The sequence below is a fragment of the Rhinolophus ferrumequinum genome, chromosome X (assembly GCF_004115265.2).
Source record: "Rhinolophus ferrumequinum isolate MPI-CBG mRhiFer1 chromosome X, mRhiFer1_v1.p, whole genome shotgun sequence".
In the NCBI taxonomy this organism is placed as follows: domain Eukaryota; kingdom Metazoa; phylum Chordata; class Mammalia; order Chiroptera; family Rhinolophidae; genus Rhinolophus; species Rhinolophus ferrumequinum.
In genome coordinates this window covers 82,444,107-82,729,972 of record NC_046284.1, presented here as the reverse complement: position 1 = coordinate 82,729,972, position 285,866 = coordinate 82,444,107, and the positions used below count along the sequence as shown (strand labels likewise).

At 45.2% G+C, this 285,866-nt stretch overlaps 5 protein-coding genes and 1 long non-coding RNA gene across 20 annotated transcripts; 4 read left to right on the top strand and 2 right to left on the bottom strand.

The window, feature by feature from the left end:
• The first annotated feature begins 23,425 nt into the window (after positions 1-23,425).
• GPR173 (G protein-coupled receptor 173) lies at positions 23,426-44,927 on the top strand. 2 transcript variants are annotated; one of them, XM_033118409.1, is made up of 3 exons: positions 23,426-24,220; positions 36,222-36,402; positions 40,829-44,921. In XM_033118409.1, exon 3 carries the CDS (start codon positions 40,926-40,928, stop codon positions 42,045-42,047), a length of 1,122 nt encoding a protein of 373 aa, XP_032974300.1. In that variant the 5' UTR covers positions 23,426-24,220; positions 36,222-36,402; positions 40,829-40,925; the 3' UTR covers positions 42,048-44,921. The 2 variants fall into 2 exon arrangements, with proteins under 2 accessions (XP_032974300.1, XP_032974291.1); XM_033118400.1 differs by lacking the exon at positions 36,222-36,402 and having other exon boundaries at positions 40,829-44,927.
• Positions 44,928-46,180: 1,253 nt separating this feature from the next.
• Positions 46,181-52,504, top strand: TSPYL2 (TSPY like 2). Its single transcript, XM_033116561.1, has 7 exons — positions 46,181-47,138; positions 48,335-48,412; positions 48,535-48,646; positions 48,728-48,873; positions 49,003-49,100; positions 49,415-50,121; positions 51,814-52,504. Exons 1-7 carry the CDS (start codon positions 46,332-46,334, stop codon positions 51,966-51,968), a joined length of 2,103 nt encoding a protein of 700 aa, XP_032972452.1. The 5' UTR covers positions 46,181-46,331; the 3' UTR covers positions 51,969-52,504.
• A 4,571-nt stretch (positions 52,505-57,075) lies between these two features.
• LOC117022185 (uncharacterized) lies at positions 57,076-74,658 on the top strand. The gene is made up of 3 exons (XR_004423004.1): positions 57,076-57,214; positions 57,327-57,400; positions 70,731-74,658. It is a non-coding gene; the product is annotated as an uncharacterized LOC117022185 (long non-coding RNA).
• Positions 74,659-115,472: 40,814 nt separating this feature from the next.
• On the bottom strand, positions 115,473-148,547 carry KDM5C (lysine demethylase 5C). Of its 8 annotated transcripts, none has more exons than XM_033105237.1 (27): positions 148,352-148,547; positions 147,872-148,035; positions 143,703-143,780; positions 141,182-141,304; positions 140,703-140,873; positions 140,046-140,180; positions 139,188-139,311; positions 138,898-139,079; positions 137,707-137,865; positions 135,809-135,928; positions 135,520-135,678; positions 134,724-134,905; positions 134,468-134,630; positions 128,122-128,241; positions 127,818-128,012; positions 122,226-122,407; positions 122,012-122,136; positions 121,738-121,885; positions 120,996-121,101; positions 119,952-120,310; positions 119,210-119,348; positions 118,557-118,736; positions 118,257-118,394; positions 117,458-118,054; positions 117,119-117,197; positions 116,793-116,992; positions 115,473-116,690 (listed from the first exon to the last, which is right to left on the bottom strand). In XM_033105237.1, the coding sequence occupies exons 2-27, from the start codon at positions 148,019-148,021 to the stop codon at positions 116,325-116,327; spliced, it is 4,680 nt and encodes a 1,559-aa protein (XP_032961128.1). In that variant the 5' UTR covers positions 148,022-148,035; positions 148,352-148,547; the 3' UTR covers positions 115,473-116,324. The 8 variants fall into 8 exon arrangements, with proteins under 8 accessions (XP_032961128.1, XP_032961129.1, XP_032961131.1 ...); XM_033105238.1 differs by having other exon boundaries at positions 148,362-148,547; XM_033105240.1 differs by having other exon boundaries at positions 117,128-117,197; positions 147,872-148,547.
• Positions 148,548-155,512: 6,965 nt separating this feature from the next.
• IQSEC2 (IQ motif and Sec7 domain ArfGEF 2) lies at positions 155,513-231,955 on the bottom strand. Of its 7 annotated transcripts, XM_033106007.1 has the most exons (16): positions 230,996-231,955; positions 208,665-208,694; positions 195,387-195,482; positions 175,092-175,353; positions 173,550-173,951; positions 170,117-171,012; positions 168,547-168,708; positions 167,940-168,062; positions 166,782-166,948; positions 164,362-164,501; positions 163,429-163,554; positions 161,468-161,567; positions 160,733-160,894; positions 158,942-159,115; positions 158,424-158,473; positions 155,513-157,822 (listed from the first exon to the last, which is right to left on the bottom strand). In XM_033106007.1, exons 1-16 carry the CDS (start codon positions 231,700-231,702, stop codon positions 156,857-156,859), a joined length of 4,563 nt encoding a protein of 1,520 aa, XP_032961898.1. In that variant the 5' UTR covers positions 231,703-231,955; the 3' UTR covers positions 155,513-156,856. The 7 variants fall into 7 exon arrangements, with proteins under 7 accessions (XP_032961898.1, XP_032961908.1, XP_032961918.1 ...); XM_033106017.1 differs by lacking the exon at positions 195,387-195,482; XM_033106027.1 differs by lacking the exons at positions 208,665-208,694; positions 230,996-231,955 and adding an exon at positions 197,328-197,478.
• A 1,596-nt stretch (positions 231,956-233,551) lies between these two features.
• Positions 233,552-234,318, top strand: LOC117015698 (40S ribosomal protein SA-like). Its single transcript, XM_033094421.1, is given in 2 exon segments — positions 233,552-234,031; positions 234,034-234,318. Coding segments are annotated over 2 exon segments (765 nt in total).
• Positions 234,319-285,866: the final 51,548 nt, after the last annotated feature.

Here is a 285,866-nt window from a genome sequence, read left to right as displayed (position 1 = left end):
CCTCACGTGGAAAGATGCTGGCTTGGGTAGTAGATGGCCATCAGCTGTAACCGGTTAGCCATTAGCCACTAATATAACTGCCATGGCTACGCCAGCAAGCGTGTGTTGGTTGACAGAGAAGTGGACGGCGGACTGTGGATTGTGTGGATCCTGCTTCCTGTATCTCCAACCCAGCCGCCAGCGAGAATGTAGTGGTATGAACCCCCCATCCATGGCTCCATTGCTGTTCCATTTTGGCCTCACCATACTCTGTGTTCACCTACCAGGAGAGGGAGCTGAGACCATGCATGACATCTCACTTCCCCAAAAAACCTCCAACAATTTTAAGTGACTCTTTGCAATGTTTATTCCAACTTCATTGTTTGTTTGTTTTTTCCATGATATCATTTAGTCTCTCCAAATTATGTGTCAGACACTGTAATGGGAGTTAGAAATACAGCGGTGTGGAAATTGAAAAAAATCTTAACCCTCATAGAGCTTACACTGTATTGGTATCATAGAGCACAAAAAAGGAAGTAATTTGTCAGGTGTTGGTAATTGCTGTGATTAAAATTAAATCTGAACAATGAAATAACAGGGGTGAATATTTCTAGAAATAGTAGTCAAGAAAAGTTTTCCCAAGTTGGTGACATTTGAGCTGAAAGTAAAGGAGATGGATATCTGGGAGAAAAGCATCCCAGATAACGGTAAGACCAGTGGAAAGGTGTGGGAGTGGAACTCAGGCTACAGTGTATGAGGAACCGTGTGGCTGGCACAGCATGACCTACGAAGAGACAGGACATGAGTTCAGGGAGGTAATGGGCGACACATCACATAGTGTTTTCTGGGCCGTTGAGGGGGTGGGGTGGAAGTTGACTTCCTCTCAGCAACCCAAGGGAGGGCCCTTAGCACAGAAGACCCAGGCTTCTATCAGAGGTCAGAGGCCCAGGTTAGCCAATGTAAGGGGAGGAGCTCCCGGTTTGCCCCAAGGAAGAACCCTTCCCCAGCCCCTCGGCAGCTGACCGTGCCTTCCCTGGACAATCCTGTGCACTCAGGGGGACTCTTGAAACTGCTCCCCACTGAGATACACACAAAAGAATGATACCCTTAGGAGAGGAGGGGCAAGGGCCCTCTTGGTGTAGGTGAGGTCACATCCAGGCTGGTGTACAAGAGGGACAAACAGGCACAGAGAAGTCAGAAAGACAGAGAGAACATTAGAGAGACAGGGACAGAGAGACTATTTATGCAGTACAATGTCCCTACTGAATTAACAGCCACCTATTGGCCCATAGCCCTGCTATTGGATGATGTGCCCGTCTTTCTGGGGAAAGGACGCCCCTCCCGAGGGACAGTGTCTAGGGAATGACTCAGCTGCCCGTGGCCTGTGCCTCAGTCACGCTGTCTTGACAATCATCAGCACCCTCTGCCCATGAGGACAAGGACATGGTGTAGTTGTGGGGAGCATCGTGCTGTAAACTGGGTCCCCACACCTCCTCAAGCCCTGGACCGCCCTCCTGCTGATCTCCGTGCCAATGCGATGATGTGGGGGGGGGTGGGGGGGGACCTGTACATTAGCAGTGCACCTTGTGGAAGCGCATGACTCCGAGGTATTTCCCCTCCTACGTGGTGTGTCTCCTCTCTACCTTCCACCACCACCTCCACAGGGAATGTGAGGATTCTATCCCCTATACCGAGTACCAGGCCCGCTGGGCGAGCAAGAGACAGAGGGTCAGACTTCTGACAGTGGGTCAGTCCCGGGGTACTCGTGACCCTGAGCAAACCTCGTCCATTCCCCTTCCTTGGCTCCCCCACCTGGCCTGGGCTGTGCTGAGCCTTCCCCTGCCTCCTCCAAGGAGCCCCCGTTACCTCCACTTCCTCCCTCCTCAGGAGCTGAGACCTTCCATCCACACTGGGCCCAGGCGCCTGCTCTGCAGAGGGTGACCTGCTCTTAAGTATTCGGGCCAATTTCCTGAGTTAATATGTGGCCATAGGTTTGTCTCAGGGCCCTGAGCAAAGGTGGTGTGATGCCAGTAGTTACTGCTCTTATCAGTATGGTCACCATGGGCTCCTCGAGCTGCACATGACCGAGGACTGCCCTCCCTGAGGAGGGGCACCCTGGCATTTCATCTCTGTGGCACCAGGGCAGGGATGGGAGAAACCCCAGCACAGGTGAAATCACACAGCTAGCGAGAGCACTGAGTAAGCGAGGTCCTTCCTGCTTTGCTCTCACAGACATCCCGGGATGCAGATCCATGAACAGCTTAGAGACCAACCCTCTGGACCAAGAACGACTCCTCCGCAGAGTTCAGAGACGTCACACTCTGGGACAGAGACCCACCAACGGTTCAGGGACCTTCACCCGAGACCCAGTCACACGTGAGGATGCAGACACCAGCAGCTCAGGGAATCGCTACCCGAGCTCACACCTCCCCTTCTCTCAGAGGCCTCACACGCCTCCCCGGAGAGCCTACAGGCTGCACCCTGGGACACAGAGCCACAAATCTTCAGCTCAGGGCTGCCGTGTGGCCAGTGACACTGAGTTTCTGTTGTATGCACCCCGTGGGAGAGAGGCCAGAGGAATTGGAGACCCTGCTGTCTGTAGTCACCACCGTGTCCTTATGATGACGGGAGATTCACTCCAGGGATGGAAAGGTCTTGAGAGTTGAGGGATATTCTGAGAATGATCTCTCGTGTCTGGGTCCTGGGAGTAACTCACTTATGACCAACGCTGCTTGCCCATGATCACAGTGAGTTTTGCATCCTGCCCCACGGGGGTTTAGGATGAACCTCACATTCACCGGTGGTGGCCCATAAACCTCTTATCTCTGCCATCTCTCAATCCCCACTGTGGGGTACTGCATCCTGGAGAGACGAGAGAACTCTGCCTTTCACACTGCATATGGCAGCCCCCATTAAATCCATCTGGACACCTCTATCCTTTCCCCAACCTCCCTTTCCTGATGGTAGCTGCCACTCCTGTCCACAAATCTCCCCCCTCCTTTGGCCAGTCATCAGGCATCCACTTCCACCTCAGGGGCCTCTGAGCTTCCTCCCCCGTCCTATTCAGCACAGCTCAGTTATGCCCTCTCACCCTTTTGTGTCCTCTCCCCCAGCACCAGCCTGGCCTCAGAGGACCCCCTTAGCACCCTTGCTGCTCTCTGCAAGCGTAGAACCTTGTACAGGACAGACCTCGCTCCTGCCCCCACCCACGGGTCTGTCTTAAAGTCCCTGTTAGGGCAGAACTGAGAATATCTGAGATCCAGGTCAAATTTCAAACCCAGATTGGGAGTCCAGGGCAGTTCTCCCAGAACTGGGGTACAGGAGGAGGGTTTCTGAGAGGAGAAACTGAGGTGAGTCTCCTGGCAGGAGGAGGGATGAGAACGCTAGTAAACAAGCTTTTGTTCCCCACCACTGATTGCCAGCATCCTGGCAGCATCTATCAAAGTGAAAAATCCTTACGATACTCAGTCGGAGAGGGCAGGGACATTTGTAGGTTCAGTTTCCTCAGTTCCCCAGTGCCTAGCACATGGTAGGCTCTCAGTGGATTAGTGAGTGACTGAACTTTGACCCAGCAGTTCCACTAAAAAGACTGTATAATAAACACACACAGGTGCAGAGCTGTGTACAGGGAAGATAGGAGCAAATAAGTGGGTGCTAAGGGAACAATGAGGGGCTCCTGTTATATCCTGGGGTGCCCCCTGGCCATGGAGAGAAAGGACATGAGTGCCAGTGCATTCTGGTTATCTGCAGAGGATTCTCCTGGAGTCTCCAGCTGAATTCTGATCAGTTCACATGTGTGAGGGAACTACCGAAGGCTGGGTAAAGAATCACCAAAAAGGAGTGGGTGGAACAACCCCAGGGCTCACAGAGGGACGGAAATACTCATCTTCTCACCTGCCAGAGGTGAGGAAACCTAAAAGTATGCAGGGGATGGGGTAGCAGTTCTCAGCTAGTTATTACCTCGGAGTCAGGAAAGCTTACCCTAGACTAAAGACTGTTCTGATCCCATCTAATAATGCTTGACAGCAAGCTTCAAAAGGGTACAACTGTTTCCAAGTAACTGCCTCCCAGGTTGACACTCAAAATCACTTAGAGGAATCATTACTGTTATTATTATAAAATCCAGAACCCGACAAGGTAAAAATTTATGATGTTTGGCATCCAAGAAAAAATTATTAGGCATGCACAGAAGCAGAAAATACAACCAGTAATGAGGAAAAAATAGAAATCAATTGAAACAGACTCAGAAACAACACATGTGATAAAGTTAACTGACAAGGACATTAAAACAGCCTTCATAAATTTTTACTACGTGTTGAAGAAGACAGAGGAAAGAGTGGGCATGTTAATACTGGGAAACATGAAGTTATTTTTTTAAAGACCCAAACTGAACTTCTAGAGATGAAAATACATGGTCTGAGATGAAAAATACACTGGATGAAATTAACAGCAGATTTAGATATTTCAGAAGAAAAGATTAGTGAACTTGAAGACATAATGAGGTTTAAAAAATCCAAAATGAAGCATGCAAGCCAGACACCAGGACTCAGACATATTGCATGATTCCACTTATAGGAGGGGACCTAGAATAGTTAAGTTCATAGAGACAGAAAGTAGAACCATGGCTGTCAGGGGCCAAGAGGGAGGACAATGGGGAGTTAGTGTTTAATGGATACAAATGTTCAATATGGGATGATGAAAAAGTTCTAAGATGGGCAGTAGTGATGGTGTCACAAGGTGAATGTATTTAATGCCACTGAAGTGTACATTTTAAAATGCTTAAAATGCTAAATTATGTTATGTATATTTTATCATCACACACAAAATTTTAAAAAGCTTTGTTAAGAATGAATAGAGCAACAATGAACTGTAGAACAACTTCAAGTAGCCTACTGTACATACCAGGGGGGCCAAAATAATGTATACACATTTTAAGAGATATTAACACTTTGGTCAACGTTGCTCAAGCAGTAGTTCTCAGTAATCAGAAGTGTCTGGACGCTGATGGTAACCACTTTGAGCACCTCTCGTATTAATAATTGTAGAAATCAAACGTGATTTGTATTCATCTTTTGTTATTGGTATATATTAATACAGTTTTTTCCTTTCTTAAAATATGTATACTTTTTTTTCGCACCCTCTGTATTATTGCAGCTGCTGAAGGGAGGTGGACACAAAAATATTTACAGAAATAATAGTTGAAAATTTTCCAAATTTAATGCAAACCACAAACCCACATCCAAAATGCTCAATGATTCCCAAGCACAAGAAACATAAAGAAAACTAAACCATGGCACATTATAATTAAAATGTTTAAAGCTGTAAAAAAGAGAAAAACTTAAAAACAGCCAGAGGGGGGAAAAGACTCATACGTAAGGTGGAACAAAGATAAGATATAACACATTTTTCTTCAGAAACAATGGGAACCTGAAAACAGTGGAGCAACATCATTAATATAATGAAAGAAAAGAATTGTCACGCAAAAATTGAAAACTGAGATTAAGTAATTTTGAGTAATGAAGACGATAAGAGATTTTAGAGATACAAAAGCTGAAAGAATTCATCAGCAAACCTGCATGATAAAAAATGGTTTTAAAAGTCCTTCAGATCGAATGAAAATGCTATCAGATGAAAATGAGTACTTGCACAAAGAAAGAAAAAGTACTAGTAAAAAGAAAAAAAAGAAAAAGAGAAAAAAAAGAAAAGACAAAGTACTAGAATGATAAACACATGTGTATATAGAAACCACCCACTTTTCTTATTTTTAAAATAACTTTAAAAATTGACAGTTTAAGGCTACAATAATTATAGATGGTGGGATTGATAACATAAGTAAAAGTAAAATGTATGGCAACAAAAGCAAAAAGGCTGGAAAAAGTAAAATGGAATTATCCAGTTGTGAAATTGTACACCGTATTCAAAGTGGTATAATATTACTTAAGAGTATATTGTCATAAATTGTAGATACATGCTATATAAATCAAAAGTGGGAATAGAAAATATGTTTCAGCTTCACTGATGTATCATCAACAAATGAAATTGTAGTATATTTAAAGTGTACAATGTGATGATTTGACATAAATGTGCATGGTAAAAGTATTGCCACCATCACATCCGTCACCTCACATATTAACCTTGTATTTTTGGGGAGAATATTTAAATTTCATTCTCTTAGCAAATTTAATTATACAGTGTAGTATTAACTATAGTCACAATGTTATACATTAGATCCTTAGATCTTATTCATCTTGTAACTGAAAGTTTACACCCTTTAACCAGCCTCTTCCTATTTTCCCTGCTCTCACCCCCTGGCAACCACCATTCTATTCTCTGTTTCTATAAGTTGAACTTTTTTTTTTTTAGATTCCACATATAAATGATAGCATGCATAATGCCCTCCAAGTTCATTCATGCTGTTGCAAATGGCAGGACTTCCTTTTTTTTTAAAGGCTGAATATTCCATGGTGTGTGTGTGTGTGTGTGTGTGTGTGTGTGTGTGTGTGTACACGTATAGACCACATTCTCTTTATTCATTCATCTGTTGACGGGCACTTAGGTTGTTTCCATAGCTTGGCTATTGTGAATAATGCTCAGCATTCAGTACAGATATCTCTTCAAGATAGTGATTTTTATTTCCGTTGGATATATACCCAGAAGAGGGATTGCTGAATCATATCATAGTTCTATTTTCAGTTTCTTGAGGAACCTGTATACTGTTTTCCATAGTGGCTGTAACCAGTTTACATTCCCACCAACAATGTACAAGGGGTTCCTTTCTCCACATCCTCACCAGCATGTATTACCTCTGGTCTTTTTTATAGTAGACATCCAAGTAGATGTGAGGTGATAGTTCATTGTGGTTTTGATTTGCATTTCCTTGATGATTAGTGATATTGAGCATCTTTGAAAAACCCACAGCTAGCATCATACTCTATGGAGGAAAGACTGAATGTTTTCTCTTTAAGATAATCCACAAAGCAAGAATGTCTGACTCCATTTCTGTTCAACAATGTACTGGAGGTTTTAGCCCTTGCAGTATGGTAAGAAAAATAAAAGGTATCCAGATTGTAAAGAAAAAATAAAGTTGTTCTTTTCACATATAACATTATTTTCTATAGAAAATCCTAAGAAATCTACAACAAAAACCCTACCACTTGTGTTTAGCAAGGTTTCAAAATAAAGGTCCATATACAAAATCAACTGCATTTCTATTTACTAGCAAGTAACGATTAGAATTTGAAATAAAAATACTATTTTTAATAGCATCACAACATATAAAAGACTTAGGGATAAATTTGACAAAAGATATGCAAGGCCTGTATACTGAAAATTACAAGAAGTTCTAAATAAATGGAGACATATCCTATGTCCACAGACTGGAAGACTCAATATTGCTAAGATGCCTAAATTGACAAGCCAATTCTAAAGTTTACATGGAAATGCAAAGACCTAGAATAACCAAAATACTTTTTAAAAACAAAATTAGTGGACTTCCACTACCTGATTTCAAGCTATAGTGATCAAGACAATGTGGTATTGGTGTAAAGATCAGTGGGGAAAATAAAGAGAGTTGAGAAATAGGTCCATACATATATGGTTAATTGATTTTCAACAAAGGTATAAATGCAATTCAATGGGAGAAAGAACAATATTTTCAATAAATGGTGCTGAAACAGTTGGATAGCCATATGCAAAAAAAAAAAAATGACCTTTGACAGTTACCTCACAACATATACAAATTTTAATGCAAGGTTAATCATAGACCTAAAAGTAAAACCGAAAACAGCAAAAATTTATTAAAGAAAACATAGAAGGTAATCTTAGTCTTTTGGGTTTAGCAAATATTTCCTAACTGGCACTCAAAAATCGTGGATATAAAAGAAGCATTGATAACTTGGACTTCATCAAACTTAGAATTATTTTTTCTTAAAAAAGAGACTGTTATGAAAATAAGGCAAGCCAAAGAGTGGGAGAAAAAAATTTGCAAAGCATATATCTAATAAAGGACTTGTATCCAGAATATGTAAAGAATTCTGAAAATTCAATAATAAGAAATCAAACAACCTATTCTTTTAAATGAACAGACACTCCACTGAAGAATATACACAGATGACAAATAAGGACACAAAAATGCTCAACATCACTGGTCATTAGAGAAATGCAAATTAAAACCATGATTAGGTACTACTACACACTTATTAAAATGGCTAAAATTTAAGACTGACCATACCAAGATTTGACAAGGATATGAAGGAACTGGAACTTTCATCCACTGCTGGTAGGAATGAAATGGTATAACTACTTTGGAAAACAGTTTAGCAGTTTTTTTTTACTAAGTTAAATATATATCTACAATATGATCCAGACTTCCCATTCCTATGTATTTACCCAAGAGAAATGAAAGCATATGTCTATATAACAATGTGTGCACAAATTTTCATAGCAGCTTTATTTATAATAGACAAAAACTGGAAATAACCTAAATATCCATCAATAGATGAATGGTTAGAGGATTTGTGTTATATAAATATGATGGAATACTACTCAGCAGTAAAAAAAAAAAAATCAACTATTGATACATCCAACCGCAAGGATGAATCTCAAACTAATTATTTTATGCTGAGTAAAAGAAGCCTGACCCCCAAAAGAAAATGTATGATTCCATTTATATGAAATCCAGGAAATGCAAATGAATAGATTAGTAGATGCAGGATGGATTAGATGTGGGGCGTGAAAGAGAGTAGTAAAGAATAACTAAGAATGTAGCCTAAACAACCAGAATGGTGGAATTGCCAATGTAATAAGAAAGGAGCTGGTTTTGGGGGAAAGGTCAGGAGTTCAGTTTTGGTTGTGTTGAGTTTGAGAATGCCTATTAGACATTCAACTGGGGATGTTGAGTAGAAAGTTGGATATGAGAATCTGAAGATCAGGAGGTAGAATGGGCTGGAGAAAATTTGGAAAGCTAATTCCAGGACTTTCACTCTTAACCACCAATATGTATCGCTTCCTGAATCTTGCTGTGGCTTCCTCACATTTCTCCCCACCTTCTGCTCTTATTCCTCCAATTCATCTTTCCTGCAGGCTGCTGGAAGGATCTTCTAAACTGCAAAATAGGGCATATGATGCCCCTGCTTAAAAATAAAGGAGAAAATAGAGGAGGAGAAGGAAGAGAAAGAGAAGGAGGAGGAGGAGGAGGAGGAGGAGAAGGAGGAGGAGGAGGAGGAGGAAGAGAAGGAAGAGGAGAGAAAATATTTTCAGTAGTGTCCCAATCTCTTAAGAGATAGTCTCATCTTCTTAACCCAGCATCCTAGGACTTTTGTGACATGTCCTTTGCCTCACCAACTTCCCTACAAACTCAACCCTCCCCTCCACCTCTAAATACAGCTCCCTCTGACCCAGCTTTCCCTAAATGGTAGCAGTTCCCAGAAGCTCACCATGTGCTCCCTCTGCCTGGAATCTCCCTCTCTCTTCTCCCTTTCTGCCTCTCCCTATATCCTCCTAGGGAGATCCTATCTTCTCATCCTTCAAGACTTACCTCAAATACCTCAAAATCTATCCTCCATAACACCACATGTATAACTCTCATGGAGAACTTGTTCTGCAACTCTCTGCCTCATCTTTCGGTCTCACCTGCAGGGCTATGATCTTCAGGTTATTTTCCCCCTTCTTTTACAAGCCATATATATACATATATACACATATATATGTATATATATATATATATATATTATATATATAGTATATATGTATAGTATACATATATATGTGTATATAATATATATATATATATATATATACACACACACACACACACACACACATACATATATAACTCAAGCTCCCAACAACACCAGTGAAACACATTTTTAGATTGTGGTGTAGTCATATAATGGAATGCTATTCAACATTAAAAATTCGGTCAACAGAGAGGATATATCTCACAAATATAATTAAGTAAAAGAACCATATGCTCTATTAGTTTTCCATTTCTATAAAGTGCAAAACTAAGCCATGCCCTTAGAAGTCAGAAAAGTGGCTACTCTGAGGTAGAAAGTGACTGAGAGGGGGCAAGTGGGGCTTCTGGGATGCTGGTCATTATCTGTTTCTTGAGTTGGCTGTGTTTGGTTTGTGAAAACTCCTCAAGTTGTCCATAATTTTTGTAGCTTTTATGTGTGTGTTATACTTGAATAAAGGAAAAACTAAACTAAGAAGGTTAACCATTTAAAAAAAAAAAAAAGGAACAGGTTTAGCACAGGCAGTGACCAACCGCAGATTGCTTTGTAGCTCTTACCAGGTAGTCCCTGGCCAGTCACAGGCAGTGGGTGACCTGGGCCTGTACCAGAGCCCCTCCCAAGAAGTTCCAGAACCAACATACTTGGAGGTTGGCTTCAGACACAGCAGAGCACCGCCCAATTAGCCCCACAAGCAGCATGCACAAAGGGCGGTCTCAACAGGCACTAGAGCCTGCTGGGGCAAATCCCACTCAGTGGGGTAAGCCCCCCACACAGCAGCCCATAAGCTGTGGATGGGACCAAACCCCACAGCCAGTCAGCTTGAGGGTCAATCCCACCCACTGACCTGCCAATAGCAATCAAGGCTCAACTATAATAGGAGGGCACACAACCCACACAAGGGACACTCCTGGAGCACCCAAAGCAGGTGACCAGTGAGACTGTGCCAGGGCCTCACAGGGTACCTACTACCCAAGACTGGGAGACATAGCAGCTCTACCTAATACATAAAAACAAACACAGAGAGGCAGCAAAAATGAGGAAACAAAGAAATGTGTCCCAAATGAAAGAACAAGAGAAAACTCCAGAAAAAGAACTAAACAAAATGGAGGCAAGCAACATATCAGATACATAGTGCAAAACAATGTTTACAAGGATGCTCAAGGAACGTAGTGAGAACTTCAACAAAGAGATAGTAAGCATAATGCATATCGGCATATCCAAAGAACTATAGTAAAGAAACAGAAGTGAAGAATAAAATAATTGAACTGAAGAATGCAATAGAAGGAAACACCAGCAGTGTAGATGAAGCAGAGGATCAAATCAGTGGAGGACAAGGTAGCAGAAAACACCAAACACATCGGAACAGCAAAAAGAAAAAACAATCCAAAAAAATGATGATAGTTTAAGAGACCTCTGGGACAACATCAAGTGTAACAACATTCACATCATAGGAGTACCAGAAGAAGAAGAGAGAAAGCAAGGGATTGAGAACCTATTTGAAGAAATAATGACTGAAAATTTCCTAACCTGAGGAAGGAAATAGACATACAAGTCCAGGAAGCACAAAGAGTCCCAAACAAGATGAACCCAAACAGGTCCACACCAAGGCACATTGTAATTAAAATGGCAAAGGTTAAAGACAAAGAAAGAATTCTAAAAGCAGCAAGAGAAAAGCAACTAGTAACTTATAAGGGAGCTCCCATAAGATTGTCAGCTGATTTCACAACAGAAACTTTTCAAGCCAGAAGGGATTGGCACAACATATTCAATGTGATGAAAAGTAAGGACCTACAACCAAGGTTACTCTACCCAGCAAAGTTATCATTTAAAATTGAAGGACAGATAAAGAGCTTCCCAGAAAAAAAAAAAAAAACCTAAAGGAGTTCATCACCATCAAACCAGTATTGCAAGGAATGTTAGAGGGACTTCTTTAAAACAAAACAAAAAAAGATTAAATTTATGAATAATAAAATGGCAATAGCTACATATCTATCAACAATTATTTTCTTTCTTTTTTTTTCAAGGGAGAAAAATAGACTTTATTTACAAGTAATAACATTTAGAAAAGATCCTGGCCCTTAAAAACCTTCCCAGTACTCCAAATCCCACTCCAGTACAAGTCTGGGAAAGGTGGGGGATGAGTTGCCACTGAAGGCTGTCCTTGCTTGGGCCGTTTGTCCTGGAAAAGCATCCTCTGGGCAACCGTGCCCCGTGGGTGGATGGGAGCATGGGGGGTAGGGCGGTGCTCCCACTAGGTCAACGCCCAGGCCTGGACTTCAAGAGCTAGGGCCCCTGCTAGGCCCAGCCACCAAGAGCAGTAGAGACCAGGGCCTGCTCCTTCAATGGTCCCTCAATTATTTTCTACATAAATATGTTAAATGCTCCAATCAAAAGACATAGGAGGGCTGAATTGATAAGAAAACAAAACCCTTACATATGCTGCCTATAAGAGACTCACTTCAGATTGAAAGACACACATGGACAGAAAGTAAAGTGATGGAAAGAGATATTTCATGAAAATGGACACAAACAAACAAACAAAAAGCTGGGGTAACAATACTTATACCAGACAAGATGGACGTTGAAACAAAGGCTATAACATAAGACAAAGAAGGACCTATAATCCCTCTTCTGGGTATTTAACCAAAGAAACCCAAAATGCTACTTTGAGGGGACATGTGCATCCATATGTTCATTGTAGCATTGTTTACAATGGCCAAGATGTGGAGGCAGGCTGGTGTCCATCGATGGAAGAATAGATAAAGAGGAAGTGGTACATCTATACAATAGAATATTGCTTGGCCATGGAAGGGAATGGGTTCCTGCCATCTGCGGCAGCATGAATGGACCTGGAGGGTATTGTGCTGAATTGGAGGTCAGACAGAGAAAGGCAGATGCAATATGATTTCGCTTACATGTGGAATCTAAAAAACAAAATAAACAAACAAAACAGAAACAAACTCAGAGATATAGAAAACATTTTGATGCTTGCCAGATGGGAGGGGGGTTGGGGGCATGGGTGAAAAGGGGGGAAGGGATTAAGAAGTACAAATTGTTTGTTACAAAGTAGTTATGGAGATGTAGCATATAGCATAAGGAATATAGTCAATAATATTGTAATAACTATGTATGGTGTCAGATGGGTACTAGATTTATTGGGGTGATAGATGGGAGGGGGTTGAGGGCAAGTTGAAAATGGTGAAGGGATTAACAAATACAAATTGTTCATTACAAATAGTCATGGGGATGTAAAGTAAAGACTAGGGAATATAGTCAATGATATGGCAATATCTATATGTAGTGCCAGCTGGGTACTAGACTAGTCAGGAGGATCACTTTTTTTTTTTGAGTTTTCAGATACATTTTTATTGTACCAATGGAGAGTCACATTCAAGTTAACACTCCTTGAGGCATGTCTCAAAAATACAATGGAAAGGAAGGGAGGAGACACAGATGGAGGTAGGCCAACAAGAGTCCCAGAGATGACTTACACTTCTCAAAACAGTTTCAAACCACTATGGGCAGACATTCACGCCCATTCATACAAAACTGCTAGTGATGGACAGAGCAAGACTCATGCAATTTCCTGAGTGATTGCTTTCCGCTGCCCTTTGGCCTATACCTGCGATGTTCTGTATGTTTCAGATGCTCCCAGGGAAATACGGCATGCACATATGGTATTATGGTATTGTGGACTCGATCTGTACATCCGTCATTCCCAGGCAGAGACCAGAGTGATTTCCCATTGTCTGTCCCCACCCTGACAGCTAGGGGAGAAAACCACATGGTCCTGGACTCACATGCTCAAGACCCATCACCTCCCCTCCTTTTGTGCACACCAACCTGACCTGGGGATTGTCTTCTGAATGCCAGAAGGAAAACCCGAGTGGAGAAGTTCTGGTTGACCTATTCTCCTTGTGTGGTTTCAGTTCCAGGGTTGCCCAGAAAGTCCTGCTGGTAATAATGGCAGGGAGGAGGTTATGGTTTTTGTGACAGATTTGTCTTTCATACAGGCTTCGGGAGGGCACCTGCTGCTTGCTGCCCATCGTGCCTCCAGAGGGACTTTTTAAATTATATAAATGTCTAACCACTATGCTGTACACCTGAAGTTACTATAAAATAATATCATATGTCAAAAAAAAAAAAGAAGTCTCAGATTTCTCAGCAGCTCTTTTTGTCCTTGGAATATATTCTACCACGAACATGCATTCAAAACATTGTGTTCTAAGGTTGCTGTAAATAATATATTATTTTCGCAAGCTCTGTCATGAATGTGATATAGTTCGGTTTATTCCTTCCAGTTTGTTTTCCATTTTTAGGGACTGGTTTTTAAATTTTAATCGAAATTTAATTTTTGAATCTATAAAACGTTTTTATGTTTACAATGAATAGTCTGAACTATATAACTTCCAGCCTGCCCCTATACCCTGGTACACCCCCTCTCATAGGTCACTAGTTTTATTCTCTTTTGGTTTATCCTTCCTTGCAAATATAAGTATCTTCCTATATGCTTATATATGTACATCTATATGTACTTTTTATAATACTTATACTTTGCATTCCCCCTTTCTTATGCAAAGGTAGCAGACTGGATATACTGTTTTATACTTTCTGCAAGCATCTATTGAGTGGTTATTATGTTCCAAGTACTGTGCCGATGTACTCAGGCAAGAGCGAGTCCCCTTATCACCATGTCCTACTGTGTTTTCGGTATTACAGTTAATTAGGGTTGCTGCTCTTATCTCTGTCTCTCAGGAGACAGTGCTTCTGGGTGCTGCCTCAGTGCTACTTGATGTATCTCCCACTATCTCACAGTGAGCACTGACAGTGACAAACACTTGTCCCTCAGCATGTCAAAAGAATAAACATTTTTAATTACACAAGTAATGCATGAGAGCATGCACGTTGTAAGATGCTTGAGTGACACAGAAGTGTATGGAATAACAAACCATGGTTTGCCCAATCCCACTGCAGTTGACTGAAGTAAGTATTCCTGTGGTGGTTGCCAAATGGTGATTTTCTAATTCCATTATTCCTTCCACATTTCTTACTTCACATTCTACAATAAGGAAGAGGTTTCTCTTCTCCATTTATTTATTCATTCATTCATTTATGCATAAATAAATTATTCATTTATTTATTCATTCATATTTAGTTTTGTCATATGGATTTGTAGATTCTTTATTTAATGGGTTACAAACTTGAATTAATTATGTATTTTGATACCCACCCAAATTTTCCCAGAATTTGTGGAGGGGAGTCCTTTCAAGCTCACTTTTGTGAACTTTTAATATGCCCATCCTTCTTTGAGCACTTCCTGACTTTCTGGAACAGCAAGATATTCTAGGCTCATCTTGTACTTTTCCTGCCCCAGCTCTGGAATCATCTATTTCTCCAAGAATTCAGCCTTGGTTCCTTTTGGTAGAAATACCAAGATATAGGCACTAGTTGTGCTCACTGCTGCAATTAGGGGTCAATGTTTTTAGGTCATCTCAGTGGACAAAGCATATATATATATATATATATATATATATATATATACATATATGTATATGTATACAAATATACAAATATACACACATATACAAATATACACACATATATACATACAAATATATACATATATATACATATATACATACAAATATACACACACATATACACACATTATCTGTCTATTTATCTAGCTAGCTAGCTATCTAATCTCTGTATCATCCTAAAAATCATTTGTTCATACTGCTGCCCCAATTCCAATCTCAAACCACATGGTTCATTCTAGCCTTCCTCCTTTCCATATTTCTTTTTTTTTTAAATATTAATTTTGTTATTAAAGGATTTGATAGTTGTATTAGCTTATATAACCAATCAATTAATTTTAAAATGATGTGGCCTGAAGATATGAATCAATATGTATTTTTTTATTCATTCAACAAATATTTGAGCACCTTTTCCATATTTCTATCTCCCTTCTCTGACAGTGAGAAACCAGGTTCTCATTATGCACAATATATTTACTTATTTTTTCAATCCTAGGGTATGCATTCAGTAGTTTCAGAACTGCCAGCCCATACCACCATGAAAAATAAAGCTACTAACTGCGGTTTAATATTTGTTTACAGTTCTTTCTTTTCTTTCCCCTTCAGTGTAATGTTATTCATTTGAAATAAGCTCATATATTTCCATTTGTATTCCATTTTATTCTTCATCTGTCTTTGTTGATTGATTATGTAAAACACTAACATGATTTTAAATTCAAAACTACATAAAAATTATACCCAGAGAAGTATCACTTCCCCATCCCCTGTACCCCATTCCCAACCTCTAAACCTTTTCCACCCCATTTCTTGTAGGGAATAAATCACACTAGTTTCTAGTTTGCCCTTACTGTGTTTCTTTTTGCACAGAGGAACATGTATATTTTTTCATTTCTACTTCTTCTTTACACAAAAGATGGCATACTATAGACACTCTGTTGCATTTTGCTTTTTCTTTTGCACTATTATCTTCACAAATATATCCTGCAAATATACATACTTATAAAAACGTTTTAATGGTAAAATATAATATACGTATATAAAAGTACATAAAACATATATTCATTTTTTAAGAATAATTATAATTCAAACACCTGCATAACCACCACATAGGTTAAGAAATTGAACATTATCAGAACCCTGAAGACCTCTGGGTGACCTTTGCTAATCATAGTTCCCTCTCTCTATCCTGAATTTTATGGTATTTACAGGCATACCTCATTTTATTGAGCTTTGCTTTATTGTACTTTGCAGATATTGCGTTTTTTACACATTGAAGTTAAGACCTTTCACCAGCAGAAAGATTATGACTGGCTGAATGCTCAGATGATGGTTAACATTTTTAACAATAAAGTATTTCCTCATTTTGGCTGCCTCTCTGTGTTTGTTTCTATGTATTAGGTCAGGGGTGTCCAATCTGCGGCCCGTGGGCCAACTGCAGCCCACGATCCATTGTTAATTGGCCCGCAGCAAATTCCAAAAATATGTTTAGTTTACTTAAATAAACCAGGTGAGGCAATACATACTTCACCTCGAGTGAGTGGCCCGGCTGTTTGTGTATTTTACTGCATATGGCCCTTGGTGAAAAACGTTGAAAAAAGTTTGGACACCCCTGTATTAGGTGGATCTGCTATGTCTCCCAGTTTTGGCTAGGTGTCTTTATGTAGTAGGTGTCCTGTGGGGCCCTAGCACAGTCTCCCTGGTCACCTGCTCTGGGTGCTCTAGAAGTATCCCTTTTGTGGGTTGTGTTGCCCTCCTGTTATACTTGAGCTTTGATTACTATTGGCATGTCTGTGGCTGGGATTAACCCTCAGGCTGATTGGCTGTGGGGTTTGGCCCCGTTCACAGAAAACAGGCTGCTGTGTGGGGGCTTACCCCACTGAGTGGGATTCACCCCAGTGGGCTCTGGTGACTGTTGAGACTGCCTTCTGTGTGTGCCATTTGTGGGGCTAATTGGGCAATGCTCTGCTGTGGTCTAAAGCCAATCTCCAAGTATGTTGGTTCTGGGATCTCTTGGGAGGGGATCTGGTGCAGGCCCAGGTAACCCACTGCCTGTGACCGGCCAGGGACTAACTTGCAGGGGCTACAAAGCTATCCATGGTTGGTCACTGCTTGAGCTAAAGTTGGAGACACATGGGAGAGTCCATGCTGTGAACCAAGGATGGCTGCCACCAGTACCAGGCCTGGGGTAGCTTTGCAAAAAGCCAAGACACCCCAAGGCATGCTGCCTCCTGCCAGCTCCCTTAAGAATCAGCCACTGAAAAAGTCTTGTGCGGTACGGGAGTTGAGTGAGGCAGGGTCTCAGGGAGTCACTAGAGCGGGAAGAGTTGTAGTTACCAGGTAAATGTAGATTCTGGTTTGGTGCCGGTGCTCAGCCTGGAGCTACTTAGCAAAAGTTCAGAGTACACTAAGGCCAGTCACCGCCTGCCTGGGGCCTGCATACTCTAATAGTTTTCCAAGAAAGATGAGGACAGAGCTAGCTGCTCAATGAGAAAGTGCCTCTGATGTTGTGGGGTGGAGGTGGGGGTGAAGTCCCAGCAGAGCTCAGCAGACCATTTCAGATTCAGATTTGGTCGCGTGGGGGAGGGCTCAACACAAGAAAGATGGCACCTGCCTTCCAGTTGCACAGGAAAAGGACCCCATACAGGGAAAATGGAGACTGTCCTCAAGGCCTTTCATCGAAGCCACACACCTCAGTCTGCCCTCCATATGCTTCTGACACCCCCGAGTCACTGTCCCTCTGTTGGAGCCAAGCATGAGTGCCTGTGAGTGAGTGAGTCTGTGTGCAGGCCCTTTAAGAGGACGTCTGGGTTTCCTGCCGCCTTCCATCTCATCTGGATGATCGGAATCCCCACTGATTTTCACAGTCAGATGTTGTGAGAGCTCCTCTTCCAAGCACCAGTACTCCAGGCTGCAGAGCCTGGTGTGGGACTGAGGTTCCTCACTCCTCCAGGGCGAACCTCTGTGACTGAGATATCCCTCCTGATCCTCAACCACCACATGGAGGTTATGGGCCAGTCCATTTTGCATCTCTGCCCCTTCTACCAGTGTCCACGTGATTTCTTCTTTATATCCTTAGTTATAAAACTTCTGTTCAGCCAGACTTCAGGAGGTTCTCCAGGTTGATTGTTCCATAATTTAGTTGTAATTTTAATGTGTTCATGGAAGGAAGCACGCAGAGTTTTTGTCTACTCCGCCATCTTGGGTCTTCTAAGAAATCTTAGATTTTTTTCAGGAGTTTAATTGTTGGGACAAATATTGGTTTTGTTACTTTACTACAGAGAAACCATGATAGAAATGTTGTTAGGAACCAATATTTTCGTATAAAAAGTGCCAGTTTCGAAGTATAAAATTTAAAAATTTCATAAACACCTTAGAATATTAATTTTGATTTGGAAATGTTAATATGATCCAATGCCTTTTTTGTTTCTCTCAAAGAAAAAAATTCTTGCTCTGTTCATTGAAAATACCTAGAAGCAGTGACACCCAATACCAATGCACACACCTAGTATCTTCCTCTTGTCCAAATACATCCCAAATGAAAAGAACCACGACTCCTTGGAGAAATGGCTGATTCCAGGTCTGGACCAGGAAATGTCCAATACAAGCCTGGGACATCTTTTCATACTTGAAACCAAGCAAACTTTCAAAGACAACTAAAGTCATGTCAAAAAGGCACAGGACCAAACTTGAAGGGGTTCCCACTGGCCAAATGAGGGATAATTTAAACATCAAAACAGAATAATGATTGGAATGGATCAACACACACACACACACACACACACACACATATATATATGAATTGATAATGACACTAAGAACAAGAAGAAGCAAAGAAAAATTCTAAACAAAAACCTCATTTGAACCATTGGAACCATAAGGCATCAATTCCTTACTCTAAAATTGGCATTTTTAATGACAGCATTACATCTTTATCTTGTCTTTCCTATATGAACTAACTTTATTTTGGGTAACCCAATAGCCAAATTGATGAAGGAAAGTTTTTACTTACGTAAGAATTCTGGTTAATAAATGTAGAAAAGTAATATAATTTTAGAAAAATTACCGCTTTGCAAGTCCTAATAAAATAATGGATTCAGACAACAATCATCATTAGAGTGGAATCATTAGATGAAAGGCTGATGGGAAAATTCTCCATGGAGGGATCAGGATATTACTTCCATAACCCACTGATGAATCTTAACATCATTAAAAGCAGTCCCACCAGATATTATATAGCTTCGGTGTGATGAAATATGAATCTCATAACACCACCTATGCAGTGTTCATGCAAAAATAAATAAATAAATAACCTGAATGCAATAGAGTCCTCAAAGCTAACTTCCATTTCCAAGAAAAATGGGGAGTAAAAAACATGTAAAATGACACCACAAGGTAGCAACGAGACAAAATATGGAAGATGAGGCCTTCTACAACACAACTGCAATAAGTCAAGGGCATGAGGTAAAAAGTCCATATTTCTATCTCCCTTAGAAATAGAAGAGAGGGAAGAGAGGACTTGCTTTAGATCAGGGGTGTCCAAACTGCGGCCCGCGATCCATTGTTAATTGGCCCACAGCAAATTCCAAAAATATATTTAGTTTATTTAAATAAACCAGGTGAGGCAATACGTACTTCACCTCGAGTGAGTGGCCCGGCTGTTTGTGTATTTTACTGCATATGGCCCTTGGTGAAAAACGTTGAAAAAAGTTTGGACACCCCTGCTCTAGATTAAGGGACCCTCAAGAGACATTAAATAATGCAGTGTGTTCTGATTAGAAAAAGCCCACTGTAAAAAATAAAATACATTTGCTTATGAAGACAATTGGATAATTGTAGACTTGCTTATTATTAGACATTACCAAGGAATTACTACTATGCTTAAGTGTAATGGCATAGTGGTTTTATTAAATTATGCCCTTTTTTATAAATGCATATTGAAGTATATAGGGATGTGATATATGTTTTGGATTTGCTTTGAAATACTGTAACAAAAGAAAAAATGGGATAGATGGAACAAATATGGTAAAATATTATTTATTGTCCAATCGAGGTGGTGGTGGTGGGTGTGTGTGTTCATGCTACTACTCTCTGCTTTGTATGTTTAAAATGTTCATAATAAAAAGATTAAAGTTTATTGAGAGAAAAAAGGGAGCCCTGACTAAGAAAAATTCCACAATAAGTTGGAAAGAAGCATTTTTATTCAAGCTTGGGGTAAAAGCCTTGTTTAGATTCAGTAACTAGAACAGTTAAATATGGGTGATAAATGTACCAAACCATCCCAGCTGTTTAGACACCAATCTGTGACATTACTTATAATAGGAATGTGTTTTTGTTTCGGTTGTTGTTGAATATTTTATTTTTTTATTTTTCAATTACAGTTGACATGCAATATTATTTTATATTAGTTTCAGGTGTACAGCTTAGTGGTCAGATATTTGTATAATTTACAAAGCGATCCCCCCAATTAGTCTGGTGCCTACCTGGCACTAATCATAGTTATTACAATATTATTGACCATATTCCCTATGCTGTACGTTACATCCCCATGACTATTTTGTGACTACCAATTTATACTTCTTAATCTCTTCACCTTTTTCACTCTGCTCCTCGACCTCCCTCCCATCTGGCAACCATCAGTTTGTGCTCTGTATCTATGAGTCTGTTTCTGTTTTGTTTGTTCATTTATTGTGTTCTTTAGATTCCACATATAAGTGAGGTCATATTATTTGTCTTTCTCTGTCTGACTTATTTCACTTAGCATAATAACCTCTATGTCCATCCATGTTGTTGGAAATAATAAGATTTCATTCTTTTTTGTGGGCAAGTAATATTCTATCATATATATGTACTACATCTTCTTTATCCAATCGTCTATCGATGGGCAAGGAACATGGTTTTTGTTTTTTTTAAATAAAAGAATTGTTAATGCTAACGGCTTCTGAATACTGTTAATATTCTGTTTCTTGAACTGAACAGTGGTTACATGGGTGTTCACTTTATAACTATTTGTTAATGTGTATGTATAAATCTTATGCACATTTCTATCTGTATATTACGTTTCACACTTGAAAATGTTACATTTTTCAAAAGCGTAATAGTATAGTATAATTGTATGGTAAAACGTGGCACTCTTTCTCCCAATTCAGCGCAGCCTGGACTGGTTAAGCAGACCACAGCAGCCGCACAAAGGTGCTTCTGCCCACCTGTGGTGGATTGTCATTTCAGAGAAAGGAACAGGAGGATATAAGGAACTTTTAAAATTCTCTAAAATGGGCTTATCTCTCCACCTGCTCAGGGAGCTTTTTAATTATAAATTCAATTATTTAATAGTTATAGGATTATTGAGATTTAATTTTTTTCTTGTGTTTTAGCAAATTGTGTTTCTCCAGGGATTTTCCCATTTTATCAAAAGTTTCAAAATTGTTGGTATAAAGTTCTTCATAATACTGTCTTATTATATTTTAATGTGTCTGTGGCCCATATTGTAGTGGCCCCTGTACTGTTCCTGATACTAGTTATGTTCTTTCTATATATTTTTCTGTATCAGTCTCAGGGATTTTTCATTTTTTCTAGTTTTTTCAAAGAACCAACTTTTAACTTTGTTGATCCTCTCTGTTGTAGTTCTGTATTTCTATTTCATTGATTTCTGCTCTTCCCTCTGTTACAGCTCTCCTTTTACTTTATGTTTAATTTGTTGTTTCTAACTTCTTGAGATGGGCTTTCAGCATTTAAAAAAATAATGTATGAATTTAAGGCTATAAATTTCTCTCTAAGGATAGCCTGAGCAGCATCCCACAGGATTTCAGACGTAATATTTTCATTAACTGTCAGTTCAAAATATTTTCTAATTTCCCTTGTGAATTTATCTTTGACTCCCTCTCCAAAGTATGGTGCCCAAACTTCAGTAGGCATAAAAATAACCACCGGAGGGTCTTGTCAAAATCCGGGTTTCGGAACCTCATCTCAAACCTCCTAGATTAGTATTTCTGGGAGTTAGGCCTGGGGACCCTCATCTTACAAGCTTGCCAAGGGATTCAGATGCAGGTGGGCTGCAGGACCACAGTTTGGTAGCAGAGCAAGAGTTTTTTGAGGGCAGAGAGGTCTGATTCCCCCGTATCACCGGTACCCACCATTGGGCTTAGCATAAAACATGTTTAAAAAATGGGTGAACCAATGGGTACGGGAAGAAAGGAATAAAAATTGCTTGTATCAAGAGAACTGGAATTTTTGAATGCTATAAATTAGGGGACCCACTATGGCATCACTTGGTCCCAGTTTAATCCATTCAGGACAGAAATACTTTTTCCTTGTCCTCAAATCTCTGCCTCCCTGGCTTTCTCCTCACCTGTCCCATTCTGCTGTCCTGGAATGTGGCCTTGGTATGTGTGCCTGCCTGTCTAGTGGACCAGAGCAAGTAGGGGTGGCACAGAAGATGTCCTGAGAGGGGATGTTCAGAGCTGGGCAGCCCTCCCTCCCCAGCCTCCCCAACCCAGCCCACCTCCAGGCCTTACTGGGAAAATGCCCATAGAACCCATTCTAGATAAGGTTATCTACCCCACCTCTCTGAACTCTATGCATCCCTCCCATCTCAAAGCTTTTGAAAAACTTCTGCAGGACCTTTCTCCCCCAGCCTGACCCCAGACTCCCCACCCCTGCCTCCTCTGCACTTGCAGTCCCTGTGAGTTACTCTCTCAGCAGCCTCTTGGCCGCCTCTCCCCACCTCCACACGTGGCTCTCTGGAGCATCTCAGAAAGGCGGGAGTCTGACTTCTCCAGCCAGCTATTGTCCAGGCAGCACGGCAGCCACGCCAGTATCCCCACCCAGTCGGCCAGCCAGCCAGCCTGCTGCTCCCCGGCTTCGCCAGCCTCCCCTCCCCACCCCGCCCCGCCCCAGGGAGGACCAGGCTGGCTGCTGGCAGTCTCCCTGCCTGCTCAGCCTCCTTCCTTCCCTCTCTCTCCCTCCTTACCTCCCTCCTTCCCTCCTCCGCCCGCCCCTGAGGCAGGGACCGTGCAAATCGAGGAGAGGGGGGACAGACAGGCAGGATGGAGTCCAGCTTAGGGCTCTGGGCTCTCAGCTGATGCCACATCCAGGCTGAGTGTCCCCAGCATCTTGGGACCTGGATTTGTGTGAGCTGCAGTGGTTCCCAAGCCAGGAGGGTCCCTCTAGCAGGTCTGTGGTGCCCCCGTTTTGCATCAGGACCCCCCCCTCGGATGCTCTGAGCCACCCTCCTCAACCCGGATCTGAAACCCGGGACACAGCTATCAGGCCAGCCTCTCTCTCCACCCCACCCCCTCTTTCTGGCGTCCATCCCCTCCCCAACACCACCTCTGCTGCTGCCTCTGGCAGTGGACCTTCACGTCTTCCCCATCCCCTCCAGGCCTAGGGAGCGGGCTGAGCCTGGATGAGGGGCCCCTCAGCCCGGGGCTCTCCCAGGCCATGGCCCGAGTGCTCCCAGGGAGGAGCCCCGAACCCTGAGCATCTGCTAGAGGCTTGGCAGAGGCCCCGCGGGGACCGTGTCTTCTGAGGACAAAAGGCGGCGGCCAGCAGGCAGACAGGGGGTGGGGGGAGGGAGGGACCGGCAGGCAGGCGGGCAGACGAGTAGCAGGGGCCAGCGCTGGCCCCCCTCCCAGCTTGGCGGTGGCATGAAAATGGGGATGGGAGTGTGTAGTGGAGGAAACACCTGCCCGGACCTCCACCTGCCAGCTAGCCGGGCACCCCGAGGCTGTGTGCTGCCCACCTGGTGTTCCCCAATATCCCCGGCCCTGCCCAGTGCACCCCTCCGGTGCCTGCTTCCCCTGATGTCTGCGATTTAGACCAGCCCAGCTGTATCCACGGCAACAGAAGCAGGAGTGTCAGTGGCCGCCCGATCCCTGAGGGCCCCACAATGTGGCCTGGGCTGTGATTTATCCTGGGTGAGACAGCTTGAGCTCCCTCCCTGGACTCCAAGACAGCCCTGCTGAAAGAGCCCAGGTAAGTAGTCAGCATGCCTCCACCAAGGATGGGGGTGGGGTGGGACTTCTCTTCTGTCTCCCCACACAGATTTCAGAGTCTCCATCACTGCCATACTCTGTCTCTCTGTGACTCTGTTAGTGTCTGTCTCTCTCTCTCTCTCTCTCTCTCTCTCTCTCTCTCTCTCTCTCTCTCTCTCTCTCTCTCTCTCTGCCCCCCTCCAACACAAGGGCTACTTGGGTGCACCTAGAGAGTCCACTAGCCATCTCCATCTTTCCCAATCCCAAATGTCCCATGAGAAAGGGAACCACCACCTGTTTCCCCACACAGGGTCTGTTTTTATCATTATGGTTGCGAGGCTGTTAATATTTCCTTGTGTGCTGGCTGTGGAAGGCATGCCTGGGAGCCAGCCATGCTCCCCTCACAATGCCTGCACCCAGGGCAGGCTCAGCCTCCTGCAGCTGCCTCCTCTTCCTCCTCACTCTCCTCCAGGTTCCTTGGCCTGCATGCCAAGGGTGTATGTTTGTGTCTGTCTGTGTGTATGAACAGGTAGGTGGGTAGACATGACAGAGAAGCTGCTCCTAGCCCAGACCACCCCGACTTCTTTTTTCTTTCTCCCCTCCCTCCCTCCCTTCCTCCTTTATTTCTTTCCTCCCTTCCTCTTCCCTTCCTTCTTTCCTTCCTTTCTTCCTTCTTTCCTTCCTTCCTTCCTTCCTTCCTTCCTTCCTTCCTTCCTTCCTTCCTTCCTTCCTTCCTTCCTTCCTTCCTTCCTTCCCTCCCCTGCCTCTCCCCACAGGTAGCAGACTTTTGCTCACTCACCACTAAAGATATTGCTGTGATTCCCAGCTAGGGGGAGGAAGCCACTGTAGGGCTAAAAGGAAGGTGAAGTGGGGGTGGGGAGCATTTCTAGGCCCTAGGCTGCCTGATGGCTCTGTGGGGTCAAGGACTGTGTCACACAACAACCTGCAGGGGCCAGACACAACATGGTCATCCCCACAGTGTGCGCCCCAGCCTCCATCTATCTATCTCTGTCTCAGAGATCCATGTTGTGTGTGGGACATCCCCAATCTTATGGCCTTGTGCATGGTGGCCAGTAGTCCCTATGACTGGAGGGGCAAGAAAGCCTGGTACATGGAGAACATGGATTCTCCAGGGACACTTCCCCCAACTACTAGCTTTGCAACTTTAGTGAAAGCGGGCTACTTCCTAAACCTCAGTTTTCCCATCTGTCAAAGAGACTTTCATAATGGGTGTGTGTAGTGACTAAATGAGTTGGTGCATGTAAATAAAGAATGTGCATGGAAGTGGCCCTAAAGCAATGTCAGCAAAATCTCATGGTCAATATTCTTGCTGATTATTCGTGATTAATATTTTTATTGATTATTGGGGGGAGGGACTGATCCCTCTTCTCCAGGGTCTTGGCAGAGATGGGGAGGACAGCAGGTAGGCAAATGGGTGGGGGTGGGGGTTAGTGAAAGGGAGATGGGAGCAGCTCTGTGTTGTTACTTCTCCTTTGTAGGGAGTGATAAGTGGTGGCTGTGGGCAGAGCTTCACGTGCCCACCCCACTCTAGGCTCCTTTTCCTATACTTGCCCCTGTCTGTGCGTGCGCACACACACACACACACACACACACACACACACACACACACACACACACAGGCTTGCCCCCACCCCCTGTGAGCTAGCAGAAGCCTGGCTTGCAGCCTGCAGCATTCCTGGTCCTGGTGATGTATGCCTCTCCATGTTGAGGGGAGACTTGGCAAGAGTTTGGCCTGTGGTCAGTGGTTGGCAGGGCCTAGAGACAAGGCTGAAGCTTCTGAGATGGCAGGGCTTTGGGTAGAGCTGGGGTGTGGCCCATGCAGCAACCAGACCTGTGGGGGTCAGGTCCCAGGGAGTTGCTAACCTAGAGCCTGGGCTGAGGGAACAGTAGGGCTGCTGCCTGGTTTCTGGGTGTGGAAATTTGGTGGAACACTGGGTCAGGGGTTGGCGGCTGGAAAAGGGTCCTTAAGGCCTGGGACGAGGAAGAAGGGCAGACAGGGGTAGGGTTTGGGGATATAGAGTAGACTTTTCTGAAGAAGCATTTGGTGCGGAAGGGAAAGGACCCAGCCTGTGGTCCAGAGGCATCTGGCCCTCAGCGTGGGTGTATATGTGCAACTGAAAACATGTGGCTGTGTGTGTAGTCTGCGTGTGTGTGTGTGTGTGTGTCTGTTCATGGGCACTGTGGATGTGTATGAGCCTGTGTGTGTGAGCAGGCCATGTGATGGTGTATGCAAGTGTGTGGGTGTTTGGGTAGGCTTGTGTGTACATAGGGGAGTGGGTATGACTTTGCATGTCTGTCCGGTTGAGCAAATGAGCATGTTTGATTCTGAGCCTGAGTGAGGGTGTGTTTCTCTGAATCAATAGGCCTGTTTAATGGTTGTATTTGTGTGTGGTATCAGTTTGCCTTTGAGTGTGCATGGCTGATTGTATATGTATGAGTATGAGGGTTTCAGAATGCCTGGGTATGCATATCCCGTTTTGTGAATACCTAGTTGTATCTGATTGTGTATATTTGTGTGTGCTTATGTGTGCATATGTGTGTAAGTGCATCTAAATGGAATGTTTGTGAGTATAAGGGCACATTGCATGTCCATGAGTGTAGGGCAGGGTATGTGTATGTGAACACGTTTCTATGTGGGTATGTCTGTCACATATATGTATTAATAGGCTTGTGTGTGACTGTCCATGTGGATTCTCCAGCATTTTGAATTATGTATATTTCTGTGTATGCATGTCTGAGTACATTTTGTCTGTAGACAGACCTATGATCTACATCTGATTGGGGAAATGTTACTGTAGATGGTCACACTAATATAAGGAGAACTAATAGTGTGGGTAAAGGAGAGTGTGTGAATACATGTTTTGTGCATAAAAATACATTTGGTGGGTATGCCTATGTGTGCACATCTGATTATGTATACAGGCGTGGCTGGGGAGATGTATGCCTGTATGCATATATATGCTCAAAAGGCTGCATGTGTAGTGGGTGGATGCATTTGTGTATATGTCTAATTGTGTTTGTGGGTACACTGTTATGTGTGAGAGCATGTCTGATTGTGGTATGCATGAGTAACTACATTTCATAATACTTGAGTGCACATGTCTCATGTATTTTGTTTGAATTTCTGAGTGTGAATGTGGATATGTGAGTGACTGAGTGTATACTTTGTTAACGTCTGGCTATGCATTTGAATGAACATGTCTGTATATTTTCTGTGTGTTCACACGCATCTTAGCGTATGTGTGAATATGCCTGTGTGTGTGCCTGTCTGAATGTACAGATATGTGAATGTACCAGTTTGTACAGTTCTAATTATTTGCGTATGTGTGTAGTGTTTATATACCATTGTTTGTTCTGGGACGTATGTTGTGGAAAAGTGTAAATGAATGTATGTGCGTGCCAGTCTTGGCCTATAAGTGTGTGTTTGTATGTGTAAGGATATCTTTGCATGTCTCTGTGATGAGTGTTATCAATTCTTCTTGTGCAGATGTACAAGTATGTGAGACTATGTGACTGTTCTTCTATGTGTGCATGTGTGCAAACATATCTTTGTGTCAAGTCTGTCTGGTAATGTAAGTATAAATGAATCTTCTTTTGTTTGCATAACTTCTCATATGGGTGCATGAACATGTGAGAATGTACATTGTGTGCATATCTGACTGATTGTGTGTGTTTTGTAAATACTTTTGTGTCTCCATGTCTGATTGTATACATAGAGGAGTGATGCTGTACAAGTCTGTGTGCATGTGATTATGCTCATAGGTGTACATGCCCAGTTGTGTGTGTCAGTCTGTGTGCGTTAGAATGTCTCTAGGTGAATATATCATCTCATTGACAAGCATGCGCACATCTGGGTGTTTATGTGTGCGAGTACATCCATGTGTGAGTATATGTGAATATGTTTATGTGGTCATGTCTGGGAGGGTGTGTGTATACATTTGGGAGCTCATCTCTGTGTGTCATGTTTGTGCCTTGTCTCGTTGGGTACAATACAGAGTCTGCCTGTCTGTGGCCATGTGTAAGTATGCTTGTGTGTATACCTGTGTTTGTGAGTGAATATATGTCCTTCATGGGCATTATGTCATGTGAATGTGTGCCATGCATGTGTGCCTATGATTGAGAGTAAACAAATGTGCACATGTGGGACCAAGAGCAGTGTGAGTGTGCATTGTTGTGTGTCTACGTGTAGGGATGAATGTAGCTATTTGTGCATGTGCCCCTCTGATGGTATGTGCATGAGAAAGAGATCTACTTGGCCTTGAGCCTGGGCAGATAGGCCCTATGACTAATAGGATAATAAGGAGGGTACTTACGAATCTGTGTGATGCTCTGTGTACCCCAGCATGCTTATGTGCATGTCTGAGAGTCAGTGGCACTCGCTAGACCATGTCTGGTTCTAACTGTGTAGACATCCTACAGAATGGCAAGCTCTAACACCTGAGCAATCCATGACCCCCTTCTGGGGCCTCCCTGGCCTTCACCATGTGCTGGGTTTTTGTGGGGATCTCAGGATAATTCCTGTCATCATTCATACTCAAGAAGTAGGAACCAATAATATTGTAGTAACTATGTATCGTGGTGTTAGACTTATCGGAGGGATCACTTCATAGGTTATATAAATATCTAAGCACTATGCTGTACACCTGAAACTAATACAATATTGAATGTCAACTGTAATTGAAAAAATAATAAAAATAAAGAAAAATATAAAATTAAAAAATAAATAAAATAAAAGAAGTAGGAGCCAATCATGACCGATGTCCTACTAGGGAAGGGGGTCTGTGACCTCTTTAGAAAAGAATTTCTTGAAACACAAAGACCTCCCTTCCCACCACCCCACCATCAAAGGCCCAGGACAAAATGGCATTGTATGGTGTGTAGGGTTGGTAAATGATTTTCACAGAGAGCACCCAAATTATGCCATCCAGACAGAAATCTAGATGTGAATGTATAAGTGAAGGTATATCTGGGTAGAGCAGTGTGTGTGTGTGTGTGTGTGTAGGGGTTGGCTGGTATATTTGGAGAGAGAGAGAGAGAGAGAGAGAGAGAGAAGGGATCTGGATTGTATGTATGTAAGAGAGCCTCGGTGTTTCTGGCTAGGGTGTATATGAGACATTTGGGTATACAGGTATCCCCCACTGTCTAAAAGTTCACCTTAAGCCACTACCCTTTCACAAAAGACCTACATTGGTAAGGTAATGGCTTTTTCGTAAAAGCCAAGCGGCGTAACCTGAAGTTTCAGACAGCAGGGGGATACTCTTCACTTTACACCATTTCATAGGAACACTCTACTTTTGGATAGCAGGGGAAACCTATATTTGGGAAGGATGAGTGTGAATGTGGGTGTGTGTACATGGTGTGTTTGTGAGGTACTATGAGAGCATCAGCCTATTTGGCTGGAGGATGGTATGAGGGAGACATTGGGTGTGGCTGTGTGGGAATATGTGTGAGGATGTTTATATTTGAGGGATATATGGGTATGGGTGTATCTGGATGGTGCGAGAGAGTGGGCGGGTATCTGGATGATGTATGTGTTTGATAGTGTGGATGTATCTGTGTTGTGTGTGTAAGAGAGGATGAGGGTGTTTCTGGGTAGAGTATGTGTGAGAGAATATGGGTATATTGGGGTGGAGGGCATTCAAGTGGGGGGCATATCTGGGTAGTGTGTAGGTGGGTGAGAGCACAAATGTATCTAGGCAAGGGGAGTGTATGATGGAGTATATCTAGATGCTGTGGGTGTGTCAGAGAGAGAATTTGGGCACATATCGGTGAGGGTGGGGGTGTATGTAAATGTGTATGTAATTGGAGGGCATTGTGGATGTGGAGGGTTGTATGTGAGAATGTGTGTGTGTGAGAGAGAGAGAGAGAACATGGGAAAGTGTGAGTGTATATGAATAAGATTTGTATGTGAGTGGGTGTCTCAGGATTATGTGTAGGTGGGTATCTGTGTGTGGGGATGTATTTCGGTTTGGAATTTGTGAGCGTGAGTATCTGGGTAGGATTGTGTAAATGTAGTGTCTTTGAATGGTGTGTGTGTCATTGTGGGTGTGTCTTGATACTGTGTGTGAGAGACATTGTAAGGTGCCGGGGTTGGGTGTGAGGGCTCTCGGTTGGGAGGGTGAGTGTGAGGGTATCTCAATGTCACGTGAGGGTGGGAGCATACTGAGTGGGGAGTTTGCATAAATGTGTCTGTCTCTGGGTGGAGTGCCTGTAAGTGCAGGTATATTTGAGGTGTGTGTTTATGGGGATGGGGGTGTTTCGATGGGATGTGTGTGAGAGTGTGGCTGTGTCAGTATTGGGTGTGTATATGGAAGTGGGTGTATCTGAACAGTGCGTGTGAGAAAGAGAATGTGCACCTACCTGGGTTGGGGTGAATGAGTGGGTATATCTAAGTAGGATGTGTGGGGTTCTCTCTGGATGGTGTATGAGAGGAAAATGGGGTTATCTGAGTGGTGTGTGAAAGAGAGTGTGTATAGCTGAATCTGTTCGGGATGTGTGAGTGTATCTGGGCGGGGCTGTGTGCTCATCTGGTTAGTTTGTGTGAGAGTATTTTGGTGTATTTGGGTGGGGAATGTAGCTGAGCACGCGGGTGTATCTGTGAGTGTGGACTTACCTGAATAGTGTGTTGGTGGTGTTTCTGGGTATTTTGTGTGTTGATCGTGTGGGTGGGTCTGGGTGGGTGTGTGATTGTGAGTGTATGAATGTATGTATCTTTCGTAGGACATCTGTACCTCTGCTGGGGTGTCTGTACGGATGAGCACATCCATGTCTGTATATGTGCCTACGTATGTGTGGCTGTTTGTACCTGAGTGTGTCGGTATGCAGCTTGTGTGTGCCTGTGCTTATGCTAGAGTGGTGTGTATCGTATATGTGTATGAGGGGAGTGTGTTTCTACATGTGAATAAGTTAGATCTGCAAGGTCTCTGGAGCCAGGCTCTGTGTTGGAATCCTAGTTCTGCCATTTATTAGCTGTGTGGCTTTGGGCAAGTCACCTAACCTCAACTAAGCCCCAGTTTCTTATTTGTAAAGTAAGGGTAATAATACAACCTATCTCATAGAGTGAGGATTGGATGAGTTAATATTTGAAAAGTGCTTAGGACAGTGCCTGGCACATAATGAGTCCTCTGTGCCATATAAGGTGTTACCTAGCACTATAATTATTACATGTGCTGACGTGTAAGTAATAGTATGTGTCCACCTGCCAGTGTAAATAGGGTAATTTTTATGTGCATATTTGCTACATTATCTGTATCCATATGTATGTGTGAGGGATGAGCATATCCTGTGTGTATGTGAGAGTGAGTTTGTACATAAAGCTGGGTTTGTAATTATATATGTCTCACCGTGTATATAAAACCATGGGGGTAAGAGAAAGGAAGTGTGTGTCTAAGAGGTTGATAGAGGGGGTTTGGCCCTGAGTGTGTCTTTCTCAGTGCACACACATCTGGGTGTACAAGTGAGTGCACACAGTTGTATCTGTAGTAGTGTTGTGTCCATGTGAGTGCGGGTATTACCTGCATTGCTGGTATGTCTGCATATGTGAGCACGCTTCTATGTGTATGCGCTAGTGTGTTTTTACCTGATATGTAAACAGGTTTGTAGGGGTCAGGGTGTAAATGTGTGCTTGTGAATCTCTGTTGTGAGTGTCTGTAAATGTAAGAAGGTTGTATCCAGGTTTATATGTGATGATATGTGTGTGTAAAAGATTTGTGCCTTTCTGGCCATGTAGTAGGATATGTGTGTATCTGCATTGTGTGAATGTATGTGTAGGTATAAATGGGTGTGTGCATCTGAGGGTTTGTGTCTGTCTGTGTTTATAAGCATCAGTGGCTATGTGGGAGTAAATGCATGAGTCTGCTCTGCTCCACATGCCTGCCTGCGTCTGTGTGTGTAGCAGTAAGCCTGAGCGATGTGCCTGTATGTGCAAGCATGTCTGTACTGTGTGTATACGTATGTGTGCCAGGGCAGATTTATATACTGTATGCATATATACCGTGTTTCCCCAAAAATAAGACCGAGCCGGACCATCAGCTCTAATGCATCTTTTGGAGCAAATATTAATATGAGACCGGGTCTTATTTTACTATAAGACGGGGTCTCATATAATTATAATATAATATAACATAATATAATGCCAGATCTTAATTATTGCTCCAAAAGACACATTAGAGCTGATGGGCCGGCTAGGTCTTATTTTCGGGGAAACCCAGTATATGTGTGTGCGAGGGCAGAGCTTGTATAACATAGTGGGTTTTAATCTCTTAGTGTACGAGCCTAGGGTAGGGGAGGGCCTGGATCTGTAGGATATGAGCAGGACTTGCGCTATGTCTGAATGTCATTTCTTACGTCCGTGCATGCATGATTGTGTCTAACAGCGTGTAGGTCCATATGATTTGATCTGTAGGTGTGTGTGTCTCCATGTGCCCATACGAATGGTGAATGTGTCTCTGTCTAGGTCTGTATTTCTATAGAAGGGTGTGTGTGTGTGTGTGTGTGTGTGTGTGTGTGTGCACGTGTGCGTGCATGCATCTGATTGTACTTATCAGCTGGTATAAGACTGGATGTGAGTGCAAATTTGAATCTTCATGTACACATGCGTCTGTGTGCACATATGTATCTGTGTGTGCTAGTGTGTCTATGCAATGTGCCTAGATGTGAATGTATTAGGGCATTCATAACCTAGCACACAGAGAAGGTGAAATATGTGTGTGGCACACTGGAGTAAACGGAAAAGGATTTAGGGGTACTGGAGTTTGATGAAAAGGAATTCCTTACATTTTCATTATATTATACAAATTGTGGTAAGAAAAACAAAAATGCAGAGTTTTAGGGAAGTTATTCAATATTGAATTTGTATACAACTTTCAAATGAAATCTTTTCAGAAATTTTTCATAGCACACTTAATCTCACTTCTGGAACCATAACTTTTTTTTACTCACTCATGCAAATTTGAAGTGGTCGACATTCATGTCCACTTCTCCTAGCCTTTGGTCATGACTGACTTGATTTATTTATTTAATTAATTTATGGTCATTTTCATCATGATTTGGTACATCAGTCGGTGCTGAGCATAGAGCTTCTACATCAAATTATTGTGTTTCTTTGTTAAAAAAATAATAATAAAAATAAAGCAAGAATTGTTAGTTTTGACATGTATATAAGCTTCCATCTTGCCACTTCTTGATCTTGGAAGGCATGTTGTTAACGGTAAGATCCATTCCATGGAGGATGTTCAGGTACCGTTTGCCCTAATGTCCTCAATAATTAGCTTTAATGTGTAAAACGTTAGCTGCGTAGTTCTGCAGGTCAGCAAAACTCACCTCAAAAGCATGAGCATTGGAGTTATCAAGTACCATTTGTGTTTCTCTGAAGTGTCAGATGTAGTTTCTAGTGTTGAATATGGCTGGTGCTTCCACATCATACCAACCTTTCTAAAGAAGTGGAACGACTGTTTGTTAGTTCATGCCTCCCTTTTTCACCTCCCTGTTATAACTCATTTGCTCTTGCCAGCGCCAGGCAGACACCCAGGTTTTATACTTGAAATAGCTACATAAGCTCTTCTATCTCTTGGTAGTCACCATCAACAGGAAACTACTTACATAAGTAGGTGGCAGCAAATGGTCAAAGAGTATTTTTTTTAATTGGTTAAAACTCCTTTCTCATCAATAAGCAGAACTTGAATAATTCGTAGTCTTTGAATTTTGTGCTTCGAAGATGGGATCCTTTTTTAAATCTAACGCCTCTTTATTTTCTTTCAATTAAATGTGATGTTGAAATTTCTTGTAACAAATGCTCATGAATTTTTAATCCAACAGAAAAATTTCATTTTGAGTATTTTAAAATAATGATGATGCTTTTCCCCTAAGTAGACACAGACATTGCTCTGTTCATCTTAATAAGTCTTTTTTAGTATTCAACTTCTAATGCCAACTAAACATCACCCAGGGAACCATACTTGACCTCACTTGTAAGTTGAAGTTTGGCTTCGAATCCACAAACCTTGTCAGTATACTTTTATATATTTTTGAGTGTTTTTAAAATTTTTGATGTAATTTTATTCACGTGCTCAAAGAGCCATTTGTTGAAACCAGTAAGCATCAAATCTGCAAAGTGAAAATCTTTCACAAAGAAAAGCTGAAAATTTTCTTTTAGCCCATAAAGTTTTTACCAAATTCTTACATACTTAGGTTTAAAACAAGAGAGAAGGGTGTACTGATCTCAATGCTTCACAGAAAGCTGACACGCGGGTGAGGAGTGACTTGGATTTAATTAAATTCACCTGGTATCATTTACTGTGGAAATTAGACCTACAGGCAAACTTTTATAAGGTGAGGGCTCCTCAGTGAATGAATCTAGGTGTTTTCAGACCAAATTCTAGATATAAACTTCCTGCCATCACAACAGCGGCATCCACAGACTTATGCCGAGTTTCCATGATATTTCAAAATATTCATGTATCACTTTGAATATTTCACCCTTAGTTTATTTTGGAGCGGCTTGCATTTCTCTTTGGGATTTCTGAGTAATATTATGAACTAAGCACAGTTAATCAACTTCTAGAGATGCATCAATATAAAATGAAAACCCTTTTGAGTCAACAATAATGTGTCATCTCGATGTCCTTTGACCTGTCGTCACTGTTTCTCTTAATAGCAATAATTGAAAATGGCCCCTTTCCTATTCTTTTTAGCTCATTGGCTTCAAATATAGTGCGGACAATTTCCTGTGAGACTGCTAACGTGAGATTCTACTGGGGGCGAGGGCATCTTAGCTTTGCTTGTTAATCATGCAACCCTGTCACTAGCTGGTTGAGTTCCATCTAAGAATGTTCCAACCCATTTAATAAGTAAGCCGGGTTTCTTAATTTGCACTTCCTGTTGCTTTAAAAAGTCGAAATCTTTCTCTGTGTGATAGAGTGTTTTGTGATGGGTTGGCCAACATAGCCTATTGGGAAATGAAGTTTCTTTTGATGACTTTTCCACACAAATCAGACGTTTAGGCTGAGGAAGGGATGACTAATTGGGCAGCTAAATACAAATTTGAGACAGTTCTTAAATTGCTTAAATTAGGGACATCCTGCATTTTGGGGGGGCGGAAGGGGGGACTACTGTGTTTGTCTTGTGAGTCTCCTGATTTTCCAGCTTTAATCAAAATCTCCATTTTGATGGGGAAAAATCTTTAAAATTAAATCTACTTGACTATAAAGTATTGAAGGGGTCAGCACATCTTTGTGACTTCTGAAAATTGATTTTTTTCAAAAAACAAAATGTAAGTCTTCTGCATTCTTAAGAAAGTAGCACTCTGAAATAACCATAAAGGTCTAGCTTTTCCTTTAATGAATCAATTCAATTCAACTAAAGTCAGGCTTCATTCATTTATTGACAAATATTTTTATTTAAAGACAAAAAATAATTAATTATGATATTCTACCAAGAATCAGATTTGACTTATTGTTAGTATTAAAAGCCAATAGCAAGTAAATCGATAAGTAAACCAAGAAATAATAAAAATAGTATTATTGTAATGTTTTTAAAAGTGTTCTTTTAGAAATATTTACTGAAATACTTATGAAAGAAATGGTATAATAGATATGTTTCAGAATATTCTGGAAGTGGGGGGAGTGCGTGAGCTAATAGGTGGAACAAGACCCTGTGAGTTGGTCATTGGTGAATCTGGGCAATGGGTGCACTGAGGTTCATTACAGGATTCTTTCCACTTTTTTATGTTTCAAATGTTTTAGAAGAAAAAAGTTTCTTTTATAAAGAAGTGTTTGGATCCCTAATCCCATATAATACTAATAACAGCAACAACCATACAACCCGTCTATTTTTGTAGAAAAAAAGTTGTGGAAAAATAAGAATGAGATCAAATTAAAAGTAAAACAAACATTGCACATGTATGGGGAAAACCAAAAAACCTCACTGATGATGAACAAGTGGCAATCAAAGTAATAATGATACGATCTGGGATGTTTCAACAGGAAGAGATCCAAACACCTTTTCACATGGCCCCTACAGCCCCATCTTGCTCCGGCCCTCTGCTGTGGCACCAGTCAGACAGCTCTGCGAATGTTCCCACCTGTGTGTGCAGCAGTTGGCTGGTCTGTGCACACGTGCGAGGTTGTCTCTTGGTGTATACCTGTTGCAGGATGTGTATATCAAGTAAGTGTAGCTGTGTATTGTGAGTAAGTTTGTGTGTACACAGTTTTTCTCTTTGTGTTTGGTTGTGTTTGCATATTGCTAAGGGGCGTGTGTGTGTTGGAGTTGTATACTTCTCTGCATAAGTGAGTGTGTCCATGAATGGGTATCTGTGTGTACATGTGCTAGGAGTACATATCTGTGTTGGTGAGTGCAACTAATTGATGTGAGAGGGTTTAGATCAGTCAGTCTCTGTGTATTCGAGTATGTACATGTGTGTATATGTGAGCAGTTTTTTACTTGCCTATTTTTCCTCCATGCAAATATATCTGTGGGTATCTGAGGGCGATTCTGCCTATATATACGTGTGTATGTGTGTGTGTGTGTGTGTTAGGAGTTATACTTTTGAGTGTATGGGACGTTGCACATGTATATGTGTAAATGTGTGTGTCTGTATGTGAGTAATTCTCAGTCCTCTTATGTCCAGCACCCTCTTTTATGTAACATATTTTGTAACACCCCTTTACTATCTAGACATGAAGTTCTTAAATAATATAACCTCTCTGTACATATAATTTCAAAAGAAAACCCATATAGTATTTTATACAATAGCCATATTGTATTAAATCTAATACAAATAAATAAGAAATAAAAGGAAAGTGATTTATAAGAAAATAATGTATGCAAATGATTGGCCGTGACACTCCCCAGGAGATTCAATGAGATAATTAGAGGCGTGTCACATAATAAGTAAAGGTGGACTAAGGAGAAGGGGAAAAATCAGAAGCTGCCCCTTGCAGACAGAGCAGGAAAATGACAGGCAAAGGCCTAAGGGCGAGATTTTTCTGAAATAGTGAACAACTGAAGGAAAGTGCTCCACAAAACAAAGTACAGTCTCCTGTGGACTTACATAACAAGCCACATTCCTGGACAGTTCAGGGCGCCTTAAGTCCTCACTTAACATCGTCGATAGTTTCTTAGAACTGTGGCAAAACGATGTATAATAAAACCAGTTTTGCCATAGGCTAATTGATATAAACAAGAATTAAGTTCCTACAGCATCTCATTAACTTATAACTAAACGACATTGAATGAAACATTATTATTCAGGGACCTGCTGTATATTAAAAGCAGGGGAGAAATTGTGTTTATCTGTGAAATAGAGGTAGATTCTAGGTTCAGTTCATTACAAGTCCAATATCCTAGGGGATGTGGGACATATATTCGCTGTGTGGGAACCCTCGCCCTGGACCCCTAAATGTTAGAAGGACACCCTACACCCCAGCATTGTGACAACCAAAAACGGACCTACAAATTTCCAAAGTGGCCCCTAGGGGGCGGTAACGCCTTTGTTAAGGACGGAGCACTGGCGTTTAGGCCGAGTACACTGTGCCTGTGTGACTGAGGCAGCGTTCAGGACATGTCCCTATGTGTGATCTGGTCGCTGTCCACAGGTCTCCATTGCAGTAGGTTATGTGTCTGTGAGTGTGTAGGTGTCTGTGTATCTGTGTCTAAGGGCGGCTGGGCATGAGCAGGTGTATTACGTGCATGCACACACATCCTTAGCCTCTGATGGGCCCAGGCTGTGGCTGCCAGTCTGTGCTCAAAAGAACCTTCTTCTCACTTATTTATACAATCACCCCAGCTTTCTAGGCAACACCAGTTTTGTTCGCTTGCTGCTATTGTTGTTTGGTTCTTTGTTTTGTTTTAGTGTTTGTTTTTGTTTTCACCAAGACTGGGCTACACATTATCCACCTTCTTGGTCTTAGTGTGTCTCTCTGTGTCTCCATCTGTCTCCATCTTTATTTCTGCCTCTCTCTGTCTCTGCCTATGCCTCTGTCTCCACCCCGTCTTTATCTGTCTCTCACCCCCGCCCCCATCTCTATTTTTCTATATCTTTTTCTTTCTTTCCTGGCATTATCCCTCCCCTTCTGTCTATCCACTTCAATATTTCAATATCTATGTCTGTCTGTCTGTCTATCTCTATCTCTGTCTCCCTCTTTTGCTCTCTGTGTCTATTTTTTTCTCTTTCTCCTCTCTGTCTCTCCCGCTCTCTCTGTTTCTCTGTCTCTGTCTCTTTTTTCTCACTCTCCTTTTCTCTTCTTCCCCTTTCTGTCTCTATTTCTCTCTCTTCCTCTGTGTGTAAGGCTTTCTCTCTCTCTCTCTCCCCACCCCCACACCTGCCTCCCTTCTTCCCTCTTCTTTCTCTATCTCTCTCTGCTCTTACATTCAATTTCTCTCTGTTTCTATCACTTTTCCCCTGCTTCCCCTCAAGGCTAAGGAGTGTGTATGCGTGTGTGTGCGCATATTTACACATAGTAGCTGTCTGTCAGCTGGTCCACAGTTATGTGGGAGCTATCGGCTTTGAGGGGCCAGCCGAAAGGGGCCTGCCAACCCCCTTTCTCCTGAACGCCTGTGCCAACAATTTCTCTTGGCCTACTGGCGCTGGCTCTGAGACTTCAGGGTGCCATGCACTACCCAGGCTGCTCTTTCAGCAAATCCTACCTGGATGCCTAAGGCAGCTCTCCTTGAACCACCAGCTTATTTAGTCCCTCAACCAATGATTCACAACTTTGGACTGAGAGCCTACCATGTGCTATGCACCACTCTTCTAGAGGAGAGAGCATGAGTTTACAAGCCTTGCCCTGTGGAGCTTTTGTTCTTATAGGGAGAGGCAGGCAATAAACGAGATTTTAAAAGTAAATCATGCAGTGTGTTCAAAGAGATAAATTCTAGGAGAAGATATAAAGCAGGGTAAAGGGCATGAGGGTGCTCTTATTTCTCACCTGGGTGACTGCAGGAGCCTCCTACATAGTTTCCCTACTACCACCTTCACCTCCATGGTCTGTGTTCCTCAGAGCAGCAAATGGGGTCCTGTTCAATCCCGAGTCATATCACGTCTCACCTCTGCTCACAACCCTCCCATGGCTCCCGTCTCACTCAGAGTAAAAGGCAGAGTCTTCACCATGGCCTACGTGATCTGGCCTTGCCACCTTTCTGACCTCACCACTTTCCTCTTGCTCAGTCGGTTCCACCCACAGTGGCCTCCTTGTGCTTCCTCAAAGGCACCATGTGCGGTCCCACCTCAGGGCCTTTGCGCTGGCTGTTCCCTCTACCTGGACTTCTGTTCCCCCAGATACCTACATGGCTGTCTCACCTCCTTCACATCTTTGTTCAGATGACACCTCCGTGAAGCCTTCCCTGTCCACTTCATCTAAAATTGCACCTCCCTTACCCCTACACTTCCTATCCCCTTTCCCTCCTTTTTTTATTTTAGGAACGTATCATCATCGGGCCAACTATACTTGACCTCTGTACCTTCTTTATTATCTAGAATGTCAACTCCACAAGAGCAGGGATCTTTGTCTGGTTCACAGCTGTATCTCCAGTGCCTGGCACACAGTAGATAATAAATAGTTTTTCAATGACACCTACCTCTGTATATTCACACATACTCTCCACCTCACTTAAAATAAAACCCCAAGTCTTTGTCAGGTCCACAGCACTACATGACCTGACCCTGGACACCTCTGTGACCTCACCTTCTACTACTGTCTCCCTCGCCTGCCCCATTCCAAGCACACTCCTTTTCCTGCTTTTCCTTGAGCAGGCTGAGCACATTCCTGATCAGGAATAAAGAGACCTATTTAATGAATGGCTACAAACAAAATAACAAAAAGATAACGTGAAATAGAGTAGAAATTAATGGGGGTACATTAGACACCGACTTAGTACTGTTTTGTGAAACTTTTGGTTCAGCGATGTGTCCGTGTGTGTGTGTGTGTGTGTGTGTGTGTGTGTGTGTGTGTGTACCAGGTTGTGATTTAAAATACATTTCTTACTATGGGTGGCAGTCAGAACAGTTTGAAGGACACAACCGTAGGGCTTTGTAAAGATGGAGAAGAGCCACACCAACATCCCCTCCCCACAGACCCACCAATGGAGGAAACAGGTGACGAAGGATGTCGGCAGATGAAGCGCCCTCACCCCGAGAGGAGGGGGTAGGAGCAGCAGTGGGCCAGGGACAGGGCCGGATACCAGGTGGGGAGCAAGTGGGCGGGTGGGGCTGGGTAGACACACTAACACTGCCCTTTCTGTTTCTTCCTCACCTTTCCATCTGTTTTCTCTTTTCCTTTTCCTTCCCTTCCCTTCCCTTCCCCCTCCCTCTCCCTCCCTCCCCACCTTGTCTCTCTCCATCTGTGTCCCTCACTCTTGCGCCTTCTTTCCCCTTTTCCTTGTATCTCTGGTTCTGTCTCTCTCTCTCCATCTCTTCTTATTCTTTCTCATCTCCTCCATTTCTGTCTCATTTTCTATCCATTTATATATTTGTCACCCTTTTCTGTCTCTTTGTTCTATCCTTTCGCACTCTCTGTGCCTCTGTATGTGTTTTTCTCTCTCTCTTCTGCCCTCATCTCTGTGCCTGTGTGTCCCTCATTATCCCCATTTGCAGGTACAGCCCAGCAGGACAACTGATGGAGTCCCCCAGGGCCCATGAAGTACCCAGCTGGCTGATTCCGTAGGGCTGGGAGCAGCCCCTGCCCCTCATTATGGCCAACACCACTGGAGAGCCTGAGGAGGTGAGCGGCGCGCTCTCCCCACCATCAGCATCAGCTTATGTGAAGCTGGTGCTGCTGGGACTGATCATGTGTGTGAGCCTGGCGGGCAATGCCATCCTGTCCCTGCTGGTGCTCAAGGAGCGTGCCCTGCACAAGGCTCCTTACTACTTTCTGCTGGACCTGTGCCTGGCCGACGGCATCCGCTCTGCTGTCTGCTTCCCCTTTGTGCTGGCTTCTGTGCGCCACGGCTCCTCATGGACCTTCAGTGCACTCAGCTGCAAGATTGTGGCCTTCATGGCTGTGCTCTTTTGCTTCCATGCGGCCTTCATGCTGTTCTGTATCAGTGTCACCCGCTACATGGCCATCGCCCACCACCGCTTCTACGCCAAACGCATGACGCTCTGGACATGTGCAGCTGTCATCTGCATGGCCTGGACCCTGTCTGTGGCCATGGCCTTCCCACCCGTCTTCGATGTGGGCACCTACAAGTTTATCCGTGAGGAGGACCAGTGCATCTTTGAGCATCGCTACTTCAAGGCCAATGACACACTGGGCTTCATGCTTATGTTGGCTGTGCTCATGGCAGCCACACATGCTGTCTATGGTAAGCTGCTCCTCTTCGAGTATCGTCACCGCAAGATGAAGCCAGTGCAGATGGTGCCAGCCATAAGCCAGAACTGGACATTCCATGGCCCTGGGGCCACCGGCCAGGCTGCTGCCAACTGGATCGCTGGCTTTGGCCGTGGGCCCATGCCACCAACCCTGCTGGGTATTCGGCAAAATGGGCATGCAGCCAGCCGGCGGCTGCTGGGCATGGACGAGGTCAAGGGTGAAAAGCAGCTGGGCCGCATGTTCTACGCGATCACACTGCTCTTCCTGCTCCTCTGGTCACCTTACATCGTGGCCTGCTACTGGCGAGTGTTTGTGAAAGCTTGCACCGTGCCCCACCGTTACCTGGCCACCGCTGTTTGGATGAGCTTCGCCCAGGCTGCCGTCAACCCGATCGTCTGCTTCCTGCTCAACAAGGACCTCAAGAAGTGCCTGAGGACTCATGCCCCCTGCTGGGGCACAGGAGGTGCCCCGGCTCCCAGAGAACCCTACTGTGTCATGTGAAGCAGGCTGGTAGGCAGACAGGCAGGGAGAAGGTCATGGCCATCATGATGGGGCCAACAGAAAGGGAGGGATGGAGCCCCACACAGGAGCCTTTCTTTCCGAGCTCCAGCCCAGCCCCTTGAACCACCCAGAATCTAGGCACCTTTGCCTGTACCAGCCCTCCCCCCCAGGAAGGGGGACTGGGGAAAGAGGTGTTTCTAGTTCTAGGGCCTGTCTCCGCTGCCTCCTTTTCCACTTCTACAATCTCTCTCCTTTTCTCTCTCTCCTTCTCTCTTTCCTTCTCTCTCTTTCTCTCTCGCTCTTGCTCTCGCTCTCTCTCCAGTTCAGAAAAAGAAAACAAAACTGAATATGCAGGTTTTTCTACTAACAGCTGAGGAGACAGGCTTTCTTGCTTTAATGTCTTTCCTTCTGACATTGTCCAGAAGGGGGAATTTTGTCCTGTAAAATAGACTTCCAGAGCTTTTCTGGCCCCCTCTGGTCCCATACACCCTCCCCTTCCAAGTCCTTTAGCAAGGCCTGGATGTTTAGGGAGAAATTGATCTGTTGACAGGAGGGACCAAAGGGGGTGCAGGGTCCCTAGGGAGCAGGGATGTTTAATTGCTATGTTGTGTACAATGTTGTTTTAGGCTAACCCTGGTCCCAAGCCCGGTCTCCTCTTGCTTCCCACCATGTCCAGACATCCCAAGTGTTTCTTGAGCATCTGTTTGAGAAGCCAGGAGGGGAGGGAGAAGGGCCCTAGGATGTCCCAAGCTAGGTGAAGAGCAGGATGTGAGCTGCACGCCTGGAGCTGAAGAGACCTGAGCTTGGCTGCATTCTCTCAAGCTGCCTCCTGGATGCCCAACTCTTCTTCCTGAGGATGGAAATCCACTCCAGCCCCACCAGGGCTGATGTGGGTGCCATACAGGCAGGAGCAGCCCCGCAGGGAAGTATAGGGAGAGAGCCAACCTCCCCAAAGTAGCTGGATCCCAGAACCTGGCGTCAGAGCGGAATTCAACCCCAGAATTGTCTCCTGGGTTCATGCTACTCTCCCTAAGATGAAAATTATTCTGGGGCCTTGGTATCTCCTAGTGGTATAAGCTCCAAGGCACTGTGGACTTGAGTCCATTCCTATCTGACCTCTTTGTCTTCCTCAAGCCTCAGAGGCCTCGAGCCCCTCCATGGTAGCCCTTGGTCTTCTGTGCCCTCAGCCCCCTGACTTCCTTCCCATGAACAGCCCTTCTGCCCGTTCCTCCCTCCACCCTTACTTTCCCACAATGTGGAGCAGACTGCAGCCAGATTCTCTGGGTGGGAGAGCCCCAGCCTCCCTCCCAGGGCAGGGTCCACTCTCGCATAAGGTCAAGGCCAGTTCTTGTGGACTGGGGAGCCAAACTGGCACTCCTTTGCCTGGTCTTGCCCAGGTTCTCTGTCCCCTTCTCATTTCCTGGTGGAGGGGGGGAATCTGTATTTATCCACTCCCTCTTTCTCTTCCCTTGACCCTTTTTCCTAAGCTCCCGCCCTACCCCAAATACAGACCCAGAACTGGGGAAGCCTTGACCCCAGAAGAATGGGGAGGGCGCTGTAGGCAGGAGAGATATTAATGAGCCTGGTTGTGGAGTGGCCCTGGAAAGGCAGGCCAGAGTGGCTGAGAGGCTAGGGGTGGGGGGATACCTGTTCTCTCAGTGATAGTGATGGGGGTGCCTTTTCCAGGAGGTGGGGTGGGGGGTCCAAAGGGGTGGGAGTAGATAGGGTACATTTAGGAGGGTTTTCCTCCATTTCTTTTTTCTAACTGCCTGGATTCACCACTGGATTTTGTAAATGGAAAACTGAAATGAACAATGCTATATTGGATGTTTTCTCTTTCTGCCTGTGTATGTGTGTGTGTGCCTGTGTGTCCTGTCTGCGTGACCATGTATGGGGAGGTATGATTGAATAAGACAGTGTGTGTCTGTGTGACTGTGTGGGGTGGCACCCCTGCCTGGTACACACATATGAGCAAATGCCAGTATGTGGAGACATATATGGCACGCGCGTGCACACATACACATATGCACCTAACTGAGAGGAAACAAAAGAGAGTATGTGCCCACAGCAGGAAGTAGAGTGGTCGGAGGGATGGAACTTGAAAAACGTACATATGGCTGTAGCAAGGGGATAGACTCCCATCTCATCAGATCTTCCTCCCTAGGCCCAGGCTCTGCACATGGTGGACAGGATACTTGAGAACCCCATCTCTCCCCAAAGCCTAGAGTCCCCAGGTACCACTCCCAACTCCTGTATCAGTCTTCTCTCCAAAACCCAAACAAGGTGTTCCTGAAACTGGACCACCATGGAGAATGGGGACTGGGAATTAGGGATCCAACTTGGGGCGGACTGAAGGGGTTAGGAGATGCACCCCCCCACACACAAAGTAATGGCTCCTGGAGGGGCTGCTCATTCTGGGATGGGAGCCCTTCTGAAGGATCCACTGTACACAGCTGGGACTTTGGTAGCTTTGACTAAATTTGGAGGGAGGGATGTCACAGTGTGTGCGCGTGGTGGGGGAACCCAAGGCTGGGAGTCTACCCAGCCAGCCTGCTCCCTGGGCACTGAATTAATTTACTATTTATTTACTTAGTCTCTCAGGTGCACAGAATTGAGTTGACCATACTCCTCAATTCTTGGCACACGATATCATCATTGATCCATGTGAAGCCCTTTTGGTCTTTAATTTGTTTTATTTTGTCCCCTTCATCACCCATCCCTGATCCCATCTCCCCTACCACATAGGCAACCCCTCGCGTGTATTTAACGTATGTCCTTCCAATCCACCGTTCATGTGTTTATTTACATATATGTGTATCTGTGGAAAATATATGGTATTGTTATGTGTTTTAATTTACATAAACAGTATTGTACTATAAATCTTGTTGTTTCTTTTTTCACTCAACATTCTGTTTTTGAGAGATCCAGCCATGTTGCCTTATGTAGATCTAATTCATTCTAGTGGTCCATCTTATACACATATATCACATTTTTCTTATCCATTCCCCTGGTGATGGGTCTCTAGGTTGCCTCCAGTTCTCTGCTATCACAACAAGGCTGCAATGGGCAGTTTCCTACACTTCTCTTCAGGAAAGCCTCATTTAGAGGAGAGGAACCTGAAGCTCAGAGAGAAGCAGTGATTTGGTGAGGGTTACAAAGAGAGGAATAGACCTGTGATTTGAATTCCGGACCAAAGCCAGGACCCCACCACCAGGCCTCACCTGAGACCGTCCACCTGGCCAAAAATAATCTCAAATACAATTAAAAACAGCATACAATGGGGAAAGGGAGAGGAAAGGAGAAGTACTGAGTAGATGAAGAGAAAGTCCTAGAAAAATCTAGCGGACGAACTGAATCACATCATTTTAATGACGCATAGGAAGTTACTTTTTTTTTTGCGTGATTATTATTTCTAGAGCCATTTTGCAGAGATGGAAAATGCCACGTCAAAACCTGGCCCCAAACCAAAGGCCCTAGGTTTCTAAATTCCAGTCTCGTTTAGGGCAACCCGAGCCCCTGGGAGCCACATCAGAGTTTGCTGCCGAGCAAAAGCCAGGGACAAGGGTAGGTGCAGGGGCCGGGGCAGAGGCAGATTTAAGAAGTGCGTAGTTGCTGAAGGGAGGGGAGGGGAGGAGAGGGAAAAGGAGGGGAGGGAAGAACGACAGCGAGGCTGTCCAATTTGATTTGAGCTTGCCATACTCAGTGCCTGCGTGCGTGTGTGTGTGTGTGTGTGTGTGTGTGTGTGTGTGTGTGTCTGCCTGTGCCTGCGCGCGCGCGCCCGCGCGCGTGTCTTCAGAACCACTGGTACTTTTCCCATTGGATAAAACGTTGAAAGGGTGAGGGAGAGGGGCTTCTCCCCCTTAGCTTTCCTCGCAGCCAATTGCCCCGCAGTTTCCCTCTGGTCGCGGGGGTGGGAGGGTGGGAGGAGTCAGCCTGAGGATTGGCGAGCCCGAGGCGAGCCAATGGGAAAGTGATGAGGTGGGGTGTTGGCAAGCAGATTGCGTGAGAGCCGGCAAAGGTCGAGGGAGTGCAAGGGCCGCCGCGGCTGCCGGAAGCCAATGGCAAGGCAGAACGAGCCCCTGACGTCAGGGAGGGGGCGGGGCCTGGGTGCTTGGCGCGGAGGGAGTAGGGCAGGCGCTGTGGGAGGGAACGCCAGACCGAGGCTGTGAGCCGAGCTGGTTGCGCGAGGCGCAGCGGCTCCGCTTCAGGTGTGACAGGCAGCGGCGGTCTGGCTGAGAGCGAAAGGGCTAGCGCGGTTCTCTGCGCGGTGTGAGCGCGGTCATCATGGACCGACCGGATGAGGGGCCTCCGGCCAAGGCCCGCCGTCTGAGCAGCTCTGAGCCCCCTCAGGACGACCTGCCGCCGCCGCCACCGCCGCCGCCGCTCCTGCGACTGCCCCTGCCTCCACCGGAGCAGCGACCGAGGCTCCGGGAGGAAACCGAGGCGGCACAGGTGCTGGCTGACATGAGGGGGGTGGGACTGGGCCCCGCTCTGCCCCCGCCGCCGCCCTATGTCATTCTGGAGGAGGGGGGCGTCCGCGCGTACTTCACCCTGGGTTCTGGGGGTCCCGGCTGGGAACCTGCGATCGAGCCCGAGTACGGGGGGGCACCCCCTCCCACGGAGAGCCTGGAAACACTCTCTCCTTCGGAGGCTTCTGGGGGAAGCCTGGAAATCGACATTCAGGTTACGGAGCCCAGCAGCTTTGTTGGAGAGAAGGCCCTAGAAACCTGTAGCGCAGGTGGGTGGGGGTACCAGATGTTAGCTGGTCCACAGGGGAAGCAAGAGGCCATAATCATAGTGGAAGACGACGAGGAGGATGAAAAGGAAAGTGTGAGGAAGAGGAGGAGGAGGAGGAGGAGGAGGAGGAGGAAGCAGAGGAAGGTGAAGAAGGAAAGCAAAGAGATGAATGCCGAGAAGATAGAGTGCATCCTGCAGGCACTGGAAAACATTCAGCTGGACCTGGAGGCGGTGAACATCAAGGCAGGCAAGGCCTTCCTCCGTCTCAAGCGCAAGTTCATCCAGATGCGAAGACCTTTCCTGGAGCACAGAGACCTCATCATCCAGCATATCCCAGGCTTCTGGGTCAAAGCAGTATCCTTGTCATCTATACTCATGGGCCAGGAGCCCATGACAGAAAGGGGGGAAGTGGGGGCAGGGACAGACAGGGTGAAAGGGTGTGGGGGCGGGCCTCTATTGAACGATAAGGTTTGGTGGAGGAGGGATGGAAGGAGGGGGACAAAACATCAGAGAAGCTGGACTAGAGATGGTGAAGGGGGGAGGGGGGCACAACATAAAAACTGGACCACAGATGGGAAAGGGGGAAGAGGAAGGGCATAACAGCAACAAAAAAATGGATCACAGACGGTGAAAGGGGGAGGGTAGTGGAGGGGCACACAGCAGAAAAATTGAACCAAAGATGGTGAAATGAGGAGGGGAGGGGAACACAGAACACAAACTGACTCAGACAGTGAAGAGGGAGGAGAAGGGCACATAGCAGAGAAATTGCCCAGAAACGGTGCCTAACTCACACATGGCTCTGCAAGCCCAGGTCTTTGCCTAGATACTAGGGAGACGCTAATCCTAGCTGGAGAGAAAGGGGCTAGAGCCCCTGAGGGGTCAGGAAAAGGCGTGCCTAGGAGTGGAGATCTAGGAGTTAAATGAAGAAAAGGGGAGAGTAAGGAAAATCCCATTCCCTACTGGTGATAAACTCATTTCGGGGGGGACACACATACAGATATGCAACATGTTAGGAACACATAGGTTTAACATCCTAACAGAATTACATGGATACAGACCCTTGGCATTTTCAAAGTATCCATGATCACGTAACATCATGTGGACACAGGCACATAATACCCAAATATACAACATGTGACTACAGGCCCACAGCAACCAGATACAGCATCACTTGGACATGGTGCCTCAGCCCCCAGATACACAATGTCTTATGAACACAAGCCATCAGTACCCAGAGGCACATCACATGAACAAAGACCCTCAGCACCCAGGCACACAGCAAATACAAACCATGGCAAGGCCACCTAACAGACGTTCGACATAGCATAAACACAGTCTTTTACTACATAGTGTCATGAAAATAAAAATACAGGTCATGTTCCATGACCCACTTGTTCTACACACATCACATGAACACAGAAGAAATTCTGCTCCAGCCTCTCTTTTGCTCTGCCCTGTCTGGCCTGGCCTTCCTGGCCTGTCCTGCCTGGCCTTCCCTCCCTCCTCTTAATGAACAGTCACTCCTTGACCTAAACTGCTCCCTCCATCAGTTCTTCAACCACCCCAAAATTTCAGTCTTGATCAACCAACGTGATGAAGACATTTTCCGCTACTTGACCAATCTGCAGGTCAGGCCAAAGAGACTTTTTACTAGGACCGGGCAAGAAATCTGGTCCTTGGAGGTGAGGGGGGCTGGAGGGAAGGGGCCATCGTGTGGTGGGGATTCCATCATTACCCCCACCCTGAGCAGGTACAGGATCTCAGACATATCTCCATGGGCTACAAAATGAAGCTGTACTTCCAGACAAACCCCTACTTCACAAACATGGTGATTGTCAAGGAGTTCCAGTGCAACCGCTCAGGTAAGAGGCAGTCCCAGGGCAAACCCATGCCCCCCACCTACCCTTGTCCAGTGCCCTCTCCATAGCATCCTTTACCCCCAGGCCGGCTGGTGTCTCACTCCACCCCAATTCGCTGGCACCGGGGCCAGGAACCCCAGGCCCAAAGGCACAGGAACCAGGACACCAACCACAGCTTCTTCAGCTGGTTCTCAAACCACAGCCTCCCAGAGGCCAACAGGATTGCTGAGGTGGGGCCCTGCCCGGCATTACCAGAAAAGGCCTTGCTAGGTTTGCCTCTGGGGGCCTGAGGAATTGGGAGTAGGCTCTGGGGCTTAGACTTACAGCTCTGTTCTCCCTTCTCCCTTCTCTTTCAACAGATTATCAAGAATGACCTGTGGGTTAACCCTCTGCGCTACTACATGATGGGAGAAGGGGGCTCCAGGGCAAACCGCAAGAAGCAAGAAAAGGAAGAAAGGTGATGGGGGGCTTGGAGGCTGAGAGGTGGTTTGTTAGTGTTAGAACATAGGAGTTCTAGAGCCAAAAGGGACCTTTGAGATAATTCAGTTTTAATGTGTTTTACAAGTTGGGAAAGAAGCCCCAAAATGGGGTGTGATTGGCCTGAGGTTACACAGTCAGGAGCAGAAATGGGACTCTCCCCCCCGGCCCCCCGTTTCATCCCTGGGAACCCTTATAGCTTACTGCCTCCCCAGTTACTTACCACCTTTCAGTGTCTGTCTTGGGTACACTACCTCCCACCAACCCGATATTCAACCCCAGGCTTTTTCACAGTAAAAACAGGGACGAATGTGAGGTGGTGATCATGGAAGACTTTGATGACTATCACATAATGGAAGACATTATTGGTGAGACCTCAGACAGTGATGTCATCACCGACAACGATACTATTCATGACATCAAGATCTCTGACTTCATGGAGACCACTGACTGCTTCGAGACCACTGACAATGAGATAACTGACATCAGCGAGAGCCTCTGTGACAGCGAGAGCCCAGACCACAATGAGACCACCGACAATGACAGCCCTGATGACAATGAGACCACTGACAACAGTGAAAGTGCCGATGACAACAACGAGAATCTTGACAACAACGAGAACCCTGAAGACAACACTGATGACAATGAGAACACGGATGGTGACAATGAGACTCCCAGTGCTGATGACAACCCCAAAGGTGGCAGCCACGGCAACAACCAGGACAGCAGCGACAGTGACAATGAGGGAGATGAGGCCAGTGATGATGAAGACAATGATGGCAACGAAGGTGACAACGAAGGCAGCGATGATGACGGTAATGAAGGTGACAATGAAGGCAGCGATGATGATGACAGAGACATTGATGACTATGAGAATGACTTCGAAGACTCGGGCAAGAATCAGAATAACAGCAACACCCCGGATGACTATGAGGACGAGGTAGAAAACATCTTCGAAGACTCATCAGTGGAGGAAGAAGAGGAGGAGGGCAGTGAGGAAGGTGAGCTAGAACTCCCTCATCCTTCCCCCTTTTCTCTTCTCTCAGAGAAAAGTGGGCCAGGATCAGGGTGTCAAGGCAAGAGCGCAATCTGCTCTTGTGGAGAAAAGAAAAAAGCATTCTGTGCAACTTTTAAAACAAATCAAGACCAGGAAACATTTAACTTACAAATGTAACAAAACCAGAGAAACATTTCAGTTCTAGGTGATGGGTAGATAATTGTAATACCAAAAAAAACGGAGGGAAGAGATAGGAGAGAGTGGGTGGAAAACTAAGGACTGGTTCACACAGGGAGGGGGGCAAGTAGCAAACACATTGCAATTCAGCACACACTGTACCCAGCCCTAGCCTTCTGGGAACTCTCAGGCCTGTTTGGGGAGTTGGTGGGGTTAAGTGCCCATTGTGCAGTGAGACCAGAGAAGGAAGAAGCTAATTATACCCCAAGAGTGGGGAAGGGGAGAACTAGAGAAAGGAAGTGACATTTGAATTGGAAGCTGAATTCATCTTAAGGAGTATTACTGGTTATTCTCCCTGGAAGGGATCATTTGAAAAAGGACCTGGAAGGGTGAAAATGCACGGTATGTTGGGCACGGTTTCCCAAACTGAGGACGCTTCACCAGTTCTGAAAGCTGCTTCTCACAAAAAGGTTCAGTGGTCAAGTATGTTGGGGAAATACTGCATACAGTAATACCTTCAGGTAGTCACATGTACATTAGTACCTTAAAGGTTCTGAGAAGTCCTGCTGCAAGAAACCTATTTAAACTTTGTGGAACCCAGCATTTCCCAAGCTTCTTGACCACAGAAGCCATTTTTCACTGCTCACCAAAGAATGCGTTTTGGGTAACGCATGTAGGTTTCAGGGAAAAGGGCGGGATTAAAGGTGCCTCCCAGGTTTGGTTCTGGCCTGGATGACTGGCGTAAGAAGGTGCCATTTCCTGGGATGGGAAACTGCATGGTGGTGAGATTGGTGGGATGCAGGGAGAAACGGGGAGTTGGAAGGGCTTGTTGGACATAAGGTGGGCCTCTGGGGGAGGTGGAAGGCGCAGAAGGACCAACCCCTCCTGGGGGTTTTGGCCCTGGAGTCCCTGGAAAACTTCCATTGAGGCTACGGGCAGGGGAACAAGGAAGGAGGCATGAAAGGAGTAGATTCAACCTAGACTTTCAGGTAGAGTAGGGAAGCTGAGGGAGTTGCTGGCCCCATCCCCTCCCGGTGGATGGCGGCTCTTTCAGAGGAAGGCAGAGCTCTCTGCCCAGCCCCAGTGTGGGACTGCGGATGGGGAATCGGGTTGAGGAAGACAGACTTGGGCCGGTTTGGGTCAGGCTCGGGGGAAGGAGCGAGGGAGCTGCTTTGGGATGAATATGTTTGTTCAGCTGAAGTCAGAGCTCAGGGAGAGATACACACTGATACATACAGGGGGAGAAAAGGCTACTTTCAGATGTATCCATTTTGATAGGACAGAGGCGGGGAGCCCACCCTATCTTCCAGTGCTTCCCTCCCACTCTCACGCTCAGGGCTTGCGCAGGCACACACACCCCCCCCACCACCACCACCCCTGCTTGCTCCAAGCAGAGGTACTTGGCAAGTGGTCCCAGGCCCCCCAACAGCCCTGCTTAGGGCCTCTGTTAAGAGTGACATCTACCTGCCCGTCTAATCACCCTCCTCCATTTTCCCGTCCTTCTCTCTCCCCTGTGCAGGCAGCGAGCAAGCTGGTGAGGACAGCGATGATGAGGAAGGAAGTGAGGAGGAGGAGGAAGGAATTGGGGAAGACTCAGAAGACTCGGAGATGGAGGAGGTGCTTCAGGTCCAAAATGCTTGGGCCAACCGGGGGAAGAGGGGCAAAACCGGCTAAAGAAACGGCTCACCCTGCCCTGGAGTGGGCTGCCTCTATTCCTCTCCCTCTGCCCCATTTGCCCTCCCCCTCAGCTAGGGCCTCGAGGCCCCACATTGCACTTCTGGGGGGTGACCGACTTCGTACACGGGTTTAAAGTTTATTTTTATGGTTTAGTAATTGCAGAGTTATTTTGGGGGGAGGGAATGGGGGATTCCCCCTTTTGGCCCTCCTCCCCCGCAGGCTTCTGTGTGCTGCTATGTATTTATTGTGATGCCTTGGTCAGGGCCCCTCTATCCCCCTCCTCGTGCTGTATGGAGTGGACACCCTTGATCCCGAAGCGGGGAGGGCCGCTGTGGCCTTGGGGGGCTCTGCTGCCACCCTGTTCTCCCAAGTCTCTCTTTCCCTAGCCTTTCCCTGCTGTGCCCGCTAGCCCGCCTCGGTGTCTATGCAAGGCCGATTCGCCATTGCGGTATTCCTGTCCCCCTCCCCCAGAAGCCCCCACCTCGTGCCCTGTTAACCCTGGTAATCCTAATAAAATTCTGAGCAAATTCAAAGTGCTGCTTCGAGTGTTTTTTCTGCCCAGTGCGCCATCCCCAGCAGCCAGTCGCCCTTGCTGCAGGCCCGCGGGTAGCCGCCTGGTCTACGCACTGGTCCGCAGGATGGTAGTTGCTGGTAGTTGGCGGGGGGTGGCTGGGAGCGAGCTCCTCGGGGCCGCAGAAGTGTGGCGTCAGGCCAATGCGGACGATCCTGGCCAATGGCAGGGCGAGGCTGAGGAAGCCCCTCCTCCCGGCGGCCGCCGCGGACTCAGCCAGGTAGCAAACAGCTTCCCACGTCTTCCCCCCTCGCGCACGCGCACAGGAACGCCCTGCGCCGTGGAACATCCATTTATTCAATGATTCATCTTTTTATTTATCATGCGTCAAACCTTTCCTCGGGCCTGGTGTGAGCTGGGCGTGGGGGGAGCCAGAGGAATCCATTTTTCTCCTTCGCATGTAGTGGGGAAAAAAGGATAATCGGTCAGGACATTACAACCCAGTAACGCAGGAGTGCTGTCTTGTCTTAGGGAGGATGTGCAGGCTCCCTGGATCTGGGCCTGGGAGAGAAGGCAAGTAAAGACGGCTAAGGCCGAGGAGTTTGCGTAGAGATAAGGGAACTGACTATGTACGCAGGCGAGGGGCGGGGGCCGAGAGTTGGCAGTCTGAAAATCAGGCCTTATCTGGGAGACCTTGGAAAGGCCGAGTTGTTTTCAATTTTGGGTACAGTAACTTTATATTCAACGGACACCAGAAATACCTCCCAGATGCTTTCTGGATCATAATGCCAACTTAGGTAGCCATCCGCGTCTTCTTCTGCAATATACCTCCAGAACTTTCCATCCAACGCCTTTCTTTTGCAGGAAGGATTCAGATTTGCGTTTTTACAGAATGCCCTCTGCTGGTTGCCAGAAGAATGGATTGGAGGGAGGGAGAGCAGTGAGCAAAACTACAACGCTGGTTGAGAGTGGCGGGATGGGGGGCGGGTATAGGAGGGGTTTTTTAAATAATTTTTTTGTTGTTTTGTATACCTAAAACTAATAAAAAATATTTTTTTAATTTTAGAAGTTTTAGATTTACAGAATTATTGCGAAGATAATACAGAGTACCCATATACCCTACAGCCAGTTTCCCCTAGTGTTAACATCTTACATTAGTATGATACATCTGTCACAATGAACCAATATTAATACGTTATTGTTAACGACAGTCCATACTTTATATTTTGTTAGTTTTTAACCAATAAACTTTTTCTGTTCCAGGGTGTCACCCGGGATACCACATTACATTTAGTCGTCATGTCTCTGTAGGCCCCTCTTGGCTGTGACAGTTTCTCAGACTTTCCTCGTTTTTGATGACCTGAAGTTGTCAACATTTGAATAGTACTGGCCAGGTATTTTGTAGCCTTTCCCTCAATTGGGAATTGGCCGAGGTTTTTCTCATGATTAGGCTGGAGTTACGGGTTTAGGGAAGACCACAGAAATAAAATGCCATTCTTACCACATCATATATCAAGGGTACATGCTATCAACATGGCGTAGCACGGTTGATGTTAACCTTGATCTCCTGGCTGAGGTAGTGTATGCAAGGTTTCTCCACTGTAAAATTACTCCTACCCCCTTTCCATACTGTACTCTTTGGAAGGAGTAGCCTATGTTTAGGGAGTGGAGAGTTACGCTCCATCTCCTCGAGGGCAGAATATCTGCATAAATTAATTGGAATTCTCCCACACTAGAAATGTGTTTATTCTGAGAGCTTTTAAGATGCTGGAATTGACAGGCTTTAGATACGGGGAAACAAGGACTGAGAGAAGTCAGGGATGAGTGCCAGACTGCTGTGGAACCTGTGGCAAGCCCACTTGCCTCTCGGGGTTTCCTCTGTAAATGGTTGGAATACCAGATCTTGGATATACTCCATGATTCTGATAAATGTTTTGGGGAGAGCATGGAAGCTTGGATGTCCCTGGTTCTGACCTGGCACTGCACTGTCAGAAGTGGGTAGAGGAGACTCTGGCCCAAAAAGGGGAACATCTTGCCTCAGGGCCAGAGCTGAGAGTGCAGGATCCTGAGTCAAGGCACCTTGTGCAGAGGGAAGAGACACCTATGTGCACTATCTGGAGCCAGTACCAATGAGCAGGTGGAGAAGTGGAGGGGAGGAGAAAGCAGCAGGGGCAAAGGGCTAGGAGTGGGCCCAGACAAGGTCAGCCTGGCAAGAAGATCCCAGCCAGTCTGAGAGACAGACAGCCAGGGTTCCATGGCCTCAGTCTGCCCTGCCTCACAAAGTGACTCCCTTGCCCTCTCTAGAGGGCCTTAGTTTTCCCATCTGCATACTTAGGCTAATCATGCTGGAGGATCAGCCCAGAAGAAGCAACTTGCCTAAGATCCCAAGATGGAGTGCAGCCATGAAGTAGACCTCTGAAGCCTGGCCTTCATCATGCTCTTCCCTGATTCCTCTCTGTCTCCCTAATCAAATCCCCAGCCGTCATCCTAGCATTTGAGGCTCCTCTCCACCCACCCTGTCAGAGAGGTCCTTTGGCTTCAGGGACACTGTTAGGAGCCAAGTACGAGATTCTAAGATAGTTATCCAGGGTGCTCATTTCCTGAGCTGAGGCATGGGAGGCGAGGATGTTCTTTGCCTGGAGTGGTATCTTGTTCCCTGTGCTTTCACTACTCAATGTATTGTGTGGCTTCATGTCCTGGCCGGCCTAGGCCTCGAAAAGGAATGGGCTGTCCTAGAAGGTCTTTAAGGTCACATCCAATTCCAAAATATAGTCTTTGCCGACGACCAGAGAAGACAGATCCCATTTGCTAGGACCCTAAACAGAAACCAGGAGGAGGAGGAGGAAGAATCTTGGACCCGATGTGTATCAGGGCCTGTTCCCAGGCTGAAGCTAATTGTCTCTGTGTCCTTCACAGCTCACCTCACTCCTCTACAGCAGAGGGCCCTGCTCCTGGGGGTGAAGTTCCCAGGATTTCCTGGGGCCAGACCTTTAAAATGCCATCTGATTCTGTGAACAAAAGAAGATTGGCAGCGACAAAACTAGATTCAGGACTATCTCTCCTTAGGTCACCAGAAGGGTCGGCACGGGCTCCCTCAGTTGGGGTGTGGAGGATGGTTGGGGGGAATCCTATTATTCATTCAGTAAACATTTATTGAGCACCTACTGTATGACTGATACTAAACTGGGTAATGGGGATACAACAAGGAAACATGACAGACCAAGTCTTTGTCGTCCTGGAGCCCAGAGTTTAAGATAAGTGTTCTTAACACTTTTTATGCCACAGACCTGTTTGGTGATCTGGTGAAGTCTATAGGCCTTTTCTCAGAAAACAATACCTTTTAAATGCATAAAATAAAATACCTTTGGTTACGAAAGAAACTGATTATATTGAAATATAGTTATTAAAATATGGAAAAAGCAAATATGTACTATAGTAAGGTATGTGCTCCTTGTTAATCTATTAAATCACAAGATCCGATGGAGGGTCTAATAACTATCATGATTTTAAAATAGAGATGAGATTTCATGATATTTCAAGAGACTTGCAACGTCTATAATATGATGTGAAAATCTCTGTGATTTCTGTTGGTGACAAGAGTCCCGGGTACTACGACTACTATGGTTAGTTATATTCTTTACTGAAAAAAAAAATGCTAAATTTCAACTAGAGGAGAGAAGTAAAAAATAAAAATAAAAATGCTTTTTCCCATGCAAATTCAAGACCCCTCCAAATTCTGTGCCCAGACTGGATTGGAGGTCTGTGAACCCAAATTAAGTCCTTCCTGTCTATCCTTCCTCTTAAACAGCTTTAGTTTGGAGGACAGAGCCTGGATTTTATTTTGGGTCTCGTTACTGTGTTACCTCAAGACAATCAGTTTGCCTTTCTGGGCCATTGTTCCCTCAGTCTGAAACAAAGGCAAGAATTGGGACGGAAGATCTTAAGTATTAATGCTCCAGGCAATTAATTTATGTTCTCCTATTTAATCCTCACAACGATAGTGTCAGACAAGATTTTTAAATTGTCTTCCCATTTCACAGATAGTTAACCTGAGGCTCCTAGTGAGGCTGTCACTTAACCAGTGTCTTAGTCAGCAGGGGCTACTGGCCAGGCCCACATAACCCCCCGGTCCAACATGGATGAAATTCGGAACTACGCACACTTTGAGCGAGAGAAACCTGGCTCAGAAATCCCTGCAACGAGGGTAGAACTATGGGAAATTGGGAGCAGAGTCGTGTCTCTTAGCGGGGCAGTGGCTTTGCAAGGTGGCTCACCGAGAGTAAGACATCAAGAAGCGGGGATCACTTGATTGTTCAGCGACTCGCCCCGCTTTAGGCCCCACTTTAGGCTTCACGCTTGCGAATTCCCACCTAACCTTCCGAAGCCCAGTGGAATAGACCCGCAAAGGGAATGACGAGACCTCCTCTCCTGGCCAATCCTGTTAAAGAGTGGGCTTGGCTTGTCAGCCAATCAAAGGCCCTTGAAGAGGCGGGGTTTTCTTCCGCGGGGATCTGCCTGGGGGTAAAAATAAAATGTTTCCATCTCCAGCCAATCCCAGGGAAGGCAGGAGGGCACTCCTCCAATGGGAGCCCGGGAGCCGTAGGCAACGGTGGAGCCTACGACCCTGCTCGCACTCCAGCCGGCGGGAGGGACGCGTCCAGGGTTTTCGCAAGATCCAGCTGATAGTCCCTGGAATCTGGTGGCGCGCAGCGTGGACGGCAGCAGGTGTCCGGTGAGACGCTGTAAAGACCGGGGTCGGAAGCGCGAGGGAAAGAGGCGGGGCAGGAGCGCGTGAGGGGTGGGGCCTGGGCGAGGTTTTCACCTGGGCGGCCTCTCAACCCTAGGTCAGCGAGTTGCGGAGGATAGTGCGGGTAGCAGAGGGAGGGCGAGTGCCCCTGCGGCCCCAGACTGCGACCAGGTGAGTACCCTGCGGAGACCACGGCCCATGCCCACCCTCCTCGCGCCCTCCTCCCCCAGGCTCCTGTGCAGGTCTGCAGCTCACATGATCGCCTGCGTGCATGCCTGTAAGTCTCCATCTCTCTCTTTCTGCCCCGCCTTTCCCTCTTCCTCTCTGTCTCTTTCTGTTTCTCTCCCTCTCTGAGACGTACTAGACAACCCAGACCTCGAAGGCTGAGCCCTAACGCTATCAGTTAAAACTAGCCATGAGACCTTGAGTCATCTACTTCACCCATCTGAGCCTCAGTTTCCTCATCTGTCAAATGGGGGTCTAATCATCTCCACCTCAGACAATATATGTGCATCACTTTGCCCAGCCCTGGCCCCTAGAAGATGTTCAATAAATAATGACAATCATGGTTGAAAAGAATATTATCTCTCTTGGTCTTTGGCTTTGTTTTCTCCCTGTCTCTGACCCTCCCCCCATTGGTTTTCTTTCTGAATGCTTTTTTCTCTGTTACTGTTTTTCCTCTTTCTACCTGTCTCTTTCCCATCCCTAAATAGGTTAGAGATGCATTGTTTATAGCAGTGAGCTTATAGCACGAGAGCACCAATTACCCTAGCCTGGGGTCTGGACTGTCCTGTGGGTAAAAAATGGAGCCTGGACTTGGGGCTGCTTCTGGCCAGATTTTGGGGAGAACCCTCTTTATTCCCCAGCTGATTGTGTTAAACAGGTAGAGTCCCGCAGGGTGAGGAACAATTTAGATGAAAAAGTGGATCAGGCCCTTTATCCTATATCATGTTAGTCACCACCAGAAGACCAGGGGTCTCCTAGTTACATCCCCAAACAGCCCTTCTGTCCCCATCCTGAAATCTTTTGACCAGGTCTTCTGGAACTCACCTTCAATCATCAGCAAACTCCCCTCCATTCTCAGTCCCTGCATTTTCTTGTCATGCCTCAGTGGTTCTCATACCTATTGGACTCAACACTCCATTTTTATAATGTATATTTTGAAATGCCCCCTTCACTATTCTGAAATTAAGTGCATAGAATCTGTCTACACACATAATTCCCCCCAAACCAATACAATGTCTTAATAGTAATATAAGGGACAATTAAAGGAAGAGTAATTTATAATAAAACTGTATATTTTAATATGTAAAGGCTGGGATGTAATTCCACTAAAAGACATAATGAAATGGTCTTGCACATAATGATACTTGAACCTGGGAATGGTGACAGCCCCATGTGTTAATTGGTGACTCAAGAAACACAGGGTGATGTAGTTTTCCTAGATCATGAACAATTCTTCATAAAGTTTTAAACAAAGTACAGTCTTCCCTGAATTTATAAAATTGTTGAATTTTTGGAAAAGTCAAGTATGTATATTTACACACACACACACACACACACATATACAAAGGGTTTGAGGTTTTTTTTAATTTTTATTGGGGAACAGTGTGTTTTTTCCGGGACCCATCAGCTCCAAGTAAAGTCATTGTCCTTCAATCTAGTTGTGGAAGGCGCAGCTCAGCTCCAAGTCCAGTGGTCGATTTCAACCTAGTTGCAGGGGGCGCAGCCCACCATCCCAAGTGGGAATTGAACCGGCAACCTCGCTGTTAAGAGCTCGCGCTCTAACCAATTGAGCCATCCGGCCGCCTCAAAGTCAGTATACATTAAAATCCATGATCTTGTCCCCGTAACTTCACTGATCTTATCTCCTACCACTCTCCCCACTTGCACCTTCTATGCTACCCATCTTGGCCTCCTTTCTGCTACTTGAACATATTAGGCACACTTCCACCTCAGGGGTTTGTACTGGTCTGTCCCCTGTAGCTAGAATGCTTTTCTCCTATAAAACTCATGCCCCCACTTCCTTCAGGCCTCTACTCAGATGTCACTTTCTCAGTGAGGCCTACCCTGACCATCCTGTTTAAACTTGCAGCTCTCCCCCAGCATACACCCTGCTCTATTTTTTCCATAGTGCTCCTCACCTTCTTACATAATATATAATTCACATCTTTATTATGTTTATTGTCTGACACATCTTTATTGTTGTTTATTGTCTGACTTTCCCATTTGATCGTAAGCTCCAGAAGGGCAGACTTTTTTGTGCCCTGATAAATCCCTGTTACCTAAAACAGTGCTTGGCACATAGTAGGCTCTCTCAGTAAATGTTTGTTGAATGAATAAATGAATGAATGAACAGGTTTTTCACCTACATGATTGTCTGGTGGGACATTCTAAAGTTGTATGGGACGCAGTACAATTCTTTGCTGTGTGGAGCTGTCTTGTGCAGCTGAGCTTCCCTGGTCTATGCCTGCTAAATGTCACTAGCGATCTCCCATTATTGTGACAATCAAAAATGCCCCCAAACACCCCTTGACTGTCTAACCTCCTACCGAGAACCACTGCTTGAATAGAAATCGGGCTTTCCCCTGAGCACTCTGTTCCCTCAGCAGCCCCCTCAGACCCCTCTTACCAGGAGGCCAGGAGATAAGGGTAGGTGTCCTCATTCTAATTGTCCTTCCCATATATTTTCTCTCCCTCCTCCTTAAACAACGTTTTTTTAGAATTAATATTTTTATTTTAAAATAATTTTAGACTTTTAAAAAGTTGTAAAAATAGTACAAAGAATTCCCATATATCCTTTACTCAGATTCCCCAAATGTTAAGAAATTATACAACTACAGTTCAATCATCAAAATTAGGAAATTTTGGAAATGTAATGGCTCGGTGCGATGTCAGAGGGATAGTGGATGGGGGGAGGGGGGTTCACACAGTGTGAGGGATATAAATGATAAACGTCTAAGTATTTCTTTGTCTTGTGCACCTGAAACTAATAAAAAAGAAGTTTTTTTTAATTAGGAAATTAACATTGGCACAATACTATTAATGAAAGTACAAACTTACTCAGATTTCATCAATTTTTCCACTAATATCATATTTTTCTTCTAGGATTGAATTCAGGATCCCACATTGCATTTTGTTTTCATGTCTCCTGAGGCTCTTCCATTCTGAGACAGTTCTTTAGTCTTTCTTTGTCTTCCATGATTTTGATACTTTTAAAGAGTCCCAGCCAGTTATTTGATAGAATTTGGGTTTGTCTGTTATTTTCTGGTGATTGTAGTAGAGTTATGGAATTTGGGCAAGAATACCACAGACGAGATGTGTCTTCAGCGCTTTGTATCAGGAGGCACATAATATCAGTTTGTCCCAACACTGGTTTTGTTCACCTTGACTATTTGTTTAAGGTGGTGTCTGCCAGGTTTCTCCACTATAGTTTACTCCTTTTTCCTTTATAATTAATAAATAGTTTATGGAGAGATACTTTAAGATTATGTAAATATCAACCATCTTGTTTTAAATCTCAGATCATCAGACTATACCATCACCCACATTCTGTGTTATAGTCAGGTACAGACATACACACATAACTGCCCCTGTCATTCCTTATTCCTAGAAGAATTTAGCCACTAGCTCCCTGTCATTCTCTATAACACGGCCCCAGTCCTAATTCTTGGTGATTTAAATATTTCCGTAGACGACCCTTCCAGTGTTCCTGTCTCAGTTCTGTGATCTGCCCTCCTACAATGCTCTTGCCTTTCAACCCCACCGCAGCTACCCCCTCCAATAGTCATACCCTTCTTCTCTGTATCTGTGACAGCATTGCCTCTTAATCTCAGTGTCCGGCATCCTGCTATCCATCCAGTACCTTTTATCCTTCTGCCTCTCTCCCTCTAGCACCCCAACTCCAACAATCCTTCAGTGCCACTGGGATGGAACGTTTTTCACTGCTCTTTACTTCCTCCAGGTTCCCATGTCCTTCCTTTAATTAGCTTAGATTCCATGGTCCATTATTATAGGCATTTCCTTGCATACATCCTCACTTCCCTTGCCCTCTGTCATGTCAGCATACTTACCAGGCAAACCCCAGTCCTGGTTAAATCCAACTCCACCTGCTCCGCTGTACGCCCTCGGCCATTCACTCTCCCACCTTCCCAGATGACTATTTCGTACCTTATCTCTCCTCAAATCTCCAGCACCTCCTCCCCCATGCTATGCTCAGGCTGCCTGCTTAACTGAAAAATGAAAACCATCAGAAGAACACCTCCACAGATTCACACCACCACATCCAACCACCAAATAGCATCTGCACTCACATACTCTGCGTTCTTTTCTTTTCTTATGGATCAACTGTCCCTGCTGTCCTCAAAATCCCATCCCTCCACTTTGGCACTAGATTTCATCTCTTACCTACTTGGGGACATTGCTTCAGCAATTTTCCCCTCTCTCTCCTGGATCAATTTACCCCTCTCTACAAAATCATTCTCATCTGTTGGATATTCTGTTATTGCTTCCATCTTTTTGTCACAGCTTTATTGAGATATATTTCACATACCATAAAATTCACCCTTTAAAGGGTTTTAAGTATATCCACAGAGTTGTACAACCATCACCACCATCAATTTTAGAGCATTTTATCCACCCCCCCCCCGAAAAGAAGCTTCATACTGTTTAGTAGTTATTCCCCATCACTCCGCTCCCCTCAGCCCTAGGCAACTACTAATCTACAAGTCCTGTCTCTATCTATTGATTTGTCTAGTCTAGACATTTCAGATAAATGGGATCATACAATATGTTGGTCTTTATGAGTGGCTTCTTTCACTTAGCATAATGGTTTTGAGGTTCATCCATGTTGTTGCAGGGAGCACTCCCTTTTATTGCCAGATAATATTCTATTGTATGGTTATACCGCATTTTGTTATTCATTTGTCAGTTGATGGACAGTTCAGTTGTTTTCATGTTTGGCTTGTCAGTTGATGGACAGTTCAGTTCTTTTCATGTTTGGCTATTATAAATAATGTTGCTCTGAACATTTGTGTACAAGTTTTTGTGTGGATGTATATTTGTTTTCTACTGGGTAGATACCTAGGAGTTGCTTGGTCACATGGTAACTCTATGTTTAACTTTTTGAGGAACTACCAAACTGTTTGCAAAAGTGGCTGCACCATTTTACATTTCCCATCAACAATGTATGAGGGTTCCAGTTTCTCCATATCCTTATCGACACTTTTTATTGTTTATCTTTTTTATTATAGCCATCCTAATGTGTATTAAGTGGTATCTCATTGTGGTTTTTATTTGCATTTCTCTAATAACTAATGATATTGAACATCTCTTCATGTCTTTATTGGCTATTTGCATATCTTCTTTGGAGAAATGTCTATTTAAATCTTTAGCCCTATTAAAATAAGATCATTTGTTTACTTACTGTTGAGTTATAAGAATTCTTTATATATTTTAGATACAAGTCTCTTGTCAAATATATAAATTATAAATATTTTCTCCTATTCTGTAGGTTGTCTTTAAACCTTCTTGATGGTGTCCTTTGATGCACAAAAGTTTTACATTTTGATGATGTCAAATTTTTTCTTTCGTTACTTGAGTTCTTCTTGTTATATCCAAGAAACCATTATGTAATCTAAGGTCACAAAGATTTATTCCTATGTTTTCTTACAGGAATTGTGTGGATTTTAGCTCTTACATTTAGGTTGATGATCCATTTTGAGTTAATTTGTGTGTGTGGTGTGAGGTAGGGGTCCAAATTTCATTATTCTCCATGTGAATATCTAGTTGTCCCAGCACCTTTTGTTGAAAGAAGTATTCTTTCCCCCATCAAATTGTCTTGGCAACCTTTTGAAAAATCAGTTAACCGTAATCATAAATGTGAAGGTTAATTTCTGGACTCTCAATTCTATTTCATTGATCTATATGTCTGTCATGCCAGACTACACTGTCTTGATTACTGTAGCTGTGTAGTAAGTTTTGGAATCAGAAAATGGGAGTCTTCCAGTTTTGTTCTTTTTCAAGATTGTTTTGGCTGTTCTAAGTCCTTTGCATTTTCATATGAATTTTACAATCAGCTTATCAGTTTCTGCAGAAAATCAGCTGGAATTTTTATAGGGATTCTGTTGAATCTATATATCAATTTGGGGAGTATTGCCATTTAACAATATTAAGTCTTCCTACTCATGAACATGAGAAGTCTTTCCATTTATTTATTTATTTATTTATTTAAAGATTTCATTGGGGAAGGAGAACAGGACTTTATTGGGGAACAGTGTGTACTTCTGGGACTCTTTCCAAGTCAGGTTGTTGTCCTTTCAATCTTAATTGTGGAGGGCACAGCTCAGCTCCAGGTCCAGTTGCTGTTGTTAGTTGCGGGGGGGGGGCAGAGCCTACCTTCCCTTAGGGGAGTCCAAGAGTCAAACCGGCAACCCTGTGGTTGAGAGGATGCGCTCCAACCAACTCAGCCATGTGACTACCCAGGAGCTGAGCGGCAGCTCATTGACTTCATTCTAGTTGTGGAGGGCGCAGCTCGCTGGCCCATGTGGGAATTGAACCGGCAGCCCCGTTGCCCAGAGCTCGCGACTGTCCGCCCCAGTCTTTCCATTTAGATCATTTCTAATTTTTTTCAGAAGTGTTTTGTAGTTTTCAGTGTACAAGTCTTGCACTTCTTTTGTTAAATTTATTCCTAGGTGTTTTATTCTTTTTGCTGCTATTATAAATGAGATTATTTTCTTAATTTCACTTTCTGATTGTTCATTGCTAGTGTGTAGAAATAACATTTGATTTTTGTTTATTGATCTTCTATCTTGCCACATTACTGAACTTGCTTATTAGTTCAAACAGTGTTTTAATGGATTCTTTAGGGTTTTCTATATACTAGATTATGTCATCTGCAAATACAGGTACTTTTACTTTTCCTTTCCAATCTGGATGCCTTTTTTTTCTTGACTAATTGCCCTGGCTAGACCCTTCCAGTACAATGCTGACTGGAAATAATGAGAGCAGGCATTCTTGTCTTGTTCCTGATCTCAGGGGGAAAGTATTGCATCTTTCTCCATTAAGTGTGATGTTAGCTGTGAGTTTTACATAGATATCTTTTATCAAGTTGAGGAAGTTTCCTTCTACTCCTAATTTTCTGTTTTTGCCATGAATGGGTGTTAGATTTTGTCAAATGCGTTTTCTGCATCTCTTGAGATGATCGTGTGGAGTTTGTGCTTTATTCTATTAATATGGTATATTACGTTGGTTAATTTTCAGACGATAACCTTGCATTCCTGGAATAAATCCTAATTAATCTTGTTATATAATACTTTTTATATGTTGCTGGACTTAGTTTGCTAGTATTTTGTTGAGGATTTTTACACCTATATTCATGAAGGATATTGGTCTGTTGTTTTCTTTTCTTGTAATGTCTTTGCCTGGCTTTGGTATTAGGATAATGCTGGCTGTGTAGAATGAATTGGGAAGTGTTTTCTCCTCTTTTTTGGAAGAGTTAGTGAAACTACTCTTGATATTTACTAAAAGTAAATATCTACTTTTTACTAAAAGTAAAAAGTAAATATTTACAAAGTAAATTGATATTTACTTTGTGTATGTCTTATGTCTTTTTCTGTTCCTTCCTTTGTTCTTTAATTCCTTGCTTCTTTTGTGTGTTAAATAGATATTTTCTACTATAACTTTTAAATTTCCTTAACTATATATATTTTTGAGTTCAGTTTTTAGTGGTTGCCCTGGGATGACAATTAACATCTTAACTTGAAACAATCTACTTTGGATTAATTCTAACTTACTTTCAATGTTATATTATGTAAAAACTTTGTTCCAATATATCTCTGTTCCCTCCCCTGTCCTTTGTAGTATTATCATACAAATTACTCCTTTGTACATTATAAGCCCTTCAACACAGTTTTATTATTATTGCTTTATGCAGTTGTCTTTTATAACAGATAGGAACATAAAAGTGTTATAAACAAAAATTCTTTCATAATGCCTATGTAGTTACTTTCAAGTTACCATTTAGTGTACTTTAATTTCGGCCTAAAATTAATGTTTCTTATAGGATAGGTCTGCTAGCAACAAAATCTTTCAGTTTTTGTTCATCTTAACTTCTCTTTCATGTTTGAAGAACAATTTAGCTAGATACGGAATTATCCATTGACAGTCTTTTTCTTTCAACATTTTGAAGACGTCATCACATTGTCTTCTGGCCTCTACAGTTTCTGATGAAAAATCAGATGTTAATGTTACTGAGGATCCCTCATATGCAATAAATCATTTTTCTCGTTGCATTCAAGATTTGCTTTTTGTCTTTGACTTTTATCAGTTTCACTATGTATTTAGATGTGGATCTTTTTGAGTTTATTCTACTTGGGCTTCTTAAATATATAGATTAATAGTCTTTGTTAAGTCCCAAACATTGGCCCCATCAAGGACCCCTCATGTTCTTTTGGCTGCTTTTTTCCCTGTATATGTAACGTAATTTACTGTTTCTTTGCATGTCTCATAATTTGTTGTCAAAACCTGGACATTTTAGGTACTTTAACAACTCCGATATCAGATTCTTCCACCCTCAAGATTTGTTGTTGTTCTGGGTTGTGTGTGTGTATATATGTGTGTGTGGGTGTTGTTATTGTTATTTTTCTTGTTGCCATTTGTTTAGCAACTTTTCTTGACTCATTCTTTGAATTCCATATTCCCTGTACTATGTGGCCCCTTAGTTCTCTGCTAGCTTTTTGTTTTGTTTTTTTAAGTTCTTGTTTTTATTTTTAAGTCTAGATTCCTAGGGGTCACACCTGGTAAATATAATTTGGTGGTCAGCCAGTGATTGATCAAATATATTTCCTTAAATGCCATGTCTGTGTGTCTTCCACCTTTTGCCAAGGAGATCTCTGTGAAAAGGCATGCCTTCAAACTTCAGCCAGTTTACAAGGCAACCTTAGCTTTCACTTTCTGCTCACAGAGGGCCTCACAGTCAGACAGATGTGAGTGACTTGGGCCCTGTCCTGTTTCATTTCTTTCTTGGGCATGCACATAGCCATGTGCACATCCCTTTAGATTCCCAGGAGTATGTCAGAGCTTTTCAAAATTCCCCATCGTTGTCTCATTTTCCAGGATTTCCCTTTAAATTCCTGGCCAAAGCAGTCAGATCTCTCTGTTGTCTGGAATTTAGTCAGCTTTTGGCTACTGAACCCCTGATTTGAAGGAGAGAAGATGGGAATAGCCACAAGTTAAAATGTCACAGAATCCCCTGTCTTACCAAGATTCAGTAGTTTCTCTTGGATACATGACTTTTATTTTATCTATGCCTGTGGTTAATTGCCAGAGTTTTGAGATGGTTGACTTTAGTTGGTTTGCCCATATTTTCATTGTTTTAGTGGCCAGCTACTTCACCAAAGTCCTCACTTTGTCATTCCATTAGTCTCCTATTTCTCCCATCTTAAATATATATATATATATATATATAAATAAAACTCTCTTCATCCCACATCCCCTTGCAACTATGGCTTAATTTCTCTATTCCCTTAACAGCAAAACTCCGAAAGAGTTGTCATTCTTTATTTCTTCCTACTCTTCTCCCATTTTCTGTTTGTTCGTATAAAATGCATTAGACATATAATTAAAGAATATATACACATTATATACATGAGTTATAAAGATACTAATATAATGAAAAACCAAGAACTCACAACCTTAACCAAGAACCTTAATAATAGCACCTATCCCTGTGTCATTTTCTGTCCCATTCCAAGCCCCTGCCACAAATTACCACTCTCCTAAGTCTTATGTTTAACATTCCCTTGCTCTTTTGATATCTATATTTTTTTTCATGTTTGTGTAGATGCTTCACCAAAATATTGTTCATTTGGCTTGGTTGTGAGCTTTGTAAAAAAAATAGTATTGTACTGTATGTGGTCTTTTGTGACTTACATTTTTCACTCATGGTTGTGTTTCCAAGATTCACCTATGTTTTACATGTAGCTGTAGCTTGTTCATTCTCAATGCTGTGTAGTATTTCATGGGGTGATGGTAAAACAAATTATTCATCCATTTTATCTGTTCATGGACATTTGGGGCATTTCCAGTTTTTTGCTCTTATGCACATTCTTGTACGTGTCTCCTGGTACACATGCACGCCCACTTTTCTAAGGTATATACCTAGGAATGGAATTACTGGTTAATAGGATGTGTAAACATTCAGCTTGACAGGATTCTGCCAAAATGTATTTTAAACTTAACGGTACCAATTTATACACCGTTAGCAGTTTATAAGAGATCCTATTGATCCATACCCTAATCAATACTTGATATTATCACACTTTAAAATTTTTGGCATTATATTGAGTGTAGAGTAACATCTCATTGTGGGATTTAATTAGCATTTTCCAGTCACTAATGTGACTGAGCATCTTTTCATGTTGATTGGCCACACGTTTCTTTCTCTGTGAAGTGACTATTAATATCTTTTGCCCATTTTTAGGTTGGTATTTTTATCATTTTTATTGATATGTAAGAGTTATTTAATTATTTGGATACTCATCATTTGTCAGTTATATGTGTTGAATATTTTCCCTCGATCTGTGGCTTATTTTTTGTTTTCTTTATGGTGTCTTTGCGTGAGCAGAAATTCTTCAATTGAATTGAGTTGACCGGAATTCAATCTTTTCTCTATAGGTAACACCTTTTGTGTGTGATCTTCTCTAACTTGGTTTTAAAGATATTCTTTATTTTTTTCTAATAAAAGTTTAAAAGTTTACCTTTCGTATTTAAGTCCTTAATCTAACCGGAATTGATTTTTGTGTTAGGTGTATAAAGATGTAAGGTCGGGATCCAGTTTTATTATTTTCCATGTGGATAGCCTAGTGATCTGAATTGCCACCTCTGTCATACATCAAAGTTCCATATCTGTGTAGGTCTGTTTCTGGGAGCTCTGCTATTCGCCAACTTTTTGTCCCTGAACCAGTACCACACTGCCTTCATTACTTTAGCTTCATACAGAATCTCAATATTTGGTAGAGCAAAATCTTTTCATTTTATTCTTCTTCCGGAATATCATATATTCTTGGCCCTTTGTTATTTCAGGCGCATTTCAAAATCAGCTTCTTATGTTTTACAAAAATGTTGGAATTGCAATGAATCTATACATCAGTTTGATGAGAATTGATATGTTCATGATGTTGAGTCTTCCTAGCTATGAATATGATATATCCTTTTATTTTAAATAAATTCTTGAATGTTTTTTGGTAGCGCTTTATAATTTTCTGCATAAGGTCTTGCATATCTTGTGTTAGATTTATTCCTTGGTATTTATGGTTTTTGCTACTAAATGAGATCTTTTTATATAATGTGTTTTTTCTCTTTTGCAGGGATATAGAAATGAAGTTATTTTTTAATATTGATATGAAAACCATTCACCTGACTAAAGTTTTATTTTTAAGCAAACTTTTAATTTTAGAATAATTTTTTAGAATAGTTATGGAAAAGTAAATAAAGAGATAGTCTGGAGAGCTCCTGTGTACTCCTCACCACGGTATATTTATCGAAACTAAGGAAGCAACGTTGGTATATTACTATTACCTAAACTTCAGACGTTATATGGATTTATCAGCTTTCCCACTAATGTCCTCTTTCTGTTCTAGGATCCAATTCAAAACACCATATTGCATTTAAGTTGTCATGTCTCTTTAGTGTCCTCTGGTCTGTGACTGGTTCTCAGTCTTTCTTTGTTTTTCATGACCCTAACACTTTTGAGGTGTATTGTAGAATATCCCTCAATTTGGATTTGTCTGAAGTTTTCCTCATGATTAGACTGGGGTTGTCTTTGGAAGAAACACCACAGAGTTGAAGTGCCCTTTTCATCACATCATATCAGGGGCATGTGATATCCCCGTGACATCACTGGTGATGTTGACCTTCATTACTCGGTTAAGGTGGTGTTTGCCGGGTTCATCCACTGTAAAGTTGCTGTTTTTCCCTTTTCATTCTCTGTTCTTCGGAAGAATCTAGCTCACCCTCAAGGAGAGGGAGAGGAATTAAGCTCCACCTCTGAAAGGGGGTGTATTTACATACATTATTTGGAATTCTTCTGGAAAAAGATTTGTTTCTTCTCCCTTATTTACTTATGTATGTATTTGAGTACTTATTTATTCAGTCACTTGTTTGTGAACGCAGTATGAACTCATTGTGAACTCAGTATGAACTCATGTGTATTCATTTAATAATTTGAGTTATAAATCCAATACTGTTATTTGTCTTGTTGCTCAAGTTGTTCTAGCTTTGGCCCCCTGGGGGCTCTTTCATGTTGGCTCTGGTGTCCCTTTGACATGCCCCCGTCTTTTTGTTTGTGAGTACTTCCTTACTTGCTGGCAGTAACAAGATGCTTCCTACTCATCTTGTGTTTTCCTGCCCCAACCCTAGAATCGACCATTTCCCAAAGAGCCATGCTTCCTTTTAGGTTGTCTGTATGTTTGTTTGTGTTTCCTATGTTGACAACTATATCAGCTGGAAATAATGACAGTTTTGCTTTTCCTTTCCAGTCTTTATGCCTTTATTTTTCTTGTCTTACTGAGATGTCAAAGACCTCCAGTACATTGTTGAATAGAAAATATGGTAGTGGACGTCTTCTTTTGTTGGCTATTGTACAGGGAACACCACTAACTTTTCCTTATTAAGAGTGACATTTCCATCATATTCCTCTATGCTGGGAAGTTTTTATTATTGTTTTTAATCATGAAAGAGTATTGAATTTTTAATCATATCTTTTCGGTTTCTTGGGATGATTATGGGTTTTTTCCCCTCCAGTAATGTGACAATATGGTAAAAACAATGTATTTTCCTCATGTTAGACCACCTTTGCGTTACTGGTATAAACACAACTTGGTCCTGATCTGTTCATTTTATACAGTACTAGGTTCAGTTTGTTAATATTTGTTTAGGATTTTTGTGTCTGTGTCCATGAGTAAAATTGGTCTTTAATTTTTCTTTCTCATGCTGTCCTTACTGCTTTTGGTCACAAGGTCTGCCGCTGTCATAGAATGAGTCAGTGTTCCCTCTTCTACAAAATTCTAGATCACTTTAGAGTGATCTATTTGGTAGAATTTTCCTGTAAAACCATCTTGGTCTGGTGCTTCTCTTTTTAATATTGAATTGATATTAAACTTTTAAAGTCTTTTCAGATTTTTAAATAATATGTTTATTTTATATCAGGTTTTCTGCTTTGAAAGGGCTACACACAAGTTCTGATGAAGACTTTTTAATGATGTCTTCAAAATTTTAATAGTCACCATCAACAAAAATCTTTCTGTGTACAAGTCGGTGATAAAGTATTTAAAACCAATTTTTAAATTCTTCAAAAATGTTTAACAATTGAAATATCTAACAGCTTTTCTTTTTGGTTCATTGACAAATATATTGTTAACATTTCTTGTGATAATGTGATTAGATTTCAAACCACTTGAACTCTCATATTATTTCAAAATAATGATGAAGCTCTTATTTTCAGAACATGCATCACGGTTAGAACCATCACCCTGAAGCTAGCTTGGACACCATTAAAAGGGCTCATCAGCTGCAAACGGATAAAAGTATCTGATATTTGTGAAGACAGTTTCAGGGCTTCTACCTGGAGCTACACTCTCCAGAAGCCCCCGCTTGGCTTCCCTGCACCCAACCCTACCCCAACTGGTCACAACTTGGCTGTATGTGGTGTTTCTTGGCAACTGGACCAGACTCCTCCAGCAGCTCCACAGGCCCCTTGTCTTCTGTGGGCAGAAGACTGCAGAAGCTGGCTACTGAAGAGGCTGTCCAAGTGATAGAGCTCCTCCTTGGGCTCCTTAGCACACTTACCACAGAGCAGTGAGTGCTGGCTGTTACTCATTTGTGCTCACCACCTGCAGGGACTTCAGAGGGATTGTCAGACCCTGTTGAGCTAAGGGCTGCCCTCTAAGGATCTCCACAGGAGGCTGCCCATAGGGAGAGGTGGCCTACCTAGGGTCTCCACTGCCTTAGGTTCTACATGGACACCGCCAGGGCTGAGGGAATCAGTATCTCTTCACCTACCTGTAATCCACATAGCAACTGGAAAATTCTGCCTCCTGTTGTTTGTCCTTTTGTTCGTTTTTTGCGGTAGGAAGAGTTTTAACTGCTGCTTCAATTCCTTTAGTAGTTAGAGGACGATTCAGGATTTCTTTTTCTTTTTGAGTCAGTTTTGGTAAGTTCAAGTGTGCTAGGAATTGGTCCGTTTTGTCTGCGTTCTCAAATTTATTGGCTTAAACTTCCCTTATATTTTTTATTCTCTGCGGTATATAATCTGTAGTTATGTCTCCTTTTTCATTGCTGATATTGGTTATTTGTGCCTTCTCACTTTTTTTCTTGATCAATCTCGCCAGAGGTTTGTCTATTTTATTAGTGTTTTCAAAGAACCAACTTTTGGCTTTGTTGCTTCTCTCTATTGTATCTTTGTTTTCTATTTCTTTAATTTCTGCTCTTATCTTTTTTGATCTCCTTCCTTCTACATTTTTTGGATTTATTCTGTTGTTCTTTTTTTAATTTGATACTGAGCTCATTGTCAGCCTTCCTTGTTTTTTGATTTGTGCGCTTAAGGATATAAATTGCCCTCTAAATACTGCTTTTCTGTAAGTTCAGACATGTCTTATTTCATCATTGTTCGGTTCCGAGTACTTCAATATTTCCATCATGTTTACTTCTTTGACCTGTGAGTTGTATAGAAGTATGTTTTTAAATATCTAAATGTTTGGGGATTTTAAAATTTATCTCTTTGTAATTGAAATCTGTCTTAATTGTATTATGGTTAGAGGGTGTGGTCTGTATGATAACAACTCTGAAATTTATTGAGACTTGATTATGGCTTAGTATGTGATTAATATTTTTGAATGTTTCCTATGTGCTTTATAAGAATTATGTTCTTTAATTGTTGAATACAGAGTTCTCTACATGTCTATTACCAAGTTTGTTAATTGTATTGTGCAAATTTTCTATATCTACACTGATTTTTTTGGTCATCATATACCAATAATTGTAAGAGGTACGTTAATATTCAACTGTGATGGTGGATTGGTCTACTTCTCCTTGTAGTTCTTATTTTTTAATTTTCTATATTTTGAGGATATTTTATTAGGAATATTCAAATTAAGAATTGTTATATATTCCTGGTAAATATGTAATGACCCTCTCTATTCCTGATAATGCAGTTTTCCTTGAAGTCTATTTTACCTTACAACACAAACTTTTCTTCTTGTTAGGATTTATGTGGTATGTATTTTTCCATCCTTTTACTTTTCAACATTTTCATGCCCTTATGCTTTAATTGTATCTCTTGGGTATGGCATGTGGCTGAACCTTTTTTAAAAAGCTAATCTGATGATCCCTGTCTTTTAATGAACAAGTTTAATCTGTTTACATTTACCATGATATATTTGGACTGGTTTCTACCATCATACTTTTTTATTTCTATTTCCTACCCCTTTTCTGTACTTCATTTTTCTTTTCTTGCCACTTTTTCAGTTTTGAGATTTGTTTGATTTCTTATTCAATTTTTTTTCTCCCTCCTGTTTGGAATTTACATGTTCTTTTACTATTCTTTCTGTGGTTATCCTGAAATTTTACCATGCATGTTTAACTTTAAGATCCAAAGTTAAACTGTACTTTAACCACCCTCTTGAAGAACACAGGAACTTTCAGCTGTAGTCATCCCTCTCTTGACCACATGCTGTTGCTTTGAATATGTTGATTTGCTCCTTTTTTTTCTAACCTCAGAAAATCTACATCATCATTAGTATTATTTTATATGGACAGTGTTTGTTTGGATTTACATGCATACATTCTTGCATCTCAGACCATCATTCTGGGATCATTTTCCTTCATTATGAATATAATATTTAGATATTCTTTTAGTGCAGATCTCTTGGTGTTAAATTCTCCCCGTCTTCTTTTATCCTCATTGTTAAAAGATAGTTTGTTATAGGTATTTAGAAGTCTGCTATCAGTCTAGTTGCTGGTTTTTTGTAGGTGTTTTTGTTTTCTTATATTCTGTCTACTCTTATTTATTTATTTATTTATTTATTTATTTATTTATTTAATTCTGGCTACTTTTAAGATCTTTTCTCTCTTTTTTTGGAGGGGGATGTGCAGGGGTCTCTGCAGTTTCATTCTAAGCTGTTTCAGCATGTATTTCTTTTTCATTTATTCTACTTTGGAAATGTGTTTCATGCCTCTGGATTTATGTTTTTCATAATTTCTAGAAAATTCTCAGCCATTTCTTCAAATATTGCCTTTCTCTCATTCTTTATATATTTTCTTTCTCAGAATCCAGTTACTCATATTTTGGACCTCCTCATTATATCTTCCATATCTCATAACATCCCATTGATATTCTCTGTCTCCTTGTCTTCCTGCACATAATTCTGGGAAATTTCTTCAGATCTATTTTTCAGCTTACTGATTCTTTCTTCAGCTATGTCTGATCTGCTGTTGAATCTGTCCACTAAGTTTTTTATTTCAACAGTTGTGTTTTTCATTTGTATGAGCTCCATATATTTCACTTTCTAATCTGCCTCGTCCCTAATAGTCTCTTGTTACTCGTTCATGTTTGTAGTTGCGTCTGTTGTTTCTTTAAACATTTTATATAATTTTTGTTTAACCAATAATCACTGTTTGCATAAGTACGACACTGTAAATATAATTCACAATCTAAACCACATAGTACACTCTGATTATATAGCCTTTGTTGTATACCTTTTTGTTTTCTTGGTAATTATCTGTGTTTTCTTTTGCCTAGTGTTATAATATCTATTACTAATTCTTTGAAATTTTTTAAAAATCCATATCAGATTATTTCCCTCCTCTGCCCAAATTCTCCCTTGGCTCCCAGCTCCCTCAGAATAAAAGTCAAAGCCTTTGCCGTGGCCCAAAAGTCTCTACCCAGCCTGTCCCCAGCCCCTCTCTGACTTCATGTCCTGTCACTGTCCCCCATCACTTACTCATCCCCAGCCACGCTGGCCTACTCGCTCTCCCTCAAACATGTCAGGTACCCTCCCTCTTCAGAGCCTTTGTACTTGCTGCTCTCACTGCCTGGAACAGTCTTCTTCCCAGATAATCTGGTGGCTTGCCCGCCCACTTCCAGTATGCTCAAGTGACACCTCCCTAGAGAACCATTCCCTGACCAGCGTATCTAAACTAGTCCCATTCACCTGTACTTTCCATCCCCTTATCTTACTTTATGTCTTACGTTTTTCTACAAAGAACTGATCACCACCTGATATATTTCATATTTATTTATTGTGATTAGTGTTTGCCTCTCCCCAATAGACTGTAAGCTCCACAAAGCAGGGACTTTTGTTTTGTTCACTGTTGTATCCCTACTGCCAAGAACAGTGCATAGTAATATTTAGTAGATGCTCAATAAATATTTGTGGAATAAACTGAATGAATGAATGAATGTGAATGATAGAAAAAAACGCACTGAGAACTAGACTAGGCATGAAGGCCTTTTATGCCATACTAAGGACCTTGGATGTCATTATTCAGAAGGGTGAGGGCTGTGAAGAAGCAGTGAGGATAGCTCCTGAGTTCTTTTGAGGAGCAAGTTCAAAAGAACTTGGTAGGGTGGTGACAAAGTCCAGTGTTCTCTATGACTGGCTCTATACCTTGGAGCTCCTGAAGGTAGTAGACCTGCCTCTTTTTCAAACAGCCCTCACACTGTTGTGTTATTATGTCTGCCTGTTACTTGGTGAAAACCAAAGACCCAGCTCTCACTGGGCCTTGTGATCTCAGCTAGGATCCCCCTTTCTCCTGCCCTGTGAGGAAGTTTCTCGGTTCCCAGACCAAGCAGATCATCCCCATTAGACTTTTTCTCTAGTACTTGGTGGGGAGGTGGGGTACAGGAGCTGGTACAAAGCCTGGCACATAGTAACTGCTGTTATAGTGGTGGACACCACAGGGAGGTGAGTTTTAGCTCAGAAAAGCTTTTTTCCACTGTCAACGTTGCAACAGTTGGTGAGGTTTTAGTCCTGACTTTTCCCCTAAGCCCCTCACGGACCAGCATGGCTCCAGTGTTTCTGCCTGCCCGTGACTGTTTGGATACTAATTCTGTTGTCTAATGTGTAACCTATTCCGTTAGTTTTGTCACGCACTAATTTCATCAGAATGCCATCAATATACACAGAGCCCTGTGACACATCACTAGAGCTCTCCCTCTCTGGGCCAGTATCAATTCATTCATCATTACTAGTGTAATCATCTAACTAGTTATAAGTTCAATTGAGCAAAATTGACTGACCACCTACTACATGTCAGGCCTCCTGCTCTGCACTGAGAACACAGAGGTGAACAAGGTATGTTCCCAAACACAGAGCTATAATTTCAGTGTGGCCAGTGCAGGAACAATGGTGGGTACAATAGACTGTGAAATCCCCTAAGGAACATACAACCCAGCTCAGGGAAGGTTTCTTAGAAGAGATGGCATACAAATTGTGCCTTAAAAGATGAGTAGAGATCTTCTGGATGACTAATGAGGGGAGATTATGGCAGTCCAGGTAATGGGTACAGCATGAGCAAAGGCCCAAAGATGGGAAGTAGTATGGTGTGCACCAATTTGCCTAACTACTCTCACTGTTCACCTGTCTTTTTACGAGATCATCCTAGGAGATTTTGGTATGTAACAAAATACAGAGGATTTTGTAGCCTCCCCTAACATGCTAATCTGGTAGTTTTTCAGAAATATAATGAAAAGGTGGTCAGATATGGCTGTCCATGAGCTTGTCTACACCATCTTCCAATGTCCCTGGCTTCCTTATCTAGATCATGGTGTTTATGTGACCTGCTTCCTTTAGACCTCCCTGGGATTTGGGTCATTCCCACTGTACTGGAGGTTATGGAGTCTTCCTCTGCCCCATGTGTGAAGAGCTCCTTGTGGAGAGATGTTTCTCTGACTCCTGACACCAGCCATGGTGTAGAGAACCCCATCTTTCAAGGAATGGATAGAGCCTGCCCATCTTGTCCTCTGACACTGGGGTTCATCTCCTCATGGGCTTTATTCACACCCGTAATAATCTAGGACAAGTAGGCTGTGGAGTCTGGCAGGCCTGGTTTCAAAGCATGGCACCCCCATGTTTTGACTGTGTAACCCTTACACCTGTCTTCTCCAAGCATCAGTTTTATCATCAGTAAAATGAGTCTAATATCCACTTGGACAGTTGTTGTGGGTGTTACAGTACTTGTAAAGTACCTGACACCTGGCCACCATTTACTGGACACCGACTACCATCATTATTAAAGGGAGAACAGCATAATGGTTAAGAACATGAGCTATTGATCCAGACCAATCTCGATTTGGATGGCAGTTCAGCTACTTACTAGCATTGTGACTTTGGTCAATTTTTCTAACCATTTTTAGCCTTAGTTTTAACATTTGTAAAATGAGGTTAATGTGCCTACCTCAAAGTTGTATATTATTACAGCAGTGTATAATATACGAGGGGAGGGCCTTCACAGGCCCCTCCCCAGCCTGCCCTCTTCAGAAACCTTCTCCCCAGGGGAGCTATCCCTTTCCCATACATATTTAACCTGAAGTCTAAAGTTAAATATTATAATCCCCTACGCAAACAATATAAGTATTTATGAAACATTGTCTTCCAGCTTATATGTTATTGTTGTCTACTATTTTGGTTCTTTCTTTTCTAAGGAAGTCGTTAACATACACACAAAATAGACATTAACAATATTATTTTATGCAGATAGTGTTTGTTTAGTTTTATATACTTGTTTGCTATTTTATTTGCTTACCTTCCTTCTTATACCTCAGACCTCATTTTGGGGGATGTTTTCCTTCTTCTTGAAATATATGCTTTAGAAGATCCTTTAGTGCAGGAAACTGTCTCAATTTCTATTTATCTGTAAATGCCTTTATTTCACTTTATTCTTGAAGGATAAGTTTGCTGGGCATTTAATTCTAAATCACCTCTTCTTTCTCTTGACACTTAGAAGATATGGCACTGTCTTCCTGCTTCCATTATTGCCGCTGAGAAGTCTGATGTCTAATTGATTTTTGTAGGTGTTCCTTTTCTTTGGCTGCTTTGAAGATCCTTCCTTGATTATTGCTGGACTCTAAGAGCTTGTTGTTGTCTGAAAGTTCCTTTTTATAGCTTCCTGATCTTGCTTCATGAATGCAATTGTTTTTGGTCACTCTGAGGACATTAAGTAATAGTGTCTTTTTTTAAGCGTTCTTTTCCCTGCATAGTTTTTGTTTCCAAATATGTATATTTGGGTGTCAGCATCAGTGAGAAACTCTCACTGCTGTCAGATTTGGCCAAAAGCACCACAGATACCAAAGACATGACATATTCTGAAGCCTTAGAGCTTTATAGATAGTCGGAGTGGGATAGGAAGGGGCCCCTCTACTAGTGTGCAAGCATGGGTCAACGCCACAGTTCTGTCACTTGACAGCATGGTAGTGCAGTGGACTCTGGAGCCAGACTGCCTGGGTTCAAGTCCCAGATCTTCCATTTTATAGCTGGGCCAGTCACTTAACTTCTACTGTGTTTCCCCAAGAGTAAGACCTAGCCGGACAATCCACTCTAATAGTGTCTTTTGGAGCAAAACGTAATGTAAGACCCGGTCTTACTTTACTATAATATAAGACCAGGTCTTATATTAATTTTTGCTCCAAAAGACACATTAGAGCTGATTGTCCGGCTAGGTCTTATTTTTGGGGAAACACGGTTCATTCTTTAGTTTCATCTTCTGTAAAAATGGCCATTATAATAGTACTTACTTTATAGAGTGATTGAGCGTATTAAATAAGTTAATATATATATAACACATTTAGAGTAGTGTCTGGCACATACTAGTAAGTACCCTATATTAGTGTTTGCTGTTACTACCATTATTATTTTTGTACTGGGGATTGAAGGGAGAAGAATTTCTGTGGTGCCTTGAGGAAAGCACAGAGTAAGTATATCCTACCCTGTGTGTTCCGCCACAAAAGCCATTCACAAAAAACACGAGGTCAAGAATCTAAAGGAATTATTTGGCCAAGTTAGGGTGTGGAATATCAAATTCATTTGGTAGTCAGAATGGGATAGGGTTCTTCACTGGGAAAACACGAAGCCGTGTTTAAGGGTAGGCACCTCTTGAGAGGCGACCGGTGTTGGCTATTTCCTCACTGGAGCAGAGCAGTACCGAATGGGGGAGCAGTGACCGTGAGGGATTAATCTACGGTAAGTGATTTCCTAAGCATTTCGTAATGCTTTTCTGTTCAGAACAAACTTGTCAGGTACTAAGACTTTAAAGTGTGTGATGGCTCTTCAAGCGGGGGACATGCATCTGTTGAGGGGCAAGGATGCTGCCAGGAGTTGATTCACACTCTCACAGGTAGGACTGACCGCATCAAAAATGCTTTCAGTCTCTGTTCTAAATTCCCTCGTGTCCTCTCTGAGTTTGAGACAAGTCCCAGCTTCAGTAGCCATCACACACATACGTTAGAGAGTATGGAGTAGTGGGTCATCCTGAAAATAAGTAGTTGGTGAAGAGGCAGAATTGAAGAAATAGCATCAAAAGCGAAAGTTCAAGAGAGGCAAAAATTTTAAACAAAATTTTATCAAACCAAGATAATACAACGAAGTGGGGTTTATCTCAGGAATACAGGATTGGTTTAACAGAAAATAAATCCATGCAATTCACCATGTTAACGAACCAAAAACAGAAAAAAAACCCCATATGATCGTTGCAATAAATGCAGAAAAGCATTTGATAAAATTCAATGCCCATTCCCCATTTAAGAAAAGAAAGAACCTCTTGGCGAACTAGAAATAGAAGGGACCTTCCTCGACCTGATAGAGGGCATCTACAAAAAACCCACAGCTAGCATCATATTGAGTGGCAAAGGAATGAGTGCTCTTCCCGAAGATCAGAAACGAGATAGGGCTGTCTGCTCTCGCCACTTCTATTCAACATTGTAGTGGAGGTTCTTGCCAGTGCAACCAGGCAAGAAAAAGAAAGAGAAGGCATCCAGATTGGAAAGGAGGAAGTAAAACTGTATTTGAAGATGACATGATTGTCTATGTGGAAAACTCCAATGGAATCTACCAAAACACAACAAAAAAGCCACTACTAGAACTAATAAGCAAATCTAGCAAGTTGCAAGATACAAGATCAATCTATACAAAGCAATTGTATATACCCACAGTATATTGCAAAGAAAAATGGGACATAGAAATTTTTAAATTACAATAACATCTAAAAAATAAATCTGACAAGCTGATCCTAAAATTCACCTGGAAATGCAAAGGCACTATAGTGTCTGATACAGAGTACGGAAGCCCTGGTTAGGGCCCGGCCTTCCCACAGAATCAGGATTGTCAGTGGAGCCCACATCAAAAAGAAAAACAGTGGAGGGGAATCCATAAACAGGTCCGCAAAAAACTGAATCAGGTCAAGTCCTGTAGTGGGAATGTGGGGGCATAGGGAGCCTCATGCAATTCTAGTGGTGGTGGGGACTTTGGCAGCCACCCCAGAGATCCCAGAGATGAATGTGGCAGTATGTAGTCAAATTCACTATCCCCATGGGCCCTCTCAAGAAATTCTCACAGATCCAGAAAGGGTCATATAGGAGAATTTTCACTATGGTGTGGTTTACAACAGTGGGGAGTTGGAGGCATTTTGGGTGCCTGTCACCGGGGGAGTGCACAGGGAAACAGTGAGGGATGTACTCCATAGTCAGCCTTTCAGCACTTAGATCAATGAGTCATGCACACAGGGCAACACTGATGACCTTCAGCACATAGCACTGAGCAAAAAACAAGCCATATGACAAAACACTTCACAGAAGTTATAAATGCATGCACATACACACCAAGTACACATCTTACAAGAACTCACACAAACAAAAGGGTATAGGTTAAAACATTCAGTGAGATGCCTACATGGCAGAGTTTGGGGAGGAATTAGTACGTGGATAAAAGGGAATAAACAAAACAAGAAAGGGAAAAAGAAAAAGTGTATATTCCCTTGTCTTAGGTCACCCACTCTCTTGGCATTCATCCTGTAGTATCTGCTCTTCGAAGGAGGAAACAGCCCCACCTGTTAACCTGAGGACAGAATGCCCAGGTGAGCCTGCCTCAGAGGAGCTGTGCTTGGCTGACCTCGACCATGTACCACCGAAGCTCCTGCAGCCCTCCGTCCAAGCACTGCAGCAGCCGTGCCTGGATCGGTGTGGACATGCGTCCCTCCCCACAGAAGTCATCTGCTGTCATCTATTATTGGGGGGTGTCATGGGGAGATTAGAAGTAGAGAAGTCAGACCCACTCCCCGTCAAACCATCTTGTTACCAGACAACTCATTTCAACAACAGCCCCACAGGTGCCCTGACTGTGGTGACTGTGTGTCTATTTCCCTCAGGTGTGGCCTCACCTACTCACTTCCCCAGGAGCAGCTCTGGTCAACTCTCAGGGAAGCTGAGGCCAGACTACAGCTGAGAGGCTCTGCTCAGCTCCTCCCCTGCTGGGCATCTTCACCTAAGAGTAACTTCACTACACAGCAGGGTGTGTGCTTGCCACTCAGGTTTTCAAAACAAAACAGTATATTGTTTAGGGATACATCCACGGGGAAACAAAACTTTCAAGAAAAGCAAAAGAATGAGAACATCAAGATCAGGATATTGGTTTCCTCCAGGGCAGGGGAAGGAGGTATGAAGTCTGACAATTAAGTTCGCGAACTTATCCTTAAAAAAAGTGCTACATACCTCATTGCTGAATATCACTACAGTCACCTACAGTCACCTTTGAAGTACTCCCCTTGGGAGAGCCATGCACCCACACCAGTGCCCAGTCTACCCTTCAAAGCAATTTTGGAACTCTTTCTGGAATGGCCATCAGAGCTGTCGTCGTATTACCCTTGATGTCCTGAATGTCATCAAAATGTCTTCCCTTCAATATTTCCCTTATCTTCGGGTGAAGAAAGAAGTCATTGGGGGCCAGATCAGGTGAGGAGGGAAGGTGTTCCGATACAGTTATTTGTTTACTGGCTAAAAACTCCCGTCACAGATAGTGCTGTGTGAGCTGGTGCATTGTCGTGATGCAAGAGCCATGAATTGTTGGTGAAAAGTTCAGGTCGTCTAACTTTTTCCCGCAGCCTTTCAGCACTTCCAAATAGTCAAGTTGGTTAATTGTTTGTCCAGTTGGTACAAATTCATAATGAATAACCCCTCTGATATCAAAAAAAAGGTTAACAACATCATTGCAACAAGTTCATGAACTTAATTGCCAGACCTTGTATGTGAAGGGATACACAGGAGACTTCTAAAATACTATTAGGTTGCTGCAGAAATAATTGCGGTTTAAAAGGTTAAAAACAATCGCAAAAACCGCAGTTACTTTTGCATCAACCTAATATTAATGTTCTAGTTCTTAACCTGGTTGGTAGGTATACGGGCATTTTATTATTCTTCCTTAAACTGTACAAGTTTTAGAAACATTTCTGTATGTTGAATGCATTTAAAAATTTTAAAGAAACACAGACTTCAAATCCAATAACTGTACACCTGACAGAACACATACAATCAAAGAGAATCACTGTCATGTGGGGTGTCGTGCGGGGTCTCTGGTCCCCTCCCCACATAAGAACACAGGATATGATGAGGCCAAAAAGGATCACTCACGGAGCCATAGATAGGGGAGTCATACCACTATATTCTCGCTGGCGGCTGAGTTGGAGACACAGGGAGCAAACATCCGCCAGTACCCCAACAAGGAGTCTTCTGCACCCCAGTCTCGCTGGCGGCCGGGCGAGACACAGGAAGTAGGATCCACATGATCTGCAATCTGCCATCCACTTTTCAGCCTGCCAACCAACTAACCAACCAACGCAGCCACGGCAGTTATATCAGTGGCTAATTGGCTACCTGGTTACAGCTGACGGCCATCTACTACCCGAGCCAGCACCTTTCCACGTGAGGCCGAGAGCCTGGAAACTGCTCTCTGGGACTCTGTCCCCACAATCACAATAAACAGATCAGTATCTGCCTATGGAGGGAGAGGTTTGGAAATGGGAGTGGAGAGTGAGGAGAAAATGAAATGCGTGAATAAATAAATAAAAATAGATACAGTCTACTAATCAAAGATAATGTGATATGACATGCAGTACAGTTTCCTCTACCTTCTGCACCTGAATATTGAATGTGATAAAGAAGCTGGGCCTTATTAAATCTGGTCCAAAACCAATAAATATAAAACCAAATCACATGAATACCCAAAAGATTATTATAATCAAGTAAATGGTTGCTACAGAAGGTTATTCCAAAGTGGAGGATTTTGAAAGCCCCTCTGAGTGGTTATTTCTCCAAAGTTTCATCTGTGGACTGTTGCCCAATGTTCCTGAAGGATTCCAAATGCAGCCCTTGGCTTCTCAGCCCATTGCACAATAAAACACAAAAACCAGCGGAGAAAGCAGAAGATGAAACCAGTGTCCCTACAAAAGCAAAAGACAAAACCCTCGCATCTCAGAAGAAAAGCAGTCCCATGGGGGACTGTGTCTTGGAAATTGCCTCTGAAATTTAAAAATAAGAAACAAAAACCTGGTTGTGGGAAAAATGAGTGCTTGAGTAAACTTCAGCCATCCTCAGCCTGGGAAAGGATCAGGGGTTACACTGAGTCTACTCAGATCACCCCGAGCCACACCAGCCCTCTTTTTGTCCCCCAATCCTAGAGTCCTGTCTCCATTGATGAGCAAAGGGACATTTCCTCCTCCGCACTAAGGCCGCATATTCCACCCTGTCTCCCCATGCTCGGTTCTTTGATGCATTTTAAATCGAGATCAAGCCAATTATCCCTTATCTTGTGAAATGGCTCCCTATCACCGTGGAATGTGCCTTCTTGCCTAACCCCTGTGTCTGCTAACATATCCGGTAGACATATTCCTTGCAAATTAAACATAGGAATATGGACCTCCCCATGCCATCTGTAACAACCTGGTCTGACCCATGATAGCAAACTTTGTGGGTTGGGCCCTTGCAGAAGTCCCAGTCCGCTTGTGCACAGCTGGCCTTAACAAGGGAGGCCAGCTGTTTCTGACACTCATTAAAACTATACAGCACATGTTGCCACCTTCCTGTGCCAGTGCCCACTTTCAAAATTGGCAGAAGATGGAAGAAAGTCTATCATCAATGTCTTCATCAAACAGGGTGTCTCGATGCCAACTCAGAGTCTATGCAATAGACTCATACTCTTGGTAAAAATTAAAAAAAGTCAGGCAAATGTATTTCTAAGAGCAGGCAAGTCTGCCACCACGTTCATGACCACATTAAGGAATATGTCACCCTTTCATCCCAGAGTTCTGAACCCACCATCCTCAGGCTTCTTTGAAGTTGATCTGACCAACACTTTGTTTCTCTGTCTCAAAACACCCCCAATTCCCCAAAACTCTGCCTTCTCTCATCATCAGCAACAGATAACTTAGAGTCCCTTCCTGGGCCCCACCATCTCTAAGGAAACTAGATAGTGTTCTGTTGGTTCTCAGTATCCCTCAGTGTCACCTGAGAGCAGTGAGTCTCAGCTCATCAGACCCAATGTACCTTTTACTGTCCCGAAATGGAATTCAACAGTAATGGAACCCACCTACAGACAGTTCTTAAAATCAAGATCATGCACTAATTTCAACATAAAGGGAATATACCAAGTGCCTTTTCTACATCAGTTGAGCAAATCTTACGACTTTTATCCATTTTAGACCATTTATATGGTGAGTTTTGAAGTTGAAGCATAACATCCTTATATTCCTGGTCATCGTCTGTACTTTTGAATACACTGTTAATGTCTGTTAGCTAACATTTTATTTGAGATTTTCGTTTCATAAATGAAATGGCCCTAGGAATTTTTATCATGGGTTCTCCTTATCTGGTTTGGCAATCTAGGTTACACTAGGCTCAAAAGATGAAATAGATAGATTTCGCTCATTTGTTACTATGCATAAGATCAGAAACTTGAAAGTTTGCTACAGCTCACCTACAAACCAGCTGCGGTTTTGAAGGGGAGAGTTCTTTGACTACCATTTCAGTTTCCTTAACACTCACTAGACTGTTCAAGACTTCTCTTTTTGTGCCAATTTTAGCATGTTATATTTTTTCTAAGAAGGTATCCTTTCCATCTGAGTTTTCAAATTCATTAGAATATCATTTATAATTCTCTTTTTAAAAATCTATTTTGTCCATAGTTATCACCCCCTTTTCGTTCTGTATCTTGGTTTTTTTAATTTTCTCTTTTTTTTTCTTGATCATTCTTGTCAGAAATCTGTCTCCCTTATTAATCTTTTCAAAGACCAGCTTTGGTTTGGTCAATTTTCACTGTCTTTTGTTCTCTGTTTCATTTATTTCTGCCTTGTCGTTGTTATTTTTTTCTTGTTTCTTTGAATGCAGTAATATGAACTGTGGCATTGGCACAAAAATAGAAAAGTAGACCAATAGAACAGCATAGATCCAAGCTGTGTATATAAATGAACCTGTGTATAATAAATCAATGGAAAAAGGATAGTTGTTTAGTTGCTGGTGTTGAAAAAACTGGCTCATGACATGGTGAAAAATAAAACCAGATCTGTACCTCACACCACATACAAAAATGGACTAGACAGAGGGCATAAATGTGAAAGGTAAAACTGTAATGTTCATAGGAGAAATTGTAGGATGATATTTTTGTGATCTAGGGGCTTGGAATGACTTATTAGATGAAACTTCGAGACTAATCCACATGGGGAAGACATGATTAATTTTATTACATCAAAGTTAAGGATTTGTGCTTGATGAAAGACACCATGCACAGAGGTAAGACAATCTACAGATTGGGAAAGGATATTTGCAATGTCTAAACCAACAAGGGATTTAATATCTAGAATATACAAAGATCTCCTGTGAATCAACAACAAGAAGAGAACATCACCGACAATAGAAAATTGAGCAAAACATTGAACAGGCAATTTGTAGAAGAAGAAATTTCAAACTCCAACAGTATACGATGAAGTATTCACGATCGTGGAAAATCTGAGAAATTAAAATAACAGTGACATATGATTTTACATCGATGAGTCCGACAAAATTAGAAAACAAAAATGCCAAGTGCTGCTGGGGATGAGAGGACCTACAAACTCACCTGAGTGGCTGGTGGGAGTGTGGACTTGGGCAGCCATTCTGAAGGGCTGTCTTGCATTACCTTATCAAATGAAATGTGCCCCTTGGCATGCTAAATCCTAGGGAAAGACATATATATATAAAGGTGTTCATCACAGCATTAAGTCCAAAAAAAAAAAAAGGCAAAAAACTAAATGTATATATCTTCAAATTAGAAGCTTCCAAGAGCAAAAAAACAAACCCCCACTGGTTAAAGTGGAGTGTCCCAGCCCAGAAACCCAGGTACCCTACATTGCTGCAAATGGGTTACAGGTGTGGGAGTTATATATAGCTGTAATTTAAAAAATAACGATAAATGCTTTTAAAATACGTCTAACACATTTACAACTGTTCTTTTTTTAAACAAGTTTTTAAATATTTTGAAACTATATTTGAACAGTACCGTATTCACACAGTTCCCTCTGTGAACTTCTAGATCCAGTGATTATGCTGACATGAAAGAGGTATCGTGCAGCTCTGGCCATCAGAGAGCAGCAGCTCTCTGCGGGCTGCGCTATGCAGCACTCTTCGGGGAATCGGTCCACTGAATGTGATTTTCACTTTGCTCCTGTTCATCAAGATACTTTGTTTTGTGTGCTGTATAATATTTAAATTTTTATTAAATTTAATCTGTTCTTTTTACAATTTTTTTGGTAACACAGAAGTTATGGAAGTTATATCTTTCTTATCAGAATCAGCATCTATTAGGTGCTGCTAAAAGGAACATAATTGATTTTGTTAATTTTCTCAGTTGTTATTTCCTCATTCTCTCTGCCCCTCCCTCCGTCCTTTCCTTCTTTCATCCTTTTTTTCTTTCTTTCTACTTTCTCTCTGTCACTCTCTCTCCCCAATTTCTTTCTCCCCATCTCTCTGTGTTATTGGATTTCGATCAACCATATGCTGATTTTTGATGGAATTTCATTCTGAATTATTATTTCCTTTTAGAAAAAAATATGAAAACATAAGAGTGGAATTATTTAATTAAGTTCATTCATTAGAGTGGGCTGATTATAGGCTCTTGCATCTTCAAAAATCTGTTATTCAAAGTATGTTCATGCATGAGTGTAATATTGATTTTTGAATACTTAGAATTTTTAGAATTTTTTTTATCAAATTAACCAAAAATTAATATTTCATTTACCACATGCAGGTTTTTAAAATTTCAATGAAATTCATCTTAAAATACTCTTAATGCCTCCTACCATTAAAAATCATTTTTGAGAGCCTAACATATAAATAGATTTAGTTTATACAAACACTTATTTCCAAATTTGTATTAGCCAGTGTTCTCCAGAGAAACAGAACTAACAGAATGTATGTATATACAGAAAGAGATTTATTATAAGGGATTGGCTCACGCAATTGTGGAGACTGACAAGCCCCAAGCTCTGGAGGGTGAGTCTGCAAGCAGCCAGCGGGCGACCCGGGGGACCTGATGGTGTAGTTCCAGTCCGAGGCCAGCAGGCTCGAAGTGCAGGAAGAGCCAATGTTTCATTTCTAAGCCAAAGGCAAGAAAAAGCTAATGTCCCAATTCAAAGGCAGCCAGGCAGAAATAATTTTCCCTTATTCTGAGGAAGTTCTGCCATTTTGTTCTATTCAGGACTTCAGTGAATTGGATACGGCACAGCCACATTAGGGAAGGCAATCTGCTTCACTCAGTCTACCATTTAAAAAAATTTTTTTTTTAAGATTTTATTGGGGAAGGGGAACAGGACTTTATTGGGGAACAGTGTGTACTTCCAGGACTTTTTTCCAAGTCAAGTTGTTGTCCTTTCAGTCTTAGTTGTGGAGGGTGCAGCTCAGCTCCAGGTCCAGTTGCCGTTGCTAGTTGCAGGGGGCACAGCCCACCATCCCTTGCGGGAGTTGAACCGGCAACCTTGTGGTTGAGAGGATGTGCTCCAACCAACTGAGCCATCCGGGAGCTCAGCGGCAGCTCAGCTCAAGGTACCCTGTTCAACCTTAGTTGCAGGGGGCGCTGCCCACCATCCCTTGCGGGAGTCGAGAAATCCAACCGGCAACCTTGTGGTTGAGAGCCCACTGGCCCATGTGGGAATCGAACCGGCAGCCTTCGGCATTAGGAGCATGGAGCTCCAACCGCCTGAGCCATTGGGCCGGCCCCCAGTCTACCAATTTCAATGTTAATACCATTCCAAAGCACCCTAACAGAAACACCCAGAATAAAGTTTGGTCAAATAGCTGGCAGTAGGAGGCCCAGTCAAGTTTACAATAGAATTAACAAGTTTATCCCCTATCAATGTGACTCTCATGTGCATCTCCTTAAACCATACTTCATCTGCAAATGAAAACAATAACAAGGTCAAACATCCACCTTTACATGATACAACTATCCTGTGTACAACCAAAATGCACTAATCCCTTCCCCAAAAGAGGAGGTAAAGTCCTTGAGTGATGTATACTCTTCCCTTGATATCCCATAACTTAAATACCATGCTTTAAAGTTAACAAAACTATGATATAAAGTCAGTACATCTTATGTTACATGATAGGGGATAAGAGAAGGAAGAATATATATATATATATATATATATATATATATATATATATATATATATGCTATGAGATAAACAGTGTATATATACACACATACACACAAATATGTTCATATCAAAATAAGGAGAAAATACAACAATTACAGTCCTCGTTTCCATAAATTGTCACATGGTCGTAGTTGGTATTTATAATCACCTTCTTCCACTATCTATTCCATATTCCCTTTGCCTTCAGCAAGCACCTCAGCTTCTTGTGGTTCTTTACTGGTGGGGTAGGTAGCCCAAACCTTCATTCCTGAATGGTATGGCCCATTAGGAGTCCTGCCTGGATTAGGTTGTAGTTTTCCATTGACTTTAACCACAGGGCATAGTAATACTAAGAGATGCCCAAGAGATCTCCTGTATTCCAGACATACGCTTCCTTACCTCCACTGTGGAGTAGCAGTCCAATTTCCCATTGGTAGTCAGAATCAATCGCCCCAGCTAACACAGTAACTCCCTTCTTTGCCTGTTAATACAAAAGCATGAGGAGCCCAAAGCGTCCAGGTGGCAGTGTTAACTTCCAGTTCAAAGGAATCGTTTCATCTCCGGGAGGAAGAAGCAATCCTCCCTTTGCAACTAAGACTCTAGGCCAGCAGGGCATAAGGTCACAGGAACAGGAAGGAAAAATTTTGCTAGTGGGACATTAGGGTAATAATGAGATGCCATTCCCATTTCCACCCCTTGACTCCTGGCTATGGAAGAGGTAGCACCATATGTTGGACACTGATTCAGAGCGGAAGTCCATGTTGTTGAGCCCATGCATAACCTCCATTCCTACCATACATGGCCACTTTCATGAGCCCATTGGGTGATGACAGGGGTGGTTGGGGAAAGAGGCTGACTGGCATCCACAGAACGGGTCATCCTATTCACTTGATTATTAAAATCTTCCTCTGCTGAGGTCACCCTTTGGTCAGCATTCTCATGAAACACAGATATCTTCACATTTTTCTCCCATTCAGAGAAGTTTGTCCACATACCTATTCCCCAAATTTCCTTGTCACCAGTTTTCCAATCATGTTTCTTCCAAGTCCCTGACCATTCAGCCAAACCATTGTCCACAGCCCATGAATCAGTGTATGATCTCACATCTGGACGTTTCTCTTTCCAAAGTGAACAACCAGATACAATGCTTGAAGTTCTGCCCTCTGTGAGAATTTCCCTTCCCCACTGTCCCTCAGGGATGTCCCAGATTAGGGTTGTAGTGATACAGCTGTCCACTTCTGATTGGTTCCTCTATATCCTACAGAACCATCCATAAACCAGCCCTGAGTCTTCTCTCTCTCTCAACTGTTTGTGGGGAACTCCCCATGAGGCCATAGGTGCAGGCTGGGAGAGAGAAGGCAGTGTGGCAGGTGTGGGGACCATGGACATTGGGGCCACTTCTTCATGTTAGTTACTTGTGCCTTCAGTGCCTGCTCATGCATATACCACTTTCAGTTCATGATGGAGTGCTGCTGTACACCTGCAACTTCATGCCTTGATGTGTCAGATAACATCCAGTACATGATGGGCAGCTCAGGTCACTTGGAAACTTGGTGGCCCATGGTCAAGTGTTCAGTCTCCACTAAGGCCCAATTGTGGGCCAAGAGCTGTTTCTCTAAAGGAGAGTAATTATCTGTGACTGGTGTTGGGCCTTGCTCCAAAATCCTAGGGCCCTGCCACAGGCTCCTGATGGCACCCCTATCTGTCACTGTCACTTCAAGCACCATTGAATCTTCTGGATCTCATGGCCCAAGTTGTAAAGTGGCTTGCACGGCAGCCTGGACCAGTTGCACAGCCTTCTGTTGTGCTGGATCCCACTCAAAACTGGCAGCCTTTTGGGTCACGTTATAAATGGGCCAAAGTGACACACCCACATGAGCAATATCCTGCCTCTAAAATCCAAACATGCTCACTAGGCATTGTCCCTCTGTCCTGGTTGTAGGATGGGCCAGGTGCAACAATAATTCTTCACCTGAGAAGGCGTATCTCAGCATGCCCCACACCACTGGACCCCTAGATTTCAGTAAGGTAGAGGCCCCGGAATGTTTGTCAGATTTACTTCCCATCCTCTGACACACAAATATCTCACCAATAAGTCCAGAGTGGTTGCTACCTCTCGCTTATTAGGTCCGGTCAGCATAATGTCATCAGAGTAGTGGACCCATGTCATATCTTGTGGAAGGGAAATGTGATCAAGATCCCTGTGAACTAAATTATGACAGGACTGGAGGATTGATATGTCCCAAAGGTAGGACAGTGAAAGGGTATTGCTGGCCTTGGCAGCTGGAATCTGCTGCTTCTGGTGGGCCTTACGGACAGGGATGGAGAAAAAGGCATTTGCCAGATGCATAGCCGCATACCAGGGAATGTATTAATTTGCTCACAGTGAAACCACATCTAGCACAGCAGCTGCAATCGGAGTCACCAGCTGCTTAAGCTGACTGTAAGTCACTGTCATTCTCCAAGATCCATCGTCTTCTGTACAGGCCAACTACGAGAGCTGACCAGGGACATGGTGAGAATCACCACTCCTGAATCTTTCAAGCCCTCGATGGTGGCACTAATCTCTGCAATCCCTCCAGGGACACAGTACTACATTTGATGTACTATATTCCTTAGTAGAGGCAGTTCTAATGCCTTCCATTTCACCTTCCCCCGTCATAGCTCTCACGCCGCATGTCAGAGAAACAATGTGAGTATATGTATTCCAATTAGATATTTAGCAGCTGAGTACATGTATTCCAACTGTGTATTCCGGAGTGGGGAAATAAACACAAGATGGGTCCAGCGACCCACCAGACCCACTGTGAGATGGATGTGACCTACAACTCCATTGATCCCCTGACCACCATAAACCGCTGTTTTGAGTGGAGGGCCAGAGCGATGTTTTGGGACTCCTGGAATTCGTTTCAATTCAGAGCCACTGTCCAGATCTGACTATGTCCTTTTACCCAGAGCACAATTACCCTGGTAAAAGGCTGTGTGTCCCTTTGAGGAAGGCTGAGAGAAAGATTAACAGTATAAATTTTTGGCAGTGTTCCTCAAAGAGACCTGGCCTAACCATTCCAACTCTCAGGATCCTATTCCTTCCCCATCAGTGCCCTCACTATGACAATAGACACTGCGAGGCTGGGAGCTTAACTTGCAGTGTAATTCAGCCAGTCGTAGGATGAGATTGTGGGTTTGGTTTTCAGCAATTTCAGCTCTCCAGCTACAGGAGATAAAGCTCTCCTTCGGCACACACATACACGCTTTCAGGTCATTTATGTGGTACTTCAGCTGGGAATTCTAATCCCTGAGCTCGTCCTTTTCTTGCACTACTTTGTCCAGAGACATTAGGAGCAACCAGCCAATCTCATCATATTCCTTAGTTTTCAAAAAATGTTCGAAAGTATCATATACACGGGCATCTAGCTCCTTGCTTCTTATAAGTGGTTGATTATAACATCCAGTGCAGATATTTTGAGTATCTCCATAGTTCACGTCATGGACAATCAGTGCCCTCTTTATACTGGATATAGAGTCGTTAGTGTCTTTAAATTTAATCATATCAGAGAACCAATTCCAGAAACCTCAGAACCAATTCACAAAACTCATTCTTAGCATTCTGTTTCTTTAGAACCACTCTCAGTTCCCAAATCTGCACTAGTCAGGGTTCTCCAGTGAAACAGAAAACTGATAAAGATTTATTATAAAGAACTGGCTCATACAATTATGGAGGCTGATAAGCCCCAAGATCTGCAGGGTGAGTTGACAAGTGAGAGACCCAGGGGAACTGATGGTGTCGTTCCAGTCCAAAGGCCAGCAGGCCCAAGAAGAGCCATTGTTTCATTTGAGCCTAAAGGTAGGAGAAGGTAACGTCCCAGTCTAAAGGCAGTCAGACAAACAGAATCCTCCCTTACTCTGGGGAGGGTCAGCCTTTTTGTTCTATTCAGGCCTTCAACTGGTTGAATTCGGTCCACCCACGTTAAGAACAATTTGCTTTACTCAGTCTACTCATTTAATTGTTAATCTCATCCAAAAGAAAAAAAGAATGCTCACACAATAACATCCAGAATGTTTGACCAAATATCTGGGCAACCCATGGCCCAGTAAAGTTGACTAACCATCACAATATCACAAGACAACTTTGGGAGTAAAGCTGCAATGTCACCATATTTCCAAGACCAACTACAAGCCCATGAATAATGTTTAAGTTATGAAGATCATCTCAAATCTGGGTTTGCGCACCCAACAAGCCCTCATGCCTCAGCCTAAATGTCTGATATGCATGGAAAATTATTGAGAGAAGCAACAATGCTAAGCAGGTAACTCCAGATTAAAATATTCCAGCAAATATTTCATGAATTCTTTTTTATTTTGGAGCAATCACAAAGTTAAAGAAAAGTTGTAAGAACAGTACAGAGAAATTTTCTTGGAATCATTTGAGAGCTAGTTGCAAACCTAGTGCCCCATCACCTCTGAATATTTTAGTGTGCTTTTCTACAAATAAGGACATGTTCCTACATAGCCACAATACAACCATCAATGTCATGACATTAATGTTGATGCCTCACTACCACCTACTCCTCAGATCCCATTCAAATGTCATCAGTTATCCTAATAATGTCCTATGATTTATAGCAAAAGGACCCAATCCAGGATTAGGCATTGCATTTTTATGAATATTTTGAAACAAGTCTGTGTAGTGAGGGAGACAACAGTGATAGGAAAATGTAAACGCTTTGCATCTAGAGTTTGTTCTGAAAACCCTGAGATTCCAGTAATAGATTGTATTATTTATTGTCTTATACAGAGTACGTTTTCCTATAAGTTTGCCTTTTGATCCAATTTCTATGGGAAATGGTACTGTCAATCTGGTGAATCTGATTAAACACAAGGTGCTACTGGATATTTTCTGGTCAAGACTGTGGAGTAGGTAAACACTGTACTTACCTTCTCTCATGACCACATCAAAATTACAACTAAACTACAAAACAACCATCATTGAGAATCGCCTGAAGTCTTGCTGAACTGAAGCCTTACAACTAAGTACATACCAAAGAAGTCACCTCGAGGCTGGTAGGAGGGGCAGAGACACAGAACATGCTGGTCCCACCCCCGTGTGTGACCATTAAAAACCAGGAGGGATATCTTGGCTGTGGAGATTCCCTCCCGCCCTCCCACCAGAGGAGCAAGGGGTCCCAGCACTACACCAGGCTCCCCAGCCTAGGATTCCGGTGCCGGGAAGAGAAGTCCCCATAATTTCTGGTTGTGAAATCCAGCGGAGATTGTCACTGACTGGGATGGAGGGTGGCTACACTCCAAGACACTCCTCTTGGAGGGCCTATGCATGGACTTACTCACTGATGGACTCATTCGCTCTGAGCTCCAGCACTGGGGCTGCAGCTCGAAAGGCAAAAGGGACTTAATGGAGGGGAACTGAGTTCTCTGGCTTCAGGGTGAAGGTTGAAGGGACAGCTTTCTTCCTGATGGAGGAGCTGGAGGAAACCATTGTTTCTTTGTTGAGCCCTCCCCCCACCTGGCATGCAGACACTGTTGGATGCCATATCTGAGTCTCCATCAACTGGCTAATGCCATTCATCCATTTTGCCTTGGTGATTCCCCAAGACCACGCCTCACCCAAATTTCAGGCATACCCGAGACCCTTCCAGTGGCTTTTCTGTACAAATGACCCATTTTGGCTCATGCTGCAGACTTCCTTAAATTGTCTCAAAGGTTTACAAAACCCAAACAAGCAGCATCTGTCTTCAGGGTGTCCCGTACCTCTGGCTGACCAGCTCTAATCCTGGCACTAGTGACAGCCAGCCTTGGTTCACAGCTTGGCCTCTTAAGGCACCCCCAAGCACAGAGCAGGCAGCAGCCATCTGCAGATTGCTTTGTGGCTCATGCCATATGGCCCTAGACAGGGCAGAGGCTGTGGCTGAACTTGGCCTGCAGCAGGTCCCTTTCCAGGTGGCCCTGGGACTGGCATGCCCAGTTGCCAGCTTCGAACTGAGCTAGAACATCACCCGGCCACCTCCAAGGAAGACACACCCAAAGGGCACACTGGGCAGGTACCAGAGCCCTGCTGAAGAGAATCCTGCTCCATAGGGTCAGCCCCTCCATAACAGCTCCTTCACTGTAGTCATGGCTAGTTCTAACAATCAATGAGCCCCATGGTTAATCCCTCCCATTGCCATGCAAACAGCAACCAAGGCTCAACTATAACAGGAGTACACACAAAACCCACACAAGGGACACACCTGGGGTACCCAGCTCTAGTGACCAGTGAGACTGTGAAATGGTACCAGGTGGGTACTAAACTAGTTAGGGGGATCACTTCTTAAATTATATAAAAGTCTAACCACTATGCTGTACACCTGATGTAATGTACAGCATAGGGAATATAGTCAATAATATTGTGATAGCATGGTACGGTGTCAGATGGTTGCTGGACGTATCATGGTGATCACTTCTTTAGGCATATAAATGCTGAATAACTATGGTATACACCTGAAACTAATATAATATTGTATGTTAGCTGTATTTTAATAAAAAATCACAAGGTTCTACCTTCCCACCTGTTTTCAGCTTTGTGTAAGGACAAGGGATCCCTCTCTTTTGAGGTCCTTGAATATACTTTATAGAAATTTGGGGGACCACGTGAAAATAGATTAATGTGAACTCATTAAGTTTTGGAGGTTCAAAACAAAAGTTCAACTCTGGAAAAGTGAGGTTAAAAATCATTCCCTGGTAATGTTTGTGTTATAATTTGGATCATTTAAAAAATTAAAGGAGTAGATTGTCATTTGTCAATAACCTGAATAAAAGAATCATCACCTAAAAACTATTAAAATGTCCAACTGGATTTAAATGATTTTAATAAATGAAATAGAAATTCTGACTAATGGAGGGAAAAAACCCATAAATTCTCCTTATCTATTTACCACCAACAACTTGAGAAGAAAACCTCATTTCTCATTAAAAGCAACAGTGAAGATTTTGAAGAGATCATTCATGAAAAGTCCTGATCAGGAATTGTGTGTAGTCATTTCCAGCATAAAATTTTATGTAAAATGTATATTCACAGATGTTTGAATATGTCATTAAAATGTGAAAATAGTTCATTTAGATATTTATACAAATTAAAGATTTACTATATTCCCATCACCTTCACAGTACCCCTACATATCCTTCAAATCTGAGCCAGAGGTAGGCTCTACCTAGCTCCTCTGAGCTGTAGGTAGTTTCGCTCCAGTTCTGTGAGCCCAAGTATCAGGACTGACACCATCCAATAATAGTAGCAGCTAACATTTATTGAGAACTTAACTTATGCCAGACACTAAATATATAATCTCATTTAATTCTCACAATAACCCTCTGTGGTAGGTACTATTATTCTACTATTATAATTTAATTTAAAGATGTAGGAACCGATACTATAAGAGATTAATTTGCCCAAAATCATACAGCCAGTAATCGGTGGGGGGAGTATTTGCGCCCAGGCAGTTCAGCAGCCCCTGGGTGTACCCTCAATGTGCCCCCTCCTTCTGGGGCCCTTTATACTCCCCTTGGGCCTCAGCTTTTCATCTGCAGTGGCTCGTTGTGTAGAGACTATCGGGGCTGTCCCAGGCCAAACCACAGGTTGAACAGGTGATCACACAAGCCACACAGCAGGACAGGACCAGATAAGGACACTGAGGTCTACAGTTGGGGAAAGAGAGAGAGTAATGGAGGCATCAGCCCCTGGTCCAGCCAGATTGTAAGCCCTAGTCTAGAGGAAAGACCTGGCCTTTTACCTACCCTCCTATCTGGAGCTGATCACAGGACAACACAGCAGATGCCATCATTCAGGGGGCAGGGAGGTGCTAAAAGGAAGGTCTTTAGAAGAGAATGAGGCCTGAATACTAGGCAAAGGACTGGAAAGGGCTCAGTCTCAGCAGCGCCCCTCGCAGTACTTGAGGGGATAAAATGACGAGAGAGAAAATTGGCCCCACAGGCACATCCAGAGCTTGAGTCCTTCTATAGCCAGCCTCAACTCCTAATCCCTCTGGACTAGGTCCTTCTGCTCAAAGATAGACTCGTGGTACCACCTTCAAGCCCCATCTAGCTCTCTGTCCCACATTTTGCCACTAACATGGCTTCAGACCACCCCTTAACTCTCCCAAGTCCCTCCACTCCATCCTGCAAGGTACAAATCCAATCCCATCCCCTCCAGAAAAACTTCTAGGGTCCAAGTTAGAATGAATTGATTGGTTGATTCCCTTTTTTCCCATGTGCCATGTGCCATTCTCAGGGAATCAAGCTAATTTTTTTATTAGTTTTTTTTTTTTTTTAATTGGGGAATGGGAACAGGACTTTATTGGAGAACAGTGTGTACTTCCAGGACTTTTTTTTCCAAGTCAAGTTGTTGTCCTTTCAGTCTTAGTTGTGGAGAGTGCCGTTCAGCTTCAAGTTGTTGTCGTTTCAGTCTTAGTTGTGGAGGGTGCAGCTCAGCTCCAGGTCCAGTTGCCGTTGCTAGTTGCAGGGGGCGCAGCCCACCATCCCTTGCAGGAGTCTTACCGGCAACCTTGTGGTTGAGAGGACGTGCTCCAACCAACTGAGCCATCCGGGAGCTCCGCGGCAGCTCAGCTCAAGGTGCCGTGTTCAATCTTAGTTGCAGGGGGCAGAGCCCATCATCCCTTGAGGGACTTGAGGAATCGAACTGGCAACTTTGTGGTTGAGAGCCCACTGGCCCATGTGGGAATCGAACCGGCAGCCTTCGGAGTTAGGAGCATGGAGCTCTAACTGCCTGAGCCACCGGGCCGGCCCAAGCTAATTTTTAATGTATAACTTTGTGTGTGTTCTGGTAAAATATATTGTTTTATTTGCATGTATTTATAATATATCTAAGGGTGTTATGTTGTATATTTCGTTCTGTTTCCTACTTGTTTAGCAATATGTGCTTTCAATTAAAAAAATTAAACTTTTTGTTTTGTAATAATTTCAGATTTATAAAAAGTTACAAAACTAACACAAAGAATTTTCATATACCCTACACCCAGCTTCCCCAAATGTTACCATTTTACATAATGTCAATACAATTATAAAAACAGGAAATTAACATTGATACAATACTATTAATTAACCTATTCAAATTTTACTTTCGACTTTATTGAGATTTTACCAGTTTCCATCCTAATGTCCGCGTTCAGTTCTAGGAGCCCACATTACAATTAGTTGTCATCACTCCTTAGTATCTTCTAATCTGTGACAGTTCCTCAATCTTTCTCTGTCTTTCATGACTTTGACACTTTTGAAGAGGACTGGTAAGTTATTATGGAGAAAATCCCTCAAATGGATTTTTCTGATGTTCTCTCATGATTAAATTTAGGTTATGCATTTTTGGGAAGAAAACCACAGAAGCGATGCACCCTTCTTAGTCCATCATAACGGGGCCTATATGATGTCTATATGTCTTATTAATGATTATGTTAATCTTCATCACTTGGTTAAGGTGGTGTCACCACTGTAAAGTTATTTTCACCTTTGTAATTAGTAACTAACTTGTGAGGAGATACTCAAAGTATCTATGCAAATGTCCTGCTCTTCATCAAGCTTTTACCCACTAATTTTAGCATATACTGATGATTGATGCCTGACACAATTGTTGCTGTGGTGTTTGCCAAATAGTGATTTTCTATTTTCATCATTCCTTCTACATTTATTAGACTTTATTAGTTAGACTTTGACTGTAATGAAAACTTTGCCTTCTCCCCCATTCATTCATTCACTCATTTGTTTATAGCTGTATGGACTCATGAATTCTTATTTTATTTTATGGATTATATTTTATTACAACCATTATTTATTTTGTTGCTCAAATTGTCTCAGATTTGGCCGTTGGGAGACCCTTCAAGTTGGCTTCTGTGTGTGTTTGACACATTCCTTACATTTTTAAGCTCTTCCTAACTCTCTGGTCCCATCCCAAGAATCAACCATTTCTCCAAAGAGGCACCAATATGTTTAGATAGATGATTGATAGATAAATGCTTTATATATCAGCAATATGTTTATATATAACAGATTTATCAAAATATAATTCATATGTCATACAATTCATCCATTTAAACTATTCAGTGTCTTTTACCATATTCACAGAGTTGTTCCAACCATCATCACAATTTAAGTTTAAAATATTTTCATCACCTCCAAAAGGAAACTTATACACATCAGCCGACCCTCCCCATTTCCTCCAACCTCACCCCATTGCCTCTCTAGGCAACCACTAGTCTACTTCCTGTCTGTATAGATTTGCCTATTCTGGACATTTCATATGAATGCATCATACAATATGTGGACTTTTGTTTCTGGCTTCTCTCATTTACCATAATGTTTTAAAGGTGCGTGCATGCTATAGCATGGGTCAGTACTTCACTTCTTTTTATTGCCAGATTCCTTTCTGTCTGATTTCTTGACCTATTTGAACTAACTTCCCTGACTCTGGTATTTTGGAGGACAAGATAGCAGAAAACACTGAAACAGAACAGCAAAAAGAAAAAAAAAAAGAAGATAGTTTAAGAGACCTCTGGGACAACATCAAGCGTAAAAACATTCACATCATAAGGGTACCAGAAGGAGAAGAGAGAAAGAAAAGGATTAAGAATGTATTTGAAGAAATAATGACTGAGAACTTTCTTAACATGGGGAAGGAAATAGACATACAAGTCCAGGAAGCACAGAGAGTCCCAAACAAGATGAACCCAAACAGGTCCACACCAAGACACATTATAATTAAAATGGCAAAGTGAAAGACAAAGAGAGAATACTAAAAGCAGCAAGAGAAAGGCAACTAGTAACTTAGAAGGGAGCTCCCAAAAGATTGTCAGCTGATTTTTTCAACAGAAACTTTGCAGAACAGAAGGGATTGACATGAAATATTCAACGTGATGAAAGGTGAGGACCTACAACCCCGCATTTAGAATGGAAAGACAGATAAAGAGCTTCCCAGACAAGAAAAAGCTAAAGAAGTTCATCACCACCAATTCATATTACAAGGAATGTTAGAGAGACTTCTTTAAGACCGAAAAAAAAAGATCAAAATTATGGATAATAAAATGGCAATACCTACATATCTATCAACAAGTACTTTCCCAAGACATGGAAACAACCAAAATGCCCATCGGTAGATGACTGGATTAAGAAACTGTGGTACATTTATACAATGGAGTATTACGCAGCCATAAAGAAGAAAGAAATCTTACCATTTGCAACAACATGGATGGACCTAGAGAACATTATGTTAAGTGAAATAAGTCAGACAGAGAAAGATAAGTACCATATGATCTCACTTATTTGCGGAATCTAAAGAAAAGAATAAGTGAATGAACTAACCAGAAACAGTGTTGGAGACAAAGAGGAAAAACTGAGGATTGCTAGATGGGCGGGGGGAGGGGGGGGCGGGTGAAGGGATTGAAAGGCAGTCGGTGACCACAGGATGGCCACGGGGTTTGAAAATTAATCTGGGGAACATAATTTAGCGGTTACCAGAGGGTAAGGGGGTTGGGGGGTGGGAGATGAGGGTAAGGGGGATCAAATATACGGTGATGGAAGGAGAACTGACTCTGGGTGGTGAACACACAATGTAATTTATAGATGATGTGATATAGAATTGCACACCTGAAATCTATGTAATTTTAATAACAATTGTCACCCCAATAAATTTAAATTAAAAAAAAAACAATTACTTTCAATTTATTAAAAAATCCAATCAAAAGATTCAGGAGGGCTGAATGGATAAGAAAACAAAACCATTACATGTGCTGCCTACAAGATATTCACTTCAGATTGAAAGACACACACAGACAGAAAGTAAAGGGATGGAAAAATATATTTTATGAACATGGAAACAAAAAAGACCAAAAAAAAAAAAATCTGGAGTAGCCATACTTATACCATACAAAATAGACTTTAGAACATAGGCTATAACAAGAGACAAAGCAGGACCAGTAATCCCACTTCTGGATATTTATCTGAAGAAACCCAAAATGCTACTTCAAGGGTACGTGTGCACCCATATGTTCATTGCAGCATTGTTTACAATAGACAAGATGTGGAGGCAGCCTGGGTGCCCATCAATGGAAGAATGGATAAAGAGGAAGTGATGCATATATACAACGGAATATTGCTCAGCCACGGAAGGGAATAGGTTCTTGTCATTTGCTGTGGCATGGATGAACCTGGAAGGTTTTTTGCTGAGTGGGATGTCTGACAGAGAAAGGCAGATGCAATGTGATTTTGCTTATATGTAGAATCTAAAGAACAAAATAAACAAACAAAACAGAAACAAACTCATAGATACAGAGAACATTTTGATGGTTGCCAGACAGGAGGGGTGTAGGTGAAAATAAGGGGCAGGGATTAAGTACAAATTGCTTTTAAAAAGTACTCATGGGGATGTAAAGTATAGCATAAGGAATATAATCAATAATATTGTAATAACTATGTATGGTGTCAGATGGGTACTAGATTTATCAGGGTAATGGGAGGGGGTGAGGAGCAGGGGGAAAAAGGTGAAAGAATTAAGAAGTACAAATTGGCGATTACAAAATAGTTACGGGGATGTAAAGTACAGCATAGGGAATACAGTCAATGATATGGTAATAACGATGTATAGCGCCAGGTGGGTACTACACTAGTCGGGGGGGATCACTTCTTCAATTATATAAGTGTCTAACCACTATGCTGTACACCTGAAATTAATACAAAATAATATTTTAAAAAGCAAATAAAAAAATAAAAGACAAGAAATCTCTTTATCTCTTCTAGTCCTAGGACTGATGTAGCCTGAAATCAGACATAAAACCAAAATCCTGCATGTTGAATTCACAAGATCTCCAGGTCTCTTATGTGAAACCAAAATGCCACTGACTGGGGGAAGAGTGGACACTTGGGAACTGGAAAAGGAACACTGGGCTTGATTTGGATAGATCTGAATTTCGTAAACCCAGTCCTCACTGAGCCCCCCTTGGTGGCAGAGGCAGCCCTTCCTTGTTAGTCTAATTGAACGAGGCCTGCCTGACTTGGGGACCCTATAATGATTTGGCTAATCTTTCTCAAGATCCACCCATATCACCCTTTGGAGCTTCCATACCAATTACTGGATTCATTCAGATTCCTATATGTCCCAGGGGAAGTAGAGTCGGACCTGTGAGGAGAAAAGCTACATACACACGAAAATGATAAGATGTAACTAATTTATATTGGCAGAAACCTCTGTAATATGTGCAGGAATTGCTTCTATGAATGATAGATTAGAGAGAAATAAGATGTAACTTTAGATTGGGGCAAACTTTATTATTGTGGTAAACTATATAGCATAAAAATGTCCATTTTAACCATTTTTGAGGGTACAATTAGGTGGCGCTAATTACAATCACAGTGTTATACAACCAACACCATTATCTAGTTAAAAAACTTCATCATCCCGAACAGAAGCTCTGCATTCATTATGTAATAACTCCCTATGTCCCCCTCTCCCAGCCCCTAGTAACCGCTAACCTACTTTCTGTTCCTATAAAGTTGTCTATTCTAGATATTTCATATAAGTGGAATCATACAATATTTTGCCTTTTGTGCTTGTATTATTTCACCTAAAATGTTTTCAAGGTTCATCCATGTTGTAGCATGTGTCTGAACTTTATCCCCTTTTATGGCTGAGTAATATTTCAGCATGTGTATATAGCACATTTTGTTTATTCATCTATTGAGGAACACTTGGATTGTTTTCACCTTTTGCTATTATTAATAACGCTGCAGTGAACATTGCCATACAAGTATCTGTTTGAGTCCTTGTTTTCAATTCTCTTGGTTATATACCTAGGAGTGGAGTTGCTGGACCATATGATAATTCTCTTTAAGTTTTTGAGAAACTGCTAAAATGTTTTACACAGTGACTGCACCATTTTACATCCCCACCATTATCAATGTACAAAGGTTCCGATTTCTTCAGATCCTGTTTTTGTTGTAGCTGTTGTTGCCATCTAGTGGTGTGAAGTGGTATATCATTGTGGTTTTATTTGCATTTTCCTAATAACTACTGATGTTGAGCAATTTTTCATGTGCTTGTTGGTCATTTGTATATTTTCTTTGGAGAAATTAAAATCTTTTGCCCATTTTAATTGGGTTGTTGGTCTTTTGACATTGAGTTGTAGGAGTTCTTTTATATTCTGGATTTTAAACCCTTCTCAGATATATGATTTGCAATTATTTTCTTCCATTCTGTAGGTTGTCTTTTTATGTTCTTGATAATACCCTTTGATGCACAAAAGTTTTTAATTTTAACTAAGTCCAATTTATCTACTTTTCTTTTGTTGTTTATGCTTTTGGTGTCATATTTAACTATCTGCTGCCAAATCCAAGGTCATGAAGATTTACCCCTATGTTTTCTTCTAAGAGTTTTATGGGTTTACCTTTTGTATTTAGTTGTTGATCCATTTTGAATTAATAGTATATGGTGGAAGGTAGGGGTTCAGCTTCATTCTTTTGCATGTGGAAATCTATTTGTACCAGCACCATCTATCGAAGAGACTATATTTTCCCCATTAAATGGACGTGGCATTCTTATGAAAAACCACTGGGCCATTTGACTTTGTTCTTCTTTTTCAAGATTATTTTGGTTATTCAGGGCCCCTTGTAATTCCATATGTATTTGAGGATTGGAATTTCCACACTTCTGCAAAAAAGGCTGTTGAAATTTTGATAGCAATAGCATTGAATCTGTAGATTGCTTTGGGTGGTCTTGACATCTTAACAATATAAAATCTACCAATCCATAAACACAGAATGTCTTTCCATTTATTTAGGTCTCCTTTAATATCTTTCAGCAATGTTTTGCAGTTTTCAATATACAGTACAAGTCTTTCACTTCCTTGGTTAAATTTATTCCTAGATATTTCTTTTAGATGCCATTGTAAATGGAATCGCTTTCTTAATTTCAATTTTGGATTGTTCATTGCTAGTGTATAAAAACACAACTAATTTTTATGTGTTGCTCTGGTACCCTGCAACTTTGCTCAATTTGTTTATTAGTTCTATGCTTTTTCTGTGTCAGAAATGCCTTTTCTGCATCAAGTAAGATGATCATGTACGTTTATTTCTTTTGTTCTATTTATGTGGTGTATAACTTTGATCATTTTTTTTATGTTGAACCACTCTTGCATTCCTGGGATAAATCCCATTTGATCATGGTGTATAATACTTTTAATATGCTATTGGGCCTCAAGAAACAAGAAAAATCTCAAATAAACAATCTAACTTTACACCTAAGGGAACTGAAAAAAGAACAGCAAATAAAGCCCAAAGTGAGTAAAAGGAAGGAAATAATAAAGATCAGAGTGGAAATAAATGAAATAGAGGCTAAAAAGCAAACAAACAAAAATACAAAAGATCAATGAAACCAAGAACAGGTGCTTTGAAACGATGAACAAAACCGATAAACCATTAACGAGACTAATCAAGACAAAAAGAGGAAAAAGAAAAAAGAAAAAAAGAGAGCACCCAAATAAATAAAATCAGAAATGAAAGAGAAGTGACAATGGAAACCACAGAAATACAAAATAATTTAAGAAAATATTATGAGCAATTATATGCCAACCAATTGGACAATCTGGAAGAAATGGATAAATTCCTAGATGCATACAATCTTCTAAAGCTGAGTCAAGAAGAAACAGAAAGTCTGAACTTACTGATTCCTACTAATCAAATGGAATTGGTAATCAACAAGCTCCCAACAAACAAAAGTCCTGGACCAGATGGTTCCACAGGTGAATTTTACCAAACATTCAAAACAGAATTAACACATATTTTTCTCAAACTATTCCGAAAAATTCAAGAGGAGGGGAGGCTCCCAAGCTCATTCTATGAGGCCAGCATTACCCTGATTCCAAAATCACACAAAGACATTATAGAAAAAGAAAATTATAGGCTGATATCCTGGATGAACATAGATGGAAAAATCCTCAACAAAATATTAGCAAACTGAATTCAGCAACATATTAAAAAGATCACACACCATATTTAAGTGAAATTTATTCCTGGGATGCAAGGTTGACTCAATATCCGCAAATCAATTAACATGATACACCACATAAACAAAATGAAAAATAAAAATCACATGATCATATCAATAGATGCATAAAAAGCATTTGACAAAATCCATCATCCATTTATCATAAAAGCTCTCAGCAAAGTGGGAATAATGGGAACATATCTCAACATAACAAAGGCCATATATGACAAACCCACAGCTGAAATCATATTGAATGGGGAAAAGCTAAAAGCATTCCCCTTAAGATCAGGAACAAGACAAAGATGCCCACTTTTATTCAGCATAGTACTGGAAGTTCTACCGACTGCTATAAGACCAAAAAAAAAAAAAAAAAGAAAAAGAAACAAAAGGCATCCAAATTGGAAAGAAAGAAGTAAAACTGTCATTTGCAGATGACATGATACTATATAGACAGAACCTCAAATATTCTACTAAAAAACTATTAAACTGATAAATGAATTTAGTAAAGTAGCAGGATAGAAAAATTAATATTCAAAAATTGGTTCCATTTTTATACACCTATAACAAACTATCAGAAAGAGAAATTAGGAAAACAATGCCATTTATAATTGCATCAAAAAATAAAATAATTAGGAATAAATTTAACCAAGGAGGTAAAAGACTTGTACACAGAAAATTATAATACATTGAAGAGAGAAATTAAAAAAGATACAAATAAATGGAAGCATATGACATGCTCATGGATAGAAAGAATTAATATAGTTAAAATGTCCGTAGTACTCAAAGCAATCATAGATTCAAGGCAATCCCTATCAAAATACCAATGGCATTTTTCACAGAACTAGAACAAATAATCCTAAAATTTATATGGAACTATAAAAGACCCCAAATAGCCATAGCAATTTTAAGAAAAAAGAACAGAGATGGAGGTATCACGCTAGCTGATATCAAACTATAGTAAAGGACATAGTAATCAAAACAGCAGGGTATTGGCATAAAAGTAGACACATAAATCAATGGAACAGAATAAAGAGACCAGAAATAAACCCATGCCTATATGGTCATTTAACCTATGACAAAGGAAGGAAGAAAATACATTGGGGTATAAACACTCTATTCAATAAATGGTGCTGGGGAAACTGGACAGATACATGCAAAAAAAAATGAAACTGAACCATCTTCTTACTCCATATATAAAAGTTAACACAAAATGGATTAAAGACTTACATTTAAGACCAGAAACCATAAAACTCCTAGAAGAAATCATAGGCAGTCAACTCTCAGACATTACCTTTAGTAGTATTTTTACTGATATATCTCCTTGGGAAAGGGAAACAAAGGAAAAAATTAACAAATTGGACTACATCAAACTAAAAAGGTTTTGCACAGCAAAGGAAACCATTAACAAAATGAAAAGATATTGTACTGAATGGGAGAAGATATTCACCAATAATATATCTTATAAGAGGTTAATATCCAAAGTCTATGAAACAAAAAGCTCATATAGCTCAACACCAAACAAACAAACAAAGAAAAATCCAATTAAAAAATGGGCAGAGGACCTGAATAGACATTTCTCCAAAGAGGACATACAGATGGTCAACAGACATATGAAAAGATGCTGAGTGTCACTAATTGTCAGAGAAATGCAAATTAAAATCACAATGAGATGTCACCTCACACCTGTCAGAATGGCCACCATCAATAAACGAACAAACAACAAGTGTTGGCAAGGATGTGGAGAAAAGGGAAACCCTTGTGCACTATTGGTGGGGTTGCAAATTGGTGCAACCACTATGGAAAACAATATGGAGGTTCCTCAAAAAATTAAAAATAGAACTACCTTATGACCCAGCAATTCCACTCCTTGGTATTTATACAAAGAAATCCAAAACACTAATTTGAAAAGATATATGCACCCCTATATTCACTGCAGCACTATTTACAATAGCCAAGGTATGGAAACAACTGAAATCCCATCAATAGACTATTGGATAAAGAAGTTGTGGTACATACATACAATGGAATATTACTCTGCCATAAAAAAGAATGAAATATTACCATTTGTGGCATGGATGGACCTACAGAGTATTATGCTAAATAAAATAAGTCAGACTGAGAAAGACAAATGCCACATGATCTCATTTATATGTGGAATCTAAAGAACAAAATAAACAAACAAACAAAACAGAAACCGACTCATATATACAGGGAAAAACTGATGGTTGTCAGATAGGTGGGGGGCTGGGAGGCTGAGTGAAACAGGTGAAGGGATTAAGAAGTACAAATTGGTAGCTACAAAATAGTCACAGCAATGTAAAGTACAGCATAGAAAATATAGTCAATAATATTGTAATAACTATGTATAGTGCCAGATGAGTCCTAGACTAATTAGGAAGTTCACTTCATAAATTATATAAATGTCTAACAACTACACTGTATACCTGAAACTAATATAAAATAATATTGAATGTCGACTACAGTTTTAAAAACAATAGTCACGGGATGAGTAGTGCAGCATGGGGAATAGAGTCAATAATGTTCTAATATCTATGTACAGTGTCGGGTGGGTAGTAGACTTGTTGGGGTTATCACTTGGTGAGTTATGTAAATTTCTGATCATTATGTTGTTCTGTACACCTGAATCTAATAAAAAATGTGCTATTGTGTTCGGTTTGCTAGAGTTTTGTTGAGGATTTTTGCATCTATATTCATAAAGGACATTGGTCTGTGATTTTCTTTTCTTGTGATGTGTTTATCTGATTTTGGTAGTGCCAAACTTTTCAATATGGGTGCACTTATCAGCAATCCTGGATGTACTGTGTTAGCTGAAGCAGCTAGGAGTATTTATAAGATTTATTCTATTGATTGAGTGAAACCTGGACTCAACAGTTAGCCTGTGTTAAATGAGGTTAAGATGTCAGATGTACACTGTAAAGAATCTAAATGATAGTGGTGTTGGTGGTATAGGGGTGATATAGCTGCCTTCTCAATGTTTCGGACAATAAGAATGTTGGAATCAATTCATCATATGCAACTCATTTAATTCACCCCCTAACTATGTGGACATTCTTTTTCACAAGGGCTTTGAGAAATACATTATGAGGTATGATAGAGACTAGGTAGGTGGTCATTATGCCTAAATTTGACCTCCTTTGGACAAATTTAGACTACATTTTCCAGTGTCTCGGGCACTTGGGTATAACCACTGAGTTCTAGCTAATGCAATGTGAGCAGAAGAGATGGCCACTACATCCAGGCCTAACTCATAAAAACCTCCTACAAGGGAGAGATCCAAAATAGCAGAGTAAATAAACACTGTGCCTGCATCCTTCCATGAACATTAAAATTACAACTAAATTATAGAACAATCAACCTGGGGAACCAGCTGAAGTCTAGCTAAACAGAAGTCCTATAACTAAAAATATAAAGAAACCACGTCGAGACTGGTAGGAGGGGCGGAGATGCAAAATGGGCTCCAGACCTCCACGTGGTGGATGAAAATTGGGAGGGATACCTCAACCATGGAGGTTCCCTCAGAGGATCAAGGGACCCCAGCCCCCCACACCAGGCTCATGAGCTCAGAACACTGGTACCAGGAAAAGAATCCCCCACAACATCTGGTTGTGAAAAACAGTGGGGATTCCAACCGTCTGAGTGGGACGGAAGGCTGAGAGAAACCCAGATGTCCTCTTAAATGGCCTGCGCACAGACTCGCTCGCAGGCACTCTCCTTGGGCTCCAGTGGAGGGATGGAGACCCAGGAGGCTTCGGAGACATATGGGGGTCAGAGTGAGGTGTGTGGCTTCGTTGCGGGGGTTGGAGTGGAGGAGTGGAGGACAGTCAACATTTTTCCTGTGTGAGGTCCTTTTTTGTGCAGCCGGCTGGCAGGCACCATCTTTCCTGTGTTGAGCCCACCCTCACCACAGCCAAATCTGAATCTGATTGGCCTTGTGAGCTCTGCCGCTCCATCCTGCTGACTCACTGGGACCCCACCCTACCTAATTCCCCCAATGCAGGAGGCAATTCTTCTGTTAGCCAGCCTTGCTTGCAATGCACTCTTTCTTGGAAAACTATCAGAGTCTGGCAGGCCTCCTGCGGGCAGTGACTGGCCTTAGTGTACTCTGAGACTTGCTGAGTAGCTCCAGGCTCAGCACTGGCACCAAACCAGAATTTACATTAACCAGGTGACCAGAACTCTTCCCACTCTAGTGAATCCCTGAGACCTTGCCTCACCCAACTTGCATACCACATGAGGCTCTATCAGTGGCTAAACTTTAAGGGAGATGGCAAGTGGTAGCAGGCTTTGGGGTGTCCTGGCTTCTTGCAGAGCACACACTGATGTGCTAATAGCAATCAAGGCTCCAGTATAACACAAGGGCACACAACCCACATAAGGGACACTCCTGGAGCACCCAGAGCAGGTGACCAGGGTGACTGTGCCACTGGGCCCCACAGGGCACCTACGTCATAAAGCCACCCGATCAAGACTGGGAAACATAGCAGATCTACCTCATACATAAAAACAAACACAGCGAGGCAGCCAAAATGAGGAAACAAAGAAATATGTCCTAAATGAAAGAACTGGAGACCATTCCTGAAAAAGAATTAAACAAAATGGAGGCAAGCAACCAACCAGATAAAGAATTCAAAACAATGGTTACCAGGATGCTCAAGGAACTTAGTGAGAAAGAACTTCAACAAAGAGATAGCAAGCATTAAAAGGAACATAGAAACCACAAAAAAGAACCAGTCAGAAGTGAAAAATTCAATAACTGAAATGAAGAATGCTTTAGAAGGAATCACCAGCAGACTAGATGAAGAAGAGGATCAAATCAGAGATTTGGAGGATAAGGTAGACAAGGTAGCAGAAAATACCCAATGGGAACAGCAAAAAGAAAAAAGAATCCAAAGAAATGAAGATAGTTTAAGAGACCTCTGGGACAACACCAAGCATAACAAAAGGGATTGAGAACCTATTTGAAGAAATAATGACTGAGAACTTTTCTAATCTGGTGAAGGGAACAGAAATACAAGTCCAGGAAGTGCAGAGAGTCCCAAACAAGGTGAACCCAAACAGGCCCACACCGAGTGTTATGTGGGGTGTCATGCGGGGGTCTCTGGGCCTGCTCCCCGCACAAGAATGCATGATATGGTGAGACCAAAAAGGAAGACCCACGGAGCCATAGATAGGGGAGTCATACCACTATATTCTTGCTGGCGGCTGGGTTGGAGACACAGGAAGCAGGAGCCGCACGATCTGCAATCTGCCATCCGCTTCTCTGCCAACCAATCAACCCCCTCGCTAACAGCAAACCGCTGTGCTAATTGCAATCGCCGCTTGCTAGCTTAGCCACTGCTGTTATAGCAGTTGCTAATGGCTGACTGATAACAGCGATGGCCAACTTGTCACAGCTGATGGCCATCTACTACCGAGCCAGCATCTTTCTCCTTGAGGCCGAGAGCCTGGAAACTGCTCTCCGGGGCTCTGTCCCCACACAGAGACACAATGCAATGAAAATAGCAAAGATTAAAGGCAAAGAGAGAATACTAAAAGCAGCAAGAGGAAGGCAACTAGTAACTTACAAGGGAGCTCCCATAAGACTGTCAGCTGATTTCTCATCAGAAACTTTGCAGGCCAAAATGGAGTGGCACAAAATATTCAATGTGATGAAAAGCAAGGACCTACAAGCAAGACTATGCTACCCAGAAAAGCTATCATTTAAAATTTAAGGACAGATCAAGAGCTTCCCAGACAAGAAAAAGCTAAAGGAGTTCATCACCACCAAACCAGTATTGCAAGGAATGTTAGGACTTCTTTAAGATGGAAAAAAAAATCAAAATTATGAATAATAAAATGGCAATACCTACAAATTTATCAACAATTACTTTCAATGTATTAAAAGTTCCAATCAAAAGATTCAGGAGGGAGCAGCCGGATGGCTCAGCTGGTTGGAGCACGAGCTCTGAACAACAGGGTTCCCGGTTCGATTCCCACATGGGATGGTGGGCTGCGCGCCCTGCCACTAAGATTGAAAACGGCGACTGGACTTGGAGCTGAGCTGCACCCTCCACAACTAGATTCAAGGACAACTACTTGGAACTGATGGGCCCTGGAGAAACACACTGTTCCCCAATATTCCCCAATAAAATTTATTAAAAAAACAAAAGTTTTAGCAGGGCTGAATGGATAAGAAAACAAAACCATTACATATGCTGCCTACAAGAGACTCACTTCAGATTGAAAGACACACACAGACAGAAAGTAAAGGGATAGAAAAATATATTTTATGAACATGGAAACAAACAAACAAAAATATCTGGGGTAGCCATACTTATACCGGACAAAATAGACTTTTAAACAAAGGCTATAACAAGAGACAATGAAGCACCCAGTAATCCCTCTTCAGGGCATTTATCCGAAGAAACCTACATTGCTACTTTGAGTGGACGTGTGTATCCATATGTTCATTGCAGCATTATTTACAATAGCCAAGATGTGGAGGCAGCCTGGGTGTCCATCGATGGATAAATGGATAAAGAAGAAGTGGTACATATATACAATGAAATATTGCTCGGCCATGGAAGGGAAAGGGTCCTTGCCATCTATGACAGCATGGATGGACGTGAAGGGTATTGTGCTGAGTGGAGTATGTCAGAGAGAGAAAGGCAGATGCAATGTGATTTTGCTTTTATGTGGAATCTAAAGAATGAAACTAATGAACGATACTGAAACAAACTCATAGATACAGAGAACATTTTGATGGTTGCCAGATGGGAGGAGTATTGGGGTTTGGTGAGAAAGGGGAAGGGGTTAAGAAGTACAAATTTGTTGTTGCCCAGTAGTCATTGGGATGTAGGGTATAGCACAAGGAATACAGTCAATAATATTGTAATAAATACGTATAGTGTCAGATAGGTACTAGATTTGTTGGGGTGATAGATTGATAGATGGGAGGGATTGGGGGCAAGGTGAAAAAGATGATGGCATTAAGAAGTACAAATTGGTAGTTACAAAATAGTCATGGGGATGTAGAGTAAAGCATAGGGCATATAGTCAATGATATGGTAATAGCTATGTATAGTGCCTGGTGGGTACTAGACTAGTCAGGGGGATCACTTCTTAAATCATATAAACATCTAACCACTTGTTGTACATCTGAAATTAATATAAAATAATATTGAATGTCAACTGTAATTGAAAAACTTAAAAAGGGCGAAAAAGGTGATGGGGAATAAGAGGTCCAAATTTCCAGGTATAAAACAAATAGTCAGGGGGATGTAATATACAACATAGGGAATATAATCAATAATATTGTGATAGCGTGGTACGGTGTCAGATGGTTGCTGGTCTTATCATGGTGATCACTTCTTTAGGTAAATAAATGTTGAATAATGATGGTAGACACCTGAAACTAATAGAATATTGTATGTTAACTATATTTTTAATAAAAATCTTTTAAAAAAAAAACCTCCCACATGGTCTTTTCCTTGTGTGGTTGGCTGGGATGGAGATAACAACAGTACAATGAGGATCACGTTTTGAAGACGTCAGTTCTTCTAGACAGAAGGTGTCCAGGCCGCTGAATCATCACTTAGAAAAGGGAAGCCCGATTATTAACATCTGTTTTGGAATATTATAGGAGCAAGAAGTAACCTTCTATTGTTTTAAATCACAGAGATTTTTTTCCCCCAGAATCTAATTTTGCCTTAACTATTAAATGAGTGAACATCAGTATCCTTAAAAAGCATTGCAGTGGTTTTTTTCCTGTAAATCAGGGTCGTGGTGAGCAATCATGATAATGGGTCTCCTGATTCAACGGGGATGATAGTTACCTCCAGAGACAAGTTGGGCCCGATTCCTGTAATGGACAGCAGAGCCACAGCAGTAATCAGAATGGTTTGACCTGTCGAGATCTGTAGTGGTTGCTAATTAAACATAGTTTCCCTAGTTCCAAAATAGATGGGCAGCCTAATAAGGTCCTACTTGATTTATATAACAACAAAAAATCTAATCTAGCAAATGGAGTCCTTATCTAGGCCTCAAAATGTAGAGTCCTAGCCTCTCCCCCACTTCATGGACTCTCTCTCTCTCTCTCTCTCTCTCTCTGTCTCTCTCTCTCTCTCTCACTCTCTCCCTCCCTCCCTCCCTCCTTCTCTCTCTCTCCCTCTCTCCTCACTTGATTGTTCTGACGAAGGAAGCTGCCATGTCGCGAGCTGCCCTATGGGAAGGTCCACATTACAGGGAATCTGAGGGTGGCTTTCCACCAACAGTCAGAAAGAAACTGAGATCCCTCAGTCCAACAACCTGCAAGGAACTGAATCCTGCCAACAGCCACGTGAGTGAGCTTGGAAGCGGATCCTTCCCCGGTCATATCTTGAGGTGACTGCAGCCCCAGTTGACAACTTGATTACAACTTATGGGAGACGCTGAAATAGAAACCCAGCTAAGCTGTGCCCAGATTCCTGACCTACAGAAATTGTGAGATACACGTTTTGTGCCACTAAGTTTTGGGAATAATCCGTTACATAGCAATAGATAAAGAGCATAGGCAGGCATGGAGGTTATGTGCAAGTTCAGCAATATGGACTTTTGCTTACCAAGGCCAATCTGGCTATAGTACTACTGAGTTCCCACCTGGCAGCACCACAAATCACCACTGAGCCCCCACTATGAACGATTTCCTGGGGGCAGGCTGATTCCTTTGGACCCCTCTGTCATGCGGCACAAGCTGTAGGTTCAGAGGCTTTGTGGGAATTCCGGCTCTGCCAGGATGATATGCCTGGGCCAGGCCTGCTCTTCTTCGGGGTGTTTCCTGAGTGTCTGACAGGGACTTCGTGTGCCACATGGCACACAGGACGGACTTGGCACACAGGGGGTCTTCACAAGGGGCTGCTCCCTTCCCTTTCCTGGAATGTGAATGTCCCAGGGGCAGGAGCCCTGTCTCTCTGCCTCCAACCTCTCTTCTCCCATCACAATTTCAGGACCTCTGGGAAGCTTGGTCATTGTCTGCCCCTTCACGAGCCCAGTGACCATGGAGCTCAGGCACGGTCCCCACTCCCAAGCGGTAACACCCTTACCAATGAGCTTTATGCAACGCAAAGGGAAGAGAGTTCACATGCACAGCGTGGGGCTCCAACTGCGGCTCCCATCTGCCCCTTCTGAGCCCAGACTGTTCAAGCCCCTGACCGGAAGTGGGGTCAGAGGACGCAGGCCTGGGCCCTGCCTTCCCTCCAGGAGCTCCCAGCATGGGACACAGGCCTGTTTATCCTAGAGTGTTTCAGATGCCACATAAGGCACAGTAGTGGCACTACGGAGGGGAAGAAAGGGGTTGGGGCAAGTCCTTAGTAGAAATGGTCTCTTCCCATCCCCTTGTCACCTGCAGACTCAGGAGTCACCCTGGGACGTGGCAACCTGGGAGGATGCAGCAGCAAGGCGTTGTCTCTGTGGTAGAAAATGACTTGGAGGTAAAAAGGCACCCTCTGCTTCCCCACCTCCCACAGGTGATGGAGGTACTCACTGTTCTCCCCCTTCAAGGTTCTGGAAGGGGTCACATTTGATCTGAGCGCTGCAGGACGGAGGACAGGGCCTCTCCTGCGGAGCTCATGGGATGCATGTCCACTGTGGGGGCTGGGGCACGGACGGGGCCAAGATGGGAAAGGTGGAAACTGCTGACGGCTGGTCGGGACCCTGGAGAACCCCAGCCTGGGAGCTGCTCCAGGTCATAGGCACCCTCCTCCTCTCCTGTCAGGCCACTTCTTCCAGGGGCTGCCTTGGGGGGGTGAGTGGTAGTGAAGTGCTGAGCTTGAGCCCCTTCCTGCCCGTCCCAGTTGTCACGCAGGTCTCTTCTGAGGTCATCTCCAACTCTCTTCAGGATCAATTCCACGTAGATCAGCCTTTTCCCCACCCCCCGGACTGGGGCCTGGGGTTGAACTGGGCCCAGGACAAGGTTGTTCAGGAGTCCCCACCTCCCTTACCGGTATAGCCGTGTTTCCTGACTTGGAAAATGGAGGCAGGGCTGAGCCAAGCCCTCCCACCAATGGAAGCCGCCAGAAGAGGTGGGCTTTCTCACCCATCGCTAGGTTACTACCAACTGGAAATCGTGGGGAGGGGAAGTGAAGCAAAACAAGCCCACTGAGCATTCAGAGAAAGGACAGTGGCAGTATGCCGGGCTCCGGGGCTAGGCAGGTATCAGGGCCTGGTCTTTAGCCTTTGAGCCCCGGTGCAGCTTCTCCCCCACTCCGGAGGAACAGTCCTTGCAGAGCCGGGAACGATGGAGAGCTGGCGGGCTGCGCCACTGGACTAGCCTCAAGGCTCCTGCTTCCCGCGTATCCCATCATGGACAGACGCTAAGAACATTCAGGAGCGCAAAAAGTGGTTCTTAGCCTTTGAAGGGACGAGAATCCCTTTATGAATCTGATGCAAGCTGGTTAGTCTTCCTGCCAGGCGCACGTGCGTGAGAACCCCCACAAAAATATGTAAACGGTGGCGGTCCCTGATCTAGTCCAACATCTTCACTCTAGGGCCCCAGAGAAAAATATCTGTCCAACATAAAGGCACCATTAATGTCTACGTTTCAAAGTGAACTCAGCTTGAAACCATTATGCTAAGTGAAAGAACACAGTCACAAAGGATCGCATATTGTATGATTCCATTTATATAAAAGGTTCAGAATAGGCAAATCCATATAGATTAGCGGTGGCCTGGAGCGGCCCAGGTGATACCGAAGGATGTGGTTTCTTTTTGGAATGATGAAAACATTCTAAAATCTTTTGCAGTAATGGTTGCCAAACTAGAATATACTAAAAGCCACTTAACTCCATACTTTCAGTGGGTAAATTGCATGGTATGTAAATTGTATTGCAATGAAGCTGTTTGAACTCGGGTTGCAAATGCACACACGTCTGAGATTTAAGTCCCCATTCACAGGGGCAGAAAGAACCTTGAGGGTGGAGAAAAATCAGGGAAGGGTCCCTGAATGTGGCATGTGAGTTGGAAAGGAAAGCATTCCAGAAAGAATGAGATCATATATATATAACCTTGGTCTTCAGGACGACGCAGCAGCACGAACGGTTTTAAGCAGTAGACATGGTCAGACCTGCACTTAAGAAACATCCCTCTGAATCACTGAATTGTACATTTAAAACAGGTAAATCTTACGGTGTATATACCTCAATAAAGCCAAAAAAAACCCAAAACAAAAGCAAACCCCACTCGGAGGGCTTGAGGATAGATGAGCTATTACTGCAGTAGTTAGATGAGAGGCGGGGTGCAACGCCATCTGTTGGGAGATGGGGAAAACTGGCTTGGGGTGCAGTGGGGAGACTCTGGGATGCCCTGCCCCCAGTTAAGGAGAACCTGGTGGAACTTGGTTCCAGAGCCCAGAGCTCCCCGGCTTCAGCCCTAGTGCCCTCACCAGCACGGCTGCTGCTCCACTGACAGGTGATGGAGGTAACTCACTGTTCTCCCCCTTCAAAGAGAAATGCACTTCAGAAACATGTTTCCAAAAAATGTTGCTAAAGGGTTTTATTTCTAACAAGAGGAAAATAATAAAATAAAATTAAAATAGGCTTCAGTTGGGACCAAGTTCCTTGTTTTGCTTTTTTTTTTTTCTTTTGAACAAATTAATTACACACCAACAATCTTGTTTTATTACAACATGAACCCAGGAGGAGGAAAGGAGACAGGGCAGGACAGGGAGGGAAGGTCAAGGCGGCTGTGAGGACAAAGCACCAAACGCTTTCTTCCGATTACAGGGCGCCCTGGTCAGCTCCCCAACCGAATTTATTTAAACTGTGAGCACAGCTAGGTGAAATTTCCTCCTCCTGGGTGGACCAGTCAGGGGAAGGGAGAAGGGAGAAGGCAGAGGGAGAGGGAGAGCGAGAGGAAGAGGGAAGGGGGAAGGAAAAGAGAGGGAGGAGAGTAGGGGGGGAGAGGGTGGGAAGGGGGTGGAGAGGTGAGGTTAGTGTAGCCTGGCCTGGCCAGGGCTGGAACTGGGGCGGGGGAAAGGGGGATTCCCCGTTTGCAAACGCACTGGCCTTGTCTCTGGAATGGTGCTGGCCCGGCCCCAGCCACCGCCCTGCCCACCTGCCCATCCGTCCGTCTGTCTGCCTCAGGTGTCTGGGAATGCTGGTTAGAGGCTACCAGGGAGGGGTACTCCAGGGGCCGGCCCCCAGGAGCTGAGGTCTGAACAATACCTTGGAATCAGAATATAAAAGTCAAGGGGCTCAGGGGTGGGTTGGGTGGGGGGTGGCCATCCCCCCTACTTGCCCACCTCCCAAGAAGCAGGCTTGATGGTCAGAAAGAGGATCCTTGAGGCCAAGGGGGGGTCTCTGTTGGGGTCTGTGCCAGACTCAGCCACTGTCACAACTGTTGCTGAGGTGGCTGCTGTGGGCAGGGCACGTGCAGCCGGGGAGTCAGAGTGGAGAAAGGGGCCGATGGGCCTGACCCAGCCCCTAGCGCTGGCTCCAAGCCATTCTGGTTCTCCTGGGTGCTGGGGCTGCCGGCGGTGGGCAGGGGTTGGGGGGGACCCTCAGCCCCCGTCTCCTCCTCCAGCTCCTCCTCCTCCTGGGCCTCCTCGGCCTCTGGCCCTGAGCTCCGGACCCTCTTTGGCTCTAGCTCCTCTCGGGCTGGGTCATCGCCCTCCCCACCCCGCTCCACCTTCCGCCGCCGCCGCCTCTCCAGTGCCCGGCCCCGGGCCCGGCTCCCATGGCGCTCTGCCTTCTCCAGCTGTGATCACAGATGGGCAGAAAGAGGTGCGGGCCAGTGGTCAGCTTTGTGCTCTGCCTGTTTGGCCTGACCTCCTGGCCCGGCCCACAATCCCTTCCTCACCTCCAGAAGAGTGCGGATCCGCTCCAGGTCTGGAGGCTGTCCAGCCTGAAGCAGCTGCCAGATGCTGTGGTTCTCATCCAGGGTCACCTCAAGCAGGTCCCCCTCCAACATGAGCTCCTCCAGGGGGGCCCGGGTGGCCTCAGGCAGCTCTAATATGGGGCCAGTCAACTGTGGCAACAGTGAGGACAGCAGCTCCAGGTCTGGGGGGTTGCGGGGACAGGCTGGATTAGAGGCTGCCCCTGGTTGTGTCCCCACGACAGAGTTGAGGACCACGTGGGTCAAGTCTGGTGACATCCAATAAAGAGCCTGCCCACAGCTAGACCTACCTCTCTTACCTGAGCCCTCCCCCGGGGCTACCTTCTCGGGACTGGTCACGCTGTCTCCATTCTCCAGCAAGCCCTGGACCTGCCAATGAGAGCAAGAATGGGGACTGGTGACTGAAGAATGAGGTCCTGTTCTTCCCCCCCACCGCAGACTTGGGGCCCCCCACATCCTGGAGGAGGGCAGGCACAGGATGCCAGCAGCGAACACTTTAGGGATCTCTAAAGGATACAGAACGGGGCAGGGACTGGGCCAAAGGAAACTGGAAGTCAGAGCAGGGCCAGGGCCAGAGCCCACGCGGAGAGGCAGGAACGCGAGGACAGGAGCTGGGCGGGGCGGCTCACCTTAGGCACGTCCTTGCCACCGCCTTCTCTGAGAGGGTCGGAGGCAAGGGCTGAAGGGCAGGTAGGGGGCTCCTCAGGCCTGGGTTCGGCCTGCAGCCGCTGGCGAAGCTCAGCCAGCCGTCCCAACATAGCAGTCACATCCTCTGAGGCCAGAGCCTGCCTGGCACGGCCTTGCCAGTTGATGGCCCTCTCTGTGAGGCACTGCAGGGCCTCGCCCTCGGGCAGCCGCACAGGCAGTCTTTGCAGGGCCACCAGCAATGCCAGAATGGTCTCCAGGCGTGGGCGCCGTGAGCGCATGCACAACGGACATAAGAATTTGGTGTCCCACTCCCACCAGGCCAGCAGTGGGGACGAGGTGGGACTGGGCCTCGGGGAGCTGAGGAGGCGGGGTACCGACACACATCCCCCATGGAACCAGTCCTGACACAAGTCACACTGCAGAGCTCCCACCCCGGCTGGCACCTGCCCACACACACAGATGGAGGTTGCAGAGGAGGCCGCGGTCGATGCCAGTGGATTGGGCTTGGCAGAGTTGGTGCGACGCAGCTGCAGGATACCCTCCTTCTCCTTCTGCTCCCCCTCCTTGAAGGCCACGATCTGCCGTGCCCAGGACGGGGGAGAGGAGGTCAGCAGTCCATCCCCTCCCTTCTCTGGCACCATCAACACCCCACCCCCAACCCAGGAGAACCGAGGCCCAAGAAGCAAGCCCAAGAAGCAAGCCCGTGGTCTGCCCATGGTCACCCAGCTCAGACACTCTCGTCGCCAGGCTCTTGTCCCCACCTGGGTCCAAGCTCCTTACCACAGAGCCTGGGTCCCTGAGGTCCTGCGCAGACAGCCCCAGCAGTTCTGTGTCAGATTTGTACAACCCCAGCTCCTTCTCCATCCATCGGTTGCGCTTGGTGCTATCTGAGCCGGCGTCTGCACACGGGCAGAGCACCTGAGGCAGGCGGGCAGACACGGGGGAGCTGATGGGCTGCCCTGCTGCCCAGACTCTCTCCTCCCCTCCCCAGCATCCCCAACCCTCACGTTCTCGTATGAGCCGTCTCGCGACAGCCAGGTCAGAGGAAGGAGAAGCTGTGGGTCAGATCCCGGGCCTCACCTCCAACAGCGTGTAGCATGAATTCTTCTTGAGGAAAGTTTTTGAGGCCTTCTCCCTCCAGGAGTGTGCTGTAAGCACCTGCAGCTCTAACTGTCTCAGCTCCTCCAACCCCACAGGCAGGTCCCGGCCCACGGCCACCAAGCCCTCCAAGTCATCCAAACAGGGGTAGTGGTCACCATTCTGGGACAGGGGCAAAAGAAAGCTCAACGCAACATGCCAACGTCTACTGATGGGACTCTGTGCCCGGCCCCGAGATGGAAGATGGATTGGACTCGCCACGTTGAGGCTCAAAAACAACAGGGATCACCCTAAGGCAGGCAGGCACGCCCACCCGGCGTTCCCCACAAGCTCTCCAGCCACGTGCTCAGCCCCAGCTATCCATTTGGTCCCCAGGACCAGCAGACCAGTGCTCTTCTGTGCTTTGCCTCTTCTATCCTCCCCGGGCCCACCACTGTCCCCCTCACCAGCACCCTCTCGTCCCTCAGGCCAACCTCGCGACCGCTGCTCACTGCTCGCCAAGCACAGTTTAGCTCCTTACGCTGCCCCCTGCCCCTCACTAGCCAAGCCAAGGTGACCCAGCACGATGCAACGCATGCCCTGTTTCCTGGCTGGACTGCAGGTGTGACGTGGAGGACGGGGCAGCAGGTCCTCACTTGGATCTCGTCCACATCTGCAATCCAGGCCCTGGCCTTAGCAAGGGCATCCTTGAGTGCCTGGATGTTGGGCAGGTGAACAGGGATGTTTTCTGCCTCATGGATGATGGCCTCGAGCGTGGCTGGTGGATGCTTCTGCCTAAAGGTAGGGGGAAAAGAGGCCTCAGTTTGGGGTGACCCACCAGACCGGAAACCCAGCCTGACCACCAGCTGGATCGGCACAAGCCCCTGGGGCTGCCACATGGGCCTACTTGCATGTATTCTGCCTACGGGTGGCTGCCCGTCACTGCTTGCTCCAGACGGCACGCACCCAACTTCTGCCAGAGCCCTCGTGCCTCTGCTTGTCCACCAGTCTGTCAGCCTGCTGGCAGTGCCTACACACACAACCTGAGGTATTAATCTGGTGCTGTAGTCTGTCGGACTGCTCTGTGAGTGCTGTCTTTCTACCAGTATCTGTCCATCTGCCTATCGGTACTTGTGCTCGTGTGCATGTGCACGTCAGCCTGCAGAGCTAATCCTCTCTACACTTCTGTCCAGCTCTGCTTCCCCACAAGCCTATCTCTGCTTCTGTGTGTATATGGAGTTAAAAAAAATAATAAGAAGAAGAAACCAAAAAGGGAAGGAGAGTCAATACACCAGCACAGCAGTCTGGTGCCCAAGGCCACCCGTGGGAATCACCTTCAGCTTCTCCGCGAAACCTGAAGGCGGGGGTAGAGCAGGGAGGGGAAGAGGCTAGACCTACCTGGCCTCCAGGCAGAGGTGGGCTTTCTCCTCCCAGCGTTCAGCAATGGTCAGCAGCTCCTGCAGCTCAGCCCGGGCCTTATCCACAGCAGGGCTAGGGGCTACACTGGCACCCGCGACCAACAGTCCCCGCATGACAGCCAGGGTGCCCCTTCGGGCTGAGGGGGCCAACGTGCGTTTCACCTCATCCAGCCATCGCGCCTGTTCCACCTGCCGCTGGAGCTGCTGGGCCTCAGGCACCTCCACCCCCAGCTGCCGCCCCCTCTCCAACAGGGACTGCAGGAGCCCTGGACTGGAGGGCAGGGAGGCCAAGGCCTCACGGGCCTCAGCCTGGTAGGCCTCCACCTGTTCCAGAATGCCCTACCAGGACACAGACGAAGAACAAACTCCTCAGCTGGGCCCACTTACACGTCCCACCACCAGATCCCCTCGCCCCCACCACCTCTCCCCCACCAGTATCTGGGAAGAGGGCCTAGCACGGGCTGGGTGCTCCCCTGAGACAGTACTTCCTAATACTGCCTGTCACAATATACTGGCGAACTTGTTAAAATGCAGATTCTTGGGCCCCAGGCCTACAGGCTCTTAATAGGGGTTGGTCAGGAGTCTGTGCTTTATTTCAATCCCCAGAGGATTCTGATGCATAGCACCACACCGACCACCCTAAAAATGCTTTGCTACGCCTTCTCACAAACCCTGCACTCACACTGCTGTCCACTGCCCTCTCCATCCCTCTTCTCTGCCTTCCTGAACTTGACTCTGCTGCCCAGGCCCACAAGCATCCTTCTTCCTCCTTTCCCACCTCTGCCAAGAAACCTTCCCTTGACTCTGCATCCTGTACTCAGACCTTTGCTACCTGCCCCTCAAATCCGATTTCTAAGAGGCAGTCGCTAGACCCTTTGTCTCCTGGCTCCCATTATTTTCTCACACGTGCAACCTGTCTCACCCAAATACTTCAGCCATTTTAAGGGAGCCAAGCGGGGCCTGCTGCTCACACCCCCCAAGCCCCCCGATCCCTCAGCAGCACTCCAAGCCCACCCGTCCTCACCTTGACATCCCCAATCTGGTGCATGGCACAGGGCAGGTTGCTCATCTGGTCCAGAAAGTCCCGGAGCTCAGCCAGGGTCATCTGTAGACCAGCCACCCTATGGGGACTACGGAGGTTCACATGTGGGGTTTCCGGTCCAAACCCAGTCCCCTCCCCCTCCACGTCTGTGCGGAGACCCAACACCTTTCCTCACTGCTGCCCACCTTGACCTCTCATGCTTCACGGTTCCCCCAGCTGTCCAGGACAGAGGGAAGGTTCTAAGATACAAGCACGTTCACGTGATGAGGGGAAAGCAGCAGAAAAGAGGAATACTGGAGATATTCGGGGGGGTGGGAGGGCTTAGAAATTAACTGATAGTAACAGAAGCTGGACTTTTCAATCCATCCTCTACTGTGAACTCTATGGTCAGGTCTATGCGCTGTGTCCTTTTCTTGCCCCTAAACCTTCCAAACTCCTCCCTGCCCACAAAACCCCTCGGCCTGCCTGCAATGTCCTGCAGGCACTGATGAGAAGAAACATTTCTAGCTTTCTTAGCACGAGGCGCTCTTTTCCGTGCTCGCTGCCTGGCCTCCTTGCCCCCCCCCCCCCCAACACCGCTCAGGCCACCTTGCACGCGTTGCCGTGCTTGTCAGCTTTCCCCTGATGGCATCTGCCCAACGGTACTCAGTCCACCCGTTGGAGTACTTCTCCTAGGTGCTGGCTCGCAACAGGCCACCTGAGCCAACCCCTCAGGCTGCCATACCCAGCTTCCTGGCCGCTGACCAGTCCCAGAGCCCGGGACACGCACGCCTCTGCCTCGTTCAGGCAGTTCTTCAGTCGCTGCAGCAGCTCACTGTTAGGAAATCTCCGCTCACGGGCCTCAGACTCTAGTGCCCTCAGCTCTTCAAGGCCTGGAGAGAGAAAGAGAGCAGCAAGGAGGAAGCAGTGTTGAGTAAAGGCAGAGGAAGAGGAAGGGGGCTACAGAAGAAAAGGGAGTAGAACTTGCCTGTGGAGTCCCCCCAACCCCCATCACTCACTGCGCTTCCGCCCATCCTCCACCTCCAGGGCCACTCGCACTTTGTTGGCCCAGGTGTCAAAGGACTCAGCCCGAACCTTCAGCTTATGTAGCATGGCAGGGAGCTCATCCAAGGTATACCGATACCTGGAGGAAGAGGGCAGGGAAGAGCACCTCTAGCCCAGCTCAGCATCTCCCGCCTCAGCCCACTTCCTCCAGGTAGGCCCCCTGCTCACCGCAGGTACTGCCGGCTACTGGAGCACTTGCAGAGGTCATTGATGTGGGAAAGGCAGACAAGGCCATCTGGGCAGTCGTAGCAGGCCAGGGCTGATAGGAAGCACGTGGTCTTACACTTGATGCACTGGCGCTCATCATCCGGGAGCAGCTCAAAAGCCTCTCGCTCAGCTTCCGTGATGCCCTGGGGGCATTCGACCCGTGCACATTATATAGAACCAGAATAGGGCCACAGAAACCCCCATCTGAGCCACCACCAAGCCCCATGTTAGACACAAATCTGTGCTGAGAGCTGTGGGGGAGACCCGACTCCATAGAGCACACTGCCTCTATGAAGTCCAGACTTTCAAAGCTGGGGGAATCAGATGAACCAGGGCAAAATCAGTGAGCTGAGAGGGAAAAATATCGGGTAAGATTCAGATCGGGTGAAAAGGCCTTTTGGGTGCGAGCAGGTGAGCAAAGTGGTGGACCAAGGCACCACAGAGCTGGAGACGTGTGCAAGTGGCCAAGAGAAAGGCCACGTATTGGGGAACAACAGCGGCTTCCAGTCACTCCGTGTCCACTGTGTTCTAGGCACTGTGCTGGCTGCTTAGCGGGCAGGACGTGCTGCGTACACATATGTAACTTACAAAAATAAAACTATGTGCCCGTGTCCAGTGTTTAAAGATGCAACATTTTTTTCAACAACATAGCTTCCAAACCTAAGCCAATGACTTCATCTGTTGTTCAGATGAAGACAACACAATCCATTCCAAAAATAGAGAATGAGCTGGCTTTGTTGGAGGAATTGAAAGACAATACAGCACTATCATTATGGGCAATTTTAGGGATTTTAAAGGGACATTTTGACTCTTAACTTTTTATCTTCTATACCACTTTAAGATCTAACCTCTGCATAAGATATGAGTCCACAGCACAATACAAATCCCACTTTGCCATTTAGTAGCTGTGTGATCTTGAACAAATTATTTAAATCTCTGTAGGTTTCCATTTTCCTATGATTGTTAGGAGGATTAACATAGATAAAGCAACTGAGGACTCAGAAAAGTATCTTAGCACTTAGACTAAGTGGAACCACAAAATACCCCAAATAGCCAAAGCAACCTTGTGAAAGAAAAACAAAGCTGGAGTTATCACGTTCCCTAATTTAAAACTATTCATTAAAAAAAAAAAAAAAACCCACAAATTATTCTACAAACTTATAGTAATCAAAAACAGTATGGCATAAAAACAGACACATTGACCAATGGAACAGAAGTGAGAGCCCAGAAATAAACCCCTGCATACAAATGATCAATTAATATTTGACAAAGGACCCAAGACTACTACTCAATGGGGAAAGGACAGTCTCTTCAATAAATGGTGCTGGGAAAGCTGGATAGTTACATGCAAAAGAATGAAACTAGACCTCTATCTTACACCACTCACAAAAATTAACTTGAAGTAGATTAAAGACTTAAACGTAACACCTGAAACCATAAAACTCCTAGAAGAAAACATGGGAAAAAAAATCTCATTGACACTGGTCTTGTCAATGATTTTTCTGCATATGACGAAAACACAAGCAACAGAAGTAAAAATAAATAAGTGGGACTAAATCAACCTAAAAAACTTCTGCACAGCAAAAGAAACAATCCACAAAAGAAAAGGCAACCTACAGAACGGGAGAAGATATTTGCAAACCATATATCTGATACAGGGTTAATATCCCAAATACTTAAGGATACGAATAGACGACTCAATGGCAAAAAAAACGATCCAATTTAAAAAATGGACAAAGGACCCGAACAGACATTTTTTTCAAGACATACAAATGGCCAACAGATACATGAAAAGTGCTCAATATCACTAATTATCAGGGAAATGCAAATCAAAACCACAATGAGGTACTACCTCATACCTGTTAAGAGGTGTATTGTATTATCCAAAAGATTAAGTGTTGGCGAGGATGTGGAGAAAAGAAAACCCTTGTGCACTGCTGGTGGGAATATAAACCGGTGCAGCAACATGGAACACAGAATGGAGGTTCCTCAAAAAATTAAAAATAGAACTGCCATATGATCCAGCAATCTCATTTCTGGGTATTTATCCAAAGGAAATAACATCAGGATGTGGAAGAGATATCTGCACTCTCATGTTCACCGCAGCATTTCTATAGCCAAGATATGGAAACAACCTAAGTGTCTGTCTACGGATGAATAGATACAGACGATGTGGCGAAATGTCTATTCAGGTCCTCTGCCCATGTCTCAAGTGAATTGTTTTTTTGATGTTGAGTTATATGATTTCTTTATATATTCTGGATATTAACCCCTTATCAGATGTATCATTGGCAAACATCTTCTCCCATTCAGTACATTGCCTTTTTGTTTTGTTGACGGCTTCCTTTGTGGTGCAAAAGCTTTCAGTTCAATGTTTATTTTTTATTTGTTTATTTTTGCTCTTGTTGCCTTTGCCCGGAGATACCAAAAAATATACTTCTAAAACTGATGTCACAGCTTACTGCCTATGTTTTCTTCCAGGAGTTTTATAGTTTTAGGTATTACATTTAAGTCTTGAATCCATTTTGATATTATGGCTATCATCAAAAAGACAACAAAGGATAAGTGTTGGCAAGGATGTAGAGAAAAAGGAACCCTCTTGCACAGTTGGGATTGTAAACTGGAGCAGCCACTATGGAAAACAGTATGAAGATTCCTGAGAAAATTAAAAATAAAACTACTTTATGATCCAGTTATTCCACTTCTGGGTATTTACCCGAAGAAACTTCTGAAACACTAACTCGAAAAGATATGTGCACCCTATATTCTTTACAGCATTATTTACAATAACCAAGATATGGAAGCAACCTGGGTCCCCACTGATAGATGAACGGGTTAAAGAAGATGTGGTATATACAGTTGACCCTTGAACGCAGGTTTGAACTGGGCAGGTCGACTTATATGTGGATTTTTTTCAATATACCAGTTGGACCTCTGTATCCCTGGGTTTTAGATCCACAGATTCAACCAACTACAGATGGAAAACAGTATTTTTGATCTGCAGTTGGGAGTCCACAGATTTGGAGAGCTGACAGTATGCATTTTCTACACCATTTTATGTAAGTGACTTGAACATCTGTGGATTTTGGTGTCTGTGAGGGGCCCTGGAACCAATCCCCCAAGATCAAAAGTTATATGCAAATTTTCAACTGCATGGTGGTGGGGGTGGAGGTGTCAGCACTCCTAACCCCTGCGTTGTTCAAGGGTCACCTATATGTACAATGAAATATTACTCAGCCATAAAAATGAATGAAATCTTGCATTTGCGACAACCTAGAGGGCATTATGCTAAATGAAGTAAGTTAGAGAAAGACAAATACCATTTGATTTCACTTATATGTGAAATTTTCAAAACAAAACAGAAACAGACAGAGAACAAACTGAGGGTTGCCAGGTGGGAGGAGGGTGGGAGATGGGTGCAATGGGTGTAGGGACTAAGAAGCACACACTGCCAGTGATACAGTAAGTCATAGGAATGTAATGTACAGCATAAGGAATACAGTCAATAATATCATAACTATAGAGGGTGCCAAAAAACTGCATACACATTTTAAGAAAGGAAATAACTGTATTGCAATTGTAATACTCAATATATACCGATAACAAAAGATGAATACAAGTCATGTGCATACATTTTTTTGGCACCCCCAGTATGTATGGTGACAGATGGGTACTAGGCTTATTGTGGTGAGCACTTCATAACATATATAAATGATCTCATCACTATGTTGTATACCTGAAACTATTATATTGCATACATCAACTATTTTTTAAAAGTAAATTTTAAAAAATGAATTTTTTTTAACAAAGGAAGAAAACAAGACGTGGTATAAGTATGCACACACGTATGTGTGCACACACACACACATACATACATCCAACGGAATATTATTCAGCTACGAGAAAGGAGGAAATCCTGCCATTTGTAACAACACAGACACTGAGGACGTTCCATTAAGTGAAATTAGTCAGACAGGAAGAAATACTATAGACTATCACTTACATGTGGAATCTAAAAATGCTGCACTCAGAAACAGAGTAGATTGGTAGTTGCCAGCGGTTGGGGAGCGGAGGAAGTAGGAAGATGTTAGTCGAAGTTAGAAGACAGTTTTGGGGATCTAATGTACAGTATGGTGACTACAGAATAAAAGAAGTGCTCAACAAATATTTACTGTTATTAGCTCTAATTTTTAGGTAAGGATACCTATTTCATAGGTCTATCTCATTTTACTAAGGAAGAAACTAAGTCTCAGAGAGAGTTAGTAACTTGCCCAATGTGACAATCTGACTGCGGTCAATTTGACTCTGAAGCCAGAGAATGCTCTAAGGATGAAGTCCCTCCGTATTTCTGGATCATGGACTCCTCTGAGAATTGGATGTCAACTATGAGCCCTCTCCCCAAAAGAGTACTCGAACACACACACACACACACACACACACACACACACAATCTTTTACACAATTTTCAGATTGGGGGTCGAGCACCCCTCTCCAAGGTAAGGGCCAAGTATAACGAAATCTGAATGTCAGGATGAGAATGCCAGTCTTCCCATCTTGCTTTGGCTCCCTCCTGGAGTCTGGTACAGCCCCGAGGTCATCATTTAATAACAGCACTGAACAGAGAGAGACATGATGCCTGTGAAGCCCAGGGGCTCACCGACTAATGCCACAGGCTGGCCCCAGACTTCCAACACTTATTGCTGCTGCAATTCTCCTTACAGCCCATGCTCATAGGAAAGTTGTAAATGAGCTTTAAAATGAGAAAGTATTACCCTGAACAAGCAGCAGGATTCCTCAGGACTATTATTTCTTTGTAATCCTATGGAGGACTCTAAGTTAATTCCCTAATTGGGCAAGTGTGGAGCTTTAAGAAGACAGCTGAACGACACTCATCTATACACAAATGACACATACTTATGAGAAACGGTTTAAAGGAGGACTGCCTTCTCCTTGGTAATATTACACTAGTATGAGCTACTGAACCATCTGAATGTAATAAATGACATTTCCTAAGAAAGGTTCCATATTTCGATCATTTTCTTCCTGTATTAATGTTACTAATAGTAGCTGCTACACTGCAGCAGATGCTTTGACATAAATCACCTTACTCAAGTTTTACAATCATCTCGTAAGTTAGGTATTTATTCCCATTTTAGAGTGGGAAAGTGAGACTATGAGAGGTTAAGTGACTTGGAAAGGTCATCCAGCTAATCAGCATAGGCCAGTCTGCCTTGTTGGGTTATTTAAATAATGAATAGCAGCCATAGCAGCACCTACCATGGCTCAGTTACTTAATAAACACCTTAATCTACTCAGCTATCCAAAAAGATCACTATTACAATCTCCATTTTGCAGACAGGGATAGTGACGCTCTGGTTGTTGGTAAATGGTAGGGCAGGGAATGGAATGTGGTGCCCAATCCGGATGCCATCTAGTTCTTTTCACTACTCTCCAAGAACAGAAGCTATCTTCAACTTATTGGGGCCTCCCCGTCCTTCCCCCACCTCTGCCAGGCTAGGGTGCCCAACCCAGGGCACTGTCCCCACCACCCACCTTCTCCAGCAGGGCCTTTCGGAGACGCCGCTCCTCCTGCACCATGATGAACATCTCCTTATGTACAGCTGCTGCCAGGTTCAGGTCCAGCTTCTCTGGGCAGGCAGCCATCTTGCATATGAGCTCCTCATGGGAGAAGACGCAGTATCGACGGAGCCGGCGGTAGTGCTCAATGCACTGGCGCCCCGCTGGCAACTGTGGACAGGTTCAAGGTTGAGTGTTGCCAAGTCTGGAGGCCACGGTGCCTCAGCTTTCCCATAACCCGTCTGCTTCTCCCTTTCGGCCCACCACACTCCAGACTCACCCAGTCGGCAGTGCAAAAGTTGACGGCCTCAGCAAAGTTGTAGCCTTGGTTGAAGCCACTGTGGTAAGCACGAGGGAAGGTAATGACGAATTCTCCTGCACACTGGTTTGTGCGGACAACCTGAGGAAGAAAGGCCAAAGTCACTGAGACAGAGATTTTCCAGTATGCAGAAACCTGATCTAAGTACAGGGTCCTTAAGGAGACAAAGGAAAGCCTCAGGGAACAGTCTGACAACAGATTCCCAAATTCTGAAAGAAAGGATAACTGGGCTCTGCTCTCAAGGTTTGGTGTTGACAGATGACAGGAAGATTTGAGTCAAAAGTTAGGAAACATATATACCAAACTATTTCAACTTCTCTAGTAATTCTGATAAAAATTTAAAATACCACCTTTCATTAAGCTGGCCAAGGTTTTTTCTTTAACAATTATCTTTATCAGTCATATATGCAGTTTCGAGAGCCAAATGGTTCTACAAGATTTGTTATAAAATCAGCAGGCCCTGCCATTCTCCACTCCCCAGAGCCAATCACTTTCACCTCTTCTGGTTACTTTGGCATTTCCCTTAACACTAAATAACATGCCTCTAGACTATAGTAAAACCGTGTTTCCCTGAAAATAAGACCGGGTCTTGTATTAATTTTTGCTCCGAAAGGCACATTAGGGCGTATTTTTCAGGGGAAATAAGACTATATTTTTATGTACAACCATCGACATTTATTCAAATATAGTCATGCGATCTTCTGGAACATTGTCATAATGTACTAAATGCGTCCGTCTGGCTGATGATCTTAACTGGGGCTTATTTTCGGGGTAGGTCCTATTTTCAGGGAAACACGGAAATAGCCTCCTATTTCTCAATTTGTTTAGTTTTCTATGCATATATTAGTAATTTAATTCCCACCTCTTGGACAAGTGCCCAACTCCGCTCTCTATCAGTTTTCACGTTTGTCTCTCATGGAACCTTATGATCTGTTCCAATCTGGACCAGCTGTCCTCCCTGGATCGTCACTCTCCTGTGACGCACTGCCTGTTTCTCAGATCCCCTGTCTTCCTCTTTCTTGGTTTATTCCTCTGCTGTGTTTGAGCACATCCTAATACCCTCCTGAGAAATGGTGGGAAGAGCTTTTTTTTTTAATATCTCTATTCTACTCTCACCCTCGATAATTTCACTGTATATAAAATTCTAAATTGACAATCATTTAAAGGCATGGCTCTAGTCTTCTAGATTCCAGTGATGCTTTTGAAAGTCTGAAGCCATTCTGATAGCTAATGCTTTGAATTAAACCCGTTTTCTCTCTCAGAAAGTTTGCAGGATTTTTCTGGTCCCAGTGTTTGATATGAAAATCCACCAGATATACCTTGGTGTGAACCTATTTTCATTCATGTACTGGGTAGGCCCTTTGCTTCTAGAAACGCAGTCTTTTGGTTCAGGGAAATTTTCCTGAACAATTTCATTAACGACTTGATCCTTTCAGTTTTCATCTATTCTCTTCTCAGAACTCCTGTTATTTGAATACTGAACCTCCTAAACAAATTCTCGAATTTCCTCTCTGTTTTTCCATCTTCATCTTTTTATTCTATTTTTCTGGGAGATTTATCATAATTTTAATTTCTAAGAGCTCTTTTTGTTCTCGGTATGCTCTTTCTAAATAGTATCTTGTTCTTATTTCATGTTTGCAATATATACTCATCTCTAAAAATATTAATAAGGTTTCTTTTCCTTTCCTTTTTTGAAGTTTACTTCTCTTTGCCTAAGCTCTGTTTCTCCAAGTTGCTTTTCTCCCTGTTTGGTTCTATTTTGTTTTCTAGAGGTTTCCCTGGTTGTCTGCTAATCTGTGGCTGTCTACTTATATTGAAGAGTAAGAAATGAAAAAGATGAATGGAAGCTCTGAGTACACAGGTGAAGTTTGTCAACTGTGGGCTTCACTGGAGGGTGATCTGGCTCAGTCATTTAGTTTGGGAAATTCTAGGCCTTTCCTTTTGGGCCAGATTCCCCAGAGAAAACTCTCCCATTTTTTGCCTGAAAGGAAAAGGTTTGACTGCCAGTGTTCTAAGAGCCAAGTGGAGGGAGATGGCTGGGAACCTCAGCAGCTAGTATATATACAATGATGAATGCCACTATTTTCATTGTACCTCCACCCTCAACTGTACCTAGAAGACCTCGATCCAGAGATCTTCTGTTTTAAACTCTTCAAAATTAAATTTCCAGTCTTTTCCTAGAGTGAGGGAGGGTCACATTTCCAGATGCCCAGTGTGGGAGAGCATCTCACAGCTTCTTATATAGATGTGAACCAATCCTTATTTTCATCCCGTTCACCTTTATCCCCAGAATGCCTGGTACCACCAACTATTGAACCTTTGGGGGATTCTGATGTATACATCAGACTGGTTCTCAGATGTACCAGTACTGGCTTAAGATTGAGTTTTCTTAACTGTTTTCTAGTTTCAAGCATTTTATCATTGTTTTCTCTCGTTTTTCCATCTCTGTATTCTTTTACCTTAAAAAACAAAAAACCAAAAAACCTTTGTACCATTTCAGTGGAGTTTCAGTACAGAATGGAAATAGCCATATGTATGTTTAATTCACCATCTTTACTGAGAAATCTCACCAAGTTTTTTTAAGATAAGCACTCAATGCCAATGAAGACACAATGAAACAGGCACAGTGTGGCAAAGAGGACCAATAATAACATCTATTCTCTGGAAAGCAAAACTGCTAATCCATACCAAGAACCTAAAATGTTTATACCCTTCAACCCAATGATTCCTCCGGTAGGATTCTAGATTAATGTGGAGAGAATTAACATCCTAACAATACTGAATCATCCCATTCGTGAATACACCTGCACATTTATTCAGGTCATGCATCAACTGTCACCTCCAATACATTTTTGTCTTCTCAAATCTATCCCTACTTACAGGCAACATTAGCATTTCTTGCCTGTATTATTGCACTGGCCCCCATTACCAACCACTAGAATTGTTTTAAAAAAAAATGCAATTTTGGCCATGTGATGGCCCCACCGAGAAGCCCTCACTCGAGTTCCCCTGTCCACACGACAACGCCACGGCCTGACAGGCAAACTCTTTTTGCCAGGGTCACCATTTCTACAAATGTTTTCCTGACCACTCCCCCCACCCCTTCCTAATGAGGCAGTCCGTTGTTCTTTTGTAATAACATTTTATTCCACTTATTTAGTCATCTCCGTCCTCCACTCATCTGTGCATACCCTTAGGTAGGGGCTGGTTTATTTACCTTCAGGGTGTTGACCAGAGGCCTTGCACACAAAAGGAGTTCTAGCAGTATCTGCTGAACAATCTAGTTCCAGCCTTAATTTTATAGATGTGAAAACTGAGTTCCAGAGAAGCCTCAAGTAGCAGAGCCAGAAATAGAACCTAATGCTCCTGACTCTGTCTCAACCTACACCCTGATTCTGGCAATGTCACTTTACTGTTTCCTATGTAGTTATTTTAAAAAGCTCTCCTCACATTCTGCAGCTGTTAAAAAATGACCCAAACGGCCATCAACAGGTGAATGGATAAACAAAATTCGGTGTACCCATACGATGGAAAATTATTCCATATAAAAAGGAATGAAATTCTGATACAGGCTACAATATGGATGAACTTTGGAAACATTATGCTAAATGAAAGAAGCCAGACACAAAAAAACCACATATTATTCCATTTATATGAACTGCCTACAAAAAGCAAATCTTTAGAGACGGAAAGCAGATTAGTGGCTGCCTGGGACTCGGGATTGGAATGGGGAGTGACTGCAAAAAGGCATGAAGGATCTTTCTGGGGTGATGAAAATGTTCTAAAACTGGATTGTAGTGATGGTAGCACAACTCTGTAAATTCACTGAACTGTACACTTAAACTGGGTGAATTTTAGGGTATGTGAATTATACTGCAATAAAGCTGCTTTTCAAAAAGGCTTGGTATTTTTTAAAAGGTGGTTATAAATAGTTCATAGTAAGAAAGCAAAAATCATTCTAGAACAGCACTGTCCAATACAATGCCAGCTACATATGCACTTTAAAATGCTCCAGTCGCCACATTAGAAAGAAGAAAACAGGTGAAATTAACCTCAACATATTTTAACTTAATGTAGTCACAGTATTACCATTTCAATGTGTGGTTGGTATATAAAAGTATTAGTGAGACATTTTATATCATTTGTTTCCTAGTAAGTCGTGAAATCCAACATGTGTTTTAACTTTCAGCACATTTCAGTTGGTATTAGCCACACTTCAAGTGCCCAGTAGCCACATGTGGCTAGTGGCTACCAAACTGGACAGCGCCATTCTAGATCATTAGAGTTACAAAAGACATTACAAACTTCAGACTGATTATTGCTATATCAAAATTTACATAGAAAAACAACAGGTGGAAACATAACAAAACGGGGAAGAAACAGGGATGACCTCTCCATTTCCATTTTTGGGACAGGAGGCATGTTTCTTTTATAATGAAAATAATACTTATGCTATATATCTATAAAAAGAAATGGCCTTCTCCCACCAAAGGGGAAGGGGGGGGGGCAGGCTAAAGATAGCGCTGGGGTAGCTCCAACCGGCTAAATTGCAGCCTGCCAGCACGAGAATATGAAAATCATAAAATGCCTTGGATTGAGGGATACCGCCGAGTCCAAAGCGCCCGGAGATGCTGGGAACTACCTATTGAAGGGGCAGGGCACAGAAGTGGGGTGGTGAAGCAGCAGGTGGCCACAGAAGGTGGTAGGCCATGAGCAAGAGAAATGCTGTGGAGGTGGAAGGAAAGCGCACATGTTTAAAAGTCTGTGATCAAGTTTTTTAAATAGAGGTAAGTACTAAATAGCTATATATACATATATACATATGTGTGTATATATATATATATATATATATATATATATATATACACACACACACACACACATTAGCTGTCTGAGTCCTTAAGGAGAATCCTCCTCTACTCTTACAATTTTCTTTGACATTGTAGGCAAGGTCTGAGGAAAGGTCAGACCCAATGTCTACTTGTGAAGAGAACTAGAAGGGCCCTTGATCATCTCGACATCGCGAGTCCCATGCTTCTTAAATAGGGTGAAGCAGAGAGGGAAAGGACAGCCCTACCTCTGCGGGGAGAAAGGTTGCCTGATCTGTTGTAGGATGCTTCCTTTAATTCCCTAGAGACCTCAATCCTTGGTTAAAGATCACTAAAATGTACAATAAAAAATATGACGCACAGGGTCCGTAGTATATCAAAACAAGGTGAAGGCAAGAAGAAACTCAGGTGAGAACCACTGACCTAGTCCAAAGCCCTATTGTACAGATGTCCAGGGATCTCAAGGAGACATTAATTCAATATGGACTGACTGCCAACCATATCCCACGCATTAGACTAAGTGGCAGGGCAGGCAAGGCAGGGTTGAGGGTGGAGAATGGAAGGGAGTGGGGAGGAGAGAGCACAAAAGAAGACTCCGAACAGAGGTGGTGGACATACTAATCCCTGTTCCTACAGGACTGTGGATCAGGTTTTCAGACCCACACCAGAAAACCAGCTGATGCTAATTAATGCTGGAAATTCCTTTATAGGTAAGCCAGGATGTACACCCAGCAAAATGTTTTATAGGGTAGGAGGGGCCCACAGAGGAGGACAGTATAAACCAGGATCCGGGGTTAAGCTTTTTTTTTTTTTTTAATGTTGGAAGATACTGGTACTTTTTCTTTTAAGGTTACTTCCCACCGCCCCCACCCCCAGCTTCACTGAGATACGAAACATCAAATAAGTTTAAGGTGTACGACGTGTTCATTTGATAGGCTTATGTATTGCAAAATAATTATCACACTGAACTTCTGACCTGTTAAATAAGTAAAAAGACCTGCTCCAAGAAGAGTTATAGTCTAGAGAGTATGGCAGAGACTGTTGTCCCAATATCCTTTCTCACCTTCTTTCATAATAACATAACCTCCAATTTGTAGTGGTACATGACCATCCAGAACAAAAATCCCATTTCCCAGGTTTCCCTGCAGCTAAATGTGGCCATGTGACTAACAGGAAATGAATGGGAATGTGTGTCCTTAGAAGACTTGTCTTGCCCTGTCCTTCCCCCATTTCTCTCTTCCACTCGTCAGAATGTAGATGTGATAAAAAGCCATCCCTAAGGCACTGCCCTCAAACACATGGCCCAGAAAGCTTGCCATCACATTGTGTATCTAACCACTACTATTTTGGGTCTGTAGAATCGTCAAACCGATTGCCCAATTAAGACAGAACAGCACAGCTTCCAGACGATCACCACCACCACCACAAAGGACATCTCTACAGCACTGCCACCCTGTCTCTGTTTCTCAGGCACTCACCGGCACGCCGTGGGACATGAGGGTATTGGGATTCATGAGGGTAACGAGCTGGTGCAGGAGATCAGGCTGGCTATCAAAGAGCTCAGGCGTCAGCTTCTTCATCACCTCCTCCAAATGTTCTGCTGCAAGCGAGGGCACCCCATACCAAGTCTTCGGCTCACCCCTGTCCAAGAGGAAAGGGGACACACGGAGTGGTCACAACCATGGTCCTGAGGGAGCCCACCCTGCCTCCCTGGTCCCCCAGGGCTCCCCTCACCAATGGAGATAGTTAATGGAGTAACTCCAGTGATCCTCGATATGCCAGCAAAAGGCTGAGAAGACCATGCCCACGTAGAGCCAGGGCACCTTCATGCCCGAGATGTCTGCATTGATGTGGCACAGCACGGACTGCTCCAACACCGGCATCACGTTCAAGTTCCAGCCACTGGTCGCATACTCCTGTCGGGTCGAGAATTGCGGAAAGGGGGTGAGTTATACTGAGGGGCTGAGACTTCTAGCCCAGCGAACCTTCATTTCGAGGTCACAGACCTTTTTGAAACATCTACGAAATATTATAGGTATTCTTTTCCCGGCAAAAATGCATACAAACAAAATTTCAATTCAGTTCAATTTCAAGGAGGTTGACAGATACACCCACTCACCAAAATACCTGCCGATTAAAAGCCCTTGCTCTGGATCAAAATGCACCCTTCCCTTGAGGCAGGCCTGGCCCCTCCACTTTTCCTGAACATACAGTCCCAGTCGCTGAACTTCTTATGAATGAGCCAGGTACCCTGCCAGGCATTTTACACACCTTCTTATGTAATTCGGGTAACAAATTTGTAGGTAAATACTATCCCCAACCTACAGGTAAGGAAACAGCCAATCTCATGGTTGGAGATGCCATGCCAGTACTAGGCTGTGTTCTTTACCCACATATCATCTCACCTAAATCCCACAGCAACCACAAAAGGCAGGCGTAAATATCTGTATCCTATAGAGCCACGAAGTCTTTCAGACGCTAAATGACGTGCCTAAGCTCACGTAGCCGCCATAATGAATCATCCACTCACCTCCTCCTCAGGGGTCAGGTGCCGCTTACTGTCGCTGACAGGGAAACCGCTGCCAAATTCTTTGGAATGGATGTCAGCCCCATATTCCACAGTCACATCTTCCTCAATGCTATTCACCAGCCGCCAGAACTCCTTCTCCACGAGTTCTGTGGGCACCATCTGGGGAACAGGGGGAGCGAATGACGGTGGTCCATCCTAGCCGAGCCCCACCGCCCCAGGAGAGCTGAGGCCATCAGGCACCAACTTCCATGACCCTAGCCCTGCACTACCCCAGCCCTCCATCACCTACGTGCACGGGCATGTTGAAGTAATCAGCTTTAAAGGAGTCGGCCATCTCGCCAAAGCTCTGCAGAGTGTATTCCCGGGTAGCCTGCTCAAAGCCAAAGGCTTCAGGGGGGCGCTTACATTCCTGAAACCCAAAGGAGAACATGTCACCAAGACAGAGGCAAAGAGGTGGAGAAGCCTCGAAAGCCCAGCTGGAATATGGTAGGAGTAGGGAGGGAGAAGAGCCCTAGGTCTGCACTCCAGGCCCCCGAGGCAGGCCTCACTGCATAGCTCCGCCTTTTCCTCCTAGCACTTCAGCTCAGTCTTTTCATTCGCCACATGTGCGCTACCATACTTTTGCTCTTCTCTTCCTTTAAGACTTTACGATCTAAACCATGGGCTCTGACTTAAACATGATATCCTATGCTCTTCTGCCACCATTTTCTTTTTTTCTTGAGCTAAAATGTAAGCTTATATAAGGTGCTTAGGGAAGCTTTTTTATGCCCAGACTGGAACTACAGGCCTGGGAAAATGGCAGTGAATATTCTAGTAACTTAGAGGATGAGAAACAAAGGCACTAGCTTCTCCAATGCCAAACCCTGTACTGTTCGTTTTTCAGACTGTCTCAGAACTGACTGGCTGTGGGCTCATCTCACTTTGTACCTATGTTCATGGCTTTAGACGAGAGCTGTATGTATGCAAGTCAGATACAGTCTGCTCATGTCTGAAAACTAAATGTCAGTCTGGTCCACTGGCCCATAACCACTTAAGAGTCAAGTAGGGCTGACAGTCTTCTGTTGCCTATTATTTTGTGAGTATCCAAACTCTTCCCCCAAAGGAATCTCCACCACTACCAAGGCCATCCATTATGCACTGTCTTGGTCTCCTTCCTCATCTGTACGTGTGCGTGTGTGGGCATATTCACACCTGGTCTCTACGACCACAGATGAGGCCCTAAGATAAGGCAAGAGAGATTATCAACGTCTGCTCTCCAGAAACCCAGAAAGAAATGTAGGTGAGCGCCCAGCATTTGGATGCAGGCAGGAAGCTCATGGAACAGACGTGGCAGACTCGCCAGGCGTCTCAGCCCTCGCCGCGGCTTCAGCTGCTCTCCTTACTGCCTCTCTTGCACCAGGTACCTGCGCCCCATCCCCTTGCTCCCGAATGCCCTCCATCCCCCGGTCTAGAATGACTGCCCAGGTCTTCGAGTGAAAGTCTGCATCACTGCAAACCAATTTAACTATCACAACAGAAGAAAAACAACTAAATATTTTACCCATATGACGGACCCCCTCCAAGAAAAACAAATCATGCTCATGAATAAATTGAATAGCTTAGAAAAATTATAAAGTAACATATGAAAATATACAAAATCCCAAATTTGTTAAAGATAGTTTACTATACATATGCAACAGCAAAAAGATGAGAAGAAAATACATGACTATTAACAACGGTTGTCTCTAGGTGGTGAGATAGGTAATTTGAGTGTTTTCCAAGCTTTTTTAAAAAAACAAACAAACCAAGAAAACCAAAGAATAAAAAACTTGGAAATCAAGAGCAATTTTTTCTTCATATTCCTATCGTCCAAATGTCAATCCTGACACCTACCCTTAGTCAGTTCCCTCTCCCCAGAACTTCTACACCTCTGAGTTTCTAACGTACAATTTAGCATTTGATTACACGTCGTCACAGTCTGTCTAATCAGGACTCTCACTTTCCCAGGTGGTCTGGGAGCTCCCAGAAGACGTGCAAAGGCTGAGTCTCCTCCTCTTTTTCCCGAATCTCTGCCCACCCTAGCCTCACCCCAGGGACACAAAACCTAAGAGTGTGGCTGAGCTAGGATGCTGCTGTCAGTAAGGCCAGATGAAGGAAGGCAAGGACACCCCACGGGGCAGACATACACCGGGGCTGGGAAGGCCTTACCGCCATGACACACTTTGGGCACCGCCAGACACCCTTGGGAATCTCAGGCAGAGGAGGCAGCAGGCAAAAGATGTGGTAGTTGTCGTCACAGCCATCACACAGCAGGAGTTTGTCGTCCTCATCCCCGCGGGTACACATCCGGCATACATAGGACTCGATCTGCCAGGGGGGGGAAGCAACAGTTCATCCACCTAAGCCCTGTCCAGCCTTCACACAGCAGACTCCTCCAGAAAGGAGCCCGGTCCACAGGGCTGTCCACCAGAAACCTGCAGTGCGCGCTGGCTGGATCATTCACGGCCCTGTACAGGCTAGTCATGCTAGGTCTGCAGTTCAACTGTATGCACGTGTCATCTCCTCAAATAAACTGGTAGAGCTGTGAGAGCAGAGTTTTTATCATTCAATCTAGAATCCCCCATTGTTATTCATTCAATAAACATTTACGGAACACTTACGTGTTCGACAAACGCTAGACTCTGCAGTACAATGATGACGACAGCGTGGCATCTGCCTTCTAAAGGCGTACAGTACTAGAGACACATGTTCATCAAAATTAAAGGGCAGTGTATTATATAGAAATTGCCAATACCGGCCCATAAAGGGTACTGTGGGAGCCTAGAGAAGGAAGCACTGAAATCAGCTGGAGACAAGGAGGGACAGCCTCGGAGAAGGACTTCACTGAAAAGGTAACACCTGAAACCGAAACCTGAAAGCAAACTGCAATGGGGCAGAGCACAGGGGAGAATTCTTTCAGACAGAAGAAACAGCATGTGCAAAAGAGGGGAAAAGAAAGAGCATGGCACGTCTCAGGGAAAACACGAACATACCTACAAGTAGCTCAGTGTGGCTACAGCAGAGGAGTGAGAGGGGCAATGCTGGGGAATGGAGCTAGAGGTCAGCAGGGACTGAATCATGCGCGGTAATGAGGAGCTTAGCCTGTATCCTGAAGCAGCGGAGAGGGAGTCGCCTTCTCCGGCCCCCGGCAGCACTTCGTGTTGACAGTACGTGGTCACCCTTTCCTGTTCTGTTCCATGGGACTTGGCCTCATTTCTCCAACTAAGTGAGCTCCCTGATGGCAGGGGCCCAGCAGTCCCCCTGTTCTGCTTAATGCGACCTGGTCCAGCGCCACGCCGGGGAAATGCTCGTTGCAGGGACGAGAAACAGAGCATTGGGAAGTGAGGGCTGGGTCCTTACAAACTGGGCATTGCTGTGGTTCCTCCGCAGCCTCATGGTCATCTTGGTGCAGGGCTCTGGGCTGTGACTCGGCTCCTCCTTGCTCTCCAGGAAGGCCTTGGGTGAGGTTGACTCCACCTTCACGTCCCCTCCTGAATCCTCCTTCACCACTACGGTGGGGGGACACTCAGGCCCTTCCTTATCTGGGAGAGCAGAACAGCTCTAAAGTACAGGTCTGCAGCACTCAGGGCCCCACCTCCTCTCCCCAGGTGACACCGTCCTTCACGCTGGCCCAGCCCGTCAGGCCTCACCTTTCTTCCGCAGAGTCTTATCCTTGGCCATGAGGCCCAGGCCCATCATCTTGGGGCCTGCCCCATAGATCTGCAGTTTCTTCAGCTCCGGATTCTTTTCAATGTCTTCTTCTGTGGGTTCCGGCTGGAAGAAAAGGCCAATGAATCAAAACTGCTGCCTGCCCCATCCTAAAAGAACAACAGCGTAGATTCTGCATCCCCTGAGCGGATGCCAGGAGCTAAGGCCTGGGCAGGCCAGGGCAAGAATTCAGAACTGCTTTTGGGAGACAGGGTAAATGAGCTCCCTCCTCAGCTGTCTTGGAAATGAATGAAGACAGGATCGCAATTTTCCCAGCTGTAGAAGTGAGACTTTTAACCCCTACCTTGGAGCTACAAGGGGGTGTGGGAATAACATATACAGAAAGAAATCTACCATGGTCTGGCACTACTAATAAATGGCAGTGACTAACATGATGTGCTAAATGACATGCTTCGATAAGCCCAGGGACAGTGTCCAGCTTGTTCTCTGTTGCATCCCGGGTGCCCAGAAGAACGCGACACCTAAGCTTCCGCCTGAAGCTAGGATACAGCTATAAGGAGAAAGGAGAGTTGTACCCCTGGGAGCACAGTGAGTCAGGAAAGGAACAAGGCAGGCAAGAAGGGCAGACAGAGAAAAGATACTGTATGAACAGATCAAGACCCACTCCAGAAGCTCAGCTGAGTGGAGCAAGGAGCAGGAGTGCGTTCAGAGAGGCTCAGTATTGTTCAGAACTAGAGAACTGAGAGAAGGGCGAGCGGAACAGGGACCAGAGCCTCGGCCAGAGGGAGGGCGAGGCCTCTCTCCGGCCGCAGAGCCCTAAGTTAGATGGAAGTACTCACATCAGGCTGCAGCCTCTTGGCCCGCCGGCCATAGCTGTTGAACTTGGAAGGCTGCACAGACTGTCGCAGCGGGATGCTGTGAGGTTTGTATTCCTTATCCTTCTCCTCATTATCAAACGGACGTGTGTTACACTGCTGGGGACAAGTGAGGGGTGAGTGGCAGGCCAAGGGGCCCCAATCCCCAATAGCAAGGATTTCCCTCTACCCTCACCCAGTGGCAACCAAAGCTATGGCCGTACCGCCCGGACCCACACCAACTGGCCCTGCTCCACTGGCCTTTACCCCTGACACCCAGCACACGCTTTGGGAATTCTTCTCATGCCTCTGCTTATGCCATTTCTCCTTCCAACCACCTCCCCACTACCAGCTCCCCAACTAAATCAGACTCCATCTCTTCCCAGACCTCTGAAGCCCAAAAGATCTCTCCCTCCTCTGAATTCCTCTACCAGTTAAACCCTTGTCACACAACGGAGAGCAGGCTGGCCCTGCGGATAACTCCATGACCCCTGAGCCTGGGCAATGTGAGAAGAGAACAAATGCCGCTAGAAAAGACTGGAATCTAGCTCTGAGGTCTCTAGTCCACTGAACCACTTTCATTAAAAGCCAATTTAGACATCTGCATCTGGCGGGGGCGGGGTGGGTGTGAGACCCGCTTACCACTAGGTTGGCTCCAGACTGGTACATCTCATAGGGGTAAACGATACGCTCATAGTGGGAACGTAGCAGAGAGCCAATGTTTTTGCCTGGTGGGTAGTTGAGGCGCTGGGCCACCCGGGCCCATCGACGGTCCTTGCAGATGGCTTCATAGCCACCTTCCTCCACCACGATCTGCAAGGACAAGCAGGAGGGAATGTGGACGCGCTGTGTGTGCGTACATGAGGGAATAGGCCTGCAGGAAGGGGAATGAGGACAACGGCAGCCCTCACTTCCCCGGGGGCTACCCCCTCCCTCCTACCACCACCATACAGACTCGAATTGCAGCAAGAGATGCCCAGAAGTTCTGATGACAGCTTGTGTGCTACCAGGCCGTACTCCTTCTACTGCAGCCTAGACATCCAATATCCAAACCAAGGGAGCTCCCCAAGTACCAAGGATATTAAGGTGTGGGAAGGGGTTGAAGAAAAACCTGTTCTTACTTTGCTGAGGCTGTAGAGGTCCAAGATCCGCCGTTCAACATTGGGAATCTTTAAGGAGGAGCCCTGGATTTCCCAGAACTTGGCAATCTGGTCCAAGTAGTTCAGTTTCACTCTCGTCTGGGCCTGGAAGAGAAACAGCTCAAAGAGGCTGACCCTTCCACCTCACCGTCTTCTGGCTTATCTTAGGGGAGGAGAAAAGGGTACAGAACAGCCCACTACCCAGGGCCTCTCCCAATGAACTGCATCCCAAACTCCAGGCTGTGCTCAGCCCACCTCTCTCTCCTCTCTGCCACCTTCTAGTTAATAGGATAAGCCCAAGATCCCAAAATGGAGAGCGTGGGGTGACAGCAGCCAAAACTTTACATATACTCTTTCTCAATCTCCATGACGGGGCTGGGTGAGTATCGTCATCTCTTCCACAGAGAACCTGTTTTCTCAAGTCACACAGCAGGTACCAAGAGATCTGAACGCCAGTGTAACGAATACAGGTAATATTACACTACAATTATATAATGTGATAAATATCACTACACCAGCAATCTTATTATTATAAACGTATCACGGTGATACGCCATATACCTTAAACTTATACAATATTACAAGTCAAGTTTATTCAATTAAAAAAAGAGAGATCTGAATGTCAAATAACTTGTTTCAGCTTTTCCTCTGCTACTGATTTGCTGTATAGCCTCGAGCAAATCAGTTTTACTCTCTCAACCCGTTTTCTGATAATAAAAATGAAATAAAACAACTTCCCAGTCCACTTACCCCAGAAGGGTGGACTTATGAGAGGAACAATGAACACCCTCTGGAAATTCCAGAATTTTATCTAAGCTCTACGCATGTTTCAGAGAACGAAGGCTCCAAAAGAGCACATTCACCTCTTCTTGTGCACCACGAAAACTTGTTCCATGGCAGCTGAAGGCTGAGAGACAGAATGGCCTAAAGAACTAAGAAACGGTGTACCAAAGCATTACTGGCACCTGGCCAGCCCAGGACCCGACGTGGGCCAAAGATCCTAGGAGTAAAGTATGTACCAGGCTCCCCTGAAATCTCAGTGGCGCAAGGAGGGCTTCACAAGGCCCTAAGTCTATAACCACCTCACCCTGGTCCGAGGCCTGACTTTAGGGAGAACTAGTTAAGTCACTACCATTCACTACCTTGCTCTAATCCTATTAGGGGGAACAGGGACAGGTCTTTCTATTCCATAGATGAGAAAAACTAAGATCTATTTGTGGAAGGAAACAACCTATGAGTCCTAAGCTGTCAGAACCTCTAAGGGGCCAGGAACTCTACTCCCTCCACCTCAACCCCTTGGCTTTCCAACTTTGGCCTCATCCCTGCTCCTCCCCCTTCATTAGCCAGCACTATCTTTCTAGAAAACCTGCCCCTGTGCCATACTAGGCAACACCTTGCCCTAGCTGTACTCCCGCGGACCTGGGCAGAGCCATTTCTCTAAGGATCTTATACCCTTACAAGAGATGATTTTTGCTCTGATCCGAACAGTACTTAGACTGACCCTAAAACAGCGATTCTCAGTGAAGGGCAATTTTGCCCCCCAAGAGACAGGTATCAATGCCTAGAAATATTTTTGGTTATCATAACTGGGAAAGGGTACTACTGACATCAAATGGGTAAAAGCCAAGAATGCTGATAAATAATCTGCAATGCACAGGATAGCCCTTCGTGACAAAAAAATTATCTGGGCCAAAATGTCAATAGTGCCAAGGTTGAAGAGCTGTGGTCTGTACGACAAGTAAGCTTTTTAGGTCACGGGTATTTGGTTGGGCCTAATATGCCCCCAGGACACTGAGTAAGGCTTGTGGATACATAATAATGATGGAGGAGGTGGTAGCATACTTCTGAGTTACATCTTCCATGGGAACTCCAGGATCTTACCTGGAACTGGCTTCAGAGCACACTCTCTCCTTAACCCAGGACATTTTGAAGCCCTTAGTGGAAAACCTCACCTACCCACACAAAGGGCCTGGACTTCCTGTATAGAACAAAAGGGAGAGGGAAGAATCTACCTGCCTGACCTCCTGCCCAAGTTTGTAACCATTCCAGCCTCCACACAGACCAGTGTTTGTGTTGTTCCCACCCATCTCCCTCACTAAGCACCACGGAAAGAACGACAGGAAGCACAGGGTTGTGGATGAATTGCACGACGAGGCCAAACTCACCTGGCCAAACAAGGGTCTCAGCCAGCTGCACACTTCCCTCTTGTGGAGTCAGGGAAGGTAGGTAATTGACAGGGGAGCTTCAGAAGTAGCAAACGTTTATGGGAAAGGGACAGCCCCAGCCTTTGGGCTACCACATCAGAAACGCTAAATGCCCCGCTCTCAGTTATAGTCAGAGCCCTAAAGCTTCCTGCATGCCCTCCATGCAACTTCACAGAAGAGAGAATAAAGAATAAAGGCCCAGGCAGCAGGTACCTCAGCCAGAGAAGGTATGAGGGAGGAGGGGCCAGAGCTCAGGTTTCCATTCGCCCAACCCCGCCACCAGCTGTTAGTCCTCTCACCTCTAGTTCATTCAGCCTCTGGATTCGGGGAGTAAATCTGAAGTTGTCCACTTCTACAGCAAAGGGTGGCTGCCAGTCCTGAGGGGGTACAGAGGGGAAAGGGCGTTGGGTTATTCCAGCGTAGCGCAAGACCAGAGGGTACCAAAAGCAGCTCAGCACTCCATTCACCTTCCCAAACCCCTCGCCACCCCCGACTTTTCAACCTGCAGACACTCAGCCCAGTTGCACCACAGAGAACTCAGAAGAGGGCCTTAGCAGCCCCTCAAGTCCACCCCCAATGCCCCAGGCCCTGGGAACCTTCTTCCAAGTCCCTCCCAACAGTAAAGTGTTAGGATTTCAAGAAACAGAGAGATGAGGCCCCAAACAGTTGACCCCAAACTCTCCCTACATCCACGTGAAACCCGTCATCCCCTAGGCGTGTGCTGTGTGTGGGACACAGTCTGGAAGTCCGGGAAAGCGCGCAGGATCTGGAGTCAGAAGACCTGGGTTCACGTTCTAGCGCCACTACTGACCAGCTATGGGATTTTACCTTTCTCAGCCTGTTTTCTCGTCTGTAAGGTGGCAACAGAAACTCTTGCCCTGGCTTCCTCGTAAGACCAATATGGAAAATTAAACTGGTTTTCAAATGAAAATGTTATTCAAAGGCACCATCATTAAGACTTGACATCTAAGGCTGACCCCACTACCCAACACACATGCAGGGTGGCTCAGCTCTGATTCTTGGCAGGATTTAAAGGTCTAGGCCTGTACTGTCTGTTCTCTCATTTTAAAGGGCCTGAGACAAACAGTGCAGGGACGAGCAAGGAACAGGGAGCAAGAATGTGTATCAACCACCCAGCCTGGGAGGCGCTTGTGGGTCCTCTCTCAAACACCTGCCAGCAAGAGGCAGGGGAGGAAGCAGCGGGGGGGGGGGGGGGGGGGGGGGGGCGCGGTGTAAGTGCTGGGATGCCCAACTATGGTGGCAAAGAACAGGAGGTTTTGGGGAGGAGGAGGGAAGTCAGGGGAAGATAATGATAATGAAAGTGGGGGAGACTCTGCCCTGCCACGTTGGAGCTTGCTGTGTCCTGCCCACAAGGCGGCTGTGGAGAGCCCCCTCCCCAATACCCTCCTCTACGAAACCTCTCATGCAGTCCTCTTCTCCCCAGAGGCCTGGCTCCCGCTGCGACGGTGAGAAGAACCTACAGTAACCTAGGCCAATGCCCTCATTTTACGAATGGGGAAAGTGAGGCCCAGAGAAGAAATGTGATTTCTCCACAATCACCTGCTGAGTCAGTGGGAGAGTCAAGACTAGAACCCAGGTCTTCTGACTGCCAGGTCAAGGCGCTTCGCACTGCCCCAGGCTACCTACCCGTGCTCACACATACACACGAGGGGGGCAGTAAGAGGAAACAAAATGCTGTTGGCCCCTTTTGCATGCACAGATTTAGAAAAGGGGCCTGAGGACTCGTCCTTGCATCCACACATACTTCCCCCAACCTCCCCGCAGGTAGCAAACACCTGGAGCTCAGTGAAGCAGGGGCTTAAGGAAACAACACGGTTAGAGCTCCGTGCTCCTGACTCTGAAGGCTGCCGGTTCGATTCCCACATGGGCCAGTGGGCTCTCAACCACAAGGTTGCCGGTTCGACTCCCGCAGGGGATGGTGGGCTGTGCCCCCTGCAACTAGCAACAGCAACTGGACCTGGAGCTGAACTGCGCCCTCCACAACTGAGACTGAAAGGACAACAACTTGACTTGGAAAATAACAACAGCAACAACAACAACAGACTACAGCGTTACAGCTCGAGCCCAGACAAGCGCCCCATGGCTTCTTGCCCCCTACCAGTAGGGCATCCCCCTCCGTGCAGGTGGCCCAGGTAGAAAGGTGCTCAAACCCCCAACTCCAGGCACCCTTCTTCCCTGTTGAATCAAGCTCTAGGTAAGAATAAGAGCAACTTCAAGCAACCCGACAGGAAATGGCAGACGCCGAATCCTCGAGCAGGAGGCGCTGTGGGCGCACCAGGCAGCTGAGCAGGGCCAGCAAACCTCCCCGCCTGGCTCCCCCTGGAACCCAGGAGCTCCTCATCCTGCCTTCAGCCTCACTCTCCCGTGTGCCCCACACGCTGTGTCTCAGTTCGAGCAGAAAGGTGCTAAAAAGGCTGACTACCCGGTGCAGGAAGCAAGGCCCTTCCCAGCTCCCCTGGGTGTACCCCAGGGCACCAACACTCTCCTCTCACCCATCTTCCCCAAGAGTAGCACTCACCTGTCTCACAATTCAGAGCCCAAATGGCCCTTCCTCAGGCAGACAAACCTCCATTTCCAAGCACCCACAGACACACAGGGTACCACCCCGGGCCCAACAACTACTTGGGTGAGTGCTTCAAATTCCAGGCAGAAGGCCTAGCTGCCTAAAGGTGGCTCAGCAGCTGCCCGACAAGAGGAAAAACAACAACGGAAAACAGAACAAAACCAGACAGCCAGGTCTCCTGAATTGGAGAAGCACACTGTTGAGGTAGAGAAAAGAAGCGTAACAAAGGACGGCCCCCTGCAAAGGACAGTCTCACACACATTAGGGACGTGTCATTTTTTCCCTTCCTGCTCCCCCAACGGAGGGGAACAACACCTGCACAGGGCCAGCCTGCCCAGATAAATCCAAGATCGAAAAAAAACGGAAACTCAGGCCCCCACTCTCCTCTCCGTCGGACACTGCCTCCTTGAGGCTGCCCAGGATTCAGCTTGTCCTTTCGGCTAGCCTTCCTGACCTCTCACTACCCACTGCCACTCCCTCACCACGGACAAGGATACTTCAGAGATCTGTGGCCAGGCTCCAACAAGGAAGAAATGAGCTTACCCAACACCTCCCAGAGGATCCATTTGAAACCAGCCTAGCTCTGTGGCAGAGCACCAGAAAGCACTAAGTTAAATAAGAAGGCCTGCGGTGCCCTCCTCAGGTGGCAGAGAGGCTTCCCATCCCATTGCAGCCAGGGACACCCACTCGAAAACATCCTGTTCCAGACAAACTCAATTCCTGCCCGCGGAATCCCAAGTGGTGACTGAACACACACGTCGTCATTTCTCCTCCGTGCCAGCCTTTCCCAGCCCTTTGGGGACTCCTCCTGGCCTAAAGCCAGGTCTAGGAGCAAAGATATGCCCTTTGTCGCTGACCTCTGGGATTCAAGCATTCCAAAGGAGGCCGACTTCCATAGCTCCATTCTGTTTCTGGGAGTCCGAGAATACCCTATCCTCTGGGGCCTCCTACATCCTGGGACGGAGCGGAGTAGAAATCCTCTGAGAAGGACTCATACCCCACCAGGCCGACTGGTCCAAGCCTCTCCACAGAAGTCAAGTCTGGGGAGGGGTGATGTGCAGCAAAGTCCCGGACACTGCCTTCCACTAGGAAAAGAAAGGGACAATTCCCTGAACCCATCTCAGGGGAGCCAGACAGAGCATTCCCTGTGAGACTGATTTCCTGACTGATGTACCAGGCCAGCCTGATATTATCATAGATGGATTGGCCTGGCAGGATGTGAGTAAATATGAGTCAATTCACATAGGAGCAAACCAATGACCACATCAAACACCTTCGCAGTCACAATAATTACCATGTATCTAGTGCCTACTACATACACATAGACGCGACCTAGTTGAATCGAATTTTTGAAATAACCCTTCGTGGAACCCATTTCACAGGCTCAGAGAAACTGTATTACTTGTCCAAGGTCACACCGCTGGGAAGCTGCAGAGTGGTGTTTTGAACTCGGGTCTGTCTCCCTTCAGAGCTTCCCCCTACACCACACCGCCTGCCTTAAGAGAAGTGATGACAGTAGATGGGGGGAAGGCCTTATTCAGTGCAGCCTTGACCTGGGGGGTCTGGGGTAACTAAGAGACGTGTGGATGCCTGTCTGGACTCTCCCGGCCCACGAGGCATCCCTGTCTGGACCCTTACTAGGAGTGATTCCGAAAGGCGAAGTGGGAGTGGGGGTGGGTCTCTGAGCCCAGGTCACTTGGGGGCCTCAGATCACGAGGACCCCTGGCCCCAGCACCCTTTCTCCGACCCGCGCCGCATCCACCACGGTCCCAGCCACCCCTTTTCCCCACATCTCAAGCTGCCCACCCCCACCCGCCAGACTCCCCCGTCAGCTACTCTAGGTCCCTGGCCTCGCCGCGGGCGACCACCGGCCCCGGGCCTTACCGCGGGTGGGCGGATCTTGCAAATGCCCGACTTCTCGGCGATGGGCCTGATTTTCGCGATGTAGCCAAGAGGGTCTCGGAACTCGGCCCAGCTAGGTTCGAACACCGGGCACTCCGGCGGGGGTAGGAAGTCGTCAGACCCCGGCTCCATGGTGGGCCCTAGGACTGGAGGGTTCGGACCACCCTTAAGGACTCATGGCGGACGCTGCTGTATGAAACCGAGGCACTGCTCGGAGACTAGGCCCTAAGCGGGGCGGCCGCCACCCGCCGAGGGCCAAGGGGGCGTGTTGGTTGCCGCGCACTGAGAGGCACAGGCTGACGCTACTGCTACCGCCTCTTCGTCCTGCTCCGTTCCTTCCAAACTCAGCCGCTGCCTCCCAACTCCCGCAGCCTTCACGACCACAGCTACCTCCCAACCGCCGCGGCCTTCATCGCCGCCGCCGCCATCTTGGTTTGTCAGCGCCCCCCCCTTTCCCCTCACCACAACAAACCGGATCCCTCCGCGGGATGTCCCTCCGAGCCTCGTAAATCTTGTAGGAGGCCGGGCCCTAGGAAGCCTTCATCCCGTCGGGACAGAGCAGATCGGCAGGCGTGGGTCCCCTATTTGGAAGCGGCAACTCAAAAGTGGGTCCCAGGCTGAGAGCAAATAGTCCTCCTCTGCGGCGGAGGAGCAAAATTGTAATTAAAATGCCGGATCCTTTTTCCGGATGGACCGGCGGTGCACGTTTAAAGGCCAGTGGTGCGCATGCGCGTTATGGAGACAGACCGGAAGAGGAGCTGGGGTTGGTGGGCGGTAGACCGAAACTGGCACCCCCCCTTCGATGACCTCAGCCCTGGCGGGAGCCCCGCCCCAACATTCTCTCCTCCCTCCTCTTTCCGGTGTGGGCCACTGAAGGCAGCTCCCGTTGCCTGATTGCGGGCGACACCTTCTGCCAGCCGGCAGGTTAGGGGAAACGTAAGGAGCTCCCAGCTCTAGGCGCTGACACCTCTGGGGCTTTGAAAGAAGGAAAGCAGGAGGCTGCTCACTCCCCAGGCATTACAGATTTTTAGAATCCTGGGTCCCAAGGAAAGGAAGGAAATATTTATTTCATCCAAGGTTATGCGTAGAGACCTCTCAGGGATGGGGCTTCCAATTGTGACCCCCAAAGAGTCATTGTCAGCATTTTAATGAACACTTTCAACTGTTCTGTATGCACTTTTATTGTGTGCACATTTGTGGAATGTATTACAAAATAAGCCTGAGTGTACATAGTATTTTAACTATTGGATGTTTAGCAACAGTGTATTTATCTGTCACCTTTCAGTGCCTATGGTATGAGAAACACAGTGCCCATTTGTGAGTCTACTGTGTACTTATCAAACAACTATGTACACGGATTGTATTTACTGTGTGTAGCCGTCACATGCATTTGAGTACCTTCTATGTGTACAGCTATTCCTATTGTGTACACGTTTGTTGAACACTTTCTAAATAGGTTTATCAAAACTACTTTGAATGAGGATCAAACCAGTACTTTGCCCATACATCAGGCATCTACTGTATTTGAGGATCATCTGTGTTATTCAACAGGTGCACATAAAGTTTGAACACCTGCTGTGCACATATTAGAGTACTTGTGTACATGCTGATTAAATGCTTATTTTGTGTTCCACCATCAGATTGAATTCCTTAAGGAGGGACCATGTGGACTTATACATCCTTAACACTTGGCATAGTAAGCAGTAAATTGACGTTGAGTAAACAAAAGAAAAATGAATGTATATTTTTGAGCAGTCTTAGTATATATTGACTGAAAATAATATAAACTCTTTGCAAACATTTTCTGTGTGTAGTAAGCATCTGCTGTATGCTCGAATATGTTTGAAGTGGGTAGGCAATATCATTCCTTCATTCAGTTAATTGTTCCTAATCACATACTGCGCCCCAGTTAGGTATATCATCCCGCCTGCTTCAGGACTGAGCTAAGCACAGCCTATCTGTGGGAGCAGGGCAGACCCTGGGGTCAGACAGACCCGACTTCTAGTCCCACCAGCTCTGCCAATTTCTACTTATGTGACCTGGGCGACTCCCAGCTTCTGAAACAAATGGGGATGATAATATTAATACCTACCTGGCAGGACTGTTGTACAATACCTGGCAGACAGAAGGCCCTCGGTATCTGTTAACTAACTGTTATTTTTACTTCTGAGAGTCAACAACCAATATGTCAAGTCTCATTAAGAATCTCTTTTGTGCCAGGCATTGTGCCTAGTGATTTCTTATTTTTTATCACCTGAATCCTTATTTTACCTTGAAGGTTTAGAATCTTTATTCCCACTTAGCTTGTGAAGAAACTTGTTCCAAGTAATACAAATAGTGACATCTCTTTCCCAGTTTTCTAGATGTCAGGAGAAACCTCAGCCAGCCCCTTTGCACTGGAAACACATGTGAATGACCCAACCAAACAACTGTCTGGATGGGAAACAGAAAACTAGGGAAGGTGATGCTAATACCAGTAAAATCACTAGCCTCTCACATGTGTAAGCATTGAACAGCCCACAGAGCTCTTTCATATAATTTCCCTTAATCTTTGCAACAGTCTTGGGAAAGATGTAGGTCAATTTACCCATTCTGTAGATGAGGAACCATGTTCCAGAAAGATTGAACAACTTGCCCACTGTTACACAAGAAGTTGCTGACTCTTGGTCAAACGCTCTTCATCTCATTTGCTCTCACCAGTAATAGAACTGGGCAGGAGAATGGTGAGAAGAATGAAGAAGGTGGGAAAACATGCCAAATCCTAGGCTGAAGAAAGTTCGACCTTTCCATCTGGAGGCAGCTTAGTGAAGGACAAAGAGCATGAATCGGGAGTTGTGAGGCCAGGTTTGGGGTCTCAGTTCAGCCCAGGCTTCCCGTAGCCTTCTCTGAGGTCCTTAGCCCAGACATTCCCCCCACCATCCTGTAAGTGCAAATGAAAATTGCATAGAGTCTTTAAAGCCAGTCAGATTCAATTCATTCATTCACAAATATTTGTTAAATTCCTACTGTGCACCAGGCACTTTTCTGGGCCCTGGAAATATAATGGTGACCAAGACAGACATAGTCCTGGCTTTCCTGAAGCTGACATTCACCCACTGAGATCTGCCAAGTACCTCACCTCCTTGATCCTTGATTTTCTCATTTATCCAATGAAGTGCTATAATCCCTTCCTTACAGGGTAGTTATGAAGATTAGAAATGATGATGACGGCCATTCATCAAAGGCCAGGTGCTATGAAGTAGGTATTGTTATCTCTGTTTGACAGATGAGGAAACTGAAGCTCCAAGAAGTATAAACTTACCCAAGTCACATGGATGGTAAGTGGCAGAGCTAGAATTCAAACCCAGGTCTGTCTGACTGCCATACAATTCTGCCTTTAAAGTCTCAGATGGCGTCATCCCCGACACACACACACACACACACACACACACACACACACACACACACGAAGGTGCTCAGGAAACGGGTTCCTTCCCCAGGCCTTGGGTCTTGCTGAGGACCAACTTGAGTCTGGGCACTGCAGAGTGAAGAGTTGGGAAGCAGCGGGGAGCTCACCCTGGACCGGAGGCTGGGTTAGTCTCAGGCACCCACCTGGGACAGAGGGTCTGGCATGGAGCTGGTACAGAGCAGTGACTGGAAGCCTCGGCTGGGCCCTTGACCACACTCACCCCATCCATGTTTTCTGGATGAACTGGATAAGCATGACCTTGTGCCTCACTCTTTTGATCTGTAAAATAGGGTCCCTTCCAGTTCTGAGCTGTGAGCTGTGAGTTCTGACTCCTAAGGAGCTCTGGAATCCATCCCCTCCTGCCATGCCATTTTCTAATCTTCTATTCTGTGTGAGAGCCATTTACTATCTCTAGCCTGATTATTGAAAGAGCCTCCTCAAGGTATCAACATATCTGTGTGAACTCATGGTTTTATATAAATATATGGAGTGAAATGTAGACATATGTTATGTACTTAATACATACATATAACAATAAAAAGATATATTCAAAATAATAATTCCAAATGAATTATGATAGTAGTATAACTCATTGAATAAAATAAAAATCTATAACTCCGCACTGATACAAATGCATAAAATGAGGGAAAAGGAAAAGCTCTTCCTTAAAGGAATGATGAGTGAGAAAAATCAATAGATGTGCAAACACTTTTCAAATAAAAAAGCAAAGTCTTAAAGCAGCTATAACACCGAGTGCCCAAATCTTGGTTTCTAAATGCCATTTTCATCCAAAAAGAGCCAGGTGTCCTTGGAAAACAAATGGCCAGTTCCTGGGCCGGGCAGGGAAAGGACAAGATGGGCCTGCAGCATCTTGTGATGCAAGAAAACAAGGAAGTACTCAAAGAAAGATGGAGACCTGCTGAAAGCACACAGGAGCCAGCTTGGAGGGCCTCTTGCTGGCCAAATTTGGGGCATTTTGGAATATCAAAATAAAGAATGGCATGAGTGTGTTATAGCCCATTGAATAAAATAAACAACCATGAGTCCATGAGGATGTAAATAAATAAATGTGGGAGAAGGGAAAGCTCTCCCTTACATTGGAAAGGCAACTAATCCATGTCAAAAGAGTGATGGCATTTGAAAAATCACCATTTGGCTATCTGGAGAATAATGGGTGAATGCTAAAACTGGTGGGGGAAAGTTTGAGCAGTAACACGTTCTTTACGTTATTTTGATGCATCTCTCTCTCTCCATAAGACACTCATTAATCACAAAGAGAAAAACAGTCTCTTTACAGTGGAGACGTTATGTAGCCCAAAGTGTCACTTGGTCTTACTTTGGCTTTTTCTGAGGCCCTGGTGAGAAAACCTGTGGCAGCAGAAGAATGAGGGTACACGGATGGCTCACATCCATCACCCCTGGGCTGCCCTCTCCCGTTCCTTTCTCATTGTTCCACAAACACATCGCAGACTCACACACCTCCAGGCCTTTTCATACGCTGCTTCCTCTGATGAATACCCTTCTTTACCTGGCCAATTCCTACTCACCCTTAGAGGCTCCGCGAAAGGGGAAGTTCCAGATATCCTTCCCTGACCCACCCCACCCCTCCCCAAGTCGGGTTTTCCCCTTCTTTTTTGCCCTCATACACGCTGTGCTTCCTTCTTGGCCTGTACTTATTATGTTGTATTGACATATCCCTGCCAGGCTGTCCACCCCTGAAGGTCTTGTCCTGCCCTGTCCAGTATGACAGCCACCACCCACATGTAGCCACTTAAAATAACTTTAATGGTAAAAAATTGGTTCCTCAGTGGCACTAGCCACATGTGGCTAGGGTTTACCATACTGGACAGTGCAGTTACAGGACATTTCCAGCAGCACAGAAAGACCTATTGAACAGCACTGGTCTAGGACAAAGATAAGAACTCTGTGAGATTCCAGGACCTTTGTCCTTTGTTACGTGTTGTCCGTCTCCAACCACATCCTTAAAGATACTGGCAGTAGAACCTTTGATGTGAGGATAGCCACTGGTCGGTGAGCCTCCAGGGAGAGGGGGAAGGCGGGACAGGAACGGCCCAGTGCTGGGACTGCAGTGAGGAGCACACTGGAAAGAGCTGAAGGAAACATGAGGAGTTCCCACGGGGCCCCAAAGCTTGGTACACAGGTGCATCAATGAATAAATCAACCAAAGATAACTTAAAGATTTAGCTTAGAAAGAACCATTCATTCAAATCAACCAAATGTTAGTGTCATCTGTGTTGTACCAAGCATTGTGTTGGGCAATGCTCTGGACAGAGATGATCCAGACCGGTGTCATTCTTGAGCCACTTATAGCCCTGGTGGGGAAGGCAGCTAATGACATGAGGGACCTCAGAGTATGGGACCAAGGGCACATTCTGTGAGGGACGGGTCGTTTAAGCCCATCTCCCAAGAGTGAGAAAACCCTTATCAGGCATGTTGGGAAGAGCACGTTGGGCAGGAGGGAAGGCACAGGTAGAATACAGTTGACCCTTGAACAATGTGGTGAGGGTTGGGGTAGGGGCGCCGACCCTCCCTGGATCAGAAACCCGCATAAAAATGGACCTGCGCAGTTGAAACCCGTGTTGTTCAAGGGTCAACTGTACTGAGTTTGGAAATTACACACAGGCTTTTTCAGGGAACAGTGACTGGATGGCCAAAATGTGGGTGAGGAATGAGAGTTAGGACTACAGAGATCGGCTGGGGCCACATGGTGAAGACCTCCAACGTCAAGCCAAGTTTACACTTGTGTCTGCAGGTGGCTCAAAACAGCTCACCGTGTGTCTAGCAAGGGGTAGGCATTTCACATGCATTTATTAACAGTTTGCCTGCAAGATTAGTATCCCTAATCTTTTACAGACAAAAGACCAAGCCCTTAGAGGCTAAGTGACTTGCCAAAGGCAACACAGTCACCTCTGTGACTGAGCCAGGATTTGAGGGCTAAAACTGAGCATCGGGGAGATGAAACCAGCATCTAACTGAAAGTGGGAGAAGGGGGAGTGACCAAAGGCAGTGCAGCTTGGTCCACCGGGGAAGACACAAACAAACAAACAAAACACAGATTGGACTTGATTCCTGACCCTCTTCCTCTGGGTCTAAGCTCTTCAAACGCTTAGGTCTGGTCTTCAAGGAGGCATCAAATGCTTAGATAGTCCCAGCTGCTGCTTTTGCTTAAATGTACGTATGAGGAAGAAAACAAAGACATTGGTCCAAGATGCTAGAGTGGGGCCTTCCAAACCATGCCCTCTTAGAGGCCATTCCAGACTCCAAGAAGGCACCAAACATATGTACTGACTGCTGCTTCTGGGGCCCCTGCTGCTGACCCTAACCAAGAACCATTGCCCTGCCTCATTCCTCCTGGGCTCAGAGCCCAGGGCATAATCAGTGGTGCTGGAAACATGTCCAGTTCATAGGAAGGCAGTTGGGGGGACTGGAAAGGGGACTAGCCTAGAAGTCAGGAAGCCCCATCCTGACTTGCTATGTGGCCTTGAGAAAGATCCTTCCCTTCTCTGGGTCTATACTCTCTGCTGTAAACTAAAGGGAGTCCTGCTATCTGTTATCTAACATCCTAAGTATATATACAGAACTCTTATAATGTATCCAGCCCCTGGCTTCCTGGCCCAGGTTACCACCCCCCTCGAGGACAGAAATGTGGCCAGCTGTGGGGAGGGGAGAGGACTCCAGGGCAAAGCCAGGCCAGCCACAGGAAGGGTAAGAATAGACACCACAAGAGTAGAAGGAAGTATCCAAGCTGTGAACGGAAGAGAAGGGAACTAACTTGTTGAGCACTGACTCCACGCTGGCTGCTAGACATTTGTTACCGCCGTGTGGCAACGGCTACCACCCCAGGTTCTAAACTGAGGAAACCGAGACACAGAGAGCGTGTCTTTCCCCAGTGCACATGCCTAGCAAGGAAAAACCCCAGGATTTGAACTGGATCAACTCCACAACACACGGCCTCACTACTCTTGTCACACAGAACATTAACAAAATGAGACAGGAAAACTTCCCTCATCTCCACCTCCCGCCCAATCGAAGCATCTCACCCACCCAGTTACCAGAGCTTCTCCCATCAGCGCCTCACCTCCCAGGGCTAAGGCCTCTCTCTCCACAGGCTCCACCGTGGGAGAGGGGGCACAAGGAGGAGGCAGAGGCGGGAGGTGAGCACAAGGTCTTTTATGAGGCATCAAATATACATTCTTATATACAAGGAGGAAAAAAGACAATGCCTGAACCCCAGCTCCTCTCCATATAGCCCCTCCCGCTGCCGTACTCCCGCACCCCCAGGCCCCACAGGCCCTGGCCCTTCACACAGCCAGGATCTGTCTAGTCTGTCTGTTACTGCAGCCCATGGCAGAGAGGGGAGAGGGAGGCAGGAGCTGAGAAAGGAGCTGGATATGTGGGGCAAGAAGAGGAGCTGGGGCTTGTAAAAAATATATTTATAATAAATAAACAGGGCTGTAAAGGGGCTGAAGAGGCAGTGGAGATTTTGGTGGACAGAAGGACTCAGGCATCCTGGTTCCCAGCCCCCACTCTGATGGCTTCAATCTCTGGCTCAGGAAGGACATCTTGGGCTTAAGGTGGCCCCCTGGGAACCTCTCTCCCCAAGGCTGATGCTGGGTGCCCTGCCCCAGCGAGGTGTGTGTGGGTGATATCTGTAAAGTGCATTGTCTTCAGTTGTAGGTGGGGTAGGTGTAAGGGGAACGGGGGGGGGCATGCAATATGGGTGAGGGAGGGCAGTGCCCTTCTCATCCCAGACCTGAGCCCCCCCACCCAAACCTGTCTGGACTTTGATCAGGATAAGAACGCAGCAAGGAGAGTCAAGGTCCTGAAGCTGAAGAGGTCTGGACTGGGGCATAGACTGGCTCTGGAGAGAGGAAGCGCTGCCCCATCTGGGGGCTGGCGTAAGTGGGTCCCACCCACTGAGTACACTGACTGTCCATGTCCTCCGGCAGGTGGAGAGACACATGGAAGTGTGTGGCCAGGCCCTAAGGTCAGAGAGAGGGCCAAGCCAGCTGCGGTTTGGCCACAACTCCACAAAGCTCCCTACTAGTTCCACACAGCCCGGGGCGCCCTGGGGAAGTCTTCAGCCTCACTCCTTCTGACACCTGCCCTTCCCTACCAGCCAGAGCTGACAGGGCGCTCACACTGGCTCAGAGGTCTGAGGCCACCCCAGCTAAATCTCCCGGGGAGGGGGGAGGAGGGGGGAGATGAAGAGAGGAAAAAGAGGGCAAGGATCTCCAAAAGGTCCTCACCACTCCCCAGAGCTCAAGAGCCCTGTGTCCAGGCTTCAAGTGGCAAGGGTCCTTGAAGCTGGAAGGAAACCCCATGGCGACTGTTGGGGGTTAGAGGAGGGGTCCCAAGGCAGGGAGGAAGTAGGGAGGATGACATTTCTATGTGTATATAGTATATTTTGGAAAAACTGAAGAAGCAGAGAGGATGCAAGGCCACCCTCCTATGGATTCCCCAGACCTCCCCGGGCCCCAGCTCACTCTCTCCATTCATCAGACCACGGTGCTGATCCGACTTGGCTTGGCCTTGGGGTTTGCAGTGGGTGGATTGGCCGTGCCAGGGGGCCCAGAGGCGTGCAGTGGGCCATGGGGGGAAGTGGGTGGCAGGGGCGAGTGCGGGGTGTGGGGTGAGGGTGGGGGCAGGGGTGGGTAGGAGGGGTGGGGTGGGATGGGGGAGTGCGGTGACAATGGTGACTGGGGGTGGTGGGGGTGGGAGTAGGAGCCCCCTGGTGGCCGGGATCCGGGACCCCCAGAGGCCCCTGCTGCTGGCATCATCTGTGGATGGTGGCTGAAGATGAAGTGCTTGGGGCCCTGTTTGTGGGCTGGAGGGTGCTGGGGGGCAGGACTGTACAGGGGCAACGGGGATGTGGGTTGGTGCAGAGGGTGGCGGCCATGTGGAGCAAACTGAGGGTGTCCTCCAGCCCCCCGTCTGGGAGCCCTGCCTGGCCGGCCCAAGGTATAGTGCTGGGGGCCTGGGACTGGGCCGTGGGCATGGAAGTGGCGATGTGGCCCCACAGGTGGGGCTGAGGCGGGAGGTGGTGGAATGGAGCCCAGCTGGGGCAGGGGTGGCGGCTGCTGAGGAGGTGGGGGGAGAGGGGGTTGCTGGGGTGGTAGGTAGGGTGGTGGAGCAGGGCCTGGTCCTTGGCAATACTGGGCATGCAGGGCCTGGAGCTTGGACTGCCCATCGGGCAGCACCCCCAGGCCACCGTGACTGTGACCATGGTGGTGGTGGTGGTGGTGGTGGTGGGTGGAAGAAGCAGATGAAGAGGAAGCAGAGGCCTGGCCTGTTGGCGGTGGCGGCATCTGGAAGGGCCCCTTGCCCCGCTTGCTTCCAAATAGGGAGCCCAGGAAGGATGAGGAGTTGGAGACGGGCCTCTGGCTCTTGTACTCCTCTGGCGGCGGGGGTGGGGGCGGAGGTGGCATCCTCTGGTGAGGGCGTGGACTGCTAATAACGGACCCCTGGAAGGGGGGAGGGGGGAAGTCAGGCCAGTCTAGACGTCCTATATCCCCAACCCTAAACGCCTCCCGGGCCCTGAGGGCTGGAGCTAGGGAGACAGGAACCCCAAGGCGGCAAGAAAACCAAAGTAACAGTCCTGTACTTGTACATGAAGCTCCCCAGCTTGCAGAGCTCTGCTGTCACATCCACTATCTCATCTGAGCCTCAGCTGGGAGAGGAAGAATTAGCAGTCTCTCCTCCTCATCCCCATTTTGCAAGCAGAGAGAATGTTAGGCCCAGCGCGACAGAGTGACTTGCTTAGGCTCCAAGAGGTAGGACTTGGAGGTAAGAGCTCCTCGTGGCCCAACTCCACGGGCCTCACTACTCAGAGTCGGCCCAGGGGTTGGGAGGGGGCTTGGGAGAGTGGAAGACAGACTGAGAGACAGGCAGAGTGAGGACAGACAGAGTTGAGGACAGATGGAGAGAGTGGTAGGCTGGGAGAGGTAGTCGCAGGGTTCCCAGCAGGTAAGATGGGGGAAGCAACAGGTCCCCTCCTCCTCCAGGGTCCATGGCAGAGGGGCGGGGCTCATGCAGAGGATGAGTGGGGCAGGAGCTGGCACTTACTTCGATGGTGCTGTCCAGCGATCCCACGCTGTTACGCCGCCCCCGCTTCCCTGCACCCACAAGCAAGGAGCCCAGCGTCAGAGCAGCAACCCCCCCTCCCCACCCTGCTGGGCTCCAGAGCTGGGCCCCTCCCGGGGACAGACACCCCTATTCCCTTTCCCCCATTGAAGAGGGGGTGGTGGGGAGGAGGAGAGGTGGAGAAGGAGGAGCAAAAGGAGGAAGAGATGGAGAAGGAGGAGAAGTGGTGCTGGAGAAATAGAAGAGGAAAGAGAGGAGGAGAGGTGGAGCAGCAGAGAGGGGATAAGACTGTGGCCCCACTTCACACTCCCTGGCCCAAACTCTGGGCTCCACCTGTTCTGACCTGGCTCCCAGGCCCCCTGTGGCGCAGCGCCCAAGGCTCTAGATGAAGGCAGGGGGCGTGCGTGCGTGTGTGGCAGGTACAGGGAAGGCTGGCCGTCAATGAAAGGAGGCTAAGAGGACACTGGGTCCCACATCTCCCCAGGGCCTGGAAGACTTGCCTGCATCTGAGAGGTCTCGCAGGGAGCTGCTGAGTGCGCCCCGTTTGAGCCCATCGCCTGCTCCGTATGTATCCTCCAGGCTGCTGCGGACCAGCGTGCCATTCACTGAGTCCTTGGCCCCTCCAGGCTGTGAGGCATTAGGCCGCATCATACCTTTCTGCTTCTCCAACTCCGCTGGGTGGAAGTGAGGGAGACAGGGAGTGAAGGTTAGGAACAGGAGTGAGAGGCCACCTGACGGACCCCAGCCCTCCATGGGCCCTCCCCCTCCTCACTTGCTCTGTCCCCAGGGCCTCTGCTTTGCCCCTTGGGCTGCCAGCACATCCCCTCAACCCCACAGCTACGTCTCCCAAGCCCCCTACAGCACCCGGCCCCGTCGTTTGCCATCTCCTCTGGCGGTCTTCCCTTCTTCCCTCTCAGGGCCTGCTCCTCCAGCTCCTCTCCCCTTTCTTTCGTCCATCTTGCTTCTCCCCTCCCCTGCCCGCTCTCAGTGTGGTCTCCCAAACGACCCCTGCCCTTCAAAACAGAGCTTCACAGTGGCCGGTTCACAGCAGGGGCGGGAAGGCCCTTCTAGCCTACGGTGAAGGGCAATCATTCCAGAGTCTGCTCAATTCTCAGATACCTTGCTTCAGAGCAGAGGGATCCTGGAAGGTCAGGAGCAGCAAACAGACAGGAATTGTGTCCTCTACTCAGTGCTAGCCGTATTTAGGGCTCTATGCATCCTTGATCTCTGTCCATCCTCACAAGGGTTCGGAGGTAAGTATTACCCTTCCCATGTTTCAGAGGAAGAAACTAAGAATCTGAGAAGTCCTAGAGCTTGCCCAGAGTCATACAGCTGGAAATGGGGGAGCTGACATTCTGGAAGCAGGTCTGCCTGAGTCCAAAGCCTGTACTCTCTGGCTTCCTTACAACCCCAGCCCCCGCAGAGGTCATGGAGACTTCTATCGCCCTCCCCTTATCTTGGTATGCTCACCCCTCTCTCTGAATGTCCCAGTGTCTCAAGGATCTGGGGAACTGAAATGTGTGACCCTGCCTTGCTGAGGAGTAGTGTAGACCCTGGAAGTGTGAAGGCCTCCATCTCTCTCTCTCTTTCTCCTTAACACCATGTCACTTAACTGTGACTGCATAGTCTGGAGAAGAAAAAAACTTGGACAGCATTGGGAGGAATGAGATGTAATCACTATTTTGTATTATATATGATCAAAATGACTTGGTGTGGCCCCTGGGGGCCGAGAGGATGGGTCACTGGGACTCAGCTGAGGAACTGGCATGTGTGGAGAGGAGAAGAGAGGCTGGGAAGGACAATAACATTTGCTGGACGCCTAGGATGTTCAACACTGGTGTCCTTTTAGTATGGAGGATTCTTCATTGGTCTCCTCTCATTGACTCTCCACAACTCTGTGAAGGAGAATTCATTATCCCAATTTCATGTGGGAAGAAATCGGGGCTCAGAGAGTTGAGCAACTTGCCCCAGCTTACCCAGATAATAAGTAGCATACTTGGGAACTAAAACTAGAGTCCTACCTCCAATATCCTGATTCTTCTCCCTGCTGCCTTTCATTAGAAGGAAGAGTTGGCTCCTAGTTAGGGCTTGGAATAATAATCACAGGTTGATAAGTAATGAGCCCCTTGTCCCTGAAAATATTCAAGCAGAGACTGAAGGGTTCCTGGAATGGGCTTAGGCAGGCTGGACAAGCTAACCCTCAACTCTGAGATCCTCGGAGGACAAGACCCTTGGTGTCGGCAGGGCACCGCATCGGGACGTGTGGAAGGGGACGTGGCAAGGCTACTCACATTCCACGCGGTACTTCTCCATCTCCTGCACCTCAGCGATGGACTCGCGCAGGTCAGACGTGAAGCGCAGCCGGTCCTGGAGGCTGGGAGCGTTGAAGACGATGAGGACTTTGCGCTCCCCGCCAGGTACTGCAGACAGCAACTTGATCCCAAACTGGTAATCTGTGGGGCAAGGGGAAGTGGGAGCCCTCTGTCAGGACTGAAGCAATGTGTCTCATATGCAAAATAATTTTTCTAATGTCCAACTCGGATTGAACCTCTCCTCTGCTCAAGCATCTTCAGCGGCTCCCCTTTGTTCCCAAATTCCCCCAAAGTCTTCTGGGAGTCATGGCCCTGTTACTCCCTCTGCTCCAGGATGAAACAGCCAACTGAACTCTGACTGCTCTCTAGAACCCCTTCCTTCACACCTCTGCCTCTTCTCACATTGCTTCTGCTGTCCAGAAGGCCACCCAACAAAGCTCCTCCGGCTCAGTTCTTCAAAGCACAGCATGATCACCGTCTTTTGGGCCCACCAGAAAACATACACACCCCGGTTCTCCGTGAGACCATCAGCTCTCCAGGGCACAAACCATACTCCAGCCTGGCCTGCCCTGCATCCCAGGACCAAGTAGGTGCTTTGGAGACCTCAGACTAGTTAAAAAGGACTCCAAGAACTGGAGGTTGGTGTGGATGAAGGATGAGCATGGGGACCACAGCGTAGACTCTTGGGACGATGGGATCCAAGAAGGGACTCACATGAATTCTGGAAGAGCTGCATGTGCATTTCCACGAGGGGAAAGGATTGACGGAAGCTGTACGTCACCAAGATCTTCTTCTTCTGGAAAATTTTGGTGACCTTTGGCAGGGATGGGAAAAAGACAAGAGGCAGGGCTTGGGGTGGGGAATTTTCACATGGCACCTATTTCTCCTCGCTTCCTTCCCCTCCCCCTGCCACTAACAGACATATACACACAAACACACATACCCAGAAGTTGGGGAGAACTGAAGCTTGAGGAGCAGAACAGGAGAAAATGCAAGCTCCTGATGTAACGATGACACACAAACAGGTGTTTACAGTTTTCACAGGAAGAAACTGAATGCCGCTCCCTCCAGGAAGCTTGTCCTAACACCCCACGCAGATCCCCTACCCCACCTCCTCTGCTCCCAGAGTGTTGGTTCAGTGCCTTTCACCATCAGGCTTGAGAACATTCTATGGGTGTGATAACCCCCTGCTGGACCAGGAGCAGCAAGAGGAGCCTGGTTTTCATGCAGCTTGCCCACCCCCACGGGCCCCAGCCCACAATGGCGATCTCTGCTGAATCAATGTATACAGTTAACAAGTCTTCCTCTCAACAACCCCCGGTCTTTATCAAGTACTTGGGCACTCTGGACTCAACTAACATAGGTTGTGAACACCTCAGACAATCTGCAATTAGTCTACATTTTGCATTTAAAAGCAAATTATTTTATTTCAGGATGGTTACAGTGCACAGTTAGGCAAAATACGTTTTTATTCCTTTGGACTGTGAGCTCCCCAAGAACGAGGACTGAGTCTCAGCCACCTCTGTGAATCCAGTGCCAAGCATGAGGCTGGACACACAGGTGGCAGTGAGTGCCAGATATTGAAACATTTACTCAGCACCTGTGTGAGCCAGGCACTCCTCTGGGTTAGGCTATTCCACAGCTGACCTCTTATTTCATCCTTGGGACAACCCTCTGAGATAGGGAGTGGCCCCACTTCACAGACGCGGAATTGAGGCTCAGACAGGGCATCGCAAGGGCTTCGTTGAAAGCAGCGATTCTCAACTGGGAATGACTCCCCTCCCAGGGGACATTTAGCAATGTCTGGAGACATTTTTTAGCTGAGGAAGTGCTACAGACATCTAGTAGGTAGAGACCAGGGTGTGGCTAAACATCCTCCAATGCAGGATAGCCCCCAGATAACAAAGAATTATCCGGTCCCAAATGTCAACAGTGCCAAAGGTGAGAGACTCTGTTCTAAAGGAAAGAAGATCAAAGGGGACAAGTCACTGTCCTCAAATCCCTGAGCAGAGGGAGAACATTTGTTCTCTGTGATCCCAAAGGGTGAATGACAATCATTGGAGGAAACCCATCAGGGGACAGAGTCTAGCAGTCAGAGATGTCTAACAGGAAAACTGGCTGCCTTGAAGGAAGGCAGCCTTCTGTCCTCATGCTTGCAGTCATGCAAGCAGGGAGTCATGCAGGAAGCCAGTTCTTGCCCTGGGTTAAAGGTTGGACAGGAGACCCTGAAATTCCCTTCCCACCTGCAGAATCCTAGGAGTCCCAGCTCTGAAAGACGCATGTCGACAATGGTGATGAGCTCAGTTTTAAGAATCACTTCAGGCATCCCGACCACCCGAAGGTTTCAGAATGACTCCAGGGTCACAGGTTCACTTCCCTCCATCCAACCCTCCGGGCTACTGAGGTGGACAGGACATTTCCTACCTCTTCCCAGGTTTTAAGTCTATCATCTCCTTTGATCTTCACATTTTTTGCCTCTGTGTAGCTATCACTGCCTCCAAATGGATCCGGGAAGTAAAGGCGGGGTGGGGGTGGCCTTATCCAACACCATATAGATCACATGGCACAGCCCTTCACCTACCACACCTTCACCACCAATGCTAACACGATTCACACCAGACGCGGCGGTTCAGCTCACCACCTCCCTTCCATCTCCTCCCCCACAGTGCTCGTACCACGAGGAGGTCATTGAAGAGGAAGACCTCCCGCTGATGCAACCCTAGTCTCTGGGGGCGGTTGGGATCTGGCACCTCATAGAGCTGGCAGCAGCAAACCAGTCGACGGTGAGGAAGAGACAGGACCTAGACAGGCATGAAGAAGTAGGTGTCAGCAAGGTCAACACGGCAGTTTCAGGCACCTTAACGTGGACTGCAAGAGGACGTTTACCTCGGATACGTATCACTGGCACTCGGACACAAGGAGCCTAAGAAAAGAAGGCCCAGGCTTTCCTGCTGCCTTGCCTTTGTTCCAGTAGCTCCCTCTGTCTGGAATGCCTTTCTTGCCCAGCTTCATATGGCCACATTCCGCCCTTCCTCCGAATCCCAGTTCCAGTGATATCTCTTCCAAGAAGCCGTTCCTGATCTCCCTAGGCTGCAAACAACCTCTCCCTCATTTGTGCTCTCCTAAACTAAATGTAAGGCAGAAGTATTGTGTCTCAGTCTGACAACCCCCCCCTCCAGTCTGTGAGCACCCCCAAGGCCAGAGACCATGTCTGACTCATACCTGCACCCCTGGTACCCAGCAAAATGCTGGGCTTAGTGGAAAGGCATCTGTCAATGTTTGTTGATTAAAGACTGGAGTGTGTTCCTGAGTTTGGTTATCAATTAACTATTAGCTTGGCTCCCCACTCGGGATGGACAGGCAAAACCAGAGGTGGGAAGGATGTTAATATTTACACAGCACTCACCGTGTGCCTCGCATGTGCTAGATGTACTCCCATAGAGCACCTCACTCAGTCTGCACCATGACCCCTGAGGAATGTGTTATCACCCACTCCATTCAGCAGGTGAGGGGGTCTGAGGCTCAGAGAAGGCCACTGACTTACCTACCACTCGGTGGCAGAGGCAGACCCAAACCCTGTCCCCTCTGAAGCCACCCAAGTCACTTACCGGCTTCTTGCCCACAATCATGCGCTCCACAGCCTGGACCTGGGACACGTGGTCATCGTTGGTCCGCAGTTCGCGCCCCTGGATGCGCTGGTAGATGCCCACCAGGAGGTCTCGAGGGATGTCTTCACCGTTGTCAACCCCTGAGTGGGAGGAGTAACACAGGGATATAGTCCACAAATGTGGGGAGCGGGTGGCAGGGGTTCTCCGTAACACCCCACCCCCAGGCATGGGCCATAACAATGACCAGGACTAGAAGGAGTGGCACCCTCAGTCCCGCGGTGAGGACAGGACCAGGAAAGGCTTCCTTCAACCAGACAGCCGGCTGCTTGCCTCCCCAGCATGGTTTTGTCTAAACAACTCAGAACACACTTTGATGAAAACAATTAGATACTTTTGTTTGCCTTTCTAACTAGCAAAAACAAGGCTAAATGATAATATCCAGTGCTGGTAAGAGTGCAGGGAAGCGGGCTCATATATTAGCATAACGATTTGGGAAGGTCATTTGGCAAGATCCTAAGTATTCAGTGATTTTCCTCTTCTAGGAATCTGCCCTCATATTTCTCAGAATTACTCAGAAATATGTGCAAAGACATGTACAAGTACTACTTAGGGCAAAATTCTGAAACAGCCTAAGTTCTAACAATAGAGGAACAGTGAAGTAAAGCTAAGTACACCTGTTTAATAAAATAATTTACAGCTATAAGAAACCTGATGTTTACAAAAAGCATGAGAAAAGTCCTGTAGCAAGTTAAGTGAAAAGAGTGGGACAGTACGTTGCATGCATGATCTTTACTTTAAATAAAGTTACATAAGCATAGGAAAAAAGACTAGAATACACCAAAATATTTACCACTGTTGCCTCTATGGGACAGAATTTTGCGTGATTAAAAGAAATTTTCTAATTTTCTGTATTTCCAAAAGTTGTGGAATGAGCAGGTGTTCATTTCATGTTTGTTTGTTTGTTTAGTCATTTAATAATTGGAGAGGGAAAGATATACATATATACATACACATATAAAATATATATACATACACATATACATCGAGAGAGAGGGGCGGGGAGGGAGGGAGAATGAGTGAAATGAATGAATGAATGAATGAATGAATGAATGAATGAATGAATGGCAGGATTCTGGGAAACAGCTCCCGACGGCCTCTGATCTGTCTAACTCCCTCCTCCTGTCTACCATTCTTCACACCTGATTGTCCGCTGAGCGAAACCTATTCACTCTTGTCTTTAAACTTTCTTCTGGGGAAAATGTTTCTTCTTTGAAAAGGCCACATCTCCTCCTTGGACAGGTGCTAAAAGCACATCCATCATCGCACTGCCTTTTGACCTCAGCTGTCAGAGAGCTTAAGCCCGTCAACTGTGCAAAACCCTGCCGGTCAGCAAATTTGTCTTGTCTGTTTTTCCACAATTCGATTTCCTGCTTTCATTTCTGTTTCAATAATCCTAACATCTGTGCCATTTTTAGTAGGCTGCTCTTTGGTGAGAGACAGGGCCTGACATCAATACAATAAACCAAGAGAAAAGGTCAAGGTGACCCCTTTAATCTGGCACTCAAGGTCCTCGCATATTGGTTCCAACCGACGTTTCCAACTGGATGTCTAAGCCATCTCAATTGTTCTCCAGACAATTTTACATTTTCCTACCTCTGTGTCTTTGTCATTCTTACTGCTAGCTAAGCCCTCCTCTATGGCCATCCTGCCACGTTATCAGTGTGTTCAAGGCCCACCTTAAAATGAAAATACTGCTTCCTCCAGGAAGCACGTTGGAGGTGGGCTCTCCCTCCTCTGAGCTCTGACTGCACTTTCGGCCTGCCTGACATCACAGTTCGCTTTCGGTCTTGTGTTTGGTCCCTAGTACTGTAAGTCAGTCTCTCCCATGGACAGGGAGCTCTCTTGGGGCAGGGACAGTGGCAGATACCCCTCCATTGTCCTTAGCTCCCGTCATAGAGCCTGGAACACATGAGGCACTTGGTTTGTATTGACTGGCTGGCTGGTTGGTTGAATGAAAAAATGAATGCACGGAGAGAGAAAACAGTACTAAAATAATCAAGTGAGTCTTTATGGGCATACATAAAGAAGACAGAAAAGGGGGGGGAGTGATGAGTGAACGGATGTGTGAATGACTGAGTGAATTAGTGGAAGCTCTGTAAGAGTCAGGACTTTTATTTCTCTTGTTCAGGACCTGCTCAGGCAACATCCAGTGTGGGAACGAGTAGATGGACAAACGGCTGATTGAATTAGTAAGTGAATGCCCTGGGAATATCCAGCCTTGGCGAAAGTGAAAGCATCATAGGTTAATTTCCAGGGAGCCGACGTGATCTCCCAGTCCTTCCCCACCCTATCCCCCACGCTGCCCACTTGCCCTTCCCAGATGAAGGACAGGAAAAGCTGGGAAGGAGATCTGGGGTCACCTCTCAGGTTCTTGATGAAGTCATCTAGTTTCATCTTGCGTTCAGCCTTGACACTGGGACTGTACATGTCAGTATTGAGGAGGATGATGGCAAAAGCCAGGATGAAGATGGTGTCTGGGTTCCGGAACTGGCGCACGAGGGCTGGGTTACACACACAGTACCGCTGGCTATAGGATAGGAGGGGTCAGGGCCAGGGTTAGGCGCCAATCATCTCCACCTACCCACCCTCCTCCCAGTCTGGCACCACCAACCCTCTCTTTTGAAAAGCACTCCCAAGCCCTTTGTGTCTGTTCTCTTTCTTCAGAGTTTCCCCAAAACTAGCGTGTAAAAATCACAATCAATACGTTGTACCGAGCTCTACCAGGGGGTTTATGTACACTGTCTCATATAATCCTATCCCAGTCCTTCAAGGTAGCTATTAGCAGCCCCATTTCACAGATGAAGTGACTGAGACCCCAAGTGGTAAGGTAACTTGCCCAAGATAATAGAGCTGGTAGATGGGAAAGCCAGGATGAAAATCTAGATCATTCTGACTGCAAAGCAAATCCTTGCCCGATTATGGGAAAAAACTTCTCAGCAACTCTCCTGTTTGTCTTCTAAATATCCCAAAGTGGTGGGACCAGGATTTATACCCAGGTCTGCCTGATCCCTGCAGCATTCATAGTAGAGGATCAGAGCTAAGGGCACGGGTCATGGAGTCAGACACATTTGAGTTCAAATCCTGGTTCCACTGCTTACTCACTGTATGACTCTGGGCAAGTTATTTAACCTCTCTAAACTTCCGATTTCTCATCTGAAAAATGGGAATAATAACAGGAGCACCTGCCTCATAGGGTTGTTGTGAGTATTCAGAAATATAATCATAAAAAGTGCCCAGTTAAGCACCTGCTACCTGGAAGTGCTCAACAAACATTAGCTATTGTTGCTAATGCTGTTGTCACTTTGGAGGCCCATGTCTTAGATGCTGAGCTAGCTACTTTCTGCACATTACCTGTGATCCCCACAACTTAACTGTCTTGCAAGATCAGATTTGTAATTGCCATTTTCTGATGAGGAAAGTATGAGGCTCAGAAAGGTGATCTGCAGACATACTATGCTGCCCCCCCAAAATAGGGAAGGGGGGCAGTGGGAAGCCTTAGCAGTGGGAAGTAGGCACACCTGAAGGCTTCGATGAGTCGTTCCACTTTTTGGGCCTCACCCTGAACCCGGATATGGGACTGGAACTTCCGGAGTGCATCATCCAAATCCATGGAGGAGAAGTCCATCTCATCCACCACACAGCTGAAGAGCAAAGATGGAGGTGTGACCCTCTCAATTCCTCTGTAGGAAACCTCTGACCCACTCAGACCTGCTCAAATGGACAAATATCCCCACTGACAGACTTCCACAAAATCTGAACCTGTGGCCCAAGCAAGTACATATGAGGATGGAACATTTGAAATTGAATTCATCCCAGAAAATCAAGGCCAGACACATGGTTACTAAGAGTCCTTTCCATCAACCGACTCATTTCAGAGACGAGAAAACTGAGGCCCAAAGCAGGCCATGGGACAAACATGCCTTGCCTGGGGCCCCCCAGAAGACTTTAGGGATAGAGCTAAGGAAGATCAGAACTCTTATGGGAAGAGGAGTATGGGAACAGGAAGGGCCACGAATCCTATTTTATAATTTATCTGAGCAGAAAGGACAGGCTTCCCTCCTCCTCCCTCCTGCCCTTCTTTTCCAGGAATCCCTGGCCCGGCCTGCCCCATCCTTGGGTCCTCACTCCAACACGTCTCTGTTGAACTGCTTCTGCCGGTTCCCTAGGAATTCCCCTATCATCTGCCGGCTCAGGCCTTTCCGTTCCAGGATGAAGTGCGCCACTCCCACTGGTGTGTCTGACAGGAAGCCGCGCTCAATGAGATACTGGATACCCTTCTCTGGCTTCCTGCAGAAATAGGAGAGGTAAATGAGATGACTGTCCTCCTGGAACTCTGCCCTCTGTCCCATTTCATGAACTAATTTTGGGCCCAATCATGGTCTCAGAGAACCAAGGAAGTCGAATATATAATTTGGTGCAATCCCTTCACAGGACAGGTAGAAACACCGAGGCCCAAGGAGAGGAAGCCACTTTGGCATTTTACAGAGCTTCAGATCTCCAGGGTATCCTCAACCCAACTTCCTCCTTCACTGGAGCTATAATTTAAAGAAAATTAAGATCTAGTAAGAGCCTGCTCTATTGCAGGAGCTTTGATATTCCCCACGGGCACCGAGGAATCCTGGGAAGGGGCCTAAGCTCCAGGTGAAGCCCTTCTCTCCGAGTCCTAGGCCCTCAGAGTAGGAATGAAGTGAAGAGGTTACTTTGCTCTTTATCCCACATTCCACTCACATCCCCCACCCACCCAGACAGGTATCACCCAGCCTCTGAGTGTTTCCATGGACAAGGTGCTCCCTGCTTTCGACTAGGCCAACACTGGGTCTGAGCTATCCCATGTTCAGAACCCCCGCGCCTTAGCACCCCACGAGGCTAGAATGTGGAAGAGACTTTGGTGTGACAGGAGTCTCAGACCCATCATTTACCATGCTTGACTTGGGACAATTCCGTTTACTTCTCCAAGCCTGTTCCTTCTCAATACAATAGGGACGCTACCATCCACCTTGCCGAGTTTTTCTGATAACTAAATACAGTAGGTGGCAGTGTCTAATAGGCTACAGACATAAGGCATTTATTTTCTTACTATTTTCTAAACAAATGTCACACTCCAGCCCCATTCCTAAGCACCTGGCACAAGACTATGGACCTAGAAGGAGCTCCGTCCTGGTCACTGACTAGTCCAGCACCCCACCCTACCCTGCAACACCTCAAATGTACACACCCTGCTAGTGGATAGATGGAAACACTGAAGCCCAAGGAAGGAACCTATCTTGCCCAGGGCTACACAGTGAGTCTGGCCAAAGTCAAGTTAAGAGTCTAGGTCTCCTGTTCCTCAGAGCGGGACTCTTTACACACCTCATTAACTCCCCACCGAAAAGGGGAGGTGGGGGACCCCAGGTTCAGAATCCATCCTGTTGACCATGAACTGGGGCCCAGAGAGGGGAGCATCTCATCCAAGATCACACGGCTAGTCAGACGCAGTACTAGGACATGAAGGACCTCTCTAATGGGTATGTCGGGGAGGGGGCTTTCTCCTCTGCTACCTTGCTGTCAACCTTCTTCCCTGAACAGCTGGGGAGAAACGCCATCCACAGAATGAGAGGATGGCGGTAGCAGATCACTGCTTGGAGTTCAGCCCCAAGGTCAACGTGCCCAGTGGCAGGGTAGGAAGGGGCAGGAGGGTGGGAACGGGAGCACGTACTTATTGAAGAGGTTGAGGCCAATTCTGTAATGGCGCCTCTGTACCACGTCGTTGTTGAAGGCTGGTGAGTCCCAGCTGTGCCTCGTTTCCCGCTGGTAAGTCTGCTTGCACAGGCCGGTGGCTGGAGGCTCCCTCAGGCTGTCCCTCGAAGAGGAGCCAGAGCTGCAGTTGATGGTCTCATTGGAATTGCTGGAGCTCTCGAGGCTCTCATTGTCTCCACCATCAGAGTTCTCGCCTGCGGCCTCACACTTCCCCAACCTCCGAGCCCCAGCCACACCACTGGGCCCAGTACCACTGTTGGGGGCTGGTGGCAGGGGCCCTGGCGGGGCTGGGGCTGGGCCCTCCGGGGCTGGGTAGTGGCGGTGTGGGATCGGGGCCCTGCCCGGTGGCCCCTTGTGCTTCAGGGTCCCATGGGGGCTGCAGCCATCGGCTTCATACACCAGCTGGCGGTGGACAGAGCCACGGTCTGAGCGGTCACTCAGGTCTACAGAGCTGTCACTAGGAGGCTCAATGGTAAGGAGGGGAAGGTGGGCGGCTCGCAGCCGGAAATCGCGACACTCTAAGCACCCAGGCCCCCTGCGAGTGCCTTCCTCACGGCTACCATCTTCCCGGGTCCCTGGTGGCACTGGTGGAGGAACTGGTGGGAGAGGGGCTGGTGCCCAGAACTCAGGCCGGCTCTGGGGTGGGGGCTCTGTGCTGGGCAGTCGTTCAGGGGATGGCGGGGGGACTGGGTCATCCAAGTAGAGGGGAAGGTCACTGAAGGATGTGGCTGAGCTGTCCTCTTGCTGTTCCTTTGACTCTCGCTTCTCCAGTTGGGCTGACCCTGGCTCCTCGGACATGGGCCCCGATGGGTGGCAGTTCAGGGCCTCGTCGATGGATTCAGCCAGAGACTTTACCTGTGGGGGGGGGGAGGGAAGGAGGGAAAGGGAAAGAAAGGAAGGGAAGATGAAGGGAAGGATGGTGGGATGGTAGAGGAGTGGGAATGAGGGAGGAAGGAAAGGCAATAGGGGGAAACTTCCTGGTGGGTCAGCCAAGAAGAGGGATTCCCCTGCCCCACCTCCACAGGTTCTCTGCAGTGTATAAAATAACGCCCAGGGAGCTGTGGGTGAGCTCGCAGGAGCTGGGACTAATGCCCACAAATTTCCTTCTCAGATATCCCAGTACCTCCTTAATGTCTATATAGACCCAAGCCAAACGCCACCTCCTCCCTGATTCAATCCACATTCCTGCCTCTGCCATTCCCTGGGTAAACCCAAATCCCAGCTTCCTCTGGGCTCCCAGAGCCCTCTGTCTGGTTCTCTCTTAGGAAATCCACAAGATTTAGCCTTGAGAATCCAGACCCTGACTGGTAACTCTGCCTCTCTGTGGTGTCCAGCCTCTAAACTGACCCCCAATGAGCCCTGTCTCCTGGTGGGTCTGTGGGACTGATGACATATGGCAGAAGTGACGGGATATCACTTCCGAGATTAGGTTATGGAAGAGTACAGCTTATGTCTTGAACCCTCTCACTCACTTGTGCTTTCTCTCTCTCAGACCCTTTGCTCTGGGGGAAGCCATGCCATGAGCAGTCCTATGGGGAGGCCCATGTGGTGAGAACCTGAATCCTGCCGACAGCCAAACGAGCGAGCTTGGAAGCAGACCCGTCAGCCCTAGTCAAGACTTCAGAGACTGTGGTCCCACCCTATAGCTTAATTGCAGCTTCAGGAGAGACCCTGAGACAGAACCACCAGCCAAGCCCCTCCCAGATCCCTGGCCCTCAGAAACTGTATGAGATAATCAATGTTTGATGTTTAAGGTCAGTCTTTAAATTTGGTTGTAAGCTACTAAATTTTGGGGTGATTTGTTACGCAGCAATAGATAAACTAATACCCTTCCCCATCAGATTAGGATAGCACTGAGAGCTGGGCCCAGGCCTGCTTCCTCGATGTCCCCAGAGACTGTGAGCTCCTTTCCCCCACTACCCCTAGGGGGATGGTTCCAGGCTCAGTTTCTTTCTTTCTAGCTGAGCTCAATACATTGCTTAACACAGAAGAGATGGTCAATTAAATGTTTGTTGTATGAATGAATAGATGAGTGATTTAGATTTTTCTTTAATACTTATTTCCTTCCCTCTAACCACCCCCAACACAACCCCTTCACTAGCTACAAGGAGGCATGCCCAGACTGACGGCAGAGCCAGATCACAGAGGTTAGAGCAGAGTGATTTCTCCTCTTATAAAGCTTCTTTCCTTCCTTCCTTCTTTCCTTCCTTCCTTCCTTCCTTCCTTCCTTCCTTCCTCCCTCCCTTCCTTCCCTCCGTCCTACCTTCCTTCCTTCCTTCATTCTTTTAACAATCTCAACCAAACACCTCCTTGGTTTTAGGAAGGAAACTCACATGTACTTAGCATCTACCACATACTAGATGTTTTCATATATATTATCTAGTGAACTGAATCTTTAAAACAACTCTAAAAAGAAGGGTTTATCTCCATTTTATTGATCATGTTTCAGTGAGGTTAAACAGTTTGACCAAGATCATACAGCTGGGAAATGACAGAGCTGGGATTTGCACCTGAGCAGATGTGCTGACATGCTCAAGCCTAGAATGATCTCCCACCACCATCAGTGCCTGATACATTCCCACCCTTCCGTGTTTTTGGCTAACGCAATGCCTACGCAAGCGACACCCTGCCTATCTCGCTAAATCTTATCTGCCTGGTAAGGCCCAGCTCCAGTGCTGTTTTCTCAAAGAAGCCTTCTCTGGTCCTCCCAAAAGAAAGCTTCTTCTCCCTCTCTGGTTCCCCCAGTACTATACATGATCATTTCTCATGGCTCTGAGCACACTCTATTTCAGGAGACAGTAACGTGCACATATGTTGGCCATTAGATCCTGGAGAACTACTGGCCCGGGAGATCCTTGAGAACAAGGACCTGGGTGGTTCATCTGTCTCCCCCAAGGTGACCAGCACAGAGCCTGGTCTGTGGTAAGTGTGGTGTAAGCCAAAGGGCATGGGCTTTGGAACCAGGCAGAGCTGAGTTCCAATCAAGTTTGGAAAAGTCACTTCATCTCTCAGGGCCTCAGAGCCTCAGTCTCCTCCTCTGTAAAATCAGGGTACCCTCCCCCATCTCACAGGTCATTATGAGGCACGCACAGTACCTGGCACAGAGTAGTCGCTCATCACAGGCTTTAGGCCAAACTTTGATAGTGGATCAAGTTCCAAAGAGTGAGAACTTTAATTTTCTTATGTGTTCTACACCCCCGGATTTGTAACTTGCTTGTTTTCACTACATAATTTTTCTGTCTTGCCAATTCACAGTCCCTACTCATGGTAGCTAGTGGTTGTTCTTAAATGTTTGTGGGGCAATGTCTTTCAGTTTGAAGTATAGGTAAAAAGTCATAGGAGTCGTCAGAGAACGGGGATGGGGAGGAAAGGCCCTTCTCAGGGATGCTGACCTGTTTGGAGAAGGAGTCCTCCAGCTCTGTGATGTCATTAGAAAACTCTCCTGATGTGGTGACGGAGCTTCCCCCACCATCGATGCCTCCTCCACAGGAGCCTCCATACGGTAGCCCCCGTTCAAGCCGGTGGCTCCGGGCACCAGCCATGGCACCCTCGTCCAGCGAGGCAGGCTTGCCCTCGAAGTACGCAGGGTTCTGTGCCTTCTCGTACTCCTCAAAGGAGAACTGCATCCGCATGTTGGAAAGGATGATGCGCCGGGACATGCGGCTCTCCGAAGCTGAGCTGCGGAGCCGCTCAAAGTTCTTGTTCATGCGGTACTGGCGGAAGGCCGTCTGGATGGTCCTGGCGGCCCTGCGGCTCAGAAAGGAGCCCCCATACTTCCTCTCCAGCATTTCCACCTGGTAGAGGAGGGTCGAGGGGAACAAGGTCAGAAACTCACTACAGCCTCATCTTTCTGGGCCTCAACCATACTACCGGAGTCACAGCTAACTGCTTACAGCTAGCTGCCTGAATGCACCAGGCTGCACTCTCAGACTTGTCTTCTCACTCTAATCTCAGATAGCACGTGTCACACGGGGCTGGATTGTGGTTTTCTTTTTTTATTTACAAGAACTGAATAGACATTGAGTATTCCAAAAAAGTTAGAAAAAAATTGAGAGGCCAAAAAAGGAAAGAAAGAAGGAAGGAAGAAAGGGAGGGAGGAACAGAGGGAGGAGGAGAAGGAGGAGGGAGGGGAAGGGAGAAAGAGAAAAGGAAGGAAGGAAGGAAGGAAGGAAGGAAGGAAGGAAGGAAGGAAGGAAGGAAGAAAAGAAAGAAAAGAAAGAAAGAAAGAAAGAATGAATGAAAGAAAGGAAGGAAGGAAGGAAGGAAGGAAGGAAGGAAAGAAGGAAGGAAGGAAGGAAGAAAGAAAGAAAGAAAGAAAGATTGAGAGCAAGGAGGAGAGGGAGAAGGAAGGAAGAGAGGAGAGGAGAGAGAGGGAGGATGGAGCGGGGAAAGAGGGAGGGAGGGAAGGAAAGAAGGAAGGAAGGAAGGAAGGAAGGAAGGAAGGAAGGAAGGAAGGAAGGAAGGAAATAAGATTGGTTCGCGTAAACTCCTAACACCTAACCATAACCACAATTAACATTTTGGTATATGTCCTTCCAGTGTTTTTTTTTCCACACATAGTATTTTGTGCCTCCCCCTTTAGCTAAACAATATCTTGCGTGATATACTGAGCACGCTCTTCTCAAATTGTCAACTTATGTGTGTGCTTCTCCCATCAGACAGAGATTTTTGAGAACCGGTCCAGGTCTCATTCATCTTTATATCTCCAGGACCCAGCATGAAGCTCAGTGTTTGCTGAGGGAATCCAGATTCAGTGGATAGGTGGTAAATGAGTTCCCAATAGGGTGAAGGGTCCTGGAGCCTGTCTTCTTCCATTCCAGCCTTACTATCCCTCTTTGGATACCACCCCCAAGTGCCACATCCCAATCCTTCCCTTGATTCTCTCACACCCCCATTCCCACGCCCATTCCTAGCCCGAGCCATCTCCTGTGCACCTTCTTGTCCTGCAGGTCTGTGGAGAGTTCGTAGCTGTCCGAAAGGGCCTTGGAGCGCTTTATCTCCTCCTCCTCCTGCTTCCTCAGGGCGACACTGGCTGGCTGGAGGCGGGCCCGCTGAGCCCAGGGAAGGCCCACCCCAGCAGGGGGGCCTCCCATGTGGCTGCTGGTGGAAGACAGCTGGCTCAGCCGGTAGGGGGGTTGGCTCCCAGGACTATCAACTGCTGTGCTCAGGTCACTGCCTGGGGCATCACCCTCCACACTGTGGGGATGAGATAAGATGAGCCAGGATGTGGGAACAAAGGACAGACCTGCTGGGCCAGACTGAGAGTGGATGGACCAGATTCCTTCCCATAGCCCCACCCCCCCAGCTTCTTCACAGTTATAAGGACCCAAGTACTTAAAGGACAAAAGGGAGTCTTACACCCCACCCCCCTACCCCATCCCCACCAAACTGTCTTTTCACTGCCCTCAGGGTCCCCTCCCTTCAGGCCCCCTTGCCTTCACAGCCTCATCCTCGTTCCCCTTCTGCCCCATCCCTCACAGCTCTGTCCTCAAGTGGCCCCCGTCCTCTCACAGACCTGGTCCCCGCACAGCTCCATCCTCTAGACTCCTTTCCCTCAAGGCTGGATCTTCTCAGTCTTGTCCCCAGTCCTACTCACCCCTCACTGCCTGGTCCCCTCATGGCCACATCCCCTCACAAATTTAGTCCCAGACTAGTTTCCTTCTAGTCTTGTTCTCTCAAGCCCCCTTTTCTAAGAGTCCTGTCCCCTAATACCTCCATCTCCAAATCCTCCTTCCCGCGACGGACTAGTTCGCTTACGGCTCCAGCCCTCCCCCCAGACCTCTTCCCCTCAGGGCTCTGTTCCCAACACAGCATGTGCCTGTGGTTTACCGCCCTGCCTGATCCCCAGCACCACCCCAAATCAGGCCAGAGGCCCACTCTTGCATCCCAGGCATCCAGGCTCTCCCCTCTCTGCCCAGCCCTGCCCCCTGCAGCCCCGCCCCTGCCCTCAGCTGCCTGGCCTCGGGCCTGGCCAATTCCCAGGATTCCCTGGCATCGAGGGCACAGGGCTTAGAGACAATGGGTGGGGCCTCTCATCCAGCATCCTCACAGGTAAAGAGCTGCCCTGCGGGGTAGCTTCCTTTTTCTCCTCATGGCCTCCTCTGCTCTGCTAGGGGAGGGGACCAGGGTCTCAAGGCTGAAGGGTGGCAGGAGCCAGGCACTGGGCCTTGCCTGCCCTGGTTATCCAGAGCTATTGTTCCGTCAGAACCTTTCCCATGGTGCCCAGCTCCGCCAGACCTGCTTCCATGGGTGTCAATGGCAACCAGGCTGCCAGGGAACCCAGGTGGCAACAGAGCCCAGCCGCCCTGAGCAGCTCTGAGCCGCCCTGAGCAGAGAGGGCATGGTGAGGAGGCACAGAGGCAGGAGAATAGGGGAGAGAGTCAGGAGGGGAGGGAAAGCAGGTGAGGCCCAGGGGGTTGTGGAGTAGGGGGATTGCGTGTGGCTGGAGCCCAGATAATGGTCTGGTCTGGGCAGGCACTGGATTGATGGGGCTCTTAGCTGGTGAAAGGGTTAAGGGGCCACTCCCCAGCCCTGACTTGGCAGAGGTCAGGGTGCAGGGCAGAGGAGAGCTGGGATGTGTATAGGAGGGCTCCCTATCAGGGCGGAAGATTGAGCTGCAACAGGCCTGCCAGCCTTGCAGAAGAGCATTTTGGGCTGGATGCTGGGCGGGGTGGGGAAGCTGTACCTGTGAGGCTGGGACCTGGGCTGCAGGGATGGAGCTTGGCTCTGCCCTGGTGCGAGCTCCTACCCACTGCTCATCTACCACCTTCCCAAGCTTTAGTCTGCAACACTGCGAGGAGCCAGGCGGAAACAGACGGAGGGGGGGTGGGCGGCTGCCCTCTACCCCAAACGCTCTCTCCTTCAGGGCCTCGGGCCTGTGAAGTCCCCCTCCAGGAGTCAGACCCAGCCCAGCCCCTCCCCCACTCCTGGCGTCTAAGATGCTCCTCTCCTCTCCCCTCAGGACTCAGGATCCTGCCCACCACCTCTCAAACCTCTCCCTTCCCAGTACACAGCTCCAGCTCAGTTTTGATCACCTGTCTCCTTTGTTCGCGAATCATCCACAGCTCCCACTGCCCACTGAGATAGCCCCAGTTCCTCATTGTGGCATTTGAGCCATCTCCAAGATTAACAACAGCTAATGCTTAGAGAGCACTGAGCACGTTCAGGCACTGTTCTTACCACTTCACATTTAATAACTTGTTTATTCTTCAAAACAAGCCTATGAGACAGGTATTGTTATTCATTTTACACATAAAGCAACTGAAGCCCAGAGAGGTTAAGTAATATATCTATGATCACACACAGCTATTAACGATCGAGCCAGGATCCAAATCCAAGCTGTCTGATTCCTGAGCTCACGTTCTTAAACATTAAGCCATGCTGCAGGGCTGGCTGCCAATACCCCACCCCCTCCACCCTTCCCTCCAGCCTGGTTTGGTCCTGTTTCTCCCCAATCCTTCTCTGCTTTCCACCTCCAAAGCTGCTCATACAGTACCTTCCACCTGAAATGCATTCGCTATCATCTCTGCCACCTACAATCTGAGAAATGCCCCCACACCCTAGTTCCATCAAGACTCAGGTCATATGCCACCACTAAGAAGCCCTCTTGAAGCCCACCTTCAGCCAGAAATGATGGCCAATCCTGTTCAGAGCTCCCCCACACAGCACACGTCTGTCCTTTTTATGGCACAGATTAGCTTTGGCAAAGTGTGACGGCTATTTGTGTACATGACTCCTAGATCCCAGCACAGGAAAAAAATTTGGTAATCTCCTAGCTAACACAGAGCACAAGGCCTGGAGCAGAGTAGGTGCTCAATAAAAACTTCTGGGGTAAGGGAGTCAGTGAATGACCTCTGGTGGGCTGAGCTAATAAATCCTCTCACCTAAACTTTGACAACAGCCTCCAGTCTCCTCGTCCAATCTGTTCTCCATCTTGTGGCCAGAGAGATCTTCCCAAAATACAAGTCTGACCTTTTTGCTCTCCCACTAAAACCCTTCCATGGCTCCTCACGATTCATTCATGATTGAGTGCTTGCTCTGTGCCAGGCAGTGCTGGGTGCTGGAAATATAATAGTGAACAAGATGCATAAGACTTGTTTCCACGGGGAGGTGACATTCTTGTGGAAGAAGCAGACTATAACTACATACTATTATTTCAGATAGAGATAAGTGCTAGGAAGGAAAATACGGCAGAATAAGAAAAGGTGTTGTTTTAGATGTGGTGGTCAAGGAAGGTCTTTTGGAAGAAATGGCATATAAGCAGAACCCTGATGGCAGGGAGGGAGTGAGCTGTGTGGTTATCTGAGGCAAGAGCAATGCAGACAGAGGATAGAGCCAGTGCAAAGGCCCTGAGGTGGAACTGTGCCTGGCATATTTAAGGAACAGTGAGGAGACCAGTGTAGCTGGAGCAGAGTGAGTGAGGGGAAACTGATAGGAGGTGAGACCAGAGAGGTAATAGAGGGCAAATCGTGAAGGGCATTGAGCCCACAATAAAGACTGGCTTTTGCTCTGCTTGAGATGAGCAGAGGAGGGACATGATCTAACAAGGTTTACAGGAATTATCATCCATAGGATAACCTCCAGTTTCCTCACCATAGTCGTGGCTGGTTCTCCTGACCTGACCTCTGACTTATACACCCTCTGCCCCATTACTCCAACCTAGCTACCTCCTGTTCATCCTTCAACATTTAGCTCAGGTGTACCCTTCCATGTCTGCCTGTCCCCTGCACACAGGTTGGCTTACAGGCTCCTCCTCTGTGCTGCTGTCGGGCCCTATAGTCCCTTCCATCCCTAGGGCAAGGGTGTTCATTGGCTCACTGAAGCCTTGCAACTTATTGAGGCAGGCGTCGTTAGCCCCATTTTATAGATGAAGACACTGAGGCTCAGACTGATGATGTAAACTGGCTCAAGGTCACACGGCTATTAAGTGAGAACGTCAGGATGCAAACCCAGGGCCCAGGCTGTCTTTTCATGACATCTGTGTGCCTCTCTCCACTTCTGGCTCGCTCTCCCCTCTGTCACCCCTTGGTTGCAAAGGGACAGTGGTGGGGAGGTCAGGCTGTAAACACAGGCTCCCCCTAGCGGGCCTGGTAAAAAGGACAAGACTTGAGGGCATTGCCCCCATGCCAGACCTACAGCGGAAGAAAGGAGACTTGGGGACGTGAAATCGCTTAGCTCAGAGCCCCCAAAGCACTCAGGGACATGTTGATCACATGGAAAATCTCTCTCTCTCTCTGTCTCTCTCTCTCTCTGATACACACACACACACACACACACACACACACACACACACACACACCTGCGCCCCGTTTTGCACACTTTGCTGGGCTATTCTGTGGGGGAACTGAGAGTGTCCTCTGCAGTGGAGGAAATAAACCATGTTACACAAATAACCACAGTACAAAGCCGAAAGTTCTCAGGGTTTGGGAACAGAGGAAGTGCTGGGGGTGCTCAGGAGAGAGATTCCTTCTGCGTGGGGGTGGCTGAGCAGAATAAAAATAAACTCGCACTTACAGTTCACCTTCCCCGTGTCAGGCATTTTTGCACATTATTTAATCGGCATGGCAAACATGAAGGAAGAATTAGGATTCCTATTCTGCAGAAGAGGAAAAAGGCTCTGAGGGGGGATGTGACTGCCAAAAGTCTCAGAGCTAGGAAGTGGCAAAACAGGGACTCAAAGCCCAGAGCTTACACTAGTTCCCCTGCTGCCTGAAGGCTTCCTGGGGGAGGAAGTTACTGAATGGGGCCTTGCCTATGAGGAGTGGATAGAGTGCCTTGTGAGCCAAGACACTAAAATGGGGAGAGAAGGGACAGGACGGCCTGGAGGGATTTGGGGTAGCCTACCCATGGCAGGGGCACTGACTGCTGCTCCTAATGGGAGGTCTCTCTCCCTCCTTCCCTTTACTGGCACTGCCCAGAGCCAGGCAGCCAGCAGGGGATGGGATCAGGATGCAGTTGCCATGGAAATGAATGGGGGCTGTTGCTATAGATACCATAAGATGAGGGCAAGAGGAAGCTAGGGATGCTGAGGACTATCCCCATGACAACTTGGGCTGGAAGGGGGGGCGCGGGGACCAGAAGTGAGAGACAAGAAAACAAGATGAGGAGGTCAGTGCACATAGATGAGGGTCTGTGGGTTCTGGAGGAAGACTGGGCAAGGAGACAGGACCCAGTGTGTGCGGGGGGAGAAGGGGAACTCTAGTCACCTCTCTCTCCTCTGATGGCTCTTCTGAAAGCTATTTCTGCTGCCCAATCCCAGCGCCACAGAGATTCCAAACCTGAGGCCAGACTGGCTTGGCACAGGGGCTGGAAGGGAAGAAGGAAGCCATCGAAAGCCTGACTGAGTAGACAGCAGGCAAATAGGCTGGCGAGCACACAGACCTGGGTTTGAATCCCAGCTCTGCTTTTTTGCAGCCCTAAAAATAATAGTTGTCATTTACTGAGTACCTACTCTTTGCTAGACCTAGTAACCCTGCAAGGTATGGGTTGTTCTCTCTGAAGGGGATAACACAGATGAGGAAACTGAGGGATTAAGAGATGAAGTCTTTTGCCCACCGTCTCAAAGCTCAGCAGTGGTGGCGCCAGGCGAGTCACACCAATGTACACAGCAAGTCAAAGTTCCTGCTCTTACCTACCATCCCACACTGAGCAGCCCCTTCAAGGCTGAGTCCCTGCATTCTCCAGCTCCCCATGCCTTCCCACAGTGGCACACAGAGGGCCAGAAGCTGGGTAAGTATTTGTGGAGTGTGTGAGTGAGGAAACAACCCAGAAAGAAGCAGGGAAGCCTGGGGTAAGAATGCAGAAGTGCCTGACCACGAGAGCAATAGTTCATGGGTTTGGCTGGCTGAGGGTAGAAGATCCACAGAACTGGTGTGGACTTTATGAAACGTCCAACCCCACAGATCCAAAATGAGGCCCCAACAGTCAAAGCGCTTTGCCCAAGGTCCCACAGGATGAGAATTCAAGTCCCCTGCCTTCCCACTCCCTAGGCTGTGACGAATTGATCTCATCGCCATGCCTGTCTGTGCTCATGCTCTTCCTTGGTTTCTTCTGCCCAGGATGCCCTCCCCCGCCCCTCCCCCTCAGACTCCATCCGTCTGGGTAGCTCATCTACATCTTACGGCAGCCTGGGCAGCCAGGCCCTCCTGGGAAGTCAGTTCTGACTCACTCTACTGACCCCAAACCTGACAGAGTCAGCTACACCCCCCTCTGTGTCCTGCGCACACTCACGTCACAGGCGGTACTTATCTCCAGCTAACCTGTGATTCCCTATTGAAGTGTCCATCCCCCACCCTGTTCCTGTTTCCCAAGGGCAGTGGCTAGTGTGAGTCACCTCTGTGGACCCTCCAGGCCCAGGCCAGGGCCCAGCACACAGTAAGCACCAACAGCCACCTTAGTCCCCTAAGAGCACAGGTAGCAGTCATGTGTGTCTGTGTGACCATCCTGCCTGACAACTGTCACACTACAAGCCATAGCCCCGCATGCTCAAAAGCCACCTACACCCAGTTTTGTGATTACCTTCACTGGGCACAGAAAGAGAGCCCGCCAGGCACAGAAAGTCTCCACTTCACACGCTCAGAATTCCTCACACCCAGCCTCACACAATCACATTCCCGGAGATACATACCAGTGCACAGTCTCTCACTCCCGTCAGACCCGTCGGTCTCATGTAAAGACATGCACACATATGCACAGGCACACACGTTTCCCTCACAACTGATAGAGAGCTCCCCCTTCCCGCAACACAGGCCCTCAGCCAATTTGGTTGCCTACACCCCGGCTCCCATCATGGCCATCTGACCTTGACTTGCCCTGTCTCCCCACTGAGTTGAACCCCGGCCCCCCTACTGCCTTCTGTCTCCAATCAAATGAAGGGTAAAATGTTCTCCCACTCCCCAGACACAGGTCACCTAGACCCACCTGCCATGGAGAGCCAGTCAAACAGAGCAGTCTACACACCATTTCCCAGCATGACCCTGGAGCTCTCCACCAGGTTTTTGTTCATGCTGTCTCTGTCTCCGGTAACGCCTCCTTACCTCTTGCCACCTATTCAAAGCCTTCTCAGCCTTCCCCTCTTGCCCCTCCTCGTTCAGAGAGCCCCTCCTGGACACTACCCCTCAGCCCACCTTGACAGCTCCCTCGTCTTTGGGCCAGGAACACATTTTGCTCATCACTGAAGCCATATCTGCTCAATCATTTCAGCCCTTCACACCCTGACTACTTTCTCAAAGGATTTCTCATCTCTCCTGGGAGATGGAGAATGTACAGAGAGCATATTTTTGACCCCTCACAGTATTTCGCTTGAAGCCTTGCACACAACAGGTGCTCAAGCAATGCCCTCTGGAGGAGAAAATAAGGGAGAGAGGAAGAGAGGGAGGGAAGAGATAAATGAGAGTTTGAATGAGTGAATGAATAGATGAGTTGAGTGACTAAGTGCATAAAGCAATGAGTGACGGAATGAGGTGAGCCTATGGAAAAACTATGAGCTCAACATGATAGACAGCCAAAAACAGGGAGGGAAAAATAGGAGAGGGGGACTCTCACCTGGGCCTCAATCAAAGCAAGAGCCATTAATCACCGCACACTTGCCCAACCGTGCACCAGACCCTATGCTGGGCTCCTTGTGTTTTCTTGCTAATCTTCATGACAACCCAGAGATGTAGATATATTCTCACTGTACTCAGGAGGAAAATGAAGCTCAAGGAGAAGAAAATCCTCACTCCAGTTTACGCAGAGAGCTAGCGGCAGAACCAGAGGTAAACTCAGATTCATCTAATGCCAAAGGCTCAGAAAGGGAAAGTGTGGGGGTCTCCTGGCTTTTCTCCTAACACAGACACATCATAAAAGATGTGGGTCCTACAGCCCATAGAGGAAACCTTGCACTCTCCTGCTGACAGCTTCCAGGGATTCTTAGAACCAGCTTCTGGCAGGTGCAGGGTCAGTTAGGGTCATTGTATCTGGAGGAAATGGCTTCCCCTCAGATTCAGAGATTCCCTAAAGTTGTAGAATCAGAATCTTGAAAGCACAAAACCAAGGACTCTTAACATCTCAGAATATTAAAACCACACCATCAGAATTTTCTTTAAATGGTAGAATCATGAAATCTTAAAACCACAGGATTGGAGAATCCGAAAATCATTGAAGAAATAGAAACCACAGGATTGCATGGAATGTGTCACTGAATTATCATATCTTAAATTCATAGTTTCTTAAAATTGTAGCATCTCAGATTGACAGAATGTCAGAGCTGGAGGAGTCCTTGGAGATCCTCTGGTCAAGCCTCCCTCCTCCTTTTACACACGAGGTAGCAGAGAAACCAAGTGACATGTCCAAGTTGGCCAGCTCATGCCACCTCAGGCTGATGGGCTGGAGAAGGCAACAGGCTTGCCTGTGGTGAGAGTGCCACACCATTCATCCATTTATCGAGTGCCTTTTGAGCGTTGACAATACCATGAATAAAACCCTACTCTCTCTCCCAGCCGCTGTTCCCAGCCTTGGATAGGAAAGCAGGTAAGGCCCTGGTGGGGACAAGAAGAGGGAAGCAGGGGTCGGGTGGAACATACATCAGACAGAGAGAAGAGATCAGCTTTTATTGATGGAAATTCCTTTGTACACAGCGACACGCGCTCCGAAAGGCCTTTTCCTCCTGATCATATTTACAGAGCACTATGGGAGTGGCAGGGGGCATGGGACAAGGCCTTCTCAAGCAGTGGAGGAGATGGCAGCGATGGCCACAGCGAGGGAACGAGCTAGGCAGGCTGGGCCCGCCCCAGCCTGGTCCTCTGAGCCCTAGGCACCCTGCATCTCTGTTTGTGCTCACAGAGGCCAGAGGTAGGTCCTTGGGATGTCACTGGAGACCTCTCCAGGAGTGGCAGGCTCCAGGGTGCCTGGGAAGTGGGGTGCGGGTGCAGGAGGGTCCAGGTTCCAAGCTCCAAGCTCCAAGCTCTGCTGCTCCCATATTTTAGTCAGACCTAGGGCTCCAACCTTTCGAATTTGAGGGCTGGAGTCCAAGGGAGACAGCAGTGGGTGAAGGAATTCCAAGAAGGAGGTGGGGGGAGGAAGGGGCTAGATGCTTGCCCATCTAGTTCTTGAAGTAGGGACGGATTCCCATGGGGGGGGTCGCGGGGGCAGAGGGGCTGGTTAAGGCTTTTGCTTCTGCATAGAAAATGACCCTCGTCCTCTCAGTTACCGAGAGGACGGACTGCTGCACTCGGAGGCTGGACAGCAGAACTGATGAGCGTCTTCCTCTTCCTCTTCCTCAGTCTCCTCCTCCTCCTCCTCTTCCCTAGGGTCAGGAAGGGCAGGGTAGAGGCCACAGGCGGCGGGTGACAGAGAGAGGCAGAGGCATTAGTTTGCAGAGCAGGGGAGATACCTGAAGGGCTGGAACCAGGGAAGTGGGGCTAGGATGGGGGTGGATTAATCCAGGGCCACAGCAACTCCGCTCTGAGCAGCCAGTTGCTGGTCCCCTCCTGAGACAGCCCTCCCCCACACCCAGGCTAGGCTCAGGCTTCAGGTCTCGCCCAGGGGATATAAACTCCGCCCCGACCAGGTGAGGCGGAACCTTCATTTGAATATAAATAGCAGTAACCTGCTCTCTGGGGCACTTTGCATACATCATCTCATTTAACTCCCCTAACAACTCGGCAACATTTTAGAGATGAGGGAATTGAAGCTCAGCGGAGAGGGTCGACAACCTGCCTCGGGTCACATAGCTGGGTGAGTGGTAGACTCACGATTTAGACCCGGAGTTCCTGGAACTCCACGCGTCAGACTCATCCCTCCAGGGCCTTCGGGTGAATTTGGTACGAGCTCTAGAAATCCACCCTGCCCTTAAAGGACAAAGATTTGTATTTCCTGAAGGCTCAGGGCTGGGAAGATGGGAGATGCTTAGAAATGGAGTGTGGAAAGCCCACATCTTTGGAAGCAAAGAGACCTGGGTTCCAATGCCAGCTCTACAAGTATTTCCAGGCTATGTCCCCCAGGCAAATTATTGCCCCTCCTGGAGCCTCAGTTTTCTCATCTGGAAAAATGGGGCTCATAAGCCAACCCTACGGGATTGTTTAAAGGACTGGAACACACGTCAAGTGCCTGGCAAATATGAGCAATGGGAGTATGGTGGTCGTTATGGTTCACTGCTCATGAGCTGAATCTAATTCCCAAGGTGGCCTTTTGCACCCACACAGAAGTGCCACAGAGGCAGGGAGGAGTCATTGCAGGAACAAACGCCTGTCCCTACGGTACTGTGGAGCAATACCAGGGGCCAGTCTGGAGGTGGCAGTCACTGGAGCTGGGCTACAGTTTCATGGGGTGGATGGACAGACAGAACAGAGGTGGAGGGAAGGGTGACCAGGTGCCTTGGGAGTGGAAAGCCTCTTCTGGGGAGAGCCAAAGAAGCAGTATCACCCCACTCCCAGACTCCTTGGCTGGGAGAGGCAGTAAGTATGGAATCCAGGAAACTAGAGGATTAGGAAGAGATGGGAAGGAAAGAGACAGGCAAGGGAAAGCGCTGCTGTCCATCTGCCAGACAGACAAGCGCACACATATGCACACACATCCATGCATGCACACTCTCCTCACACTCAGAGTTCCCTTTGACACATTGTTCCACAGTCACTGAGTCATTAAAACTCCTGAGTCAGCAAAATCACATGAACCAGGGCTCAAGTCCTAAGCAAGTAGCTCCTGTTTTCTGAGTCTCCCATTGCTCATCTATAAAAGGAGAAGAAAACTTCACACCTCTCAAGGCTGTCATGAGGAACAAATAACTTTTTAGGACCACTGCTCTCTCCCCTCGTAGCCGGGCTAGGCCTCTGCTACCCTTCACTTTGATACTGCAGCCACTTTCTGATTTCTTCTCCCTCCCCTCTTGGACCACATTAGCCTTTCTTAAGCCCTCCTTCAAGCATGAATCTATTCTGCTCAGACACCCACCTTGGCTCCCCATTGCTTTCTGGATAAAGTTCAGACTCCTCAGTTTGGCATTCAAGTGTCCCCCACCATATGGCCTCACCTGGCCTTTCCTGTTTGGTGAAAAAAAGCACGGGGCTTTAGCGTCAGACAGGCCTGGGTTTGAATTATCAGCCCCACCGCCTACTAGCTGGGTGAACTTGGGTCCATTTCTTCACCTCTCTAGGACTTCCTTTCCTTATCTGCAAAATGAGGAAACACCTATTCTGCAGGGCATGGTGGGATTAAATGAATTCAAGCATATAAAGCACCTGCCACAGGGTAGGTTTGGTGCTTCACACATGGTAACTGTTATTAGTACTGTCATTACCAGTGGCATCAATGTTATCCTGCTTGCTCTTGGCCAGCCTTCATCATACTAGCTTGTTCATGACTCCATCGGCATGTCCAGCCTTTTCACATCTCTATCCCGTTGCTGACTATTTCTTCCTTCTGCACCGATCTTTGCCTGTTGAAATCCTGTCTGAACTTCATGGTCCAGCTCAAAGGCTGCTTCCTGTAGGAAGTCCTCCCTGACTCCCAACCAGAAGTATTCTTTGCCTCCTCCTAGCCCCAGCACCCATGTCTTGGGCCAGGTATCTCCATTTGTTGCTTTGAACTTGCCTGAAACATTTCTTTCACCAATCTCCTCAACGCCCTTGTATCCGCCCCCACTACCACCACTGCCTCTGCTTTCCTTCCCTGTAACAGAGAGAGGGCCCCTGTGCTATTTAAGGTCAGTCCCTCCACCTGGGCTGTGGAGCCCAATCCTGCTACCTCCTCCACAGCAATCATCCCCTCTTCCTCCCATATTTCAACCTCTCCCTCTCTGTGCCTCCTTCCTACCAACATTTATAGAAGCTCAAGTATCTCCCATCTGGGATAAAAACCCTCTATCTGCCCCCACATCTCCCTCTAGCAATCGCTGCCCCTCTCCTCCTCATAGCTCCACTTCTTGAGAAACTCGTCTACACTGGTCATCTCCATTTCAGTACCTCCCACGAGCTCTTCAACCCACTGCAATCTGCCTCGTGCGCCCACCGCTCCACAGAAACTCTTCTTAGTAAGGTCACCCAGGATCTCCTAGTGGTTAAAGCCAATAGACTCTTCCAGCTTCATTTTACATCCCCCCACTGTAACATGTGCCACTCTTAACAAGCCCCTCCTGCAGGCGGAGGGCTCTTTCCTTCCTCTGCTTCAGTGAGCCCACTCCCTGCTGGATTTCCTCCTACTTCTCTGCCCACCCCCAGCTCCTCTTGCTCTCCCCAGTCCTTATGTGTTGGTACCTCTTCCCCAGTTCTGCACCCATCCTCTTCTCTTTCATTCCACACTCTCCGCCACTGATCTCATTCCATTTCATAACTTCAGGTATGGCTGAGGACCCCTGCAGCGCTCTCTCTAACATAGTCTCTCTCCTGCCTCCCAGGCCCATCAAGCCTAATAATGCTTGCTGGAAGCTCCACTAAGATGGCGCTTAGGGCCTTCAGAGTTCCCAGGGACCTCTAACTTAAGCATCTCACCACTGCAAACTTGTCCTCCTGCATTTCCCACCTTAGGGAAAGTCACCACTACGCACCCAGTCACCCATGCCCAGAACAAACCTGGGAGTCACCTTCCTGCTCCCTTAGCAATTCTAGTCACCAAATCCTGCTGATTACACCTTCTAAATAGCTCCCGAAGGCTATATATGGCTATATATACAACATCTGACCCCTGCTACCTCATTTCCTACTCCTCTTACCCCTTGTTCACTTTCCAATCACACTGGGCTCCCTGCTGGGCTCCCTCAAACATAATGAGCACTGATGTTCCTTCCATCTGGAACATCGTCCCCCAGATAGGTGTGGCACCAGACAGTCTATATATTTAGTTGTTATTGATTATCTGTCTCACCCACTGTAAGATGTACCAGGACAGGCATCTCTGTTGTTCAGTGCTTGTATATTCCCAATTCCCAGCACAGTGCCTGGCACTCCATAAATATTTGTTGAATGAATGAATGCATTGCCAGGCCCGAACACTGCAACTTACTGTGAGCTCCACCCTCAGTCATCTCCACGCCCAACCCCCATTATCTATTCAGTCTCTAACTCCCGTCCTTCCTTCCTCCCAACCACCTCTCAAATCCTTCTCCTCTGCTCTATCCCCAGGGCCACTATGTTAGCTTATCTCTCTCTTGGATTACTGCAACAGCCTCCTCCCTAGTTTCCCTTCCTTCTAAAGTGCTAATCTGATCATGTCATTTTCCCTGCTCAAGAACTGCCCATGGCTCTCCAGCTGCCTACCACAAAAAAGAAGCCTGAACGCCCCAGAGAGCTGCGAGGCATGTCTGACTTCCGCACCCTCCGGTGTTTAGTTTTACCATTTCTCACCTCTAGGCCTTTGTGTACACTCTCAGAGCATCCTCTCCCACTTCTCCCTCTCAGAATCTTTATAGACTTTGAATGACTGGCTCACACACTACTTTCTTCAGAAAACTCACAAACCGGAAGTGGTTCCTCTCCAAAGTCCACAGAGAAATAAGTGTCTCCAGTGTCCCTCAGGATCTCTGAGTACCAGGAGTAGGATGGAAGGCAGTAATTATGTCTAGGATCAAAGACTTTGGGTGCTGGGTGAGCACTAACAGGGGTTCCTTTTTCCTTCTGAGTTAGTACCCTGGGCCCACATCCCTCTGGCCCTCTGCTAACGCCAGCTCATCCTGGCCTCCTCCCTTTCTCTCATCTTCTATTGGGTCTATATCTCATGAATAGCTCTCAAAGAATTTGGATTCCATAATTTGAAGTTAAAATGCTTCTATGTGAATGGTGCCCACTGGAGTAGTCCAACACAATAACCCTGCTCGAATCCATTTCTTCTATGCCAACATGCTAGTTTGCACCTTCCAGCTGGCTTCCATGCTTACGATCCATTTTTCATATTGCTACCATGATGTTTTTAAATCACAAATTTTACCGAATTTCTCTCCTATTTTGTTAGGATCCATTTACATGACACTTCATCACCAGCAACACTGGTTCTTAATCATTTGGGGGAAACACAAACCCTTTGTGCATTTAATGAAAGCCATGAACCATCTCCTTGACAAAAAATACACATAGGTATACATGCACAACATTTTTCATTCAATTTCAGGAGGTTCATGGGCCACTTGAAGCCCACGTGGGACCTATGCACCCCAGGTTAAGGACCTCTGGCCCTACCCAATAACATCCAGCTGCTTCTTTTGCATACGCTGTTCCTTCTTCCTGGAATGTTCTTCCACTCTTCACTTTCTGTCCCTGGCTCTTCCTCATCCTCTAAGACTCAGCTCTTAGGCTGACTTGACCTGTACCAGCTCTAGATGGAGCCAGATCCCTTCCTGTGGGCTTCCACAGCCCCCCATGCTCTCCTCTGTCACAGCTCCCCAGTCTCTCAAACCGACTGGGAACTTGCGGAAGGCGAGAGCCATTACCCAGCAGAAGCCCCGGCCATAGCAGAGCTCCATAAATATCTACTGAAATGAACGCTAATAACTGCTACGCTTCCCCCCCTTTTGTGTTTCATTTCTTTTCTTCTTTTTTTTTTAATTTCTTTTTGCTGCTACGCTTTTTTGAGTACCTATTGTGTGCCAGGCACTCAGGTTGGTGAATTCTATTTATGATCTCATCCACTCTCCAATAAATAATCCCCATGATGTTGGTGATATTGCGTCCTTTTTAACAGATAAGGACCTAGGCTCAGAGTTGTGATGTGAGTCGTTTAAGGTCACCCAGCTAGTGAGTGACAGAGTTGGGACTGAAACTGAGACATGTTGGCACCAGTACAAGTATTGGTCCACCATGCTTCCCTGCCGTGGACTGCGAGAGTGGGAGACAGCATCAGCAAAAGAACAGGACCAAGAATCAAGGCCAGAATACCCTACCTGGGCTCCATTTCCCAGGGCCGCCGCCTTTTCTTTTCCCTCCTGTTTTACCTTCATGCTAAGACCAGGCACCTGGCTCTCTCTTCTTTTGGTGAAATCCCCTCTATCCTATATACTACTGCTCTCAGCCTCTTCATCCCAAAGCCTCACTATGGTCAGGCTCATCCTTTGCTCCAGAACCATCCCAGACACATACAGCTTTTAGATCCAGTCTAATCCAATGCTACACACTTGGCTGTGAGTAAAACAAGACATGGGTAGCCCCTGCCCTTCAAGAATTGATAGTCACCCAGGAGTTTTACATGTATCGTCTCCAATACTAAAATCAGCCCTGAGAGGTAAGTAAGCATTATGCTCATTACACAGATGAGGAGACAGGCTCAGAGGTTAAATGGCTTGCCAAAGTCAAAGAGTTGGTAAGTGGCCAAACTTGGACTTGAATAAAGGTACCGACTCAACCGTTTTTCCCCCATTAGGTCATCCCGCTTAGAAGAGCCAAAAGTGGGCAATCATTTCTAGCAGAGTTCAGGGAGGAAGGAAAGCTATTGCCCTTTCAAGACTCCATACACATGTCCCCTCCTGTAGGGGATAGATAGGGTTAGGTACCCCTCCTCCGGCTGCCCTCATCTTCCTTCTGCCCCATCCCAAACCACACTACGCTGTCACTGTCTGTGTCTCTCTCCCTTCTAGGTGTGGGTTGCACACCTTTTTCTTATTGATTTCCAGGAGACAATATAGATAAAGACAGAGATATTAACCTGTGCCTGATGTCTATGCAGCAAATACTTTCTCCTAATCTGTTGTTTCTGTTTTCACTTTGTATATATGAGTAGAATGTTTCTCCACACAGAAGTTCTTACAATTATTGCTCTTCACTTTATGGCTTATGGGTTTTTAAGTCATGCTCATGTAGGCTTGAACTCCCTCATGGTAGAACCAGATACAGTTTATTCCTCTATCCTACCAAGGTTCAGCACAAGGCTTAACTGAGCAGGCTGGACAAATGCTTGCTAAGTGAATGGGGTAGTATTTGAACTAGTTATTAAAAGGAAAAGCAAGATCTGAACAGCGGGGTACACGAAAAAGATACAGAGGAGGAGGAGGTAAATGAGCTAGTGAAAGTAAGGAAATGGGACCAAGGAAAAAGGCCAGTACTTTTGAAACTGTGACAGGGTGTGTATAACATGTTGTCATTGTTGTTATGAGGGTTTTGTTTTCCTTACAAGAATGGGATCATACTATAAGCCCTGTTCTGCAACTTGCTTTTCTCATATAACACTAAGCCTTGGAGATCTTCCTATGCCAGTACATGGAGATATATCTTTTTCTTTTGATCTGCTACAGAGTAATCCTCATAGTGTGGGCGAATCATGGAGGAAAACCTGTTCCTTACTGATGGACATTTAAGTTGTTTCAATTTTTCGCTACTATAAACAATGCTGCAATTAATATCTTTGCATATGTCTGGAAGTAGTTTTGAAGGACAGATCCCTAAAAGTTGAATTGCTGGGCTAAAGGAATGCACATTTTGTTTAAAATGTAGATAAAACTTATTCCCGTTGGTTTACCATTTTTATAGACTGGTTAAAAATAACGAGTATTTCTATTTATAATCCTGTTTTTATTTTGGGAAGCAGATGTCATGCAACCTTTTCATTAAGAGTTGGATGAGAACGCTATCCTTGTGGGCACGTGATAAAGAGTTGCACAGCATGGTTTATGTTTGAAGTTAGGATTGAGGTGTTTTAGAAAAGGTCTCTGGTTGGCCAAACTGGGGTGCATCTAGTAGTAAAACCTAAGGAAATCTAGCTTCAAGACATGGATCCCGCCTTGGAAGTATATGACATTTAAGATTCTGGTGGCAACTAACAAATTGTCCTATTTTAAAAAATGGTACCAATTTGCACTCCAATCAAGGTATGTGAGAGGTTCTGTTTCCTCACAACCCTTTCAATCTTTTAAATTTTCATACTTTAAAATTGGTACTTCATTGTTGTTTTAGTTACATTTCTTTAGCTATTACAAAGCTTGAGCATCTTTTCTCATTCATTAGCTAATTACCGATTTCTTCTCTGAATTGTCAAATCATGTCATTTCTCCATTTTAAATCAATTTTTCTTATTGATTTCCAGGAGACGATATAGATACAGACAGAGATATTACCTTTGCTTGATATCTATGTAGCAAATACTTTCTCCTAGCCTGTTGTTTATGTTTTAATTTTCTATATACTATCTTTTTCCACACAGAAGTTTTTAACTTTAATGTTATCGAAATTATTGCTCTTCACTTTATGGCTGATGGTTTTTCAAGTCATGCTCAGAAAAGCTTCTCTAATATTATAAAAATGTTCTGGATTTTCCTCTGGCACTTTTACAGTTTTTTTGTTTTTGTATTTGTTTTTGTATGAAGTAGGGGTTTAACAATTTTTTTTCAAGTGGTAGCCAATAGTCCCATCTGATTTACTGACTCCCCACTGATTTGAAAGGTGTCCTTTATCATAAATTAAATTCCCACATGAATATATGGATTTCTTTCTAAACTCTCTATTTTGTTCCATTTATGTATTCCTCTATTTCTGTGATGATATAATATTTCTAATTACTGCAGCTTTACATAAGTTTTTGTATCTAATAGGGCAAGTTGCTCCACATTGTTCTTTTTAAAAATTTTCTTAGTAGTTCGTGGGCATTTAGTCTTCCAAATGAACTCCGAAATCCAACTGTCCAATTCTCAAAGAAAATACCACTGAAATTTTAATGAGAAATGCATTGAACCTTTTGATCAAATTGGTAGGGAAATGTCATTTTTATCATATTGTATCCTCCCATCAAGAAATAGGATAGGATTCTTGGTTTATTCAAGCCTTCTTACAGCCTTTGGTGAAATTTTATAGTTGTCTACAGAAAACTATTTCATTTATTGTATATTCCTAGGAATTTTATAATTTTTTTGCTATTGTGAGTGGAATCTTTTTCTATTATGTCTTCTAATTAGTTATTGCTGGTATTCAGAGAAGCTAATAGTTTGGGTGTGTATTTATTTATCTTGCATCTACCCATCTCCCCAAATTTTCTTATTAGTTCTAATAATTTTTCCTTTTATTCTCTTTGCATATCTAAGTAGACAAACTTATCATCTTCAAGTCATGCTAACTCTGACTCTTTCTTTCTAATATTTATACCACTTATTTCTTTTTTTAACCCCAGTGGTTAAACTTCCAGAAAAACAATGCTTAGTGACAGTGATAGCAGTCATCTTTATTTTGTTCCTGAATTTAATGGAAATTTATCTAGTACTTCCCTGTTACATTTGATGATTGTCTTTGGTTTCTGACAAAAATTCTTTACCAAGTTAAGGAAGTTTTCATTGATTCCTAGCTTACTGTACTAGCTATCTATTGCTGTGTAACAAATTACCCCAATGCAGCAAGAGATAACTAAGACACTAAGAGTTTTTAAATCAAGAATGAATATGTAATTTTATCAGATTATTTTTTCAGCATTTATGGAGCTAGTTATGTGATCTCTTCTCTTTAATCTATTAACGTAATTAATTACAATAACATCTTTCCTAATGTTGATCAATCCCTGCACTCCTGGGACAAACCTTCATTTGTCACGACTCATTTTTCTTTTAATACACTGATGGATTTAGTTTGATAATTAAAATATTTGTTACTCTATTAATATGTGAGATTAAGCTATAGTAGTCCTCTTTTTTTTTCTGTCTAAACCTGTCCAGTTATCCTAGCCTTCTGGATTGAACTGGAAAGCTGTCAATCTTTTCCTATTATCAGATCTTTCAAGATTCGATAGAACTTCCATCATACTAGAACTTCCATCATACCAACTGAGCCTGGTACCATTTCTGAGGAGAAAATTTATACCATCTTTTAAATTTCTACTATACTGTTCTAGTCCGTTCAGGTTTTCTGCCAATCCTTAAGTCATTTGCTAATTCATATGTTCCTAGAAAACCACCCATTTCATCTAGATTTTCACATTTATTGGTATAAAATTATACGAGGCATTTTCTGTCTTTTCTCATTAGTTCCAGGTGTACAAAACAACATAGTGATTAGACATTTACATACCTCACAAATAACCCCAATAAGTCTATTACCCATTTGACACTGTAAATAGTTAATACAATATTATTGACTATATTCCCTATGCTGTACTATATATCCCCATGACTATTTTTTAATTATAGTTGATATTCAATACTATCTTATATTACTTTCAGGTGTACAATGTAGTGGTTAGACATTTATATAACTTATGAAGCGATTCCCCCCGTAAGTCTAGTACCCATCTGACACTACACATAGATTTTACAATATTATTGACTAGATTCCCTATACTGTACTTTACAGCCCCACGCCTCTTTTGTAACTACCAATTTGTACTTCCTAATCCTTTCACCTTTCTCACCCTGCACCCCAAGCCCCCTCCCATCTGGTAACCATCAGTTTGTTCTTTGTATCTATGGCTCTGTTTCTGTTTTGTTTATCCTATGTGTTTTTTTCGTCTCCTCCTTCATCGTACTTTATTTTATGTTCTTGCCTTTTCCTCGGAAATATTTGCCAGAGGATGGCTTTTCCAGTTTACTGGTCTCCTAGTTTATCAAATCTTTTGTTTTCTATTTCATTAATTTCTGGTTTTGTCTATAGTAATTACTTTATTCTGCTTTCTTTGGCTTGTTCTTTTCCTAGATTCTTGAGTGGAATAACTAGTTCATTTAATGTAAACTGTCTTATCATTTAGTAAAAGCATTTAAGACTATAAATTTTCCTCTGGGAACCTCCATGGTTATATCCCATAGATTTTGATAGATAGTATTCTCATTGACATTTATTCTGAATAGTCCGTAAATCCCATTCTTATTTCCTCTTTAACACAAGTATTTTTAAACTTTCAAACGGGCCTAGCTTTTCTGCCATTGCTATTAATATTCATTTTATTGCATTATAATTAGAAAATATAAAATGTTTTTTCCAATTAACTTGGAAATAATGTTGTTCTCCAAAGGTGTGGGCAGATTGTTCCTTCTGCCTAAACACCCTTCCCGGTCCTATCCAACTGGCAAACTCTCACTCATCCTTTAAAACACTTGTTACATATTCTAGGACCAACCACTCCCACTTTTGGGGGCAGGTATCTAGGGAAGGATTTTTCAGGAAGGACAAACTACAAAAGGATTCTGAATGTTCCTCTTTGGTCTCCTGACCTGGTCCCCCAGTCACTCTCCTCACACGCACGGACACCCATTCCACAATCACTCCAGGGGCTAGAGGGAGATGGGGGGAGGGTCTGGCAATGATATTGCATATTTGTCTGGAAGGGTGAAGGATTAGGGGAGGGATGGGTCTAGCTCTTACCTGCTCTCTGCCAGCCTGCCTGAGGGGGTAAGCTTCATGGAGTCAAGGACCTGAGTAGGACAGCAATACTGGTGTAGAGTATGAGACGCTGTGGACCTGAGAGACAGCGAGAGACAGAGAGAGGGAGAGAGACAGAGAGAGAGACAGGGAGGGAGGGGAGAGGAAAGGTGGGGAATGGGGACAAGGAGGTGAGAGTGAGTGGGGGAGGAGAAAGGGAAGACTGGGAGGAAGGGGTGGTGGGAGATAAGGCACGGAAGAGGAGTGGGAGGTAGGGAGGCAAGGAGGGGAGGGAGAAAGGGAAATAAAGAGGGAGGGAGGGAGGGAGGGAGGGAGGGGGGAGGCGGGAAGGAAGGAGGAAGGAGGAAGGAAGAAAAAAAGAAAAAAAACCACAAAGTCAAGAAAGAGAGGACGGCACTCGAACCACAAACAGAACACAACGACAACAGGGGGCAGCAGAGACAAAAGAGCTAGGCTGGGCCTCCTGTGTTCCAGGTGACTCCGTGGGGACCTTGGCCACGGAGACACCGGGACACCACAGCAAGGAAGGGGAAAGGGAGCCCTCCTCACACCAGACGCCACACGGGTAGGGAAGAAGGGAGCAGGAAGGGGGGGATGAAAGAGAAAGGCAAAAGACAAACGGGGGGATGCCCCCTTATAGAAGACCCCTCACCAGAAGGGAGGGAGGGGATGGAGAGAAGAGAGGCTCTGGGTCTGAAGAGTGGGAGGAACCCAGGCCAGGTGGGTGGAGGAAACACTGTAGGAAGAGAGGGAGAGAGACAGCAAGAAACCGAAAGAGACAAGGAAAGGGTGAGACAGAAAAGGAGAAAGACAGAGAAAGAGGGAAGACAGAGAAAGGGCAAGACAAAGAACACAGAGAGAAGACAGGGAGAGGAAGAGAGTGCCAGAGCAAAGGAGAGGAGAGGCGAGGGCGGAGGAGAGCTGACAAGGTCTCAGTGGTCTTGGTGACAGGATGGGACTAGGGGGTGAGTGGGCGGGTGGGGCCCAGCTAGCCAAACAGGGTGGTTCAGAGGAGCAGGAGCCTTTGCTTCCAAGGCCAGTGCTGTGCCCCCAGCCCAGGGCAGTGCCCAGGCTCCGCCCACCCCCCCAGTGCTGTGTCCCCACCCCTATTGCAGGGTCCAAAGGCCCCTCTGCGTCCTGCTTCCCACGATCAAAGTCCAGAGAATGGAAAGGACAGCAGGGTAGTGAGGCTGAGGGCCTGGTCCCTGCTCTACCCAGCACGGGGCAGATGCTGGGAGTGGAGCCGACCCTATCAGGTCAGCCAGCCCCCATCCTCCACAAGCCCCTGAAGGCAGGTTGTGGTCAGGGAGGGCCTGGCCAGTCAAGAGCCCAAGTAAAGGCCCGGAGAGGTGGCTGCAGGCCAGGCCAGGCCAGCCACCCACTATCTCACTTGCTGCAAATTTGAGGATGCCCAAATCTTAGAACCTTACGGAATCTTGGAATCTGAGACTCTTCTTATCAGAGATTCTGGAATCATCATCATCTTCAGAACAACTGTTTCTCAAGGGCCATCTACGTGCCAGTTACCAGGCCAAGTCCTTGACTCATTATCTCATTAATCCTGAGACCAGAGACCCTAAAGCTGCTGGAATGTTGGTATCAGAGAATCTGAGCAGCTATAGGGAGCCCTGCAGTGACAGGCCAAGCTAGCAAGCCAGGGCAGCCACCAATCATACCCCTCCCAGACCCCGGACTGCACTGTTCAAGGTTCCAGGGCCCTTACAGTGCGGGACACCCGGATGCCTATGGGCTCACCCACTCGAGCTGGCTCCCTCCCCCAAGCCTCCAAGAGTCCAAGAAGGGAGCCAGAAACCAGGAAGCCAGGAAGCTGCTGAATCAGCAGCCCAGGGATCGGGTCCAGGCCTGGGCAGAAAGGAAGGGGTTCAGGCTGCAGGATTTGGAGTGGGGGGCCCAGGTTCCTACCTGCTACTGCTCCCGGGGGTCTCCATGGGTCTGGACCTGTCCCGAGGGCAGGCCCCCTGGCCTGGGCGGTGCCTCCACCGTGTCACCAACCCCTCCTCCCCAGCCCTTCCCTAGAAGGAGGAACCAAGGAGGCGGGGCCAGGCCAGCTGGGCTGTAGGCCAGACTGCAACTGGAAACTTTGCTCCTTCCCTGCTCCCCCAGGAGTGCTGGGAACTCCTGGTAAGAGGAAGCAGCTTTGAGAGCTCACAGTGACTCCTCTGGGCCAAACCCCAGGCTGGGCTCCCTATGTGCACCTCCGCTGGAATCTCCCCAAGCACCCTGTCAAGTCTGTGTCACTAGCCCCATTCTCCTGAAGAGAAAAAACGAGATGGAGAGATGTTAAGTAATGAGGCACAGGCAATACAGCCAGTAAGTGACAAAACCCCAAGATCGGGATCTGGTTTGGCCATTCCTGAATCTGGAATCTGTCCCCTCAGCCATATTGCTGCCTTGTGAACACAGAAACCTTTCCATAGAAGCGTTTAGCAAACATCCTCATCTTCAGCACAGCTAAAGAGACTATTGGGTTGTTCTGGGATTCTCCAGATCAAGTAAAATTCAACTCATGTATTTGGGGAAATCAAGACGAGGCCCTGGCCAATATTCTTGACCATTACAATAAGTTCTCACTCTCTTCTGTGTTGTTTTCTGGACTGGCTGAGAGAAAGGCTCCCTGAAGAGGAGAGCAAAAAGCCAAAGAAATGCCCTTCACAATCAAGAGGCTGTTTTTCCAAGGAAATTGCCCTGCTTGATTTCACGGATGGGAAAATTGAGGCCTGGAGAGGGGAAGAGTCTTACTGAAGTTCAGATAGACAGTCAGACTAGAATCCAGGGGCCCCAACTCCCCACCTATCTGCCATAGTCATCTCTCTCCCTCCATGTGGACGGGGCTGGCGAAAGGAGAGAATGTGGAGGATTTGAAGGATGTGGGCCTCCTGAAGGGTACACCAGACCCAGCTCAGAGTGTTTCTGTCCTTTCATGGCCCCAGAGCCCAGGCTCCCGGCTGTTCTGAGCAGAAGGCGGCCCTGGGAGGGGCCAGGGGTACAGTGATCTAGAAGGAATAGGAACTGACAGGTAGCAGGCCAGCCTTCCTGCTTCCCTGCTGGGGCAGCTGGTTCCTCTCAAGAAAGCCAAAGCTGCTGAGCGAGAGGGAGGCCCTCTGGACCACCATAAAGTTGGCATCTGTGGGTCCTTCATGGCCTCCTCCTCTCCCTCTGCCCCCCCAGTAAAGTCCCCTGGTCCTCAGGGCTCTGGCCTCAGGCCCTGCTCTTTTCTCTCTCCTTCAGAACCTCCTACTTCCTGCTGCAGCTGCACCTGGTGCCCACTTGCAGTTACTGCGCTAAGAGCTGCACCTCTGGCCCAAACTTTTCTCTTGGCTTGGCAGGAGTTCAGGGACTGAAATTCTAGTCCTGGCCCTAAGGCTGTTGCTGTGTGACCTTGGGCAAAACCCCTTCTCCTCACTGATGAAGCAAAGAGTCTACACTTGGGTGCCTGGTAGAGCCAAGTACAAGTTCCATCTCACCCACTTTAAGCTAGTAACCCCTCTGAGGCTCAGTTTATTCATCTCTAAAAGACAAGTGGCAATCTCCACCTCATAGGTTCTTGTGAGGATTCAGTGAGACGAATGTGCACATAATGAAGTGTCTCAGCTTGAGCCTGAGAGAATCTGTCCCTTCTCCCAGGGAGGCAGAGGAGACCTATGAGAAGGCTGTTTGTTTTCAGGATGGGAGGATTTCTAGGAAAATATCTCTTAATCTGGGCCACTCTTGCAATTCAGACATATCTGAGCATGCTGGGTAGACTCATGTGATGACCGACCAGGGACTGAAGGGAAAAAAGGAATTATGGGTGAGGAGCTTGACCCAGCCACAGGGCACTGTCAAGGCCTTCATTCACTTATCCAATAGATTCTGCAGACCAGGCACTGGGCGGGGGTCCAGATACAGCATTGATTAAGGGCAGTAAACAACTTGATCTCATAAAACTTATATCCAAGTGAGAGGAGACAGATATTCAACGACTAATGGAATTAAACTGGGCAAAAAGTGGAGGTAGCAGGGGAAAATGTTCTACGCAGAGGAAACAACTTGAGCAAAGGACCTGAGGTAGTATTTCCAGGAACTGCAAATAGGCCAAACGGGACGAGTGGAAAAAGCAAAAGGAAAAAGGGCAAAACTGAAGATGTAGGCAGGGGCCCGAGTATGCAGAGCCTCAAGTTTTAGTATTTATACTAAGGACAATTTGGCAGCCTGTGGTTCGTGGATAGGCATGGGGGTGTCTCTGATGCCCCTGAAGCTCTATGACAAATATTAACAGCATGTTTCTGGGGAGAGCAAAGCTTTCATCAGATGGGCTTGTGATCTCAAAAGAATAGGGAAGCTCCTTATATGAGTCCATTCACTAAGTGTCTACTCTGAGCTAGTGGTAGGCAGGAATCCTAGAACTTTCTGTGAGCTGGCCCCTACCTCCCACCTCCAACAGGTCTCAGCCTCCCCCAATCTTCACTCTGTGCTTCACCCAGACAGAAGTGCTTGTAATTCTCTGCCACTCTGCTGTCCACACTTATCTTTGCCTGTGTAGTCCCTCTGTTCAAAAGGCCCTTCCTCACCACTCGGCCCCACTGCTACCTCCCCACGTCTCTAGCTCCCCCTTGTTCTTCACAAGTCAGCTCCAAGATTGTACCCACAGGGAACCTGCCCCGACCCCTCCCCTGTGTTCTTCCCACCCTGCGCTTCTCTCAGCACTGTCTGTTGCCTCTTGTGGGCCAGAAGCTCTGTGGGACAGGGGCCGGGTCTTATGCATCCCAGTGTCTTCAGCATCCAGCATAGGGCGCCTAGTCACACAGGTCAGTTAAGTATTATTGGTGGGAGATAGACGATTCACACTGAGGAGGAGGCTGCAAGATGGACTGGTGGACACTAGAGGGCACTGTGGCCATTGGAATCCTGGCCTGACGCTGGCCAGGCTGACTCAGGCTGGGCCCAGGGTCTGGCAAGCACATGGGATTGTCTCCAGGAGCTCAGAAGCATGGAAACTCTGCTCCTAGATCCTGCAGCATCTCAGCTCCGGGCCTAATTGACCAGGATCCCCATTCCAGCTTCCCAATTTACCTTCTGCTCCCTTTCCAGACCATTCGTCATGACAGCACTATCCTACTGCACATACAGCTTTCGTTCTTCACAAATACAGGTGCCAAACACTCCTCCCACAGCGCTGGCATACACTTTTTGCTCTGTCTGCAACACTCTACATGTCACCTCACTCACCCCACCCCTCATCTGGCTAACTTCTATTCACCCTTCACCTCTCAGCTTAGGTGTTAGCTTGGGGAAGCCCCCCTGACCTGCAGGCTGTGCTGGATATACTTCCAGGGTGCTCCCACAACCCCCTATACTTCCTCTGTAATTGAAGTTGTCTATTTCCTCACCTGTTTCCTTACCAGATGGTGAGTTTCCTCGGAGCAGGACTGTTATTACCCATCATTGTTATCAACCACATTTAACTTAGCACATTAGAGCCCGGTACATTGTACGTACTCAATCATCCCCGAGTAAATGAATGAATGAATAAATGGATAAATGGGTGGATGGATGGATGACCTCAGACAAGTCATGTTACCTCTCTAGGTTTGTTCCCCATTGGTAAAATGGATATGATCACCCCTCCTTGGCAGGGCAGACAGGAAGATTAAAGATAATGTGTGTCAAGTGCTCCCTAACAGTACCTGATACATAGCAGACATTTTTGGAATCAAAGCAATTATCAATATTTGGAATAGTGACAAAAGGGAGGGGAGGAGTGGAAAGAGACCGCCCGGAGCCTGGGATGATCCCGCCCACTCAGGTTTACCATTTATATGTGGAAGATGGCTTTAACAATAATAAGAAAACTATCATTTTTATTAGAAATAACGACAGCACCTGCTACGTACCAGACCAGAAACAGGAGGTCCCCAAGGAGGTGGTGGGCAGCCTCTAGTCTCAGCCATGGAATGCAAGGCCAGGGCTGAGGTCAGAGCCGTGGGCATTGCCCCTGTGTCTGGAGAACAGTCATTATGGGAACAGCTGGGTCTAAACTCTTTACTCAGAGGTGAAAATTTGTCTAAGGGGTCATTAATTCCCTCTGTAATTAATGTAAAAACTGCAGGGTTTGTATTCATGGAAAAGTAGGCTCAAGCGTCAAGCTGATAATATTGATAATGTGTGCTTGTAATTATATACTGCAGATAACTATAAATTCAGTCACTGCACTAATAAAATATAAAAATTCCCAAAGCAACCAAGAACTTGGTAGCAGTTGTACCATGAGTCGCATTATGCCAGTTGTTCTGAGGCTAGGAAAATCACCACATACTGGGAGTAATGGTAATATTCACTGTGTACTTAAAAGCTGTTTCGGCATAAAGTAAGGAAAAATTTTTAGATAAAGCGGGGCACTTTATGCAAAAGCATGAAATTTGAAAGCAGAGTGAGCAAAGGTCAATTTGCATTAGAGTAGGAACCAAAACCTTGATGAATTGGGTAATCTTACAATCGAGGCTCTCAGCAGACTGCTCTTCGGGCTCTGACCTCACTGTGGACACGTAAAAGCTATGATCGTCGTAGAAGACCAAGTACAAAGTATATGACCTCTCTACCCTCACCCCCTTCAGAGAGAATCGACTCCCACCTACAGCCCCTTTCCACCTCATGTTACCATAGGCTGGATAAAAACACTGCAGTCATATGGGAGATGGACCCTGAAGCTGGAAGGTCACATAGCCTCCAGGTGGGTAGCCACATCAGGCCTCATGAAAACAGAGGAAGCCAGTCCAGAGAGAGGAGTCAGTGACAAAGAGATGAGAGGGACCAGGCAAGCCATGAGAGATGAGGGTCGAGAGTGAGAGAGCGAGAGAGCGAGAGAGCGAGAGAGCGAGAGAGCGAGAGAGCGAGAGAGAGAGAGAGAGAGAGAGAGAGAGCGAGAGAGCGCGCACGCAATCTTGGTCCCTTGGTCCTTGATTTCTTGCTCCCACTTCCAGTTGGTGAGAGGCCTGGCTATACTTCATTTACTGTCCTTAGATTTTGTGAGATGTAGCATCACAATAGCTCCCCCCACCCTTTATTCTTGAGCAATTTTGAGTGGGTTTCTGTTCCCTGCAACAAAATGTACCCAGACTAAGAGAAGGGAAAATTGGGGATATAAGTGCAGGGCTTGCATAAGCAAAAAACGCATAAAGAACATTTATGTAGGGAGGGGTGAATGCAATTATAAAGCATTTGTGTTTGTTCACCCAAATGCTCCCTCATTTCCTAGCACTTGTTCTCATAGACACATGCTACAGCCACATACACACATACACTGACATTCAATGGCACACAGAAACAAAGGCAACAATAACCAGATATGCTCTTATGTGGACACCCTGACATGCACAGACACGCACCAGCATGCAGCGCTGCCCGTGCCCACAGCCGTGTGGACACGGCCGGCCTGCCTACATGAAAGCCATGGATGGCACTGCCCATAAGGCTAAGGCCAGGAGTGAAGGCTCGACTGGGCACTGCACTGCCTGTCTTCCCAGCTGCCAAGTGACTCATCCGCAGGGCTGCTAATTAAAGCCAGGACAGAGGGGACAGAGGCAAGGGGAGGGGAAGAGAGAGAAGGCAAGTTTATTTTGGTGCCAACCAGGCATGCAGCCAGCTTAGGGGCCACCCACTTCCTGGGCTGGGCCAGGTGGGGGCAAAGGAATACAAACAGGAAGGGGAGGGAGGACCCTCTTACTCCTTCTGGACCCTCCACCCCTGTGAACTTCCTGGAAAGGTATTTCCAACTGACTCCGCCTCTCTCCTCCTCTGTCCTACTGTCTGATTCCAGCTGCACCCCCTCCAGACTCGTCCTTACAACTGGCTTCTCCTCAGCAGCACACTCCCATTGGGGCTTGCCAGAGCTGGCTCATCTGTGCCAGGACCCTGCTTCCGTCCACTAGCCGCCCCCCCCCCCACACACACACAAAGGATCACCCAACACAGGCCTGGTACATTGGGAATGCTCTCTACGTGCTTCTGGAATACGATTGGGTTAACCCTGCTACAGCACAGCCCAGTGGTGACTATCGCTCTGATGGGCTGGATTCCTATTCTAGTTCTACCACGGCAGGAGTTACTTTAGCTCTTTAAGCCTCAGTTTCCTAATCTGTAAGATGACAAGAACATATATCCTATAGGATCATTGTGAGGGTTAAATGAGAGAATATAGGAGAGTGCCCAGCACGGTGCCAGCATACATTAGCTTCAGTGATCAGCCAGTAAGCGCTGCTGCTAACATCCGCCTCAGGCCTGGGGCAGCAGCACCTACAGAGAGCCGAGTTCCAGGCCCGGCTCCACCTCACGGTACCCGGGGGGACTGCAGGCAAGTCACATAAGCTCTCAGAGCACTGTCTCTTACATAAAATGGGGATTTGTGATGTGACACCATAGATTTACTGTAAATATTTCAACCTGTCAAGTGTCCTGTGTGGAGCCCAGCTCTTAGAAGTGGCTTAATAAATTGCAGCAGTGATTACTAAGGATACTGTGTTTCCCCGAAAATAAGACCTAGCTGGACCATGAGCTCTAATGCGTCTTTCGGAGCAAAAATTAATATAAGACCCGGTCTTATTTTTCTATAATATAAGACCGGGTCTTGTATAATATAATGTGATATAAGACCGGGTCTTGTATAATATGATATATAACATAATAATACCAGGTATAATATAATATAATACTGGGTCTTACATTAATTTTTGCTCCAAAAGACGCATTAGAGCTGATGGTCCGGCTAGGTTTTATTTTCGGGGAAACAGGGTAGCAAGAGGAGCTCAGACCTCCAGAGCCAAAGAACCCAGGAGGGAGGAAGCAGGCAAGGAAGGCTTCCCAGAGCGGGCAGGACTAGAGTTGGGCTCCCAAGCCAGAGCGTGTTGGGCAGGCAGCAAGTGACAAGGTTCCAGGCAAAGGAAGTGGTGGGAACAGAGAGCTGGATGAGGGAGCAACCAGGCTGCACCAGACAGGATGCAGCTTGGGAGGGAAGAGTCGGCTACAGCTGGGGCGGCTCTGGGGACTGGTGGTGTCTTGGACATGTGGATGGGGTAACCATGGAAGGTCCATGAGATCTCAGCCACCCCAGCTTACCAGGAGGGGGATTATCACTGTGTGAGGGATATAAATGATAAGGGGGGAGGAGGGTGGGAGATGAGGGCAAAGGGGATCAAATATATGGTGATGGAAGGAGAACTGACTCCGGGTGGTGAACACACAATGGGATTTATAGATGATGTAACACAGAATTGTACACCTGAAATCTATGTAACTTTACTAACAATTGTCACCCTAATAAACTTCAATTTAAAAAAAATAAAAAAATAAATGATAAATGTCTAACTATTACATTGTTTTGTACACCTGAAACTAATAAAAAAAAAAGGAAGAATCTTAGAGATTATCTAATCCAAACTCCCATTGGGCAGATGGGGGCACTGAGGTCCAGAGTGGGAGGCCTCCTCTGGGAGCAGAGCCAGCAGTGGCTCCTCCTCTCATTTTTCCTCCCAAGATTGCAGCGGCTCCCGTTGCCATGGGGACATCCCTGGGTGTCAGTGGCTCCCCACCCCTTCCTCCTTTCCTAGCAACAGGCCACCTCCTCCAGCTTGCAACCCCAGCCTGCCTGCCCCCCCCCCCGCCCCCACCCCAGTTCCAGTTTGACCCTCTAGGACTGGGCTCCCTCTGGTTCGGTGGCAGAGATATCGGTCCCTCCTGCCCCTCTGCTTTCAAGTTCTACACTTCTCCACATTTCTCAAGCTTGACTATCCAATATATGACAAAGGACTAGGTTAGGGGAGGGCAGAAGGCACTCCAATGTGTCGAGCCACTATTTTGTGCTGAGCATTGCTTTACTGTAAATTCTCTCATCAGCCCACCGAAGTCAGAATTATTGTCCCCATTTTACCGATGAGGAAACTAATAAGGATCAGAGAAGTTAAGTGACTTTGCAAAGAGCACACAGCTAGGAAGAGGAAGCAGGCTCTGCTGAGAGCTAGCTTCGTGACCTTGAGCCATTGCCAGTCCCTCTCTGGACCTTGGCTTAAGGTACCTGTAGGTTTGACGACTTCTTAGGGATCTACAGGAAGCCGAGGCACCTTCCTCTGTCCACAGCCCTCTTGCAACAACAGCTGTTCAGCTCTAATTAGACACCACACTTCCTCCGGCACCCCATACTGGGAAGCCCTCAGGCCTTGGCCCTGCCAAGGGCTTGGGGTGGGTGGGGTTTCAATCCACCAGTTCGGCTCATTCCTTGCTGTTCCATGTCCGACAAAGCCAAGGCCTAGCCCCCCTCCTTGGTGTTTCTCCTATCTTCCTAACCTTTCCCCTTCACATACACACAGGGTTTATTAGAGGACACTGGGGCTCCAAGGGATGAACAGATTTGTGCAGTCACGTAACCAGAAAGTGACCTAGCCATAAACAGAGCCCTTTGCTGCCCTTGCTATGCTGCAAAGCCCAGACTCTCCTCCAAACTTCTGCAGCTCCTCACTGACGACAAAAGGCGTCTGTGACCTGGCCCTGACTAGCGTTCTGATCTTTAACATTTGTGCCTTTCCTGCCCAGATCTGTTTTAGCCCAACCGTCTGCTCCCATCTCTAAACCCATTCTTACTTCCTGGGCAGGCTGGTGCCACTTCCAGCGATTCCCTCTGTATGCAGAGTTTGCGTGTCAGTCCTTCACAGCCCAGCTCAGATGCTGCATTTTCAAGGAAGCCATTCCTGACCCCTAACTGAAGTGAGCTCAAGAATTTACATGCGGGTCCTGAGAGCATCCTCGGACAGTCCCACCTGGGCCTGGTTCCCCGTTCAAGAGTCTTCCCAACACGTTTGCAAGATTCTGCCCCACAAGTGCTATATTTCAGGTCCCTTCCACAGCCCAACTTTCACCCTTGCTTCTCCAATTGCTGAGTCCCCAAGGCCCCTGTAGCCTCCTTGACTGTGGGCCCAAGATCAATGGCAGGAAGCACGTCTTAGTGACACAAATGCTGGCTTTGGAACCAGACAGCTCAGGGTGTGAGTCAGAGTGATGCAAGACAGCCCCAGTGCTCGTCTTTCCTTGGGCAAGGCACTTACCCTCGTGGGAACCTCCTGCTCCTCGTCTGTAAGTCAGGGACCCTAATCCATGTCTAATAGGGCTGTTGTGAACATTAAGTAAGATCATGTGCCGAGTTCTTAGTAAGTGAGGAGCAAACGATAACTGCTACTATTACTACTATTAGGATGAGGATGAGGATGATTACTATTATCCGTAAGGCTGTCGACATCTCCTGCAGGGACGGCGTAGGCAGGGCTCTGGGCTTAGTGCCCGGCAGACCTGGGTTTGAATCCCGGCTCAGCCAAACATTAGTTGCGTGGTTGTGGGTAAAACCCATAACCAGGCCGAGCCTCAGTTTCCTCCACTGTAAAACAATGATGATAAGGCCAGCCAAGTTTCCACCTACAGTGTCACTGGGAGGATCAAACAAAAGAAAGTCCCTGACAACTTCAGTAAGTTGTAAAGGCCCAACTTATATCATCCTATGACTTATGATTATGATAATTACTAAATACCCTGAGCTACAGGTCCCAGGAAAACTCCCCTGCTGGGAAGAGCTCAGAGCTGGAGAGCCTTTAATGGGTCCCTTGACAAGTAGCAGACATATCAACAGGGATGCAGGGGGGAGGGCTGTGCGGGAAGTCAGGCCAAGTTGCCTTTCTCTAAACCCCCAGTGGGACAAGTGGGATTCGTGTCTTTGCTAGACTAGTGCCTTCCTAAATGCTAGGATAGGCTGTGCCCATGGCCCTTGGCTACATGCTGGGACTAACTGTGTCTTGTCATATACATTGGGCCTGATTGCCGCCATCACACTCCCCTTGATTTCCTGCTGGCCCACAGCCCCTATCTCGGCCCTGGGCATCAGTGTGCCCACCCCATACCCCCTGCCTGGGATACTAGGGCACGGTGTGTCTCATTACACACTTCAGCCTGCCTCCCATATCTACTGCCTGGATGCCAGCACCCAGGCTGCTGCATATGGTTGAGCAAGCTATGCCCTGCACAAGCGTTCACAGCCAAGAGGGCGTGAGTGGGGACTGAATCCAACCTGGGCTCTGCTCACCGAGCCGGGAACCCTGGTGAGGAGACATAATAGCCCACTGGAAAGGGAACATTTCTCCAACTGATCCACTCAGTGGATTCAGTTCTTCACAAAGGTGCTATACAGAAGGTGCCAAAAACATGTATACACATTTTAAGAAAGGGAAAAATGTATTAAAATTACACTGATGGTGACCACTTTGAGCACCTCTTGTAATTGCAGAAGTCAAACGTGACTTGTATTCATCTTTTGTTATCGGTATATATTGAGTATTACAATTTTAATACAGTTTTTTCCTTTCTTCAAACGTGTATACATTTTTTTGGCGCTCTCTGTGTATGTTCGTTGCAACCCTGGCTGGGACTGAGTACATTCATCCGATGCCTCTGGTGCCTTGGCCCATCTCATCTCAGAGGCCCATCCCATCAGCCCTGGCCTGGATGCTAAGACCGATGGGCCCCACTCTGAGATCCTCATCATTCCCACTTAGTCCCTAAACTTGACATTGTGTCTTCATGAAGCTTCTGATAGGTTACGGCCTGGGAAATGCACAAATAGCCCTTGTCTCTAACCCAGTTTTACTCCTGCCTCCTCAAGTGGCAGATTGATCACACCCTGAAAACTTACTGAAACTTGTAAACCTTTTTTTGTTACCAAGCATGCAAAAAAAAAAAAGTGCACTTGTCACCATAATTATATTTCTAATATGTAGAATGTGTCACATCAAAAGTCCATCCAAATCCCACTACTCAGGACTAGCGCAGTTCAGGGTAGAGCACAAAAGCCAGACCAGGGAAGCCCCACGGCTACTGTGCCCTCTTCTCCTGGGAGGAGAAGGTGGAAAAGGTCCCAGGGTCAGAGGTGACCTGCCTGCAGGTCGGCTTTCCCACCTGGGCAGCTCCCCTGAGCCCCTCCAGGGTTCAGCCCAGCACCGGAGTCAGTCAGGTCAGAAAGACTGAGGAACAGTTTCAACCCCTCCCCATGCTTGCCACATTCACTCCAGCCCTCCCACCCCACTCCATACCCACCCCTAATACCAACAGGACAAAACCAGCTCTGGAGTTGGCCCCCACTCCTACCTGTGGATCCTGAAGTAACAAACCAGAAGTCCCCACCCCAGTCCCTGCCCCACCTCCCAACTCACGCTAAAGAAAGAAAGTACTGACCTGACTGTTCTGGAATTCTCACCATCAGATCTGAAAGGGAAATAGAAAAAAATCAACAGTTAGCATATGCTTTCTCCTCTTCTTCCCCTGCTACCCTACGCAGTGGCCTTGAGGCCTGACACACGTCATGAAAATGAGGGGTAGGGTATTTCTTGCAGAATGAAAAGCCAGTGCAAGTGCCGTGAGATGGCACAGGGCCTGGCCAGTGGTTGGGACAGGGAAGAGGGCAGTGTGGCTGGGATGGAGTGAGTGAGGGGAAGAGTGGTCAGAGGTGAGGTCGCAGAGGTGCCAGGAACCAACCGTGTGGGCCTGATGGGTCATGGTGAAGAGTAAGGCCTTCCTCGGAGTGGCTGAGAGGCAGCCTGCAGCTGTGCGCAGGAGCAACGCCTGAGCTTTGAACACAGACAGACGGAGCCTCAGATAACGGCTCTGCCACTTACCAGCCCTAGGACCTGGGCAAGTCACTTCTCTCGGAACCTGAACCTCAGTCTCCCCACTTGTAACATGAGGCCGATTCTCAGAGGGCTGTTGGGATGATTAAGCCCTTTGGAACCCAGCAGACAAATGCCAGGTATTATTAACAACATAGAAAAGGCTTTGCCAATTGCCTGGTCCAACCTGCTTATTTTCCAGATGAAGAGAATGAGGCAGAGAGGGTGAGTCAGCTGCTGAGCTCCTTTTTACTACATTGGTCTGCCTTCTTCACTGCGAGGCCCCTCAGAGGCAAAGGAAGGGTGACAAAAGCGAATGGAGTGGGGGACAGCTTTGAGGGAACCGAGGGGATGAGTGAAATCTGAACTACATCCCTCTGCTGCTCCTTCCTAAGAGGTGTGTGTCTGTGCGCGCGCGCATGCGCACACACACAGGTAAGGAGAGTTAGGAAGGACGGGAGCTGGTGCATTGGGGGTGGGGAAGGGCAGGAAGAAGGAGCAGGGAACTTGGAAGAAGTGGGAGAGTGTGGGAGTTGCCTTCCCCATCCCCTGTCGTCTTCCTCCATCTTTGTCCACCGCCCCCAACCATAACTGACTGCAGAGCGGACAGAGATGAACACAGCGCAGGCTCTGTCCTCAGCTGAAAGAACCGTGATGTGACTTTTAGTGAGGGGAGCGTCATCTACGCAGAGTGCAAAATGAGAGAGGGCCACACAGGTAGGGTGGTGGACCTCAGAAGAGAGTATTTGTCGGAAGAGTGACGGGAGCACCCCCCAGGGAGGTGAGGCAGGCAAGCCTCAGGGTGCCGGGGCTTACACAGTGAGCTCAGTACAGTCGTTGAATCCAGTACTTCCAGTTCTACTACTTATCGGCCACATAATCCTGGGCAAGGCACTCCTCTCTGTCCACCCTCGGCTTTGTCACTTGTAAAATGGGGCCGGGATAATGACAATCCCTCCCCTTGGTGGTGGAGGGGGTGCAGTGAGGCTCTCGGTACATTGGCACAGTGCCTGGTACATGGTACATGTGCAGCCAACAACAATGGTTCCAACCTATAGCCTTCGCAGCCCCCTAATGGATGGAGGACCAGGGTCATAGAGCACCTTTTCCCATTTATTAAAACTTTCTATCTGACTCTGCAGCAACAAGATTGCTTCTGCAGCCTGGCCCAATTATTCACAGGTAGCAGGTCAGAGGGGCCTCACTTTAGTGACCCCCTGACTGCTGAAAGAATGGAAGCCAAGACCCGCAGCCTCTCTCCCAAACATTAACCCTCTGCTCCAGGCACGCTGGTCTCCTTGCCACCCCACCCCAAACCCCAAAACACTGTTATGCAGTCTACTGTATGCCAGGCCCCGACTCAGGAATACAAACCTCAAGGAGCTCGTGGGCTGGCCCCCTGCCCCAATCTACTTTAGAGCGATGTGTATACTCATCTCCATTGTCATGTGAACAATCACTAAGCACCTACTATGTACCGGGCAAGGTGTCAGGCTCTTTTTGTACATTATCTCCTTTGATCCTGCAAAGTGGGAATTACCTATCCAATTTTAAGATGATGAAACTGAGTCTCAGAGAAACTGAAATGATTTGCCCCATGTCACACAAGTAAGGGGGGCTTGGTGTGAACCCCAAAGCTCGTGCTCTTACTACCAGGCTCCACTGTACTAGCAGCTCAGCACTGGGCACTTGTGCACGGTTAACATGGCCTTCCTCATGCTGGTTCCCCAGTGTCAAGACAGACCGTTCCTCTGCAGGCCCTGTCTTCTCGGAGGTTACCAGATATGCACCTCTGCTCCAAGAGCATTTCTAGATGACGTTCCAGTCCTCAAGATGGCAGCTAAGAGGAGCAAAAGACTCTCTGAGCCATGACGCAGAGTGAATTAGCCAGTTCTCACTGCGGACTGATTCTTACTAGTTTGGGGGTATACGGCATCATACAACCTTTAATGTGGTGATGCATCCACCTCAGGGGTCTGCGGCCCCTTACGCATTTAGTATATTACTAATTATGTATAGGTAACGATCATCAAGCCCTGCCCAGTGGTCAATCCACCTCTTACTCCAGGTAGCTGGGCTGCCATTCTTTCAGGGCACAGCACAGACTGGTAGAAAGAATGCTGGGTTCTATTACGGCTCATTCCCTACTTGGCAGCATAGACCTGGACAAGTCATTGCTCTCTGGACCCTGGTTCCTCATCTATAACACAACGGGGCTATGTTAGTTGAGTCCCAAACAATCTTCAGGCCCTAAAACATTTAGTTTCGTTAGAATCCCAAAGTTTCTCTTTTATCAACTGGGTCCAGCTGTCTACATGAAAAAGCAAAGACTCAGGATAGCAGGCCTTACTGTATCAATCCACGTCAGGAGAGGAGAAGGATTTCTCCTGCTACTCCCACAGCCTTCTCCTAATGAAAAGCCACTTAGGACCCCAGGCTTCTCAAAGGCTCAGTTATGCCAATTCCCTTTCTCAGGAGTGATGTCACTAAACAGTCATGCATTGAAGCCTAGGAGTATAGTGACCATATCTGCTGAACCGAAAACCCAGGCATGTAATCTGACCAAGGATTCTGACGTTGCTGTTTCCAGGTACAAGAAACAATCGGCAGATGAGGGAGCATAAATGGCAAAAAAATCAAAAGTTCCTGAACCTTTTGGGGACTTACTGGGACAACAGAGCAGAATAGCTGAAAAGAATGTAGGACCTCAAGTAGCCATATTAGGGTTTCTGCCCTCGTCTCCTGACGGGATTCCCGGCCTCTGGTTTTGATGCTCTAGGCAATCTATAAACATCTGGGGAAACTATAAGGCACCTCTCACCCAGAACCTGGAATTGGATAAACAAGGTTGTCCTCTAAGAGCTAAACTAATAAAACGAACATAAAACACACCAGAAACAAGATATGCAAAGTGACCCGAAAGAATCAGACTGGTCCTCAAGCCAGGATTTGAGTAACATGTTGAAAAAATCAGGTGTCCAACAGAAAGGAGATTGGACATCAATGAAAGCAGAATTTTTTTAGGAGACTTGAAAGGCAACTGTGAACAGGGCTCCTCCCAGAAGTGTCCTGAAGAGAAAGAGGTGGGTACCCTGACCCAGGAGTCATGCAGCTCTCTACAAAAGCTGTGATCCAGACCTGGGGTTGCCAGGCACCTCCCGTCCCAAACATCACTTTGTCTAACTGCAAGTCTCTTCAATGGACCACTCCCTTCTCAGACCGGCTGCCAAAGGAATGTCTCTGAAGTGCAAAGCACTTGACATGGTTCCACTTCCATCATCATTCAGTAATTTCCCCACCAGCCTTCCTGCTGGTCAAGCCCAACCTCTCCAAAGGTCTAAATCTCACTCTGCCCTTCCATCTGCTTTTGCTTATTTGTTTTGTTTTGTTTTTAGCACATCTGGTATTTGCTACCTGGAACACTCTTGCCCCTATTTATGCTTTTAGAAATATTTTTAATTTTATTAAAGTGATAGGTGAAATAATTTAAAAAGTCAAATTATAAAGCATCTTAACAAAAATAATAGCCTCTTGGGGTGGCCGGTTAGCTCAGTTGGTTCGAGCGTGGTTCTAATAACACCAAGGTTACCAGTTTGATCTCCGCATGGGCCCCTGTGAGCTGCGCCCTCCTTAAAAAAAAAGAGTCTGTCAACTCTTTTAGTTATTTTTTTTCTGAGTTCACACTCATATTTCCAAAGTATATGCTCATATTGCTAATCCATTTGAAATTTTTGTGCATTTTTAAATTTTTTTTTCCAAAGTAATACATGTCTATAGATTATTAAGTCACACTGTACTGGAAGGATTATAACAAAAAACACAAATTTCCCAGTCTACCTGTTCCCACCCCACCCCCAACTGCCACTCTCAGAGACAAACTGTTTTCAAGTCTTTTAACTGTCTTCTCAGATATTTACTTCCTCATTTCTAAAGACCACACACATACTTCCATTTCTTGATTTATTTGTGCAGTGTTATATATTCTGTACAGAATTCTTACTGTGCAGGGAGAGGATACAGCTCTCTTACACATACTTCCACCTCCAGCCCCCAGTTTTCATGCAGGTAACACGTCCCTTCCTCTCATTCTACCACTGTAGTCATATCACAAAGTTTTGGTTAAATCAGTATTAGTGGTTTACATTATATGACTGCCTCAATACTAATAGTGGATAAACCATATCATATGGTATAGTTACATTTCCTTTTCCATACAACTTTTTCTTTTCCCTGGTGTCGATTACTACTATAATTGTTATTACTATTTTGCTTGCTTGCTTAGTTTTCTTCATATATATGATGGATTCTCTCCCAACTCTATCACAAGTGCAATTCTCCTCTCAATATGTTTTGACATATCAGGTAAATCCATCAGATTTTTTTTTTTCCTTCAAGACATCCGTTCCTGCTACAATTCAGACTGGTTGCTCTTTAGGCCTGCACAAGGTTGCCCTAAGATCTTCTCCCTTCCCCACCACCCAGGGATTCTGTGTTGGATTTTCTGTTTCCTAGATTCTTTGACCTTTTTTATGAGTTTACGTCTTCATTTCACTGGAGCACTTTCTCCAGTGCTTCCTGAGAAAGGAGGCATGGGACATAAAATCTTTAGATATTACATGCCTGAGAATGCCTTTATTATGCCCTCACCTTTGATTGATATCAACTGAGTATAGACTTCTAGGTTGGAAATTACCCACCCTCAGAATTTTGAGAACACTGCTCCACTGTCTCCTAGCTTCCAGTGTGGCTGTTGAGAAGTCCAATGTCATTCTTTTTCTTGATCCTTTGTACATGACATGGTTTTCCTCTGGAAGCTTTTAGGATCTTCCTTTTATCTCTGGTGTTTCACAGGGGCACACCTTAATATGGGTCTTTTTTTTTTTAATACGGGTCTTTTTATCGTTTATTTTGCTGGTTACTCAATGGGATTTTCATTCCTTTGGTTCTGGGACATGTTCTTGTATTACCTCTTGGATCATTTCCTTCCTGCTGTTTCCTCCGTTCTCTCCTTCTGGGACTCCTATTGTTGGATGTTAGAGTTTCTCAACTGATCCTCCAATTTTCTCACCTTCTGTTGTCCATCTCTTTGTCTCTTTATCCTGCTTCCTAGAACATTTCCTCACCTTTTATTTTCTAACCCTCCTGCTGAAATCTTTATTTTGGCTCTCACTGTCTTTAATCTCCCAGGTTTCTTCTCCTCCCTTAATTACCCCTGTTCCTTCCAAGTTCGTTTCCTATGTTTGTTTGTTTGCTTGCTTGCTTTTCATTCTTGCAGGTTGATGGTTTTCCTCAAATAGCCTTGTACTAGCTGATCCATCTCTGGCTACCTAAGGCTTGGGGTTTTTTCTTAATGTCAGTTTTACTGAGGTTTAATTTACATAAATGAAATATACCTATTTTAAGGGTCCTTGGCTGGTGAGCCTTGGTGATCAGTTCCCCACGACACTGAAACGCTGCTGGGAAGCTGTGTGTGTGTAGGTGGCGCTTGCCAGGTGGTGGGCTTCAGTAACCACTGAGTTACTGAGCCGCAAGCCTGTTCTTGGGTCGGAAGACTCCCAAATGTCATCTTTTGGAGGCCTTTTTCTGGAGCCTTTCAGTTTCCCCAGAGAATAATCCTTTGCTCTCTCATGTGATCCTGACTTTGGGGTCTTAGAAGTAGGGGAGTGGAAAGAAGTTGGGGGTCCCACTGTTTGAGGATGCAGATCCCTTTGCTTGTAGCCCCGCTTCATCCCATCCTCCATTGTGCCTGGTGTACCCAAGCCCAGAGCCTCTTAACTTCAATTTCTACAAAGAATCTGCAGAGATGGGCCTGGCGGGGGCAAGGCAGGGGGAGTCCCTGACTAGATGCGGTTGGAGAGGGGCCAAGAGGGTCTGTTAACAGACTTTCAATATTCTCCCTATTTGCAGTTCCACACCTCGCCCGGCCTTCTGCCTTCATAGCGCCTCTGAATTCTGAGTGTTTATGGGGCTCTCTGGATGGAATAATTTACTTCTGATCAGCATCCCTGACCTTAAGTGTTTTCCCTGTTTTATTCATTTGCTCATATTTCAGTGGGATTTAGGGGAAGCAACAGGGATAAATAAATTTATTCGATTTGTTGTGTTTACCAGCAAGCTCCCTTTCTTATTCCAGCCAACTCCTATTCATCTTCCGTGACTCATGTAGGCAAGCTTCAGGAAGCTTGTCTCAATGTCCTCAGGCTGGATGAGGATCCCTTCCTCTGTTCTCCCGCAGGTCCTTTACTTGACTCTATCACCGCCCTGATCAAACTGCGCTGACAGTGTCCATTTCCACGCCTGCCTCTCCCTGCAGACTGGGACATCGTGGCAGCGGGGGCTGTGTCTTAGTCACATCCATGCCCTCAGTTCAGGGTCTGGTCCACAGCAGTACCGAGCAAATACGTGCTAATGGAATGAATGAATGAATGACTACAAGAATGGATCAGACCCGCCAGAGGGACCATCTAGAAAGGGAAATACGCTCAATGGAATTGTTCCTGTCCAAGGCCAGTTCCCTAAAGCTGCATGTACAGGGATGCCCTCTGCAGCATGATCTAAACCAGTGAAAAATGGGCCCAGCTTCTACACCCTACATTTAAGAATGATGAGGTACATTATGTATATCCTTGCCATTAAAAATGACGCCATTAAAAATGATGCTTATGAAGAATATGCAGTGACATGAGGAAATGCTCAAACAAAAAAGCAAGAAAAAAATCACATGTGCTGTATCATTTCAACTATAGGAAAACAATGCAGAGAATGAGGGAAATACACCAAATGTTCCGAGTGGCTGCCTTTGTGTGTGGCAATGATGGGTAATGTGTTTCTCCTCCACTTTTTCCACATTTTTCTAAATTTTCTAATGGAAGAACGCACTAAATGTATAATTTTTTAAAAAGCTCCTAAGAAAGGACAGTAAGGATCCCGAGAGTGCTCTGAACACAACACTGTGAAGGTAACCTAAGGGCCTGTGTGCACACCCAGTGACACTTGCTAGGAAGGCAAGTGTTCAGCCAGAGGGCCAGAGACCCTGAAGGCCCAGGCCCATGGAACACTGCCCCCTCACTGCAGAGCAGGACCTAGCTCCAGAAACCAAAGTAGAAGGCTCATGGACCCCAGCCTATGACAAATCACAGTGTCGTAGGCTGTATGAGCAAACAGAGGCCCCTATACTGGGCCCCACACTTTAGAGACCCATCTCTATGAGGTCTGTGGGGCCAAGGGAATATGTCCATCAGGATCTCTGGCCCCCTCTCTTCCAGATTGCACTCCAGATACCCCAAACCCCAGAATTCTCTGCCCATAGTTCTTGAGCTTCCTTGCAGGAATTGTGTGGTCTTATTATCCCGGTCCATCTGCTAGGCCCAACGGGTGGCCAAGGGGGTGGGGAAATGGACGAGGCTTGAATGTGGGCTGGGCTGTCCATACATATCTTAAGGTTCCATATGAACCACAGGTGGGAAGAGGAGGGAGGAGAGCCAAGGGCCTCAACTGGTACTTTGCCTGGACCCCACAAATACAGAGGCAGGCAAGTCCATAGGTCCCTCCTAGTCCTCAGGATTTGTAGAAGGGCCTAGCCTTGGGTGTTGGACAGATCTGGGTGCAAATCCATTTATTTGCTGTGCAACCATGGATGAGTCCATTCCCCTCTCTGAACCTATTTCCCCACGTATAAAATAGGTTTGATAATTCCAACTGCAGAGACTTGTTGTGAGGCTTGCTGGGGGCACAATGGCTTAGTGGTCGTGAGCACAGGCTTTGGGTCAGACAGGCCTGGGTTTAAATCCCTGCTCTGCCCCTCCTAACTACGTGATTTACATCTCTAAGGCATAGGTTGCTCATCAATATCATGGAGATAATAATACCACTAACCTGATAAAGTTGTTGGAAGGATTGTGGTTTCAATGAATATGTACTAACATTGGAAAATGCTTAAATGAGAAAAGGCTGCTTAAGAATGGTCATGTGAACACTGGCTATGGTGAAGGTGACTGGGCCTCTGCATTCCCCATCTCCCTGCCCAGCCTTATTTTTCTCCATAGCATTTACCACTGTTTGACATATTCTGTATCTTCTTGTTTGTTTCTTTTCTGTCCCTGCTTCCCCCATTTACACACTGGAAATGTCTGCTCTGCAGGGCAGAGGTTTTGTCTGTTTTGTTCACCGTTTCCAAGTGCCCGGAACAGTGGGAGCGTCAAGATGTTCTTTAACAGTCAAGTAGGTATCTGTCACATACACAGGGGTAACAAGGCAGTCTTGGCCAGGAGAACCGCTGGAACACAGGCGTAGAAGCATAAACAAGCCCACTACGCTTAGAGAACCCTGGACAGTTCAGTACAACTTGCGTGCAAAGTCGGGAAGGGAATAAAGTGGTCAGAAAGATGAGTGGGGCTGTGGTGTGACTCCAAGGCACACACAAGAGCTTTCCTAGACCACAAAGGGTATGAAGACCTTCTTGTGATGGCCAAGCACTAGGAGAGAGGCAAAGATGCCGCCCAAGTTCAAGTGCCATCTAAATCATGACCATGTGAAGGGTGAAAGTAAAAGCCTTTGGAAAGATGATTCAGGTGGAGAGGAAGACCCCTTTCTCAGGGGCCCATTTGAGCCGAGAATCAGACCTAGAAATGACAAATAAGCAGGTATAGAAGTCAAGTGGATGAGGTAATGGTAACATGCAAGGAAACCTTTCAAAGGTTATTAAAAGAGAAGAGCAAGATGAACCAGAGGACAAATCAAAAGCTTGTCGGATAATGTACACACTTTCCGCAATGGATCCACACAACATCAAGGCCAAGATGGTGGTGGGGATGCGGCATGAAGGCCATGGCGGTTTTATGGTTTTTTATTCTGTATTTTTTTCCATGGTGGTTTTAGACAACTTCTGGGATGGTAAGGATGGTGATGAGGACGACTGCTGCATACTTCAAAGGCAATATTTGTCTCTCACTTTTTAAATTTCTTGTTCAGGGAATGAAGAGGCAAGTATCACTTTACATTTTTATTTTCAAGAGAAGAAAGTCAGTCAGAGACTACCACAAAGAGAGCCTGACACACCAGGCAAGAGTGTGAACTTCATCCTATAATTGCTGGGGAGCCCCAGAGGGCCTCAGCCCGGGGAGTAGTGAGGTCTAATGCTGTCTCCTCTAAGCCCCCTCTCCCTGCAATCAGTAAAGCAGGCTTTATTTGGTCCTTAGCATATTCTGCCTTCTAATAATCCAAAAAGAATAAAGTGACTATTTATTAAACACCTACAATGATCCGAGACTTGTATTATCTTCATAACAGCTGTACAAGGTAGTTATTATTCTTCTCATTGTATAGATGTGAAAACTGAGGCTCAGAGTAGCAATGTGATTTGCTGAGAGTCACACATTTAATAAGCAGTGCAGCTGAAATTCAAGTCTGGGTTTGTCTGACTCCAAAACCAATGCTTTTAAGGGCTACAGCTGCAGCTTCCTTCTGTCACGCCAGAGCTAAGTGGCACTTCATCTCCCACACCAGCCTATGAGTTTGGCCTCTCTCCCTCCCAAGCTCTGGTCTCCCCTCCACACAGCACAGCCCAAGGCCCCCCATACCATGAGCTTTCAGGGAGTGCTTCTGGAAGAGATAATCATTCAAGGATGGAAGCGGGGAGCACCAGAAAAGGAAGGTGAGGTTAGGCACGGGTATTGCAGCCCAGATCAGCTCAGCACCATGGCAAAGAGAGAGAGGAGGGGAGGGGAGGGGAGGGGAGGGGAGGGGAGGGGAGGGGAGGGGAGGGGAAGAGAAGGGAAGGAAGGGAAGGGAAAGGAAGGGAAAGGAAGGGAAAGGAAGGGAAAGAAAAGGAAATGGAACTGGCTCTCCTGCCCTCCCTTCTTGCTTCCCTCTGCTGGAGGCAGAGGGATGGAGGTTCAGCCATGATGGGGAAGAGAGTGGGCGGAAGGGGGAGCAGCTAAAGCAGCCTGCTGTTGCAGAAGCCTCAGCTCAGCCTCAAAGCCCCCTCCTGTGAGCTTGGGGGCCATCTCTGGCCCACCTGCTCCTCACTGCCTAAGCAAAGGAGGCTGGGCTGCTCTCCAAGCTCCCACCCAAATCCTATCGAAGCACAGCTCACAGCAGACCCAGACCCTCTTGAGTCACGGCAAGCTCACGCTGAGAGGCGACGGGCTGGCCCAGAGCTACAGAGGGAGGCCGTGGCAGGGCAGGGGTCAGAACACAGGTCTCCAGTTCTTCAGCTGAGGGCTGTCTTGACTGCATGGTCTAGATGACAGAGGTTGAAGAAAAGGGGTGCTCTAGAGGCTGCTACAGGAATGCTCATGACAGGGCTGGAGCCAGAGGCAAGACATGCCAATGAGGCTATCCAGGGTTGGGTATTTGGGGGGTTTACTAATAATTTCCATTCTCAATCTAGATTGAGGAAACAAAAGTAGATTTAGCCTCAGTTTGGACTTCAAGAGCACTAATGTTTACATCTGCCCTCTCTCCCAGGACCCCACTAACAAGAAAGTGAAGGAATAAAATAAGGTATGAAGTCATAACAGTGAAGAGGATGCGAGAGGGTGATAGCAATGGGTGAGAAATTTCGACAAATTTCTGGAAGCAGAAAAACAAAGAGAAGAGTGTTCATAGCGGAAGGAGAGCCAGGGACACCACTCAGGAGGTTGTGGGGAAGGAGCCAGTCAGGCCACCAGAGGCGCAGAGAGATTCCAGACTTGGAGATGGTAGGTATGAGAGAGGGTAGGAGCGACCAGGGGTTGAAAACAGGGGGGTAAACTGAAGGTAAATATGTGAAATCCTCCCCCTTCCTCCCAACCCCCAGATCCAGAACACAAGTTACCTGGTATTCACCCCGAGGCAAAATATCAGAGGGCTTTTGGCTAAAGAAATTAAATTCCGTGGGATGAATTAAGACACCTAGTGACGTGTTGATGACCCCCAAATAAATTCTGGTATTTGGAAGGCACCCATTATAATAGCCAGCTCCTTGGTGGTTCACTTAAAATAAAGCCAGTGAGTGAACAAGCCAGCCTGGATAGACAGACGTCTCAGTCACACCTTCTATTAACTTATTCATAAACTCTAAAATGGAACATACGAGAGAAAAGGTAAGCGGCCTACAGGATCAATCCAGGACGTTCAACATCCAACTGACAGACATTCCAGAAAGAGAAAACGAAGGAGAGGAAACTATCAAAGAAATTATGTAAGGAAAGACAAAGTGCATCAAATGGCAAGGGCTCACTGGGTACCAGGTGGGGTGAATGACAAACAGACCTTGAGCTAAATGCTGGTTACATAAGGTGTGTTTGGCTTGTAAAAATTGACCAAGCTATTCATTTGTGATATGAGCACTTTTCTGTCTGCATATTATATTTCAGTATGAAGTTTCAAAAAGTTCTCCTAAAAGTCTTGAAGTAAAATGTCCCCAGAAGACGTGTTATGATTATCGCATGGTTTCAAGGAACTACACACAACAGCAATCAAGCATGCAAATACAAAAAAAGGAAAGAAGGGAGGAAGGGAGGGAGGCAGAAAGAAAGCCCTGGTCCAAATATGAAACAAAATAAAAAGTGGTGCGATTTTGAGCAATTCATAGAGCATAAAGAAAGGAAAATTCATTTCATTTTGATGCTAGGAACATTTTCCTGGAAGTACAGGGGCAGTGACTGTGGACCTGTGGGAAGTGAGGTGCAATTATAGTACATTATTTGGCCCTGCAATGAACAATATTGACATAGTCATCATCACATAAACACAATGTACTGGTCGTCAACTTTTAAAATCAATTTGTCTAGATAAAACACTGGAGACCTAATTATTGTTACAGAACAGGATGCAAATGTCACCAGCCTTGCTGGATGCAAAAGTACCAAGCACAGAAAAGTGGGAAGTGGAAGGGTAGAGGGGAGATGGAGAGAAGGATGGGGCACTAGAAACTATGTCTTACAAACTGAGTGGTCAAGAGATACTGTGAAAAACTGATGAAATAAGAAATCACAGTTTAAAACAGCACTTAATAAAGTTACCAAGGTAACAAATAGAAGAACCAAAATGGTAATATAATTATCCATATTTTGGAGAGGGAGAGAAAGAATCGGGTGTTATAAATAAGCTAGATTCTTATTTGTCATAGTAAGAGGAGGTCAATAGATAATGTTTAAAGTTGATAAGTGAAGAAATAACCATTAAAGCATGTTATTTAGAGATAGGAAGTTATCACCAGCAAACCTAAATGGTAAAAGTGGTCCTTCTTGGGGCTGGGAAGCGGGGGACAGAGAGATGTTGGCTTTTTATTATACTATTTACGTCCTTGTGTACTATTTGCCTTTTTCAAAGTGTGTAAATGTACTGCTTTGATTTAATTTTAAAAACAAGTCCGTCCTCTTTCTTTGGGCCTCAGTCTCCCACACATTACACACAAAAGGGCGATTCTAGGGAGAGGCGCTGAGGCAACCTTTGTTCCTCTTCAAAGCCCACCACCACCAGTCCAGCCTCTCCAGGCTTCTACTCATTCAACTATTTACACCCACCAGTTATTTATACCTGCCTGAGTCACAAAGGATTTGAGGTGGCTTGCTCCAATAACACAGATAAGGAAAGATTAAGAACTGAACTAGAAAACAAGAACTCAGAAAAAAAGATCAACAAAGATGCCAGAGCTGTAATTCAAATGAACTGGTAGCTGAGGCAGAAAGCAAGATACAAGGAGCCGTAACAGCCTCATCCTAGGAAGGAGGAAATATACCAGTTTTCAGGGGAAGCAAATCTTTGCCAAGCACTGAATTGTTCAAGTCATGGTCCATGGGAGATTTCATGAAGGAGAAGGAAATGACTGCTTTTCTTTGTTTTGCTCCATTTTGCTTTTTTCAACTTTGTCTTATTTTAATGATATGCTATTTCCAATATTTGGATGAGTTACCGCCTATGAAAACTGAAGAAGCTCTGGTAATATGATTGTGAAATGAGGTATAAAAGCATATGTTTTGGCACGATCATGGATTATTTCATTGGCTTTCCCCCCCCAGAAATAACTCTTTATTGAGTACCCGCAAGTACCATGGAGTACCATTCAAATGATTGTGGTTAATGCTGAGAATCGGGCATTGTTATCCCATTTTACAGATGAGGAAATAAGGCTCAGAGAAGGTAAAATGACCTAGCTGAGGTCATCCAGTGGGTTGGGGCAGACCCTAGGTTCAAACTTAGGTCTGCCTGTCTCCAAAGCTCATTCTTTCTGTATCATACCATGGAGCCTCAAAACAAAGGCACCCAAGCCAGAGACACCCTGCCCAAGGCAATGGGGACACAGCGATGACAGACACAGAGGAAGAGGCCACATGGAAGAGGCCTGCCCTCTTCCATGAAAACAGAAAAAGCAGGATGACAGTGCTGGCCACCAGGCCAGAAAATACCTCTGAGCTGCGTCAGTTACATTAAATGAGGACATCTAAGGCAGAAAGGAGGCTAGGCCTGGGTGGAGGACAGGAGACCGTAGACTCCAGCTATGAATCTAGCAGATCTGATTTCCGAGGGCCCGAACCAGGGCAGACGGTTTGTCTGCCACTGAAGCAAGAGAACCTTTATTGAGGTGATGCCCCCTCTTCATCGCTTCCTCCCCGACAAGTCACCCAGCCTCCTTGAGCCCGGTTTTCTTATCTGTACGACACAAAGATAATGATCCCCGCAACCTTCACAGGGTTTCAAGGCACGATATAGCTCATTTAACGAAGGATGCTTTGAATACGGAATTAATACGAGAGTGGCTCTTCTAATCAGCTCCTCTGCTCACACGTTGCGTGGCCTTATAAAAGTCCTCTCTCTCTCGGCCTCAGTCTTCTCACCTATAAAATGAATAGCCTGAGCTGGATGATTCTTAAAGGTTCGTCCAGCTCAAAGTTTCTTGACTTTTATGCTGGTATTATTAAAAACCCTACTGGTCCTAGATGGCAGCCGCTCATCTGAGCTCCCGCAGTAGACGGCACTCCCCTCTGTCACAGCACTTGTCATTGTGTTGTCACCGCCTTCTCCCTAATAGATTATCTCTATTCCCACTGCTTATGCTCAGGCCTTCTCATCTCTTACCTAGGCTATCACACCAGCCTCCTCATTGGATTCCCTCCAATCTATCTTCCAAACTGCCCTCTAGAGGATCTCTCCAAAACATGGCTCTTAACAGGTCACCCCATACTCTACCATTCATCCCTCTCCCCTCAGCTTAAAACCCTATATCGGCTCCCAATTTCCAACGGGATAAATCTCCTTATCCTGCTACGCAAGTGTCCTTATGATCTGGGCTGGCCAACTCTTCAGACTCTTCTCCAGACACTCCGTGACTCCCTGTGTGTGCTCTAGTTTGTACTGGGCTGATAAAAGGACTCCTCCTCTCCCCATCCCCTGCTGCTTCCATGCCTCTGTACTTTTGCTTATGCTGTCCCCTCTGCCTTAATCTCCTTTTTACCCCCCATTCCCACCCACATGCCATCCTTCTTCACCTAGCTAACTCCTGCGCATCCTCCAAGCCCAGCTCAGGCATCACCTCCTCCAGGAATCCCTCCCTGACAGTCAGGGTAGATGTCCCTCCTTTGGGTACCCATGGCTCCCTAGCTCCCCTCGGGCATAGCGCACAGGACAGCACATTGCCATCATCTGTTTCCATGTTCTCCACCCAACTGTGAGCACCTTGAAGCCAGGAACTGTATAATATTAATCACGAACTTCCTTCCTACAATAGCACAAGCCATGCCCCATACTAGGCACACAATATTCACTGGACTAACCTCTCAGAAATGTGGTAAGCTCCCACATGGCTTCTAACTCCTTCCCTTCCACAGCACATAGTTTTCACAAAGTTATTACTAATAATAAAAATGCCTATAACTGAGTAAACACACACTATGTGCTGAACACTTCATATGAGTCATCTTATTTAATTCTCACAACAATTACCATTAGATGGGTTATTTATGAATTGGCTAGCATATCAGATGTGTACAGTTTTACAGGGAAAATTGGGGGGAAAAAGAAATTAGGTACTTTTTATTACAGATATAATGACAATAATTCTAAAGTGGTTATATAGAGAAAAATACTGGTTTTAGTTAGCATACTGCATTCTGGAATCCAGTAGGAGGAAATCAAAGGCCCAGATATGCAATCACATTACCCCTTTAAAAAGGCATACAAATCACATAGCAACAAAGAAATGTATTTCATAATAATGAAACGGTACATATCGGGTGACAACTGTAATAGATTTCTTTCCAAAATGCTAGAGGAATTACCCTTTCTGGGCCACGCAGCTCTGGCTTGTCATCTTTGTTTTGAAAAGGCTGTGATGCGAGGATCTTGGTTTGCTTTGGTTGTTTCGGTTGCTATGCTCCACCTCTAGGGGGCAGGGCAGCCTCACACATTACTTTCCATCCTGGCCCATCAGCTTTCCATCCTGATTGGAAGCTTGATGAGTATGCTAGGCAACCAGGACGTTTTCTGAGGCAGTTTTGTGGAGGGTAACATGAATCTTACCTTACACATCAGAAAACACAGTCTTGTCCCCGTTTACTACTCGAGAACACCGAGACCCTGAAAGTTAAGTGACTTGCCTAGAGTCACAGAGTCCTTCCCCAGTGCATGCGAAGGTCCCAGAGAGCTTCAGCTCCTAAGTGCTTGAGAACGGGCTTCCCCATGTAAATGCTTTCACCATGGATGCGTGGAGAGAGACCCAATGCCACGAGGCAGTGAGAGTGACTGGCAAATGGTCTTGCCCTAAATGAGTTACCTCAAAAGAAGAAATAAGTCACTTATCCATCCGTCTCCCTGTGACCAGTGTTTATTATTCTGCCAGGAAATACAGCAGGGAATGAACCAGAGGGGATGCATCTTATTCTGACTCCAAGACACTGTGCCTGGCCCAGGGTTTGAGCACAATACAGATTTGATGGATAAACAAATAACTTTCCACTGGACTGGACAGACTGCACAAAGGTCCTTTGCAGGCCTCTTTGCTCCTTCCAGAACAGAATATCTTGCATTGAGGGTCAAAACCATGGTATGACATGGCCACAGATGGGAGGGAGAAGTAACTGTGAGCAGGGTGGCCTAAATGTCTCCAAAGTCTTATCTATCTCTGCTACCCTGACATTCTACGAAAGGGGTGACTGATGAGTGTGGGGAGCACAGACAGCAGAGGCCAAACAGCTCCAGGGAGCACGAGATAAAAGCCACACAGGAGGCAAGAGAATTCTGAAGCTGAGTCACCTCTCTCTACAGGAGCCCTGGAATGAAGAAAAACTTAGGCACCTGTGGCCATTAATGCACCATGACTTAATCTGATATCCATTTGTCTGTTCAACATTTATTGAGCAGCTACTATATGCTGTGCTATGTGTTTCCAAGCTTCTAGCTCCTTCAGTCATGCCCACAGCACCTAGCATAAGGCCTGCCACCATATGCACTCAATGCAGTTCAGTTAAATCACAATCTGAAGGGGCTCTCAATTTAGCAGAGAGGACACAAGATGTAAACAAATAACCAACAAGGTATAAAAAGGGGCCAAGTTCTCATTTCAAGGGTCAGGGATAGACCAAGCACCGGGAGAGACCAGCGAACAAACATGGGAGAGGTGACAGCAGAGCTGAGCCTGGGAACTGGATGAAGCAGCCCAGGAGAAGGGAGCAGCATGAGCCAAGACGCAGAGGCTATCAGAAGGCTGCGTGGGCTCACAGTGGGGCACACAGGCCAGTCTGGCTGGGGCACAGCCTGTGTGAAGGGGACTGTAAAAAGATGAGACGAGAGAGAGAGAGAGAGAGAGAGAGAGAGAGAGAGAGAGAGAGAGAGAGAGAGAGAGAGAGAGAGAAGTTGGGGGCGGATCCTAAGAGGACTGTGCATGGCAGATGGAGGAGTTTGCATATTCTCCTGCAGGCCAAAGAGAGAATGAAACCATTGGAGCCTTGCAGAAAGCTTGGCCTGGCTGCCCTTCATCAGAGGCTTGGCAAAGCAAGAGCGGGAGGGGCATCTAATAGGAGACAATGGCAGAAATCCAGGAGGCAATCGTGTGAGGGAGCCTGACTCCGGCAGTGGTCCCAGGAGCTCTGCTGGGGGAAGCCCGGAGCCATGCCTGCAGTGTCTTTATGGCTTTACACCACACCTGTCTGCAGGAGGCAACGGTGTACCATAGGCTCAGGGGCCAGATGGTTCTAGGCTTCATGCAGTTGTGTGACCTTAGGTAGGTAACCACCCCTCTCTGATCCTCGTTACCTTGTCTGAAAAATGCGGATAATACTAACACCCACCCGGCAGGGACTATACAAATGAGATGAGAGGCAGTATTGCCTGATGGGTAAGAACACTGCAGGAGGACTCTGGAGCCCCACCACTTGGGCTCCTTCCAGCTCCTCAGTTCTGTCACTTATTCACTGAGTGACCTTGGGTAAGTTGTCCAACTTTTCTGGGCCTCGGGTTCCTTATCTGTAAAATGGATTTAATAACAATATCTACATCAGAGATTTCAGATGAAGATTGAATGAATTCATACATGGAAAGCACTTAGAACAAATAGTGCTTGGCACACAGTAAATGCAGAAAAAAATGTTAGCTATTGTTACATAAAGCCACATAGGGTGGCACCTGGCATGCAGAAGGCTGAGAATCACTCAGCACATACGTGGCCCCCTCTCTGTGCTCCAGGCCGTCACTGTGCTCTCTGCAAATTCAGAGGCCACAGCAGGCGAGGGTGGGACGGAAGGAGGAGCAGAAGAGGGCAAGCCTAAGTCCAGTCTTCCGCCCACCGCCCCCTCCAATGGACACCAGGAGATGCCCACTCTCTTCTAAGCCCCTCCATCTGGGTCCTCAACCAGCAGCCTGGCCTGCCCTGACCTCTCCCTCCTCCGAGGACCTCCACTCCTCACCACCTTTGCTACGCATTTTGTCCCGGGCACCATCGTGATGGAGGACCAGCCTGGAAGTCTGTGTCTCTGGCCTGGGGTAGGGAGGGTCTCAAGCACAGAGACCATGGTGTTGGCTCAGGCTGGTGGCCCCTCCTGCTGTGTGCACACAGCTAAGAAATGTTTGTGGATGACAACAACCCCATTCTTGCCCCAGATCTAGACAGAGAAGCAAGACTCCTCTAATTCTCATTCAACTCAACATTATTATTTCCTCCCACACAAATACAATGCTCCCAACACAGTGGGCAGGGGCGGAAGATAAATGGTTTTTCCTCTTGAGGAGAGACCCCCCTGGGAAAAGCACTCAAGACCCCACATGAGACAGACTTCCCTAGGGTCCCTCCCTGGGCTCCCTTCCTCCCTGCCAGTGACCTCAGCATCTCCACCACACGTGGGAGAGCCGTGTGGTAGACCAGACATTGCCCTGCTGTCAAGAATACCAAGCCGGTCCTCTGGTTGCTGTTCCCCAGCGTGAGCCAGCTTGTGGGGTGGGCAGGGGGTGGGGGCAGAGAATGGAGAGTTATCACCAAACCAGCTTCAGCCCACCACCGCCTACAGCAGAGCCAGAGCTGGGCCCATGCACAAAGCACGGAGAACGCAGCTCTCTCCAGGGTGGAGCAGCTCAGCAGTGGCCCCCAGCGCGCCTGAAATCACTCCAGCTGCCTGACCTGCAAGGGGGGCCAGGTCAAGATCAACAATGAAAGCAGGGCTATTCTCTAGTCATCTGAAGGGGGCAACAATTCCAGGGGAAAAGACCTGATCATTGGGAGTAACCAGTAGCTACTAAAAAAACAAACAAGCAAAGTCCTCACGAGACGCCAGAAGGAGGTTGTGCCTCATCCAGCTCTTTGCTGCACTAGAAAGGCCATAGCCAGGGCACAGGAGAAGGCATACCGGTATCTGGGAATCTGTCCAGAAGAGATAATGCGGGAGGATGTGGAAATCCTGGGGTGATGACATGGGCGGGGGTGGACGTGACAGCTGCTATCAACTGCAGTAGAGGGAAAGTTCACAGGACTTATAGGTAGTGTGACTTCTGCTGTGTTGCTTCACTTCTCTGAGCTCTAAGTTGCTTTGGCTGTAAAATGTGGCTTGTGGTGACAGATGCACAGGATTGTTGGACTCTATATAAGTCCCTAGGCAGAGGGGGCTCTCAACAAGCAGCAGCTGGGCCCAGGCCCCTCTCTTCCCTCTTCCTCCACCAGAGGGAGCCTGGGGACCAGGAGTTCCCAGCCTGTACCAGAAGTACCCATCCTCTGCTAATGCTGCAGCCTCTGCTGTTAAACTCCCACCCTGCCTGCCCTGGCTTCCAGCAGCAGCCTTCTCACTCACTCTACAAACCCAGAACAGGCCTGGCAGGTGTGTGTGGGGGGTGTCGCTTGCAGCTGCTGTGGTGGCAGCAATGGCTATTGCATCAATAGGCCCTCCTAATGCCTGGTGGGGAGGGAGAGGGGAAAGGAGAGAGACATGGCCTGCTTCCTTCCCCCGTCAACTCCCCCACTCATCCCAGAGTCATCTCCTCCTGCTCAAATCCTCTAGTTACCTAAGGTTCTCCTGGCCTCTCCCAGTTGGTGACCCAGCCACATCCTGAGGCCAAGAGGCTCCTGTAGGATGGAAAGCTCTAGTGGAAAAATAACAGGCCTTGGAGACAGGTGGACTTGAGTTCTAGTCCTAGCTCCATCAGGAACTAGCAGCATAACCTTGAGCAAGGTCCCTTTATCTTGGAGCCTCAGTTTCCTCATCTCTAAAATGGAGTTGCTAATGCTCACCGCACAGGGCCTGTTGTGAGACCCAAAAGAGGAAATGATGGATGTGCAAATATTTAATATGTGGTTAGGAGAATTCAAAGTACTATTTAGACCCCTTATTAATCCAGTAGGAAATGTGAAGCCAGGAAATCCAACAAACAGCCTGGAGCGTGCACAAGAAGAGGGAAGGATCAAGAGGCAGGCCCGCATGGATGGCAGAAGCAAAGAGCTCAAGAGCAAACAGGCTGCCAGCCAGCCAAGACATGCAGACCCACGTCTGCAGAAAGGAGAACCTGAACGTCATGGAATCCTGGAATCGGGGAAGGCCCAAGTCATTCCATTGGGCTTTATAACCAATTCAGGAATTGTGCTTTCTCCAGCTCTCCCCTACCCTTATTGGGCCTCTGCTGGACACATCCAGCTGGCCCCCACCCCCACCTCTTGAGGCAGTCCACTGCATCACCAGACAGCCAGGTTGGAAAGTTCTTCCTGATTTATCCCAAATTTTCCCATTGCTCCCGGTTCTGCTTCGTGGAGCCACACATAATGAGGCTGCCTCCTTTGTCACAGGCCTGACGACTCTAGAAAAGTCTGCAGCCAGGCTTGAGGACCACAGTGCCCATCCAGTCTCCCTCTGCCCTCACCCTACCATGGCCCTCTCCTGAAAGGAGACCAAGACCATGCTTGGTTGATCCAGACCCTTCCTCCAGTGTGAGGCCCCAAGCCACACGCAATCAGTCCTTCAGGAATGGGTGGGCTCCCAGAAGCCCCGCCTGGGCAGGAGAGCCCATCTCCCTTGCCCCCAGACTACTCTGGGGCAGTCCACACCAAAACTCAGCTGAGGATGCACTGCAGTGGAGCCCAGCCAGGCTCTTGAGCTGCAGCTGCTGCTCCTGGGGCCCAGCCATCTCAACCCAGCACCCCAGCCTGCTGCCTCACCACGGGGGAGTTGCAGAGAGCTGTCTCCCGGCAGATTTCCTGAGGCAGAAGGCTTCCCCACCCCCAGCCCAGCCTCCAAGAGACACGCCACTGGTTGTGGCACATGGTAGGACCAGCTGAGCAGTGAGAGGAGGGGGAAGGCTGTCCATTTGCTAGAGGACTTCAGACTTGCTCTGTAGTGTGGCTGGATTAGTCACAGAACCATCAAATTTAAGCTGGAGGGGCCCTTAAAGAGAATTCAAGGCAGACCTTGCCTTTGAAAAAGATATAGGGGAACTGATGGCTGGCGAGAGGAAGGGACTCAGTCAAGGTCACAAAGCCAATCTGCAGCAGAGCTGGAAGGGGAACCCAGGTCCCCTAACTCCCAGTTCAGTGCTTTCTAATCCAGCAGAAGAGAAATCAGGGAGCCTTTAGGGCAGCCCTCTGAGCCTGCATGCCCTTGACTCTCCCAGCCTGACATTTATCCCAACCAACTCACTATGGTATCTGCATGGAAGAAGTGGACCCAGCCCATGTCCCACCAACCCAAGAAATAGTGCCAAGGTGTCCCAAATAGGCAGGCAGACAGACCCCAGCACAGAAACTGGCATTGATCCAACAAGAGGGATGCTCTGTAGACTTCCCTTCCTGGTACACTGTTTCATTGGGTGGTATTTTTCTTGAGGGTGGAGAGGGGGTGGTCTCTGATGAACTAGCTAAGGGCCAGGCCTCCATCTTTGCTCCCCTATCTTTGCTCCCCCAGCCAGGATGTGCTGCAGTTCCCCTCAGATGGATGGCTCAGCCTCCAGCAGCCATTCTGGTCCCCACCTGCCTCCCGGAAAGGATGGAGCTGAGGCCGCCAGAGGAGACAAGATCAGGCCTGCACTCAGGACCTGCAGAGGAGACCCCAACAGGCAAAAAAAAAAAAAAAAAAAAAAAGGGAGGAGGGGTTTCTTTTCCTTGGGGCTCTGAGTTGACACCATCGCAGACAATAAACACATCCAAAATAAATAAATAAATGGGAAGCTATCCTCTGGCAAGGATGCAGCTACAGGGTATAGAAGTGGAGGGGGTGATGACTGCTCTAGGCCCTCACGGGCCACGGGCAGAAAGACGCCTGCTCTCTTCCGGCCAACCCAGTCTGGGGCTGCATGAGGTGGACCCGGCTTCTCCTGACAGGTTGGGACAGGAGAGGAGGACATGGAATCAGGCACCGGCTTCTTCCTGTACTGGCCAGACAAGTTGGAGAAGGAACTGAAGGGGAAGGGGCGGGGGTGGAGGGGTGGGGGGTGGTACAGACACACGTTCCTTACTTTCTCTGGAGGGTTGTGGCCGGGCTGGTGCTGGTACTGGTGCTGTGGCCGCCGCCGGCCCCAGGGCTGGAGCTCCTGGATGCGCCACGGCTCAGCTGGCCCCGCTCCCGCGGTGGCCGGGACCCCACGCCCACCGCCGCTGAATAGCTGGCTTCCTTGTCGCGGCCCGGGTGTGCTGGCCCGGCCTCCCGCCCGCCCCGCTCGCGACCCAGGGCTGGGTTCTCGTGGTGCAGGTGGCACTGGGCCACGTCGCGCTCGCGGGCTGGGTAACCGGTAGTGTCCTGGAGCGGGTAGGAGGCGTCCCGCTCCTTGTCCCGATACACCGCCTCCCGGTTCTGGTAGGCGCCGTCCCGGTTCGGGTAGCCCACGTCCCGGGTCGCCTGGTGGAACTGGCTCTCCCGCAGCTCGCGGTGGTGGAATTGGGTTTCGCGCAGGTTCTGGTACTGGCTCTCACGGCCTGGGCTGTCCCGCGCGCCGTGGGGGTCCCGGTGCAGCTCCCCGCGGTGCAGCTGGCTCTCCTCCCTGAGATCGCGGTTCTCCTGGGTGAGCTGGTCCAGCTGGCCCTCCAGTTCCTCAATGCGCCGTCGCTGGGTCTCCAGCAGCTGCTGCTGGCTCTCAATAATGTTGTTCAGCTCCAGCAGGTACTCCACCGCCCGGTTGGGGCTCTCGGATCCCGGGCCGCCCGGGGGCCCCGACCCCGCCTCCATTCTGGCGGCCCAGGGGCAGGGGAAGGGGCAGGAGAGCCCGGGCCCCGCTCGCTCACGGCGCCACCCTCCCCCGGACCCAGCCGGGGGAGGGGGCCGGCGGGACGCAAGGGCGCGCACCGGGCTCGAGGGCCCGGGGGCCCGGGGGGGCCCGGGAGACAGCTCTGGGGCCGGCGGCACGGGGAGCAGGAGCTGAGACTACCGCTGCTGCCGCCGCCGCCACCGCCACAGCCACGGCTCCGGAGGACGCGGCCCACGGCGCTCCGCCCGCTGCGGAGTCACTGCGCAGCGCGGCCGCGCGGGACCGCCCCGGCCGCCGGCCCGCCCCCCCGCCCCTGCCCCCACCCCGCTCACCCGGCCCGCCCCCGTGCACCCTACCTGCCGCCTCCTCCCACGCGCGAAGCCGGACCGCCCTGAGGCACCCAGGCCAGCCCCATCACAGGCTACAGGAGATCGCTCCCTTCCACTGGTTCCACACACATCACCTAACGCAGCCCGACGAAGCCCTCCATTCCAGTCCCTTCCAGTGTCCCCCGGGTCCATCAGGCCCTAGATCCTCATCTAAGACATCTCAGGAACCTCCATCCCAGGCAGCCCCCAGGTCCAGGCATACCACGGACTCCCTATCCCCTTTGGGTCTGCCAATCCCAAGTGTCAGATTCCCCATCCCATCCAAACCCTGAACCCACTATCTTGGGAGACCTCACTCCATCCATCCCTTATGCGGGCAGTCGCTGGATCTCTCATCCCAGCCAGTCCCTGGACCATCCCTCCATCCCAGCGAGCCCCGTGTCCTTCCAGCCCAGCCAGTCCTCAGCTCCCCACATCCCAGGCAGCTCCTGGACACCCCACCCCCAGAACACACACATCACAGGCACCCTCCACTCCAGCCAGCACCTAAACTCTCCACCCAAGCCAGTGTCCAGATCCCCTAGCCCAGCCAACCCTAGGATCTCCCAGGTTAGCCAGTGCCTGGGTCCTCCCACCAAGGCAGTCCCAGAATTTCTCATCCCCAAAAGCCCTGGGACTCCCCATCACAGCCAGTCGCAGGATCAAAGCCCCGTTCATGCTGTCACCTCTCATTTTCTCCTCTCCATTGGAAATGCTCTCTCCTCCATTCAGTCCATCATCTCCATCCAGTGAAACTGTACCCATCCTTCAAGACTCAAATGCTGCCTTACTGAAGCCACCGCTGATGTCCCCAGCCAGCTGTGTTCACTTTTTTTTCTCCTCTTGACCTCCCACTGCACTTCGTCTACACTTCTCTTGTGACATTTGTGGGACAAGTGGAACTCTGCTTTATAGTGCATTCGTTTGTGTTCTTGTTTTATGTCCTCTGCCAGACTATCTCCTTAAAACCAGAAACACGTCTTCATTCATCTTTGTGAGCAGTTTGGGGCAGAGGAGAAAGCATGCGTTTTACAGTCTGACAAAAATGGATTTAAATTCCACCTTCTCCTCTCTGAACTTCCATTTCCTATAAATGACATTTACCTCATAAGTGTGTTCTTGGGAATAAAGCATGCAAAAACATTTGACACAGAAAAGACAACCCACGAAATGTGAGAAAATATGTGCAAATGACACATCTGATAAGGGCTTTGTATCCAGAATATGTAAAGAACTCTTACAGGTCAACAACAACAAAAACAACCCAACTGTTTTAAATGGACGAAAGATTGGAATAGATATTTCTCCAAGAAAGATATACAAATGACGAGGAAGCATGTGAAAAAATGCTCAACATCATTAGCCATCAGGGAAATGAAGATCAAAATCACAATGAGCTTTCTGTGCTACCCATAAGGTGTTTTTCTGGGTTCCTGTCATAAATGAAAGGAAAACTGTCACAATGTCCAGAGCCCTTGCTGTCCTGCAGGTGAAGGAAGAGGATGTCCTTAAATTCCTTGCAGCAGGAACCCACTTAGGTGGCATCGACCTTGACTTCCAAATGGAACAGCACATCTACAAAAGGAAAAGTGATGGTATCTGCATCACAAAGAGAACCTCAGAGAAGCTTCTGCTGGTGGCTCATGCCCTTGTTGCCATTGAAAACCCAGCTGATGTCAATATCACATTGTCCAGGAATACGGGCCAACAAGCTGTGCTGAAGTTTGCTGCTGTCACTGGGGCCACTCCTACTGCTGGCTACTTCTTTCCTGGAGCCTTCACTAACCAGATCCAGGCAGCCTTTTGGGAGCTGCAACTTCGGGTGGTTACTGATCCCAGGACTGACCACCAGCCTTTCACAGAAGCATCTTATGTTAATCTGCCTACCATTGCTCTGTGTAACACAGATCTTCCTCTGCACCATATGGACATTGCCGTCAAGGAAACAACGATAAGGGAGCTGACTCAGTGGGTCTGATGTGGTGGATGTGGGCCCAGGAAGTTCTGTGCATGTGCAGGACCATCTCCCGTGAACATCCATGGGAGGTCATGCCTGACCTCTACTTTTACAGAGATCCTGAAGAGATTGAAAAGGAAGAGCAGGTTGCTGATGAAAAGGCTGTGACCAAGGAGGAATTTCAGGATGAACGGAGTTCTTTAGCTCCTGAATTTACTGCTACTCAACCCAAGGTCTCTGAAAGGGTAGGAACAACCACTGGTTGGTCTTAAGCTGTTCTTCCACAGGCTTTTAAACAGAAAATGGAAATAAGGTAGTTGAAAAATAAACATCAGTTTCTTAAAAACACACACACATTGAGATACCACTTTACACCCACTGTGATAGCTAAAATAAAAAGGACAGACAGGGAGAAATATTGGTGAGCATGTGAAGAAATTGGAACCCTCATTCATTGCTGGTGGGAATGTAAAATGGTGCAGTCACTTTGGAAAACAGTTTGTAAGTGCCTCAAAATGTTAAACATAGAGTTACCATGTGACCCAGGAATTCCACTCCTAGGTATACACCCAAGAGAAATGAAAGTATATGTCCACACAAAAATTTGTACCTGAATGTTCACAGCAGCATTACTCACAATAACCAAAATGTGGACACAATCAAATGTTCTATCTATTGATGAATGGGTAAAACAAAATGTAGTATATCCACACAGTGGAACATTATTCAGCCATAAAAGGGAATGAAGTACCGATGCATGCTAAAACATGGGTGAATCTTGAAAACATTATGCTAAAAGGGATACAAAAGGCCACATACTGTATGATTACCTTTATATAAAATTCCAGAATAGGCAAATCCATAGAGACAAAAAGTAGACTAGTGGTTGCCAGGAGTAGGGGCATGCGTTGGAGAAAGAGGAGTGACTGCTAATGGGTATGGGTTTTTTTTTGGAGGGAGAATGAAAATGATCTAAAATTAGATTGTGGTGATGGTTGCACAACCCTGTTAATTAAAAACCACTGAGTTTTACATTTCTCAAGGGAGAATTTTATAATATGTGAATTATATCTTGATAAAGCTGGCTTTAAAAAAAAAACCACAGCTTGCAAAGACTCTAGCACATAACAGCAACCACAATAATAATAACTTTGATTATCCTGATTCCAAAACCAGACAAAGACATTATAAAAAAAGAAAACTATAGGCCAATATTCCTAATGAACATCGATGCAAAAATCCTCAACAAAATGCTAGGAAACTTAATTCAGCAATACATGAAAAAGATCATACACTACGATCAAGTGGGGTTCATTCCTGGTATGCAAGGTTGGTTTAACATCTGCAAATCAGTGAAGGTGCTATACCACATAAACAAAATGAAAAATAAAAATCACATGGTCATATCAATAGATGCAGAAAAAGCATTTGACAAAATCCAGCATCCATTTATGATAAAAACTCTCAGCAAAGTGGGAATAATGGGAACATATCTCAACATAATAAAGGCCATATCTGACAAACCCACAGCTAAAATCATACTCAATGGGGAAAAGCTAAAAACATTCTCCTTAAGATCAGGAACAAGACAAGGCTGCCCATTTTCACCACTTCTATTCAACATAATACTGGAAGTTCTAGCCACGACAATCAGACAAGAAAAGCAAATAAAAGACATCCAAATGGGAAAGAAAGAAGAAAAACTGCCATTATTTGCACATGACATGATACTAGTATATAAAAAGAACCCCAAAGATTCCACCAAAAAACTATTAGAACTAATAAATGAATTTAGTAAAGTAGCAGGATACAAAATTAATATTCAGAAATCAGTTACATTTTTATACACCAACAATGAACTATCAAAAAGAGAAATTAAGACAACAATCCCAGGGCGGACGGGTGGCTCAGTTGGTTAGAGCGCGAGCTCTGGGCAATGGGGCTGCCGGTTCGATTCCCACATGGGCCAGCGAGCTGCGCCCTCCGCGACTAGAATGAAGTCAATGAGCTGCCGCTGAGCTCCCGGGTGACTAGATGGCTGAGTTGGTTGGAGCGCATGCTTTCAACCACAAGGTTGCTGGTTCAACTCCCACAAGGGATGGTGGGCTGTGCCCCCTGCAACTAACAACGGCGACTGGACCTGGAGCTGAGCTGAGCTGCGCCCTCCACGACTAAGATTGAAAGGACAACAACTTGACTTGGATGGAGCTGATGAGTCCTGGGAAAAACACACTACTGTTCCCCAATTTTAAAGAAAAGTCCTGGAAATATACACTGTTCCCCCAATAAAGTCCTGTTAAAAAAAAAAAAACCCAGTTACAGTTGCATCAAAAATAAAAAAATAAAATACTTAGGAATAAATTTAACCAAGGAAGTAAGAGGCCTATACTCAGAAAATTATAAGACATGACATTGGGGCGGCTGGTTGGCTCAGTGGTTGGAGCGCAGTGCTCATAACACCACGGTCGCTGGTTCAATTCCCACATGGGCCAGTGAGCTGCGCCCTCCACAACTAGATTGAAAACAACGATTTGACCTGGAGCTGAGCTGCGCCCTCCACAACTAGATTGAAAACAACGACTTGACATGGAGCTGATGGGTCCTGGTAAAACACACTGTTCCCCAATATTTCCCAATAAAATTTTTTAAAAGATTATAAGACATTGAAGAGAGTAATTAAAGAAGATACAAATAAATGGAAACATATACCATGCTCATAGATAGGAATAATTAATACAGTTAAAATGTCCATACTACCCAAAGCAATCTATAAATTCAATGCGATCCCTATCAAAATACCAATGGCATTTTTCACAGAACTAGAACAAGTGATCTTAAAATTTATATGGAACCATAAAAAATCCCGAATAGCCACAGCAATTCTGAGAAAGAAGAACAAGGCTGGAGGTATCATGCCAGTTCGTATCAAATTATACTACAAGGCTATAGTAATCAAAACAGCATGGTATTTGCATAAAAAGAGACACATAGATCAATGGAACAGACCAGAGAGTCCATGAAGTAAATCTATGCATATATGGTCATTTAATCTATGACAAAGGAAGCAAGAATTTACATTGGCATAAAGACAATCTATTTAATAAATGGTGCTGGGAAAACTGGACAGATACATGAGGGAAAAAATGAAACTGGACCACCTTCTTACGCCATATACAAGAATAAACTCAAAACGGATTAAAGACTTAAATATGAGACCCAAAACCATAAAACTCGTAGAAGAAAATATAGGAAGTAAACTCTCAGACATTAGCCTTACTAATATTTTTACTGATATATCTACTCAAGCAAGGGAAACAAAGGAAAAAAATAAACAAATGGGACTATATCAAACTAAAAAGTTTTTTCACAGCAAAGGAAACCATCTACAAAACGGAAAGACATTCTAGTGAATGGGAGAAGATATTTGCCAATGATACATCTGATAAGGGGTTAATATCCAAAATTTATATAAAAAACTCATATAACTCAACACCAAAAAAACAAACAATCCAATTATAAAATGGGCAGAGAACCTGAATAGACATTTCTCCAAAGAGAACATAGAGAGGGTCAATAGACATATGAAAAGATGCTCAACATCACTAATCATTAGAGAAATGCAAATAAAAACCACAATGAAATGTGATCACCTCACTCCTGTCAGAATGACTATCATCAATAAACCAACAAACAACAAGGATGTGGAAGACGTGGAGAAAAGGGAATCCTTGTGCACTGTTGGTGGGATTGTAAATTGGTGCAGCCACTATGGAAAGCAGTATGGAGGGTCCTTAAAAAATTAAAAATAGAACTACTTTATGACTCAGCAGTTGCACTCCTGGGTATTTATCCAAAGAAATCCAAAACACCAATTCAAAAAATTATATGCACCTCTATGCTTACTGCAACACTATTTGCAATAGCCAAGATATGGAAACAACTGAAATGTCTATCAATAGACGATTGGATAAAGAAATAGTGGTACATTTATACCATGGAGTATTACTCTGCCATACAAAAGAATGAAATCTTACCATTTGCAACAACATGGATGGACCTAGAGAATATTATGCTAAGTGAAATAAGTCAGACTGAGAAAAACAAATACCATATGATCTAACTTATATGTTGAATCTAAAGAACAGAATAAATGAGCAAACAAAACAAATAGACACAGAGATACAGAGAAAAAAACTGGTGGTTGCTAGGTGGGAAGGGGGTTGGGGGATGGAGAGAAGGTGAAGGGATTAGAAAGTACAAATTGGTAGTCACAAAATAGTCATGGGATGTGAAATACAGTATGGGGAATACAATCAATAATGTTGTAAAGACTATGTATTGTGTCAGATGGGTACTGGCCTTATCGGGGGGAGCACTTCATAGATTGTGTAGATGCTTGACCACTGCACTGTACACCTGAAGCTGGTGTAGAATAATATCGAATGTCAAATATATATCCATATATATGTATATACATATATATATATATATACAAAAAATGTATATACATTTTAAGAAAGGAAAACTGTACTAAAATTGTAATACTCAGTATATGCCAGTAACAAAAGATGAGTACAAGTCACGTTTGACTTCTGCAATTACAAAAGGTGCTCAAAGTGGTTACCATCAGTGTCCAGACACTTCTGATTAGTTGACCAAAGTGTCCACTTGTATACATTTTTTTGGCACCCCTGGTATATTGAATGCAATAATATTGAATGCCAACTATAATTTAATATATATATATACACATATATACTTATATACATATATATAGTCACAGGATGTAAAGTACAGCATGGGGAATATACTCAATGGTATTGTAATAGCTATGTACAGTGTCAGATGAGTAGGAGACTTGTTGGGGTTATCACTTTGTGAGGGATGTAAATGTCTAATCATTACATTGTTTGTACACCTGAAACTAATAGTAAAACAAATAAATAAACAAATAAAATTAAAGTACCAAAAAATAATAACTATGGTGCTTACCATGTGCCAGGCACTGTGCTAAGCTCTTTACATGTACAAACTCACTTAATCCTCATGACAATCCTATGAAGTGGGTACTGTTATTACCTCCATCTTACAGATGAGAAAATAAAACCCAGAGGTTGAATGACTCGTCCAGAGGCATAGCCAGGATGCTCAAATGTTTCCTTCTCACTTCTTTGCAACTTTCCTCATACCTTGTATAAAATAAGTGCTCCATAAGTGTTAAATTAATTCATCCAGCAAACATTTACAGAGTATTTATTATGTTCTAGGCAATACTTGCCTTCCACCCTTATCCCTGCTTCTCTCATTCAGATTCCCCCTGGGGTAGGGGGCAAAGGGGTACAAGGATTCATAACAAAATAGACAACAACCCTAACTTCATAGAGCTGACATTCTAGTGGGGGAGAGAGACAATAAACAAAGAATGTATAGAGCATGTTGGGTGTACTGGGTGTACTGGGTTGAATAGTATCCCCCCAAACCCCAAAGTGATGTCCACCCTGTAAATGTAATCTTATTTGGAAATAAAGGTCTTTGCAGATGTAATCAAGTTAAGGTGAGGTCATACTCTGTTGGTGTGTGTCCTAATCCAGTGACTGGTACCCTCATAAGAGGGAAATTTGAACACACACACACACACACACACACACACACACACACACAGAATGCCATGTGAAGGTGAAGGCAGAGATTGGAGTGGTGCATCTATCAAGGAACATCAAGAATTGCCAGCAAGGAACATCAAGAATAAGTCCTGAAGCTCGAAGAGGCAAGAAAGGATTCTTCCTTAGAGCCTTCAGAGAGAGAACACAGGCCTGCCGACACCTTGATTTCAGACTTCTAGCCCCCAGAACTGAGAAAGAATAAATGTGTGTTGTTTTAAGCCACCCAGTTTGTGGTACTTTGTTAGAGCAGTCCTAGGAAACTAACGCAGATGGTGATAGGTGCTCTGGAGAAAAACAAAAACAGGGAAGGATGATGGAGAGCTACCTTTGGATGAATCAGACATAGCCTGTGCCCTCAGCGAGCTCCCAGTACAGCCAGGGAGCTACAATCATAAGTCACAAACAAGACTAATAAGACAGAATGTGCAAGGTGCTAGAGTGGAGGCACCAGGACTTGGGGTGCTGGGAGAGCTTTATGGACGTGAAGGTATCTGAGCTGAGCTTAGGTTTTCTACAAGCAGAAGTGGTAGGGCTGAGAAATACCTGTTGAAGGCAGCTATGTCTAGTGGGAGGAAAGGAACAGTCAGGAAAACAGTGTGTGTTTAGGGGACCACCTGTAGTTTGGTTGAAAAGAGCGTGCGCGCGCGCGCGCACGCGTGTGTGTGTGTGTGTGTGTGTGTGTGTGTGTGTTGTAGGGGATAGGAGGAGATGGGATGGGAAGACATGGCTTGATTCAAGTTGGAGAAGACTCCATTGCCAAAATGGAGCATCTGGACCTTCTCCTATAAGCAATGAAAAGTCATGGAAGGTTTTTGAACAAGAGAGTAACTTGGTAGGAGGGGAGGGGATCCACATGGATATTGTATTACCAGATATTACACACTACAAGGTGAGTCTTGTATTGGTTTCTTGTTATTGTTCAGCAGAGACTGGTACTAACTTCTTTTCCTGCCTGCTGCCTCCCAGAGGCATTTCCTAGAAGCCTTGGTCCCTTGCCCTAGGGCCAGCTTTGCCAAGGTATGTGGAGCTAGAGCAGGAATGAACCCTGAAAACCACATCTCACCATTGTCAGTATCCAGTCAACAAGAACTTGTCATGATAATGAGAGCTATGAAACGTTTTCCTCAGATGCAAAGGTGGCATCTGTTCAAATTGGTTTTTCCTATTGGATTCTCACAGCTCTATTCATAAGCAGATCTTCTTCTGTACCTGGTAGCTGCCAGACACGAGATGGGAAAATCAAATTAAAAAAAAAAATCATTGGTCTTTCCGTCAAAGAGTTTACAGTCCAGAACATCAGGGCTGAAGTGACCTTAGAGATGAACTCATTTTTCAAATGAGGTCACTGAGGACCAGCGAGAGAGAAATGGCTTGCACAGAATTGCTATGTGTGTGTGACCACTAGGCTACAATTTCTTACTTGGGCTATTTTCTGGGGTCTGGTGATCCGGAGTCTTCAAATTGCAGACTTTAAAGAGTAGAATGGTAGGAAAATGACCATTTGTGAGGAACATAGGAGAAGGAAAAGGGAAAAGGAAGACTCTCATCTCTGTGGAGATCCCTAAGGAGATAGCGGTGCTTAAAACTGAGACAGCATTTGGCTGATTAATTAATTATCTTTCCAGCCCCTTTCCCCCCAGTGGGGGAAGGGCCAAGACAGAGCCAAAGTACCAGTCAGTCTTGAATAGTCTCACAGAAAATCATCCTAATAGGCTAGTCTGGAGTTTCGTTTTAGGAAAAATTTTCTCTCTGAAGATGATTTGTAAGCTTAATCCTGTCAGAACATAAAACCACATAACCCAATGTGTTTCCAATTTTGTCCTAGCTGCCATAAAACTTTGAGCCAAATTCAGAGTCCAATTATAATCCAGTTCATTTTAGGTACCTGGCAACATCTATTCATGCTTCCTTTACATGCATGGTCTCTGCTCTGTTTTCTTCCACATTTTTAGCCCTAATTGTCTTTCTTTCATGTTGTAACTGATGAGTTACCTAATATCCTCTTTAAAGTAGGCAGGATATGAATCTTACATAAACTAAACTATATCTACAGATGCTAAGGGAATTTGTACCAATAAAGAACATTGGAAGGAACAGATGATATTTGGCCTGGAGGAGAGAGGGCTTATGAAGACATGATTACTGGCTTCAAATATCAATAGACTGTCAGGGGGGCAATGTAGTGGAATTATTCTGTTTAGTTCCAAAGGGCACAGCCAGAAAAAATGGGTGAAAATTACTGGGAGAAAGATTCCCCAGGGAAAAAACCTCTCACAGGCAAAGCTTAGTGAAGATGGTGAGTTCCCCATCACTGGAGGTCTTCAAATAGTGGCTGGATGGCCTCATTTGGAGGGTCAGTTGCATAGGGAATGTAAACACTGGATGGAGGGGTCGGATAAGATCATTTTAAGGGCCCTGCCTCATATATGCAAAACACAGTCCTAGACGTAGAACAAAAGACTCAGAGGTGGATTGGGGAGAGGGGACAGGAAAGAAAGAAAGGCGCATCTGCTTTGGGCTAGAATGCTGGCACATTCTAGCCCAAAGCAGTGAATCCTAACTGCTCCTAAGACTCTTATAAAAGGGGAAATGGTTCATAAACAGAACTCAAGCCTGCATTTCCCCAGTCCAAGTCCACATGACGCTTCTAGGACAGGAGAAATAGAAGAATCAACTCCATTGCTCCCACGGCCATCTAACTGGCCATTATTCAAGGAAGAGCAGGTCAAGACTGTTAGAGCTGGAAGGGCCTCAGAGATCCCATAATCCCGAACCCTCATTTTAGAGCTGGAAAGAAAGAAGCCCAGAGAGTGGAAGCAGCCTGTCTACCTGACAGCCACTTCACCTGATAGTGTGCTGCTGAAGGACAGAGACAGTTTTATTTACCTTTCAATTCCCCGAGCCCCAGGTCCTTACACATGGTGGGTGCCCAGTAAACAGCTGGGAAATTGAATTGAATTGCCCAGAAGGGCTGGAAGTGCAAGGTAGGCCCTTTTGAGCCCCAGCCTGTGAAGCTTTCCATGACAAAATTTCATCCGGTTCAATTCAACAGACATTTATTTGGCATCTCTGTGTGCCAGGCCTGGAGCTATAGCAAGAGATGAACAAGAGGCAGACTGTGCCCTCTAGGAGGCAACGGCTCCTCCTGGGAGCTGGGCTCTACCACTCTAGGGCCGGCACACCTGCTGTTCTTTTGGTGTGGAAAGCTTTTTTTGCTGCCCACTTACTGCCTATTCATCCTTCAGATATCAGTTCATCAGCAGCACCTTCTCTCACTCCCAGACAAGGCAGAGCCCTCTGATATATGCTCTCAGTGAGTCCCTCTTCTTCCTTGAGCTTAGCAAGTATATAATTATATACTGATTTGTGCGATTCTTTGTTTGCTTCCCTCCTGCCTCCCTCACTAGACTGTTAGCTCTACAAGGGCAGACACTCCGTGTCTTGCTCCCCACTGTACCAGTCTGGCACGTAGTAAGTAAGCAATAAGCTATCCATGGTTGTTGAATGCATAAATCAATGATCTAAGAGGGTAGATAGCTAAATAAATTATAATACGATTCAGTGTGATAAGGGGTAAAAGGTAATATAGAAATCAGCTTTTTAGGAAGGAGGAAGCCAGCTCCTTTATCAATGGAGCCAGCCTTGTAGAATGTGTACATTGCCAGGCGATCAAAGCATGGGCTGAACATCCCAGGCTTGCGAAAGTTCCTGTTGTGTTGAGACAAACCAAAGTCATGTGCCAGTATCTCTCCATGTGCCCAGACCCCTGAGAAACAGGGAAGTCCTGCTACAGTGCGACAGACTGGACCCCCGAGTGCGAATAGGGTTCGGGCACAATGAACAAAATCACACCACATGGGTCTGGCAAGGCCAAAAGGAAGCTCCTGGGATTTGAGCTCCACAGATCTGTCTGTTCCTCAGTGTTCTCTACAGGGGAAGGAGAATTGTAGAGGATTGTTTGGTCCTGAAATGAGGGGACAGTTCTGTACCTTTTGGGTGGTTAGATCTACTCCCAGGTATAAGAGAATGTTGCCCTCTAGTGGTGGTGGTGATGATGGTGAAGATGATGGTAACTAGGGTGACCTACTGGCCCCTTCTGCCTGGGATTGTTTCAACACTGAAGTTCCACTTCCCAGGGAACCTCTGAGTCCCATGGGAACTGGGACAGCTGGTCATCCTACTCCTTGATGGTATTCAACGCACTCTGCATACACATGATCTCATTCCATGGCTTATAACCCCCAAGGCCAGGAATCAGGACTGAGGCTCCACAGATCTGGAGAGCTTTAGAGAGCCAGCCCATTTTTCAGAAGAGGAAAGAAAGCCCAAGAGAAGAGAAGTAACTTCCTTCTTCACCATCACATTGCAAATTGATGGCAGAACTGGAATCTGGGTGTCCAGACCCTTAGCCCAGTGTTCTTTGCCTCTGCCCGGCATACCCTCGCCTACTTCGTCAGTTTGTCTAGGTCCCATATCCTCCAAGAAGCCTTTCCTAAATTGCCTGCTCCTCCACTCTTTCAGAAAGCTTCCCCCTTTGGATGACTGAAACACTCATTTGGCACTTAGCATGTGCTGTAGGTACTGGGTTTTTTTTTATCCTTTAAATGTATAACTAGGAAAAAAGGAAAGCTCCTCGGACCCCACCCGCAACCCCCGGGAGATACTGGGGAGGAGAGCAGCCTCTGGGTAGAAGAGTCTCAGGTGTGCCCGTAGCTTGTCCAGGGCCTTGAGGAAACGGCATTTAGCATTGCAGAGCACGGAAAGAAACAGAGAAGAGGCTTTTGCAACCACCAGGTGGGATGGATTTGCGAGCCAAGAGCTGAGCAGAGGCGAGAAAGCATCCCTGCAGCCTCGAGAGGAAAAGAGAGAGAGTGAGAGCCTTCTTTGCCCGGTGATACCATCAGGGAATGGGTCCTAGTTTTCTTGCTACCAGAATTGCAGTGTCCCTCTCTTCTCGCCTGGTCTCTCACAAGGACCCCCCAAATCAGCCTTTCCTCTCCCCTCCACTGAGACAAATTTGCAAACTCCCACATCTCTGTGGAAACAGCAGAGAGCAGGAGAGAAGAAAAAAGGAGAAAAATCCACCCACATGCCAACAAACTGGAAAAAAAATAACCCAGGCCTTGTCTCCCTCAGCTGTTGGCTTGCTGCTCCCTCCCACTGTGGCGGCTGCTCCTGCCTCCTGGACAGAGACCTGGCTCTGTGCAGCCTCCCTTCTTGTCCTGAGCTGGCTTTTGTCCATATACCCTCGCCTCACCCCAGCTACCCGAGGGAGGGTCCTGGAGCCCACGGGTAGGAAAGATAGAAGGAAAGACTGACAGAGCCCCCAAATGCTTGTGACTAACCACAAACTCAGTTTCCATCACTGTCCCCAAAACCATGCAGGGGACTCTTCTCCTATCCCAGGGGAAGAAGTCAAGGAGCTCTCTCCATCAAGCACCTTCTCCCTCAGATTCTGTCCCCTGCCAGCCCCCTATCCAACCCATTCCTTCTGCTGCCTCTCTCTACTATTTCATTTTTAGGCTTTGTTTCCAATCTTTTTGTGCCCTATTCTTTCTTCACCTTCCACCCCAGGGCCTTATATTTAAAAAAAAAAAAAGATGGAGTGTTGATAGGAAAAGAGGGCTCTCGAAATCCTCATTATTAGGAACTTAAAGAAAATTGCAAGGTTTAGCCTGCAGGAGAGAAGATATGGACTCCCAGAATCATGGAAGGATGGAACCACAGGAGTTTTTAGGATAACCGTGTCCAACCCTTCATTTCACAGAGGAGGTGATTCAGGCCCGGAGAAGGAAGAAGACCTGGGCTGTCATGCAGAAGAAGGGACAGCCTTGGTCTGTGGGCCTCCAGGAAACAGAAGGAGGACCTGTGAGTAAAAGATATGAAAGAGTAGATTTAAATGACAATTTGGTTTCTTCCTTCCAAATCCTTACTCCTGGTATTTTATTTCCCTGTCTTAAAGTGCAGAATCTCCAGTTCAAAGCTGAACAAAACAGGCGATAAAGGGCAAAACTGTCTTGTTACTCATCTTAAAGGGAAAAGGTTCATTGTTTCACCATTATATGTGCTTGCTGGAGGATTTTGGAGGATGCTTTTTTTCAGTTTAAGGAAGTTCCCTTTTACTCCTAGTGTGATAAGAACATTTTTTTTTTGTCACAAACAGGGGTTAAATTTTAAATGCTTCCTCAGCACCTTCATAATGAGCATAAGGTTTTCTTTTCTCTTCTAATCTATCTATATGGTCAAGAATGCAGTATTTAGCTTAACAGAAAGATGAAATTTCTAACATATAAAACCATCCACAGAGGCATTGGCCATCTCGTGGATCAAAGTAGGCAGCTCCGAGTCACTGGAAATGTTCAAGCAGAAGTGCAGTCATTCAATAAATATGTAGGTGCCAGGCTCTGTTCTAGGTGCTGATGACTCAGCAGTGAAGAGGGTCCTTGCCGTCCTGGAGCTCACCTTTTAGAGAAAAGATGACAGACGCAAGCAACCAACAAATACACGAACGAGAGTATTTCAAAAAGTCAAAAGTGCTTTGAAAACAAATAGAAAAAAATGCAAAGGTAGTGTGACTGGGTGGGGATGGGATTAAGATTAAATACAGTAGTCAGGGAAGGTCTCTTCAAGGAGGTGACAGTTGAGTTGAATGACAAGAAGAAACCCGTCATTTCAGGAAGCTTCAGAGTCCTGGCATTCCACACAGGGTGGAACACAAGGGCAAAGGCTCTAGGATGGGAATGAGCTTGGTGTATTCAAGGGATTTCAGGAAGAAGTCTGACTGGAGAGAATGAGACACTAGAGGCAGGAAAGAAGTTCTGGAGCAAGACTCTGTAGGGCCATGTCAGCCAAAGGGAGGTGTTTAGATTTTATTCTAGGTACAATGAAAAGCCATCGGAAGGTTTTGAGCTGGGAATGACACGGTCTATGATCACTCTAACGTAAGAATAGATTATAGTGGTGGCAAAACTGGAAACAGGTAGGTCAGTTAGCAGGCTAGTTATGAGATGAGTTAGGAGGTCCAGGTAAGAGACCATGATAGCTTGGGCTAGGATAGTGATGGTGAAGAAAGATAAGTGGACAGATTTGGGATATATTTTTACACGAATAGCACTATCAACCAACTTAATCTCGTTGGCATGTATAGACCACACCATCCAACAACAGCAGAACGCACATTCTTCTAAAGCTTGTAGTGAACATTTACCAAAATAGACCATATTCTAGGCCATAAAACACATCTTAACAAATTTAAAAGAATAGAAATCACACAAAGTGTGCTCTCGGACCACAATGGAGTTAAATTAGATCAGTAAGAAAAATTTCTGGAAAATGCTGAAATGTTAAGAAATTAAACAACACATTTCTAAATAGCATATGGGTCAAAGAAGAAGTCTCAAGAGAAATTTTAAAATATTTTGAGTTAAGTAGAAATGAAAATAAAATTTATCAAAATTGATGGGATTGTAGAAAATCCCAATCAACAACAACAACAACAAAAAAACCCTCCTGGCGCTAATGAGAGCACATATATAGCAAGGTTGTAGAATGCAAGGTCAATACACAAAAAAAATCAATTGCTTTCCTATATACTAGCAATGAACAATTAGAATTTGAAATTTTAAGAAAACTGTACTACATACAATAGCTGCCAAAAAATGAAATACTTAGGTATAAATATAGCAAAATATGTACAGGATCTGAATGTGGAAAACTATAAAACACTAATCAAAGAAATCAAAGTTCTGAACAAATGGAGAGATATTCCATGTTCATGCACAGGAGGATTCAATATTGTAAAAATGTCAGTTCTTCCCAACTTGATCTATACATTCAACATAATTGCAGTCAAAATCCCACCGTGCTATTTTGTACATATAGACAAAGTGATTCTAAAGTTTATGTGGAAAAGCAAAAGACCTAGCACAACCAAAATGATACTGAAGAAAAACAAAGTTGGAGCATTCACACCACCTGATTTTAAGACAGCCATGCTACTATAAAGCTACAGTACACAATAGAGTGGTACTGAAGAAAGGATAGACCCAACGATCAATGAAACAGAATGGGATATATTTTGAGGTAGAGCAAAACTACTTGTTGATGGGTGTATAGGGTAAGGAAAAGAAGGGAATCAAAAAGGACCATCTATGTTAGATGGGAAGAAAATTGGGTTAGATGCCGTTTTCAATTTCTTCAAATTGCAATTTTTAATAAAAAATTATTTAAAAAAACTATAAGGCCTATGATTCCTTGACCTGCCACACATATTTCTCCTAACCCACAAGAGCTATATTTGGGGCTGGGGTCGCATTACTTACTGATCACACACCTTCAAGCTCAGTCCTCCCCCACTCCCCTTCCTCTTCTGTGGAGGGGGTGTTGGGGGCTCTCTGCAAGTGAGAGCCAATGAACTGGGTGAATGCCGTCTCTACTCTTGGTTTTAAGAGGCTCGAAGCTATGTGTGTCAAAGATCTGATTACCCTATAATTAGTGTGTTAATGAAGCATGAGGGAGAAACTGTGGAATGTAAAGAGGAAGGGAAGGAGAAAGAGGAGAAGAGAAAAGAATAAGATGAAGAAGGAGATATGGGGGAGGGGAGGAAAAGGGAAAGAATAAGTGATCTGTTGGCAGAAAGGAGGGAAAGGAGCAGGCCACTATGTCACACAGGAGCCCCCTGAGGCAGAGTACATCCAACCCTGCTAGCCGCAGCTCATGTTCCATGTCCGCGGCAAGCTCCCTCCTTATCTGTGGCCCTAAGAGAGCAGAGAGACCATGATATGGAGAAATACAAATAGTGACCACATCTGATCAAAGTGGGACAATGGATGAGGAGAAATGGTTGGAGTTAGAGCAATGGTGCTTAACTTTTTGTTGAGTCACAGACCTGTCTGGCAATGCGATAAAGCTATGGCCTGCACACTCTCCCCAGAAAAATGCTAATACATACAATTATAACACATTTTGTCTACAACTCAGCATGTTCATGGATTCTCTGAAACCCTCCAAGGTCCATGAACCCCTGTGCAGAATCTCTGAACAACAGAATACAAGGTATGATAAAAAAAACTATGGTGAATGCTGCTGCCGAGTGCCATCCAACAGAAAGGCAGGGATCTTCAATAAGGGAAGAGGCACATCGAACTTTAGTAAGAGTGTGTGACAAGTTTCAACTTGTTCAGTGCAGTTAGTCAGGTGTGAGCTCTGGTTGAGAGAAGGTGTGTTTTAAAGTGTGCCGTAAAACATCCTCCATCATGACAACGCTCCGTGTCACACATCGCTTCTGGTATACGGCAATTTCTGTCAAATAAAAACATTACGGTGTGTCCTGATCCACCTTATTCACTAGATCTGGCACCGTGCGACTTCTGGCTCTTTTCTAAAGTCAAAATGATTCAGAACATTGAGGCAATCACGACAGCACAACTAAAGACCCTCATGAAAGAGGATTTCCAGATCTGCTTCAGAAAGTGGCAAGAACGGTGGGATAAATGTGTTCGAAGTGAAGGGGAGTATCTTGAGGGGGGTTAATGGCAATGTGTCTTTTACTGTCATAAAATTTTTTTTTAATTTAGACATTCACTGTATTTTTTAAATCACACCTCATATTTAGGAGGTAAAAATCAACATGACTTGTGAATGAATTGTATGTGGTTGTTAAGAGTGAGTCAAAGAGGAAGCCTGGATTTATGGCTCAGGTGGCTGGGTGGATGATGGAGCAATTCACTGAGACAGAGAACACCCAAAGAAGAACAGGTTTCAGGGGGGAAATACTGAAATAATGAATTCAATTTTGGACCTGCTGAATTTTAAGTGTCTATGAGATATTCAAGGGGAGATATTCAGGAGACAGTTGGATATATGTCTCTGGAGTTCAGGAAAGAAATGTGGGCAGGAGCTATAGAGTTGGGAGCCATCAGCATGTAGATGGTTATTAAAGCCATGGGAATCGATAAGAACACCCACAGCGACTGTACTGAGTGAGAAGAATAGAGGGCCTTGGACATAACCTTATTGGACATCAGCATTTAAGGAAAAGGCAGAGGAAGAGGGGCCCACAGAAGGGATGGAGAAGTAGTGGCCAAAGAGTAACCAGTAAAACCTGCAGAGTGTGCTGTCACAGAAACTAAGGGTAAACTTCTCCCAAATGGAGAGAGTGGTCAACATGCCAGCTATTACATAAAACAAAGTCTGAAAATCATCCACTAGATTTAGCAACAAGATCACTGGAAGTTTTTCAGAGAACATGTAGTGGTGGGGGCGGATGGCAAATTACAATGGATTAAAAAGGAAGGAGTGGAAGGCAAATGCAACGAGTTAAGAGGTGACTAAAGAAAAAAAAAGATTTTTTAAAAAGTTAATGGAAGTGCAAACAACATTCTAAAGCTGTTTGCCCATGACAGAGAGTAGAGAACTAGGGCAGAAGCCAGAGAGTGATGAGGCACTGGTGTTGTTTTGTTTTTGGTGAGCACTTTGAAGTTCCACTCTCTTAGCTAATTTCAATTATACAATACAGTGTTTTCAACTCTAGTTGCCATGTTATACATTAGATCCTCAGACCTTATTCGTCCTATAGCTGAAAGTTTATACCCTTTTACCAACTTCTCTCCCATCCCCCCCAGCCCTTGGCAACCATTTTTGAACTCTCTGTTTCCGTGAGTTTGACTTTTTATTTTCACGTTTTGATTCCACATACAAGTGATACCATGGAACACTTGTCTTTCTCTCTATGGCTTATTTCACTTAGCATAATGCCCTCAAGGTCCATTCATGTTGTTGCAAATGACAAGATTTCCTTCTTTCTCATGGCTGAATAATATTCCGTTATCTATCTATCTATCTATCTATCTATCTATCTATCTATCTATCTATCTATCTATCTATCTATCTATCTATCTATCATCTATAGATAGACATAGAAATGGCCAACAGGTACATGGTATATCTATCTATCTACCTGTTGGCCATTTCTATGTCTATCTATAGATGATAGATAGATAGATAGATAGATAGATAGATAGATAGATAGATAGATAGATAGATTACATCTTTTTTATCCATTCACCCATTGATGGACTGTTAGGTTGTTTCCATATCTTAGTTATTGACACTAATACTGCAATGAACATGTGAATGCAGATATATTTTCGGGGTCCTGTTCCCATTTCCTTTGGAGGGTGAAACCCAGAAGTGGAATTGCTGAGTCACATGGTAGTTCCATCTTTTAATTTTTTGAGGAAACTCCATAGTGTTTTACATTCCCACCAACAGTGCACAAGGGTTTCCTTTTCTCAACATCCTCACCTACACTTGTTATATTTTGTTCGTTTTTTGTTTTTGTTTTTAATTTTTTTAAATTGAAGTTTATTGGGGTGACAAATGTTAGTAAAGTTACATAGATTTCAGGTGTACAATTCTGTATTACATCATCTATAAATCCCATTGTGTGTTCACCACCCAGAGTCAGTTCTCCTTTCATCACCATATATTTGACCCCCCTTACCCTCATCTCCCACCCCCCAAACCCCTTACCCTCTGGTAAACACTAAACTATTGTCTGTGTCTATGAGTTTTTGTTTCTCAATTGTTTGCCTTGTTCTTTTGTTGTTTTGGGTTTATATACCACATATCAGTGAAATCATATGGTTCTCTGCTTTTTCTGTCTGACTTATTTCGCTTAGCATTATACTCTCAAGATCCATCCATGTTGTCACAAATGGTCCTATTTCATCTTTTCTTACTGCCAAATAGTATTCCATCGTGTATATATACCACAACTTCTTTATCCATTCATCTATCGAAGGACATTTTGGTTGTTTCCATGTCTTGGCCACCGTAAATAAAGCTGCAATGAACATTGGAGCACACGTGTCTTTATGGATAAATGTTTTCAGATTTTTTCGGTAGATACCCAGGAGAGGAATTGCTGGGTCATACGGTAATTCTATTTTTAATTTTTTGAGGAACCTCCACACTGCCTTCCAAAGCGGCTGCACCAGTCTGCATTCCCACCAACAGTGTATGAGGGTTCCTTTTTCTCCACAGCCTCTCCAACATTTGTTACTATTTGTCTTGTTGATGATAGCCATTCTGACTGGGGTGAGGTGATATCTCATTGTGGTTTTTATTTGCATTTCTCAGATGATTAGTGATGTTGAGCATTTTTTCATATGTCTATTTGCCATTTGTATGTCCTTTTTGGAGAAATGTCCCTTCAGATCCTCTGCCCATTTTTCCACTGTGTTGTTTGTTTTTTTCGTGTTGAGTTGCATGAGTTCCGTGTATATTTTGGATAGTAGCCCCTTATTGGAGGCACTGTTTGCAAAAATCTTCTCCCATTCAGTTGGTTGCCTCTTTATTTTGTCGATGGTTTCTTTTGCTTTGCAGAAGCTTTTAAGTTTGATACAGTCCCATTCATTTATTTTGGCTTTTACTTCCCTTGCCTTTGGAGTCAAATTCATAAAATGCTCTTTGAACCTAAGGTCCATAAGTTTAGTACCTATGTTTCCTTCTATGCAGTTTATTGCTTCAGGCCTTATGCTTAAGTGTTTGATCCATTTTGAATTAATTTTGGTGCATGGTGACAGATAGCAGTCCAGTTTCATTCTTTTGCACGTGGCTATCCAATTCTCCCAGCACCATGTATTGAAGAGGCTGTCTTTTCTCCATTGTACAGTTTTAGTTTCTTTGTCAAAAATTATCTGTCCATATTTATGTGGTTTTATTTCTGAGTTCTCAATTCTATTCCATTGGTCTACGTGTCTGTTTTTCTGTCAATACCATGCTGTTTATTGTTGCCCTGTAGTACAAACTAAAGTCAGGGAGTGTGATACCTCCAGCATTGTTCTTTTTTCTTAAGATTGCTTTGGCTATTCGGGGTCTTTTATGGTTCCAAACAAATCTGATGATTTTTTGTTCTATTTCTTTAAAAAATGCCATTGGGATTTTGATGGGCATTTCATTAAATCTGTATATTGCTTTGGGTAATATGGCCATTTTAACTATGTTGATTCTTTCAATCTATGAGCATGGAATGCCTTTCCATTTCTTTGTGTCTTCTTCAATTTCTTTTAAAAATGTCTTATAGTTTTCAGCATTTAGGTTTTTCACATCCTTGGTTAAGTTTATTCCTAGGTATTTTCTTCTTTTTGCTGCAATTGCAAAAGAAATTTTTTTTTAATTTCTTTTTCTGAGATTTCATTGTTAGTATATAGGAATGCAATGGACTTTTGTACGTTGATTTTGTAGCCAGCAACTTTACTGTATTCGTTGATTGCTCCTAATAGCTTTTTGGTGGAGTCTTTAGGGTTTTCTATATATAGCATTACGTCATCTGCAAAGAGTGACAATTTAACTTCTTCATTCCCAATTTGGATGTCTTTTACTTCTTTCTCTTGCCTGATGGCTCTGGCGAGGATTTCCAACACTATGTTGAAAAGCAGAGGTGATAGAGGACAGCCCTGTCGTGTTCCTGAACGTAGACCAAAGGGCTTCAGTTTTTCCCCATTAATTATCAGATTACCTGAGGGTTTGTCATATATGGCCTTTATTACGTTAAGGTATTTTCCTTCTATACCTATTTTATTAAGTATTTTAATCATAAATGGATGTTGTATATTGTCAAATGCTTTTTCTGCATCAATTGATATAATCATATTATTTTTGTCCTTTATTTTGTTTATGTGATGTATCACATTGATGGATTTGTGTATGTTGAACCATCCTGTGCCCCTGGGATGAACCCCACTTGGTCGTGATGAATAATCTTTTTAATGCATTGTTGCATTCAATTTGCTAGAATTTTGTTTAGGATTTTTGCATCTGTATTCATCAGGATATTGGTCTGTAGTTCTCCTTTTTTGTGTTGTCCTTACCAGCTTTTGGTATCAGGGTAATGTTGGCCTCATAAAATGAGTTAGGGAGTACTGTCTCTTCTTCAATTTTTTGGAAGAGTTTGAGCAGGATTGGTATTAGATCCTCTTTGAAGGTTTGGTAGAATTCACTAGTAAAGCCATCTGGTCCCGGACTTTTGCTTTTGGGAAGGTTTTGGATGACTGATTCAATTTCATTACTGGTGATCAGTCTGTTTAGATTTTTCAGTTCTTCATGGTTCAGCCTAGGAAGGCTATATGTTTCTAAGACCTTGTCCATTTCTTCTAGGTTATTGAATTTGGTGGTATATAATCCTTCATAGTATTCTTGAATGATCCTTTGTATTTCTGTGGCATCCGTGACAACTTCCCCTTGTTCATTTCTGGTTTTGTTTATTAGTGTCTTCTCTCTTTTTATCTAAGCCTAGCCAAGGGTTTGTCAATTTTTTTAATCTTTTCAAAGAACCAGCTCTTTGTCACATTAATTTTTTCTATTGTCTTTTTGTTCTCTATTTCATTTAGTTCTGCTCTGATTTTTATTATTTCCTTTCTTCTGCTGACTTTGGATTTCATCTGTTCTTCTTTTTCAAGTTCTTTAAGGTGTAACATGAGTTTATTTATCTGGGACTTTTCTTCTTTCTTGAGATAGGCCTGCAATGATATAAATTTCCCTCTTAAAACTGCTTTCGCTGCATCCCAAAAATGTTGGTAGGATGTATTTTCATTGTCATTTGTTTCTATGTATCTTTTGATCTCTCCTCTAATTTCGTCTTTGACCCGGTCATTCTTTAAAAGTATGTTGTTTAATCTCCATGCATTTGTGGTTTTTCCTGCTTTCTTTTGGCAGTTGATATCCAATTTCAAAGCCTTGTGATCAGAGAATATGCTTGGTATGATTTCAAGCTTCTTAAATTTGCTGAGGTTAGTTTTATGTCCCAATATATCCTTCAGAATGTTCTGTGTACAATAGAAAAGAATGTATAGTCTGATGTTTTATGATGAAGTGCTCTATATATGTCAATTATGTCCATTTCATCTAATGTGTCATTTAGGGCTGCTATTTCATTATTTATTTTCTGTTTGGATGATCTATCCATAGCTGTCAATGATGTATTTCGGTCCCCTAGCATAATTGTGTTTTGGTCAATTTCTCCCTTTAGTTCTATTAGTAGTTGCTTGGTATATTTCGGTGCTCCCTGATTGGGGGCATAAATATTGATGACTGTTATGTCTTCTTGTTGTATAGTCCCCTTTACCATTATGAAATGTCGATCTTTGTCTCTTGTTACCTTTTTCAACCTGAAGTCTGTTTCATCTGATATCAGTATAGCTACCTCCGATTTTCTCTGGGTAGCATTTGCTTGGAGTGTCAATTTCCACCCTTTCACTTTGAGTCTGGGCTTGTCCTTATAGCTGAGATGAGTCTCTTGGAGACAGCATATGGTTGGGTTTCGTTTTTGATCCAATCTGCTACTCTGTGCCTTTTTATTCGTGAGTTCAGTCCATTTACATTTAGGGTGATTATTGATATGTGAGGATTCCCTATCATTCTATCTTTAGTTTTCTGGTAAGACTGTGTCTCCTTTGTTTTTTTGCCTTTTTGTTATCTGTTATTTCTGTGTGGTGGTATTCTATGATGCTTCCCTCTGTTTCTTCTTTTATTACAGTATATATTTCAGTTCTGGATTTTTTTTTGAGTGGTTACCCTTAAGTTTATGTAAAAAAAAGTTTGATATTTAGAGTATTCCATTTTTTTCAGCACGCTTACTTTCTCCGTTCGCATATTCTGGTTCAAGCCCTTTTTATGCTTTGGTTGCCATAAATTGTCCCTGTTAATGGTGGTTGAATAGCCTCCTTTAGTATTTCTTGTAGTGCAGGTCGTGTATTAGAAAATTCCCTTAGCTTCTGTACATCTGGAAAGGTCTTTATTCCTCCTTCATATCTAAACTATATCTTTGCTGGATATATTATTCTTGGCTTATAATTTCTCTCTTTCAATACTTTGAATATTTGGTTCCACTCCCTCCTGGCTTGTAGAGTTTCTGCTGAGAAATATGATTATAATCTAATAGGCTTTCCTTTGTAGGTTACCGTCTTCCTTTCCCTGGCTGCCTCGAGGATTCTTTCTTTGTCGTTGATTTTAGACAGCTTCAATACAATGTGCCTTGGAGAAGGCCTGTTGGGGTTGAGGTAATTACGTGTTCTGTTTTCTTCTTGGATTCGAGGATCCAGTTCTTTCCACAAGTTTGGGAAGTTCTCATCAACTATTTGTTTGAATATACTCTCTGTTCCCTTCTCTCTTTCTTCTCCTTCTGGTATGCCCATTATTCTTATATTGCTCTTTCCGATGGAGTCAGAAAGTTCTTGTAGAGTTGTTTCATTTCTTTTAAGTCTCAAGTCTCTTTCTTCTTCCATCTGTGTAGTTTCCAGGTTTCTATCTTCGATGTCACTGATTCCTTCCTCCATCTGGTCAACTCTACTACCTAAGCTGGCTATTTCATTCTTCATTTCTTCTACTGAGTTCTTAATCTCCAGAAATTCTATTTGGTTCTTTTTTAAAATTTCAATCTCTTTGGTAAAATCTTCATGTTGTTCTTTGATTGCGTTTCTGAGTTCATTAAACTGCCTTTCTGTGTTTTCTTGCATCTCGTTGAATGTTTTCAGGACTGCAATCTTGAATTCCCTGTCATTTAAGTCACATATTTCCATATCTTTAAGTTCCTTTTCTGGAGACTTTTCACTTTCTTTCTGAGCTGCCTTGTTGCCTTGGTTATTCATGGCAATTACTGATTTATTATTTCTCTTCCTAGACATCTACAGGAGTGGGTTCTGCAACAGGTTGATAGGACGAGGTCTTTCTTTTGTTTTCCGGTACGTGTTAGGAGAATGTTTTATTTTCTCTCCGACTGCAGCCTTTCTCTCTGACACTGTAGTGTTACGTTTTCTCTGCACTATTCCAGCTTTTCACACAATGGGGGGATTCCATGGAAGGCGGGCTTCTCCTCTGTTAACAGTTTGCCTGGGTCATAGGGTGCCGCGTTCCTGTGGGGATGCGGAGATCTTTTGAAGTTCCAAAGCTATTCCTGCACCAGATTCAGAGCCCATGTGTTTCAGCAGTTCTGTTTACTCCTACAGTGATCTGCCCAGATAGGTGGGGACAGAGGCAGGGTGAGTTGTGAGAATTGGCCCAGAGCAATGGCGGTGACCACCACCACAGTCGGTCCTGCTTTCACAGCTCCCTCCCCTTTGACGGAACTAGTTGGGCTACAAATCTGTGTCTCCGGACCACAGTTCTCAGAACTGCAAATATTCTGTTCTTTTGATCTGATACTGCTACTGTTCCGCTTCTAGCACCGGGCAGGTGGGGGCGGGGCGAGCTCTGGGAGGGTAGGGAGGGGGTGGCTAGTTTCAGTGCCTAAGGCTTCCGTTCTCTGCTCGGCAGTGAGGGCTTAAACACTGTTTTCAGCCTTCTTCCCTCAGTCTTTTCTCCGAGGTCTCTGCCGTGAGCATTGGGCTCAGCCGTGTTATACGCTGCCCCCTCAGCCCTGTGGGCCATAAGCGGAGCCCTAGCAGGCCGAGTTCTTCCCTCTTCTGCAGCTGCGGTAGTTCCGGGATGCAGCGTGCTCGGAGCACTGAGCTAGGTCTGCGTCCTGCGCCCGTGCGGCTCCGTCTCTGCACCTCCTCCCCTCCCTCCTCCCCTGCTTGTGCAACTTGCCCACCTTTAGGTGAATTCAGTAATAAGACTCTTCGTCGTGCTTGTCTGCTGTGCAGGGAGTCCTTTGTGCAGTTATAGTTATTCAATTTGTGCTGTAAATTCCAGGGGAGTTTTCCAGAGGCTTGCCTCTCACCGCCATTTTGATGACCTCTCTGTTTGGTTTTTTTTTGATGATAGTCATTCTAACAGGTTTGCGGTGATATCTCATTGTCGTTTTGATGTGCATTTCCCTGATGATTATTGATGTTGGGTGCCCTTCAAGTACCTGTTGGCCATTCGTATGTATTTGGAATATACACAATGGAATACTACTCTGCCATAAGAAAAGATGAAATAGTGCCATTTATGACAACATGTTTGGATCTTGAGATTATTATGCTAAGCGAAATAAGTCAGACAGAAAATGTCAAGAACCATATGACTTCACTGACATGTGGGATATTAAACTGAAAGCCACAAAGGAACAAAATAAATTAAAAAAACAAAAACTCATAGACACAGACAACAATTTAGTGGTTACCAGAGTGTAAGAAGGGAGGGGGGATAGTAGAATAAGGTAATGGGTGTCAAATATATGTTGATGGAAGGAGAACTGACTCTGGGTGGTGAGCACACAATACGATATATAGATGATGTATTACAGAACTGTACACTTGAAACCTACGTAATTTTACTAACCATTGTCACCCCAATAAATTTTAATTTAAAAAATGTCTATATAGCTCCACTGCCCATTTTTAAATTAGATTGTTAAAGGGTTTTAGCTATTGAGTAATATGAGTTCATTATATGTTTTAAATATTAACGCTTATCAGATGTATAATTTACAAATATTTTCTCCCATTCCATAGGTTGCATTTTCATTTTGTTGTTGGTTTCCTTTGCTGTGCAGAAACTTCTTAGTTTGATATAGTCCCACTTGTTTAATTTGCTTTTGTTTCCTGTGCTTTTGGTGTCAAATCCAAAAAATCATTGCCAAGACCAATGTCAAGGAGCTCACCACTCTGTTCTCTGCTAGAAGTTTTGTGGTTTCAGATCTTATGTTCAAGTCTCTAATCCATTTTGAGTTTATTTTTGTATGTGTTGCAAGATGGGGGTCAAGTTTTATTATTGCACATGTATTTGTCCACTTTTCCCAACACCATTTATGGAAGAGACTTTAATCCTTTCCCCATTGTGTATTCTTGACTCCTTTGTGTTAACTTAATTGACCTTATATAATTGGGTTTTTTCTGGCCTCTCTATTCTATTCCATTGAAGAACTTGTCTGTATTCATGCGAATACCATACTGTTTTTTCCCCCCATTTTCATTGAGATATAATTGATATACAACACAGTATAAGTTTAAGGTGTACAGCATAATGACTTGACAGACATATATTGCAAAATGATTATCACAATAAATTTAGTTAAGAAGAAGGTCCAAGATGGCAGATTAGGTAAATGCTATGCCTACTGCCTCCCAGGATCACACCAAAATTACAAATAAATGATAGAACGATCAACCTCAAGAATCATCTGAAACTAGCTGAACAGAACCCCTATAACTAAGAATATAAAGAAGAGGCCACATCAAGACTGGTAGGAGGGGCAGAGATGTGAAATGGACGGAACCCAAACGCACAGATATTTATTAAACATCATGAGGGACGACGTTTTATTAAACATCAGTGGTGGAGGTCCCTCTGGAAGAGGGAAGGGTCCCAGCCCAACACCAGGCTCCCCAGCCCAAGGGTCCTGTGCCAGGAAGAGGAGTTGCCCATCTGGCAGTGAAAATCAGCAAGGACCCTGCCTGTCCTTCCTGATGAGATGGAAGGGGGCTAAAAATCCAAATGCCCTCTTACAGGGCCCCCACACAGACTCATTCGCTTGCAAACACTCACCTGGTCCCTGGTGGAGGGGCGGCAACTTGAGAGGTGCCAGAGACATATGGGAAAGGATTGAGTTGTGTAGCTGCAGGGTGAGGGCTGGAGGGACAGGAGTCATTGTCCCTGTGTGGAGCCTGCCTCACATGTAGCCTACAGGAGGGCATCTTTTATATGTTGAACCCTCCACCATAGGGCCAAATCTAAGACCACATTGGTCTGGTAAAATTCGCACACACATACCACCTTGGTGATGCCCTGGGTCCCTACCCAGCACAGCTAGTACTGCATTGCTGGGGAATGTCTTGGCTCCCGGGCAGCTGGCCCTGCCTCACAAGGTGTGGAAAACTTCCAGCAGTAGATGGCTCGTGACTGTCTGGGGAACTTTTGGTGGTGGGCAGTGAGACACAACTTGCACCAGAGCCTCTCTTGGTGGCTCTCAGGGATCTGTGGGCCCAAGGTGAGTGGTGGCTGGCTGTGGTGTTCTCAGGGCATTTTGGGAAATGCTCACAGGCCAGGCACTGGCACAATAACTGAATCTGCATTAACTTTGTAAAAACCACAGGCTACGACTCCTGACCCCTAAGACCCTGCTCCACCAGCTAGTGCTGCATTGCCGGAGGCACTCTCAACACTGGGTCATGAATCCTGGCCTGTGCACCTAATGAGGCTCTTTCAATGGCTGAGCCTACCAGGAAGCCGGCAGGTGGCAACAAACCTAGGGGGCCATGGGCCTTTTGGTAAGATGCCTCAGGCTCAATACTGGTGGAAGCCAGCCTCAGTTCACAATGAGGCCATGCACACATGCCTCCAGGTCCAACACAAGCAGCAACCAGCCACATATAGCTTCGTGGATGCTACCAGGTAGCCCCGGGCCAGTCACAGGAAAGGCTGAAATTGACCTCTATGGAGCCCCTATCAAGAGACACCAGAAACAACACACCCAGAAGCCATCTTCAGATCATACCAGAGCAATACCGGGTTAGCCCTACAAGCGGCACATCCAAAGGGTGGTATTAACAGGCGCAAGAACCCACATAGGCGAATCCACCTTGAGGGGTCAGCCTTCATAAAGTAGCTCATACACTGTGGCCATAGCCAATCCTCACAGTCAGTCAGTCTGGGAGTCAATACCACCCACTGGTGCTCCAAAAGCAATCAAGGCTCAGCTACAACAGAAGAACACACATAGAGCACTTAAGGGACACTCCTGGAACACACACACAGGAAATCAGGAAGACTGCACCATTGGACCACACAGGACACATGCTAGATAATACCAACCAGCAAAGACTGAGAGACTCAGGAGATCTACCTAATACATAGAAGCAAACACACAGAGGCAGCCAGAATGAGGAAACAAATAAAAGAACAGGAGATGCCTCCAAAAATAGAACTAAATGAAATGGAGGCAACCAACCTACCAGAGACAGTTTAAAACACTGATTGTAAGAATGCTTAAGGGGGGTGGCCGGTTACCTCAGTTGGTTAAAGCGTGGTGCTGATAACACCAAGGTTGCTGGTTCAATCCCCACATGGGCCACTGTGAGCTGTGCCCTCCATAAAAAAAATAAAAATAAAAATAAAATAAATAAATAAAAAATGCTTAAGGAACTTAGTGAAAATTTCAACAAAGAGATAGCAAGTATAAAGAAGGACATAGAAATCATAAAAAAGCACCAGTCAGAGATAAAGAACACAATAAACAAAATGAAGAATACATTAGAAGGAATCATCAGCAGATTAGATGAAGCAGAGGATAGAATCAGTGATTTAGAAGACAAGGTAGCGGAAAACACCCAGTCAGAACAACAAAAATAAAAAAAGAATTAAAAAAAGAAATAGTTCAAGGGACCTGTGGTACAACATCAAGCATAACAACAATCAAATCATAGGAGTACCAGAAGGAGAAGAGAGGGAGCAAGGTATAGAGAACCTATTTGAATAAATAATAACTAAAGGCTTCTCTAACCTGGAGAAGGAACTAGACATAGGAGTCCAGGAAGTACAGAGAGTCCCAAACAAGATGAACCCAAACAGGCCCGCACCAAGACACATTATAATTAGAATGGCAAAGGTTAATGACAAAGACAGAATCCTAAAAGCAGCAAGAGAAAGACTACTAGTTATTTACAAGGGAGTTGATTTCTCAACAGAAACTTTGCAGGCCAGAAGGTAGTGGCAGGAAATATTCAAAGTGATGAAAAACAGAGCCTATAACCAAGACTACTCTACCCAACAAGGCTTTTAAAATTAAAGGAGAGATAAAGAGCTTCCAAGACAAGAAAAAGCTAAGGGAATTCATCACCACCAAGTCAGCATTACAAGAAATGTTAAAATGACTTATTTAAGCAGAAGAAAGGAGAAAACAGCAAACGAAGATAAAAAATATGAATAATAGGGGCAGCCGAATGGCTCAGTTGGTTAGAGCGCGAGCTCTGAGCAACAGGGTTGCCAGTTCTATTCCCACATGAGCCAGTGAGCTGTGCCCTCCACAACTAGATTGAAGACAATGAGCTGCAGCTGAGCTTCCGGGGTGGCCGGATGGCTCAGTTGATTAGAGCTCTCAACAACAAGGTTGCCGGTTCAATTCCTGCATGGGATGGTGGGCTACGCCCCCTGCAACTAAAGATTGAAAATGGCGACTGGACATGGAGCTGAGCTGTGTCCTCCACAACTAGATCGAAGGACAATGACTTGGAGCTGATGGGCCCTGGAGAAACATGCTGTCCCCCAATATTCCCCAATAAAATAAAATAAAAAAGAATAATAAAATAGCAATAACTATGTACCTATCAATAATCACTTTAAATGTAAAGTAATAAATGCTTCAATCAAAAGACATTGGGAAGCTGAATAGATTAGAAAACAAGACCCGTGCATATGCTGTCTACAAGTGACCCACCTCGGACTGAACGACACACATATACTGAAAGTAAAGGTATGGAAAAACATATTTCACACAAATGGAAAGGACAAAAAAACCGGGGTAGCAATACTTATATCAGACAAAATAGACTTTAAAACGAAGACTATAATAAGAGACAGAGAAGGACATTGTGTAATAATAAAGAGATCAATCCAACAAAAGGACATAACCCTAGTAAACATCTATGCATCCAACTCAGGAGCACCTAAATACATAAAACAAATATTGACAGACATAAAGTCAGAGATCAACAGTAACACAGTCACAGTAGGGGACTTTGACACCCCACTGACACCAATGAACAGATCCTCTAGACAGAAAATCAACACAGAAACAGTGGCCTTAAATAACACATTAGACCAGATGGATTTAATTGATATTTTTAGAGCATTTCACCCCAAAACAGCAGAATATACATTCCTTTCAAGTGCACACGGAACATTTTCCAATATAGATCACATGTTAGGCCACAAAACAAATCTCAATAAATTTAAGGAGATTAAAATCATATCAAGCATCTTCTCTGACCATAGTGGTATGAAACTAGAAATCAATTACTAGAAGAAAACTGAAAAACACACAGACACATGGAGGCTAAATAACATGCTACTAAACAATGAATGGGTCAACAATGGAAGAAATCAAAAGATACCTTGAGATAAATGAAAATGAAACCACAATGACCCAAAATCTATGTGACACAGAGAAAGCAGTCCTCAGAGGGAAATTCATAGAAATGCAGGCCTACCTAAAGAAACAAGAAAAAATCTCAAATAAACAGTCTATCTTTATATATAAGGAACTGGAAAAAGAACAGCAGTCAAAGCCCAAGGTGAGTAGAAGGAAGCAAGTAATAAAGACCAGTGTAAATAAATGAAATAGAGATTTAAAAAAATACAAAAGATCAATGAAACCAAGAGCTGTTGTGGTGTTTTGTTTTTTTTTGAAAAGATAAACAAAATTGACAAACCTTTAACCAGACTCATCAAGAAAAAACGAGAGAGGATCCAAATAAATAAAATCAGAAATGAAAGAGGAGAAGTGACAACAGAAACCAATGAAATACAAAAAAAATTTAAGAAAACACTACGATCAACTATACATCAACAAATTGGATAATCTAGAAGAAATGGATAAATTCCTAGAAGCATACAATCTTTCAAGGCAGAATCAAGAAGAAACAGAAAATCTGAACAGCTGATTACTACAAACAAAATTGAATCAGTAATCAGCAAGCTCCCAATAAACAAAAGTCCTGGACAAGATGGCTTCACAGGAGAATTTTACCAAACATTCAAAAAAGAATTAACACCCATTCCCCTCAAACTATTGCAAAAAATACAAGAGGAGGGAAGGCTCCCAAACTCCTTTTATGAGTCAACATTACCCTGACTCCAAAACGATACACTACAAAAAAAAAAAAACAACAACTATAGGCCAATATCGCTAATGAATATAAATGGGGAAATCCTCAACAAAATATTAGCAAACCGAATTCAGCAATACATTAAAAAGATCATGCACCACGATCAAGTGGGATTCATTCCTGTTGTGCAAGGTTGGTTCAATATCCACAAATGAGTTAATGTGATATACCACATAAACAAAATAAAATATAAAAATCATGTGGTCTTATCAATAGATGCAGAGAAAGCATTTAATTTAATAAAACCCAGCATCTATTTATGATAAAAACTCTCAGCAAAGTGGGAATAGAAGGAACATATCTCAACATAATAAAGGTCATATATGACAAACCCACAGCTAATATACTCAATGGGGAAAAGCTGAAAGCATTCCCCTTAAGATCAGTAACAAGACAAGAACGTTCACTTTCCCCACTTTTATTCAACATAGTACTGGAAGTCCTAGCCACAGCAATCATACAAGAAAAAAAAAAAAGGAATCAAAATGGGAAAGGAAGAAGTAAAATTGTCATTATTTACAGATGATATGATACTACATAGAAAGAATCCCAAAGATCCACCAAAAAACTATTAGAACTGATAAATGAATTTAGTAAAGTAGCAGGATACAAAATTAATATTCAGAAATAGGCTGCATTTTCATACACTAAGAACAATCAGAAAGAGAAATTACGAAAACAATCCCATTTATAATTGCATCAAAAAAATAAAATACTCAGGAATGAATTTAACCAAGGAAGTAAAAGACCTGTACTCAGAAAATTATAAAACATTAAAGAGAGAAATTCAAGAAGATACAAATAATAGGAAGAATTAATATAGTTAAAATGTCCATATGAGCCAATACAATATATAGATTCAATGCAGTCCATATGCAAATACCAATGGCACTTTTCACAGAACTAGAACAAATAATCTTAAAATTTAAATGGAACCATAAAAAAGCTCAAATAGCAATAGCAATCCTGAGAAAGAAAAAAGCTGGAGGTATCATGCTACCTGATATAAAATTATACTACAAGGCTATAGTAATCAAAATACCATGGTATTGGCATAAAAACAGACACATAGATCAATGGAACAGAACAGAGAGCCCAGAAATAAATCCATGCCTATATGGTCATTTAATCTATGACAAAGGAAGCAAGAATTTACACTGGAGTAAAGACAGTCTATTTAAAAAATGGCACTGGGAAAAATGGACAAATACATGCAAAAAAACAAAAGAAACTGGACCATCTTCTTACGCCATATACATTAATAAACTCAAAATGGACTAAAGACTTAAATGTAAGACCCAAAACCATAAAACTCCTAGAAGAAAACATAGGAAGTAAACTCAGACATTACCCAGAGTAATGTTTTTACTGGTATATCTCCTTGGGCAAAGGAAATAAGAGAAAAATAAACAAATGAGAGTACATCAAACTAAAAGTTTTTTCATGGCAAAGGAAATCATCAACAAAACAAAAAGAAATCCTAGTGAATGAGAGAAGATATTTGCCAATTATACTATAGTTGTACATCTGATACGGACTTAACATCCAAAATTTATAGAAAAAATATAACACATACAACTCAACACCAAAAAAACAAAACAAAACAAACAAAAAAACCCCACAAACAATCCAATTAAAAAATGGGCAGAGGACCTGAATAGACATTACTCCAAAGAGAACATGCATATGGCCAATAGGCATATGAAAAGACTCTCAATGACACTAATGATCAGAGAAATGCAAATAAAAAACACAATGAGATGCCACCTCACTCTTGTCAGAAAGGCTATCATCAATAAATCAACAAACGACAAGTGCTGGTGAGGATGTGGAGAAAAGGGAACACTTGTACACTGTTGGTGGATTGCAAATTGGTGCAGCCATCTTAGAAAACAATATGCAGGTTCCTCAAAAAATTAAAATAGAACTACCTTATGACCCAGCAAATCCACTCCTGGGTATTTATCCAAAGAAATCCAAACCAGTAATTAGAAAAAATATATGCACCCCTATATTTACTGCAGCACTATTTACAATAGCCAAGATATGGAAACAACAAAAATGCCCATCAATAAATGACTGGATGAAGAAATAGTGGTACATTTATACAATGGAGTATTACTCTGCCATACAAAAGAATGAAATCTTGCCATTTGCAACACTGATGGACCTAGAGAATATTATGCTAAGTGAAATAAGTCAGACTGAGAAATTCAAATACTGTGTGATCTCACTTACACGTGGAATCTAAAGAACAGAATAAATGAGCAAACAAAACAGAAATAGACTCATAGATACAGAGAAAAAATTGATGGTTGCTAGATGGGAGGGGGTGGGGGTTGGGTGAGAAAGGTGAAGGGATTAGGAAGTACAAATTGGTAATTACAAAATAGTCATGGGGATGTGAAATACAGTATCGGGAATATAATCAATAATGTTGTAAAGACAATGTATTGTGTCGGATGGGTACTGGACTTACTGGGGGGATCACTTCATAGGTTATATAAATGCCTAATCACTGCACTGTACACCTGAAACTAATATAAAATTTTAAAAAACAAATAAGTCAGGGGGATGTAATGTACAGCATAGGGAATACAGTCAATAATATTGTGATAGCACTGTACAGTGTCAGATGGTTACTAGACTTATGGTGATCACTACTTCAGGCATATAAATGTTGAATAACTATGGTGTACACCTGAAACTAATATAATATTGTATGCTAACTATATTTTAATAAAAATATTTCTAAAAATTTTTATAAGTCAAAAAACAAAGGGATACAATTTAGAACTTTAATGTGAATTAAAAATGATGTTCATTGCATTAAACTTATAAATTAATTTGAGGAGTATTGACATCTTTATAAATATTATGTCTGCCCATCCAGGAACTAAATGTGTCTCTTTATTTATTCAAAAAATTTATATCTTATAGGGGAGCTTGTGAACTATAGAATGAGGTTTCCAGAGGGTACGTTGGAAAGGATTTGGAAGAAGAGAGGCAGTTCAAGTTTGGCTCTAGGTAGGAGAAGTACACAGTTGTACAAAATACAGGATAGAATAAATGATTGGCGGAGCTTATATAAAAGATGGTTATTGTACTAGTTATCTATTGCTGAGTAAAAACTAACTGCAAACTTAGTGTCTTAAAACATTTATTTATCTCATGGTTTTCGTGAGCTTAGCTAGGTGCAGGTCCTCTGCTGGATCTTGTTTCAGGGTTTCTCACAAGGCTGCAGTCAAGATGTTGGCCAGCGCTGGGTCTCATCTCAGGGTTTGATAGAGGAAGGATCCACTTCCAAGATCACCTTGTTGTTGGCCGATTTTTAGTTCCTCAAGAACTGTTGGACTGAGACACTCAGTGCCTGATTGAATGCTGGCCTTCGCTTACTTAACACCTGGACCTACCCAACATGGTAACTTGCTTCACCAAAGCCAGCAAGGGAGAAAGTCTAGCAGCAAGATGCAAGTCAGAGTTTTACGTAGCCAAATCCCTAAGTAATTTCCTGTCACCTTGGCTACATTCTATCTTTTAGAAATAAGTCCCTAAATCCGCCCACACTCAAAGGAAGGGGATTACAGAAGGGTGTGAATACCAAGAGTCAAGGATTATTGGAAGGTCATTTTAGAGGCTACCTGGCACAGTCACTAAGATATGTAACTTATGGTAGGTTTGTTAGCATCAGCTAGCTCAAAATTTGCCAAAGGAATGTCTTAGAAGTGCCCTGGCACATGGGGATAAGGAGGGACATGAGTTCACGGTTCACGTACAATTTCTATGGGTTGCATTTCCAAGAGAATTGTGGTCTCCGATGGAAGAGGAGACTCCAGTTCATTAGGCTGGGTAAATAATAACCATTTATATATGTGTAGCACTTAAGAGTTTATAAATCTTTTGGAGCCATTAATTTGATTCTCATAATAACTCTGTGAGGTAGCCCGGCAATGAAACTAACATTCAAATAGGCTATGTGGCTACCTCAGATCTCACACTCAATGGATGGCAGTGCTGAGACTAAAGTCTCAGTCTTCACATATGAAAAAATGCTCAACCTCACTAATCATTAGAGAAATGCAAATAAAAACCACAATAAGATACTATCTCACCCCAGTCAAAATGGCTATCATCAATAAATCAACAAACAACAAGTGCTGGCGAGGATGTGGAGAAAAGGGAACCCTGGTGCACTGCTAGTGGGATTGCAGATTGGTGCAGCCACTATGGAAAACAGTACGGAGGTATCTCAAAAATCTTAAAATGGAACTACCTTATGATCCAACAATTCCACTCCTAGGTATCTATCCGGAGAAATCCAAAACTCTAATTCAAAAATCTTTATGCGCTCCTATGTTGATTGCAGCACTATACACAATAGCCAAGACATGGAAACAACCGAAATGCCCATCGGTAGATGACTGGATTAAGAAACTGTGGTACATTTATACAATGGAGTATTACGCAGCCATAAAGAAGAAAGAAATCTTACCATTTGCAACAACACGGATGGACCTAGAGAACATTATGTTAAGTGAAATAAGTCAGACAGAGAAAGACAAATACCATAGGATCTCACTTATATGTGGAATCTAAAGAAAAGAATAAGTGAATGAACTAATCAGAAACAGTCTCAGAGACACAGAGGAAAAACTGAGGGTTGCTAGATGGGAGGAGGGGTGGGGATAAGGGGGAAGGTGAGGGCATTAGAAAACACAGTCAGTAACTACAAGATGGCCACGGGGAAATGAAAGTCAATTTGGGGAACGTAATCAATAATGTTGTAAAGATTTTGTAGGGTATTCGATGGACGCTTGTCTCATTAGGGAGACCACCTCAGGGATGATGTAGATGCCTGATCACTGCACTGTACACCTGAAGCTGAAGCTGAACAATAATGAATGTCAACTACAAGTTTGTATGTATATGTGTGTGTGTGTGTGTGTGTGTGTGTGTGTGTGTGTGTGTGTATACTTACAAGAAGTGGAGCACAGCATTAGGAATAGAGACAGTGGAAATGTAACGGCTGTGTGCGATGTCAGACGGGTAGTGGATGGGGGCAGGGGGGTTGTCACTGTGTGAGGGACATAAATGATAAATGTCTAACTATTACATTGTTTTGTGCACCTGAAACTAATAAAATAAATGTTTAAAATAAAATAAAATAAAGTCTCGGTCTTCACATTCCTAGTCTATTACACCAGAGTTCCTTCTCCAAAACACAGAAACATGCTGGTTTTCCTCTTCAATGGCCTCTCTCACCATCTTCCTCCCTCTCTGAGTTCTTATTTTGTCTCAGTTATTACTAGGCAGCCTGTCAACCTCAATGCACCTTGCAGAATTACTGTAGGGTCAGCGATAATGTTTGTAAGGCTCCCAACCCATTGTCTGGCACACAGTAAGTTCTCACTAAATGTAAAATAGTAGCTGTTATTATTCTTTCTACTCTTCCAGGCCAGCCTCATTGCTAGTCGTTGTCAATTCTGCTCCTTCCCATGAATCTCTGTGGTACCACATCCCAAAGTGCAATTTGCTTTCAAAAGACAGCAATACTCAAAACTTTTACAGGCTGACATTGCCCATTTCCCAACACTCCAACAAAAAGAATTTGGTTGTCACTTGTGTGGCTTCAGCTTCCCCCAGCCCCCAAAAAACCTCTTAAAACATAACTATAACACTTAGTGCCCAAATCTTTGTTTCTAAATGCCATTCTTTACTAAAAAGAACCAGGTCTCCTTGGAAAAACAATGGCTGATTCTAGGGCTGGGCAGGGAAAGTACAAGATGGGCCTGGAGCACCTTGTGGTGCCAGAAAACAAGGAAGCACTCAAAGAAAGATGGAGACCTGCCAAAAGGACACAGAAGCCAGCTTAGAGGGCCTCTTGCTGTCCAAATCTGGGGCACTTGGAGTATCAAAATAAAGAAGGGCATGAGTGTGTTATGGCCCACTGAATAAAATAAATAACCATTAGTCCATGAGAGTATAAATAAATAAATGTGGGAGAAGGGATAGCTCTCCCTTACACTGGAAAGCCAACTAATACAAGTCAGAAAAATGATGGCATTTGAAAATCTCCATTTGATATCTTTGGCCATAATTGTTTCAGGCAAGAATCATCAGTGAATGCTAAAACTAGTGGGTAGAAGTTTGAGGAGTAACAGGATATTTATATAATCTCAATGTATCTTTCCACAAAATATTTATTAATTACAAAAGATAAGTAGTCCCCCACTCCCCATCCATGGTTTTGCTTTCAGTAGTTTCAGTTACCTGGGGTCAACAGCAGTCCGAAATATTAAATGGAAAATTACAAAAATAAACAATTCATAAGTTATTAATTGCACATTGTTCTGTGTAGTGTGATAAAATTTCACTCTGTCTCACTCCATCCCACCTGGAATGTGAATCATCCCTTTGTCCAGCGTATCCATGCTATATACACTACCCACCCATTAGTCACTTAGTAGCCCTCTTCGTTGTCTGATCGACTATCATGTTTTCATAGTGCTTGTGTTCAAGTAAATATTAGTTTACTTAATATTGGCCCCGAAGCACAAGTGTAGTCATGCTGGCAATTCAGATATGCCAAAGACAAACCATAAAGTGTATGTACGAGGTGTGGTCAAACAACATGGTGAATGTTTAAATTTTAAAAAATTATTACAGTAAAAGACAACTTGCCATTAATCCCCCTCAAGATACTCCCCTTGCTTCAAACACACTTACCCATCGTTCTTGCCACTTTCTGAAGCAGTTCTGGAAGTCCTCTTTCATGAGTTGAGGAGTGTCTTTAGTTGCGCTGTCATGGCTGCCTTGATGTCCTGAATCATTTTGACTTTGGGGAAGAGTCAGAAGTCACATGGTGCCAGATCCGGTGAATAAGGTGGATGAGGACACACCGTAATGTTTTTGTTTGACAGAAATTGCCATATACCAGAAGCAATATGTGACATGGAGCATTGTCATGATGGAGGATGATGTACGGCATACTTTAAAACTCACCTTCTCTCCTGACTCTGGGTGGTGAACACACGATGTGACATATAGATGATGTATTACAGAATTGTATACTTGAAACTGATGTAATTTTACTAACCATTGTCACCCCAATAAACTTTTATTTTAAAAATAAAGAAAAACAGAAAAAAAAACTCACCTTCTCTCAACCGTAGCTCACACCCGACTGACTGCACCAAACAAGTTGAAACTTGTCACACACTGTTACTAAGGTTTGAAGCGCCGCTTCCCATATTGAAGATCCCTGCCTTTCCATTGGATGGCACTCGGCAGCAGCATTCACTGTAGTTTTTTATCACAATGGAAAGGCTCTGTGTCACACATCACTTCTGGTACAGTAATTTCTGTCAAATAAAAACATTACCTCATTCACCGGATCTGGTACCGTGCGACTTCTGGCTCTTCCCCAAAGTCAATATTACCATGCAAGGTAAACATTTTGAACCAATTCAGGACATCGAGGCAGCCACGACAGTGCAACTAAAAACAGTCATGAAAGAGGACTTCCAGACTGCTTCAGAAAGTGGCAAGAACATTGGGATAAGTGTGTTCAAAGTGAGGGGGAGTATTTTGACAGGGATTAATGCCAACGTGTCTTTTAATGTAATGATTTTTTAATGTAAACATTCACCATGTTTTTTGATCACACCTCATATGTATTGTATAGGAAAAAAAAACATAGTACTGTATAGACTTGACTCTTGAACATTGTGGGGGTTGGGGGTTCCAATCCTTCATACAGTCAAAAACCCATGTATAACTTTTGACACCCCCAAAACAACTACAGTCATCCCTCGGTATCCGTAGGAGATTGGTTCCAGGAACCCCTGTGAATACCTAAATCCACAGGTGCTCAAGTCTCTTATATAAAATGGTGTAGAACACTGCATACAGTCAGCCCTCTGCATCCTTGGATCCCCAACCGTGGATCGAAAATCCTATTTTTGATCCGAGGTTGATTGACTCTGTGGATGCAAAACCCGAGGATATAGAGAGCTGACTGTATTTATTGAAAAAAATCCTCATATAAGTGGACCCGTGCAGTTCAGGACTCAAATGTATATAGGGTTAAGCACTATCTACAGTTTTAGGCATCCACTGGGGGTCTTGGAACATATCTTCTGTGGATAAGGGGGGACTACTCTATTAACTTTACATTGGAGAAACACAAATAGTCATCATGTGCCTCCTGATATGATGCACTGAAAAGGACGCAGCATCACTTCTGTGATATTGCTACCAAAATGCTTTACCTGAATCTAATTGTGAGGAAACATCAGACAAAACCAAATTGAGGGATAGTCTAAAAATAACTAGCCTGCACTCTTTAAAAATGTCAGTGTCAGAAGACACAAAGAAAGACTAAGGAAGTCTTCCTTATTAAAGGGGACTAAAGAGATATGACAACTGAATGCACATGATTCAGAGTTTTCTTTTGCTATAAAGAGCATTGTTGAGGAAACTGATGAGTTATGAATAAGTTCTGTAGATTATATTTATAATAGTATTGTGTCAATGTGAATTTCCTGATTTTCATAATTGCTCTGTTTATGAAAGATAATTCTATGTTTTAGGAAATACACATTGAAATATTTCAGGGCAAAGGGATTTCATGTCTGTTGACTGAATTGGTTCAGGAGCAAAAATATTTATAGGAGACAGAGGGAAAAATGAGTAGGATAAACAAATGTGGTAAAATGTTAATATTTAAGGAATCTGAGTGAAGAGTATACATCAGCTCTTTGTACTATTCTTGGAACTTTTTGGTAAGTCTGAAATTGTCTAAATAAAAAAATTATTATCTTTTTCAGGTGTACAACATTTTAAGTTGACATCTGTGTACACTACAAAGTGATCACCCCCAAAAGTCTAGTTTCTATCCATCACCCTACAATTGAACTTCTTCCCTCCTTTCACCCAATCTTCAAACCCCTTCCCCTCTGGTAACCACCTATCTGTTCTCTGTATCTATGAGCTTGCTTTTGTTTTTGTTTTGTTTGTTTGTTTATATGGTTGCTTGTTTAGAGTCCACATATGAGTAAAGTCATATGGTTTAACCTAAAAATAGAAGGCCAAAGTGAGAGGCAATAAGCATTTATGTGAGATCCAAAAGAATAGCTATTTGAGAAACACTGATTCAGACAGAAACCCAAATAGTGCTCCAATTAGGAGAAGGCAAGGGGTATTTATGCAAAAGGGAAGGGAAAAAATTACATTAATAGAAGGAAGGAATTTCCATAGGTGCAAATAAGCTAACATAGTAACATTAATTCTGAAGAATGATTTTAATTTTTAGTCCAGTAATCATAATACCTGCTTTGTTGTTATCTTTGCAAAGAGTTGTTTGGGATACAATGCTGCTTTCAGCTCAGTCCAAAGTTTATTTTGCCCAGTTTTAACATCACAAAAATTTGAGGCATAAGTCATGCAAGGCTGTTCCTTTGGGATGGCAGCTGAAACTCTATTTTAAAGTGGCTCCATTTATATTATTTTTTTTACATACGGTATTTGTCTTTCTCTTTGTGACTTATTTCATATAGCATTATACCCTCAAGGTCCATCCATGCTGGTGAAAATGGCAAGATTCATTCTTTTTATAGAAAAGAAAACATCCTAAGTAAAATTTTAAAAACCTAGCTAAAGAATATCTACAATTCTTTTATCTGGTCCCAGAGATTTTCTTGCTTTGCTTTCTCCTGCCCCCTTAAGCTACCACCAATCGATGTCATGTAACCCTCCTTACATCTCCTCCTTTGATTCTAATATATAAAATAAGCTGCAAAACTGCCATTCTCTGGAGCATTTTCTCAACCCATTGAGATTTTGCTTCTTAACAATTGTCAGTTTGGCCCAAATAAACTGATAAAAATTCTAAACAAAACAAAACAAAAAAAACCGAACATCTACAAAAAACCTGAAGCTGGTATCATACTCAATGATGAGAAACTAGATGCTTTCTCGCTAAGATCAGAAACAGAGCAAGGATGTCTGCTCTCACCACTCATATTCAACATTGTAGTAGAAGTCCTAGCTAATGCAATGACACAAGAATAGGAAATAAAAGATACAGATTGGGAAGGAAGAAATAAAATTGTCTTTGTTTACAGATGACATAAACGTCTATGTAGAAAATTCCAAAGAATCCACAAAAATGTGCTAACACTAATAAACAATTATAGCAAGGTTGCAGGATACAAGGTTAATACAAAATTAATCACTTTCCTATACACCAGCAATGAACAATTAAAATTTAAAATTAAAAACACAATACCATTTAGATTAGTACCAAAAAAATGAAATAGGTATAAATATAACAAAATATATACAAGATCTATATAAAGACAACTATAAAACTCTAATAAAACTCTAATAAAAGATCAAAGAAGATAAATGGAGACATAGTCCATTCATATGGACAGGAAGATATTTATGTCCATATGGACATCAATATTATCAAGATATCAGTTCTTCCCAATTTAATCTATAGATGCAATACAACCCCAATAAAAATCCCACCGAGTTATTTTGTAGATAGCAACAAACTGATTCTAAAGTTTTTTTGTAAATGTAAAGGACCCAGGATAGTCAACACCATATTGAAGGAGAAAAACAAAGTCTACCCGCCTTCAAGCCTTCCTATAAAGCTACAGTAATCAAAATAGTGTGGTACTGGTGAAAGACTAGATAAACAGATCAATGGAACAGAATAGAGAGCCTAGAAATGCATCCACACAAAGAGAGTCAATTGATCTTTGATAAAGGAGCAAAGGCAATTCAGTGAAGAAAGAATAGTCTTTTCAACAAATGGGTGTTGGAATCACTGGACATTCCCAGGCATAAACATTAATCTACACACAAACCTTACACACTTCACAAAAATTAACTCAGAATCATAAGCCTAAATGTAAAATGTAGAACTATAAAATTCCTGGAAGATAACATAGGAGAAGATCTTGGTGACCTTGGGTTTGGCAATGACTAGAAATACCACCAAAAGCGCAATCCATGAAAGAAAAATCAATACACTGGGCTTTGTTAAAATGAAAAACATTTGTTTGGTAGAAGAGAAGACACTGTTGAGACAATGAAGACAACCCACAGAATGGGTGAAAATATTTGCAAAACACATATCTGATAAAAGACTGATAGCCAAAATATACCAAGAACTCTTAAAATTCAAAGATAAGAAAACAAATAATTCAATTTAAAAACAGGCAGAAGATCTCAACAGACACCTCACCAAAGAAGATATACAGATGGCAAATAAGCATGTGAAAAGATGTTCAACATCTATGTCATTAAGGAATTGCAAATTAAAATGAGATATCACTACACACGTATTTGAAGGCTAAAATCCAAAACACTGACAACACCAAATGCTGAGAAGGAGGTGGAGGAACAGGAGCGCTCATTCATTGCTGGTGGGAATATAAAATGGTACAGCCACTTTGGAAGTCAGTTTGGCAGCTTCTTACAAAACTAAACATATTTTACCATCCAATCCAGCGATCATGCTCCTTGGTATTACCCAAATGAGTTGAAAATGTACGTCTACACAAAAACTGCATATGAATGTTTATAGCAGCTTTATTCATATTTGTGAAAACTTGGAAGCAACCAAAATGTCCTTCAGTACGTGAGTGAATAAACAAACTGTGGTACATCCAGACAATGAAATATCATTCAAGCTAAAATGAAGTGAGCTATCAAGCTATGAAAAGACATGGAGGAAGCATAAATGTATATTATTAAGTGAAGGAAACTAATCTGAAAAGACTACATACTGTATGATTCCAACGATGTGACATTCTGGGAAAGGCAAAAAATATGGAGACAGTAAAAGATCAATGGTTATCAGGGGTTTGTGTAGAGCAGGGGTGTCCAAACTGCAGGCCGCGGGCCAACTGAGGCCCGCAATCCATTTTTTATTGGCCCACAGCAAATTCCAAAAATATATTTAGTTTACTTAGATAAACCAAGTGAGGCAATACGTACTTCACCTCGAGTGAGTGGCCCAGCTGTTTGTGTATTTTATCGCATATGGCCCTTGGTGAAAAACGTTGAAAAAAGTTTAGACACCCCTGGTGTAGAGGAAGGAGGGGGTGAATAGTCGAATACAGGGGGTTTGGGGGACAGTAAAACTACTCTGTATGATAATGTAATGGTGGATACATGTCATTATTCATTTGTCAAAACCCATAGAATGTACAGCACAAAGAATGAACTCTAATGTAAACTATGGACTTTATTTAATGATAATGTATCAGTTAATTACATCTCAATAAAGCTGAGGGAAGAAAAAAATAATAATGAATCAATATTGGCTCATAAATTGTAACAAATGTACCACATTAATACAAGATGTAAATAATAGGGACCATTGGGTTAGGTGAGTGGGTACATGGGAACTCTGTACTTTCCACACAGTTTTTGTATAAACCTAAAACTGCTCAAAAAATAAAGTCTGCATTAAAAAAAGAAGGAATGAAGTACTGATACTTGCTACAACATGAATGAACCTTAAAAACATCGTACTGAGTGAAAGAAGCCAGTTGCAGAAGGCTACATATTGTATGTTCCCATTTATATGAAATCTGCAGAATAGGCAAATCTATAGAAACAGAAAATAGATTAGTGGTTGCCTAGGAATGGGGAGATGAGGGCTTTCGGAGTGACAGCAAAGGGGTACAGGGTTTCTTTTGGGGGTGATAAAAATATTCTAAAATTGATTGTGTTGATGGTTACACAACTCTATGGATATAGTAAACGGCATTGAAGCATACACTCTACATGGGTGAGCATATACTCTAGATGGGTGAATTGTATAGTATGTGAAATATATCTCAATAAAGCTGTTTAAAAAATAAAAACATAGCTACACACACACTTGTATAGGCTTAGCACATCCATACAAAGGACATACAAGAAAGTTCTAACAGTGGACATCCCCCGTGGAATATTGGGAACTGAGGATGAGAGACGAGAAAGAGACCTATTTTTCACTGTATATCTTCGTATATCATTTGAAGGTTTTATCCTGTGCATGTTTAACATATTCCAGAGTTCCTCCCAAATACTGCTGCTTCCAACAACCCTGCCCTGCTTTTCCCAACCTCTCTCAAGCAACAATCTCTCTTTATGCTAGTTCCCAAAATAGGACAGAGAAAATCAAACCTAAAACCTGGCCAAAAACGTCTAAAGAAAGAAAAGTAATAAAAGGAATGCCAAAACCAAAAGGAATTCCATAAGTATATCCACTCAATTGATTATTTTGCAGCCTATATATGACCTTTGTAAAGAATTTTAATGGGAATATGTTTGTGTGAAAATGGCATTATAAAATTGAACATACAGCATGATCTCAAATATGTTTTTTTTTTAGGCCTAGAATAAAGCTTAAATACACCAAGATGCTAATGTTTGTTATGTTTGGGCAGTAGGATGTGTTTTTTTCCCCCCAAATTTTGAACATGTATTACTTTTGGAGGCAGGGTCATTTATTTTGTTGTTTGGAGACTTCTGAGCAGAGGATGAGGTTATATGCATGACCTCAGATCAGGCACATTATCATCATTGGTTCTTTCCAGGTTTCTCTCTTATTTTTATTTTTATTTTTTATTGAGGAACAGTGTGTTTTTCCAGGACCCACCAGCTCCAGGTCAAGTTGTTGCTTTCAATCCAGTTGTGGAGGGCGCAGCTCACTGGCCCATGTGAGACTCGAACCAGCGACCTTGGTGTTATGAGCACTGCGCTCTAATCCAGGCTCTTGTTCATTTGATTTATTTATTCTCCAGAATTCCCACACCCCACTCTCACTCCTGTTCCCCTCAAAGACAAACCTTTAAATGTATTTAGTGGGGTTTAGTTTTGATATCAGGTAGTTTTTACTCTCTCTATATATTATTATATATACAATATTCATATACAATATTTGTAAGCTCTACATAATAAAATAAAATATAGTTATACTTAAATATACAGTCATAAGCTGCATAATGATGTTTCAGTCAACGGAGGACTGCACATACGATGGTGATCCCATAAGATTATAATGCAGCTGAAAAATTCTAGTGCCTTGTGACGTTGTAGCCCAACACATCACTCACGCGTTTGTGGTGATGCTGGTGCAAAGAAACCTATTGTGCTGTCAGTCATATAAAGGTATAACACGTACAATTATGTATAGTACATAATAAACATACATTATGTAATGAAGGTACATCATGTACAGTACATAAGTATACAGAGTGCAGTTTTTCTACTTATTAAAAAAAGTTTGCTGTAAAACAGTACGCCTGCTACACAGGCAGCAGCCTCATACATCTCGTGTTTACCACGTCTCTTGATTGCATCATTTTCTCTTGTGCTCGATTTAATTGCGTGTTGTTTTATATAGAAACATGCTGTATAGACTTGTAGCTTAGGAGCAATAGGCTATATACCCTATAGCCTAGGTTTTTAGCAGGCTATACTACCCAGGTTTGTGTAAGTACACTCCATGAGGTTCACACAATGACAAAAACCACCTAACAAAACATTTCTCAGAATGTATCCCTGTCGTTAAGTGGTGCATGACTATATACGCTCTGTATATTCTCTCTCTATGTGATATATATACGTGTGCGTGTGCTATAGAAAAAACACACACATATATACATATACTTATATGTAATATATATTATATATTAATATCTTTATTTTTAATAGAAAGTGTTCTGTCTGGGCCTAGCATTCTGGCTCTTGGCCCTCCATGGCCAAACTCCACCCTTCCTTTCAAAGCCCAGCCCCCACCAGGCCCCCCCCAACCCCCCTAGCCAGGCTGCTCTCACCCCAGCCACTCTTGTCCTGCCCCTTTGCAGAAGCCAAGATGCAATTTGCATCTGAACCTTTCCTCTACCCTCCACCACCACCCACCCCCATCCCTCCACACCCCCTTTTCATTGTGGAGCCTGACACACCTGCTCTTGCTGTTTGTTAGGTACCTAAACTTGTAAATCACTTCTTCTCTAGGAGCATCAGTTTTTAAGAGATGAAATGGGATATTAACAATTTCCACATTCAGGGGCTATTTTGAGTGTTAAGAGGTTATGTACAGAGAGACCTCAGCAAGTAATAGAAGCTCATTAAATGTTGAAGTTCCATCCCCCTCTCCCCCACTCCTCTTGGTGTCCCCACAGCACAAGGTCACAGTGGGTGTTCAGGATATGATTTCTTCTCTCTCTTCTGCCTTGACAATTGTCACTCAAAGACCCTGGTTGGAGACAGGACTCCACCATTAACTACTACAAACCTGTTGTCCAAAGGGAATGATGAGAGAGGCTGGGACAACGTGGAAAGTGACTCGGAATTGATGGGACTTGGAGCCTCACCACGACCTTGCTTAGCTGTGTGGCTTTCGCGAGTAACCTAACCTCCCTGTGCCTCAGTTCACTTACCTGTAAGGGGAGGGGAAACAATAGCACTTATCTTATCACTTTCTATCCCTCACTGCACCCTTTCTCTTCCACCTTGCTCCACCTCCCTGCTCACTACTTGGCTGGTTGGGCTTCACCCCGGTTCAACTGATCCAAGCCACGCCCCTTCCCGGAGAAACCACGCCCCATAACTTAGGAGAACCTGCCAGGCAACAAGTGATGTCATGCAAGCCCTTTTGGGCAGGAGTGTGCAAAGACACAGCTGAACCCAAATTTCATTCCTCATTCAACCATTCATGAACCTGAATCCATGCAATGAATATTCGCTGACCCTTCTTCTGGGACTGGCCAGTTGCTGGGCTTTGCTGGAGACAGAGTCCCTGCCCTCAGGGAACTTCTGATCTGATAGGAGAGAGAACCTTAGACATCAGTTCCACATGGTGCAGGATCAGAGGGGAGCTCTGGGGGCTGTGGGAGCCCAGGGGACAGGACCCAGTTCTGCTTGGGAATCTAGGTAGGCTACTTGGATGAAGGGACACTTGAGGTGAGTTCATCAGGTTTGGGGAGTTGGTGGGAAGAGCCTTTCATACAGAAGACATTGGAAAGACACCTAGACAAGAGAGAATGGGGAACACTGTATGAACCACTTGTAGTTTAGTTCAATAGTCAGAGCACAGTGTGTGAAGCAAAGAGTGGCAAGAGATGAGTACCGCTCTGAGACGTTTGGCGGGCTGGAACTGTGGGTGGTCTTAACTGCCAAACAAAGAGCTAGAACTTTATCCTTGTGTGGGGGGAGGGGTGTCATAGAAGGAACTGATGAGTTGACTTTGCACAAATGCCCTCTCACTGCTAGTGTGCAGAAGGGTAGGCTGAAGATAGCCAATCTGGAAGCTGAGAGCTAGGAAGCAGACTTGGGGTCGTCCATGTGAGGGGTGTTGAGGCTGGAGCAGGGCCGTAGCAGAGGATGAGGAAAGAAGGTGGATTTGAGAGAAAGGAGAATCAGCTGGACTTGCTGAAGGATTGGCTCGAGGGGAGTTTGGGCTGCACATGCGGCGGAGGACACAGAGGAAACGTATTGCACAAGTGCCAATGGGGTGATTAAGGCAAAGATAATGGCAGGAGGAACTCTGAGGGCTGAGAAATCAGTGTGGGATGGAAGGGGCAGAAACACTATTCCAGAGGAGGAGGGATTCAGGCTAAGACTCACCGTGTGACTTTGGCCAGTCACTTTATCTTTCCACCTGATAAATTGGGAAGCAAAGAATGATAATTGTGAGGAATGAATCACATAAAAGAATGCCCAGGAAGTACTTGGCCCTACGAGTGGTTTGGATGGGGGAGACCTGTGACAGCTGTGTTTGGTCCAGGGTGGAGTGAGGCTGGGCTATCCTTTGTGCAACAGCATTGCCTTTGGCAGGAAGACACGCATCCTTGCAAAAGAAGAAGGTGTGTGTGGAGGGGAAATGTGACCTGAACATATGCCTGTTGGATGTGAAGGGGTCAAAAGCCAAGGCAGTGAAATCAAATTTACCCTGGGAGGCCCTACCTTGGCAGTGGGCAGTGAGGGGCTTCTCTGAACCATGAACCCTAGACTGCCACTTCCTCAAGAAGTACCCAGGCTGGGAGGCCTGAGGCTTCTGGGTTCTTATCTCAAGGCAGCACCTGAGTTGCTGTGTGACCCTGAGTCAGTTCTAACCCACTCTGTGCCCCAGGTTTGTCGTATGAACAACAACAATAAAAGAATATGTGTGTTGGTAGAGAGGTGGATGAAATGTTTCCAACGGTCCTCTCCGCATTCAATGACCCTGAGTCCTTTTTAAAAACATCTAGTCTTGTCTCCATTCCTGACTTCCTATGTGGCATTGAGCCAACTGCTAGACCTCTGGATCTATTTTCACATCTGGAATATGAGAATATTGGGCAGGAGAGTCTCCAAAGTCCAATGATTCTCCCTAGAGGACGCCCACCCTCATCTCCAGCTGAATGTTTCAGACAAATCAGAGAGGAAAGTGAGGCGCTGGTCATAGACGACCCCCTCTTCCAAATCTTCTGCCTTCTCCCACTGCCCTCCCCTCCTTACTGTCAGGAGCTTGCAGCACTGGCTCACTTGCCAAACTTGTTGCTATGACAACGGTTACAAATAACTCAGATGCAGACGATTTTAACCCAAGAGCTTCTGGGCCAAGGGCTTCTTCCTCCCTCTCCACACCAGACCAAGGGAACAATCAGACAAATTATTTGAGACTCACCGTGTGACTCTCCTCTGCTCACAAGTCTGCCGGGTTCCCCAGTGTCACAAGGCTGAGGCATCCAAGGCCCTCCTAAAACCTAATTCAAATCTTTCCAATCACATTTCCCACTTGCTCCCATTAAAAAGTGATCATGGGCGGCCGGATGGCTCAGTTCGTTAGAGCGCGAGCTCTGAACAACAGGATTGCCAGTTCGAGTCCCACATGGGTCAGTGAGCTGCGCCCTTCACAACTAGATTGAAGGACAACAACTTGGAGCTGATGGGCCCTGGAGAAACACACTGTCCCCGAATATTCCCCAATAAAATTTATTTTTTAAAAAAGTGATCACTCGTATTTTGAGCAGCTGCTCTCTGCAAGTCCTGTGTTGGATGCTTTACATACAGTAGCTAAGGAAATCTTCCCAGAACTCTATCAGATAGACATTATTATTCCCATTTTGTAGAGGAGAAAATTGAGGCCCATGGATGTGACTAGAGTAAGGAGGTCAGAGAGTCAGAATTCAAACTCAACTCCATCAGAGACCCAAACCCAGGCTTTTCCTATTGACAGTGGTTCACAAATGTTGGTCTACATACTTGGGGTCTGTCCAGATAATCTGGGGCAGTTAAATATTCAGATTCTAACTTCCATTCAGGAAGATGGAACACGTCTGTTTTCTCTAACTCCTGACACCTGATAAAATAAGAGTAAAGGAATCAAGTGTATAAACCCACATCTTTAAAGAAACTAGAGGAGCTCCCATCAATGGGGAAGAGGTTTCAACAATTTTCTGGCAAGCAGAAAGGGGCTAGAGGTGTGGTAACTGAGAAGGCAGGGCCTGGAAAGGTAGAGGCACAGTCCACATGTGGGAGGGGATCCATGTGAAGAACATTGGTCTGTCTTGCAAAATCCTGGTTGGCTCTGGCACACAAAAGGTACCCTGACAGTGAGAGTGAGATGTAGAGACCCTGACAGGTGGAGAACTGAAAGTATATCTGAACAGTTGACTCACCCATCCTCCCTCTGCTCTTCACTGTGTTTGTGTGTAGAAATCACAAGAGCCAAGCATCTACAATCAAGCAAAATACAGAGTGTTCCCCCAAAGAAATCAAACAGTCCCAGAGCAAAGCCTCCACTTGCTGGACTTAGGAATCTTCCAGAAGAATGAGTAGGTCCTCCCCACCCCCACCCCTGCCCCAGTCACCTTAAAGGAAGTCTAGTAGTGGGCTTGAAAAACTCCTGCTCCTTACACAGACTCCCAAACAATCAACTTTTTATTGGGTTCTTCCTTTTTTTTTTTTTTTTTAAAGATTTTATTGAGGAAAGGGAACAGGGCTTTATTGGGGAACAGTGTGTACTTCCAGGCTTTTTTTTCCAAGTCAAGTTGTTGTCCTTTCAATCTTAGTTATGGAGGGTGCCGTTCAGCTTCAAGTTGTTGTCCTTTCAGTCTTAGTTGTAGAGGGCACAGCTCAGCTCTAGGTCCAGATGCCGTTGTTAGTTGCAGGGGGCGCAGCCCACCATCCCTTGCAGGAGTCGAACCGGCAACCTTGTGGTTGAGAGGATGCACTCCAACCAACTGAGCCATCCGGGAGGCAGCTCAGCTCAAGATGCCCTGTTCAATCTTAGTTGCAGGGGGTGGAGCCCACCATTGTTTGCGGGACTTGAGGAATTGAACTAGCAACCTTGTGGTTGAGAGCCCACTGGCCCATGTGGGAATTGAACCGGCAGCCTTCAGAGTTAGGAGCATGGAGCTCTAACCGCCTGAGCCACCGGGACGGCCCTACTGGGTTCTTCTTAAATCTATGAGCTGAGGGGTCTGAACATTTGTGAAAACAATATGCTAATAGATTTATGAACAAACTGATGAAGCAAACGGGAAAAATTAAGGCTGGACACTTTTCAAGAGGGGAAACCAAGGAATTATTAAATTCAGGAACACACACACAAAAAAAAGGCAACAAAATTCCAGGTAATTATAGTATATTTCTTGGCTCTGTAGCAACTGTTGATTACTAGGAATTGGGATATAAACATATTGGAATAGTGAAGGGAAGGAAAATAGGGATGTGTGTGTAGAGGGGGATACAATCCTCTTCTACCACAACAAGATATCAAAAGATAATGTCTCAAGATCCAAGATGGCAGAGTAGATAAAAGCTGTGCTTGCCTCATTCATGAACACATCAAAATTACAACTAAATTATAGAACAATGAAGCCAGATAACCATCTGATGTCTAGCTGAACAGAAGTTTCATAACTAAGGATGTAAAGAAGCAGCCACATGGAGACTGGTAGGAGGGGCAGAGATGTGAAATGGGTTGGCCCCAAACCTCTGAGTGGCGGTTGAAACTTGGGAGAGATATCTCAGCCACAGAGGTTCCCCCTGGAGGAGTGAGGGACCCCAGCCCCCCACACTGGGCTCCCCAGCCTGGTGTACTGGTGCTGGGAAGAGCAGGGCCCACAACATGTGGCTGTGAAAAACAGTGAAGATTCTGACCTTCTGGGTGGGACGGAAGACTGCAGAAAGCCCAGACATCCTCTAAAGGGCCCACGCACAGACTCGCTTGCAGGCACTCACCCTGGACGCTGGCGGAGGGATGCAATTCTGGGGCATCAGAGACATATAGGGAGAGACTAAGTTGTATAACTTCAGTCGAGGACTGGAGGGACAGTCCCCATTTTCCCTGTGTGGGGCCCTCCTTCCATGCAACCAGCAGGCGAGCGCCATTTTTCCTGTATTAAGCCTATCCCCACAGGCCAAATCTGAAACTGATTGGTCTGGTGAGCTACCATCCCTCCATCCTGCTGACTCACTGAGACTCTTCCTCACCCAACTTGCATACAGCACCAGGCTTTATCAGTGGCTGAACCCTACGGGAACCGGCAGGTGGCAGCAGGCCTCGGAATGTCCTGGCTTTTTTACGCAGTTACTCCAGACCCGGTGCTGGTGGCAGCTGTCTTCGAAGCACAGAGTGGCCTCTCCCACATGCCTCCAGGTACAGCACAGGCAGCAACAGACCATGGATCACTTTGTAGCTCCTACTAGGTACTCCCTGGCCAGTCACAGGCTGGGTGACATGGGCCTGCACCGGAGCCCCTCCCAAGAGGCCCCAGAGCCAATATACTTGAAGGTTGGCTTCAGACCACAGCAGAGCACCACCCAATTAGCCCCACAAGCAGCACACACAAAGGTTGGTCTCAAGAGGCACCAGAGCCCACTGGGGCAAATCCTGCTCTACAGGGGTAAGCCGCTCGCACCCAGCATCCCATGAGCTGTGGACTTAGCCAAACCCCACAGACTGTCAGTCTGAGGGTCAATACCACCCACTGACATGCCAACAGTAATCAAGGTTCAAATTTAACAGGAGGGCACACACAATCCACACAAGGGACACTCCTGGAGCACTCAGAGCAAGTGACCAGGGAGACTTGTCACTGGACCCCACAGGGTACCTACTACATAAGGCCACCCGGTCAAGTCTAGAAGACATAGCAACCCAACATAATACATAGAAATAAACACAGAGAGGCAGCCAAAGTGAGGAAACAAATACACCCCAAATGAAAGAACAGGAGAAAACTCCAGAGAAAGAACTAAACAAAATGGAGGCAAGCAACCTACGAGATACAGAGTTCAAAACAATGGTTATAAAGATGTTCAAGGAACTTAGTGAGAACTTCAAAAGAAAGACAGCAAGCATGAAAAAGGACATAGAAAGCATAAAAAAGAACCAGTCAGAAATGAAGTATAACTAAAATGAAGAATGCACTAGAAGGAATTACCAGCAGACTAGATGACAAAGGATCAAATCAGTGATTTGGAATACAAGGTAGGAGAAAGCACCCAATCAGGACACCAAAAAAAAAAAAAAAAAAAAAAAAAGAGTGTAAGAGACCTCTGGGACAACATCAAGCATAACAACATTCACATCATAGAAGGAGAAGAGAGAAAGCAAGGGATTGAGAACCTATTTGAAGAAATAATGACTGAAAACTTTCCTAACCTGGCAAACAAAATAGACACACAAGTCTAGGAAGCACAGAGAGTCCCAAACAAGATGAACCCAAATAGGCCCACACCAAAACACATTATAATTACAATGGCAAATGTTAATGGCAAAGAGAGAATCCAAAAAGCAGCAAGAGAATGGCAACTAGTAACTTATAAGGGAACCCCCATAAGATTGTCAACTGATTTCTCAACAGAAACTTTGCAGGCCGGAAGGGATTGGCACAAAATATTCAACGTGATGAAAAGCCAGCACCTCCCTCTCCTTGGTATCTAGCCAAAAAATCTGAAAACATTTATCCATAAAGACATGTGTGCTCCAATGTTCATTGCAGCTTTATTTACGGTGGCCAAGACATGGAAACAACCAAAATGTCCTTCGATAGATGAATGGATAAAGAAGCTGTGGTATATATACACAATGGAATACTATTTGGCAGTAAGAAAAGATGAAATAGGGCCATTTGTGACAACATGGATGGATCTTGAGAGTATAATGCTAAGCGAAATAAGTCAGACAGAAAAAGCAGAGAACCATATGGTTTCACTGATATGTGGTATATAAACCAAAAACAACAAAAGAACAAGACAAACAAATGAGAAACAAGAACTCATAGACACAGACAATAGTTTAGTGGTTACCAGAGGGTAAGGTGGGTGGGGGGTGGTAGATGAGGG

Excerpts from the sequence above, each read along its gene's own strand:
- GPR173 (XM_033118400.1), top strand. The coding sequence starts at position 40,926 with ATGGCCAACACCACTGGAGAGCCTGAGGAGGTGAGCGGCGCGCTCTCC.
- TSPYL2 (XM_033116561.1), top strand. The coding sequence starts at position 46,332 with ATGGACCGACCGGATGAGGGGCCTCCGGCCAAGGCCCGCCGTCTGAGC. Across the intron at positions 48,647-48,727 it reads GTTCCAGTGCAACCGCTCAG|GCCGGCTGGTGTCTCACTCC; the intron begins GTAAGAGGCAGT and ends CTTTACCCCCAG. Across the intron at positions 49,101-49,414 it reads AAGCAAGAAAAGGAAGAAAG|TAAAAACAGGGACGAATGTG; the intron begins GTGATGGGGGGC and ends GCTTTTTCACAG.
- KDM5C (XM_033105237.1), bottom strand. The coding sequence starts at position 148,021 with ATGGAGCCGGGGTCTGACGACTTCCTACCCCCGCCGGAGTGCCCGGTG. Across the intron at positions 118,395-118,556 it reads CATGCTACACGCTGTTGGAG|GTGCTCTGCCCGTGTGCAGA; the intron begins GTGAGGCCCGGG and ends CGCCTGCCTCAG. Across the intron at positions 116,993-117,118 it reads GGAGGGCTCAGGTAAGAGAG|ACCTGGAGCTGCTGTCCTCA; the intron begins GTAGGTCTAGCT and ends GCAACCCCCCAG.
- IQSEC2 (XM_033106007.1), bottom strand. The coding sequence starts at position 231,702 with ATGGAGGCGGGGTCGGGGCCCCCGGGCGGCCCGGGATCCGAGAGCCCC. Across the intron at positions 168,709-170,116 it reads GGCCTCAACCTCTTCAATAA|GAAGCCAGAGAAGGGTATCC; the intron begins GTACGTGCTCCC and ends CTATTTCTGCAG. Across the intron at positions 158,474-158,941 it reads GCGAGACCTCTCAGATGCAG|GGAAGCGGGGGCGGCGTAAC; the intron begins GCAAGTCTTCCA and ends TTGTGGGTGCAG.